Source organism: Amphiura filiformis, chromosome 19 (assembly GCF_039555335.1).
Source record: "Amphiura filiformis chromosome 19, Afil_fr2py, whole genome shotgun sequence".
Lineage (NCBI taxonomy): Eukaryota > Metazoa > Echinodermata > Ophiuroidea > Amphilepidida > Amphiuridae > Amphiura > Amphiura filiformis.
This window is the reverse complement of record NC_092646.1, coordinates 12,144,991-12,385,209: the sequence shown is the minus strand read 5'-3', so window position 1 is coordinate 12,385,209 and position 240,219 is coordinate 12,144,991. Positions and strand designations below refer to the sequence as shown.

The following is a 240,219-nucleotide window of genomic DNA, read 5'->3' as shown; positions in this document are numbered from 1 at the left end:
TCTGAGCCAGCATCATTTTACAAAGATCACAAGCAGCTATAGAGTGAGTGTGATACATCTGTTGGCTTACACCTATTTTGGCCTAAAGGTCAATGTCCAAACTGGGGCAAGTTCGCCTAGCAACTAATAGGTTTAAAACACTTGTTTGTTAAGGTTTCACTAGGATCCACAACATGCTCATCTATCAGTGGCACAATTCTTTAACCCCAATCATTTGCACCTTCATTGTATGACCTTTGAAATTTTGAGTAGAAAATCTCATACTTGAGGTCAAATTGTGCACTATGATTGTTTAATTGAGTTTATTGAACTATGCCATTGGGATGAGGCCATTGTAGTCCAGAGTGTTGTAGCATGCCAGTAAGTTACAATTATTTACGCCAGTGCAGCGACCGGTGAGTCTTGCCGTTTAACTGCTCAATTATTATGTTCCTATAGACGAATCCAAGTAGCCAAGTCATGGTCAGGATTTGGTCGGACATCTTTGGGTAGCCGCTAGCACCAACCTGATGTTTTGAGCGTCCAATTGTGCAAATAAAATCCGTCTAACACCTAAAGAAGATGCAAGGACGAGGAGGGTTAATAGAATAATAGCTAATAATATATATAATGGAGATAATTCCGCAGGTAATCCCGTCGCATCTATTCATACATATAGTCCTTTTGTTCGCAAGTACGTCAATGCATATATACCGCGTATAGTTAATCCGATTATTAATATGTCACTTCAACAACGAATAGACCATGCTGTGTGTTTTGTCGAAGGGAACTGTATTGTGTTATTCTTTTGTCTACCTGTGTTTTCGCGAAAGGTGTAAAACGGGTGATGGAATGCAGTTTAAAATTTCCGCCACTGGCCGAATAATTTCACATTTTGAGTGCATTGTAGCCGACGGCTACCCAACTAAAGGCTGCTAGTCAGGTGTAGGAATGCGTGAATTTAGATTCGTCTATACACCCCAAGTAGTTCGATTAATTCAGCTAAATTATATCAATGTTAATCATTTCAAACAAGCACAAATTATTCATTGCGTGCTTATTTAGTGTTTTTCAATACATTTATACATTTTTTTTCAAAAACATTACAAAGAAACCAGCAAATTTTAAACTAATTAGAAAACTGAGCCAATCACTGGCTCCAACAGTTTCATTTCTTGGATACACAATCAGCAACTCTTCACAGCTAACGTTGCACACACACCATGCACACAGCACACATTCTTTTAAAGAGCTAACATATACATTTCTGTGTAAGCAACGGTGTCATATTTCAATCAGTCTCTTCACTGAACTAGAGTGTCTCGCTTCCTAACTTTTCAAATGCTAGCCATATTTTAAGGTACTGTTCTGTAGGGTCTGGTCTAATCCAGGCAATACTCACTCTGTGAGAAAAAACGTTTGTTCAAAATTTCTCAATAAACTTAGAAATTTTAAAAGTAATAATCCGAAAGAGTTTTGGTCCCTTAAAGCAAGTCCAAACAAAAAATGCCCAGTTGAAATCAACAAGCTGTTTTCTCATTTTAATAATAAAGTTGGTTCTCATGTCAACCCTTGTGACCAGGCGGTGATGGAAGCGATATCGCCAATTTTGAGGTCGCCATTGGATTAACACATAATCATGAAGTCTTCACAAACAATTCTAAATTTGTTATGTGGTGTCAAAGCAAAATTATCTTACTCTAAAACCGTCGGGGTTCTACAAAGTACCCCACTGCAAGTATGTTAATTTTCCATTTGTAAACCGTGTATTTTGAATGGGGCTGTCAGCCCTGTATCTTCGCCAGCCTCGTACGTCACGAGTTGCGCTTCCTACGCCGCCTGCTTGTGACCACAAAACTGAAAATAATGCCACAATTGACCCTAGAAAGATTTTAATCTTTCTAGGGTCAAATGAGAAAACAACTTGTTGATTTCAACTGGGCATTTTTTGTTTGGACTTGCTTTAAGGGCTGGGGTATGAACGTTTGGACAGTATTTATTTTGGGACATTAGAGCACATCAGACATATCGAATTGCATTCTGAATACGAAGAATGTCATTCTGATATCAATATTCTGATATCATATTTATATATACTCTTTTATTGAACGATTAAAATCGTTCAATAAAAGAGTATATAAATATGGACATGATGAAGAAGTTAGGGAACAAACTAAGAAACAATAAATCAAGTGGTCCTGATTCTGTAATTTATTAAATATTGCCCAGGCTCTGTTCTTTCTATTCTCACTTTACTTAACCAGTGTGCTTATGTTTTATTTCATCATTCCAATGTTTTAATTGGTATGTTTACTTCTTCATTGTACAGGGCTATATCATATTCATGTGTTTTTGAAAACTCTTTTATGTACAGTACCATCTTATCTTATTTTGTTATTCTATTATGTTATTACTTTTGCCATCTTTTATTATTCATGTAATCTTGTTTGATCTCTCATACCCGGAAGGGTCGATAGAGAAATAAAAGTCCATCATTGGATGGACGCCTAACCTAACCAACAATGACTAAGCTTTTTTTTAAATTAAAATATTGTTCTATATAGATTCTGGCATTATCCAAAATCCTGGTGTGTATTATACCAATTTTTCAAAAAAAATAAGGGATCCAAAGATTACCCATTAATATTAATTAGGGACCGATCGTTATTTACAACAGGGGGGAATGGGCGTTTGGAAAAATAACGGCAAAAACAATCGCGTTCCCCCCTCGCGTCCGCTCAAAATTTTCGGAATCCCCGAATTTCTCCATTTAAAACTTAACAATCCCCCCTCCTAGTTCAACAAAAAAATTCGCGTTCCCCCCTCAAGATCTAAAAAATTCAGGTTCCCCCTCAAAATGCCCCCCCCCCTTGTCGCAAATAATGATCGGTCCCTTACCGGGGCATTATTGCTGAGCTGTATTGGTAAAATGTTCACTTCTCAATGTGTTCTAACTGTATTGATGGTAGGCCTATTGGTTAGGCCCGTAGCCAGGATTTTACGGGGAGGGGAGCTGATTTTGAAAAGACTTTTTTCCGGGGGCAATTTTGTGAAAAGTGGACTTTCTTCCCCAAATTTGGACCTTTTTTGACCCAAAAAGCTTTAAAAATCCGATTTATTGGGACTTTATGTATATTTTTGCAAATTTAAGATACCTTTCTTAGTAAAAACAAGAATTTACAGTATTTTATACCATAAGAAAAATCGCAAGACATGCCATAATTGCTTGATTTTGGTACCCGATGTCTATTATTTAAGCTGCTGCATAGCCTGCATTGGACTATTCCAGAAAATAGATGCACACCCCCTATAGAGGAGTTCGGATATCCGGACTTTTAAAGTGTCCAAAGGTAACGAAATCCGGCAGAAAAATAGTTCAAAATCAGAAATCCTCAATTTCAGAGCTCATTTTGGATATTTCCGTGATTTTTCCTTCATTTAATTGGATTTCCAAGCTTTTTCAAGTGACATTGGCAACTGGAATTCCAGTCGTTTTCAGAAAGCAGACTTGGAAATCCGGACATTTCTTTGATTGAAAATTTACTCCTCTATAGGGGGTGTGCACTTATTTTCTGGAATAGCCCAATTTGATTTACATGGTCAAGCAGGTTTTCGTGGCTATTCTATACATGCCCGATTTACATGGTGAATATTAAAATAAATAATGTTAAACGGAATATATGACGCTGAAACAAACTTTGAAATGTAATGAAGCCAATGCATTTCCTTATATATCTGTTCTAATTTAGGCCTATTTGGTGTATTCTTGTGTTTTTGCTATATCAACTGCAGAAATGCGTGTTGGTTGGCCGGGTTGGTTGTCGTTTTTGTCTGCTGAACGAGATGAATCCAATGGATGAATCGATGTTTTATATAGTGCTATCTTCTGAAGATCACCCGTGTTGCGACATTTTGTCTTAGTTAAATTTTAAATTGATGTGGTTTTGTTTTCTTGTTTTCTATCTACTGAAGATAGCTTCAATAAAATGTTTGTTGTCATATTTGTCTCTGGGCGAGATATAGCTTGATATTTTAGAACCCCAGTAGGCCTATTGGTGCTATATCGACTGGAGATCAAAGTCAAGTAGTGAAGACTTGCTTCAAACATGTTTATTTACTGCTTGCTTTAAAAAATCTTTATTTTTGACCTCCATGTTGCGCCAACTATAGCACAACTAACACAAGTATAATTAAGCAAAAATATTAGAGGAGAAAAAAATAACATGATTAACATGCATTTATTATCTTCAGTAGATATATAAAAAAACCCACATGAATTCAACATAAGTATAGGCCTATCACAAGAAAATTTCGTTCAAGAGGTAAAAATAACAAAATTCATTAAACTTGAGCTATCTTCGGTAGATAGCAAATAGGCACGAAATCAATACAATATGAAAAGAAAAACTCGCTGCAAACTCGTTTCAAAATTGGAACACCAATGTTCTTGCTTGCTAGTGACTCTTGAAACACCCTCTTGAACAACATACCCAAAAGGACAAAAAAAAAAAAAAAAGGACAGGGGGAAAAAGGTTAATTTGCATATATTCAAAATGGCCGCTAATTCAAGGCTCAAATTTAAAAATTGGGCGAATTTGGATCAAAACCATGCATCCAAATCTATACCTCTCATTATTATAGGATTCAGAAAAAGTATAAAAAAATGACCTATGCCTATCTCCGATGTAAACTGTCCAGTTCTAGATTTATATGCATAAAAGTCAAATGTCAAATGTTGGTGTCCACCATTGTCCACTGGGGTAAAAATATAAATTGCTTTAAAAAAGTTGCCATTTATATTATACGAAGGCTCAGCATCGGGGCCTATAATTCATATCCACAACGAGGAAGTTCTAATATTATTTAAAAGCTTAAAAACTGGCTTCAAAACCAGACGCGTGAACATGGTGAAACGGGTGAAAAAACTCAAAACATAATTGATTGGGAACTGTTTCACTAGTATGAGCGCGTCACCCACAAGTACTTGGCCAGATCTGGTGAAATAATAACTGGGCCAGTAAAAGTCGGCTAGCACTTGGCACTGATCCGGCACAATTGCGAGCCATATACGTAGCGCGCTAGTAGTTGGCCAGTACTAGCCGACTTTGTCTAGCCCAGTGCTAGCGCTGACTTTTTCTAGCCCAGTACTGGTGCTAGTACTGGGCGAGTGATAAAGCGGATTATTACTGGCCCAGTACTGGTAGAAGTTAGCTGTGTACCCTCAAAAATACTCCGATTTTGTTCAAAGTAGTCTCAAATTCTTCCAATTAAATTCCAATTAAAATCTGTCACAGCTTTGCTGGGTGCAGTATTGGGCTAATTTGAATGTATTTGAAATTTACACTACCCCTGTGGAAGATTTTGAAAATATCTTCCATTAGGGAAGTCCAGAGTTCAAATTGAATGAACACATAAGTAGCTGCATTTGAAACTCGTCCTCCCTCAGTGGAAGTTTCATGTTGAATCTTTCTCAGAGGGTGTATGAAATTCAAATGACGCTGCCTAATGTATTCATTCCATTTGAAATTCATACTCCCCCTATGGAAGGTATTTTCAAAATCTTCCACAGGGGTAGTGTGGATTTTAAATGGAATAGCCCAACAGCCAGGTGGACTTAGGCAGGTGTTCTGCATGCTACTATAGGACTAGACGCCATTGGGTGTCAGGAAACAACAAAAGACAGAATTTGCACCGGAATCGGTCGCTTTCCGTTGTTTTATTTTTAACGCATTGATTAATAGTGATTCATCTATCATATGCTGATATCAATTAAGCTTATCAATCTTGTTTTTTTGTAACAACAACATTTGCAAGGAATTTTTTTCTAATCTACCCCAATATCCAATAGTATGCATGATAATACAATAAAACAAGTAATATAATTTTGTCCCATCAAACACAAAACGTTTTTAAAAATTAACGTTTTTAACAGGTTATATTTTGGATGTTTTTTTTTGGACATTTTTAAATGTCGGGTTATATAAAGATAATAAAAACGTTTTAAAACGCTTCGTTTGAAAACACGATTTCAAAATAATTTCAAAATGTTATTGTAAAATATTTTTTTTTAACATTTTTTACCAAGTATTTTGTCAACCCTTAAATAACATGATGTTAGAATATTTGGAGTAAGTTATCAGAAACGTTTTTGAATGTTATGAAAACGTTTTATACCCTTTATATACCATTTGTATAAACCGAAATTTAACGTTTTCTGGCAAATTTTTGTAACCTTTTGTGAATGATGTCGAAAATGGTTTGTGTTTGTTGAGGTATGAATAGTTGTGGAAATGAACTAAAGACCTGTCCCTTTGTCACTTAGAACTTACATACATGTCTGCATGTCATTTCAATTGTTTCAACATGGTACCCCTGGACAAGATCTTCGAAAAAAAACAACTTGTTGGCGCATGGGATGCAGGGAACACTCATATATTTCTATAGAAAGATTTGAAAACAAGTTTCCCCCGACCTCTAAATTTTTTCTGGAGCTTGAAAAATTTGGCAAAAAAATATGATGATTTTTTGCAAACATATGTTTGATGTTTTTAAACATTCAGTCAAAAAAAAAAATCGCCAAAAACGACTGATTTTTATTTTACATGATTTCAACAACAAAATTTTTACTCCCAAAACGCACTGTGGTCGATCGCGTCCGTAAAACAGTTTTTTTTTTCATTCATGGAGTTTTTTCTAAAATTTTATTTGAACCATTATCAATATACATATAGCTCAGATAATGAATATTAATGACCAAACCCTTGCCACATAATAGTCGCCATGAACACGAAACAGAATTTCACCTGTCCTCCCAAACAACTCTTGTATCCGATGACTAGTTACCAAGGATGATTTCCTCCTCGTTGGTCTGATGACTCGTTACCAACCAAAATTTCCTCCGCATTATCAACCTGATAGTCGTACAAGCAAAAGCTTCATTTTTGGGTTCTTCTCTTGGAATAGAATAAATATTTCAAAATGCGTGAAATAGTGCATATCCAAGCTGGACAGTGCGGGAATCAGATTGGTGCCAAAGTAAGTATCAATGGATTTTTGTTTTAAATTTAATTCATTTTTGTTTAATTTTCGGCAAAATGAGGGTATAAGTAGTCAGTTAGAATAAAATTTTGTGGTAATTTTGTGTTTTGTAGTAGTGAATTTAGACTGTGAATTTTATCCCGGCGTTTTCTTTATCTTCAGTTCGGTTCGAAGGGTCAGTAATACAAAGACGTAACTCCATTGTTTTACGAAAATGAGATTTTGATATCAAAATTTTCAGAAACATAAGCACTTTCCAATAAACACATATAACTACATTTAGCACCTATTGAAATCAATGGTCAGCGAAACATAGATTTAAACTATCTAAGTCAATGTGGTCCATTATCTTTAAACTCATGTTTCTAAGAATGGCTAAAATGGAGTTACGTCTTTGTGTCAATGACCCTCGAGTTCAGTTCTGGTTGTTACTTTTTATCAAATTAATATATCGCCCTTTTACATATCTTAGCTGGAAATTTTGTCTTGCTTAAGCATTCATTTATTTGAGCCTGACCAAAACTCTTTCCAGCTAATGAGCTAAAGACTACGAAGACGAAACATGCATGTGAGACAACAACAAAAAACACTTTCTTATTATAATAGGCCTATACTTTTATTATTATTTTTTTAGATATAATTTTCATATAAACTTTAATAAAACGATATAACCACTTTCGATCTCCTGGTCACTGCATGAGTCTGAAACTAGTCTCAGACTTGAGTACAGTCAATTTGTTATTATTATAAATGATGGTAGGCCTATTTATATCTTTGTCTTTATCTTCTTTTCATGATAGTTTTGGGAAGTCATCTCTGATGAACACGGCATCGACCCAACTGGCACCTACCACGGGGATTCGGACCTGCAACTTGAGCGAATCAACGTCTACTACAATGAAGCTACCGGTGGCAAGTACGTCCCTCGGGCTGTTCTCTTGGATCTCGAACCAGGCACCATGGACTCTGTCCGGTCCGGTCCATTTGGTCAGATTTTTCGGCCGGATAACTTCGTCTTTGGACAAAGCGGGGCTGGAAATAACTGGGCGAAAGGACATTACACAGAAGGTGCTGAGTTGATCGATTCGGTGCTGGACGTTGTGAGGAAAGAAGCTGAGAGCTGTGATTGTTTACAGGTAGGCGATCGGGGATGGACAAATTCAAATTTGCCTTATATACAATATAAATTCAGATTATGGGACCAGGCTTAAACAAAATGATCAAGTCAGGTTAAAAGCCTACATAAATGATATACTGGCATATAATTAAAGAGAACAAGGTTTGAAGATAAAGATTAAGGGCAGTCAACTCATCTTTAAGTTCAAGATAGAATTTCATGCAAAGGTGGAACCTCTTAAATAGTAATAGTGTTATCATGGTTATCGCTGTTTAGCTATCATAGAGATTGCTAGTACTATAAAGTCATGCCAATATAGCTCAGTTGGAGACCGTTAGACTGAAGATCTAAAGGTCCCTGGTTCAAATCAAAAACTGTCAGGAACGGTTTCTGTCCATTTTAAACCGAAATAACGAGATTAAGTTAAAGTTCTACGAGCATGATGAGGGACTTCTAATATCGTAATCAACTTTACATGACGAAATGTACAAACTCAACGAATTTGGCTGATTGCATTTACGTGTAAGTTGGAACATCTGTAAACAACAAAAATCAGGTTTGAAAAAAACATAACCAATTTTATATTATAAGATCGCACATTATGGCTTTAACATGGTTAACAAAGAAGGTATTCTAAAACTTCTGTTACAAAGGTGTTGAAATTTTACAAGTTAATAAACTCTCTTCTCCATGTTCCTTTACAGGGATTCCAATTGACGCATTCTCTAGGCGGTGGCACTGGGTCTGGAATGGGTACCCTTCTCATCAGTAAGATCCGCGAGGAGTACCCAGACCGCATCATGAACACCTTCAGCGTCGTCCCATCACCCAAAGTCTCCGACACGGTGGTAGAACCATACAACGCTACTTTGTCTGTCCATCAGTTAGTGGAGAACACGGATGAGACGTTCTGCATTGATAACGAAGCTCTCTATGACATCTGCTTCCGTACGCTGAAGCTGACGACACCAACCTATGGTGATCTGAACCATCTGGTATCAGCGTGTATCAGCGGGGTGACCACCTGCTTGAGGTTTCCGGGTCAACTGAACGCCGATTTGAGGAAGCTTGCAGTCAATATGGTGCCATTTCCGAGGCTTCATTTCTTCATGCCTGGATTTGCGCCTCTGACGAGCCGTGGTAGCCAGCAATATCGCGCTCTCACTGTACCAGAGTTGACCCAGCAGATGTTTGATGCGAAGAACATGATGGCTGCGTGTGATCCACGTCATGGACGCTACCTGACAGTAGCAGCGATCTTCCGTGGAAGAATGTCCATGAAAGAAGTCGATGAGCAGATGTTGAATGTCCAGAATAAGAACAGCAGCTACTTTGTGGAATGGATCCCCAACAATGTGAAGACCGCTGTTTGCGACATTCCACCGCGGGGGCTTAAGATGTCTTCGACCTTCATCGGTAACAGCACTGCTATCCAAGAGCTGTTTAAACGCATCTCAGAGCAGTTTACCGCTATGTTCCGTCGTAAGGCTTTCTTGCATTGGTACACTGGTGAAGGTATGGATGAGATGGAGTTCACCGAGGCTGAGAGTAACATGAATGACTTGGTATCTGAGTACCAGCAGTATCAGGATGCTACAGCAGAAGAGGAGGGTGAATTTGACGAGGAAGAGGGTGAAGATGGTGACCAGCAATACCATGATGATTAATTGGACTGTTCCAGTTGAAATCCATACACCCCTATGGAAGACATGATTTTAATCTCCCACACAGGGGGTGTAGATTTCAAATGTCATCCATTCAGGTAACCCCACTTGAAGATCACACTCCCAGTGTGCAAGCTAAGGTCCTAAGGTCATGTCTTCCATAGGGGGTTTATAGATTTCAACTAGTTGATTCATACTTTGTAAAGAGGCAAAAATGCTGTCATAAAAAGGTCCTATTCGTCGGACTCAGCACCGATGATCCTGAACTTTTATTTGATTCTGAATATCTTTTCACTCAGATGATGACGTCATATTGAGGTCACGTGGAAATGTGGTGATTTATGCATCACCGTGTATATAGTTCAAAGTTGGCGCCAATTAACATGATTAAAGATTGTTTAAAATGATTTGAAAGATTTAGTATAGGCCTACTGACCGCTCCCGAAAATTCGTATCGCCATAGTGTAGGTAGGTTTTAGAGAGCGCTTTGCTCACGTATATATCGTGCGTTTCTTTCGTGATGTGGTATTTTTCTACAAACTCAAGACAATTTTGGTAATGGTGATAAATATAGGCGCTACATTGTTAGGAATTTTCCAAATACTGCATCTAAATTTTAATCGAATTTTTGGTCAATATGTAAATAATACACTTTCGTATGAAGCACAAAATATTTGAAATCCCAAGAAGGTTCCTACATCCTTTTTACAGAGAATTGCTTTACAATGAATTGCTGAGATTCATTCAGCCACGGAAGGACGCACGATATGGGCAAATGATACGTGTAGAACTCAGTCCTCAATGATAGTCAGTCACTTATCTTTTGGTCGTTATATGTAGGCTATTCTATGCTCTCACCAGTTTGAACAGTTTCTGAAAAACTACTTATAGGCCTATTTGGTATCAAGAATTGGTAGATAGAATTAAATGTACATGTATAATATATTTTTGTCAAAAAGCTCGAAAATCAACATTTCTTTAACATTAGCGGTTGTTGAGTTGTGGTCGTAAGTGTAAGTTATTCAATAATAAATTCAAGAATCAATAAAAAAGACCCCATATCGTTGAAATATAAATTTAAACATTTTCGAAGGATTTCCCATAATAAATGTGTACAACTTTTTAGCAAAATGTTGCAATTTGAAAACTCACCCGCTGACCTATTTTAATGATAAGAATTTTTAAACGAAGTCTTTGAGTCAAGTAATTTAAAATTGCACTACCCTTTATAGGTCTTTTGGTTCATGTGTTCAGGTCTAACAGTGGCCTAGCTAGTAGGGGCCGGTGTGCCCCCCATCATAAACGTCGCGGTTCCTCTAAGGTCGTCGGTACACGAAGGGTGTTGTGAAAAAAAATTGGTGTCAACAGTAGACAATTTTGTGTGCATTGCTTAGGCAGGCAGGGTGAAGTACTAGTACATGTATAATAAGAGTAGGTCTATAATGTGGCTCAAATACTTCAAATCTTGGATCTTCTCTTTTTTCTGTAGACGTCACATGAATAGTACTGATATAAACGTTAACATGGTTAAAGCGTGTTCAAAAGGTTTTGGAAAACATTTCAAATAAGATCAAAGAAATAAATTATTCTTTAAGCAAATAAGGTTACTTAACATGTAAAATAAAAAATTACGTTTAAGATTTGAAAAAAAAATGACAATCTCAAACATGTTGCAATAAATGTTAGCTATTCGAGTCTCGATTTGGCCATTTTGTATTGCCTTTAATTTTTGCAACTTTTGCAAAATGTTTTTATATCAGACTTAGGCCAAATAAAAAAATAAACATGTTTCACTTCCCCTCCCGCTTCCTTTTTTGAGGTTTCTGCAATTATATTTTTATTTTTTGAAATTAAAGCCATATTATAACATTTCTTTAAAAATAGATTAGTATTTATTTTCCATAAAATGGTAGCTTTTACTGTCAGATATGTTCCTTTTAATTTTGAGCCGAACAAGTGAGGTAAAGCAAAGAAAATTGGAATTTACTACTAGCGCCAATGCATGTTACTCCGGCAGTTGTAATATGGTACGATCCTCTGGCATGTGTGTGTGTGTCACGCACGCCGTGTGTACGTAGGGGGGTGTTGACATCGAATACGCGTTCGACTAATATTTCCAACGTAATAATAAAACGCTGATTCAGGCGGTTTATTCAAAATCTCGGATTTTGACAAAACTATAGCACCTGAAGTCTTGATTTTTGCAGAGAATCTTTGTTTACTAAAGTACATTATAATCGTGCAAAAACCTGAATTTAAATTTTTTTTGAGGGCGTTCTCCTCCGCAAATGTTATAATATGGCTTTAAGTCATAACTTTTCTATAAATATGTCTAGGACGTAGAGATGCTTTCTATAGCCTTGCTGATAATCAAGAAACACTTTTGGAAGGTTTTGTGATAATTAGAGGGGCCTATCTCTCAGAACAACAAATAAAAAGAGGCCTCCTCCTTTTTCCAGGCATACAGGCTGAGTCAAAAGAAGTAAACTCATGTTTGAGGGGCTGTAACTCGAGATCTGCAAAGAATCTGCTAAAAATAAAAATACCACTGAAAAGAGCAAATTCTACATGTCTAAATAAAAGAAAGAATTGTTGCAATTGCTCACAGTAAACTAAAGTTATACTCATTTGAATACAACCACCCATTTTTGTAGCTGCACACGGCTGATTGATTTTCATCCATTTAAATTTCGACGAATCAGCAAAGTGCTAACAGGATTTATTGTTGACAACTTTTGCTTTTAAGTAATATTCAACAAAGTCCATGACGGTACAATAGTTTGTAGGGATACCAATTCATGTCTTTACGAACGATCCGGCAGAAGCTTGATTGGGGAATGTTGGGTAAAGGATTGAGCTGATCTTCTTGCTGTAACGCATGTCTAACTCTAGCAATGTTCACTTGTGATCTAGCAGTTCGTGGTCTGCCTGAAGCTTCCGGCTGTCTGTTCATTATCGTCCCATGCACATTGAGCTTGTTCACATTCTTATATACTGCTCCGATACATGAAACCCGGTTAGCTATAGGAAATTGGAGACGAAGAAGACGCTGAGCTTCAGTGGGACTCTTAGTTTAATGATACTTCGTCGACAGAAACGTGCGCTCCCGTGCGGTAAATTGTGGTGCCATGTTGTCATTTGGTCCGTTTCATTAGAATGTAGTGCACTGAGGTAAAATTCATATTGAAAAGAGCCCTCTTAACATGTAGAAATTATTGATGTAAATCACACCTGCCACAGACATTTTTTTTTTGCATTTGAATATCGCGCCTTACCAATCAATATGATAGGTAGGCCCCTACCTGGGAAGTGAAACCGTGTGCAGCTACAAAAATGGGTGGTTGTATTCAAATGAATATAACTTGAGTTTGCTGTGAGCAATTGCAACAATTCCTGTTTTTATGTAGACGTGCAGAATTTGCTCTTTCCAGTGGTATTTTCCTCTTTAGCAGATTCCTTATAGATCTCGAGTTACAGCTCCTCAAACATGAGTTTACTTCTTTTTGACTCAGCCTGTAGTTGTGTGCGCTAGAGGCGCTAAAACAGCTCTAATTTTGGGTATTTACACCGATTTTGCGATAAAAAAATTAATAAAAAGCCCCCCTCTTCCTCCTTTTTTTCAAAAACCCGGACGTGAAACATGTTTTTTATTTTACTTGGCCTTATAGAACAGCTGCTAAGCTCCCAAACAGGGTGCATTTTTTAGCAGAAGCACAAGAATTTCCAAACATAAATTACAAAGTCCAATTTTGATTTTAAAGGTCTCATATGGAGGGTTTTTTCAGCGACGGAAAATGCAAGAATTTGCTTCAGAAATTAATAATGAACCGACTGGAGTATGTTTATAATCATTTTTAATGTGATCAAACCATCAGTTTGCGCAGTCTGATGAAGACCCGGTGAACGGGTCGCAACGTTACTAGAAAATTTGTTGGTGAGTCCAGTATTTGATTCATATTTTTGTCTGATCATTTTAATGTTTAAAATATTATTTTTTAGCAATAAAACACTTGCCCATCTGAGCCTGACTTTTGAAATGGTAGAGTCTGCTGGCACAAAGCCAACATGACCTGTGACGTCATCATGTTGAGACTCTCAGATCAACAAGACATGGAGCCATTTTGGATATAACCCCTGGTGGACCTTGCACTTCCATGTGTGGACATTCTCATGCTCCTGCTAAAAAGTGCACAATGTTTTAGCTTAGCAGCTGTACTATCCCCTCACAAAAGCACCCCAAACTCCAGTGATATAGGCTATATAGTACAGAATTCACTTTTATTTCCATTAGGCCATAAATAACACAGCCCATACTCATTACCCCCTCACAGAAGCACCCCCAAACTCCAGGGATATATGCTATATAGTACAAAATGTGGTTGCTGGGTATGGACTCTTATTTATGGCCCAACGAAAATAAAAAGTGAATTCTGTACCATACCTGGACCCCGAAATGAACCAATTTGAAATAATATAGGGTGCTTGAACATTTTGGGGGTCATGGACCCCAGCGCTAAACTTGTCAAACTCATAAAAGAAACAACCATAATAGAAACATAACTGAAATTCAATCATATTTTAATTTCAAGCATTCTGAATGGATAACACACATCAGTCAATTTTAACATGAGGCTAGTGGCAAACTTGGGAGTGCAGGTCAATAAACTTTTTACAACACATCTGAATTGCTTCAACACCATTGTAAGTCCAAACCCGTCAAAACTCTATATAAACAGAGTTGTCAATATATATCAGCCCGAATAGTGGGTCAGATAATGACAAAAGTCACCCAATTTTTCTCTTAATCATTGGTTTCTATTGGACAGTAAACTACTGCAAGTTGCAGCGCCAATGTTGAAAAGTCATCCAATTTTTTTCTTTACAATTGGTTTTTATGGGACAAGAAATTGCCGCAGGGAGAACCTTCAAAAGTCGCCCAATGGGGCCACCAATTGGGCCACTAAATCGAGAGTTTGGCAACCTTGTTTATAAATCTTATGGAAGAGTTGCGATGCGTATAGGACTTCTAATGGGCTGAGGATGAGTCGAAAAATATTTATAGTGAATTACACCCCAAATTTATCAACAAATCATTATGCAAAGAGGATTACCATCATTATTCACTACAAGATTTGGGTGCAATAACATAGCAGTCTTTCAGAGGCTAATATCAGGCAAGTATACATTTTTATACCCAAAGTATTAAAATGTCACTCGCATGAACAATCATTGCAAGTTTAAGATTGGCCAGTGACTGGACTAAACCAGAGTGTTAGTCTAACAAGGGGTACTTTTATCACCTCCTGATTACTGCATTGCACACAAACATGCAAGAGGTGAAAATAAATGGCCATACCTCATTAGACTAACACTGATTTGAATTTGATCCTCTTCTGTCTGCCCAATTAAAAAACAAGTATCAGTTAATTATGTGCAATTACACTAGCTTCCAGAGAAGGATGCCACTGTGGTGAGCGTACACAGTGCAAACACAGAAATCAACTGCTCAGTGCCAGAAGTGGGTAAGTGCAATAGCTGCCCTGTGAACATTTGGCAATTTACACACAGTAGATTGTACTCAGCTACACATGGCAGCTATTGTACTTACCCACTTGTGGCACTTAGCAGTTGAAGTGTAGTTCTGATAACAGACTGGTAATCCGATTAGCTGATTACACGTCACAGCTTCGTTTGGCGCTCATGAAAGGAACAAAATTAACAAACAATGCGCATGCATGGAGCAGTGAAAAAGAGCGCTCATTAACAGTCTGTGTGCATCGATCAGAGCAAGAGAGTGGCGTTCTACTCTTGAAGCTAGTGTAAAACTGCATTTTATTTTGACTGTTTCTCCCAAATAATACTAAGTGATTTGCATACAACATTCTAACTTGGGAAGACGTTATTAGAATGCATCACAAGCCCTTATGAACTTGAACAAATATTTAATTTAAATGGTCCAATCATACACATCAATGTGGGGGTTTGGAGAGGCCAAATGAAACCAAGACCAAACTGTTTATTTATGGTCAACAACATTACACTAATCTGATAAAGCACATAGGTATCACATGTATATCACATTAAATATGAGAAATTGTCAAGCTCATTGCAGTATCAGGGAGCATTATTATATGAAAAGAGATAAATAGCACAGTAATTTTGGATTAAAAAATGATTGCCTTATGCCTACACACAAAATAGCAGCAATTTGATAGCACTTACAAATGATAGGGATGGCTTTGAAACCATGGGCTATTCCCATTGAAATCCTACACCCCCTATGGAAGACATGACATTAATCTCCCAGATGGGGAGTGTAGATTTCAAATGGAATAACCCATTCAGGTAACCCTGTTTGAAATTCACACTCCCTGTGTGGAAGTTTACGACCATGTCCTCCACAGTGGGTGTATGGAAATTAGCTGGAATAGCCGGTCCCAGACATGTATGTTATAATCATGTGAGAAGTATTCAGTGATCATGTGATGTACATGTGATACCCATGTGATATAGCTATATATGGTTTGATACACATCATATACATGTAGTTATACAGCCTCCGAGATCAATTGTGTCATCTTCTTCACCTTGGTTGCCACTGACATGTCGATATATTTGTCACCAATTTCACCTACCATGCCTCCTAAAATTGTAGGATCAATCTGAAAAAAAAAAATTAAAAAAACATTGGTATAAATTTGTTAGCCAAGACTATCAAAATAAATATGAATAGAGCACAACGATTTACCCAGAATGCATTTAACTCAAAAAGTAAAACATACGTTGTTTTACCTGTTTTTACCATATAAAGAGCTTGTTTCCAAACCATGTTAAGTCCACAACGACATGTTTCTTATTTACTTGTGTAATACAATCACAATTACTTTGACAAGTTTGACATTAGTAACAATGAGTTGTACCATCAACAAGCCATTATTTACTACAACAATGCTGCTTAACAATATGCAGACTATTGTTCTCATTTGGGAACCAAAGACCTCACACAGTATTGTTACTGTGCATCCATGCACTGCTTGATTTGTAATGGACATCCAACTGAAATTACTATACCTATAGCATCACAACCCATTGCAATATCGCAGGGGTAAATCAGAAACATGTGTTTGTTGACTTAACATGGTTTGGCACCAAGCTCTTCATATCAGGGCCATCCAGGAGCTGGAACATCATTTTGCCTTTGGAATAAAGAATTAAAGAATATCCCAAGGCATAGCAAAATTTTCAGATTTTTCACAATGCCCATCAACCATCATAAACCCGATGCAAAGTTGTGAACTTAATTCATAACCGTCGCTTTTCAACTCATCACTTTACAAAACAGCAAGATCTTATTCTCTAAAATTAGCCAAGAAGAATTTTTAACCACAACTTGCATTTTGCCCTTCAAAAAAAATCGATCAGGCTTACCGCTAACGTTAAAATTAAAAACAGGGAAAATATGACACAACATCCAATGGGGGAGTAACACAAAATATATAAACAGAGTTAAAAAACCTGACGTTTGGTCTCCACTATATTGAGAGCAGGTCTCATTTTTACTCCTTGAAAAAGAAAAGTTTTGTCTTTTGAAGCGTCAGGTTTTTAACTCTGTTTATATATTTTGTGTTACTCCCCCATTGGATGTTGTGTCATATTTTCCCCGTTTTTAATTTTATCCATTGCTAGTGTGACACTGTTGTATCCTTTTGGATCCATCCTTTGGTTCCCTGCTGGTCAGTTGGAACAGATTTTCCCTGTTTTTATATCTTACCGCTAACGACCAATTACAGCATCCTTAACTCACGCAATGTGTAAATGTGTTAGTTGCGCGCTTGTGAATGGTTCTGTCGCATAGGTTGCGTACACACGAAAGTCATTGTACCGCTAATCTCTTGCTAAATCACATGCGGAGGAATGCATGCACAATTGCACATGCATATTATCATCTAACAAGCACTTAGATTGGAACGCACATATAGTGTGATACACCAAGGTTATTAATTTGATCGTATGAGATAATTGGACAAAACTTTACTAACATGATTGACCAGCGGCCTTACAAACTGAATAAAATTTATGATCAACTTAAATGGTAACCAACCAATACCACAGTTTTCAGTGAAGTTTCCTATAAACTACAGAAAGGAGAGCGAATTTTGGGCGAGTTGAAAAAGGTGAGTTACCAAATACCAACTGCAATGAAGCATGTTACTTACTCCCTACAGACAAGGTAGTTAGTCACTTGGGCAAGTTACCGATAAGGTACTTAGACACTGTGGTGAGTTATGGATCAGCTTTTTAAACTTGATGGTAAATGGTAAAATGGCAGCTGACTTTGAATTATTTCCCAAATTGTTTACCATCATTGGGTTCTTCGTTTTGATATTTACAAAACTTGTGTGGAAGACATGTCCTTAGTATCTCACAGAAAGGGAGTAGATTTAAAATTAAGTCACCCATTCAAGTAACCCCATTTGAAATTTGCCTTGAAAAAACTGCAGACTTGTCATGTGGGAACTAACCACAGCTTCCATAACTCACCAATGGGTCTTACCTGTAACTCCCCCATTTTTAACTCACTCTTTAATCATTCCTTATACAAAGAGAACCTACCTCTGTGTTAATTTTAAGAGAATCGCCTTTCTTGACGAATGCTGCAAGAGCCTCTCGTAGCTGCTTTTCTTGACTGCTATCAAGAGCCTGTATGACAAATCAAATAAACATTGCATTAGCATAGTATCAATCTACAATTCCCCGCACAGGCAGGTATGTCTGTAGTTTTTCTCTACCCATGCATGTTATGTTTCCATTGCAATTCCATGTTTAATTGTGGTAGTATGCAATGTGTAATTCTTTGTTCCCCCCTACAAGATGGTATTCATTAGCAGTGGCAAGGGGGTGGAAGTGGACCCTGACCCCACCCCGGTGGGTGCTGGTCACCTTGATATTTAGGATTAATATGCATTTTTTGTACTTTATAGCCTATTTTGACCATATTCATCAAATTACCACCCCCTGCAAGTTGCCCCCCAAAAAAAAAGTCTTAGCTACACCACTGTTCATTATATGAGACGGAAAGTAATTTTAACCTGTTAACTAAAGGTTGCACAATTAAGTTGCCAATTGCTGTAGTGACACCTATTACAGTTTCTGTCAGAAAAGAACTGCAGTTGTTTACATTTGAGAGCGTGCACACTGTGCACAGCGTAAACACCGAAGTGAGGTTCTGCTTGGCCAATTACGCATCAAAACGTTGGTTGGCGCAAACAAAGATACGCGTATGTCGCTCATTAACAGGGCACTCGCATCAATCTGAGCAAGGGACTACCGTTCTTCTCTGAAACCAAGTGTAGGCCACGACTGGAAGTTTTATAATTGCATCCATACATTTTTCAAATGGCATGAAACCTTTTCATCCTCCATTATTTGAAAATGGCACGCTGTCTTGAGGCAGCGGTTAAAACAACAGGACCAATCATATCAAGGGACAGAAACGGCACTATGTATTTTCTGGAATTGGGAGTAAATAGGCCTACTCACCTTTGCTGTTTTAATATTACACACTACTTCTCCTTTATGAGCACTCATAATCTGGCTCCATGCGCTGAGGACATCCTTGAGTTTATTCAACCTGTTGTTCTCAGTGAGGAGGGCTACAAAGTTGCTGGACAGGTCACTCATCTTCTGCTCCTTTGCGAAATCCTGCAACACACCTGAAATAACGTAAGAGATTAGACCCAATGAGAACAGACTCCACTATGTTTGTGAGTCGCTAGAGGTCAAAATAGTGTATTCCGGATTATTTCGCCATGCGCCCAGTAAACTTTGATTTAAAATGCATGCCTATTTGCATTAAATGTGCTGTGCTGATAATGGACACCAAAACCATTGTACTGCTCTCAAGCTTAAACACACACCTTATTGTTCAATTTTGGGGCTTGCTGATAAATCCCGGAAATTGGGCCCATGCGTAACAACCAGACCTGCCAACCTTTGAGATCGCAAAACTGTATTCTGAAACCCCAAAAGTCGTATTTTTCATTCCAAAAAATGTATTTTCCAAAAATATCAAGTGTTGACAAAGTTACTTACAATGTTATACGATCCACTGGTCTGTAAGTGTGAGCGATGCTGAAAATCCACAGTACCACATTGCACTCGTGCATGATTTTCTCCTTTCCAAGATTACGTACGGGAAAAACGTACTAGTTGGCAGGTCTGGGCAATCCAATATAGTAAATTTACCTAAGTGTTATACACAGGGGCAATTCTGAGTCCGCTCTCTTTGGAAATAACACAAAATCAAATAGGTAAGACACCCGCGGTGTAACCCTAACGGTAAATCTGCCATTTTGAATTGTCACACATGGGAATCAATTTGACCTCATGGTTTCAAGCTGGAGGATGAGGCTTTGGATCACAAGTGCCCCTTTAAGCGGTCAAGTTTTAAAGGTGAAATGCGTTTTTGTAGAACTCATACCTACCTAGTTTATTCTGTTTGTTGACAGATGGATTAGATACAAATGCAGCCAGCTTCTCATTTTGATTCAGTGTGTTCTGAAATTGATCAGAAACAAAATCAATGTGGTTAGTTAAGCAGCAATATATTGTGCTCTTTTTAAGATAGGGTTATTCCAGTTGAAATCCATATATCCCTGATGGAAGATATGACTTTAATCTTCCACACAGGGAGATTAAGGTCGTGTCTTCCATGGATTTCAACTGGACTAGTTCAATGAAGGTACAGTTTTAGGAAATAATTCATGTACCTTTCAACCATTTACCATCTACATGTAGATAAAGAGTTAACAAGCTCATCCATAACTCACCATCTATCTTATCTGTACCTGAGTGGGTTTATATTATAAGTTCTTTACCTGCAATGTAGTAAACTTTATCCACTACAACCAGCTATCGGATGCTGACTGAGTACAGAGCATGTTGGTGTGCATGTTTGAAGGCCCATGTTGGGGATGTGTAAACAAATTCTTTAAGGGGGTACTACACCCCTGTGGTAAATTTTTGACTATTTTTACATTTTTCTCAAAAAATAATAACACAGTGGTAACAAAAGTTATGTATAATATTGGGGCAAGTAAATCCAATTACTACACTGTAATTTCAGTGACTCAAGACAAGCAGTTCAGTATATATGATAGGAAATGAGGTACATCCTAGCGGTACCTTATTTCTTATCATAAATAACGAACTGCTTGTCATGGGTCACTGAAATTCCAGTGTAGTAATTGGATTCCTTGCCCCTATAATATACTTAAATTTTGTTACCACTGTGTTATTAGTTTTTGAGAAAAATGCAAAAATAGACACAAATTTATCGAGGGGTGTAGTACCCCCTTAACAGCAACTTAGTAAGTTCTTTGTCCACTACATCCAGCTTATTCCGTTTACTGGCTGCCAAGTAGGCATAATGGTAAAATGGGGAATTTGGGAACCTCCCAGGAAATTTGTCATTTGAAGGGAAATCTTGCTTCACAGAATAAAGAAATATATGTTAGAAATTGTGGGAAATAGGCCATTCTTGTGAGAAATTTGGGCCATATTCGTGGGAAAATATAAATTTATTCCAGGCCTGCGAGTAGGATGCACAATGCAACTATGTTGGTGTGAATATTTGAAGGCCTGTGCGTTGGTTTTTGCCTTCAATCGGGGACATATTCAAATTTTTTAACCTGTAATTGGGGATACACCGCCAACCGGGGATATCCCTGATTTTTCAAAGGACTCTATACAGGGTAACAGGGGCTATAGAGCATGTTGAGACACTCTACAGGGTAATAGGGGGTGATATCGCCATTTGCCCAGTAGAAAGTCAGGAATGTATGACAATTTCCTAATCAACTGGGGAAGATCGGGCTCTATTATGTGCCAACTGGGTATCATCATTTTCATGGTTACGCACCGTGTAAAATGTGTGTATCCCCGATTGAAGGGAAAAACCGGTGGGGGTATGTGTATGGGTGTGTACCTTACCTGCAATGTAGTAAGTTCTGTGTCCACTACATCCAACTTATTCTGTTTATTGGCTGCTGCGTAGAGTGCATGTGCATAGCGACCACCTAACCCATACACCTTGATGGGGGCCTGAATATGTCAAGAGAAAAAAATTAGTTAGAATGTATAAAATGCTCAGTAAGAATGTAACTCCATCACATAGATTTTACCAAAATATAATTAAAAAAAACTCTAACACTATCTTTACCACCAAGTCTCAATGTAAACATGTGAATGACCTTCCCAGAGATCATGGCGAGGGTTATGTTTTTTGGGTTTTTTTTTCAATTTTGTTTTAAATCAACCAGGATGATTCCAGCCTTCAGGTTCAGGTCCAAATTAAATATTTTTAAAAACACCTGAACAAAGTTACATTTGTTGAAGATTAAGGCATTGGAACCAGATTTGTTTGATCGCCCATCAATATTTCCAAAGGCAATACTTAAAAGGGCATTTCGTGATCCACAGCTTCATCCCCCCACTTTTTTCAAAAAAAGTTGAGATTTTTATACCACTGGAAGCCTCTGCAGGCATAATGTTTAAGTACCAAAAATTTCTAATTTGTTTAGCAAAAATATCATCAAATTTGAATTTCGTTCTGGTATACCAGAACGAAATTACAATCCCCTATGGAGCAGTGTAATACACAAAATCATGCATTACTTGCAAACGCAAAATCGGAATCAACTGAAATTTTGAAAATAAGCTTTTTTCGTGAATACCTACTGGAAAATGTCATAAAAAGTAGATGCTAGGATCACGAAATCCCCCTTTAATTATTATGAAATGTCAATTACGGTATTAAATTTACTAATATATTGTTAATTGTGATCAATTTCACCTTATATTTTTTGACCAATACAAATTTAACATTTATTCTGCTACGTATATCCTTGGTTTCTCTACCGGAGTCAGTTTAACCAAAATTCCTTCCCACAATACAATAAGCGTATTGCATTTAGAGATATGGATTAACATCAGCGGTACGCCTAGTGGGAATTTTGCTCAAACTGACTTCCAGCAGAGAAACCAAGAATCCATGTATTGATTTGTTGATAAAAAAAATGTGGCTGTTGTGCCTCAAAGAAGATATCTTACAGTTCCCACAATGCATTTCTTCATTTCAATTTTCTGCACAGATTTGCTATCTAGCGCAACATGGGTCGATAGTGACTAAAAAAGTAAGGTACCTCAATGAACAGAGCACATCCAAATCTTGCAAAATACATTTTACTTGCGCTTAATACTTCTTGACTATCGACCCATGCCAGTCTATTCTCAACATGAAAACAAAGGGAACCTGTACAAAGTAACAGGGGTGTCATTTGATGTAGTGAGGTGATGCATCATGTTGCAAAGGATTCTGGGAAGGGTAAGATATCTTCTCTGTCTGGTAGTGCCACAGAATTAAAGACAGAGAATCCGGACTCGACCACCATCTTGATACAGGCATGGAGCAAAAATTGGGGGTAATCGGTTTCCCTCGAGGCATTCGTTATCATGCAAGCGCGACATGGATGATGGGCGCATTTGAGAGATGCACTTGATGCGACCTGCATGAGAGTACAAAGACGCTTCAGATGAGATGCAGAATTGTTTTTGTTCGTCTCCGCACACCGTCGGCAAGGACCCGAATACCCCCAATTTTCTCCCCATAGCTGACAGTGCGATTGTATGTGACAGTATAGGCAGTCCTGGTTCTCCTTCTTGAATTCTGTGGGTTGTGCCCATTAGGTTTATACTCACCTTGGCCGATTGACGCAGAGCACTTGATGTGCTCATGCCCGTGCCTGCAAAAAGAACATTGAAATATAGAGGCGTTATTTCTTTAAAAGTTAAAGTGCTGGTCTGATCAGTATTTAATATCTAATAGATTTTTCCAATGCTCAAGCAATAAAATATCCGCATCAATTTGAAGTTATTGATAAAATTTCCTTAAAAAAGGGAATTGTCTGTAACTTTGATCTTGCATCTTGGATCCTTGTTTCTTAAAGTGCCACGACAGAGGAGGCTTAAAGGCATTCCTACAATGCACTATGATTGGGAAATTTGATCAATATAACCTAAGTCCCCATTGCCACACACACAAAATGTTAATTTTAAAACTGCAGCCAACGAGCTAATAGTTGAGACTTAGGACTGATATTTGATTTTCTTACACGAAACATTCATATTGTCCCACTGCATTAATTTTATTCCTAAGTCTCAATGTTATGAATGTTAAATAATAGGATGAAAACACCAGATATTTGCACACAATTCCAATGCAAGGCATGATCAACTGTACCACATGTGTACAAAAGCCAGACATACAAGGTCAGAAACCCCATTGGGTTGTGGGAATGTCTTTAAACATCCTCTGGTGCCACGATAAGGGGTTCAGGAGGGTCAATGGGTGTCTTGGTGGGTCAAGGAATGACAACTGAGTGTCATGGTGGGGCAAGTCTTAGGCAGGATTAGAATGTTTGGGTGTGTAAATTCAAAAATTGGGTGTGTAAATTAAAGATTTGTGTACAAAGTATTGGCCATGTGGGCAAAAAAATATTTGTGTGTAAAACACTCCCTACACGTCGGCTGGCTGCCTAAGCCCCGTGGTGGCGTATCATGTGGGTATCCATGGGGTATCACATGTCATGGTAGGTGAATGGGTGTCACAGTGTCATGGGTCAAGGTGTCTGGTTTGTGTGTGGGTCAAGGTGTCTGGGTATTTCAATGGGTGTCATACACACTCATGGTAGGTCAGATGTATCATGGAGAGAAAGTGTGTGTCATGGTAATGGCAAACGTTTGAGGACTTGCAGGAAGTGCGGTACAGTGTCTCCAGCGTTAACTTTTTCGCTAGTTCGCATCTAGGGAAATGTTGTGAGGTGTAATATGTATAATGAGTGTAAACTGTAAAGGCTCCTTCAGTTTGAATCCAAATGTCGCCAAATTCATACGGGAGATCTATCTTAATCTAGGAATATACGGGAAATGCAATGTATTTAATATGGTTGAAAATGGTCAAGAATTGGTCTCAAAATCTGTAATTCATCACTAAAGCTTCAATGGGAAAATGCATGGCATTTGGAGAGGACATCATTTTGTTTTTCAAACAAAATAACATTGACCACTTCAGTGCTATGTAATTCAAATAATGTATGGATCACAATTATTTGCATTTGTTTACATTGTTCATCAGATGATAATACACATTTTTTAATCATTCTACATGACATTTTTTGTTAAAAAACTAAAGTGCAGGCTTCTGTAAATCCAGAAGCAAGTTAAACGATTGTTGAAAAAAAACATGAAACTCTTACCGTACTTTATTATAATCTCTAGTGTATCATTTTTCTTATCACAAATATTAATTCAGATATGTTTTAATTAAATATTGGCTACAAGTTTGTGATTTAAAAATGTCTTGTCTTGTTAATGTTAGAGGGCAGGAGAAGGTTAATTTTGTAAAAAGAAAGTCAAACATTTTTAACGCAAAATCAAGACACCAAAACTGGTGGCAGGCAGGGCATAATTTAGTTTCAGAATTTTGCAAAGTTTCATTTGTATAGCAATAATTATGTATATGGTCATGCGCCCTGAATTGGGGTATAGGAAAAGGTGGCGGTGTTACATTTTTTTATTTTTTCCCAAACATTTTGTCACTGATCTCAAGAATGGATAGGTGTACTGAACTGGTTTTGGTCTTATTTTCTTGCTAATTTATCTGGCTAAAATTGTGGAAGGTAAAACTTTCATACTATTTGTACTTTGTGAGATATTGCCAATCAAAGGATGTTAAGTCAGGGGTGGCGGAGCCTACGGATGAGGAGCCTACGGATGAAGAGCCTACGGATGAGGCATGTGTTAAAGTATAGGGAATATTGTTTTTTGGTGACTCTCAAATATATTTTTTACTGTAACTTCATAACTCAGCAAGGTATTGAGATGGATTATGTCATTGTTTTGGTATTTATGTCTAGTAGGTAATGTGACCAATTTTACTTTAAACAAGTTTAATTTGTTGTAAATGTGCTGCATTCTGTGTCATGGGTTCTAGGCTTTTCCTATCGTTACTGTACTAAGCATGCATTTATGCTCGAAATGTTCTGAATGTCATATTTCTTGAATAAGTTACCCTACTTCTGTAAAAGTTATCATTTCTTAGAAGGAAATTTGATGAGGAATTCAAATATGCCATTGGTTTTTGTGTAGGGCATAAAGGAAAAAAGTTTCGATTGAAAATATAATAAAAATCATAAAAATTTTGTACGACTTTTGAACACCCTGTATCTCAGTTAGGCAACATAATTCATCATTACAAGTTTGCTTGTTTTGAAAGTCTACAATGTTATTAGCACATCTAAAAAGGTTTTAACAGACCAGGTGTTTATGTTAGTAAATAAGAGAGGAACAAAATTGTATACTTTTTTAACCAAAATTGAACTTTTCCACCCTATATGACATTTGTGGCACCCTGTATATTGACCAAATGTTTGTACATGTGTGTATTCCTAGTGCTCTAAGCTTTACAGTGATATATAATTTTATAGGGTTTTGATGAACAGAATATGAATTAGACCAGTACCAAAACATGTAAATTGTTGAATTTTGTAATATGTAATGCATTTGGCCCCCAATTCATAGCGCACGACCATATGATATAGCAATGACATGTTTGTGTGATTGCATAGCAATTTGGCTAGATTGTGTAGCAAAATGCGATGCAATACCGGTTATATTATGCCCTGGTGGCAGGTTGTGATATCCTCAGAACTAGTTGTCATGTTTTATGATTGCGGAACACCCTAAAGGATGCAAGTTTTGGCAGGAACTACCAATTTAGTTTCAATTTTTATAGTACCGGTACTTGTTTTGTTTAACACGGAATCTACATTTAAAATGGTCATAATTTTCACAAGTACTGGACCAATTTGTGCCAAATAACTTGCATTGTATTGTGTATGCAGAGTCAGACTGCCAATACTAGCTTGTATCACGTTTCAGCGAAAGAACGTCTGTAGTACATACCTGTTTTTAACGACGTTGCAACAATGCTTCTATTGTCAGCAATAACACCTTGCATTCATACTTTTGAGTTTGTATGGAGCACGTTCGTACACATTATAAATAAGTGAAATCAGAATATCCTGAAAGGAATTCAGGTAACGAATTGAACGACACTGACCTCGCAGCAGCTAATGTTTTCATGTAAACATGGCGAATGAATGCCGTCAGTGTGACATCCTCACCGGCGCCGCGACATGAGTTCAGGGTGCCCGTTTCTATGTACGTACGTACGGCATTCATGGTCCTATGGTGAGGAAGGAACACTAGGGCCATGATGTTTCGGGCTTATAATATTCAATCAGCCTTTCTTCTGTACTGCACGGGCCGCTGTTTCTAGGTATGCTAGGTGAATTCAAATTTGCCATCAAACTGCATCATTTTACATATCAAATTAAAGCCCTTGAGTAAAGAAAGCCAAAACTGAAAACATTTTTGTCATAGCACTTTCCGTAACAAAGTTACATCTTGTCAAAGATTGACTTTCATCAAAAAGATTCTGCTACTAGTGCTAGCAAAATTCCCCAAAACGGCATTTAGGTGTGTTTCTAGATCTTAGTCTCATGGCGATAGCGGCTTTTTTTAATGGGACTGCTATCAAAATCCCTCTAAAATTCCATGTGCGACTTGATTTATCACCATAAAAAATCATATATTTGGGTCAAGTGAATTGAAGTATAGAAAACATATTTATGTAGGTTTCCTTCACCGACCTATTCTTGAAAAAAATTCAAATTTCTATGTAAATAATAATATGCATTGTGTTTGGGCCCCGGTTTCGGCGAATTTCGCTGACTAGCAAATGTGTTAACTAAGGTTTGCCTGGGATACCTACTGTTTCTGCGTGTGTTCATCATGTTTATTGACATGATTGAGGAGCCACTATACTAGCGCTCATGATAGTAGTATCCGAGTTTGGCCAAAAATTACTCAATTTACCTGTAGTCATACACTGTATTGTATAATCATGATATAAAATAATCCATAAATTCATGCAAATTGCAATGGCAAAATGCATGGATGAATTCATGGACATGATTTTCTGAACTGTCTCTCACACATTAGTGTGGCCTTGTTCTTTATTTTCCTAACATTTCATGCCAATTACAGAGCTCAAAAACAATGAAGAGCAAATTATGGACTCTTATTATGACTAGAGTGCATACATTTGAAACATCGGCATGTTTCTTCATAGTTTTTTTCGTACAATTCAATTCACTTACCGCAATTATGAACCTACTGCAGGTAGCCATTTTGGAGTGGTAACCGGATTTAATTTTTATTAGTTTTATTTAATAGAATTAAAAATATATTGAGATTATTTTGTGTCATCAAATATATATATTTAACATTTAAAAAAATTATGATATTGTTTTTGATGTTCCAAATAATGACAAATCTACACAAACTTACTAAGAATATTTTTATTTTTCTGAAAGAGGTAAGAGAGAAAGGTCAAGGGTCAAAATGGTCTGCTCCCTGCCTGTCGAATTCGGCACCTTTGCCATGTGTACGATGTTTTGAGCAGATATCAGATATGCAGCTGCAGTGAGTGACAGGAAATGTTACAAATCCTGAAAGATAAATACTTTTGTTAGGCATAGTTTTTTTTTTCAAAACGGTTATCTAAATCAAGATGCCTGGCTATGAAATGTCACTCATTTTGAGAGCGATGGAAAAGGTAAGGCTCCGTAAGCTTACTGAAAAGTAAATAAAAAATAAAAATAAGCTTTAAAGTTTAATAGTAATACACAAAGTTTATGAGGGTGGTGCAATAATTATGTGTACCCCCGGGAAGGTGAATTATAGGGGGGGCAAAGATTTTTGGCAGGCTAAAAGGGGGGGGGGGGCAAGCATTTTTTGGCAGGTCGATATTTTGGGCACCATTTGATATGCGGCCCTAAAAAGGTGTAGGAAAACGTTAGGAACACGTTCAAATCATGCAACATTTCCTGCTCGCTGCACTCGCATTAAATAGGTAGATATGCCAGGCAAACCTAATGCTAGGTATGTTCATAAAATTTTGAAGTTCAATATTTTTAGCTGAAAGTTCTTTCATTTGAAAGAGAATCAAATTACCTAAACAATAAGGGGTCAATCATGTTTCTAGTGCATATACTTTTGAAGTTACAGACAAAAATAGTGTCACCAAATTGTCCAAAATTTTGTGTGTGAAATTGTGACAGCAGGCACATGTACAATGTACACTACTGTATGTGACCCCAGATGACCTCCTATTCTTTACTGTAAGAAAGCTGTTTTGGATGGTCTTGATTTATACACAAATTGCTTTTGCGCTTTAACGAGCGTCCACTTGGTGGAACATAGATTGCACTATGTGATAGCTTATGAATCCATTATTTATTATGCCAGTACCAACATAAGTCAACATCACTTAGGTTTTGGTTGTCAAAATTAATTTTTAGTAATTTTTTCCATTGAGCCCCACAGTAAAGCCATTTTTTGACTGTACAGGCACATTCCACTTCCCTATGGACGAATAGCGCCACCTATAGTGTGTGATGTGAGCCTGACTACTAATGCTGGTTTCATACTACCCCCTGCCGCTGAGCGGCGTGGCGCACGCGCATTGCAGACAAATGGACACAATAAAGGCTTGTCATTGGTTGAAATGCCCTGCCGCAGCAGCAAGCGGCAGGAAAGTATGCTGGAGGCTTTAGTTAACACAGTTCATTGCTAGACATGTCCACATTGCTTATTATAGAGAGCGACATTCAATCCAAAAAGTTGCGACCAAAGTAGCTCACAGTCAATGGCTTAAAGTCAGATGTATACTCCACTTCGCGAGAAGCTGTGATGAAAAAATTAATTTGCAGCTTCGTGCGAAGGCATTCATGTATACTTCATCAAAGTATCGCGAAGAATTGTTGCCCGCTCTGTGCTTTCATATAGAAACTTCACTGGCCTACCCCCCAAAAGTTGAACCAAATCCAACTCTCCGCGAAGCGAAGAAACCTGCTCCGTCAAGGAAATTCCTTTGCGGAAGTCGTAAAATTTCAGCTCAAATTACTTCGCGGCCTGCGAAATTGCGGTCGCGAAGTGGAGTATACATCGGACTTAACATGTGTAATCCCTATCTCTAGGGAAATACAAAAATTTGAAATTTGGACACCAGAAACTTGGAGACGTGTAGTCTAAAAAGTGCTGGTACTTTATCCTTGATACAGAAGTCAGCATGCAGTGAAAGTTAGATTTCATAAAATAAAATCACCTTTGTGTAAAATGGATCATCAATTCATCATGGTAAAAAATGATGCATTACATGCTTTTTTTGTACAGTAAGTCATTGTAAGGTAGGCCCCCTATTGTCAATGATGGCGCAGAAAAGTGCAGTTTTTTAAAACAGACATTTGCCCATAACCTTCGCTAAGACATGGTTGACCCCTCATTTTTTAGGCCGTATAAAATTAATGTTTTGGTTCTCGTCCAGAGGATTTTCATGAATTGATGAGGGAGGGAGGTGTTTTTTTTTGTTTTTGTTTTTCAATGTAAAATTAGCATTGTCAGTAGTTTTCGGTCTTCTCCAACAGTGCTCGAGGAAGCGATGAGGCCCTTTTTTTTTTTTTCAAATGTGAGATTCTGAGGATAAACCCCTAGAGTACCACAAAAAGACTTGGAAGTGATGCTTGTTCTCTAATAAACTTATTTGTATGAAGATTTCATAAATCATTCCAAAGTCTAAACAAATTGAAAAATCTAAAAAAAAAAAAAAATCTGACAAATCCCAGAAATTGAGGAGGGAGGGACGAGAACCAAAATATTAATTTTACACGGCCTTAAGTTTAGATAATCACCTTTTTAAGGTGGTACTACACCCCTTCATAAATTTGTGACTATTTTTCCCAGGGGGGCCACTCATATAAAAAGTTGTAAGCATGCGTGTGAACAAAAACGCGGAATATGGGTGGTTTTTTCTACTGCAACACGGGCCCGCTCTTTTAGGGATGGCAGCCTGTCCATTGGCGATCTTATGCATCATGGTTATACCTTCCTCCTCTGTTCGAGAGAGTCCCAACCCAATGTTGAGATCATGCTACTTGGACTACAATGCCCTATGCGTGTATGGGTCATGTAACATCAAAGTAATAGTTCCTGCCATCTGTGCTACTGTCAATGCGAAAAATCGTTTAAAAAAACCAGTTAATTGCACAGAGTGTACTTGAACACAATGCGTACTACAAGCACATGTACAAGGGCGGTTTGGTGCATTCCTGGACCTAGCTAGAGCTAAATGCTACAATCATTCATGGTGACTTAAAAAACAACATTTGAGTCCATTGATATCAAAATTTAGTTGTTTTTTTTTCTTCTTTATTTAGCCTCAACTTGTAGGGGCAGTGAAGAGGGCTTTAACATTTGTAATTGAGAATGGTGGAATTGTGAGAAAACTAGAGAGCATGGGTGAGAAGAATCTACCATATCGAATGCGAGCACATCAAGAAAACTTCACAAAAGGACAGTAAGTACATGTACTCGGGACCGTTGATGCCACTCAATGAGTCAATAAATTTTTGTAATCTGAAAATTCAAAGTCAATAAAAGGTTGAACAATGGAAATGGAATACCGTATAAACTTTTAACTGACAGTAAAGTATTAGTTTTAGTGCCAGAAATGGAGGAAAAATGTTTTGATTGATAATGTCATAAAAATTCTAAAATTATTTTACAATTTTGACCACCCTTTATGTTTAATGCAATACCAAACTCTTTCTTCTAAATTTGTTTGAAGGGCCCATGCAATGTCTAATCCATATTTATTTCGAGCTACGTAGCTTTCAGAAAAGGAAAATATGAGGTTCACCATGACAAGAAAGATGCTAATTTTGTTGATGGTCCAGTTCCACCCTGTATATTTCTTACCCACCCTGTATTATGATGTTATACTTTGTTGATTTGGCATTCTTGTAACTCAACTTGTGACATACCCTGTTGTATGCAGGCTGCAGTAATTTTCATAGGCTTTTAAACTGCACAATGTACAAATGCACAAATTTGCACAATGTACAAATGCACAAATTTGCACAATGTAGACTACTGCAAGAGTTCATTACCTTTGATTTTTCTTTTTTCAGTTACTTTGTGGTGGATTTTGAAGCGGCTCCGTCATTACTTGGCTTGCTAGGAAACTTCCAACACAGGGATATTGATGTCATTAAACAAGGAGTGAAGCGGCGAGAGGATCCGCCAGCTCCACCCTGTCCAGGACCGTACTCTGATTTATATACAGGTGCATCTAAAGTTAACAAGACGATGTTAAGGCCAAAGAAGAAGAAAGGAGCTGTGAAATGGCCAAATGTGGATAAAATGGACTGACTATGGAGAGTATTGTAGGGGGGGCTGTACCACCAGGGGTATAGCCAGGATCCAAACTGCCTGTCCACAAACTCTATGGCAGTTCCAACTTGGGATTTTAGCTGCCAGTGTGTGTGCACTACCACAATTACAACTAACAACTTCAAAATATATATTAAATTCATAATGACATCATGTGACTGCTTGATTAAAGTTTAAAACTTTTGATCCAAACACAAGAGAGTTATACCTACCTCTTGGGATTATCAGATGGTTACTCCGATTCTCCATCTTTCATCCGCAAGACCGAGACTGTGATGTTTATCATCAGGTCGTGACCTTTTTGACCTTAGACCTGATCATACATGTAGACTCCTGGAAGTTTGAACCTGCCCCCATCTTTGTTGAGAGATGGCTGATTGACTTTTGTGACCTGCTACCACAAAATGAGGGTCAAGTCACAAGTTTAGTAGTTTTGAGATGACCTGGCTGCTGCATTAGTCTTGCCCCCAGCCCTTTTTTGTACTTTTTAGCCCATTTTCACCAAAGTTTGCCTCCTTAAAAGTTGTCTTGGGCCAAAAGAAAATACTACTTGCTTGTACAGATGTGTGGAAAAACAAAGAACATCAACTCAGCAGATGTCTCAAAACTACCAACTTGTGACTTTATGCTCATTTCGTGGTAGCAGGTTACATTTAGAGGTGTTCAACTAGTTCTTGATTTACAAAAATGTGTACTTTTCGATGCATGTTACTATTATCTCATCTGGGATTTTCCAGGCCACCAAAGTTAGCTATCGCTCATACAAAATATGGGTGAATAGTCACTGGCCAAGCCCTTGAGTATCACTGTGAGGGCGATTTGTTGAGATGCTGTTACTTGGAGGGGAAAAGTTAACTCATTTATAGCCACTTTTCATCCAGACAGTTAAAATATATACCTACAAAATATTTATGTTAGGCCACCTGAATTAAATCCTGAGTTTCAAAGCTTGTGAGAAATTAAAAACCTACTGCGGAATGTGTTTTTTTTATTGATTTTTATCTTTAATATTACTATGTGTCCGTACAAGCTTTGGGACAAGGTCGCATGTCATAAGTTGGGTACAATTTCCATTACATGGTCAAAAATGACAAAAAATGAATTTTTTGATATGTTGTATATATTGACAACCTCTAACAATTAACACCACTTTTAACCTTAGCACATGCTTAATTTTTGAGATAATGCTTAATTATTAATTAATTAATACACAGGCGTCTATGTAAATCTCAATTTTCAAATGCATTTTTCTCAAATCGGACCTCAATTACAAAAATGACTGTAAAATTTTTATTTTATGCAAGAATGTCATCAGATTTGGAGGATATGTTCTCAATACATTAATGCTTGAAATGAACTATTTAAAATAATTGTATGTATGTTAATTACATTGTGGAGGTCAATGACCTTTTTACGAGTAATTAGCGAGATGGTTATTCTATTGTTGAGGAAATGAATATCAAGAAGAGAAATGTACATTAGCATATTGCTAAAAATACTGAAATTCAACTAGGGTTTCATTAAAAATGAAAAAAAAAGGAACATATCCCTTTAAGGTGGTACTACACCCCTTGATAAATTTGTGAATATTTTTGCATTTTTCTCAAAAAATAATATCACACTGGTAACAAAAGTTTATGTATATTATAGCCTTTATAGGGGTAAGGAATCCAGTTACTACACTGGAATGTCAGTGACTCAAGACAAGCGGTACGTTATTTATGATAAGAAAAGAGGTACCGCTAGAATGTACCTCATTTCTTAACATAATAATGAACCCCTTGTCTTGAATCACTGAAATTTCAGTGAAGTAATTGGATTCCGTGCCCCTATAATATACATATAACTTTTATTACCAGTGTGTAGTTACTTATTTGAGAAAAATGCAAAATTAGTCACAAAATTTATCACAGGGTGTAGTACCACCTTAAATAGTTAGTAATTGTTTTAGGTGTACAAATTCAACATTCAAAGCTTTCAGTACATCATACCCTCACTAGATTTGAAAAAGTAACCAGTAGTTTTGACATGCTGACATGTGAATTTTCACATAGGCCCTATTGCACACTCCCGCATCCGCCTGCTCCACATCCGCCTGCTCCTCCACCCCTGGCATTTTTCATTTCAACTGATGTGATTTTTTTACTGAATAATATATAATTATATGCTTCAGTAGACTGAAAGAGTATAAAATTAGGCTTAAAATGAGGTATCAACCACTGCTGTAGGATATGGGGTTACGGAAAGCCAATCAAATTTGTATCGCAATTTTCAGAAAAGAGTAATCCCTCCACCCTTTTTGCATACCCAACTTATGACATGCGACCACAAGCATTTTGTGCAGAAAGTATCCAAAATAATTCAATGTCTGTTAAAGTCACTGCTACAAAATCTCTATATTGAAAACTTCAAAACTTGTTGAAAACTTTAATTGAAATTGGAATTTTGACTTTTATTTTCGCCTTTTGTTTTAAAAAAGAGACATAAAAAGGAATTTCTTGGTTTTCAAAGAGGACTACGCGCACAATTTTACTAACACGCGCAGCAGCTTTGAGACTCAAGAATTAATTAAGATGGCCTAAACTTAAAACTACTTGTCAAGATATTGTTTGTTCTTTTTAAAATTATAGTTTGTTATCCCAGGAATTGAACTCTGGCCTCTTGGAATTGGATTTTGTTGCTAGGGACAACTTCATTGCTAGCATTGAAATTTGAACTTACAGAACTAGGGCAAGGCTTGTAAACATTTTACAGTGGCACCTTATTAACACAAATTGTCAGGGCCTTGGATTTTAGTTTGTGTTAACAGGATTCTGTGTTATCAGGTCATAATATACAGGGTATAGGCTTGGGACTCAAAACATTTTGTGCTATCAGAAATTTTGTGTTAACAAGTTCCCATTGTACTCTGGTAGCCTGTTAAGTGAAATCAGACCCATTCAACGGGTCGCACCCGGGTTTTGGTCACTGTTGTTAAGGGAAGGGGTATGAACGTGTGGACAGTATTTATTTTGGGACATTAGAGCACATCAGACATATCGAATTGCATTCTGAATACGAAGAATGTCCTGATATCAAATAATTTTAATTTTTTGAAATTCACAATTTAATACACATTTTATGGCAAATCATTAAAAATTGATATTTTTGATATTTAACAGTACTCGAAGTAAACTTTATAAATCTGATGATTTATAGTGTATGTAGGTGGGATGAAAAGCCGACGATTAATTGAAAATTTTGACCTTTCGTATTGAATATATGGATTTTTTCCCCAAAAACACCAAAAAAAAATCCATATCTTCAATATGAAAGGTCAAAATTTTCAATTGATCGTCGGCTTTTCCTCCCAGCTACATACACTTTAAGAATATATCATTAGATTTATATAATTTACTTGAGGACTGTTATATATCAAAATTTGAAAAATATCAAATTTTATAATTTGTCATAAAATTTGTGTTATATTGTGATTTTCAAAAAATAAAATTATTTGATATCAGAAAGACATGCTTCGTATTCAGAATGCAATTCGATAGGTCTGAGGTGCTCTCATGTCCCACAAAAAATCCTGTCGAAACGCAATAAACGCTCATTCTAGATCCCTTAAGTAGTGAAATGTGCACTAAAGAGTTTTGGGGGTCAGAACCTTGGTATGCATAAACTTTTAAAAGAGTGGTACATGTAGGTCAATAACAACCTCATCCTCCAACAAAAAAGGGTATTTTTGTATCATTGGAAATCCCATATTGTTTTATTGACCCTGTGAAATATTAGGGTTGAAAAAAATATTGTATTTGAAATTTTGTATGACATTATGTCAATGATGCATATAATGCGGCCCACACATGATCAATTTGATTGATCAATATTGGGGACTCAGAGTAGTGATTTTATTGTCCAACCATAAATGATGTCAAACTAGATTAGATCTCTTCAATAATATGAAGAGAAAATTACTATGTATCCAATCCTGCATCTAGAGATGCAGGATTGGATACATAGTAATTTTCTCTTCAATATTATTGAAGAGATCTAATCTAGTTTGACTTCATTTATGGTTGGACAACAAAATCACTATTGATGTCCGTGTGTACAGTGCACAATGGTAGATTTTGTATCCACTCTTGTATCTTTGATGTTGATAAATAAATCACAAGGTTTTGAACTGGTCAGAGTGTCACATGACCAGCCCAGCGGGTCAGTTGCCTGATGAAGTCTGATGGTTTCAGATGCAGCGTAGCAAGTTGCAAAAAATGCAAGTTCCAGTATTTGATTTAATTCAAAACCTTGTGATTTTAACGACTGGATGACTGAGAATATTAACTAAATTGATACATAAACTTGATCCTGTATAGGCCACATAAGTTGGCATTGGCATGAGAAATTGCAACCCCAATTTCATAACCACTGGAATGAGTGATTTCATTTGTCTATTTATTAAATGTACATACTCAAATAAAGAAGCAACAGCAAATATTTTTCATTTTGTCAGTCTACTGTTTATTTACATAATTCTTTGTGTGATGTGGGCTAGCAAAACCAGATCGATCAAATCCCAGGGGATTCTCTTGTACAAGTTTTGGCTTACAAAGCAAGTTCTGGGGGTTCATAGCGTGTAGCGTGACCTCATACTAGACCAGAAACAAGTAAATAGATACACGGTCATACACCCCCTCTTGCGAGACCTTGCAGTAATGCATGAGTACAATATTAAAATTTAATGTACCTTATGTGAGACTATAGGGTCCACAACTTCCTCCCCCCTAATACTTTTTTAGTTTCAAATGAGTCCAAAAATATGTTATGAAATGTAAAAATGTTAAACAGTGTACATGTATGTATAGCCCTATTTGTTTTACACATGTGGACCAATTTAATAGCATCGCACGTCATTGCATTCAGTCACAATGGTTAATTGTGTACGAAAAGAGCCTCGCCTTTTAAAAGTTTTTTTTAATCTTTCGACAGGCCTTTTAAAAGTTGCACCCGTGTCATAGCAGTTGGGGTTTTCTTTAACACATGAATAGACCTGGTCTCCTGTATTGTTTAAAGAGCATGGACTCGGATACAATTTTTAACATGTACTGTTTAAAAGGACTCTTTTTGTGGCGCCCTCTACGGAGGGGCCACATATAGGCATGTACTTTGTGAAAAGCTTCTAATTTCACTCTTGCTAGATTTACTCCTTAATTGTTTTGCTAAAATTATGCCCAGCTCAGAAATAAAACCACAATATGCTAGGATTTTATTTTATTATTGTTTTCTGATATGCACGGGATAAAATGATGTGTGTATATTCTTTGTTTAAAATACAAAATTAATGGACTTATAAAAACACCAAATAACCCGTGACCTTTGTATGGTTTAAACCAGTTTACCGCCTCTTAGAACCCGATAGACGGTGACATTTGACCATTCTAATTATGTATGTTTTGAACATGTTTGCACATGAACTAGTTGTTTACAGTGTGAAGAATCTACAACATGCTCATCTATCAGGGCACAGTTCTTTAACCCCAATACATTTGTGCATTCATTGAATGACCTTTGAAAATGTGAGTACAAAAACTCATACTTTGCAACTTAAGGTCAAATTTTGCACTATGATTGTTTAATTGAGGTTATTGATAATATGCCACTGGAATGAGACCATTGTGGTCCATAGTGATTGCACGCGGTGCACCTAATCCTTAAACCAACACCAATTAATTATAGTTGACCAACACAACCACTGACCAATCATGAAATCACTAATTGGTTTATGACTTTATGTGCTTGAATCGACTGCTAACTGATTGTGACCAAAGATATTAGAAGCTCAGTATCTTTGTGGTGACTATCTCTGATAAAAAACATTAATTAACGAAAATCAGTTCTGGTCAGCAGAGAAAGGAATAAATTCGGAAGACATGACTGTGTTGAAGGTCAGAAGTGTATTTGCAAAAATAATATTCATTGTAATGCCTAACTGCTGGGAAGGGTTCCTAGCAAGGTTAAGTGAAAGAAACCCCACTGGCTATTTTGTCTGTTTAAAATAGAGTTCTATGACGTAATTTTGTTATTTATTAATTAATTTTTAGCAGAATTAATAACATAAAAATGGGCTGTGCCCGTTTCATGAAGAATAACGATCGATCTTGCCCTTGATTTAACAGGCCTGTCAATTTCTTGGTATTGTTTGATATGAAAGGAGGGTATGATTGTTTTGTATTAGTTTAAGTATTTCCTAGCCTCTCTTAGCCACATGGTTGGCTACAAAAGACACAGAGTATACCTTAGGATAAACTGGCATGAGTCGCCGACCCCAAGTTTTCAACATTTCAGGATTGTTTCTGGACGGAGGTCGGGTGAAAAACGAAATTACGTTTACATGACTTTGTCGAAATTCGTCGTGTGACAAGAATGAGTATATAGATGACTAGGGGGAAGCTTACTTATTTGTGTCTTCTAGTTATCCATCATATACCCTAGGCCCTGCATAACGAAATTCAACAATATTCAATATCCAAAGCAATATCCTCACTACAATAGGCTCCCAAAACAGAACTCCGACCCCACATAACCGCAGAATTGACACGAAAGCTTCATTCCATGAAGCATTTCTCTCGTATTTGATCATCTTCTACTCTTCCCTAGAAAAATCATTATAATACCAAATCTAATCACCATGGAATTCACCATATCCCGTCCAGCTCACATTGGGCGCCACATTCCTTTTTTAAAGGAATTTTTATTTACATAATGAACCACTGCACATTGTGACTGAACACAATGACGTGCGACACTGTAATTTGGTCCATATGTGTAAAACAAACAAGGCTGCCCATACCTTTTTACACGTTTGCAATTTGTCAATTAGTTTTCCCCTCACCCTCAGTGGCGGCACCAGAAAATTTTTTGAGGGGCCAAAATGAATTTCAGGGGGTGCTGTAAAAAGTGGAAATTTGTGTGATTTGGGGTTTTTTTGCCTCAAAAGTGGAGGGACTAGAAAAATATGGGGGGGGGGGGAATGCCCACTGCTCACCCCTTGAGCTACCAGTGAATTTTTGCAGTGGACAGTGCAGTGGCATGTCCAGGGGATTTGGGTCTGACCCAGCACTTTGTTAAAAATCATGTTAAGTCAGCCGTTTTGGGCAATTTTAGCCATTAAGCCCCCCCCCCCCCCCCAACTCTGAAAGCCCCTCTAAACCCCCTGCAGGAACAGATCCTGGACATGCCGGTGGTGCATATTATGTGACATATACATTTGCAGGAAATAACCATATAATTACCATATAATTATAACAGCAAAGATTTTGTAGATTTATCCTGGAGATATTATGTTTTGAAGTACAGAGTGGGTGTCATATTAAAATCTATACCCAACTTCACAAAAATCTAAAAAAATACCATCAGTCAAATCATTAAATATTGCAGGAAATGACCATACTAATGTGTTGTCCATTATTGTATGAAAGCAGGTGGGGGGAATGCCACCCAGTAAAAAACAAATATGAAAATTTCCATTGTGCACAATTTGTTGATTTCGCCTCGCCCCGAAAAAAATTCCTGGCACCAGCACTGAATGTACCTCTTTCAGTTTACAAAACAAGATCAGTTGAAAAATACATCCAAAAACAAACTTGCACACTGAAATTCATGGGAATCGCACTCATGAAACTTATAAAAGGTGTCGTCAGAAATTTTGCCCATGTAGTTACAATCAGCCTACACCTCGGGATCAGTAGTTTTCAATGCTTCCCCTCAAAACACACTGTCGGCTTGTACAGGTCTACTTAAGACATAGTCTACTGTAGTAGACCAGTTTAATTTATCATTACCTAAATTATGCTCTGACCTGACCATGGAAAACTCATCATTCCTGTTCTGATTCAACAGCTCAGATATCCACGAAAAAACTGGTCTACTGTATTTCGAATATAAAATGAACTATGCACTCTATAGTGGGTATGATGTTACCTCATTAAAAATGCAGTCTTGGCTGTTTATGCACATGTCCTGTGGTTTTTACAAATTAAGCCGTTTGAATAGCCGTCCGGCGCGTATTATTTGCACAAGTTCCTATGTATACGCTTGACGTCGCGCACGTATACGCAATGGTTAAGCTGTCGAAGGAAATCTGAATGACTACCCACGTGGGTTGGGTTCAGTGAACACAGTGGGTTGGGCTAATGCATAAACATGTATGCTTGCCTATCTGTTATTGGTTAAGATTTACCACCCACATTGATTTTTACTTCATTAACATTCATCTCAGATTTGAGATGAAAGAGGTTGAGTCTATGTGTTAAGATATGGTGGGTCACATAGGTCATATCCAACTACCGCAGTCCTTTTTTTCTCTGGGCAGGGCAGTCACTGGAGATGTGATGTGTTTCGTCATAGATTTTAAATGGTTTCATGCATGGAAACGTCTGAATTGTTTATCAAAAAAAAAAAAGGAATGCAGCGCAGTCTACTTAAGACACAAACCAAAAGTTTGATGACGTCTTATAAATGGGAAGTCCTTTCATTTGGGAGGGAAGGTGTCCATTAAAGTCTGATTTCGCATACTATAAAATATTGTTCCATGTTGATCTTTGAGATTGGAATTTTCAATATTTCACACTTACTTTACAGGGCAAGGATCAGCATCCTAAAGCGTTTTGGTTTATAGGAAGTCGTCAAACTTTTGGGTCGTTCCCATACAGGCTACTTTGGGGCTGCGCAATAATTATGAGCCCTGGGGAGGGTAAAATTGGGGTGGGGGGTTGAAAAATTTCTGGCAGGCCGAGAGGGGGGGGGCAACTAACTTTTACCAGGCCGAGCAGAGGCATAGCCATTTTTGGCACATCACTTGGAATTTTTACGCTGGGGGATATTGCACAGCCCTTACCAATGTAATATCCCAAAAGTTTCTTCTGGTGAAAAGTTGAATGTACCGATGCCAGATTGTTGGACCAGGCCGGGGCTTTCGTTAGTTCAATCTGGTAATAAAAATAAAATTCTAATATTTTTGAAAATCAAAGGGAAAATGGCCAAAACATTTGTTTTTTACAATTGTGGTCACAAAAAGACTTGGCACAAGTCTATAAGCATTCAAAATATTGAGTGTATGCTATGAGTTCATAAGCTCATAATTTACTATTTTGTATATTTTATATTACTTTTGATAATTGGTTTTGAAATAGATTTTGTTTTCCAAATATCATGTTTACCTTAAAATTAGTCTTTGTACAAGTCCATGATGGGCATGATTGTCACAGCATATGAGAATCACCCTAAAATATGAAAATCACCCTAAAATATGAAAATCACCCTAAAATTTCCAAAACTTTAATTAACCAAATGTTAAAAGTTTGCCCTTAGAACTAAAGGATTAGGATTTTATTGCTGTATGTTTTATTTGATAAAACAGGATTATTTTTAATCCAAAAAGATTAGTGTTGTATTTTTCTGGAATAGGGAGTAGTCACACTACCATAATGGGACACAATCTGGTCCGTGGAGGCCAAATGCAGCAAATTTGAAATAAAGATTATGAAGGCAAAAAAGAGTAAAAAAACAATAAAATACATAAGAAAATGGACATCACAAAACCTAACTTAAATCTTGTATGCGAGACCTTTTCAGTATGTGATCGCCTATTTGTATACGGTAATAATTGTAGTAACTCAATTTTCAAAAACGCCTCCTTTGCCCTCCATGGACCAGATTGTAATATGTGATGCGATCAAGCAAAATCAGTCAAACTCGGAAATATTGATTTTGAGATATAGCCAAACAAAACAAGTATTTCCTTTTGTTTTGGAAAGTCTTAAATTGCTCATATCTTTGGAACTAGTTGTTCAATTTCAATAGTTTTTTGCAAAATCCAGCTTTGTGAATGCTTTTTACTTCCAGTTTTTACTATCCTATAAGAAACTGAAAATTTCTGAGTTCCAACTGATTTTGCATGATCGCATCACATTATAATACGTTGTATTAGCTTGGTAAATGCTTAAGGAGAGTGTTAGGCCTCGTATCCATAGGTTGTTCCTTGTGGCATGTGCCCTTGTTCGTGTTTACTTTTTCCCATGTGACCTGCCACACAGACAACCTATGGATACGGCCACTAAGCAAAACAAAGGTTCATTGTCTGTGTGGCAGGTCACATGGGAAAAAGTAAACACGGAACAAGGGCACACGCCACAAGGGAACAGCCTATGGATACGAGGCCTTGAGTACTTGCCTGTGGTGCATCAGGTGCTGGGTAACCCCTGTAATGGTTACTTGCTGACATTCTGTGGTGGTACTACACCCATTGCATTTTTTGCATGTTGTGAAGAAATGAGAAAAAAAAAATGGACAAATTAGTATGCAAAATGAAGGGCAAAACTTCTTGTCCTATTGATGGCATCGGTATCAATGTAGCTTACATGCTTTTAAAGCGTTGATATACCACTTTTTGGCTTCTACCTTTAAAAGCATAGCTACATTGATACCAGAAGGCGGATCCAGGAATTTTCAAGAGAGGCGCCGAGCCACCACCGCTTCTGCTTGCTCGGCGCCACACAAAGTCGGGGCCGCTCTACAAAAATACACAGAGTCAGGCGCCGATCTGCAAAAAATAGAGGGGGCGCGCGCCCGGTGCGCCCCCCTCTAAATCCGCCACTGATTGATACTGATGCCATCAATAGAATGAGAATATTTGTCCCTTCATTCTGCTTACCACTTTGTCCAATTTTTTTTTCCTCATTTCGTCACAAAATGCAAAAAACTGCAATAGGTGTAGTACCCCCTTAAGGGAAAAAGTAATGTAGATCAAATTCAGACTGCTGTACTCATCCTTGCTCCATTTAGAATTGGGTAAATATACTCCGTCCTTCAGATTAGGGTGGTTACCCCTTGCTGTTCCCTTTCCGTCTCAGTTTGTTCATGGGAGCCCTTAAAATTAGCATTGCTCTTTGAGTATACCTTTCTGCTTAAGCAGTAAAATCAAAAAAGCCTTAATGTATGATTTCTGTCAAATTTTAATTAACCCCACTAGTTATTTTGGCCATTTAACATGCAGTTCTATGGGAGGACATATTACCATAATTTTTTAAATTATGATAATTATGTCCAACTTTGCTCTGTTGACCAACGAAGACAACATATTTGGCCGATTCCATGACATGTGTAAACATTACAAATATGGAAAAAAATCGGGTTTGAAAAAAATTAACCAATTTCATATTATAAGATCGTATACAAAGGCTTTAAATAAAATACTACCCCCTCCCCCCAAAAACCCTGAACAAATCAAAACATTTGCCTTTTTAATACGGAAAACACCATATTGTGGGCCAAAATTGCAAAATTTTGCGTGTACTGGCGCACAAAAAATAACAAAACACCTCATTTGGGGTTAAAATGGTCTGAAATTAACATTTTTCTCACGCTAAATTTTAATGCTTCCAACACCACTTACGGAGCTGCTCCCTCTTGCTACACCAATGCCTGATGGGCTTACCTGCTACCTTTTTCAGCTTACTCCAGATTAAGTTTTGAGAACCTTTAGGCTTTAGTCCCTTTAACACAAGCCAACACCCCCCCTTCCCTTTTTCCGGCCACTATAGAAATACACTGCACATGTGAGATCAGCAAAACAAGTGAAAAGGGATGGCTGTTTTATGTGACCAAAATATTACTTGTAGTGTGTGCCATGTTGCCATTTAGTGGTTAGAAAACACTTGATTTTCAGAAAAAGTGGCAGGTTTACTGACTTGGGTATTAAAATTAATTTATGGCATTTTTGCAATTATTTTGTAAAAGAACAGTGTTTGATATAAGACTGGCCTTTAGGCCAAAATGTCAAGTCAACATCAATCCATAGCATTAACTGTTCAGGGGCCGATTTAGCGGCTGGCCACTGGTTTTCTCATTCTACCTGGATGGCCCAGTGTGGGCCAGTTGGGATTTTAGCATGATTATGAAGTCTTCCTAAGTGTCACAAAATATGGACCAGTGTAACATTAAAATTTAAAAAATTTAACAATTGAAATTTTGGCTTATTTCAAACATTGCCACAAAGATACTTTTTTGGCCAAGTTCTCTCTAACAAATCTAATGTTCAAAATTATTTCTTTCTTGTAAAAATCAAATTTTTTGTTTTCATCATCCATTTATCATAATTTCTCTTATTGACATCTGAAATTTCTTTCTGAAGCCTCCACAGGATTTGTTTCCTTGCCAAAATTAGATACAAGTATATAGATTTTTAAAAAGCTGGTCACCATATTCTTTCGCTGTTCAACATCGTGATTCCAAAAGTGATGCCAACAAGTCCAATTTGATCTCAAGCGAGTCAAGCCCCATATTTTATCCCTCTTCTTGGGTGCTCTAATGTAGAGAGCCCTAGCTATCCAATGTTCAAAATTCTTCTTTTGAATTCAAAATTGACTTCTCAAATTATGACATCTGAAATGATGACATCCAATTGATTTGTTTTCCTTCCCTTGCTAAACATCTGATTCCAAAATTTGATGCCATCTTAGAGATCCAACACAGCTGTTTGCGTACCAATCTTTTGAACCTCTTTTGTTTCCTTACGAATCTGTGATCAAAACCTTTTCCTTTTTATAATTCTTTGTTTCCAACATCCAAAATGATTTCTCTCTTGACATCCAAAATGATTTATTTTTTTACATCCAAAATGATTTCTTTGTATTCCTTCCACGCTCAACATCTGTTTCCAAAATTGGATGCCGATCAGCTCATCGATCCAACACATATATATCCATTGCGATCTCATGCACCGTATATAATAGTTTTCGATCCATGTTTGATCCTAGCGTGTACGTTCCATGAATGAATCATCTTAAACTTATGTTCATCCCTTTTTTGCATCCAGCGAAGGAACACCTTTAATAAATTTAGCAAAAATAGAAAGTACAAAAGAAATATTAAATGTCAAAATATATGGTTTATGCGAGGAGGAGAGGTGTCAGGAATGATAAGACGATGCCTTTATCAGTAATATCAGTAATATCTACATGTAATTGATTAACTCCAGTTATACAATTCAGCTGGTTGCCATGGGTGCTGCCATTTACACATTTTTATTGTTAGAAGAGCACCAAGAGACAGGTGATGGACATACACATGCAATAGCCCATTTTTTAAGAATGTTCATGAAAGTTAATAAAATTTACCCAAGCTGGTTTGGTATACAATTGGGGGGCACTATTAAAATTCTTACAAAACATTTTCCGATAGAAATAAAAATCTAGATGTAAAGTCTTGTTCTAAACAACTTCAAAAAATATCATATATTTTGGTATCAAAATAGTCATGCATATTGCTATCCCATTTCCAAAATACAGGATGATCACTAATCTACTTTAGTAGACTCTTTTCCTTTATCATCATCACTTTTATCTTGCGTCCCCCTCTGTCCATGGAAAACACTGTCTTTCCTAAATTCTGACCCAACAGCACAGCTATTAATCTTTAACGTTGATGGTTCACTCCGAAAACTGTTCCTTGCCGACCGCCCCCGGTGTGGTTCTCAGGGGAGCAGTTACGGAGTGAGCCATCAACTGGAAGATTTAGCTGTTGGCTCAGAACAGGATAGATGGTTTCCATGGTCAGAGGGGAAGGTCAGATAACAGTGATTATAAATTAAAAGGGTCTACTGCAGTAGACTAGATGATCAGACACAGCATGAAGGTCACCTTTCCAGACTTTGTGTTCACAAGCATTATCAGTAATGGCAGCTTCCAGTGCTGGCATCAATGAATTGTTTAATATGAATTAATAACATTCGATATTACTGTTTGGAACAGACCAAGTGCTAAACATGATGACTACTATCATCTGCAAAAGCTGCCACATTTGTTTGTACAATATAGAATGCAGATATTTTCACATAGAGCAGCTATTGCAGTGAGGGCCTTCATTAACCCCTGTGAACTGTAGGTTCTGAACATGCAGGAATTGGAGGAATAAAATCATTGTGTTTTGACTGTCATACATTTGTGTTTTCTCATACTGGCGATACCATTATTCCAAAATAGAATGCCATCAAAGGCTGCTTTACCTAATAAATAATGGAATTGTGTGTTATGCGAGATGACAGGTCACATTCTCATTCTTAAAAACTTTTGCTAAAAATGTGATTAAAAATATTTGCAATCAAGATTCATCTACCTGGACTTTGGGGGTCTGGACTTGAAATTAATGTTACCTGTCTGGTTGAATGGGCTTTTTCATTTGGAATACACATCCCCTTGGAATACACATCCCCACTTCTATCTCAATTCCCATTGAACTATATGGTTAATCCTGGTGGATTGTTTTTGATTTATGGTACATCCATGATTAAAACAATGGAAATCTTATACAATTTGCCCCCTATTTGGGAACTTTTTTAAGAATCTTCAATACCTTGCCCCCTGTGTTTTGGGTGTAAATGGTTGGACCTTGAATGGATAAAAAATGGGAATTTGGATGGAATTCCATACTCTTTCTCAAGGGGTGTGGTTTTCAAATGGAGTAACCCCATGTATCCGATTGGTTTTTGAGTAGCGGGCCGAGAAGCAGGCTGCCTTTGTAAATGCTGCAGCTTTTTCATATTGACTCACATAATACGGCTGGGAATCAATGAAATTTCAAGTAATTGCAAGTGTTTAAGAATGGGCTATTCCATTTGAAATCATATGCCCCCTGTGGAAGACATGACCATAATATCCCACACAAGGGGTATTGATTTCAAATGGAATCACCCATATATGTAGTGTATGAACGGTGTCTCGTGGTTCGGAAAGTCACGTAAAGCTGGTGGTCCCGTGTACAGGAAGAGTCAAATCCTGTGCACGTTAAGTGTCAGAAATATAAAAAAAAGAGAAGGGGGACCATCCCCGGTTCTGATATCTGTATTCACCTCCTCTAAGTTCCAGAGGACTTCCAGTATAGCTCAAATGAGCTGCAATAGGAAGTACTAGAAAGGAAAGGAAAGGAAAGGTAACCCCACTTGAAATTCACACTCCCTGCTGTGTGGAAGGTTAACGTCATGTCTACCATAGGGGGTGTATGGATTTCAACTGGAATAGCCCAATTGAATACAGAATAAAGGACACTAGTATTTATAGGTTAGGATTAGGATTAATATTATGGATTAAGGTTATACTGGTTTCAAGATTAAGATATTTTGATTTTGAGAATAGTGTTACGGTTAACATTTTAACCGTAACACTATTCTCAAAATCAATATATCTTGTTCAGTCAATTGAACTTTTGACTCATGTTTAGCACTTTGGTACAAATTTAGACATTCTTGGTGCAATGAGAGGAGATATATAGATGTGCGATAATATTATTCGGGTTGAAACTTTTTAAAAATAAATGGGTTTAGGAGCATGCATACAATCAACTGTCCTTGAACTTTAATAACCAAAAGTTTTAATGACAAAGAGAAATTGTCACATCGGCTGGTATTTTGTTATTTGTATACAAAACATGCAACTGAATTTGTAGCTATTTTTTCCAACCACACACACACACACATACTTAACACAGAACTCGTTATCATACCATATAAATTCCATCATCTGATTCGTGAAAATATCCTCATACGATCTGGTCACATGATCAGGTCACATGATTCACCTCCTTATTTTGTTTTGCTACCAAAATTTCCCTGTTTTCCTTCCTCCTTTTTCTTTCCTTCTATATTTTAAAACTGTATTCCTTCCTTAATCCGGAAGTTCCCTTGTTCCTCTATCCCTGGACCTTTGCCTATCCTAAATGATCCAAGGGATATTGCTCCTAATATGCATCCTCCCTCTGATCCAAGGGATATTGCTCTTATTACGCTTCCTCCCTCTGATTCCATCCTCGGAATCCCTTTTACGAGTCCTTACGTACATACTGCTCTATTTGTTAACCTTTTTTTGTCCTTGAATCTAGAAGAAACACATTGAAACTTGCAATTAATATCAAGAAAATGATTTATTATAACAGTAGAATGCATAAAATGTACCAAAAGAAATCAAGAATAATTACTATAAAATCTACAGAAGAGTTTTGGTGCAATGAAAGATTTATACCCATTCAATTTTTTTTTAAGAGTGTACCGGTATGTAGGTAAGAATTTAGCCATCCACATCTGCTCTCCTATGAAAAACATAGTGTCCAGAAAACTCTATTGTGCTCTTTGCAAAGTAGAGATATTGGGCTATTACAGTTGAAATCCACACCCCTATGGAAGACATGACCTTAGTTTCCCACACAAGGGGTGTAGATTTCAAATGGAGTCACCCATTCAGGTTACCCCATTTGAAATACACACTCCATGTGGAAGATTAAGGTTATTAATTATTTTAAACTGTTGTGATTTGGTAGTTCACAGCATCTTACGAATGGTAGTGAGCTTTGGCAAAAACTGCATTGCTCAATTCATAGCGAGCGTGTAGAAGAATTAAAATATCACAGATACACTTTTATAGGTGCTGCGGTTCTTAAGTTACGTTGTAAAGAGGGCTGAAACAACAACACTTTTGTAAAACGTACATAACTCATTAACAACAATAAATTAAGCAAGTTTGCAAAGTATATGATTTGTAGAATGAACTTTTGCAAAACATCAAGGCGTTAATTTTCAATAATATATTGATATAGATAATGAAAATCGATTTTTTAGGTTGCTTCGACCAACAATACCTCGTCTACCCTTAAGGTCATGTCTTCCATACGGCGTACATGTGGATTTCAACAACTGGAATAGTCCAATCACATGTGGTATTGATAAACAGTGAACTCATTTTACAATATCAAATTTAATGAAGGTATCTTGACAATGTCTCTTACAAAGTTGAAATAATTACAGCAATTGTTCTGCAGATAAAATATTTCAGAGCACCTTACATTTTTTACAACTATCTGCTTTTACACAAAGTATGAAATCTAGAATACACAGGTATACCATCCAGAGCAGGGGTTCTCAACTTTATTTGACGTCCGAGGGCCAAACAATTTTCACATGCAAATTAAAATTTAGTCTTTCACCAAAAACAAAACGTTTGAGGACTATTCGCCGGCAAAGTGACGTAATAAATCGGATTAACTACAATAGCAATAGGTGAAAACAATTTTGAATATATATATCGCGCTGCACTACAAGTAGGTTGCACTCATCACCTGTGTATGTTTGCAATCATAGTATTGAATACAATATTGCATTTGGAATCATAGTATTGAATACAATATCACTCTTTTCAAAGATACTAATCTTACAGGTGCAAGTGATCAGCAATTCAGCATGATATGGTTCAATGCAGAGGTATACTGCATGAATGAAATAGTGCAGTGTGGTATAATCAAAAATTATTTTCACCTATTGCTATGGTAGTTAATCCGATTATTACGTCACTTCGCTGGCGAATACACCCAAGGTTTCTTATGTTTTCCTTCACATTTAGAGTTAGACAAGGGCTATATACATCAGTCAGTGGTTGGTGAGTCACATGGCCCAGGGCCACCTCCACCTCTTCAGAACCCCTGATCTAGAAACACAGCCTAGATACTATATGGATAAAACTCAAACACTAGTGTACTGCACAGTAGCAATTTCTGTATTTTGTACATTTTGTTCATGAATAAGGGATTCAATTCCTGTCAAGATTCTTACATTTTTTAGAATCAATTTGATTCCCCCTAAACCATTAAGTTTCTACACCCTATATACACAAGGATCTCTGGCATTCTCCGCTTACCCATCTGTAACAGCACAATTATACATGTAGAACATCAAAGATGTACCCGAGTCTTTAACTTAGGAACAAAAAAAATTGCTTTTTACGAGATCATGAAGATGATTACACTTAAACAACTGGTTTCCAACCTGTTTATTTTGGTACTTTGGCACTCAAAAAGCATTGAAAAAGCTTCTTATTAATTTTTATAATACCTGTGGCTTATTTTTGTGTGCCACAAGAATATACCGCATTGGTCATGAAAATACCAAACTCGCCTTCAGCTCAGCCTGTATTTTTCACGACTGACTCATCATGGGGTAAATTCTAGTATCACTCAAAGCCATCCAATATTATAATATTACACATAACAGATTAAAAACGGTATTATCTTTTGACATCATCAAATAAATACAAAGTGTCTGTCAACTGGAAAGTGGGCTTATAACTGGGCCATTCTGGTTAACATCCCTTACACCTAAGATTTGACCTTAATCTCCCACACAGGGGTGTAGATTTCAAATTGGGTCACCCATTCAGGTAACATAATTTCAAATTTACACTCTGTGTGGAAGATTAAGGTCATGTCTTCCAAAGGGGTGTATGGATTTCAACTGGAATAGCCTTTTGTTATGAGTGTCACCATTGGGCTAAACCAAACTTTCTACATGCTAGATGTACCTACTAAAATATGCATAAAAATGACCCACTAATGTTACAGGTCTTATACAAACATAACTGCAGTTCATTTCTTCATGACATTTATAATTTATTATTTTCTTTTTTACTACAGTTTTTGGATTTTCTGCATTAATCTTGTGTTGTTGAGCATCATGTTACATAAATTTTGAATTTCTTTTCATAAAATGTCAGGATTTTGAAAAAAAAAAAAATTGATGGTGTTCTTCAGTAAATCTTGCAATACATGTCTTTATTGCTTACATAAATTCTGAGTATAAAGAAAGCCTTTCATGCCAGTTATATATTTACAAATTAATGCAGCAATATTGATGAAGAATCAATCAAAAATGGCAATATGGTAAAAAGGAAGCCATGTTTACTACATTTTATGGGAGGGTTTATTATAATGTACATATTACAACACACACAGCCCAAGATTTGGGGAAGCGAGCCATGCACCCTGGTGCAAAAAAAACCCCAGAATATTGGGCTATACCAGTTGATACCCATACAAGCCCTATCCCTATGGATGATATGATAATCTCTTACACATGGGGTGTAGATTTCAAATGGAGTCATCCATTCAGGTAATCCCATTTGAAATTCACACTCCTTGTGTGTAAGATTAAGGTCAACTGAAATAACACAATATAAATTTGTCCGATCAACCGAGTCTATTATTTGAATCTTCCGTATCTACTCAATCCTTCTCAAAACAAATCTTTACAACGTATTTGCTTTTGCTCAAGAGTACACTGCTACCAAAACCATGTGTGTGTATCTATCAAGATGGCACTGTGCCAAATATGAAACAATCTGATCCAATCAGGTCAAAGTCAGTAATGATGAGATAGAGATATTTGTACATCCATATCAAAAGGACGAATTTGTCGACTGCTACACATGTCTCTTATTACATAATTAGCTAGGACAAATACCAGACTCATCTCAAGTGGAGGTCACTCCAAATCAACCAAGTCACATGGTTCAGGAATGTTTTAGCTGTATTCCTAAAACATGTGATTTGGTGGTGATATGAAGTGGCCTCCACTTGAGATGAGTCTGGTATTTGTTCCTAGCTAATTATGTATAAGAGACACATGTAGCAGCTGACAAGTGCATCCTTTTGATATAATATGGATGTACACATATACAGGCAAAAATAAGGAGCAAATAACAAAAAAACCATTAGAAAATGGACATGTAAAAGGTATTCTAGGTATTTCAAAATCAGTAAGCTAAGGTACTGGTAGGTGCAAGTTAGTGATGGTAATAACTCAATTTTCAACCTTTCCGCCTTCAGTCTGAATGGATCAGATCATGCTCACCAAACCTAATGTGCACTCTTATCGGAGACATGGCATATCAGGCAAAACTGATGCCATCGTGGTTACTAAACCAAAAACACATAGAAAATCATCAAAACCTCGTACTTCCTTCTAAACTATTTACAAAATCATTTTACATTACTACATCTGAAAGAACTTCCAATTATTCACTAACAACAACTATTTGCCATGACAGTAAAATACTCATAATCCCCCTTCAGCCCTGAGTCATCTTATCATGTCTCTTCAATTGGCTTAATACATGATATAGACCTCTTTGTAGCCAATCAAAGTAGTTCTTAGATGCTTGCCAGATGCCGGTGGTTCCCATAGGGTTAATGTATGTTATAGCCCACCTCTCCACTATGTCTTACATATCATTAACAGTTACGGTATAGAAAATATGTACGAAAAAAATGCATGTACAAATGTTTTGTTGCAAAGACGCACTAAAGGTGCTGTATACACTAAAATAACAGAAAGGTATGAAATTTAAATAAAACAATTGCCAGGGCTGGAAAAAATTTTCATTTCTTGCGGAGGTAAGCCATATTTCACTCCAATGATAGCAAAATTTCTCATTTCTTTATTTGTGTATTTTCTTACATGGGGTGAAGCAAATTCCCCCTCCCCGATCCCAAAGAATGGGGTTACCTAAATGGGTGATTCAATTTGAAATCTACACCCCCATATTTCCAGGCCTGACCAATGCTACAAGGTTTGTCTGCAGATTTGAAATTGGAAAACACCATAAGACTTAAAAACAATTTTGTAGCCAAAATAAATCCAACCAATACATTGTTTTCATTTAGGAGTCAAAAACTACCTTCCAAGGAAAAAGGTGGCAGTATCTGTCACCATTTCCTTGTATTTTCCATCATTGGGCCATTCCAATTAACACCCAAACACCCCTATAGAAGACACAACCTTAATAACAGGGATTTCAAATTGGGCCACCCATTCAGATAATTCAATTTCGAATTCACACTCCCTGTGTGGAAGATTGAGTAAGGTCATGTCTTCCATATAGTGGTGTATGGATTTTAACCGAAAAAGCCCATTGCACAAGTCGTACAAAAACGGTTTACATTTTACAACTGGCAAGTAGTTAGTGAATACAACCGTTACCAGTCACTGTGCCTCTGCTTATCCCAATGAAATAGAACCAAAGAGTACCGACTCCACCATGCTTGCACGTCGCTCATGGAGGGCAAATAGTATACCTACAAGATTATTTCGGCATGCTCGCGGTAAACTTGACTGGTTTTATGTTCTGCGCCTAATGCCACTTTGTGCTGTGCCAATAATGCGCACTTAGTGCTACAGGCGCAGACCACTGTTAATGCTCAAGCTTAAGATTCAAATTATTGTTAGATTTCGGGTTCTTGTTGATAAATTCCAGAGGTACACTAATTATTGCCCTCCATGTGTGACAATCCAGTGGAGTCGGTGCTCTTTTGGTATAATCTCATTGTCGTATCCACTCTAAAATCTGTAGACATAATGAATCTGTCATGTGAGTGCAAGAAATTGAAATGGGCTATTCCGATTGAAATCCACACTACCCCTGTGGGAGATTTTGCAAATTTCTTCACACAAAGGGAGTATGTTATTCAAATGTAACTGGTCACAGGTAATCATTTTGAACCCATACTCCCCATGTATTATGGCTTTACCTATACCTTCCACAACTGGGGTGAGTATTTAAATGGAAGTTACCCAATTGCCCGGCCAAATTGTCTACTCTATTCAAAACTTTTACTCCCACTGTGGAAGACATGCGCTAAATCTTCCACAGGGTAGTGTGGATTTTAAATGGAATAGCCCAATAGCTGCCTTTTGTCATTTAGAATTAAAAGTGCTGTCAAAAAGTCTAGTCTGAGGGTAGTGAGACTTGATAATGCTTCTAGGAGCAATCCCAAAACCTGGTGCCCCATAAGACAAGCTTTTGACAAGTGTTTGGATTCCTAGCTGCAAATGCAACTGGCTATTCCATTTGAAAAACATAGGCCCTATGGAAGACATGGCCTTAATCTTCCACACAGGTAGTGTGAATTTCAAACAGGATTAGCCTAATGGGTGCTTTACATTTAAAATCTACACCCCCTGTGTGAGAGAAGATTATGGTCATGTCTTGTGGGTTTCGACTGGAATAGCCCAAGCTGTAAATGCAACTGGCTATTCCATTTGAAATACATACACCATAGCATAGGCCCCTATTGAAGATATGACCTTAATCTCCCACACAGGGAGTGTGAATTTCAAATGGGATTAGCTGAATGGGTGCTTCCATTTGAAATCTACATCCCCTGTGTGGGAAATTAAGGGCACACCATAGGCCCATATGGAAGAAATGACCTTAATCTTCCACACAGGTAGTATGAATTTCAAATGGGATTGACTGAATGAGTGCTTCCATTTGAAATCTACAACCCCCGTGTGGGAGATTAAGGTCATATCTTAGGGGTGTATGGGTTTCAACTAGAATAGCCCAATTTTAATATCAAATATAGGCAGCCATATACAGGGATGCAAGCTGACCTGAAGGAAAAAGCCTGAAAAGTGTGTGATTCTGGGCCAAAACAGGCTGAAAATAAAGAAAAGTGCGGGAATTTGGACTTCATGAAAGCAGGAATTCCAGCAAAAGCAGGAAAACTTGCATCCTGCATATATAACTTTCTTGCACAAACAACAAATTATAATTTACCAGGTTTACAAATTATCTTCTACTCACCAAATCAAAAATGTCCTGTGCATGAGTGCACTTTCATTAAAGGTGAGAAACCAGTGTGTGAAGGAGATAAAACTCTCCATTGTCATGTGATTACAAGTGTTGTGCAAATGTGAGGCGCTAGGCTCTAATCCCTGGAAGGGAACGTGAACGGGTGTAAGATCGCTCACGTCTGGCAGGAGAGCTGCTACGAGATCTTGATCTGCTCGGTGTGTTGCGGTCTGCGGTGACTCGGATGTATGCTGATTCTCCCTGGCGAGTGGTAGATATAGGAAAATGTACAAATACAAAACATTAATAAAATATTTCAGTATGAGGCCAAACAAAATAACAGTTTTGTCTCATGTCCCATGGGAGTTTGAAATCTAATGCGGTATGCGGTTTTATTTTATTTTTTATAAATTAAACAATGCCAATTTTGGGTATTTTATAATATCAAAATATAGGTAAATACAATTCTGTAAGCGTTACAATTTCGGAGTTGTGGTGCAGAAACAAAATTGAATATTGATTTCACAGCTAAATTTCGTTAAAATGTAAAAATAAAAAATACAAAATAAAATTCAACTTCTGCAATTTTGCTAGAGCAAACGCGCAGCATAAATCAAATGCGCGCGGGGAACATGAAACAACACTTTTTTTTGGCCTGATTAATGAATTTTTCATTTGATTGAACAATGACAGTTATAGCTGGGCACTACTGGCCAAATCATCTGCCTCTAAGAACTATGTTGATTGGTTAACAACAGGGCTATATCATGTATTAGGCCAATCAGAGATATGGTATGAATAGTCAGTGAGGCTGACGAGGATGCAGCTCAACATTATGAAAATGCTCTATTGATTGGTTACTCAGATGATTATATCTTGTAATTAACCAATCAGAGACACTGTCAGAAAGGCAGCACAGGGTTCAGAACTTGGCACAATTTGCGTCTGAACTCTATTACCCACCTCATGTGATTTGAACTTTGTATCGTTTAGATTCTTGACGGCGTATTTCATGTCATCTCTATGTAGGAATTCCACCACGCCGGTCCCTTCTCCGTTCTTGTCGACGTCTGCGTAACACACCTCGCCCGCTTCCCTCATGTGATCCTTCAAGTCCTGCCAACTACCTGTGGGCGGTAAACCTACATAAACAAAACATGGGATTATCAGTTTTGGGTCAAAACTACTTCTCTCACATGCTCTTCAAATCGCTGAGATCAAGTGCAGCACAGTGGTTATGAGCTCCGATTCTGGTGCAAGTAGTCCCGGGTTTGATACCCCAACAGTGGAGGGAAAATCATTGACAATCATCTGCATTTCAATTTTGGGGTAGATGAAGTAGACTCACAAACATTTCACAGCCAGTTCCGATGATGCTCAGGACTGGATACATATGAAAAGCCGACGATGCCAAGGAACAGGTGTATGAACTGGCAAAGTAGGGCATACAAGCCATCAATGTGATAAGAGCTCTATTAAAATGTAAACTGCAAATAATACAAAATAGAGTGTTAGCTAGAGAAAGAGGCAACTTCTTGTGTTAGAAAAAGAATTTTGCATCTTCCCTTTGATTAAATCTGCTGTATCATGTCAAGCCAACTGAGTGACAATTCAATTAAGATGTGAGACACAAGCCTCTTTATTAAATGAAAAGAAAGAGTACACTGCATTTTTTTCAGAATATACACAAATTTGAGGTCAGACAACTCTTTGTGGATTCCTGGTAAATGGAAAATGAAGATTCAACTTAGCATCACTGAGTACAAGTTCCTTTTTTTTTCATGTTTCACATTTTTAATCCAAAAAAAAAATGACATGTAAGAAATAAGAAATGTACTGACACTCAGACATGTCTCCAAAGTTCTATTGTTCACTTAAAAACAGCCCATATATAGCAAATGAGTACAGAGCTTTGGTTTACTACGGTGTAACCATTGGATAGGGGTTTAAGACAATTCTTTAAATAAAATGTTTGGGCGGAATTTTGTTTTTTTAACTGTGTACAAATTAAGGGCAGTGACAGATTTGTCCACACCCAAATTTGAGATTTCTTTATAACTTCTATGTTTCTTTCACTAGAAACTAATAGAATGATGTGTGTTCCTTCTTCACTATACAAACCATCTGGTGACAAACTGGTCATTGATTAGTCAATTTTAGCATCCTGTTTTATCTCCATGAGAACTACCTGCCTATTGGTCAAAAAGAAGTTTTCATTATCAATTGGGCCAATCAGCAACATTGTTACAAAAATAATTTCACCACGCAAAAAAATTGGGATGAATTGTAAAACTCCATTCTGATTGGTGATTAAAATGAAGATATTGTGTAATTGACCAATCAGAGGCAATGTTAGATCGGTAGGTAGTGTTCAGGGGATTAAGATGGTGGATTTTTTTGATTGGTCGAATTGCAATAACCATGATAACGGAAGTAAAATTTTCACTCACAAAACAACCCAGTAGTATTCAAAGCTCCATATTCAAACAGAAAAACTTACACCATGTAAAATACTGTATGTCTTCGAAGCCTTCAATTAAAAGGAAAATAAATCATGGTTGCAACACCAAAAAATTGACCAATCAGAGACGTCTATTCCAAAACCTATCGTCAGGCGGATTGTTTAGTGACTAAGGATGTGGCACAAGCCATCTGGTAACAGGTAACTTACCTGACACAAATATTTTGTAGTTTGATCGTGTTGGTGGGCCGCGCCCTCTACCACGCCCATATCCACCACCTCTATCGTAGCCTCTGTCGTACCCGCCGCCGCCGCCGCCACCACCTCGTCTGCCGCCCCCTCGAGGGAATTCCACTCGCAACTTACATCCGTCAAAGCTGTAACCATCTCTCTTGTACACTGCATCTTCTGCATCGCTATAATAATAAAAATGGGAGTCATCATATTGGCGTCAATGAGTTATTCTATTTCATCTCTGGCATACCACTTTGGAAGATTTAAGAAAAGTTTTCCACAGAGGGGGTGTGTTTTTCAAATGGAATTGAATTGTGTGGGTTAATTATTTTGAAACTAATACTACCCCTGTACATGGCTTTGCTTATCTTCCACAGTATTTCAAATGGTAAGTTACCAAATTGTCTATCCTATTTTAAATCCACACTCCCTCCGTGGAAGACTATAGCTAAATCTACCACAGTGGGAGTATGGATTTTAAATAGGGGTTGTTTTACAATAAGGGTACACAGATTGTCTCACTGGGGATGAAAAATGAAGTGTCTAGTTTTTCCTCAATTTATTTGTTTTTGTGTTATAGATGGGTCAAATAGGAAATCTGTAAAATTTTTAGGCGTCAAGTGTTCAGAGTTTCAAGTTATGCCAGAACATGTTTTTGATGTACACGTTTTTGTATATGTACAATTTTTCGGAGAGGACACATTTTGACGGAAACCTGACTTGCAACTTTCAAACATGTGATACGGTACATGGAAACTAAGTGCAAGGGGACTAAGTGTTATGAGTTTGTAGGATATATATTAGTGTTTTTCAAGAAAATATAATTTTAGTCTTGGGTCAATTTTAACTATGGATTACGAGCTTGTATTTGGAGAGGACATTTTTTTGACGGAATTTTCAACATGAATTTGAAGAAATGGTACAATCAATGAAACAGTCACAATCTTACATGGTTCTCAATTTTGAACAATCATGTTTCAAACATTACTTCTGAACAGTCAAAATATGTTTTTATGTTATTGCTAGCAGTGATATAAAGGTCAAATGAGACAGCTATTTTGTCCCAAAATCATACAGAAATGTGTATTTTCATCATTTGCTAAGCATTTCAACCAGTTTCTTTGTGGCTGCAAGTGGAACTAATAGGGGCCAATAATTAGGCATGGCAACTTTTAATCATAAGTTAATCTAATATTCGAAACAGGGCACAATATGGTGCTCAGCCCAAATGTAGCCTGATCGTAAAACAACCCATAGAATAGCCTATTTTTCATACAAATACCACTACTTACAGTCTGTCTTTAAACTCAATAAACGCAAATGGTGATCCATACGTCCGGTTTGCTTTCAAGTCAACGTCTAAAATGTCGCCGTATTTGTAGAAGAGATCCTTCACATCCCGTTCCCTCACGTCATCCGGTAGATTACCAACATAGATGCGACGGTCATTGTTTCCTGCCGGTCCACGTAACACTTCCCCTCTATCTCTCTCTCGATATGACATTTTGTTACAGTGTTTTTACCTCGATGTATTATACCTAATACAAATACAAACATGTTTTGTTAATTTTGTGTCATAACATTAAACATTACATTTACATGCGAAGAAAAATTAAAAACCTGTTCAGGCCTTTCCAAGTAATGATGTCACTAAATTACATGCATTTGTTTAATTGAGGTGCAATATATAGAAAATGGCAGCACAAGGTGCAAACAGAATCATTGAAGGTAGGGCTTAACCAAAATTACTTTTATCCACCTGATCCGATATAATACTGATTTTCTAATGTCGGCCATTATCCAATTCAATACGTTTTACACTCGTACTTACTTGGTCATATAATGAAAGTCACAAAAATAATGAATAATGAAAAAGGTTTTTTTTTTTTTTTTTTATTCCTGTGCTTGGAACTGGTGGAGGGAGAAAAACATACACAATGAACCACCAGTTCCCAACGATCATGAACAATTACATTTATATAAATTTACTATCACATTAATTTTTATACTTTTAATATTAGGCTATAATCCATACTTATAAAAGCAACAGGTACAGAGAGAGACAAAAGAGACAAAGACCGAGGACAAAGACAACATGCATGATGGTATTCATGATTACTTGTATTACATGTACTACTAGCTGTATAAATGGGCAAAAATGGGCACATAAACATGGAACATGGTGAATAATACAGTCAACATTATGCAGGCTGGCTGATTACATGAATATGTGTAGCATGAAAAATAAATGGGAGTAGTAAAATCAGGAAAAAAAAAAGTAAAAAAGCAAAATGAATAATACTAAATTGATATTCACTCTCCTGAGATGTCAAATAAAAAATTTTTAAAGTGTTTTCCCAATTTACCCTTTTTTTCTGCAATTTTATATTCAGTTTTAAACTTAGTTTTGACCAAATTTAAAAAGGCTTGAAAATTTGGAATAATTTGTTGAAACTTACACCTGTAAACATAAAACTTGAGACAGAGAATACAAAAGTTCAAGCATGTGTAATGCTTTGTACTAGTGGTATCGGTCCCAAACATTTTTTCAAAATTAGAAAAAATAAAATTTTCACCAGTTTTATTATAAAATAGAGTTGTAAGTTTGTTCCACAAAGGAGACACACAATCGCACTCACAGAATATGTGAGCTAAAGATTCATTTGATTTCTTACAAAAGAAACACAAAGGCTTAATCTGTTCTACCAATTTTATAAAGGAAATTATTTGTGCAGATAGTTCTATGAAAAACTTTAAAGTAAAATGCCCTGAGGTGTGTTTCGATGGTACATTTAAAATTATTTTCATGAATGGATGTCCAGTCAATTTCCTCTTCAACTCCCAAAGTGTCAATCCAATAAACCTCTGTATTTTCTGGTCTATCCTGAGTCTTTAAAATGTTGTATGCAAATTTTGTCACTATATTTGTTTCAAACAAAGTTTCCACAATTTTATCAAAAATGTTCACATCAACATTCATGGGATTTTCAAACCATTCAATCAGAGTTCCATTCATGAGGGAATTGTATTTCCGTCTATCTCTAATTGGAATTTCATACTCAATGACAAGATCCTCAAAAGTCTTAACTAAATTGTAACCTCTATTAAGATCAGAAAGAGTAGAAATACCAAGATTACTCCACTCGGGATAAAAGAAAAACTGTTTTGTTTTCAGCGGACATTTTTGTTCCACCAGATTGGATCCTGCAAGTGGTAATTTCCATAACCCATATTTTCCTTTACTTTGTCTCTATACAGATACCAATTCTTTATGGTTTCCGCAAGCTGTGAATTTTTCAAGGAATTCAAAACACAGTTAGGGGCATTAGTTTTGAACAAAATTGAAGTGTCATGGTTGAAATGAGAAAGAACATTAACCTCCAAAAATTTCCAAGTGCTAACAAAATTAGGGTCTAATAAATGTTTTATCCAAACAATTTTCTGTGCTTGGGAAAAGGCAACAATGTCAGTCATACGAAGACCGGCATCGGAATAATCATTACAGAAAAACTTCCGCTTCACACGGTCATTACCCCATTCCAAATAAACTTGAAAAAAAATAGTGTTTAATTTTTTTAAAAAGATTTTGGGGATTGAAATACAAAGCACTGAAAATAAATACAGAAGTTGGGGTAACAAAAGGCTTTTAATTACAGTTATCTTTCCAATCAAAGACAAATTTCTAGAACGCCAACAATTACGTATTTGCTGAATCTGAATCAATTTTGGGACAAAATTGAGTTCATAGAGAGACTTAGTGTTCAATGAAAATTGAACACCGAGAGTTTTAAAAGTATTTTCTTGCCACACCAGCCCGTCATCCTGAAAGGGTTTGAAAGGGTTTCCTTTTAGATTACCAATATGAATAGCCTCGGACTTACTCATGTTTAGCTTACAACCAGATAACCTAGCAAATTTATTTAATAGATTAAAAAGGTTCTGAAAAGATTCCAAATCACCATGTAAAAAACAGGTAGTATCGTCAGCTAAAAGACTGACTTTTTTCTCAATGTTGCCAATCTTAATACCTTTAATTTGCTCATTATTTCTTATTGAAACTGCCAAGACCTCAATCGCGCGAAGAAATAAAAGTGGTGAAATAGGGCAACCCTGAAAATACCACGTTCCATAGTGATTAATTCAGATAGAAAACCATTGTTAATAACATAACTCTTCCTATCACTATAAAAGGTTTTCATCCAGCGAATAAAATTTTCACCAAAGTTGAAGGACTCCAGGACCCGAAATAAATAGTTATGTTCCACACTATCGAACGCTTTTTTTCCATATCAAGTAAAATAATGGAGCCTGAAATATCATTAGAATCACAATATTCAATAAGATCAATAATTGTACGGATATTGTTGCCAATATTTCTCCCTTTCATGAAGCCGAATGGTCTTCATGAATTATATCCTGCAAAAATAATTTAAGACGATTGGCCATAACTTTAGCAATAATTTTGTAATCTGTGGTGAGAAGAGAAATCGGCCGGTGATTTTTAACAAAAAGGGGGTCTTTATCTTTTTTAGGAAGCAGAGTAACTACACCATTTCTTTGAGAAACAGACAAAGAACCATTTTCAAAAGAATAAAGGTATGAATTCATAAGCATATCTGAGATATCATTGAAAAAAACAATATAGAATTCAACTGGCAAGCCATCCAGACCAGGAGACTTATTCTGATTCATAGCTTTCAAGGTCGATAAAATCTCAGATTTGGTGATTGGTTTATTAAGGGTGGTTTTACTGTTTTCAGATAAATTTGGAAGATTGATTTCATTCAAAAAAGTAGCAATGTCCTTTTCAATGTCGGGAGTCATCTGGGATGAGTATAAGGATTCATAAAAAGAATGAAGTTCTTTGAGAATATCTTTATGGTCTGAGATAATAGAGCCATTATCTTTTTTAAGAAGGTGAATGTTTTTCTTTTCATATGAACGCTTCTCCAGGTTGCAAAAATATTTGGAACTTTTCTCGCCAAATTCTGCCCACTTGATGCGAGACCTGACTATCAAACCAGCAGTTTCTTGATCCAAAATTGAATTAAATTTTTCCTCCAAAGAGCTCAATGTTGTAAGTAAATCTGAGAGTGGGTTCTCGACATCACCACTGCAGTGATTTGATATTTTCAGTTTGGTTTCATCAATTTCAATTTGAAGATATTTTTAATCTTATCTTTCTCCTTCTTTTTTCTACTACAGTACTGGATACAATGACCTGTTATAGTGCATTTAAAGGCATCCCACATAACATGGGGATTACAAGATGCATTACTATGAATATTCTTATAATCAGTAATTTTATCCTTAATAAAGGAAACAAAGTCTGCATCATGTCTTAAATAATGGCAATTTAACTTCCAGTAACCTCTGCCTCGAGGAGGCTCATTAGTAGAAATTTTACATTTTACAATAGAGTGATCAGATTTAACACCACTAATGATACCAGAATCGGAAATATTATCAGCTAAATCAGTGGAAACAAATATATAATCTAATCTTGAAAGAGCAGGAGGGTTTTCTGATGTCTAGTAAAAACCCGTAAATCAGGGTGTTCATTTCTCCACACATCCAAAAGATTAAATTCTTCAATGAGTGAAATCACAGCGTTACGAGAATTGATATTGGAATGGGAAGGGCGTGAGCCTTGATAGTCCAAAGAGCTTAAGGCAATATTCAAGTCACCAGCAATTAATAAATGAGAAGAATTAATATTGTCAAGTCTGGCGAACACAAAAAAAAAAGAAGTCGGGATCATCTTTGTTTGGAGCATAGATATTGAGCAAGATTAAATGAAAATCGTCAATAATAACATCCAAAATCAAAAATCTCCCTCCTGGGTCAGAAAAGACAGAATTAACAGTGATTTTATGATTTGATTTGATTTGATCAGAATACCAACCCCTCTACTATTGGAGGCAAAACTAGAGAACCAACAGTGACCACCCCATTGAGATGCCCAAAATTTTTCATCAGCTACAGCGGAGTGAGTTTCCTGTAAAAATATTATATCGTCTTTCTTTTTGTGAAAAAGGAAAAAAAAATTGATTTGCGCTTAAAGTTATCTTGGAGCCCTCTACAGTTAAACGAGGAGAAATTAAGAACCATATTTTAAAGCGAAAAAAAAGTCACTCTCCTGAAAATCTGTAAGAAAATTACTTGTAAATTGGAAGCACAATTTAGCGTGCCTGATCATGAAAAAGGTTATAAAAATCATTGTTGGGATTAGGACAATCCATGCTGAACACTAAAAAAACCTGCAAGGAAATATACATGTACATGTTATGTGCATCATTATTGAAACAGAATATCATACATTTACATTTATCATCATGGTGTGCCCAACACTCACAAACAAACACAGATGGAACGACCAAGACAAAAAAACACAGACAAAACAAAAACAACAGTAAACATGAAAAACTTCATCAGTGAAAACCAGCAAAAGGTCAGAACCTCAGAGATTGGGAAACAGTTCTGACTGTCAGGCAAACGCACATAAGCCGGCTGCCAATTTATGGGCGCCCCACAAACAAAAACATTCATTTAAAAGAGCTGGATATCTGATATCCAGCATTACTACATGAATAATGATAACACATGTACCGTACACACCTGTACTGTACAAAGTTCTTGATAACGGTCTGGAATAATACCAATGAATGATGACATAAAAATTACAATGCAATATGAAAGTTCAAGAAAGCCTAAACAATGCAAACTGGAATTACAATGTAGGCCATTGTACATGTAAACAAACAAGAATCTGAAAGTAGCCCAGAGACTTTTTTCTGGGTTCATTGTGAGTGGTCACCATTCAAGCATCCTTATAAAATTATAGAGTCAAATGTTGCAAAACACAGCATTCAATTTACTGGGGAAAAATGTGAACTCATTTCGTGAGTGAAAAACAACAACATTTTTCAAATGGCCACATTTCAAACAACATTATCAAAAACAGTTTTTGTTGTTGTCAAAGCTATGATAATTTTTCCCCACAGAAATATTTCAGTCCACTTCAACAATGGGAAAAATATATGAAAACAGTTGAGTTGACCACACAAAAAGGTGGCGTACAGTTTTTTTTTTCATTTCCAAAGTACGGAACCTCATTTCCAAAGTGAAATGAAAAAACCTCAATTATTTAAAAATAATTACGTCTTTTCCCAAAATGCGAAAATACTAGTTCAGGTGACATAAAATAATCAAAATTTTAATGAGTCTAAAAAATGATAAACAGTGCAGTGAAAGCTTAAAGTCCAGCAAAAGAATTCAGTCTGACTGTCCACCTGTATCTGGCCTCTTGTAGTCCTTGACCACTCCATTGTCCACAAACTTGAGAATTGCTGGGAACTTGAAGAAGGGTCGTTTTCCATCTTCACGTAACTTCTTCAATGCTGGCAAAAGATCCTTACGTTGGCTCTGTACCGCCTGCTCAGATCCTCGGAGACAAAGATTTTGCTGTTCTGAAACTTCTTATTTTTGAAGACAGCAATGGCAGCTTTTACTTAATCTGATCTTTGGTTTTCCAGTTTGAGAAACAGGCATGAATTGGACGGGCTTTTGATTTGGGGGCATACTGGCCCTGAATGTATTGGAGTACGATGGGCTCTTTGAATACCAAGATCAATATCCTTAACACCAACGAACTCACCAATGAATCTTGCAAGAAAGTTAGTACAGTCAGACGGATCTGGTTCTGCCCCCTCAGGGACGTTGAAGAATACAAGATTATTTCGACGGGATCGGTTCTCCAAATCGTCGATTTTGTCAAGAATGTTGTTCAGTTTTTTTTCCATGTCCTTTATCTTTAGGTCACATTCTTCTTTCACATCTCTAATTTCGGCCCTAGTAGTAGCGATAAAGTCATCAAACCTCTTCTCAAAACACTGAAACCCCACTGGTGCGATGTTATCATTGTCATGATTGTTATCATCGCCGCTGCCATCTTTGACCGTCACTGAACCGCCGGAAGCACCATTGTCACCTGGGATATCCATGTCTTCATTTGTAAGCTTATCAACATCATTGAAGTAGCTCAAAGTTTTCTTATGTTTATTCTGTCTGGAATCTTTCGTAGGTGTATTGGCCTTCCCTGTTTTGGAAGGAACACTCATGTTGAAGAAGAACTAGAACAAACCCCTCCAAACGGCAAAAAAAGTAATTTGTTTGCGGAGCGCCCAACGAAACGTGGCCGCTATTCAATGCTCATCACGTGACCCGAATAATGAAAAAGTTACCGTACTTCACTTGTTTTCAGAAATGTGACAGGAAATTCTAGATCAATTGTTCTAGGCAACTATACAAAAAAGTTCTCTAGTTGACCTCAAATGAACTTTGACCTCAGTATATGACCTTGAACACAACACCACCATTACAATGTACCGTATTCATTCCAATAAGCGCCCAGGGCGCTTAACAAAGTCATTTTGGGTGGGCTCTTATTTTTTACCTGCTTTACCTAATTTTTCGTAAGGGGTGTACGTGTTGATTAGAGACAAATTTATGTATGTTATAAAAGGGTCCTGAGACGTTCTAGTAGCTTTTCTGATGTAGAAAATGTATTGCAAGTTTACACAGGACTTGTAGTCCTCCAGCTATTTCACCATATCGACGTCTATCTGTCACTTCAACATTGATGGTACCCTTTAGCAAATTGGAAATTTCCTGGGTGGGTGCTTATTGGGGCACGGGCGCTTATTGGAACGAATACGGTACATGTATGGACGGTCCTATAATGCAGCTTTGCTTGCAATTGGGTGAACTTTTCATGTGAGACCAGATTTTGTATTTTCAGCCTATTTACAAGTTGACCTCAAATGACCTTTGACCTTTATTATATGACCTTGAACACCACAATTACATAAATGCTCCCATAATGCAAATTTGGTTTGATATAAAATTGGATCGATTGAGTCCAAATTTATTGGTCGAGCTATGAGTTTTAATTTAAAATATGTGTTGGATCCAATATTTTCACACACTTGGATTCATCAAAACATAATAATGGTTGTAATAAGGACTAACAGTTCATGTGAGACCAGATTGTGTATTTTCAGCCTATTTACAAGTTGACCTCAAATGACCTTTGACCTCAGTATATGACCTTGAACACCACCAATGGATCATGAGTGTTCCCATAGTGCAGTTACGACTCAAGTTTGGTTGCAATAGCATTTGAACTGTTCATGTGAGACCAACATTTATGGAATCGATTCAATCGATGCATACCAAAATAGTTGAGCTTGTATTACCGTGATTTCGTCAAATAGTCGCCCCCTCAAATAAACGCCCCACCACTTTTTTTCAACCAAGATGTTAAAAAAATTCTGATATTTCCATGCTATCTTGTGTAGTAAGCTTACCAAGTTGCTCACATGGTTGATAATAGCAGCAATAAATGGCGAAAATCTGCATCGGCAACCCGGCAGTGAACCAAAAGTCAGTGTCAAAAGTTCATAGTTCGTCATTTTAGCGTGACTTTTAAGCTTACCTAATGATTTTAACGGGAATTGTCGTGCTAAAAATGATCTCTAATAAACGCCCCCCCCTTGGGAAAATGTAACGCTCCCGGGGGCGTTTATTTGACAAAATACGGTATTCAACTTTCTTCTTGCGCTGTCTTTTATTTTTTTGCCGACCAAAAAGTTTATCGGCATTCGGCAGCCAAGAAGAATAATATGATGAACAAGAACCCTATTTTTCCATTTCCCATGCATCACTTAGCCTTTGTAGCTTTTTGAGCAAATTACAAGCTTAGCTAGACTTACTGAGAAACAGGAACTGCCTCTAGGGTACAACTAGCCTAGCAGTAGTACAACAAATCATACCCAGAATATTTTCTCAATTTGAATTTTATCCTTTCTAGGTATGACTGATTTTACTGTAAAATTTGCGATATTTTATTAAGCTTATATGAAAAATAAAATCACATTGCTTTCCAGTTCCGTCAAGTCTTCGTACTCCTCAAAGCTTTCAAGTTTCAAACTACCGCATCCCCACATACTTATTTAGGGATCGAGTGTGCCCTGTGTGGCCTTCTTTCAGTCCAAACTAGTATTGTACTTTGTAGCTTCATTAAATGTGTTATTATCATGTTGACCTTTGGCCTGTGAGAACGGGCCTTCCCCTCAAGTTGAAATATCCATATCCACGGAACATTGCCTTCATACATGATACACTTGTTTTGAACGACGCCCTGAACCGTGACAGATTGGTACAGTAACAAAAATGTTGTCACAACGTTGTTGCTGGGTAGCGGGCTTGGACATGTGCATGAGCTGCTCAGCTCAGTGGAAAATCAAAATGTCGAGGCAACTGTCCATTAGCACGTTTTTTGGTGGGTGCAATAGCGACGCCGGTGATGATGATCATGTGATGATCATATGTGTTTTTTCTTTTGTTTTGAGTAGTAGTAATGATACTTTATTAAATCTCGATTTTGGCAGATATATATACAGATTACCAAAAACTCGGATGACCAGATTTCATAACCTAAACCTGGCGATCCCGACTTGGACCAGTCGCTATATAGGTAAGCCCCGCAAAAAATGCAATCTCGGTTTTCTCAAGAAGTCTCGCTATTGAGTAATTATCTTGCTTTTACAAGCAATAAAACAAGGTGTTTAATGCCATAAAAACTTCCGAAAATCATTGAGTTCCATGCCGTGTTGCCAATCAGGGCTTACACTTAACTTTTTTAACAACTGGTCAAGATGCACCCACCCACCAAGTTTGAGGAACGTGCAACCCCTAAAGCAAGATTTCACCCCCCCAAAAAAGGAAAGAAAATATAGCTCGGGCAGTATTTTATGTTATTTTTTCAGACACTGTTTTTTATGGATTCACTCGACCGGACTGCCCGCCGGACTGTCACTAAAATACACAAATATTTTCTCATAAATCAGCTTTAAGGTCCACAGTGAATGGTTTGAGTAGTAAATATAGAATATTACATGTGTTGTTACTTGGATATGCCAGAAAATGGACCGTTTTTGTAAACTCGGGCTGGAAAATCAGGTCAAACTCAGTTGGACATAATGGTTGTCGAATTCTGCTACCATGCGGTACAGAAATAGATTTTCGTGGTAGATATGAATCAGGGTTGCAGCTACGCCCAGCACCAAAAAAAAAAAAAAAAAAAAAAAAATTAAAAATATTTTTTTGTTGTTTTTTTTTTAAATTTTTTTAAGAAATGATTTTTTTCATCATAAGAGGAGCAAAAAAATTTTTTAGGGGTGATACCCTTAAGCGGGCCCCTGGACCCCCGGCCGTAAGCGTGTGAGCTCCACGCACTACGCGCGCTCGGCTTCGCAATAATTTGCCACCTGGCATAGAAATTGGCCTAGCTACAACCCTGATATGAATATTTTAAAAGCGAGAAAAGCACTAGTATAAAGACCCTTTATAAATCATGTTCAACTGAAAACCTGTCACACAGGCCAGTTCAGGACATCGTAAAGACAGGTCCGCCATGTAGACACTGACAACAGGCCACACGGGCCAGCCAGATCACCGTACAACAGACCGTCGTGATTCTAGCTGGCAATGGCCCCGGACCGCCAGCGCCAAATTCAAGCCCTGTTGACAATTCATGTCATCAAGTAAGCTTAAAATGCATTCACCAGTGTGTAGTTTTAGTGCTTAATTGATCTCTAAAATGTCATGTCAAGGTAATTGAATACTCAAATGAATACTAAATTGTAGTAGTTTATTGTTGCATTTATTGAACTGAGAAAGGATTTATGCAAACAACATATATTGAGGTGGAAATATTATTTGAACTTCTGTTTACGTTTTTCGTCCTTCGATCGTAGGTCGGGCGCAATGTTTACATAAATTGGACTGCTTGACTCCAGAGGGCAGTATTTATTTTAATTTTTAATATTCAGGGATTTTTTTTAATCTCGGTTTTTAAAGCAAATTTGGGGTAAATCTCACTTTTTATTTTTTCATATCTTGTTTTTTGCCTTTAACAAAAACGCAGTAAAACAATGTCAAACACGCTTGAAAATGCATGATACGCTAGCATAAATTACCACCAAAACGAGCGTACATCAAACACTTGTGCTACGCGAAAACTTTGGAGCTGGCATCACCGGTTTTGTTACCAGCTATACGTCAAAAATTGCTATAAAAACGTGAATTTTGGAACAAAATAAAGCTTGTTGGATAAAAGGTATGTTTGTACAGTTGAAAACATGTTTAACCTTGTTGCGAAAGTTTAATGTCATAGGCCTACTGTATTCTCTTAGTCTTGGTCGGGCTGACGTCAGCCTTGTTGTAAAACTAGTGTGCGCATGTTCAGTTCCCCTTTCTCGAGCTGGTTGCTATGCGAGCGCTTGTGCAAAGGGGACGAAGGGGACAATGTTCCCGGATGTCCGACCGAGTGAATAGCTCTGTTGGTCTAAAAGTCAGGATGGCCCTAAACCTGACTGGTGGTCAATCATTCATGCTGGTCATTCGCCGGATAACCTCATTTTTTTTCTTACTTGTATATTATACACACTGCTGTAGTGTAGGTCGATGAATCACCCAAAAAATAAAAATGATAAAAATCTGTACTACAAATGGCCTACAAATATAAAGTACAACTGCACTGTATGAGTATGACTCATGGCCATGGATTAATTCGTAGGTCATGCAATCATGAATGACAATTAATAACAGTGCATGTACTACTAGTACTAGTTTTTTGTAGGTAAGCCATGTAAGCTTAGTAAGTAAGAATAAGATAACACACCATGACACATATTTACAAAGGCAACAAAAACAGTATAATTCACCTCAATTAACTCCGAAAATAACAAGCATTAATTCTGACTTAGAAAATACCAACTACCTACAAGGAAAGTCATGTAAAAGTTGTGTGAATACTGACCTCAATTTCTGACCTTCCTCAACTCAGAGTCTCAGCTCTGCAATGGCGTCGATAGCGCTAGTATAGGTCACATGACCACTATCAATTAGCTAGACGCGTTAGCAAGCTGTGACATGTATAGACAAAAATACACGGGAGTGTGTGTGACTGTGTATACGTCTAAAATGTACACAAGCTATGAAGTTCAATGAAAAATTCCATTAAAAGGAAATGGGTTGCTCCTGTAGTACTTTATAGGGACACTTGTAAGTTGGGGGCGGGCCGGGCTTAGGGACCGTTCGCAAACACTTGTTGGGGGAGGGGGGGCTGATGCAAAAAGGTGGCCGGCCAGACCTTAAATGTTTTGACCCTCCTGGAGGGGGGGGCTGAAAAAATGACAACAAATTTTCTTGGGGGAAACTTGAGTTATAGGCCTAGGCCTATATGCTTTTCTATGACTATGTGGTTGACCCATAATTGTCATGTCAAAAAGGGGGGCCCTGAATATTTTAGATATGAAAAGGGGGGCCCAATTTTTTTTGCATCAGACCCCCCATAACCCAACAAGTTGTGAATGGTCCCTTAGGGAGTGTTCAGAAATACTTTGGTGGGGGCTGGGTATAGAGAGGGGTGTCAACAAGTTTTAGGTCTCCTAAAAGGGGGTGTCAAAAAAGTTTTTAACAACAAAATACCAAAAGAACAAGAACATAAACATTTTGCACACTCACATTGAGCTACATTGTATTGTAGTTGTACCAACCAAGCCTACCCACTGATCATGGGCAAAAAAGTTCGTGCGAAGTTACGGGGTTACGGGAGTTTTCCTACACCTTTTAGGGCGTAATATAGAAACGATGCCCAAAATATCTGTGCCAAAAATCACTTGCCCCCCCCTTTCGACCTGCCAAAATTGCTTGACCCCCCTTTGACTTGCCAAAAAATGCTTGCCCCCCCCCCCTTTTGGCCTGCCAAAAATCTTTGCCCCCCCCTATAATTCACCACCCCGGGGTACGCATAATTATTGCACCACCCCTACACCTTTGTTCCATAACCATTAATATAGAGGACATTTTTTGTTTTGCTATAGCCCCGAATGAAATGTATTTAATTATGTTTGTACTCATTCTGATAGCATTGTGTGTGAATTTATTTCACATCCGAACTAGAGGCTATTCTTTTTTTATGGGCATTTTAGTGTCTAAAATGGCCCAAAATGAGAGTGATTACAAAGATCATACTTTTCATTCGGGGGCTATGTGGAATTTTTTTTTATGTATTCCTTGTACAGTGACATTTCACAATAAAATGTCCATTGTAAACAAAGGTGCCTATAAAAGGGGACTATGTGGTTGACCCATAATTGAGTTATATGCCTATATGCTTTTCTATGACTATGTGGTTGACCCATAATTTTCATGTCAAAAAGGGGGGGGGGGGCCTGAATATTTTAGATATGAAAAGGGGGCCCAATTTTTTTTTGCATCAGACCCCCCATAACCCAACAAGTGTTTGTGAATGGTCCCTTAGGGAGTGTTCAGAAATACTTTGGTGGGGGCTGGGTAAGAGAGGGGTGTCAAAAAGTTTTAGGTCTCCTAAAAGGGGGTCAAAAATTGCTCCTTATAGAGGGGGTGTCAAAAAAGTTTTTAACAACAAAATACCAAAAGAACAAGAACATAAACATTTTGCACGCTCACATTGAGCTACATTGTATTGTAGTTGTACCAACCAAGCCTACCCGCTGATCATGGGCAAAAATAGTACGTAAAATGCGTACGGGCCTGACTCTACCCCTTCACCCTTGTTGTCCCTTTAATAGACTTCCGTAGTCCACTTGCCTATTTTGCATACTCTGGCTATTATAAGTTAAGCCTTTTTAGAGCGTTTTATCTAAAAGGCGCCCAAGAATGTGTGCCAAAAATCGCTTGCCCAAAAAGGCTCTCGGCTTGCCAAAATTGCTTGCCCCCCTTTCACCTCGCCAAAATGTCTTTCCCTGCCCCCCAATTTTACCTCCCCAGGGCTCATAATTATTGCACAGCCCCTAAGGGCTGTGCAATAATTATGTGTACCCCCAGGGTGGTGAATTCTCAGTGGTCTGCCAAAATCGCTTGCCCCCCCCCTTTCAACGTGCCAAAAATGTTTGCCCCCCTTTCGACGCGTGCCTAAAAATCTTTGCTCCCCCCCTTTACACACTAAGATTTTGGGGAACCCTAATTTATCATCTTAAATTGTCTTATCATATAAAAATAATATTTATTTCAATTGCCATAAATTACAAACATGAAAAAACATTAAAAGCAATTTAAATGACAATCCAGGAAAGGAGAAGTAGACTAAACAGTCCAAGCACAAATTGTATGTGTTCTTCTTTCCTGATTATATTAAAGTACATAAAATAACAATAATAATATAAATACAAGATACACATTAATTAAAGCAAAAACATTTGAATGAAAAAAAAATATATATATATATATATGAGTGACTCACTCTATTACATAACTTTTGCACACAGGATGCGTCACAGTGCACAAGATAGGCAGGCAGCAACAAAATTTAAAATACATGTGAACAAAGTTATTGCCTTAGAGTGGGCCTATGAATATGAAAAACATAATTTACATCATAAAATGTTCTTTACACCTGGCCTTAAACAAGGTAAGGGAGGGCGCAGAGCGGACATCATTGGGAAGTTCATTCCACAAACGTGGAAAGGAAACAAAAACAGAGTTGAAAAAGGCATTGGTATGAGAACTACAGTGGAGATACCTAAACTCCTTAACCTTAGAAGGTTTAAAAAATAATGCGAGCGTAGCGAGCAGGAAATTTTGCATATTCAAACGTGTTCCTAATGTTTTCCTACACCTTTTTAGGGCGTAATATAGAAACGATGCCCAAAATATCTGTGCCAAAAATCACTTGCCCCCCCTTTCGACCTGCCAAAAATTGCTTGACCCCCCTAAAAAAAAAAAAAAAATGCTTGCCCCCTTTTTTGGCCTGCCAAAAATCTTGCCCCCCTATAATTCACCACCCCGGGGGTACACATAATTATTGCACCACCGTAGGGGTCCTACCCCTATAAAGATCGGGGGATTACTAGTAACTCCCGGTAACCCCGGTAACTCACACGAACTTTACTCTGCGAATGCAGTGATGGTGGTGCTCCTATGTAAAAGGAGGAATTGTTAGAAGAAAATGGCAGCTTACATGGCGAGAGTGTGGCGGACTGGAGCTTCGACTTTGGTCCGTAAAAATTGTCGTAAGTTTCCCAAGTTTAGCCCTTTGGCTTTAATTTCTTGTATCTTGACAATTAAATCAGTTAAAGATATTAAAATTAAATACCTTTTTGGGGCCATGACCCCATGTCCCATGAACATAATGTATCATTAATTATACACATGTACAGTAGGTAGCACCGCTGTTCGTCGTGGGCACTTAGTTTTAACTCCTAGTCTAAATGCGCGTCGCTTAGGCAGTTTTCCCGCGAAATTTGAAATTCAACTTGCGCTAATTTCGCCTGCGCGTAAATACAGTCGCATTGTATTTCGCACTATACCGGCCTTTTAGTTCCCATTGTAGGCATAAATATTGATGTACTTTTATAAATAAAATGTTCTCTTTCATATAATATTGCTCATTTTTTCACAAGTCAAAACAATGTCTTCAAAACATTGTTTTTATTCAGATGTCCCAAAAATACAGATTTGAACTATTTTTTCAGAAATTGCCAAATATATAAATTAAAAGCCAGTTCCAAATATTTTTCAGCGGAAATCCAGATATACCACATAGTTTTTATTAATAACTATCAATGTCGATATTCACTCATGCTTTCAAATTTAACGTATCAATTCTATTTTTTGAAATATATGTCTTCTAATTTTGGACTATTTTTTATTCCTTTTTTGCGTTGAAAATTTAAATATACCTTCCAGAAGATGTCCCTGTATTTTGCATATATATCATGATATATTACGATTTTTTAATTAAATCAATTGATAACCCCCCTATTCTTTTGTTTACTATGTATCCGTCTATTTTGTTTACAAACATTGAACATGTTGAACAGCTGATCCCACAAATCAGCTGATCTTGCTATACATATCGCATTCGACATAACGCATGAAGGCCTAGCGCGTACCGGTATTAATCCATGCATACATGGTCATGTGCATGATATAAAATCAACATCTCTGATGAATTGAAGGACATCGATTCTACAAAGCACGATACCAGCAGGAAGTCACAAAATGAAAAAAAAATAGATCAAGAGGAAGTGTAGTTGTATACGATGAAACAAGCTACAGCATTTAGCAGCACAAATGAAATGGGCCAAAATGTAAATGACTGCAGGCCTGCACGGTTTACATTATTTCATAGCTTTTCCACACCCAGCGGACATGCAAATGCCGTCGTATTATAAAATAACAAATATAATTATGACTTATATATTAGTTCATGGATATACTATATCATCAGTCTTTGTCCATGGTTATCATGCACGTGACCGAAGGTGGTTTTATGCAGGATTTATCTTATCAACTTGATGCGCTGCATGCAGCATTATACTTGTGAAGGAATCACCGTATCGTAGCCGTTCTTGCCGTAGTCAGCTGTAGGCCTAGCTTACAGTATTTTTGTCCAATGATCAACACGATCAAGTTTTAAGCATACCAGGTATATATGTTGATTATATTTATATAATAAGCATTAACTATTATCTGGAATCTTGTATACACTTACAATATATTGCTTTAGTTGAGACAAGCAAAACACGCCTAGGCCTCTACACATTAGGCAACAGGCCCATAACCTTAGCCTAGCCCTAATAGGCCTACATTAATTCACTACCATGTAAAGCCATATCTATGTGTAAGTTTAATATGACTAAGCAAGACTGTGATAATCCCAATGATGAAACAAAGAGTTCCATGGTAGATTTACAAATTACTGGTAAATATAGGCCTATAGGCTTCTGTCTATACAAGTTGATAAGCATTATACACAATGTACGCCGCTTGCGCGATTTCTAATAGAGACACAAGTGATAAAATTGAAAAACAATTTGGGATCCTGGTAGAAAGCCAGTGTTTTCAATGGTTAAGAAAAGATGATGATAATCATCATCTTCATCATGATGCTGATAATGATGATGTTGTAAATGATGATGTATGATGATGTTGTAGGTGATGATTATGATTTTGTAATGATGATGATGATGATGATGATGATGATGATGATGATGATGATGATGATGATAATGATGACCATGATGGTAACTCTCATCATGATCATGATGACCATCATGTCATGTCATGCATGATCATGATTACGAAGATCATGATGAACTTGGTCATGAACGATGATAGTGATCATGATGATCATAATTAGGCCTATAATGGTAATGTAATCGGTTATCATGTAATTGGTTAAGCGTAGGCCTAGCAATTATAACCCCTGGGGATAAAATTTCCATCACCCACCCCTCTTTTACGTTGACCATCCATCAATATCTGAAAAGTTGCTGATGCATCGGAGTTTAGTAAGACTCGTACATTTTTTAATGACCTTTGTTGGCCATTCCTGTAATTTCCTGAGATATTTTTTTAATCATTAATATTATCTAAATACAACTTTAAGTCTGAAATCACACATATTTATTTTCACATAATTTGTAGAGTATAGGCCTAGGTGAGAGAGGAAATTTTAAGATTGCTTTTTATATGATTTACCAATTTCATTATTAGGTCCTATAGGCATTTTGTGCACAAAACTTCTCAAATTTAGAACTCGGCTCAATTATCCACAAAACGCCGCGTCGGAAATCTGTACAAAATTGTGTGCATGGGCTATAATTATAAACATAGACTATTTCGAATGAGGACAGGTCATCTTTTTAAAAAAAAGAAAAGAAAATTTCATGCATTAATTGTAAAACAATTCATAGGCCTAGGCCTATTCATTTGTATTGAAAATCATGAACTTAAACAAAAACATACACGACACATGCATGCCCAGCAAACACAAAACGTTTTCGACAAGTCACAAAAGGTTAGCAAAGGTTGCTAAAAAACTAAAGCCATGATTTCTCCGTGATACGGTCACGGAATTCGGGGTTGCTCACGGAAATTTGCAATGCAACAAAGAAGTGAAAAACTGTGCAAAATGTCTACCCATACCCTTTTGTGTTGATTTGCAAAATAGAACAAAGAAAAGTGATTATTTAGCAGTAATCAACCATTAAACAATCCATTCTAGCTTTAATTCTATAGGCCTTCGATGCCAAATGCACTTTTAAAACATGTTTGTTTTAACTCTTCAGTTCTTTATTGTGGAAAACGGAAATCACGGAAATCGTTCAGTTTGACAACACGGATTTTAAAGTTTGTAACACAGACTGAGAATTCATGGCTTTAGCCTACAGAAAACAGGTATGAAGGTTATACTGAGGGTATAATACGTTTTATAACATTAACAAATATTTTTGATAACTACAAATATTTTTACATAATGTTATTTAAAAGTGTTGACAAAATATTTGGCAAATTTTATATGTTTGTAAAAATATTTTGTAAACACATTTTGACAACATTTTAAAAATGTTATTTTTGTGTGTTTTCATTTAACCTTTCCCGACATTACAACGTTTTTACTCAAACCAAAACCCAAAGCTGTTTTTAAAACGTTTTGTGTTTGCTGGTGGTCAGAGGAGACGAGAGAAGCCTGCTCTGTGGGTGCCACAATTAACCTCCTTTTGGCCAATTTTATTACTGAAATTTTTGCGGCAGTTGACATAAGAGTAGCGAGTCAGCCAGCGGATCAGCAGGACCATCGCACCCGTACCGGCACTCCCCTGCCGTTGGCTTCAGTGGCGGCGCTACTGGGGGAGGTGGGGGCCCAAATATTTTTCTTGCCCCCCCCACTTCCTCTCCCCGCACTTTTGAGGGAAAAAACCTAAAATTACGTAAATTTTCACTTTTTGCGGCAATTTTTGCGCAAAATTTGTCGATTTTGCCTGAATTCACTTTGCCCCCCCCCCTCATGCCCCCATGAAAAAATTCCTGGTACCGCCATTGGTCGGCTCAGTGGCCTAGACGCGATCATTTAAAAAAATAATGATTGATAGTAATAAAATAAAATTGTTAATAGTGATGTGACAATAAACCATTATACACTCATCATTTAAAAAAAAAGCCGGGAAAAAAAGAAAATTTATATTATTTAGGCCTAGCTAGGCTAGGCCGATGTTGGTATATATTATGCAGAAACATAAAGCTGTTCCTATTTTTACATTTCTATTTTTTTATGAACATTATTTTGTTAAGCATGAATTTTGATAGGCATGTATACAATCGCGCAATCCCCGGCCCCGCCGAGTGCCTTTCAACAATCACCACGCTAGACGCTCTTTTGCATGTTGAATTTGTGTCCATTTTTGGACCACATTGAGGATGGCTTTACTCGGGTCATGGAATTGATATGTAAAATTTTTCTTCGGAATAAATTAAATTTGACCCTATATATTAATTGTATATTGACGAAATTTCTGAAATTCCGCTATTTTTTTTAAAAACCTGTTATTTTAGTTACTAATTTGGCAAGAGTTTAATTTTTTACTCAGAAAGTCATGCAGAAATACTGCGAAGTTCGCTGGTGTTTTTTAAGAAAAATATTACGGCTTCAATAAATCCAGATATATTGTATGGTGCATTTATTACCCTATTTTTGATTTCTTGATGAATTATGTATGTATTCGTTCAAATAGAGCCGTTATACTCATGTTTCCGTGCTTGTTTACTTCACGAAATTGCGCTGTGCACGCCGCCATTTCTATAAACAACCGCGCGCACGCGTAAACGACGTGCAATTGAAACTAAGCGAACTGAACTAAGTGCCCACTTTAACGTACGCACGAACAGCGGTGGTAGGTATGTGAGCATTCCTTACCTGAGCATGCGCAATATTCAGCCTCTCTCAGCTAGACTAAATCCTCCAGTCTCGAATATACGCACGGCCGTTGCACTGTGCTGTATACGAGGACTGAACACCAAACGTGTTCTGAGCGTGGAGGACTTTTGAGCTCATTAATAAAGCGTAGTGCGCCTTCTCGCTTGGCGCTTAGTCGCACGGCGTACATTGCCATTTAAGGAAATTTCCCGGGTAAATTATCTTCCGACTCGCCCGTGAATAAAACAACCGCTTTTAAAGGAATTTTAATGAATTTTAAACTTGCTCTTTTTGTATGATATTATTGCTTTCTTTCCTGCGATTTATATTCCCTAGGCCTATCAGTATTATATAATAGTATAACTACCGTTTGGTTTTAAATAGACCTATTGTTAGTATTGCTTTATTGTTATATTTTCCTTTCACCATTCTGATTCTGTTTAATACTCTCTGACTTCTTCAAGTTTCACTCGGCCGTCATGTCGGTCCGGTTTTAATTGGGCATATTTTTGCTTTGCCTTTGTTTTCTTTAAACTTAGGCCTACGTTCAATTTTCATCATCATATTTAATTATTTCGCAAGACGCCTACTTTTATTTGTGGTTCATCATCGTGTGTAACAAATTTCATGTTAAACAGCCCAAACTAACCTGGCCGAAGCCACCGAACATGAAAACAAAAAAGTGCTTGTGTGTCGCCCGAAGGCTCCATTGTTTTTGTGTTTTTGTTGTTGTTGTTTTTTAATTACTTCAAAATGGATGGTATATTTCTAATATATTTGCAGTTACAGTGAACAATATTTATAACACAGTCCACGCTTATATATGCCGCGCCGTAGAGAATCACAGCCGAGTTTTACGGTGCACCCACAGTAAAATAGAAAGTCAAATGAAATGTTTTAAATTCCGGTCGCATAATTTTTGTTGCGTGATGAATGATGCGACTTGATCTAATATTTTATTGTATTTCATTCATGTATACATTTAATACCGGTACCTGTCAAAACCATGTAAAAACCAGAAAAATGCTTAGTCTTCTTTAACAGTAGATTTTAGAAAAAAAAAAAAAAATCATTTGAGTTTGTTTTTATTAAAATGAAAAGAAAATTAGAAATATTTGTATTTCCAGGTACATGTACATCATTTGTACATGGTCGTTATTTATCGGGTTATTTAGGGGGCTGTCATTTTCTTTGGAAGGTGGTGGGTCATGAATATACTGGGAGGGGGGTGTCATAGCATTTTTGACTAAAAATAGGGGGGTTATAATTTTTTTAACACACAAAAGGGGGGTTATAGAATTATTAAGGGCTGGTGACCCAAAATTTTCCCGCTCCACACACTTTTTTCGTATTTAAGTTTTTGCGCGCTTCGTGCCTTAGGGGGATGTCATTTTATTCGGGAGGAGGGGGTCATGAATATGTCGGTGACCGAAGTCAATTTTTTTACGACCCCCTATCGCGAGCTAAATTTTTAACGACCCCCGATCGCGGGTCAAAACTTTTATGACCTCCTTCCGCCTATACAGACTGAAGACAAATTATTCATGCCCGAAGTAAGGCGCGGAGCGTGCCCAAATTTTAGAGCGGAGTGCGCGAAACACGTTAAAAATTTTGATCGTAAGTGTAAAGAAGGACGCGGAGCGCGCAAAAATCTTGTATTGTATAACAAAAGATTGCGCACACATTCTGGTTTTGAAGCTAAAGAATGCGTGCGAAGCGCGCACAAATTTTGAGTCACCAGCCCTTAATAATTCTATATTAACCCCCCTATTTTGGTTGTTAAAACCTTTTTGGTCTCAAAATTCTATGACCCCCCAGTATATTCATGACCCCCTTTTGAAGAAAATGACAGCCCCCTTTAGTTCCAGTGATGAATAATTTGTAGTCAGTCTGTGTAGGCGGAAGGGGGGGGGGGGGCATAAAAATTTGTGAACTGAGATAGGGGGTCATGAAAAAATTTACTCCGGTCACCGACATAATTCTGATTAATTCATGACCCACCCCCTTCCGTAGAAAATGACAGCCCCCTAAGGGGGGCCATGAATATACAGGGGGGGGGGTCATACAATTTTAGACCAAATATAGGGGGTTATAATTTATGTTCACCCAAAATAGGGGGGTTATAGAATTATTGAAGGTTGGTGACTAAAAATGTTCGCGCACTCCGCATGCATTCTTTTATGGGGGGTCATAAAAAATTTTGCCCGCAATAGGGGGATCATAAAAAATTTACATCATGACCCCCCCCCCCTGTTGAAGAAAATGACATCCCCCTTATTACGTTTAGCTATCACTGCTATTAATAGTACCGTATTAAGACAAACCATAGACCATGTTTTAAATGGTCTATGGACAAACAGCAGGGCGTGTCTGGTAAATTTTGAGAGGTTAAATTTAAATGTTGATAATTTCCATAAATAGTTGACTTTCTTTCCATGAAAATAATGGAAAAAATGTCATGGATGCAGCTCATGCTACTAGCATACTAACGCTGGGGGGGGGGGAGTGGATATGCTAGGACTTTTAGTATACTACAGTCATGACTTGCTTGCTAGTATATTTTAGGCCAACAGGGGCTAACGTAGGGCATGGCCTAATTATATTCCAGACCTCAGGAGAGGACATCATTGATCATGTTCAACTAGGCCACAACTGTTGTCATGTTTTTGCTTACCGTTTTTCTTTTGTAGGCCTGCAGCTTCTGACAGGATGACACATTGTATACTCATGCGGTATGCCATTGGTGCTTGTTCAGTCAGATCTCGGCATATAGGCCTAGTACTCATGTCCATGTCACAGTCAGAATACACAGTCAATAATAATGATGACATGGCCATGACGGTAACACTGTCAACATCAGCGTAAAACTCTCCAGTCAGTGCCAGTAGGCTACCATGAGTACACCTCATGACTTTGGACATGTTGGAAGTTGGAACTAGCATGTAACAATCGAGCAATCCCCGGCAAAAATCGTGACATCAGGCACAGTCTAACAGATAAATTATAAAAGCAAATCAACTGATTTCTCCAGGTTAGCCTCGGGCCTAGGCCTCGCTGTGCTACGGCTATCCGCTAAATGTTTTGTTGGTACAACATTCTGCATTCATGACATTAAATTGATTAAAGACATGACATGAATGATGGAGAGTCTTGCATGGAAGTCGCAGAGTTTTGATCATTAAATGATTGCAGTGACACAATATTTTCAAGTAGCAGTATTCTATTCTCTTACCAAGTCAGATGCTAGGCCTGTCTACAAGTACAATCAATCATTCAATGTGATGCCATGTATTCCACCCGTAACACGGTTTGCATGCATGCACACGGACTCACGGTCATGGTGCATTGAATTGTCCATTTTTGCACGGCAACTTGAGATGCAGACAGAAAGACACACTGCCGCAAGAATGAACTTGTTTTATACTAGAATAGAGTTGATTAAATTTGTCGTCACTCAGGCTCAGACAGTACGTAAAAAACAACATCATCACCATGACATGTAATAAAAGTATAGCATAATAAGTCGCGCATAGTGTACACACATGCACATTAGTGTTGCACACACATGCATATGACACAGCAGCACTACCGGCAATACTATCCACACAGATTCTTCCAAATCAGATTATGTACAACTCTTTCTTCGCTTCCAGTTTGGTCCAAGCGATGTTGAACACTTGCCGTTCATTATACCTTGTTTATTAATTATTCCACAAATTGGTATATCCTGTCCAAAAATGTGTCTTCCACACGGCGCCGTGGTTGAATTTCGGCATCGGTGTTTAAAATTCCGACGAAATGGCGCTGATTTGTTTGATCTCTGGCTATATTTTATATATGGACTGTATAATTCCATATATGGATAATAGGCGCGCTGAGATTTCAACGTACCAATTAGAGTTGCGTTTTGCGCGACCCTGTATATACAGGGTCGCGCATGAAAAAGTCCTCCATAAAAAATGCACGGATCGTTCTCAGGCCTCGAACGAGCCGTCGCCATGTTTGTCCGCCATTTTGCGAGTGAGAGGCCAGGGACTCAGCCTACTCTCTCAGCATAGGGAAATCGCGCACCCGGCGCCATTTTGGAAATTCATTACCGGTAGTAAATTTTACGGCGATGTTTTTGAAAAAAAATTTTGGGGGAATTAGATCGAGTTAAAAACAGTTCCAAAGCTTACAAGGTCAAGTCAAAAGGTTGAACTTGATCATAACCCGGAAGAGGTCAGATGATTCGCGCGTGGTCGCGGCAAATTTTGGCGACTTTCTAGTGGGTTTGAAAGTGACGATTTCGATCTATTTTTTTTCGGAAATTACTCTCCAAATATCTAAATAACGGAGTTGAGCGGTAAGGTAAATGGAGCACGCGGTGAATAAAGATAGTTTTTTGTACATAAAAATGTTTGGTTTGATGAGATTGGATGGATGCCTTGCAAAAAGTGAGTGAACTGGGGACTTTGTGTAGTACTGAATTCGCTACTTTTGCCAGTGAGTGAACATGTTTAACCCGGCATGGTTTGCGTATCATACTAATTGAATGGGCTCATGCTGTGGATGCTGGGATAGATTCTCACTCTGTGCCGACTATGAGTCGGGGGAAGAAGCAAATTTGGACCTTTTCTATTCCTATCCCATCATGCATAGCGCTATCAGATTTTTGCTATGATAGACTGTGCCGTGGGCACATCGGGTATGATGGCGGGGGGATACAGGCCGTTTTTTGGCCATTTTCCTATTTGATTTTCTAAATGTTCAAATTGATTGGGGGGCGTAGTCCTATGGCCGCCACGTCATGGGGGGTGGGTAACTTGAGCAGGAGTGACCCCATTCTAATGATCAAGTGAACTGGCCTCGAGTTTCCGCAATGATCTTTGGAATAGGGAGCATGCGCCAGCCAGTGCTCCAAAGGGTGCCTGCTCAAAGACAAAACTTAAGCTGGGGGATGGGGGGGGGGGTCATACTTGAGCAGGAGTGACCCCATTCTGATGATCAAGTGAACTGGCCCTCGAGTTTCCGCAATGATCTTCGGAATAGGGAGCATGCGCTAGCCAGTGCTCCAAAGGGTGCCTGCTCAAACACAAAACTTAAGCTGGGGGAAGGGGTGGGGAGGGGGGTTCATACTTGAGCAGGAGTGACCCCATTCTGATGATCAAGTGAACTGGCCCTCGAGGTTCCGCAATGCTCTTCGGAAGAGGGAGCATGCGCCAGCCAGTGCTCCAAAGGGTGCCTGCTCAAAGACAAAACTTAAGCTGGGGGAAGGGGGGGGGGGTTCATACTTGAGCAGGGGTGACCCCATTCTGATGATCAAGTGAACTGGCCCTCGAGTTTCCGCAATGATCTTCGGAATAGGGAGCCTGCGCCAGCCAGTGCTCCAAAGGGTGCCTGCTCAAAAACATTTTCCTGGGGGGGGGGGTGAATGCATCAGCTAGTGCTTATAATAATTAAACATTTTAAAGGGTGCCCCCTCAAACAAATTACCCCCCCCCCCTTGTATCAGTGAAAAGGTGTACTCAGGTGGGTAGTATCAAAACCGTGAGTTTTTCAATGACAAAAAAATAATAAGACACTTCAACACAAATTTCATTTTTTTTTTTCTTTATTTTTGCATATGCTGTTGGCCCTCACTGTGGTTTCCCAGGGACTGCCTTTTGAGGAGAGCGAGAGCAATCGCTCTCTTCTGCTCTCCTTAAATCGGAGAGTGATTTTTAGCTTTCCTTAGTTGACCATTCTCTCACTACATTTTATTGTTAATGTTCTAAACAGCTCTTGAAGGCTCTAGAAGAGCTATGTAATGCTCTCCTGCAAATTCCAAAAGACAGTCCCTGGTTTCCATCCTCTGTCAAAGCTGGAATCTGCATCAGAAAACAGAAATAAAACAAAATGTTACTCATACATGTTCATTTGTATATTAGGGGCTATCATTTTCATGGGCTCCCAAATTTCCAAAAAGTCAGCATCAATAAAATTGCGACCCCCTATTTCGCAACAAACTTTTATGACCCCCTCCCCATCACCCACTGATACACCTTACAAGTCATGTACCCCCTGAAGAGGCTAAAATTGTATTCAGTCTTTTTGAATAAGATAAACACACTATCTGTGGTCATCTTGCGACTCCCTACATTTTGGTCATCAAAAATTTTATGACCCCCCTATTTTTCTTTCCAAAAAATTATGACACCCCCCTGTATATTTGGGACCCCCCCCTTCCAAAGAAAATGATAGGCCCTTATGTTCACATCAATTCAAATTCAATCAATCTAGGATTACATTTACAGTTCAGTACCGGTAAATAGCAAGTGCTTGTTTCATTGTGTACTCACAATGCACAGTATAGGCCTATAACTTAAGAATTTTAATATGTGCATGCACAAAAAGTTTGTACAGGAAATTGGCTGAAAAATTGAGACATTCAAATTAGCATATCTCCGCAACAAAATGTCGTATGACATTCATTTATGCCTCATCAGTTTTCTTTCATTTACCTCTTTAATATGAGATTACTTTGATGAGAATCAAAAAAAGGTCAATTTTTTTTGTATTATACCTACAGTAGGTAGGTACAATGTATGCCAGGCAAACACATAATTTGCTAGTCAGCCAAATTCGCCGAAAATGTCAATGCATTTTTACATAGAAATTTAAAACAACTGGCCGAAGAAGGAAACCTACATAAATATATTTTCTATACTTCACTTGACCCAAATATATGATTTTTTATGGTTATAAGACACTCGCTCATAGAATTTTAGAGGATTTTGATAGCAGTTCCATTAAAAAAGCTGCTATCATAATGAGACAAAAGATCTAGAAACACCCCGAAATGCCGTTTTGGGGAATTTTGCTAGTTGAATCTTTTTTGACATTGTTTGATGAAAATCGATCTTTGACAAGATGTAACTTTGCTACGGAAAAAGCTATGAAAAAAGGGTTTTCAGTTTGGGCTTTGTTTACTCAAGTTTAATTTGATATATAAAATGATGCAGTTTGATGGCAAATTCGAATTCACCTAGCATACCTACAGTAGGCGAGGTATCCCGGGGGCACTTCCATTATGTAGGGATGCTAGGTGAATTCAAATTTGCCATCAAACTGCATCATTTTATATATCAAATTAAAGCCCTTGAGTAAACAAAGCCAAAACTGAAAACCTTTTTTCATAGCACTTTCCGTAGCAAAGTTACATCTTGTCAAAGATTGACTTTCATCAAACAATGTCAAAAAGATTCCCAAGGTGGCCAAGTTTCTTTTTCGCAGTTTTGGGTAACTTTTGGCACTGATTTCTGTGTACTCAATGACACCTTTTTGGCAATCTTGTACCCAATGACCCAATTTTACAGTTTGTTACCCCAATGGCCCCCTTTATTTAAAGTTTCATACCGAATGACCCCATTTTTATTCAGGTTGTGTACTGAATGACCCCATATTTTTGTAATTGTACATTTGGCCTGAAAGCCCCCTACTTTAAACATGGTCGAGGCACATCCCTGCCATTTTGGATAGGGAGTGCCTCCCCCGGGGTAGGTAAGCCCTTTCGCAATTTCGGAAAATTGCAGCTGCGCATGCTCAGAGTCAGACATCGTCACACAGTTCTTCAACGAGAGATAAACACGAGGAGGCTGCAGTGCATTTCCAATGCGGTGAACTGTGCCGTTTGCATAAAAACATCTTGTACTGGAATTATGCCGATTATTTTGTCTTTATTTCTTCATGATACATTGTATTTGATTAAATATATTGATATCATGAAGAAATAAAGACAAAATAATTGGCAAAATCCCAGTACAAGATGTTTTTATGCAAACGGCACAGTTCACCGCATTGGAAATGTACAGTAGCCTCATCGTGTTTATCTCCAATTTTATCGGCAAATATTACCCATGATGCACCATGATCTGAAATTGCGAAAGGGCTTATTACGTGATAGCTGAGACGAATATTCGTCTCAGCGTGATAGCTAGACCCTCCCTTGGGTCCATGGAGAATGACTGGTAATGTAGATTACATAGCATTAAAAATCAACCCAATACATGGACCCTCCCAGTCTGTAAGCAATTTGCCTTCCAGTTCCCAGCATTTTGCGGGAGTTCACTTTTACAGATTTCTATATACCGGTACCACGTCCATGTTTTCACTACATTAACGTTTGTGTTTACAAGCGACTAAAACAACGATATTGTATCCGACCAATCAACGCAGCTTGGCAGCGCGGGATATTTGAAGAGTCTTCCCCAGCTAAATAATGTGCAAACATTTGCAAACCGCACGCGATAATATACATAATATGGACAATAGGCCTAAGTCCGAGTCGAGTGGTTGCCTTTTATTATTGCGCTGCGTACCATGGGTCTATCAGACGCGTGCCAGTTGAGCTCAATACCTCTCAGTTGTTGACAAGTGTCCCATCCGATCTTACGTCGCATCCCGCGGCATAGCTTTGTGCTACCATATTTGAATTGAAACTGGGGCGGGCTTTCAGAATTGACATCGGAATCACCGTGCTTTGTTGAACGATTATTTGGAAGGGAGATCTGTAACAGATTGGACCAGTCGAGGAATCAGCGCTCAATGGACTTTCGCGTTCAATTATAATACGAGTATATTTCTATATTGCTGCATGGTTCACTGTGTGTGTAATCAGTGGCGTCGATTTGTGGATGAAGAGGAATTGGTTTTTGGCATTGAAGAAAATAAGGGGGGTTACAGGACTTTGGCATTTTTTTTCATAGGGCATTATGTAATTGTTTATTGTTACCTTATCCAGAGATGAAACTGAACCGAGACTGGGGGCCAGTCTACGTGATAGGTTGTCAAAAATTGTTGACGAGAATGTTCCATCTAAACTGACAAAAGGTAAACACAATCTGCCTTGGATAACTGTGTCTACTTCAGAGTTTGGCAAGTACAGATATCCCATCCGACTTATCCCAGGATCTGCTGACTTGGGTTTGAACCTGACACCACACACACTCATATTTTTGTTTTCTTTGAATCTACCCATATCTAGTCACATCATGTCTACTTCAGAGGTTGGCAAGTACAAATATTCCATCAGATCAATCCCAACATGGTCAAAAATGTAAAGATTTTCATAAAATGCTGTTGCCAGAATCCATGTGAATTCTTGCAAGGAGAAGCAAAATTCTACCCCTGCCCAAGATGTGGTAGGGTTTGAACTTTTCATCACAGAACCACTCTCATCAGAAAAGTGTTAGTTTGAATCTATTAATTTCTAGTCACACCATGACTACAGTTAATTGGCAAGTACAGATACCACTTTTCCTGCAGGGGGCTTTCAGATTTATGCGGGGGGCTTAATGGCTAAAATCACCAAAAAATGGCTGATTTTACATGTTTTTAACAAAGTGCGGGGGCTTCAGCACCCAAAGCCCCCCCCCCCGACATGCCACTGGATACCCCATCAGATTATCCCAAGATCTGCTGACTTGGGTTTGAACCTGACACCATACTAATCACACTCATATTTTTGTTTTCTTTGAATCTACCCATATCTAGTCACACTGTGTCTACTTCAGAGGTTGGCAATTACAGATATCCCATCACGACTTATCCCGAGATCTGCAGACTTCGGTTTGAACCATAGAGCTGTATATATAACCAAACCTGACACCACACACACAAACCACACTCATATTTTTGTTTTCTTTGAATCTACCCATATCTAGTCACACCATGTCTACTTCAGAGGTTGGCAAGTACAGATATCCCATCAGACTTATCCCAGGATCTGCTGACTTGGGTTTGAACCTGACACCACACACACTCATATTTTTGTTTTCTTTGAATCTACCCATATCTAGTCACATCATGTCTACTTCAGAGGTTGGCAAGTACAGATATCCCATCAGACTTATCCCAGGATCTGCTGACTTGGGTTTGAACCTGACACCACACACACTCATATTTTTGTTTTCTTTGAATCTACCCATATCTAGTCACACCATGTCTACTTCAGAGGTTGGCAAGTACAGATATCCCATCAGACCAGTCCCAAGATGCAGCAGACACCACAGAACCACACTCATCTCAACCCAAGAGGAGGATGAGGAAGATGAGACTCTCCTCCAAGGATGGATCAGAGGTTTCCCAAGACCTATTCATTAGTCCTGAGCTAATGCCGCCTATGGGGAGACGATATAGGCTCCTTGATTATATGTCCAGGTTAGATTGCTACAGAAGGAGAATGGTTGTCAATATACCAGAATTTTATGTTGGTAAGTGTCCCTTGGGGTTGGTGTCTATGATTCTTGACAGCTTTGGTGAAGCAGGTGCATCTGGGCGTAGAATGCCTGATGTCACGTTGGCTCCAATTGCTGAACATGCTGTGCAGGATAAACTTACTGCCAGCATGATCTTTTGCTACATGTTTTGTGACTTTGGGGAGTTGAATTCCGTATAAAAAGTGTCCATATGATAACGATCAATGTCTGTATGTGCTGACAATTGGATGACTGGATGTGAACAACTAGCAGATTTCAGAGAATATAGCTAGAGATATTTTTAGCCTCAATTGTGTTCCTGTCATTTTTGATTATATATAAAACAAGAAAAAGAAACCATTTTAAGTATGATACTTGGCAGTGGGGTTTGACCCCCACCCTTTTTATTTTACCCCCACCCTTTTTATTGAGGCACCCTTTATATTGAAAATTCCTGACCCCCACACTTTATACTGAGGCACCCTTTACACTGAAAATTCCTGACCCCCCACCACTTTTTGCTTTTTCCCCTATTTGTATACATTGATGAAGTCACAGGCAATTTGGTTCAAAGTAAATCAAGTACGCCAAATTCTGCACCTATCATCACACGACAGCCAAGTGGATGTAAAGATGCATCAAATGGAATTTTATCTTGCGATATGGTTTGCTGGCAGTGGTTTGGCCCTTTTTGTGGTTTGGCACTTATTCTTGGAAACTAGGATGATTTTATCATTCAATGAAAATATATTGTAAGCTGACACTCCCACCCTTTTTATTTTACTCCCACCCTTTATATCAATCCACCCTTTTTACCAACAAAGTTTAAACCCCCACCCTTTTAAGGATTTTCCAAATTTCCAAGTGGCACCCTTTAAAAAGGGTGCCCTGCCAACAGTGGTATCTGGTCAAACAGATTAAACCCAAAGAGGACAGACTTGCAGATGTTTGAGTGTCACTCATGGAGGGTGCAAATATGGTGTACCTTCTGAGTATTTTTCCATGTCCCTGACAAACTTTGATTCAAAATGTGGGTGCCTGTTTGCATTCTGCATGTATTGCATAGTCCCAATAGCACTTACATGCGCATAAGCACTACATTGTACATGCTCAAATCTCGGCAACACTTATAAGATGCAAATTATCGTCTGTTTCAGGCTTTTGCCAATAAATGCCAGAGGTACATTATTTTAATCTCCAGATGTAACAATTAACAAACCAATATGGCAGATTTACAGTTTGATCGGCTCGTAATCGGCGGGATTAGGCTTTTAACCACTATGGTGAAAAGTAGACCCACTTTATACGCTGGCGAAGTTACGTAATAATCGGATTAACTACCATAGCAATAGGTACAAACAATTTTTGATTATGTCGCGCTGCACTACTACGTTCATGTGGTACCTCTGCATTGAACCATAGATGTCAAAGAAATGCTAATCACTTGCACCTGTAAGATTAGTCTCTTTGAAAAGAGCGGTATTGTATTCAATCTATTATATGATTGACGACAGGTGACGAGTAGACTGCTGCCCTCAGTCGTCAACCGTCTGGATTGACGACTGAGAAAACTACGTGGAAAAAAAGTGACGGATTTTGCAACAGGATTCCTGTGGCATAGAGCATGCGCAGTTGTGTCCAAATTGACCTTTTGACCGAGTTTGTTGTTTTAGAAGTTCAGAGCGCGATCTTGTCACAGCGGGCGCTGGTACAGCGACGCTGGCGCCGCTTAGTCAGTCGCGCTTACGGCGCACAACTGAAGTCGCATTGAATAGTTTTCAGAAGTCTGTCATGATATTGGCTGTAAGATAATCAGTCGTCACTACGAAGCATACACAGTACATGCGAAGTGTAGACGGCTGATTGGAATTAGTCTAGGTGACGAGTGAAACCTGCTTGTAGTGCAGCGCGGTATATTCAAAATTGTTTGTACCTATTGCTATGGTAGTTAATCCGATTAATTACGTAACTTCGCCAGCGTATAGTTGACCTGTCCGGTCTATATTGTGCGTGTTAAATAAAGTATATAGATAAAGTATAGGACTTGAATTAATAATTTGTGATAATTCTGGCAAGATGTCACAAGACAATTCTCGTAATTCGTGATATTAATCCGCAATGTTATAAGGCCTGCCGGTTACGAGCTGATCAACCTATACCATAGCATTATGCATTTTAAGCATTCTGAGTCTCTTCTCTTTGGGTGTAATCTCGTTGATTTTACGAGCGTTCTACAAACTTATTCCTCCAATAATGTGGTATTGTAAATCTCTTTTCAGGATCAATAATAGCTGTCACAGTATCTGACCCCTATTCAAAAGGCAAAACAAGTCGATTTGTTGGTATTTGCATCAAGCGACAAGGCTATGGCATAGGGGCAAGTATCAGGTTAAGAAACCATGTCAACGGTGAAGGTGAGTTCAAAAAAAGTTGAATAATATAGGAATGTTTGAATTTATTTATAGGGAAACAAAAGTTTTAACATTGATAGTAAACAAGTGGAGTTCTTTTGTACAAGTTTTATCTTTCCTGGTAGATGTCGACAAATTTAAAAACCATGTGCTTTTTCTGGATTTCTGGATGAATACAGTTCAATACCCCTGTTGGGGAAAGACGAATCAGAATTTCTGTGTTACGTATGCGGCCCATACACGATCAATTGATTGATCAATATCAAAGACCCTAGATACAAGAGTGGGATACAAGAGTGGATACAAAATCTACCATTTTGCAGTACACAAACATAATATAATAGCGATTTTATTGTCCAACCGTCAATAAAATCAAACTAGATTAGATCTCTTCAATAATATTGAAATGTTATATTGTATCCAGTCCTGCATCTAGGGTCTCCAATATTGATCGTGTATGGGTCGCATTATAGAGCGATTTCCCAAAAGGTCATTATTTCAAATCTGCCTCCATAAGACATGATGCATGGAACAAGTACAAAGCAAATGAGTCAATCAATTTCACTTCAACTGGGGATTTCTTATGTACTTTATGCACGCATCATGTCTTCTGGAAGCAGATTTGTACTAATGACCTTTTGTGAAATTGCCCTATATAATGCTAGATGAAATGCTGTTTCAACTGGCTTTTGAAAGTTTTTGGATCTTCAGTAGATATTTGTTCTTTTGGCAGTAGAGTCAACTGTATGGTAGTTCTTGGTATAAAAGCATACTTGGATGTGTCTGTGATTGTTACTGGCTTTCATCTGGAATGGCGAGGTGACCCTGGTAGACTTTCTGGAACACAGATAATCTGGTGGTCTTTTTTTCTCCTAGGGGTAAATAAGGGTTTGTCCCAGTAAAGTCATCTTGGATAGCAGGCCACTAAGGCAATCTTGTCAATTTTACCCGAGTACACCATTGAGTATAATGTCACCACTGTACTCAGTGGTTTGGGAGAATGGGTTGGTGTAGCCGTCGATGCACTCGCCCCTCAGTTGCCATACTAACAGACTTGTAGTCGAGTCACTGAAAGTCGAGTCCGAGTCGAGTCGAGTCATCGAGGTCTCGAGTCGAGTCGAGTCATGAAGGCTCCCGAGTCGAGTCGAGTCATTTGAAGTTTTCAGTCGAGTCGAGTCGAGTCGAGTCAGGCCATTCTGTCGAGTCGAGTCGAGTCGGATATATTTTGTCGAGTCATTTCGAGTCACTTCACGCTTTATATGCTCATGATACCAGCTGTCAACTTGATAGCCCAATTTGCATGAATTTGTACTTTTTGAAATTAAAATCCCAGTGAGAGTACATAATATTAATTTATGAATCCAGTGCATTGTGGAAATCAGTAATCAGTCATACTTGTAATATTGCCATTAGGACCCGCCATGAGTATGGGTACGGGTGCGTGTCCCGGACCACGAGTACTTACGGGTACGGGTCCCAGGCCATGGGTACGGATATCAGGTCATGGGTAAGGATACGGGCACGGATCCCTAGCCATGAGTATTCAGTACGGGTCCATTCCAAAATAGGGTGCGATGCGGGTAACGGAGCCATGGGTACGGGTACGCAGTATAGGTAACGGAAATTGGGACTCGAGTGCACGGGTACTGGTCCAGTAGTGGTATGGAAATTGGGACTTCAAGTACTTGTAAGGGTCCTATTATGGGTATAAACAAATTAATTAATCAAGTACAAAAGAGATCAAATATTGGTGGTCATAGTGAATCTAGCCTAAAGGTGGCATATTTTGGGATGCAAGTGAAAAAACTATGTCTATGTACAGTATGGACAGCCAGACTGTGCAATACTAATTTCAACATATATTTAGCAATGATTTAGCTTTCGAGTCTTATTATGCACATCTGGATAATTATATCCATGTTTTATTAATATTTCAAAATTCATATACATCCCAAATTTCTGTATATGGTAAGAACCTCTCTATTCATTTGACTCAGATGCACAAGCCCAAGCCTGGGCACAAGAAGTACATGTGGCTGGTGGAAATGCTCACACCAGTCAGTCACATATTGCAATGTAGTTCTTCATGTGTGCAGCATGTAGAGGAGTGTATTTGGATGGGGAATAAAGTGATCAGTCATTGTGTGAATGAGACATGTAGCATACATGTAGGGGTGTGTGCACAGGCTGTTACAGTGACATGTGTGTAGCATTCATGTACATTTTTAACACACAAATAAATTAGAAGTACCGGTATTTGCAAAACATTACACTGTAGTGCCAGGATAGTGAGGATATACACTCAAATAACACACTGCACACAACTGTTACCATGGTTACAACAGACTTGAGAAAAAAGCTAAGATTTTCTGTGGGACTCATCAGACCCCAGCATAGACCATAATGTCATAGGGCCTACTTTCAAACCATGAACTAAAAGGATTTATTTTCGCAAGGATTTTAATTTCGCGAGTGGGCTAAATTCACAAGAGACTGCATAGGCCTAACAAAAAATGAGCACAGGTGAAATTAAAAAGGTAATTGTATTATGAAAGTCAGATTGAAATTAAAGTAAGCTTACTTATTAAAATCATTAAATCAATATCAAAATTTAGCACAATGGTGATTTGTGAAATTAAGTCTCCAAGAAAATGGTGGATTTTGACAATTTGCAAATGAAAAAAAGTCCTCACAAAATTAATTGTTATATATTAACAGGCATGAGAATGGGCAAAAATAGCTCAAAACAGCCTGAAAATTAACAAATTTGAGCACAAAATTTGAATTCAGAAAAAATCCTGCAAATTCTCACGCCTGTGTTAAATTGTTTACAGGTTACGAATAAATACCACCATGTAAAATCAATTACTTACAATATTGTGTAAAACAACAAGAACTGAAGTATGTGTACTACTACAATTGACCTACATGTACTTATGAGTGATGACCACTTTTGACAATCAACTCAAAACACTTCTGACAATGATCAATAATAATCTTTGATCAATTTTTTTAACATTGATGTGTTTTAAGATGATGTACAAATGTATAACAATGTTGATTGATTGAATCTCAGACCATTCATGTTACCATGTAAATTGTTTGTTGTTTGATGTAATAATGTTTGTAATATAGCTACATAAAAGGCAAACATGTAGGCATTGACATGTACTTTTAAGTGTAGGTAATCCAAAATGAAATAATTATATATTAATTATTAACCAGTTACATCAAAAGGTACACAGTAATCAAAGAAAGAATTAACTTACAAAGTTGGATGTTTGGTTCTGTAGTGTGAGTGTCTATTAAAGTTGGATGTCACACCAATTGGGTTTGAGGCACTACTGTTGCACACTTTGCAGATTGCTTCATGTTTGTTTGGCCCTTTCTTATAACTTTTGTAGCCAAATTCCACAATCCCAGGTTCATCTTTCATCATCTTGCTTTCTGATTCTGATGTGCACAAACAGTTACACTGCACTGCACAGCAATGATGTGTGATGATTGACTGATGACACTTTATTGATTGAACACCACTTGAAAGTTGACCTATTCACTTGTGTGTTTTATGAATGGGGAAGTTCAGTTGCTCATTTGCATAACAGTAACAGACACAATTAATGGGTACAGTTTTGATCAAGTCCTGAAATTATGCTCAACTTGGTAGTTCTATAATTAATGTTGTATAGGTGGAAGGGTTTGGAGCTAGACTACTTTTCAATATACCTCCATGCACCAAGTACATGTATGTAGGGATGTGAGAGAGGCTCCCAGCTGGTATAGTAAGAGCCCACTTTGTAAAATATAAGAATCATTCACACACTGAGATATGTGGAAGAATACATGCAGATATTATTAGAAATATTAAGGTATAATTTATATTTTCGAGTCATTTTTAAAAAGTCGATTCAGCCATACTGACTCGAGTCACAAGCCTCGAGTCATCGAGTCGAGTCATCAAATTTCGAGTCGAGTCGAGTCATCGAGTCATCAACCCTCGAGTCGAGTCGAGTCGTCGAGTCGCCTTGCCTCGAGTCGAGTCATCGAGTCACCAAAACTCGAGTCATTTCGAGTCGAGTCACTACAAGTCTGCATACTAAGTGATCATGGTTGCCGATTCATGACCGTCCTGGCAGGTCATTTCCCCGGTTTTCCTGCTGCATTCTAAAAATCTGACGTCTTCCCATTTTCCTGTCCCATTTTGTCATTGTGTCATAGCTGTATTAATCCCATGAGAACTACCTGCCAATTGGACAAAATGAATGTTGTGTCCAATTTTGAACCAATCAAGGAGGGTATTAATAAGATCATCTGCAAATGCAAGTTTTACCATAAATAGTTTAAAGCCTAGTCATAATTGGCTATTGAAATGAGCATTTCAAGATCTCAACCAATCAGAAATGCTGTTAGATGTCTAGTAGTGTCCAGGGGGTTAAGAATGTGCTAACAATTCACAAGAGTGCCTGGAGATCCACTTGGTCGCTTGTTATAAATCTCTGTATATATTTTAATTTCTTTTTTATTTACTGTTTCTTTCAGGTGTAGAAATCTGTTACATGATGTACAATCCTCTTATCACAAAAATAGAATGTTTGAAGCTTGAAAAACGACCAGATGATCACCTGCTGTATTTGAGAGATGCGTTACCAGAGTATTCAACAATAGATTTCAATATGAATGCTATTAAACACCCACCTGGTAAAGCAGTGCCAGTAAATGATATCAAGGTATGTGTGCTGTGTCACGTCATCCAAGCCTCAAAATAAGCAGATCTGGACCAGGAGCCACACATTTGGAAAAAGCAGCTCCTTCCTGGTCCTGAGATTATCTAGTGAACCAGGAGCCATTTTTAAAGAGCTAAGAGTCATTTAAATTTAAATTGTACACATTAAATACAGAACCTGCTTTTACTACCAGGCTCTATTTAAAAAAAATGTAGAGCCTGGTTCTTATGATTTTGGTGTGGACCAGGAGCCAAAATGTTATAACCATTGTGTAAATGGCTCCTGGGTGCCTGGTTATTTTGAAGCGTGACGTCATCCCACTTCATGTAATGTCATGTCATGTTATGTGACTTAATGATCACTTGAGTATTCAAGCAGTTTATATCAATCGTGAACTGCATTTGAAAAAACCTAAGGCTTGCACTTGAATTTGTGTGTGTTGAAAGATTATCGAAAGCTTCTGTTGAGTCATTGAAGCTGCCACTCAACACGCGATATTCAAAATTCTTGGGCTCCGACTGTCTAGCGCAATGATGTCAAGGTTACTTGTGCTCAATTGTCATCAGCGGTCATTGCACGAGACAGTTTCAGAGCCCGGGAATTCTGAAAGACGTGTATTGAGAGACGGCTATTTTATTCGTTTTTATGGTCAATATGAATTTGTTTTAAATAAAACCATGTGATTCGTGCCTGATAATTATTTTTCTAATATGCCAGGCATAATGTGATTGCCATAGACTAATAACAGTCAGAATTTAAGTCAGAATGGTTAAATATCCAATGTCACAGGTCAATAGGCTCCATTCAACAATAATAGCTCAAACTCTGACCTCAAATTTATTTATTTATTTATTTCATTCTTATTTAACCTTTCAATGCACTGGCATTGTTCACAAGGTGACCAGGTGGCACAAGGCCAACATTAAAATACACAAGATACTACATAAAAAAATACAGAAGGAACAATAATATGCATAGTAAAAAAAACAACTAGCACACAGATTTAAAAAGGTAATCAGCAAAAAGAGTGGATCAGGGTCAGGCGGAGTAGACTCCCAGCCACATGCAGGCCACAGGACCCCAACCCCGACCAAGGCACTGGTAGGGCCCAGGCTGATCAGGGACCAGGGAGACAACAACAGTAGTTGATCCTCTCCCAGCCCCTAACCAGTTACAGTCCCCAACAGCAAGGGGAAAGGTCCAGTGATCCACATGCGCCCAGGACGCCACCCAGTCCGTCCATACCAGAACACCCCCAGACAAACAAGTACCTAGACCAATGACTTTGGTTCGCGTAGTGAAGCCGACACTGCTTAGCAACGACTTTGACAAAGACGCATACCCGGACACAAGCAAGCAGATTTGTTCAAGCGTCTATGGAACATGTTGCATTTGACGCGAGCGATAATGGCGCAACAATCACGCAAACGAGCGCGTCTTTCTCTCCAGACATGAACGCTTATTTCTCCGCGTCCGACCACCCGACCAAAATCACCTTGGATACGTGGCTTCACCTAATGCCACGGTCAGGGATGGGCAGTCATAGGTCTAGGTGGTATGTCTATGAAAACACCCATATATTGCCCTAAGAAAGACACTATAAAAATACATGTTAAAATACACTATAAAGACAATATTAATTGCACAAGTGCCAAACTATGGGCAATTCCATTCGCATTAGCAGAAGGTCCATACTTCCACCCAACAAAAGAAGAAGAAAGCAAAAGAAGCCCCAATTTGGTTCCCCATTTCCCATTTCCCGGTATCTTGTAAAGTAGACTGTATGGTGATGGGCCATGGTTCAGGACAAAAAGTGTAGCTACAGTAGGCAAGTAACAGGCCTGAAACAAGACCATAGCCTGTTTATTTTCACCCTTGGGAAGAAATCTAGTATCTTACAAATTTAAATCTTTTGAATTATTTGTATTCTCACTTTTACAGGTTAAGATGAAGCCCAAACCATGGTACATGAAATGGGAAAGGAAGGAGTTGCAAGGCATCGATTTCTCCATCTTACCGGAGGAAAAACTTGAGCATGCCAAGAAATGGTGGAAACCTGAACACACCAAAATGGACATCTTACAACGATGGGAATTACCCGATGATTACACACGACAGATTGAATGGGAGGTCACTCAGCACGAAAGGGAGAAAAGAAGAGCTGCCGACCAGGGCAGATAGTCAAGGGTTTTGATGATCATCATGAACAATTTGTTTTTTACTCCCCATTTTGTTACGAAAAAGGTGACAAAACAAAGCCACTAATTGCACAATTACTGATATAATTACCCTCTTATGGCTAGTTTTACTCCCAGCGCAACATGGGCACACCACAATGAATGATACATCGACTGACATTATAGTCAAATTTCATAACATTTTGGATCACTGTATAGAATGGCATACATGCAGTTGGGCGTGTTAAGTGTGACTTTGTATGTGCAACAGGTGTGCACTCTTGTGAAAGATGTAGAAGTTGGGACTTTATTGATGCATGCAGTAACAAAAAACAAAACAAATAATTTCCATCTATTACAAAGCATTGTAAAGTATTATACATTATGTAATATTTATACCCCCTGAGGTACACTGCCGCACAGAGCTCTACTTCATTGGTCTCAAGTAGAGTACATATAAAGAGCTTTGAGGCAAAACGCCTTACATCCACTTGAGAAATTTTGAGAACACATCAAAAATCACTGATATAAGGGGTTTAAACAAATGCAGTTTTGGCAGGATGCTCACCCAAGCATCCCGCCAAAAACTGCTTTTGTTGCAAACTCCCATACATTTTGATGATTTTTTGATGTTTTCTCAAAATTGCTCAAGTGGATGCAAGGGGTTTTGCAACAAAGCTCTTCACAAAGTAATCACATGTACAGTACAGTACACGCACTGTTATACTGGATTGGTACTGCACTGGTACTCACTATAGTCACAAAGTAGCTGGGCAGCAGTGTACCTCCGGGATTGACAGCAATAGGAATCTGGTTGTGTTGGCATTGGTTATCAGTGCAGGGACATGCAGTAAGGGGAATATTTACCACTTTTTTGTAGGAATCCTCAGCTACATGAGCATGTTTACATTGGACATGTATTGGACAAGGAATATTAGAGGATGTTGTCAGATGCGGAGATAAACTTCATTGTGTGAGTGTACGAAAGTCACACGTTCAATATCTGCATTTTGTCAGTAAATTTGTAGCACTGCAAAAGTGTCAAGTGTGAGGTTAGTGGGACTTGAAATGCTTCCTTCCAGGAGCAACTTTAATCAGAACAGACTTGGAGGGAAATTATATATTGGTGCCCCCTCCCCTTATGTCCCACACAGGCCCGGAGACAAATTATTTGTTGTTGGAGCGTGCAAAAAATCAGCATTAGGGCTGAGACGATTATTATCGTCTCAGATTAGGGTGATTGCGTAATCGCATCACGTGTGATTCATGCATGCCGGGTGGTTATCATCATGGTGTTTTGTGATATTTATAATGGGTGTTGGGGTTAACTAGTCACTCTATGCTGGTGAAATGCACTTTGGACATGATATAACATGGACCGGAGAAGATGTCTTACACTTCCCACAATGCATTTCTTCCAATTCAATTTTCTGTGTAGATTTACTGTCTAATGCAACATGGGTTGATAGTGACAAAAAGTACCTCAATGAGCAGAGTACATCTAAATCTTGCAAATTTCTAGACTATCAACTCATGTTTAACCAGTCTATTTCTCAACATGTAAACAAAGCAAACCTGTCCAAAAGTAATGTGTCATGTTGCAAAGGATTCTGGGATGGGTAAGATATCTTCTCCGAACAGACCATACCAGAGGATGATTTAAGGTGGCTGTGTACTCTCAGACATGCATGTAGTAAAAGTGCAATAACTTTGTAATTATTCAAGCATAAAACATATAAAAGTATACATTTTTATGAAGGCAAGACATCAATAAATCTTAATATAAATACAGATTTGGGGTAAAAACAACAATTTTGAAGAAAATCACAAAAAAGTGAGTTTTTGGCCATATTTGTTAGGTACATCATAACAAAAAACACTCTTTCCAAAATATTTTATTTTGTTTTTAGCTCAATCTTGAGGCTCCATTCCAAAACGGTTTTTTATTTTGTTGATATTGGCCTTATTTTTTGAGATATTGACCATATAAGGCATCAAAATGAACTTTTAAAATTCAAAACGCCTATTTGCACAAAATGATGCCCAAAATCGGAAATAGACCAAAATATTAAAAAATGAGAAAACCGTTTCTTGAGTCGATCATGCTTTTTACGATGATCATATTTGCTGACCTATAGATGCTGTATTTATTGAGTTATCGTGTACCTAAATCGTCATTTTACCGAGAAAATGAACATTGAAATAATGGCCGTTGAAGTTTAAAGTGGTCACATTTTGCATTTTCATCGAATCTCACAGGAGAATGCGACAGTTTTCGCTTTTTGTAACTTATATTACGTGAACATCGGGTAAATCCACAGCCCCTTGAGAAGTTTGAGCGAAATCCATTCATAACTTGATATTTAAATCGGGGAAAGAACTTGAAAAACCCACATTTTATCAGCTAAAATGGAGCCATTTGACCACTAGGTTTTGTGAAATCAGTGCTTCCGTGGTGTTTCCATAAGATGCGCCACGCGATGCAGATAAGCGTCGCAGTAGCGTCGCGTATTTGTAAGTTAACCAATTGCGCTGGTACGCAACGCGATGAGTTGTTGCTTGCCGCGTGTACCTTGCTGGTACAACAAAGATTTTCTTTCCTTTTCAATTTCAAACACGAGTGGAATAGTGAAATAAAATCCTTAAAATATTGCAGTTGGAGTTTACAAATCTGGATGTTCATTCCTTGTATTTATAAAAAACATAACAAGGTACAAACATATCATAAAAACTCAATTTTGAGAAAGAAACAATGGCTAGAGTACACAGCCGCGTTAAGGAAGCCCCATCATGCACTGCAAACGTGTTATCACCAGAGTTTCAACTGCCACTTGACTTTTCAAATCCCATTGAATTCTGTGCAAAAGATGTTGTTTAAGAATTGTGCGTGTGTCATTATTATTTGGTCGATTTCAGATCTAAAGTGATGTATGCATGAAGGATAATTCACACCTTCTCTAGGTAACATAAATGTGAAATCGACCAGCATTGTGAATGCGTTTTTATTGTAAATATATCAGTCCAAATTCAAATTTAACCATGCCCGTCAATGTAACGTGCGAGCAGTAGTGTCATGTTCACTCACACAGCTGTGCTAACCGCAAGTCAACACAGTGGCGTGGTGGGAAGTGCTTAAATCATCCTCTGAGACCATACCACCAGTTTGAATTTGCCAAAAGATTTCCAAGAAATCAGTCTAAACATAAATAGTGCTACATGTAGTGTGAAAAGCGATTCCATTTTGAAATTCCAACACCATTATGGAAGACATGACCTAAATCTCCCACACAGGGAGTGTAGATTTCAAATGGACATCGCCCATTCAGATAACCCATTTGAAATTCACACTCCCTGTGTGGAAGGTCATGTCCTTGCATAGGGGGTGTATGAATTTCAACTGGAATAGTCCATTTTGAGTGACAACTTGACATCAAAATGCAATGAACATGTCAAGAATTCTGTTCAAAGCGGCCAGTTTTTAACTAATTGTATGAACATTTGCTCACATATATGTATGTTATCAACCATATGGATGGAGTTCAATGTCATCAAAATAAATTATGAAGCATAGCCAAAACAGGCTACTTTTGTTTGTTATTATTGTTTAAGTGTCACATCTTGGGGGGTCAGCAGAGACAAATGTGCCCAAATTACCGGAATTAGGCACATAAACACAACCGATAAACTTCTAACTTGATATGGTGAAAGTATATGTTGGCCTGATGTGCTGTATGGCTGTGTGTCATGTTATTTGCATATTTATGATCCTGTGTCATATACTGGGGTACCCAAAAAGGTGGTTTTGTTACATTTTGATGTGCAGCTTGGATTTCAAAACACTGCCTCTTGAGTATTCCGTCACTTAGAGAAGATTCAATTAGGTCTTTAAAAATTGAGGCTAATTTATTCTATATTACTCGACATGTTTTTATCCTGTTTTAAAATAGTTTTGAATTATTTTCTTATGACGTTTAGCATGAAATGTGCCAAGGGAGGTTGAGGATTAGGGGGAGGGATTCATACTGTAAATTTGATCTAAAACCCCCATTAAAAATTTGAATCTAGTAAAAAAATGTCTAAATGAACTCCCAGACATCTAAACCAAGTAAATAAATACAGAAGGTCATTTCAAAGACTAATACTTGCTCAGAATGATTGTAAATGTGGAAAAATGAGGTGGGGTTGAATCTCCCCTACTTTGTGATTGTTTTTGCCTGCATTCTCTCATTTTTTAACCGATTTCCATAAAAAAGATGTCAAAATGCTCAGGATGAACCACTTCAAATGATACGTGTAGGTAAAATGTTTGAAACATTTCATTTTTTTACTATGTACCCCAGTTTGTGACACAGGACCTTATGCATATTAATGAGCGTATTTGCATATTTTGCCGACATTTTCATTAATCCACTCTGCAGCTTGAAGTTGAACACAATAACCAGTCAACTTCAAACTTGGTATGGTGATAGTATATGGTGGCCTGCTGTGCTGTATAGTTTTGTGTCGTGTTATTTGCATATAATCAGTGTGAGTTAGACTCTAGCCTCAAATGAGAAGCTATCATTGACCAAATTCGAGGCTAGACTTCTTGAGTGTCCATTCATGCATTGTCCCTGTTTGTTTAAGCCCCTAATATTCATTTCCAATGGAAATCACAACCATCAAGAACATTTATGAGACCACAAAATTTAACATGAAAATTTTTTAATACTTTATTATAGCTTTATATTATGACGTATTAAATAAAAATCTTTCATAAACATTGTAATAGCCAAATGACACGACTGAATTCTATATTCTAAATACATTATACTGAAACACAAACTCGTTAATAATTACCTATTATTTTAATCCTCTTACCAATACATTTTTATATACAGGTTATTACAATAATTTTCCCAAAAAGCACACAATAATAATTAATTTATGTGATGAACTATCATGCTACAAAAATATGACAAAATAAATGTCCAGTAAATTAATGTACACATTGGAATAGAGTTCTTGTCAATATATATTATTTTTATCTAATATAACGACTACTCCTGTTTAAAACAAAAACAAAATCTGTTTTACCAGATGAAACAGCTCAATTCTAATCTTATAATTTGACTTACAGCCTTAAGGAATCCAATAGCAACGTTTAATGTTTGCACAGTATTTTTTTTGGGAGGTGGGAGTGGGGAGACCTCAGAGCACATAAGACACATGAATTGCATTCTGAATATGAGGAATGTCCTTCTGATATCAAAGAATTTTGATTTTTGGACATTCACTATATAATACAAATTTTTTCAAAATGTAATTCGATATGTCTGATGTGCTCTTAAGGCCCACAAAAAGTATGTGAAAACGTCGCTATCCGAGCCCTTAATGCATGATATTGGTCAAATTTTAATTTGGTTATTCACAGTCATTTATAAAATATTATAATTATTAACAACTCAGGAGAGTTTTCTGGTCATTTTAGCCAAATTAATACGGTAAAATGAAAGAAAACTCACTATCTTAACCACTTAACTGTGGTGTTCTATGGGATATTTAAAGTCATACCTTAATTCAAACTTGCTCTATTGTCCTAAAAACACAATGAATTTGGCTGAATCCAGTTAGTGAAGTTGGGACATGTGTAAACGTAATATGCTAAAAAATCAAACTCATTTTTGAAAGATTGTACATTATGGTTTTAACTTGGAATAAAAATTCCATTCCATTCCATGAATAAATACATGAGGAGTACTCACAACTTAACATTGTATGACATAGTTGAATACAAACCTTATGAAAATGAACCAATGTCAAAATAAAAGATCATTTGGACCCAATAGTTCTTCTTGGTCAAAAATCAAACTTATTTTTATACAACAACTATAAAATTATATTGTACAATTCTTATTTCGATAATTGAGACCTGTCACCAACTCGCTGACTTTCATCAGCCACAATGCCTAAACTGTACAAAATTACTCTTATAAGCAAGTCTAATTATGGACAAAAACTGGGTTAACCCAACACTAATTGAAGCATACTTCACTTTGCATGCATCCATCTCCCAAAAGCTCATACAAAAATATCAAATGTCCTGGAAAATCCAAGTAGTGGAACACTGCCTAATAAGGCCTAAAAAATTGTTTGATTGGCGTAACCCGACCGACCCTAAAAATAGGCCCGACCCTAGACTTTTTTTTTTTTTTTTTTTTACAAAAAATATAAAAAATTTAAAAAAAAAATTAAAAAAAAAAAAAAAAAAAAAAAAGTTCCAAAGCCTTCATCATACATGATTTACCGCTTAAAATGTGTATAAAAAAAAAAAAAAAAAGTGCCGACCGACCTACCCTAATTTTTTTTATGTTACGCCATTCAAACAATTTTTTAGGCCTAAGCATAAATCCAAAATGGCCACAGGGTTGAAATTTTTAAGTTGGTTATATCTGGTTAAAAACTACACCAATATATTCCTCTCATTATAAGGAGTCAGAAGAAGTACAAGTTGGACTTGTGACCAGCGGTTGCGCCATGACTTTTTTCCTGGGGCATTGGGATCAGAATCAAACACATTTCAAAACCCCAATTAATATATGTACACCTCAGTTTTGAGGTTTACCAACACATTCCAGGTCAAGTATTTCTACAGTAATTCAATTTTGGTGATAATCAGCTCATTTACATCACAAATGTGACACTCGAGCATGAAAACTGGTCATGGGAAAACACACACAGAAAACCATGTTTTTTACCATTTTCTGTGAATATGATTCAGATATAGGCTAAAACACACTGAAAACAGTGACAACAAAATGCTGAAATCAGCTAAAACACTGAAAATTTTCATACCTGGACACTCCACCACAAATGGCTCGGCTGTATTTTGGCAGTATTTTCACTTTTTGAGATCATTGGACAGGCAAATTTGCCTCAAAATGTCTCTATTAGCCTTGCAATTTTCGAGATATGGCGGACACAATAGGATAGCGCTGCACGAAGTGGGTAAAGGCTTTTGAATTTGCCGGGTTTTACCCAGTTTGAATACTGCCCTCCGATTGTGTGCGCCATACTTCGAAAAGGCTAATTGCTTGTTTGCAAGGTAGTAAAATATAAATCAATGGGTTGGGAAATCCTTTGTTTTTCTATTGTGTTCTTTTTTTTGACAGGTTCAATGGAGCATATCTCAAATTATATACTTCATTAATATATTCTTGTTCATTGATTGGTTAAAAGTGGATCACATGACCAAAAATAGTTCTACCATCAGTACTCCTATCCGTAAATAGTACCTCTAAGCCGTAAATAGTATTTTCAATGTCCCGGATGAGCCGTAAATAGTACATCCAAGCCGTAAAATAGTACTTTTCACCATGCCTTCCGCGTGCGCGCATTCGATGCGACGGAACAGTTCACGCACGCGAAACTGCCATAGCGTGATTTCTCGCTGCTGTAATTGGTTAGCCCGATTTTAGCCTATTCGATTTTTTGAAGGGCAAATAATTATAGGTTGTGCTTAAATTGGTCGTGCTGTTCACTCAGGATAGAAACTGGAGAGTCAAAACGTCAAATAATTTTCTTTTAACCAATCAATGAACAAAGAACATTAATGAAGTATATAAAACAAATATATACTGCCTTTATTCGAAGTTCTGGTTAAAACTATGGTCCCTCATTGAGATAAATTAATACTATTTTCCTTCGGGGCTGCGCCCCTTAGGAAAATAGTACTATTGATCTCATATCGGGCCCCTAGTTTTAACCAGAACCTCTCATGGCAGTATATATTTGTATACTAACTCTGCCGACATTACAGCCCATTTTAGATGGATGTCACAAATCATCACCTTAACCCCCTGAACACTACCTGCCGATCTAACATTGCCTCTGATTGGTCAATTACATGATATCGTCGTTTTAATCACCAATCAGAATGGAGCTTTGCAAATAATTCACCCCAATTTTTTTGTGTGGTGAAATTATTCTAACAATGTTGCTGATTGGTCCAATTGATAATGAAAACTTCTTTTTGTAAATTAAGTTTGGTAGTTTTTAAATCTGTAAAGCGCATTGAGGAATCTGAGATTCACAATGCGCTATATAAATGCTGTTTTATTATTATTATTATTATTATTTGGCCAATCGGCAGGTAGTTCTCATGGGGTTAATGCACCATATCTCAAACTAGCTCTGCCGACATTAGCCCATTTTTGATGGATGTCACAATAATCACCTTAATTTATTTATTTACTGTTTGTGTCAGGAATACATCCCTGTTACATTTCTTTCTTTTTAAACATTTGTTCAGCACATTTTGCCTAATTACAAATTAAGAATTTCACTAGCTAGGTACCATTATAAGTATAGCTTCAAAGCATAACAAAGAAATGTGAACAATATCAAACAAAGTACAGGCTGCCAAAATGGTAAGTTTTCTGTGATTCTGGACAAGACTGGTACACCCAAATGCAACATAAGATGCACCTATAATTTGTAGATTAATGTTATGAAAGGTCATAAAACAATAAATTCTTATCATTTGGAGAACTGTGATAAAACATGCATTCAATTAAACATAAAAAATTGAGGGGTAACACTCCAGCCTGAAGAAGAATTTGATAGTTTTTGGATTAAGGTCTTACCTAGGATTTGACAAGTGCCTATTATTTTCATCAAAACTTTCTGTCCAAAATTTAACACAGAAAACATGAACCAGACCTGTCCCTTCTGGGGATTCAGGCAATTCAAATAGCTGTTACGATAGCCTTGATTTATTAGTCTGGGCTTGTTTTGAGTTCACAGAACTTCTTCAAGCATTATTTTCTATACTTTAGCGTAAGTCACAGGCATTAATTTTGCCTTTCCCAGGAGTAAACTGCCTGTCCAAAATGACAGGTGGACAGGTGGCTAGCTAAAATCCTGTTGTGGATGCAACGTAGCATAGTGAGATGCAATTTTGTTACCAGTTTTTTGGATTTAATTACAAATTTTATATTTGAACTACTGGATGTATATAATCTACACCAAGTTACTACTTTTAACCTATTTCATAAAGTTTTGACATTTTGTCCATGTAATATATTTGTCAAGTAGATAATACAAAAAGTGTATTTTGCACTTTTCAATAAATGCTCTAATGTTCTATATATTTCAGCCCACAATATTTATAAAAGCACATAAAACAAATATTGATTGTTACCTTCAAATTCCCATTTGACACACTTAATGTAAGGCACTAAAAATACATGAACATTGACCTCAGCAGACATTCTTATGTTAACAGTGACCTCAGTGCAGCAGACATTGTTTATATTGACATTGACCTCAGCAGACATTCTTTATGTTAATATTGACCTCAGCGGACATAGTTTATATTAACATTGACCTCAGCGGACATTATTTATATCAGCATTGACCTCAGCGGACATTATATCAATATTGACCTCAGCGGACATTATTTATATGAACATTGACCTCAGCAGACATTATTTATATTAACATTGACCTCGGCGGTCATTATTTATATTAACTTTGACCTCAGTGGACAATATTTATATAATAATAATAACACTGACCTCAGCGGACATTTATATCAACATTACCTCAGCAGATATTCTTTATGTTAAAGGAGGATTTCGTGATCCTAGCATCCTCTTTTTATGACATTTTTCAGTAGATATCCACGAAAAAAGCTTATTTCCAAAATTTCAGTTGATTCCGATTTTGCGTTTGCGAGTTATGCATGATTATGTGTATTACACTGCTCCATAGACAATGTGTTGTAATTTCGTTCTGGTGCAGAACGAAATTCAAATTTGGCGATATTTTTGCTAAACGAATTAATCTGCAAGAAATATTTGGTACATAAACATTATGTAGCCAGAGGTATCCAGTGGTGTAAAAATCTCCAACTTTTTTTGGGAAAAGTGGGGGGATGAGGCTGTGGATCACGAAATGCCCCTTTAACATTGATCTCGGTTTAGTAAATTGCCATTGTTTATATTACCATTGCCCTCAGCAGATACTCTTTATATTAACATCAACCTCAGTGGACATTTATAAAGGCCGCTACAGACTTTTTAGTAGATGCAACATGTCTTCATTATTTAATCTATTCCGACTCTGTTTCCAGTAATGTCCTAACAAATGTTTGATGACATAAAATTGATAATATTATCCACCAGACATTCAACATGAAATATTATTGATTTTCCATCCACAAACATTTGTTAGAAGATACAAATGAATTGAAATAAATTGAATAACAAAATCCTTGTTTTACATGGAATAGTCTGAGTCTGTATGGCCCTTAACATGACCTCAGCAGACATTTTTATATTAATATTCTATTATTAACATTGAGACTAAATAGAAGACATTGATGACAATCTGATAACAACATTACACACTGACAAATGGATAATGTATTGTAAAAAAGATTTCTTTGAACAAAACCAAATTTTTTACTCACTATTGACTGTTTCGCCTATCATGGTCGATACGTATCATCAGAATTACCAGTGGCGGCAGCAGGAATTTTTTTTGGGGGGGGCATTAGAGGGGCAAAGTGAATTTCAGTGGAAAAGTGGAAATTTTGTAATTTTGGATTTTTATTGGGAAACAGGGGGAGTGGGCAAATATATTGTTACTGGGAGGTTCTGACTGCATCCCCCCCACCGGCACCACCACTGAGAATGACGATCCTTATTTTATTTTATTTATTAGCCAGGAGAGGACCATGCACGACTTCCGTCTCTGTTCATGACTTAAGTACCTTACCTTCTGATCCAAATGGATTATTTAATTATTCTTGTATTTGCATGGGACTATTTACAAGGATTTTGGCATTGTCCCAGTTGATGACACTCTGATCATGTCTGGTGAAACAGGCAATAGTGAGTAAAAGTTTTGAATCTGTTATGTTTACCAACAAACCTGATAAATCTATTTAGATAATGTATTATTTGCAAGACTACTTATTATGGTGTTATACACCTTCATTCTAAGCTGTACATACTACAAAATATTGAAAAATTTAATACAAAGTCTTATTTTCATCAACTTAATTGCCATATGTGATGCGATCAAGCAAAATGAGTCGGATGTCGGGAATATTGATTTTGAGATATAGCCAACAATAGTATTCAACTTCCTTTGTATTTTATTGTTCTGAGCAACACTAGAATAGCCATACCTTTGGAACCATAAATCTAACTATGATGGGGATTTCAGCAAAATAAAGCTCTGAAAATGGCTCATATAATGAGATTGAAAACTGAATTTTGATTTTTGTTCGACATCCGACTCATTTTGCTTGATCGCACCACATATGTAACAAAAGTTGGGAACTCAGTAAAATACAAGGAGAAAATTGGTTCAGTTTTAGCAAGCATCTTTTCGCCATCATACGCATTACACAACTAGTGTAATTGCTGCGTCCAACTACATGCACGCCATTCTATATCAATACACAATGTTATAGAGTCTCATTTTTTTCCATTGTATTTTTGCTGCTTGCTTTCACCTACATGTCAATTTCTAGTTGCCAACTTTGGTCCGCTTGGATCAGATATCACATTGGGCAATATGTAATTGTAGTAACCAGGCCCATACGCAGGGGTGTGTGTTGCACCCCAATTTGGAAAAGTATACAAAAGGTCTCAAAATTTTAGAATTTGCGAGCGTAGCGTGCAAAAAAATCAGTTTTTTTACGCTTTTTTAGACAAAAAAGGTCCACATTTTGTCCACTTTTCACAAAATCGCCCCGGAAAGAAGTCCACTTTTTCAAAATCAGCACCCCCCGAAATGAAATCCTGCATACGGGCCTGGTAGTAACTACAAATTTCAAACCTTTGAGGACTTGTTCTCAAGTTGTAGATACTCCCATAGGGTGCCTCCAGGATTTTATTTTGGCAAGTTTGCATTAGTATATCTAGTAAAGTACTCACTTTAGAAACCTGTGTCACTGATGTATGTCATCTGTGATTGCTCAACTTATTCTACGCAAAGAAATATTTTGTCCAAAGAAATATTTAAATTGATGATTTTTATGAGCAGTGAAAAGTCCACTCAACGACTATGTGCATGTGAATATGGTGATGAATGCACGCTAAATCGCAGCGACACATACATGTAGCTCCTTGGAACTCACGGTCAGAGCCGCGAGTTCCAATTATTGGAACTAGGCAATATGTGGATATTCCATTTGAATCTATACATCTCTTCCGGAAGACATGATCTTCATCTTTCACACAGGGAGTATGTCCTGTTATTCAAATAGAGTTACCTGAATGGTGACTACACCCCATGTGTGAAAGATTCAGGTCATGTCTTCCATAGGGGGGGGGGGTGTATGGATTTCAACTCATAGCCCAATACAAAGAGATGGTTCATAATAATCTTAAGATTTATGGGTAAACACCAACAAATGTGACCACATCTGGTCCAATCAGCTAAAGTCAGCAATAATGAAAATGAGATAAGCAAAAAGTGAGGAGAAAAAAACCAATAAAAAACATAAGAAAATTGACATATAAAAGGTTCTTAACTTTGCAACCAAGTATTCAAGAGACCTGGGGATTTAGCATCAGTAATTGTAGGTACTGAGCAAGTCAGTAATAGTAGTAACTCAATTTTCAAAATTTCTGACTTTAGCCTGAGTGGATCAGATTGGGTCACAAATAATAATACTGATATTCATTTCTGTATTTTGCATTCAAGTATAAAGTTTAGCCTTAATTCACCTATTGCATAGTTCCGCCATGTGCGAGGAGAGCCTCAATCTGGCAGCATGCATGAATGGGAATTGAACCAGTCATATAGCATTGCGTATTAAGTTATGTAATTCTTCCTTTCATGTCATGCCAGTTGGAGGCTCTCCTTGCATCATGGTGGAACCCTGCAATAGGCAAATTGTATCAGTTATATTGTGGAATAATAGGGGCAGCACAATAAATAAGGTAGCAGTTCATGATTCAAGACCTTTAAAGCTAAGCGGAGGGCCATTTTGAAAATTAAGTTGACCATAATGACTGCAGGGGTGTGATGTCAAATGATACAGAAATAACCAAGTTATGCTATAAGCTATGGAGGGAAAATTTGGGATATTTGGGTCCTTGCTGATCATGGAAAAAAAAAAGCATCTTATCTGGAGCATTTAGGTATCACGTGCAGGTCGCATTAAGTGTATCTAGTATGGGATGTCGCCCTCACATGACATTGATTACCTTGAGCGCATTCCGAGACAAACTGAATACCCTTCAGTTTTTGCTTCATGCTTGTATCAAGATGGCGGTTGAGTTTGGCTTTTAATTATGTTGTACAAACCAATAGGGTTGCAATTTTTGAATCTATCCTTCAATCGGTTTTAGTTTCAAAACTTGGTTACTTATTTCTGTACCTTTTACCATGATCACTGTTATCTCACAATTCAAGAAAACACCCTTGCGGTGTGGTTACCTTGATTTTCGAAATCAAAAACCCTCACTTGGCTAAAAGCTCATGATTCATGCCATGAACTGCTACCTTAATTATCTATTGTGCTGACTATATATCAAGTCCCTTTGTTATAATATAATTATAATACACCAGGAGCAATATAGCCTCCACAACCACTTTTGACAAAATATGCAAATGCACTTATTAAAATACACAGTTATGCAGATCTAGAAAAGTTAACATCAAACTATATTACAGCACCATGTTATTTATCTATCATTTTAAGTCGACTGTGGCTTTTATAGCTTGTTAGGGACCGATTGTTATTTACAGCAGGGGGGGAATGGGAGTTTTGGAAAAAATATTGACACAAAAATTCACGTTCCCCCCTCGCGTCCACTCAAAATTTTCAGATTCCCCCCTTGTTTTCCCGAATTTCTCCATTTAAAATTTAACATTGCCCATTCCCCCCACCTGTCGTAAATAATGATCGCTCCCTTAGGGCTGAATTTTAATTGGTTTCTGCATGCTGTTTACCATGCGGTAGACGGCAGTAACCTAATTGAAATCAGCCAAATTTCTTGTGTTTGTAGGACAACAGAGCAGTTTTGAATTAATGTCTTAATAAGATATTCAATCCCTTTATACAGCTCCACAGCTAATTGGCCAAGATAGTGAGTTTTCTTTCATTTTCTCACATTATTTTGGCTTAAAATGACCATAAAACCTTTCTAACGGTTCTTACTAATATTATTTTGACAAAGAATAACACAATTAATCAAATTAATTAAATTAATTTGATCAAAATCAAATATTACGACTTTAAAGAGGCGTGGTCCAATCTTTTCATGGTCTGTTTTCTATCATACATTGAGGCCTACCATTAAAACAATGTTTTCAAATTTTGAGTTGTATTGCTCCAGTGGTTTTGATATGAGAAACCAAAATATGTATAACAATGCCCCATAGGATAGTACATACAATTTCGGTGTGATTACCACATTTTTTGTTCACACTATCTAAACAAATCATATCTTGGGTATTAAAATTTATTGAGGTAATGAGAAAAATATTAGCTTACTTCTGATACCAAAATCTCAGTTTTGATGGAGAAAAATGGCTGTCATAGCAGTAAATCACCAACCCTGCCGACCCTACATAACATAAATCATTTTATATACATCCCAAACATCATATTTATTTAGACCAAACATTCCCATTGGGCTATTCCAGTTTAAATCCACCTACCTACCCCTGTGGAAGATTTTGGAAATATCTTCCACAGTTTTTCAAATGTAATTGGTCAGGTTAATCATTTTGAAACCCATACTCCCCCTGTATTATGGCTTTACTTATATCTTCCACAACTGGTGTGAGTATTTCAAATAAAAGTTACCCAACTGTCTGTTCTATTCAAAACTTATACTCCCCCTGTGGAAGACTTTAGCTAAATCTTCCACAGGGGTAGTGTGGATTTCAACTGGAATAGCCCATTTAGCACCTCCTGTAAACTTTTGTGTAAAATAATTTGAAACAGGTTACAACAACAACATAGGATTAGGAACTTAAGTGCCCTGGGGGGGGGGTACTCAAGTTTGGTTGGGTAGGGCTGCGCTGCTGAGAATCCGGGCTGAGAATTTGAAAGTGTACCCATCAATATACCAATTTTTCAAGAAATTTTGACCCATCGGTATATAAGTCAAATTTTTTGGCCAAATTTAACACAAATTGTCTTAACTTTTACAACTTTTGGCTACACTGAGGCAAAATTGGGCTATTATTTTTTTTTAAAAGAAAATATTTTGAAAAGGACCGATCCATATACCAAAATTGGTGTTGAAAAAGGGGTTATTTAAAGCCAAAAATGCTACCCCTGTTTGCAGCATTTTTACTATGCAAGAATATAATTGACTTTAGTTCTTTAAATGAACATTCTACTATAATCTGCTAATGAATTTGAAGGTAGAGTTTTGTCCATGCAATTTTGCGATACCAGACATAAATCAAATGCCAGTTTTAAGCTTACCCACATAATGAATATTATGGGGGCATTTATAGAGCATGGGCATTTATTTCGAACATTATATATATATAATTTGGTCAAGTCACAATACGATGCACCTCCAGCGGTTGCTGGGGAATAATACTTATAAGCATCCGCGTGAAAGACAACACAGATTTAGGGTGGTTTTGAAAAGCAAAACGAGGCGCACAGATTTGCGATTAGGGTCTCAAAACACTCATTGACTATAGAAGAAGGGGTGTTTTTTTTAAAGGACGATCCTCACTATTCTGGACAAAAGAGTGGTTTCCAAGGGTGTGGCCTGGTGTACATGTGTACAGTCATTTTAATTTTAAGCTTGCCAATTAATGACACTCATACCGGCACACAATAATTCCTTGTTTAGGGGGAAATTTCAAACCAATTCCTTGCTTAGGGTGTTTTTTATAATGTCTATCCTTGTTTGCCATGCTAATATTAAGAGTGTTTTTATTTGAGTAAAATCCTCATTTAAGGTTAGTTTGACACATTTTCCACATCCTAGCTTAGGGTCACTTTTGAAAGCCAATTCACACGGATGCTTACAACTTTTATACACGAGTGGCACCCGGGAGCAACCGCTGGAGGCGCATTATATTGTGAATCGCAAGAATTGTTGATCGTTGGTGGAGCAGTTAGATTTAGCATTTTGTACAGAAAATCTCAGAATCCTTTTCAAGACTAGGTTCTCTGATAATGGGCTATTCCATTTAAAATCCATACAACCCCTGTGGAAGATATTTGAATGGAATTAACATATTAGCAGCTCCATTTGAAACTCACTCTCAGGTTGAATCTCAGAGGGTGTATGATATTCAAATGGAGCTGCCTAATGTGCTCATTCCATTTGAAAATCATACTGAACCTGTGGCAGATATTTCCAAAATCTTCCACAAGGGTAGTGTGGATTTTAAATGGAATAGTCCAATCGCTTAAAGATTAGACTAGAATCATCCGGTCGTCTACACTGCGCATGTATTTATGTTATGCTTGTAGTGACGACTGAAAAACTTACAGTTCGTATCGTGTCGTACTCATGAAAATATTCTCGCGCAACTTCGTACCGCGCTGTTGTGACAAGTTCGTGCTCTGACATTCTAAAAAAGCTTGTACAATAACAAACATGGTCAAAAGGTCAATTTGGACACAACTGCACAGTCTCAATGCAACAAGAATCTTGTTGCAAAGTCCGACACTATTTTAACACATAAGTTTCTAAGTCGTCAATCCATTTGATGAATGAGGGCAGCAGTCTACTTAAAGATTAGCTGATCAATCTCCACTTTGACTTGAAAACAGTGGTTGATTCTCAGCCTCCATCTGGCTCCTATTTGTCTCTTGTATCGCATCAGTTTTTACTGTGCCTACATTCATCAGACCATCTGTAGCAGCGGGAGATGACGTCACCGACCCCGACTTCTGCTTTACGCCCGATGCCTTATCAACTTGACTCGTTTCACCATTCGCCTGTGAGGACTTCTCCGTGGATTGACTTGAACTTGACAAACTACTGGTGGCGCTTTTTTCCGACAATGGTGTATTGTTGCTTTGCTGCGATGATGGAATTGTTGGTAGTTTTCTGCCTGTGGGACTCTTTGCATTGTTTACTGCTGGTGATGACGAACTATTGGCTGGTATACGGCTACTTTTTGGAGATTGCTCCGTTTCATTGTCGCCATCGTCATTAGGATGATGATGATGGTGGTGGTGGTCATGATGCAAGTGATTTTCGGCCCCCGAATGACTGCCTACGTAGGCCAACTCCTCCTCCTCGTAGGGTGGGTACCTGTGTGCAATTCAAAATTCAAATTAATTGTATATTTACAAAAATATATTAGTATTTATGAAAATTTGCTCATTAATTATGCAAATATGTAAATTAGAGGGTGGCTAGATGATATAATATAAAGAATACATTAGAAAAACTTTCGTCAAATTTTTCAAGGCATAATGCTGTAAAATTAAAGTACCATGAACATTTATGTATTGATTTTTAGCTAAATGTCAGCAAAAATTACATATTAATATGCTTTTTTAGTAATTTTAAAAAACAAGAAATTTAAATGTAAACAATCTCTGTGTGCCTATTTAGACTAGTACATAATACAAAATAAATCCTAATTGTCATATTTGTTATCTTCTTTAACCCCCTGGACACTACTGATCATCTACATGTAACAGCATTTCTGATTGGTTGATAACTTGAAATGCTCATTTCAATTGCCAATTATGACTAGGCTTTAATCTATTTATGGTCATTTAAACTTCCATTTGCAGATGGATCTTATTAATGCCCTACTTGATTGGTTCAAAATTGTACAAAATATTCATTTTGGCCAATCAGCAGGTAGTTCTCATGGGGTTAAAACAAAAGTGTAACTTTCCAATAGTTTACTTTGACCGAGATGAAGTAAGTTTACTTCCGCTAGTGATACATTTGAAGCCCCAGAAGACCATATTGCTTCCAAACTAAATAAAATTGAGACACGATCTAGCTCAATTTTCGAAAAAATAATGAAAATGAACACCGGCCTATCCATCAGTGACAGGTTTATCTTCCACTGTGTGATGAGTTAAGTTTCAAAATCTAATCTGATGTCATAACAGTCAGTGTTGTTGACAATAACAGTGAGTGTTGTTGCGAATAACAGTAGTGTTGTTGCGAATAACACTGAGTGTTGATGTGATAACAAACAAAGTGTTGATAACACAGAGTGCTGTTATGATAACATATCAAGTGTTGTTATGATAACACCAACAAACAAGGCGGTCCTCGAACCACAAGTCTCGCCTGCGTTCGCGACCGCCTGCTTTCGCAATTACTTTTGGTAATAGAAGTAAAACAATAGGGATGGCGGTCCCAAATAGGCCGTCCAAAGACATGGGAAGTGAACACCACGCATAGTAAGTATTTATTTCATTTTCTGCCTATTTTTCAAGTTGACCTCAAATGATCTTTGACATTCACCATGAACACCCCCATTCAGGGTCTTAGCTAGAAATTGAGGGTTGCCTGTCATTTGAATAAAATTGCCTGTCCTAATTTTACCTTTAAAACATTTACCAGCCATATAATAGCCCATTGGGGGTTCAAAGAGTTCAAATATGTGCTGATATGGCCTTATTCTACAAATTGGGTCTACTAAAAAGGTCAATTAGCTTTTCAAAACATACAATTTATAATATAGCACCTGTCAAAGGCATTAATTTTGCCCGTCCCAGGAGCAAACTCCCCGTCTAAAATGACGGCCAGACGGGTGGCTAGCTAAGACCCTGCCCCCATTGCCATACAGTAGAGAGGTGACTGTATTTGCCGGAACGGGTTAGGGTAAGGGCTTCTGGCAAATACGGTCATCGTCTCTCTCCATAGACTAATACAGACTATTTTCCACTAGTCTGTCCCCGTGCATTGTATGCTGTGACTTCTCGCATAGATGGCGATTGTTTGATTGTGCCATGTCTAAGAATCACGCCAGCATTGCGTGCTGATTTGTGTGTCTTCGCATTTTGTTTGTGGTATGTGCATAACAGTTTTGCCTGTCACATTTCATGGAACAATCACCCTCAAAAAGGTGATTTTAGAGGTGCAAATGATTTTTTTAAGATGAAATGTGACTTATTCTAAAAATGGGACTTATTCAAAAAATGCGAAATGTGATTTTTAGTCATAAATGTGATTTTTGGTCAAAATGTGATTTTTTTTGGTTGAAATGTGATTTTTGTTTTAAAAATGTGATTTTTGGTGTCAAAAAAGTGGTCAAAATGGTCATTTACATCCCCTCAAACTAATGTACACCCATACAAACTATAGCTTACCACCCTCCACAACACACTAAATATATCCCCTCAAACTAATGTACACCCTTACAAACTATGGCTTACCACTCTCCACAACACACTAAATATATCCCCTCCAGCTAATGTACAACCATACAAACTATGGCTTACCACCCTCCACAACACACTAAATACATCCCCTCCAGCTAATGTACACCCATACAAACTATGGCTTACCACCCTCCACAACACACAAAATATATCCCCTCAAACTAATGTACACCCATACAAACTATGGCTTACCACCCTCCACAACACACAAAATATATCCCCTCAAACTAATGTACACCCATACAAACTATGGCTTACCACCCTCCACAACACACTAAATACATCACCTCAAACTAATGCACACCCATACAAACTATGGCTTACCACCCTCCACAACACACTAAATATATCACCTCAAACTATACTGCACACCACACAAGGGGTGTAGATTTCAAATGGAGTCATCACCCATTCAGGTAACCCCATTTGAAATTCACACCACTGTGTGGAAGACTAAGATCATGTCTTCCATAACGGAAGGATGGATTTCAACTGGAATATCCCAATACTAGCAGATCTAGCCTACATAATTTTATATTTTTATACCCAGTAACCTAATTCTACCTCCCCGGTTCTATCCTATTTGAACTAACGTGAATCCAGCATGTTTTCTGCGTTCCTGTGGGCCGCATTTATTGCATTTAGACAAAAATTCAAAATACATGTATGTCCTGACAACACCCCTTGTTGAGCTTGTAAACAAAAAGACAAACATTGAAAAGAAAAGACAAACAAAATCAACTTAATGAGTCATAGAAGGTGAAGTGTATGGTAGAAATTTAAGTAAGGCTATTTGATTGTCACAAAATTATTTTTGGGAATTATAAACTGACCAGGTAATTAAAGAAAGGATCAAAGAAAATGTGGGTGTAATTAAAGTAGGTTTTGTTTAACACATTTCGTGTGTATATGTGATGCAATCAAGCAAAATCAGTCGGAACTCGGAAATATTAAATTTTGATTTTCTGATATGATAGTAAAAACATTTACAAAGCTGCATTGTTCAGAAAACCCCATTTAAATTGAGCAACCAGTTCCAAAGATATGCGCAATTAAAGAGTTTCCAAAACAACAGGAAACAAAAGCAAATATTACCTTTGTCTGGCTATATCTCAAAATCAATATTTCCAAGTTCCGACTGATTTTGCTTGATCACATCACATATATGCACTCACACACTTTGCATACCCTTTTAAATTCAAAGTCCAAAGCAACATGTACAAAGTCTTGAAAACATACACATTCAAATATTCCATGTTTTTTTTTTGTTACTGCCAGTTTGGCGAAGTACAAACATGGGGTTTTTACTATGTGAATGAGTCATATTTTGTGCAGGCTATTATATGAATGGGTCATTTTCTTAAAGGCTATTTTATCAATGGGTAGTATATTTGTGACCCATTACGTGCCTATATAAGTAATTTAACCTTTAAAGTATAAAATGTGGAAATATAAAAAAAAACTACAAAAACGATGGCCAACCTTTCGTTGTATTTTGCTTTAACAGTACATCATTAGCAGACAGAGAGGATATCTTTCACTTCCCACAATGCATTTCCCCCATTTCAATTTTCTGTACTGATTTGCTATCTAGTGCAACATGGGTCGATAGACTCGATAGTGGTGAAATGTTCCTCAATGAACAGAGCACATTGAAAAAATGTTTTATTTCTTGACTATCGACCTATGTTTAGCCAGTTTATTCTCAAAATGAAACAAAGGGAACCTGTACAAAGTAACGGGAAAGTCATTTGATGAGATGAGGTGATGTGTCATGTTGCAAAGGATTCTGGGAAGAGTAACATATCTTCTCTGATTAGCAGGTATAGTTTACAGCTGAGTTGAAAAATATATGATGTTATAAGCTAGCAGAGCTTGACTTTGCCTGATTAAAGTGCAGAATTACACAGCTCAAATTTTCAATAATTTATCCCATTTAACCGGGTAAACCATCATGGAGCTCAAACAAGACTGGTACACAGAATTTGTATAGGTGGATGGGGCGATACATGGTGTATTCTACTACACAAAATCAACAAAGCATTCTTATTCCAAGTCAAATTACTCCAGCAGTTGGGATTAAAGAAAGGAAAGGAAAGGAAAGGAAAGGAAAGGAAAGAGGAAAAGGAAAAGGAAAAGGAAAAGGAAAGGAAAGGAAAGGAAAGGAAAGGAAAGGAAAGGAAAGGAAAGGAAAGAAAGAAAAGAAAAGAAAAGAAAGAAAAGAAAAGAAAAGAAAAGAAAAGAAAAGAAAAGAAAAGAAAAGAAAAGAAAAGAAAAGAAAAGAAAAGGAAAGGAAAGGAAAGGAAAGGAAAGGAAAGGAAAGGAAAGGAAAGGAAAGGAAAGGAAAGAAAAGAAAGAAAAGAAAGAAAAGAAAAGAAAAGAAAAAAGAAAGAAAGAAAGAAAAGAAAGAAAGAAAGAAAAGAAAGAAAAGAAAAGAAAAGAAAAGAAAAGAAAGAAAAGAAAAGAAAGAAAGAAAGAAAGAAAAGAAAAGAAAGAAAAGAAAGAAAAGAAAAGAAAAGAAAAGAAAAGAAAAGAAAGAAAAGAAAAGAAAAGAAAAGAAAAGAAAGAAAAGAAAAGAAAAGAAAAGAAAAGAAAAGAAAAGAAAAGAAAAGAAAAGAAAAGAAAAGAAAAGAAATGAAATGAAATGAAATGAAATGAAATGAAATGAAATGAAAAGAAAAGAAAAGAAAAGAAAAGAAAAGAAATGAAATGAAATGAAATGAAATGAAATGAAATGAAATGAAATGAAATGAAATGAAATGAAATTTTGGAGAGACCGATAATCTAGGCCAGAATCAAACTTGATAAGGGGGCTGGCATTTTCTTCGGAAGGGTGGTCCCAAATTTACAGAAAGTCACAGTCAATAAAATTGCAACCCCCCCTTTTTCGGCAACAAAAATTTTATGACCCCCACCACCGATACACCTCACCCCTTAAACAGATTAAAATTGTATTGAAATCAGTCTTTTGGAATAAAATAAACACACTATCTGTGGTAATTTTGTGACTCCCTACATTTTGGTCATCAAAAATTTTATGAGACCCATATTTTTCTTTCCAAAAATTTATGACCCACCACAGTATATTTGGGACACCCCCCCCCCACCCCTTCCGAACAAAATACCAATCCCCTACAGTTTGTCCACTCTGAAGTACAAAGTGACAACTCGCGGGTACACAGCGCATAAACAGTGCGCAATGATGCGTCCCTGCTGCATATATGCATGCCTTCAAAGTCGGCACAATGTGTGCGTCCGCGTCAGTACTTTGTACTTCGGAGTAGGCTGACTGTAAGGATGTCAATCTGGTTACACACCTTTAAAGTTGCCATGGTAACTTTTCACCTATCTTGAAACTCATAAATTAAAACGTATACTGCAGGATTTTACATGGCGTGACTTGAAATTATAATGATTAAGCTGAGCTGCGACAAACTGTATCACATATTAAATCAAGTTACCATTTTCCAAAATGTAATTTAACTCAGAAGCAGTAATACTGGTTATTGATAGTCCAAAGGGGCATTAGTCCAAAAAGGTATAAACCCTAATCCTTACCCTAACCCATAACATCACCTTAACCTTAACCTATACCTAAGCCCTAATCCTAACCCTAAACATACCCCTGAATCTAATCGAACTCTATCCTTAGCTTAACCCTATCCCTAACCCCTATCCATAACACTAACACATATCCCTAACACTAACCCTAACCTTATCCACAACCTAAAATGCTCTAAACCCTACCTTTTAACCCTTTTTGGACTAATGACCCTTTGGCCTATAATGGGCTGTCCCGTAATACCTGACACCTGAAGTTTTACATGTATGTCAGGCTTGCTAAAGAGATGTGATTTGAAGTCAAAAAACACACTTGATTTTTTTTAAAATGCAAAGTTACAATTTTGCCATTTTTGATCAAATTGTTATTTTTGTGCTGTTTTTTAAATCAACCACAAAATGCCAACTTGTCTCTAAATGTAGGTCCAGGGATACTAGACACCCCCTAATATATATTTAAAAAATGCATTTTGACCCAAAAAACTCAATTTGTGCCGCAAATAACGAAATTGCAAGTTTGTAGCAGGCCTAATATATGTATACTTTAGGGTATCATTTTACATGGTGTGACTTGGCAATTACTGATTAAACTGAGCTGCATTGAAAGCTATTGAATTATCACATCAATCATCTTTTCCAAAATTGAATTTCATATCAGAGGCAGTCATGCTAAGATTTATATTCATGGGATGTGAGATTTCACAATATGGACCATTTTCATAAAAAGCAAATTGCCTTTTGTATTAATAAAGTATCAATAAAAAACAACATAAGTCAGCGATGGTCTACATGTATTGTTTTGTACATATCGTTATGAACACGGCAGAGTGCGAATACATAAAATTGCTGTTCTGAGTAAGCGGCGTTTGAAAATATTGGTACCATTCCATTGGTCCTCCTCAAAATTTAAAACATTCATGAGCACTCATTTGAAATGTATATTATAGAAGTGAATGTACACGAATTATTGGCAATACTTGCGTGTTCTGAAATGATCGATATATCCCTCAAAACGCATTTTAACAGCTATTCGGCTTTATGCTGAATCCAAAATGTCTCTACCACTGCACACAGAGAGGTCGAATACGCATTCAACTACGTGTAAACCATAGCACACATTCTTGATTTGGGGCTTTTGTGTAGAAATTACTGGTTGTCCTAAGGCTATGTAGACTTAACTTGCTATATAAGTTATAAATAGTCATCCCTGTAATATTTAGCAAAAACTCAAGGATTTTAAAGCAAAAATAACAATATTGGCCTATATTTTGCATATGAATTTCCGGGATTTTCCAATTTCACGGGCGCGCACTCACATGATTAAGCCACAGCAATATCATGTGGGGTATGTTTGTACTTATTTTGGTATCACTGGATAGAAGATACCTACAGCTATACGTTGGTATCAAATATATTAGTATAGGACATGTAATATAGAAAATCGGGGTTTCCCGCTATACAATACTATAGATCAACATGATTTGTACAGCTAAGTATACGATTCGTCTCTCTGCCGAATTCATTTTTCGCACTTAGGCGCGATTTGTCCAAATCAAAATTTCAATAACTACGTCGGTGAGTAAGATCTGCCTTTAATATTTGGTGGAAATAAAAGATAACCTGAAACATAATCATAAGCATGTAAAAACTCAATTTGCTCAAAATTCACGATTCGTCACTCTGCCGAATTCATAACGATATGAACTCCTCACAGTGGCGTAGCGAGAGTGTATTGGGGGTAGTGCTGTTGTTGACATTGTTGACAAAGCAATTGATTTGACTTTCGACAAGCATGGAACAATTGTTAACAAAAAAAATAGTCACTGAAAATATTAGAGATACGCTTAAGATAATATGCTTAACATCGCCTGTTACCATAAAATAACTGCATCAGTCTTCTATTTCATTTGTATGTGGTGCAGATTATATTTCCATTACAATCCCAACCATTACAATCCCAATATTATGATGATGCCTAGGTAATATTTTAGTGTAAATAAAACAACACAGTATATGGTCTCTGAACTTAATATTTTATTGATGTATTACTTTGTTGACAACTTGACGACGTCGGATCTTGCAATTTGACGATTGTCGACAATGTAAATTGTACTCGACAACAGCCCAAAGTCTAAATTTTCAAATCAATGGGGGTGGGGTGCATACCCATCATGTCACTATGATGTTACACCACTGACTTCTCAATTGCATAGGCATGCATTATGATAGGACAGTGTGAAATAAACGAGTCACAAAAAAGGGCCATTCCAATTGAAATCTACACCCCTTATGGAATACATGACCTTTATCTTCCACATAGCAGGGAAGCACATAGGGAGCGTGAATTTTAAATGGGATTACCCAAATGGGTGACTCTACTTGAAACCTACATCCCCTGTGTAGGAGATTAAGGTAATTAATGTTTTCCACAGTGGGTGTATGTATTTCAACTGGAATATCCCTATGTCCCCCACTTGTTTCAGTGGTGATCATTTTGTAGCACAATTAATCAAAAGCAAGTAAAACTGATAATCTCTTTCAATTGTAACTTTACAAATTGCACCCAATTTCAATCAATCATTTATATCTCAATCACTAATGCAGCTAAGTCAGCTTAGTCAGCTAATGCAGCTACTTCACATGGCTTGTACATGTATATCTTATATCTTTTTTATATACATATTGTGCTCAAAATTATGATCGCTCAATGAAGTGCAGACTTTCTTTTTGTGATGTGCAAATTAAGGAGGCATATCAACGAAATCCCAAAGGGCAGGACCTTTGACCTTTTTGACCCCATGTCAGTCTGGGCATGCACACTTTGAATTTGCATAGCTAATGAGTTTTACTACAGCACCCTCAAAGTCAGTTTGCTTATGATTTCTTGTGATGATTGAAATTTTAGAGTGCAGTGAAAAACAGTGCCAATTGTTTGGTTTTACACCTTCAAAGATTCAAACCATCTTAAAAGTTAGGTTTTAGTAATAGGAAACCTTCTTTGCTGAATGTCCTATGTTAACAATGCCTAGAAAAGTTACTTTTTGCCTTGTAAAAGTACCGACATTGTCCGCCATGTTTTGTAATTCCTTTTCTCAGAGGAAGGCACTAAATAGATCATCCTCTCTTGGGCCATGTAACCAGAAGTAGGTCAAAGGTCCTCTCAGTTTAGCGATTGATCATCAATACAGAATGAAATAATGTGCTACCGTGACAACACCAATAAAGTGCCAATTTAACCCCCACCCCACCCGCCCTGAACCCCAACATGCATTCCATTTCTAATACCTATATCATTATGAAGCTGCAACAAGTAACCTATAAATTAACACCCCAGTCATCATACATATGACATCATACCCATCTTGTTTACTGCCTTTATACCCCTCTTAAGACCCCACCCATCTGATACATATGGCATCATACTCATCATGTTTACCACCACCCTTTTGATCCATACGACATCATATCCCTCTAATTTGACACCCCTCTGATCCATGACATCATACCCATCTTGCTTATCACCCACCCCTATGATCCATATGACATCATATTCATCTACAGTCAGCACAATAAATAAGGTATAAAACATGATCTTATGGCAAAAGTGAAGTTTGATTTCTATCACAATCATGATTATAATAATGACTGTTAGGATCAGAGTCTTAGCTAGAAATTGTGGGTTGCCCGTCATTTGAATAAAATTGCCTGTCCTAATTTGACCTTTAAAACATTTACCAGACATCTACATGTATAGCCCATTGGAGGTTCAAAGAGTTCAAATATGTGCTGATATATGGCCTTGTTCTACAAATTGTGTCTACTAAAAAGGTCAATTAGCTTCTCAAAACATACAATTTATGATATAGCATCTGTCAAAGGCATTAATTTTGCCCGTCCCAGGAGCAAACTGGCCGTCTAAAATGACGGACAGACAGGTGCTTAGCTAAGACCCTGGTTAGGATGTTTTCTTTAATTTTGCGATGAGTGATGGCAAATGATGCAGAAATAACCAAGTTATGAAACTTAAACCAACGGAAGGTACAAATTCAGAAGTTGCAACCCCAAGGGTTGGTACAAATGCATGTCAAGAGTTTTCACTTTCTATCAGTAAGCCCATTGTTGACGGTACGCACCATGATTTAACATCTTGAAAATAGTTATTGTCATGTGCACAAACCAACTTTGGCTGTCACTAATTAGTGATGGTAAATAATGCCGAAATCACAAATTAAAGAAAACATCCTTGCAGTTATTATGGTCACCATGATTTTCAAAATCAACCCCCAATGTGGCAATATTTCATGATTTATGAACCTGCTACCTTATTGTACTGAGTGTAGTTGATCAGTCCTACTTCTTTATGTTAAACTGTAACCAATAGTAGGGACTGCCTTTTTGAGGAGAGCAGTAGAGAGCGACCACTCTCTACTGCTCTCCTTAAATCTGATATAGGAGTATGATTTTTAGCTCTCCTTAGTTGACCATTCTCTCCTTACATTATATTATAAATGCTCTAAACAGCTCTCCTTGAAGGCTCCAGAAGAGCAATTTATTGCTCTCCTCCAAATTCCAAAAGACATTCCCTGGATAGAAAAAATTATGAGTAACATGCACTGATAGAAGGTGCATGTATGATTAAGTGTAAACAAGCATATTGTCAGTATTGATTAGCTATCGATTAAGAAATTGATCAATCAACAAATTAACTCAAAAAGGCTATAAAATTCACTTACAAAATCTATTAACATTTTCCCGGACTAAACCAACAATTAAACAACATCAAACAATCAATTAATTTGTCAATCAGTCATTCGCAAACAGACCAATGAAAATAAATATGAATACCAGATCCTACCCCATCAAACAACATAAATAAAATGCAATCAATTGATCAATCAATTAATCAAACAATTACATAATCAATTTATCAATCAATTAATTAATCAAGCAACCAATCAAGTAACCAATTTCATCCTAATCAACCACCTGTGAATCATTCACCGCAAGCAGACCAAATGAAATCATTCCAACACTGAATCACAAAATTCTTTATTAGGCTAAAAATATATAAACTTGTTTCCTGTAGGCTGCGCACATTTCATTTTTTAAGAAAGTGATGTTACTTTAAGGGGTGGGGTATGAACCTTTGGATAGTATTTATTGTGGGACATAAGAGCACATCAGACACATCGAATTGCATTCTGAATACGAAGAATGTCCTTCTGATATCAAATAATTTTGATTTTTTGAAATTCGCAATGTACACATTTTATGGCAAATGGTTAAAAATTGATATTTAACAGTACTTTTAAAGTAAACTTTATAAATCTGATAATATGTACTTAAAGCGTATGTAGGTGGGATGAAAAGCCGATGATCAATTTAAAATTTTGACCTTTAGTATTGAAGATATGGATTTTTTTCCCAAAACACCAAAAAAAATGAAAGGTCAAAATTTTCAATTGCTCAAATGATATTTTCAAGCAAAAAATTATAAAAAATTTCAAACAAAACTTTTCTTCTACATTTTCATTTTATAAGTGATAACAAAATTAATAAATCTTATTTTATGAAAATTCATATAATTTTCATACAACTTCTAATTTTCACTCAGCACTGATTTGACATTAAATATGGCATATATTACAATAAACCCCAACTCTAAAATTAAAAAAGAAAAAGCAAAAGAAAAAAAAAAAAACCAGCATTTTGCATCTCAGACCGCCTACAGGAAACAAACTTTTTTATTTAGCCTAAAGTATATTCAGATACCATGATGATCTCATAGAGTGCCGATAACGTTTGCTGTCTCCTCATTTTGGCCCTCAGTTTTCTTTCACGAATACGCCTATCGTGTCAAATAAAATGAACCAAGCAAAGCGTTAAAAAGGGAGAGTGGTTATAATACTCCTCTCAGACACGTGAAGTTCAATACCCGGCGTTGGCAACTTGTTTTAATAGTCAGCAAGATGTGCAGGTCAAATTCAGACTTCTGCTTTTCCAACAGTGAATTACATTGTGTAATTGGATAAATGAACAATAATGTTAAGGTGGTATTGGAGGCATTTTCTGGAAACTAGAAAATGATCTGAGCATGTTTTAAACAGGTTAATAGAGTAGGGCGAAGTACACTGACCAATATGCCTTTTGTTTGAAACAAATCGGACATACGGTTTTCATAATATTTCAATTGATATTTTCTTTGTATCTTATTGTTTTTATCAATAATCAATGTAGTTAATGAGCTAAAATGACTGTAAAGGCTCATTAATATGTAATTTGCGCCAATATTTTGCTAAAAATCAATGCATAAATGTTCAGGGTACTTTTATTTTGCATACTTTTGCCTTGAAACTTGGTCAAAGTGTTTCTAATATGTTCTAATGTATTATATAGTGAAGCCGCCCTCTAATTTGCATATTTGCATAATTAAATAGCTAATTTGCATAAATGCTAATTAATTATGCAAATTAGGCGGCTTGCTCATTAATTATGCATAAATTATCTGGAAGTCATTAGGAACACTTTGACCAAGTTTGAAACCAATATTCTATTAAATAAAAATGTTACGAACATTTATGCATTGAATTTTAGCAAAATATTGGCAAAAATGATATGTTAATGAGCTTCTCCAGTCATTTTAGCTCATTAACTTGATTGATTATTGATAAAAACAATAAGATACAAAGAAAATATAAATTGATATATTTTGAAAACCGTATGTCCGATTTGCTTCAAACAAAAGGCATATTGATAAGTGTGCTTTGCTCTACTCAATTAATCTGTTTAAAACATGCTTAGAGCACTTCCATAATGCCTCCAATACCACCTTAAGGGTGGTCTTAACCCTGGAATTATGGAAATTTTTGGGCTTCATAACTGCAAAATTGTTGGTCTAAAGTACCTGGTATATATATATTTAAAATTGGCAAACACTTGATAAATTCTTCTGTGAGGTCAAATTTGGGCCAAAATACCCAAAATCACCCAAAAAGTTGTTTTTTTTGGCCCAAATTTTTTCGTTTAACATAACAAAAAAATTCTTGGGCCAAAAATTGGTAACCATTTATTTTGCTATGAACAATTATGTAGGAAAATATCTATGGCTGTATATAGACAAATCCAACAAGCCAAGTGATGGTCATAATTCATTCAGCCATTATCGGTAGTTTACCATGGTATTCTGTGGTGAAACTTGAATTTCTTGGTATTCGTATGTGGCAAAAAAAAAAGAGAAAAAGAAATAGACAGACACACCGACCCTGACTTAAGGGCAATATATTTTTCTTAAAGACATCTACTGCGTTGTAAACTTTCATCATTCTTTTGTGTACATGTAGCAATATTTCAGATGTGATGGACCCCGTCAATGTCGTGTAGGAATGTGTGAAATTGGATTAGTTTATAGTCAGGCATTACCTGCTTGAGAGTGTTATGCTGGGTTACTAGGGTATGAGTAACATGTTTTGCTTTTATATTGACATCCGAGGTCTCAAATTTTTTGTTTTGTTATAATAATTCAGGAAAGAAATACTTTGCACTACCTATGATGTTTCGTTACCATGGTAAAGCAAAAGGATTTACTGCCCGTTTCCGGGGCCCTTTACCAATTGATGTGGACATAAATGGACCCCTGTCCACAAATACCTCCTTTTCACATACCACATCACAAATATTTTCACAGTCCAAAAAGATTTATCTGCATTATAATTTAATCGGTGATACTGTATTTTTACTTGGGAGGAATAAATGTGACGCGATCAAGCAAAATCAGTCAGAAGTCAGAAATATCAATTTTGAGATATAGCCAAACATAGGAAGCATTTCCTTTTGTTTCCTATTGTTTTAGAAACTCTTTAACTGATCATATCTTTTGAAATGTTTGACAAAATTCAATGGGATTTTCTGCAAAATGTAGCTTTGTAAATGCTGTTTACAATCCTATTAGAAACTGAAAATTGAATATGTCTGACTTCAGACTGATCTTGCTTGATCACACCACAAATATGCTTAGGCTAAATAAGAAAAACAAGTTTGTTTCCTTTAGGCTGCACACACTTTGTTTTTGGTAGCAATTTTACCGCATTTTCAAAACTTTTTTTTGACTTACCTGTAGCCATTCTCATCGTAATACTCTTCATTTTCGTCTTCACTGTCCGAGTCAGGCGCTACAAATTGTACTTCTAAATTTATTTCACCTGCCTGTAAGGCAAAAAAAATTCAACAACAGACAAGCTTAAGCTGATTTCTACTATAGTCCTGTATGGTGAAATATATTTGATTAATCATGCACTTTTGATGAAAGCATGAAATACGGCAAAGTTGAAGAGTTTGAAAGTCTAAATAATTCTGTGCATGGGGCCAAATAATTTATTTCAAGATGGCCGACGTTTTCAAGATGGCCACCAATAAATACTCTTCACCTTGGTCTTTACTGTCCGAGTCAGGCACTACAAATTAAAGACAACCTTAAACTGACGCAACCCGTCTGTAGGAACAAATACGAAATACAAGTTTAACTTGATGATGACTACATATTTTACCAACTTGAGAAAACAAACAAGTTAAATATGTTGACTATTATTGTATCACTGTGATTTACGCACGCTGATATATATCGGATTACAAACCCCGTATAGACCCCTAAAACCCAATACAGACCCCTACGTCTCCCTACAATACACCTGAAACCCAATACCCCTAAAACCCAATACAGACCCCTACGTCTCCCTACAATACACCTACCTGTTGTGATAATATATCAACAGCCTCTGCATGCTTAGATTCTCTAAGATCAACCTCATAGTATAGTGTCTCCAACACATAGACCATCACATCTATCTCCCCCATATAGATCCCAATACCCCATATAGACCCCTATACCCCATATAGACCCCTATACCCAATACAGACCCCTACTAACTACCTACAATACACCTACCTGTTGTGATAATATATCAACAGCCTCTGCATGTTTAGATTCTCTAAGATCAACCCCATTCACAGATAGTATAGCATCTCCTACATATAGACCACCGCATCTATCTGCAGGTTGACCATCATGGATTTCTGATATTAGGATTGGTACGCCATGTTCCTTACCTCCCTGCAACCAAAGAGAGTAAATTATTTATATTATAATATTAACCATGGAAATACTGACTGAGCTAAATTATAAACACTACAAGATTCTTATTGTGACTGCCTGCACAGGTACATCGTCGTCAAGGTACCTGACTGGTGCACACAAAGTACTTACCTAGTACTGCACTGGTACTACACTGGTATTCCCCAGGTACTGCACAGTTCATATTCATATATATTCATATATTCATATTCATTCATATTCATTTATTTCCATAAAAAACTGACATTCACAAAAACAATCAAATTAAAAATTTACAGATAACAACACATTATGGAGGAAGAGGCTAGAAGGCCAATAAGGCCAGATATATCGCCTCCCCTAGAAATTATAAAGTTACAAATAACATTTATACAAAAAAATCAATCAAACATCACATAAAAAAGGAATCACTAACCAAAAGACAAGACAAGGGACGGTGCTCAAAGATAATATATTAAGTATATTTTGAGATTAACATTTCTTTTAATTGATAACGGAAATGTTTAATAGATCTGGGAGAGATACCAGCCAAGTACTTTGGCGATGGTGTACCTGTGCAGGTGGCCCCAATAGGAATCTTGTAGTGTACTTATATTTGCTATGTAAATACCAATCCTCTTTTTATTTTTGATTGGCTTGGTGGGTATTTGAAATAAATGGGCTACTCCATTTAAAATCCACACTATCCCTGTGGAAGATTTTGGAAATATTTTCCACAGGGGAGTATGAATTTCAAATGGAATTAACACATTGGGCAGCACCATTTGAATTTCATACACCCTCTGAGAAAGATTCAACCTGAGTCTTTCACAGAGGAAGGATGAGTGTCAAATAGAGTTGGTTAAAGTGCTTGTTCCATTTGAAATTCACTCTCCCCCTCTGGAAGATATTTCCAGAATCTTCCACAGGGGAGTGTGGACTTTAAGGGCAGTGTAATGGGAGAGAACATGGACTTTTTCGAACATCATTATTTCTTAATTATATGTCAAAAGTATATAGAACTATACATTTTTGGAAAGGAAATGAGTCAAGGAATCCCATGGTGATGTCAGATTTGTTCAAAAATCTCGAGTTTTTGAAAAAATCACAAAAAATCACTTTTTTACCCCAATTTTTTTGTGACAACTTAGAAAAAAATCCGTTCGGAGTAAAAAAAATTCAGTTAGCTTTTCATAAAGAAGAGACATGAACTTAGGGAAGGTTTTTATTTTTTTGTATTTCTTCTCTTTTTTTTGAAATATTGAAAAAAACATGTAAAAAAAGCAATTTTGTCACTCTATTAAGCTAAAAATGGCACATAATAGTGTATATTTTTGTTTAAAACAAATATTTTGAAAAAATGAAAACCTTCCCTAGGCTTTGATGTACACTAAAGCGATAGTGCAAAAGTTTACCTTTTGCTTGCATATTTTTCAAGTTATCTTGTCACAAAAATCGTGCAATATTGTCAAAAGTGAACTCTGAGAAATCGACGTTTTAGTAAAAAAATGTCAAAATTATGCACAAAACGTCCTTATATTTTAAAACGGTAAGACTTTCCACTTGTAAAAGCTGTATCTGGTGCATGGTCTAAATATGCATCTATTTGCACCAATAAATCTATAATGTCTGCTTTCAGTGCGCCAAAATTCAAAATAATTAAAAAATCTAAGTGGCATTTTGACTTCAAATTTTTGTTTTGTTTACACCACATTTGCTGGCATGAACAACAAACCGAATGCGCCTATACTGCGTTGGATATACAGCAGCAGAGTTGCGCCAGCGTCATGCTAATTAATCGAATAAGCAGTAATCACAATATTTCGCATTAGCGCATTTCTGACTCATTATTTCCGCCAATTTACTAAGCTGTCTTGAGCCATGTGACTTTTAGAGTTGAAAAGAGTGAAACAAATCAAGCAAAAAATACGAGTAAATAATTAGCAAGTTGTATTTTATCAGTTTCAAGTGAAAGAATACATCTTAGTGTTGATAAATATCAATAAATCTCAAATTCGGGCGTGAACGAATGTGTCTTCCATTACTCTGGCCTTAAATGGATTATCCCAATGTAGGCATTATGATGCCACCAGGATGCTTCAAACAATAATGGCGTCAGTATGACTACCTCCCAACAGCTCCCCATTTTACACCTGGGTGGAGCGGGACAAGCAACATACATGTCTTGCCCAAGGCTACAAACAAAAGATATTGGCTGTGACGGATTCAAACCCACAACCTTAATTATTGTCTTGTATTTTATACAAGTAATTGAAAGTACTTCAAATAATTACTATTATATCATACTAATAAACCCATGGCCTTTCTCATGGGTGTGATATAGGCCTAGAGTGTGTCAATCTGAACCTGTAGGGACTTCTGCACACCTTGAATATTTAGTATTAATAGGCTTAAATAAAAAACAAGGACCGTTGGTAACCGTAGCGGTCCCTGCGGGACAAGGAATTCAATTTTGCAGTGTTGGTGTCTTTGAAGCAGGTTTAAGTTTGACCCCTATTTTGACCTGTAACCCCTCTGTGAGCTTAACCGTAAAATAATGCCAGAAAGGGTATTTCCATCCACACCAAAAAAAAAAAATCAAAATTTGAAAAATTGTGTTGGAAACCGATTTGGACACTTTTGATGTCAAACAATTTTCGGGAAAAAGCGTCTTGACATCGAAAGTGTTCGGAAACCGATTTTGGACACTTTTGATGTCCAAACGATTTTCGGGGAAAAAGTATCTTGACATCAAAAGTGTTCGGAAACCGATTTTGGACACTTTTGATGTCCAAACGATTTTCGGAAAAAGCGTCTTGACATCAAAAGTGTTCGAAACCGATTTCGGACACTTTTGATGTCCAAACGATTTTCGGGAAAAAGCGTCTTGACATCAAAAGTGTTCGAAACCGATTCGGACACTTTTGATGTCCAAAGCGATTTTCAGAAAAAAGCGTCTTATCATCAAAAGTGTTCGAAACCGATTTCGGACACTTTTGATGTCCAAACGATTTTCGGGAAAAAGCGTCTTGACATCAAAAGTGTTCAGAAACCGATTCGGACACTTTTGATGTCAAACGATTTTCGGGAAAAAGCGTCTTGACATCAAAAGTGTTCGAAACAGATGTCGGACACTTTTGATGTACAAACGATTTGCGGAAAAAAAGCGTCTTGACATCAAAAGTGTTCGGAACCGATTTCGGACACTTTTGATGTCCACACGATTTTCGGGAAAAAAGTGCCTTGACATCAAGTGTTAAATTCCCTAATTTCCTTAATTCTTGTCAATTTCCTTAATTCACCAGAATTTCCTTAATTCTCTTCAATTTCCTTAACTTCCCTCAATGTTCCCAATTTCCCTCATTTTCCCAAATTTCCCTTAACTGCCCTCTATTTTCCCAAATTTCCCTTAATTCTTGTCAATTTCCCTTAATTCACCTGAATTTCCCTTAATTCTCTTCAATTTCCCTTAACTTCCCTCAATGTTCCCAATTCTCCCTCAATTTCCCCTCATTTTCCCAAATTTCCCTTAAATTCCCTCTATTTTCCCAAATTTCCCTTAATTCACCTGAATTTCCCTTAATTCTCCTCAATTTTCCCAAATTTCCTTTAATTCCTGTCAATTTGCCCACAAAATTAATTAATTCACGTCAATTTCCCTTAATTCACCAGAATTTCCCTTAATTCTCTTCAATTTCCCTTATCTTCCCTCAATGTTCCCAATTTCCCCTCATTTTCCCAAATTTCCCTTAACTGCCCTCTATTTTCCCAAATTTCCTTAATTCTTGTCAATTTCCTTAATTCACCTGAATTTCCCTCAATTTCCATTAATTCTCTTCAATTTCCTTAACTTCCTCAATGTTCCCAATTCTCCTCAATTTCCCCTCATTTTCCCAAATTTCCTTTAATTCCTCTATTTTCCCAAATTTCCCTTAATTCACCTGAATTTCCCTCAATTTCCCTTAATTCTCCTCAATTTTCCCAAATTTCCCTTAATTCCCCTCAATTTTCCCCAATTCCCCAATTGCCCACAAAATCAATTAATTCACCTGAATTTCCCTAATTTCCCCACAATTGCCCATTCTCCCTCAATTTCCCTCATTTTCCCAAATTTCCCTATAGGCCCTCTCCCTCACCAAGTAGTACCATAGCCATGCGACAAACGATGTTGACGTAACAGCATTTTTTAGAAATTGTTGAAAATCGTGTAATGCCCCTTTAATGACCTAATTAGCATATTTGGGATGAAACTCTTTTCCAGTATGGGGCGGTACCTGCCTTCCCCCCTCACCAAGTACCATAGCCATGCGACAAACGACGTTGACGTAACAGCATTTTTTAGCGTTTGTTACTAACGGACAGACGGACGGACGGACTAACGGAGAGACATGGTGACTTATAGAGCTGCTACCCGCAGCTAACTACCCGCAGCTAAAAACAAATTTGTTTCCTGTAGGTGGCTTAATGATCTAAATGCAAAATAAAGTGTTCATTAAATTATTTTCCAGGATGTAGGTATCATTATGCTTCAAATCAGTTATTTATGTAAAATCAGTGCAGAGTAGGTTCGATTATGATCTAATGTTAGATATGAAGATTGAAAGTAAGAACAAATTACTATACATCCATGAACTGTATCTTTTTTAAAGACTCTTCTTCTTTAAGATGGTACAGACAAGGACAGACTCACCGTAATTGACATCCCCAGGCCTTCATCTGGTTCTTTTACTAATAAGACGCTCCGTACATCTCCAACACCTCTGTTGTTTAATGCTGCTTCATGCTGAATAAGAAATAATAAGATACATATAAATGATAATGACAAAATTTACACTTGGTGTTTTATACAGAGGTCAAAGGGCATTCGCTATTTTAATCAAATTTCAAGAAAACTGGGCATGGTATATATCGGAAACTATATATTCAGAAAACTTGCATCTCCAGGAAGAATTTGACATGTATTTTAATCAGATCGGTGAATGTTGAAAAATTTGACCCCATGCGTAAAGGTCATTGGCCTTGATTTGTTTCTAACATATCTCATCTCCCAAATAAACATCTTAGATTAATGAAATGATTGACTTTTTGTTACTTTTATCAGGTGGAATATGTTGAGGTACTTTTGCATATTTTGATCATTTTCAAATTCTTATACCATTATCCCCCTGGGAGGACCCCTTTGGGCACATTTATATTTTAATTGGCATTTACTAACATATTCATCAGAGTCAGACCCATACAAGCTAAAATCAATATCAAATATAAAGTGAGCTCCATTTCCCACTCGGAACCCCTCCTTCCATGACAAGCTCTATCTATTCTAGAACTTCTATCTCTATGTATACTTTGATCAGCTCTTAATAGGTGGGAATTATTCGGTTTTTGTTACTGCACGCGCAAATTCACAAAAACACACGTCATTCACGCAAAACGCACGGTTCTTGTAGGTGCTGCGCCTAGCTATGTGTACGCGATTCTGTATCAATCCACGATGTTATGAGTCCTGCCTATTACGAGCTGATGAGAGTACAGATGATTATCAACCCTGTGATCCCTCCCCTGAACAAAGACTAATAACACTCACATGACCCGGTGGTAAATGTGGATATTGTCTCTTGGAACCTCTCCGTCCACGGCAAGCTCTTATAACAGTTTTATGTCTATGTAGATGAATCTCAGCTTCAAGTTGGTTCCACAGTTTGTCGTGTTCTGGTCCCCGTAAATCTCTCCCTAGCAACTGGATCTGTTGTATTCTGTATGGCAAAGAAAACAAAAATATTATAAAGAGTAAGCTTACAAAGAGCTATAAGCTATTTTATAGTGAGCACGGTAGCCGAGTGGAATGGGTTCCGACTCATATACTCGGAAGGTTGCAGGTTCGAGCCCTGGCGATGCCATCATGTTGTGCCCTTGAGTAAGGCACTTCATTTCGATTACTCCTCTCCACCCAATTGTGTAAATGGGTATCAGCCTTCTTAAATGCTGGGCAGGTAACAGACTGGCTGGTTCAAAGGTAGAGTTCAAGGCTGGCCTAATCGCTAACAAAAGTGAGATGGGCACTCTGTCCTGTAAAAAATGCATCCTGCAAAATATTCGCCTCCTTTACCTTAAGTTTACACAACAATTGTGCAATTATTTTTGTAGATATTATGTCATAAATCCAATACACATACTTATTTTATTCCCTTTACTTTGAGTATGAGTGGCAGTGACGTAGTGAGGGGGTTAGGGGCACATGCCCACTTATCATCGGTTCTGCGCCCCAACAAGTGATGAAAGTCAAACTTTTTGCACGCTTCGCACGCATTTCAGCACAAGATCATTTGAAAGATCATTATTTAAAACCGATATTCAACTTCATTAAAACCAAAATTAATTAGTGGTGGTTCTATTTGCGCAAATTTTTTCAATTGTTTAAAGAATGGAGGCGTCATTATGTAACCTACTAAAATTGGTGGTCCCTAATGCCCCACTTTACCCTACTCATTATACAACCAAAGATGCTAAAAATAAATTAGGATATTTGGATAAACTACTAAGATGGAGTTATATTGGGTAATTTATACAAGCCAGGCAAGGGATATAATGCGGCAGATTTGGCATGCATTTTGGTTTAACTTTTAGGTAGTATTTTCCAGAAAACTGATTTAGAGATGGGGCAGGTTTTTGTGTATAATTATTTTGGGAGTATGTTTTCGAAAACCCAGCCTCAGATTCATTTTATTTCAATCATAAAAACACACACACAAAACAACAGAAAACAGATGGGGTGGGGTGGGGTAGGAAGGTGAATATGAATGAATCAATGATAACACTTCTCCCCTTCAATATGCCAGAAGACCCTTCCCTTATCCAATAAAAAACAAACAAATAAACAATATACCCCTACCCCTGTGGCATGCTGGCTGATTTGGTAATTTTGAATTTTAGCCTTTTTGACCATTTGCATTAAATACCCCTGTAAGTCACCTTCCCCTCTTGCTTATTGCTCCCTTTGGACAAGTCCTGACTACACCAATATGTCTCCCCTCAATATACCAAAAGACCCATCCTTTAGCTAATATACCAATAGTCTGTGCTTTAATCATGATAATGGCAGGAATAAACCAGGTTATACATTTTGTACACCATGTGTATCCTTCAATATAGAAATAGCCCATAATAACCTGGTATAAGTTGCCCCACCCAGTGTTCTGCCAGCGATCAACTATACATAGGTGATACAGAGTAATAAACTAAATAAACTAATGTGTATCCAATGAAATCAGGCAATACTGGTAGCTTGTCCCCCCCCCCCCTGCTAGTGGTTAACCATACATGTAGGTGATATACACCAATGTATAGCCAATCAAATCAAATAATATTGGTAGGTTGCCCCACCCCCAGTGTTCTGCCAGTGATCAACTATATGCACAGGTACAGGTGACTATACACCCATGTGTATCCAATCAAATCAGGTAATACTGGTAGGTTGCCCGCCCCCAGTGTTCTGCCAGTGATCACCTATACATTTTGTGATAAACATTAATGTGTATACAATGCAATCAAGAAACCTGAGCAACAGGTATTGTATCATTGGTCAATCAAGTAATCAATTAGTAAAGTGAAATATTAAACCTCTACTTTCATAACACATCAAGTAATCAGGATGATGACCATTTTGTGGTTTGAAACGGAGCTGACAACACCACCATGGCTAGACTGGCTTATTGCAGGATTCCTGGTATATCCCTATGCTATATAGGAATAGCATTGGTGTTATACTTGATTTTGTTTTCATGTAGTACACAGATGACTGTAAATGGACAGGACAATAATGGGACAATCAAGTGTGTCAATGAGGAACATAAGCTGTATGGAAATGAATCTTGGTACTATAGAAATGTAACAACATGTCACATGGAATGCCCATCTAATTGCACCTGTACCTTGGATGATGTCAACACCATAATCAGTAACTGCACAGATGGACATGTGTCTGAGACGCAAGTTTTGTATCCACCAGGTAATGTGAATCGGCTCTACTGGGATAATAGTACTTTGCATAGTATTAAACCAATGGCATTCGCAAGGTTTGGTAGCAGGTTACAAAATTTGGATCTGAGTCATAATGCATTATGTGAGATACAGCCTGGTGTGTTTGCAGAACTGACCAGTCTGAGGTGGTTATACCTGGATAACAATGCATTACATGAGATACAGCCTGGTGTGTTTGCAGGACTGACAAGTCTGGAGAGGTTATACCTGTCTAACAATGCATTACATGAGATACAGCCTGGTGTGTTTGCAGAACTGACAAGTCTGGAGGTGTTATGGCTGGATAACAATGCATTACGTGAGATGCAGTCTGGTGTGTTTGAAGGACTGACACGTCTGGATAGGTTATACCTGTTTAACAATGCATTACATGAGATACAGCCTGGTGTGTTTGCAGGTCTGACAAGTCTGGAGGGGTTATACCTGTCTAACAATGCATTACATGAGTTACAGCCTGGTGTGTTTGCAGGACTGACAAGTCTTGAGGTGTTATACCTGGATAACAATGCATTACGTGAGATGCAGCCTGGTGTGTTTGCAGGACTGACAAGTCTTGAGGTGTTATCCCTGTCTAACAATGCATTACATGAGATACAGCCTGGTGTGTTTGCAGGTCTGACAAGTCTGGAGGGGTTATACCTGTCTAACAATGCATTACATGAGATACAGCCTGGTGTGTTTGCAGGACTGACAAGTCTTGAGGTGTTATACCTGGATAACAATGCATTACATGAGATACAGCCTGGTGTGTTTGCAGGACTGACAAGTCTTGAGGTGTTATCCCTGTCTAACAATGCATTACATGAGATAGCACCCAATGCATTTGGATCATCGAGGAACCTAGACATACTGTGGATATCTTATAATAAGCTATCCAGTCTCCACCCTGACACATTCCAAAACCAAACTAGGCTAACAGAACTGAATCTTAATCATAACCAACTCCATATTCTTCCAGAAAACATTTTTCTCAGCTTGACTCAAGTAAGGTATTTAAACCTTTCTGAAAATAAATTGAATCAAATTCCAATGCTATCAAACTGCACCTCTTTAGTAACAGTAAACTTGAAAGAAAATCCACTGCTGTGGATACACAGTAAAGTATTTCTTGGGTTAAATGAAAGTGTTAACTTGTTTGCCACCAGCCCTGGAACATGTTGTTATGCATCACTTATTCAGTGTAGCAGTGACGTCCCACCTTCTCCATTTCTAACGTGTGCGCGCATGTTGACCTTTGACATTCTCCGCATTATTATGTGGATAATGAGTGTCTTTGGCATTCTTGGAAATATATCAGCTCTTTTTACCAGATTCAAGCATAGGCTGCAAAGTAATAAAGTCCAGTTTCTTCTCATCACAAACCTGTCAATATCTGACCTCATAATGTGCATATACTTGATTATTTTGCTTTCAGTAGATGCATATTATGAAGATTTTTTCCCATCAAGCTCTGAAACCTGGAGAAAAGGTGCATTGTGTAGGTTTGCAGGAGCCTTATCTGTGTTATCCAGTGAGGCTTCAGCTTTCTTCATAACACTGGTAAGCATAGATCGTTTTCTAGGAATAAAATACCCATTTGGAAGTCGACGCTTGGGCACTAAAATATCCCGTTTAATAGTGACTATGCTCTGGTTGGTGGCATTAAGTTTTAGTGTAACCAGCTATGTATTGTCAGGACTAAATTCTAGAATTTATTCAGTGTCGGAGGTCTGTGTTGGACTTCCTATTTCACAATTAAAGTTTTATAATGAAAGTGATGTCATCATCAATATTGAACGTCCAGCTCTTTCTATCCCCATTCCAGAGAAAGTATCACAGAATACATATGAAAATAGTGAAGTGTCCATGTACCTGTCCATTGCCATGTTTACAGGTCTCAACCTTGCTTGTTTCCTGATTGTGGGTTTCTGTTACACAGCCATTTTTATCACTGCTAGAAAAACAAGCAGAGCCTCTGGACGCTCTGAAACAGTGAAGGAAGAAATGCGCATGGCTAGGAAAATGTCTCTTCTTGTCCTCACAGACTTCTTTTGTTGGGTACCAATTGGGATAGTATCAATTCTTGTCCAGGCAGGTGCGATTGAAGTAAGCCCTACGGCTTATGCCTGGATAGCAACAATTGTGCTGCCAATCAATTCTACCCTCAATCCATTTCTGTATACCTTGTCTGGGTATCTATTTGACAAAGAAAAGTGTCCATGTTGTAAACGTGGAGGAGAGGAAGAAACTATCCCCATGAAGGAAATTGCACAACAAAGAAATTAAAGAACAAAAAAAGTCAGACAGGCTTGAGATCAATAATGAATGGCAAAGAAATGTGATTTGAAGTTGAGTACATCATGATGTCAAAAAGCTGCATTTAACTTTATATAGGGCTAAAAAAAGGTTTGTCTCTCAAACCTGCACACATAAGTACATGGAAGCCATCCTATTGCAAATCCCTACATGTATGCACTGGGCCTTTTTTACAGCATTTTCTTCCTTCCTTCCTTCCTTCTTTTTTTTTGTTTTTGTTATTAAAACCAACAAAACATGAAAAATCAGGCTAAGATATCTTCTTTCATAGCATTTAGCTTGTTTTTCTGGCAACTTTTCAAAATGTTTGAAAGAAACCTTTTGGTTTGCTTTTTTGTTGCCTTGGCTATAGACCAGCGTTCGAAATTTTGGTTGTCCGGTTGCCTGGGACAACTAAAAAAGTCGCCGGACAACCAAAAATACTGATTCGGTTGTCCGCCGGACAACCATAAATCTAGCCAAAAGTCACATTTGTAGGCCTACGGACAACCAGAAACTTAGACGGACAACCAGAAATTGTAATCTGGTTGTCCGTGGGACAACTATTTATTTTTCCTAAATTCGAACACTGCTATAGACTATTTTTAACTTACAAATATCATTCTGTGATCACAAATGATATTGTCATGTTAGCTCAAGAAAGTCGTATTTTCAATAATCAGATATAGCAACTAAAATGATGATAAAAGGAGATAAATGTTTCATTTTAATTTGCAAAAAGTATGTAAATATTTTATCAAGTATGACATTTCCAACCACCTTTGTATATTAATTGTATCATCTGGCAAAAAGAATAAAGACCGGGTTTACTTTGCTCACTGATATAAACTGTAAATAGTTAGCAATTATGATGCTCTTTATTTCATGATATTTTCAAAGTTATTGTTAATTGTATCTCTGGCACAAGCAAAACTGTAAATAGCACAACTATTAAACTACTAGTATAATACATGTACATCCACCTATATTACAATGTTTTTGAGCAGTTTCAAAAATCAATTAAACTGAGTCTAAAAAATTATGTGTTTTTATGGAGTTTACTTTTTTGTGTTTGGCTATATTACACAGTATCATGTACTCGGGTTGTTTCAAAACAGCATGTCAGTAGTAAGAACCGGCTGTAGAAAGTTATGAACATTCATGGGCTCATGAATAATTAATGATATGGGTGTGGCTAATTAACATATTTATCATGAATATTAATAAGGTAGATGTGGCTAATTAGCATATTCACACACTCATAGCATTATGACATCTGACCTTTAACCACTTCAAATTGACATCTGACCACTTCCTTCGGTTTAACATCTCAACTCTGACAACTTCCAGATTTATCATATTAATCGATTAGTGATTGATCTATCGATTATTGATTCAAAGGTTCACCAGAAGCATTGCCATTTTTAGCCAGAAATGACATCATGTCCACAGAGGGTGCTATATTTAATACCAGTTCTGGTTGACCTAACCGAACTTGTGACAGCTGACCACTTCCAATTGACATCTGACCTCTGACCACTTCCACTTGATATCTGACCTCTGACAATTCCAATTGAAATTTGACCTTGTGACCCATTGTGATGAATTTTATTATGCAATTGATGCATTTCAAGAAGCAATCAGTGTGAATCGGTCAGATGTGGTGTAGTGGCGGTGTAGGGGTAGCCTGAATCCTTCTGGCCTCTAATGGCGTTCGAGGACTGGAGGATCGAGTCTAGTATAGGGGTGTGTAGGGTGAGAGGATGGAAAGTGGAATATAATTAAGTGGAGAAACTAAATAAAATTGCCTGCTTTGATTCGTCAATAAATTTTAAGCCTCTAAAACCCCTAAGCCTCTACATCTACCCTTAAAAAGAGGATGCTAAAATCACAAAATATTCCTTTAATATGAATAATAAAACTTGATTTTCTGATAAATTGAGGTATTTGTTGCCCAAGTCATATCCCAATATTAGCATTAGTAGATCATTAAATTTAGCAGGGCATACAATATGTGGTGTGATCAAGCAAAATCAGTCTGAAGCTGGTCATATTCAATGTTCAGCTTCAGTTTATTATTGGATTGTAACAAGCAGGGTTGTAGCTACGCTGGGCGGTGGCGGGCGGCCGTACCCGGCACTCTTAATTTCCACCCGCCACTCAAGTTAATTTTGAGCCCAAATACCCGGCACTCCGGTCTCAAATGTTTCAAAATCAATGAACAATCAGTATAAAAATGAGCAATTCTTATCAAAATTTCAATGTTCTTACCATTTCATATACATTTTACCCGGCACTAAAATTTGCCTAGCTATAACCCTGGTAACAAGCATTTGCAGAAAACCCAATTGCAATTTAAGAGTTTCCAAATAAGAGGAATATATTGACCTTAGGTGACAAAAAAACTCAAATAGCACCCCTTATTACCTAGCTGGGGGGTTTACACCCCCCAGCTAGGTCTTTCTTTCTTCTGTCAACAAATTTCAAAATGCTTCTCCTCCTACATGTTACACCCTACAATTACGTAACTTGCACATGTACCAGCTATATCCAGTGGCAGTGCCCATAGGGTGCAAACAGAATTGGGGTCAAAAGTCATTAAGGGGGCATTTCCGGTATTTAACCAAATACTTCCAAAATGCTTCTTCTGCCACATATTACATAGCACAATGACGTCACTTACACATGTGCATCGGCTTTACCCAGTGCCCATACCTTGCACACAGAATTGGGGTCAAAGGTCATTAAGGGGTAAAATCTTACAATTGCATTATCTGGACATCTGTAAGGAGTATGGGGCTCAAACTCGATACAATAAATCTCATGACCAGGGGAACATTTTATGGGGTCAGGTCAAAGGTCATGCAGAGGTCAAATTTTAGAAACGCATTTCCTGGACATCTGTAAGGGGTACGGGCTCAAACTTGGTGACAACAAACTTAATGATCAGGAGAACATGTTGGAACACTTTGCAGGGGTCAGGTCAAAGGTTATCTGGGGTCAAATCTTTATAACTTCATTTTCTGGATATCGGCAAGGGGTATGGGGCTCAAACTCAGTGACACCAAATCTCATGACTAGGGAACATTTTGCAGGGGTCAGGTCAAAGGTCATGTAGAGGTCAAATTTTCTAAATGCATTTTCTGGACATCTGTTAGGGGTGCATGGGCTCAAACTCCACAACAACAAACTTACTGACCTGGGGAACATTTTGGAACACTGTGCAAGGGTCATGTCAAAGGTCATCTGGGGTCAAATCGTAGAATTTCATTTTCTGGATATCTGTAAGAGGTACGGGGCTCAAACATGGTGACAACAAACCTCAAGACCAGGGAAACATTATGGAACATCATGCATAGGTCAGGTCAAAGGTCATCTGGGGTCAAATCTTAGAATTGAATTTTTTGGACCTCCACAACACCAACATGCCCCAGCTAGGTTTGTGGTCTATGACCACCATTTGCCACTAGTTCTCCTTGAATTTTTATCGTACATTTTATACAGCATCATGTGTTGATTGACACATGTCTTTATTTGTGGCTCACAAACTACTTTGATTGCACTATATGGATCCATATATATCTATAGTGCTGAATGATGAATTCTGTACAATTGCCTGGGTAGTATAGACCAGATGTATGTACAGTAGTGTGCATCACAAATCAGAATTTTGTTGTTCTTTGCTTGCGCAGTTCTCTACACAAAGTGCAGTGGGTTGCTGTAAAAAAAATTTGTGATTTGTTTTTACATTTGAAAGCAAATGTGAAACAAAATATATTTGAAATTTTTGGTTTAAAATTTTTTTTTTAAATAAAATTAGCTCATTATCATAATGAATGTGTAAATTAGACCCAAAAAAAGTTTGAGAGAAATAAAAAATACAAAACATTTCATATTTCATTGAATAAATTTCACCAAATAAATTTTATTGCTTAACCCTAACAGTACCAGGTACTACAAAATACTAATTGATATGCACTGTGCATGCATGCATCCCAGGTGATGTGATGACATAATCACCCTAAAGTGATATATGCAGGCTTTCGCTGGCCAGGCAAGCAGAAGACGTGCGGCTAAGTGTTGCCGGCCTAGTGCTTGGCATGCGAGGGGTCTCAGGTTCGAATCCCACCCAGAGCAAACAACTTCTTTCTTTCTTTTCTCTCTTTATTCCTTCCTTCTTTCCCTTCCAGTCGCCAAAAAGCCCTTAGAACATTAGGGTTAAGTTTCATCGAATAAATTCCATGGGATAAATTTCACCGAATAAATGTCATTGAATAAATGTTTTTGTAGAAATTTTATCACAGACATTTTATCGAATAAATATTACCACATAAATTTCATTGGATAAATTTGATTGCTGCACTATCCCAGCTCTACACTATGATTCGTCTCAAGTGAACATTAATGCCTCTCAGTGGCGTAGCGACAGGGGGCATAGGGGCACATGCCCTGGACGCCACCCTTAGGGGGTCTCGAGACTTTTCCATTTTCTGAGTGTCCACAATGTTCGAGTTCTTAAAGGAACACTCCAGCAATCACAACATTATGCCTTATATGTTTAGAAAAACAGTTATCAAGCATGAAACACATGTTTTTATTCAAAACAGTGGCTAACCCTCCACAAGCCCTCAGATGTTTCGTTGGAAAGATCTCTCGATGTAAGGTCATTACTAATTTCTTTGAGTGAATCTCTATTAGCCTTGCCATAAAAGGAGAACTTTGTCTGGGGTCTAGGGTAGTGAAAATTTTGGGCAGGGCTCAAGATACTAGGGTAATTGGCCCCTGAATTTCACAAAATAGCCCCTGTAGCAAATTGTACAAGAAATGGGAACTGTGCTTCATGGCTTTGGTAGATTCCGTTAAAAATACACCCTCGTAATCCAAAAGTTATTTTGAGCCCTGGCTTATGGGTGACGTTCTGATTGGCTATTTCAACTAAATCACAGGATCTCATTGGCTATTTGAATCTGATCATTGAATCTAATTGGCTTAATCGTGCCCAAACAAATACGAGGCAGTTTGCTTCAAACTTTATTGTTCTTATCCTGGGGTTGTTATACAAAAGAATACTGATAATTATGACCTTTTTTACAATGTAGGCCAAAGAAACATAATCAATCGTATCATGTTTAAGCTTTTACACAAGAAAACATAAGCAATCGTATCACGTTTATAAGCTTTTACGACAAGAAAACAATAATATTATGTTTCAAAGGAACAAAAACAGGGGGAGTAGATAGATGTGACAAGTACCACCACAGGAAATCGTACCGCCATGATACTATTTCACTGTGCCAGTGAGTTGAGCATTATAATCAAGATTTATTATAAACAATTAGCAAGTTGCTTTCAATGGAGTGGAGTGCGATATGATACAATGTTTAAACTTTTTCGACAAAGAACGTAAGCAATAATATTATGTTTCATAGGAACAATAAACCGACTGAGTAGATTTATGTGACAAGCAGCACCCTGAGAAATCACGCCACAGTATTATTTCACTGTTCCATTAAGGGGCTGGGCAATAATTATGAACCGGGGGTGGGGGGAATTGCCAAAAATTGATTGACTCCCCCTCTTGGGCCCATCAAAATTTGCTTGCCAACCCCCCCCCTCTCAGCCTGCCAAAAATCTTTGTCCCTCCCCTTTGCACATGCCAAATTTTTTGGATTTCAATTTGCAAACCTTAAATAGTCTGCATAAGCATGTTGTAAGCGTAGTGAGCAGGAAAATTTGCATATTTTAAGCATTTCCGTTTAATTCCGTACTGTTTTCCTAAAACCTTTTTAACATGTTTTATTCAAAAAGCGCCCCATGAATGTGTGCCAAAAATTGCTTCCCCCCTCTCGGCTTGCCAAAAATTGCTTGCGCCCACCTTTCGGCTTGCCATTGTATTTTACAACTTGACCTTTGACCTCAGTATATGACCTTCAACACTACCAATAGATGAGGGTACGCATAGTTCAGCTATAACCCAAGTTTGATATAAAATTGGATAGATCACCCATATTTATTGGTCGAGCTACATCTTGTCCAATATTTTAAAATATTAGCGAGACCAATAAATATTGGGCGTCAAGCATCCAATTTTATCATTATGTTTTGGATCCAATATTTTCACACATTTGGATTCATCAACACATAACAATGGTTGCAATAGGATTTGAACTGTTCATATGAGACCAAATTTACAAGTTGACCTTAAATGACTTTTGACCTTAGGATATAACCTAAACCTTGAACCCCACCCAAAAAAAATGTAGCCAGAGTTTCTGACCATGGCCTACCTCTCCTGAAAATCTGAAGTCAATCCACCTATCCATGCCCAAGATAGCATCCGGAGGGATGGACAGAAGTATGCGCTCGGTACTCGCTTCGCTTGCAATTCGAGAGGCGTCACAGTTCGTAGAACGGGGCTAGTTCAAGTTTAGACTGATGTAATGGCCCTTTGGACTAATAAGTTATGAGCATTTTCTGAACCCCATAAATCCCACAACCACCCTCCCCAGGCTAAAGAGAATTTTGTCATACTTGAATTACATGGGCTAATCTGATGTTAATATGTATGTGGTGAACGTTTCTATAACAGCATTAATTTACAGCAAATTAACAGCTCTCACAGTATAGCGCCACTGATTTACTTCTCCTACTTAAATTACATGGGCTAATCGACTGTAAATTATGAGATGAACGTTTTTATAAGAGGCAATAATTCACAGCAAATTAACGGCTCTCACCTATAGCGCCACTTCTTTACTTCTACTTCAATACATGGGCTAATCAACTGAAGTAAATTTATAAGAGGCATTAATTTACAGCATATTAACGGATCTCACAGTATAGCGCCACTGATTTACTTCTACTTGAATTACATGGGCTGATCAAGCCATGTAAATTGTGATTGAAATTAACGGTTTGTACAGAATAGCGCCACTTCTTTTAAAGGGAACTTGCTTCATGGGTTAATAGAAATTAACAGCTTTCACAGTATAGCGCCACTTCTTTAAAGAGAACTTGCTTCTCATACTTGTACTTGAATTACATGGGTTAATAGATATTAGCAGCTTTTAGAGTATAGCGCCACTTCTTTAAAAAGAGAACTTGCTTCTCATACTGGAATTACATACATGTAGGTTAGATATATATGCTTACATAGCCTGCTAGCTGGTTAACCCAAAAGCTGTGTATTTTAAGACAAATAAGATATTTTAAATGAATTTGAAATTTCTATACTTACATGTAAGTAGAGAAATTAGCTTCATGTATTTCAGTGGGACTTCAACTTTGTCAATAATGTTGTTTCCATACCGTGGAAACATGGCATGTTGCCTCAGGGGGTCGACGCTAAGTCAGGTACCGTGTGAGCAAACTCAAAAATAGCGCATAAATAAGCGAGCGTACACTAAAAGAAACTTGGCGTAAGATAAGCGATGTCGCCAGGTCTGTACGCTGTACCGGCGTCAGCTGAATTCGAGTACGCTTAGAGGGCACAGGCATGGAAAATTCCAATCTGTGTATTAATAATCTAAGGTTGTTTCCTTGGGTTTTTTTATTTTCAGCTGCTTAAGGGGTCATTTTTTAGATCTTGTACAACCCCTGGTTGGGGAATATTTTGACTGTATCAAGAGAACTGATGAAACACATGTTTTGATAAAAGCGTTTTGTATTTCCATTTGGTTGTACACCAAAGAACCATCATGGTAAAATAAGTTGTCCGACGCTAGTTGGATGCTAGGATTACCAATAAGCCAAACGCTGCTACTATCTCCTTACCTTTGTTTTTTTTATGTCAAGCATATCTAGGCATTAACAGCTGAAATCTAGGAGATAACGCTGACAAAACTTCGGCCAGGCACAAGTGACCTGGTGAACGAAGAGGGTCGCTATAGATAGCTGGTCGGGGAATTTTTGCAGGACAGTCAAGTGTAGCCAACAATCGGGCTTATTACCCTGATCAGAACCGACTGTAACAAGGTCTTTCTGTCATGGGTCACCTGCCCCACCATTACCAGATGAGTCACGGGGAGAGCAGAATTAATGTTTTTTTTTCCTTCCCATGACTTCTCTATCCCATGACTTCTCTATTGATGGTCTCTCGCAAAATTACCCTAGCAGAAATTCTATACAGCAAGATGTGTATCAAAAGTGTATCAAAGTGTATTAAAACTGTATCAAACAGCAATTTAATACAGTTTTGATATACAAAGGGTGTATTGAAAATGTATCAACTGAAAATATAAGGTATCAAAACTGTATCAAATTGAACTTAGTTAATTTTTGAACTTAGTTAATTTTGGCCATGCTTGTGGTGTATCAAAAGTGTATCAAATTGGACTTTGCAGTTTTTCAGTGTATGTAAAGTGTATCAAAGTGAACTTTTTGGTGCTAGATGTATATCAAAAGTGTATCAAATTGGACTTTGCCTGTTTTTTAGTGTATGTAAAGTGTATCAAATTGAACTTAGTTAATTTTTGGTGGCTAGAGGTATATCAAAAGTGTATCAAATTGGACTTGGTCAAATTCTGGCTGCCTATAGTGTATCAAAAGCGTATTAAATTGGACTTAGTTTATTTTGGGTGGCTAGAGGTATATCAAAAGTGTATCAAATTGGGCTTTCATAAACTGACCTTTTGTAGTGTATCAAAACTGTATCAATAACTGATCACATGTCTAGATAATGACTCATCATTTTCAAATTTGCCCATGTGGCATGTATGCAGTTAACACCAGGATTTGCATTTGGAAATGTACTGTATGTTAGAGTAAATTATGGTGTTTTATTTATCATGATGAAGATACAAACATGCTTGTAGACTGCACATTTGGTTACAATGTAGTTGTAATCAGGGACTGTGATTAAAGAGGAAATATCTTACTTTGTTCTGATAAGGTAAGCTTACTATATATTATATATAGGGCCTCAATGTATATGTATTAAGCATGAATATAGCACATGCCTGTATAGTAGATTGGTAGCCTTTTTGTCTCTTTATTGAGGGTAACAACTTCAGTGACAAGCACTGCTTTCCAAGCAGGCCCTCTGATGTATGTATGTTCCATTTTGGTTGGGTTTTGCTTCTTTTTGCAAGACTTTCTCACACATTTATCCTATTTGCGTTGTAATTTTGAACGTTGATAGGGAAAGTGCATTGAGCTGCTCCGTGATGGGGAAAGTGCTAGAGGTCAGCATTAGCAGTAGAGGGCAGTGTTGAATTTGAGCTTGATTAGACTAATTTCAAAATTTGACCTTTGACCCCTTCACTTTGGGGTCATTAATGTTTGCAAATATGTTTAGATCATGTAAGGATAATTCTTGTTGAATTTGAGCTTGATTGGACCAATTTTGAAATTTGAAAAACTGTATCAAAAGTGTATAAAAACTGTATCAAAAGTGTATAAAAACTGTATCAAAAGTGTATAAAAACTGTATCAAAAGTGTATCCAAAAACTATCAAAAGTGTATCAAAAAACTATCAAAAGTGTATAAAAACTGTATCAAAAGTGTAAAAAACTATATCAAAAGTGTATCAAATGGCATGTATCTAAAATAGGGCGGTCCCACTGGCCAGCATTAGAATTGGAACACTGATTTGATACAGTGACATATTTGATACACTTTTGATTATAATTATGTATGAAATGTGTATGAAATGAAAGGATCAAAATTTCAACGCTAATTTGATACAGTTTAAATTGGAACGCTGATTTGATACAGTAACATATTCGATACACTTTTGATATAAATTATGTATGAAATGTGTATGAAATGAAAGGATAAAAATGTCAACGCTAATTTGATACAGTTTAAATTGGAACCCTGATTTGATACAGTTACATATTTCATACACTTTTGATATAATTATGTATGAAATGTGTATGAAATGAAAGGATAAAAATTTCAACGCTAATTTGATACAGTTTAAATTGGAACCCTCATTTGATACAGTAACATATTCAATACACTTTTGATATAATTATGTATGAAATATGTATGAAATCATAGACTCTGAGTCTATGATGAAATGAAAGGATAAAAATTTGAATGCAAATTTGATACAGTTTAAATTGGAACCCTCATTTGATACAGTAACATATTCGATACACTTTTGATATAAATGATGTATGAAATGTGTATGAAATGAAAGGATAAAAACTTGAATGTTAATTTGATACAGTTTAAATTGGAACCCTGATTTGATACAGTAACATATTCGATACACTTTTGATATAAATGATGTATGAAATGTGTATGAAATGAAAGGATAAAAATTTGAACGCTAATTTGATACAGTTTAAATTGGAACGCTGATTTGATACAGTAACATATTCGATACACTTTTGATATAAATTATGTATGAAATGTGTATGAAATGAAAGGATAAAAATTTCAATGATAATTTGATACAGTTTAAATTGGAACCCTCATTTGATACAGTAACATATTCGATACACTTTTGATATAAATGATGTATGAAATGTGTATGAAATGAAAGGATAAAAATTTGAATGTTAATTTGATACAGTTTAAATTGGAACCCTGATTTGATACAGTAACATATTCAATACACTTTTGATATAAATTATGTATGAAATGTGTATGAAATGAAAGGATAAAATTTCAACGAAAATTTGATACAGTTTAAATTGGAACCCTGATTTGATACAGTAACATATTCGATACACTTTTGATATAAATTATGTATGAAATGTGTATGAAATGAAAGGATCAAAATTTCAACGAAAATTTGATACAGTTTAAATTGGAACCCTGATTTGATACAGTAACATATTCGATACACTTTTGATATAAATTATGTATGAAATGTGTATGAAATGAAAGGATAAAAATGTGAACGCTAATTTGATACAGTTTAAATTGGAACCCTCATTTGATACAGTAACATATTCGATACACTTTTGATATAAATTATGTATGAAATATGTATGAAATGAAAGGATAAAAATTTGAACGCTAATTTGATACAGTTTAAATTGGAACCCTGATTTGATACAGTTACTTATTTGATACACTTTTGATATAATTATGTATCAAATATGTATGAAATGAAAGGATACATTTCATTTGATACTTTTTTGTTATATTATCTTGGCATTTGATACACTTTTGATATGTATAAAATGTGTATGCAATGTTAATTTGATACAGTTTTGATACCTAAAAGTGTATGAAATGAGGGTTCCAATTCAAAGCCTTTTATTTCATACATTTTTCATACGTATCAAAAGTGGTGTATCAAAAGTGTATCAAATTTCAGCCAGGGTAATATGTCATCATATGACACAAAATGGTCTTACCTCTCTGCAAGTTCTATAAATCTGCTTTACCATAATGGAGTTCTCCTTGCAATGCCAAGATTGTGCTCACCTCTAATGGCCTCTATTCAGTAGGGGTGTGAATTTTGTGCCTTGGTACCAGCGCATTTTTCAGGCGGGTAACTGGTACCGAAATTGCAAAAAAAAAATATAAAAATTTTTTTTTTTTTTTTTAAAGTTATTTTTTCCCGGTTTTGTAGTGTCCCCGGACCTAGACCTAAATGCTAGGATCATTCATAAAAAAAACAAAAAAATTTTGAATGATGTTTTGTGTTTTTAATAAGAAAATTGATATTTTGTATTCATGTCATACTCTATTAATGATATCAAAATGCATTGAATTTGAAAGCATTTTGATATCATTAATAGAGTATGACATGATTTTTTTTTTTTTTAGGTCAACCATGAATAATCCTAGCGTCTAGGACCAGGGACACTACAAAACCGAAAAAATAAATAACTTAAAATTTTTTTTAATTTAATAGGATTCTCGGGCGGGACTCGAATTCCCGGGACTCACTCACACCCTTACTATTCAGTGTTCTCTTTTTGAACTCCTTGACCAAGCCTTCTATTCTCTACCATACTGCTTTTTCTGCAGTGCAGTCATGCACTCAATGACATTGCACATTGAGATAGCTTTTTTGTGAGCCCACCTAATCGGTACATGTCTTAAAGTGTCCATATTTGCGCTTTGAGCACACTCTTGCCTTTTGAAGTTGCACCCAGTGAAATGCACACTCATGTCACTGACTGCACTGGAGAAAAGCAGTATAAATGTTGATCAATTACTCTCACCAATATCAAGTCGCTATAGTGTGTCTTATCTCAAGTTGAGAGTAACAGCATGTTGAATTTTGGAATGGCAGATTTGAATCAATGTGTTTACGTTTGCGTCGATAACATGCGGCCAAATCACGCTTCATGTGTATGCCCCCGGCATTACGTTAGCTTCTTTAAAAAGCCATGATAATTGTTGATGAAACAGAAACAAATTCACTGTTACCGTACTGACGCGAGTATAGTCCCACCTTCGAGTAAAGTCCCACCCCCAAATTTTCGAAAAATTTCAGAAATTAAAAAAATTTTTTTTTTTTTTTTTTTAAGTTATTTATTTTTTCGCTTTGAGTGTCCCAGGACCTAGACCTAAATGCTAGGATCATTCATGGTTGACCTAAAAAAAAAAAAAAAAAAAACACTTCAAGATGTTTTGTATTTTTAATATGAAAATTGATAATTTGTATTCATGTCATACTCTATTAATGATTTCAAAATGCATTCAAATTCAATCTTGATTTTTTTTGATTTTTTAGGTCAACCATGAATGATCCTAGCATTTAGATCTAGGTCCAAAATTAAATACATGTACCTGATTCAAATTGGGCCATTCCAGTTCAAATCCATTCACCCCATATGAAAGACATGGTCTTAATCTCAGGGAGTGTAGATTTCAAATAGAGTCACCCATTCAGGTAACCCCATTTGAAATTCACACTCCCTGTGTGGGAGACTAAAGTCATGTTTTCCATAGGGGGTATGTGCGGTTTTTAATAGCTTGTCTATTCAAAAGCGTTTTTGTCTCCATGGGGTCTCCCTGTTTGGTTTTGTTTTGGCTGGGTTGTTTCTCGCTGTTCGGGGGGGAGTAAGGCAGTTTGTATTAATTGCCCCAGCTCAAGCCATATCAGTAATGTCACCCTTGTGAGGTAGTAACTGCGGCGGGGCTAACTGTTCCCCTTCTTGATTGGCTGCCTTACGACCTTGCCAGGCTCGGACCAATCAGATCTCTTGTTAGCGAGTGTCTGGTACTTCGCGGTTTTTTCCCTTTCCTCCTCATTCACTTTTTCGGCTGAAGCGGTCAGGTTCGTTTGAAAATCCCGCCCAACCCGCCCAGTTTTGTAGCTGGGGAGGGTTCGGTGGGTCGTTCCCAGACCAGTGGTGTCTGGGGGCAGCTGGCCAGGTTTATGCGCAGTCCCCGTTCCGGATGTGGGGGTGGGCTGGCAAGATATCTTGCAGCCGTGTGCTCAGCCAGGTATGGCATGTTTTTCAGGGGGATCAGGGTCTGGACCGTTTCTTTTTTGGTAGTTTCAATGGTTGTGTCCGGCAAATATTTGGAGGTGTGTTGCCCCAAGTGGGATCCACCATCCAAATCATCAAACAATATGTCCAGAATCCGTTCCCACCAGTGTCCGATTTACACATTTTTTCCTACCTGCACTGGTGCATGCAGCCCAAAATTTCTACATGCACAGCAAAAAGTGTGCATGCACCAAAATTAAAGCAAACATAAAATCACATTGAATCATGATCATTGTCAGTTAAGCTTGTAATAATATTCCCGGTTCCACTGTCAGTGTCATTTTTATGCCGATCACTCGCCGATTTCTTAGCCAAAACACTGGATGCTGTGGCTTCATCTGTTCTAGAACTAGTCGCCGACGAGGTGCACGATTTCCAGAATGATGCAAGTGTTTTTTGAGCTATTTCCTTTTTTGCTGGACATTAATTTATGATTATTTTCCGTGACGTAAACAAATATTTCCCACGGTTTAAATTCGGTTCTTTTTTTTTAATGAAATGAAAATGACAGCTTCTACATGTGCGAGGGTATCGGGAATTGGTGGATGACGCCACATTACGCTAGCCCCTCTAAGGGAAGTCATAGTCTCGGACCAGACTGTATGTGGCTATCGCGAATGTTCGTTAGGATCAACGAGTATCAGACCGACGCAAACTGGATGTGTAGAAGACTAGGGAAGTCAATGAAAAAAAGTGACAGTTCTCACGTGATAGGGGTATCGGGAATTGTCAATTGCGCCAGCCCTTCTAATGAAGTCAGGATGTTGCGCTAAAAATAGATTGGGTTTTTCCAAATTTGTATATTGGCCTTGTCATATCGCTAGCGCTAAAATTGTACATGCACGCGTGCAGGCAGGTAGTGAAAAGCTGCATGCACAGAGGAAATGTTACATGCACTGGTGCAGGTATGCAGGCGGTAAATCGAACACTGGTTCCCACCATTTTGTTCCCCATCAATGGGAAATCTCTGTAGATAGTCCTACAAAATGTACTTGTTCGTGCATCAGTGTGGTGCTCTGACCGTTTCAGCTATTTCCGCAAAAAAATAAAAGTTAATTGGGTGGTATCAAAAATTGGCTGTGTGATGAGTTTTTTCTCTCTGTGCATGTACTAGCCTAAGACCCTCTGAGGACAAATGTGACCCGCTCTGACAAAACCAGGAACAAGTTGCATTTTGTGTTTGTTAAAGAAAGAGGACAACATATTGGGCTTGCATTAATAATTTGTGATGTTCTGGGGAGATGTCACAAGACAATTCTCAAAATAAAATATATTGATATTACCGTAACCACTCGGGTATAAGCCCACCCTCCTAGATGGGCAATTTCACTTCAAAAATGGGGGTGGGCTTATAACCGGGGAGGGGCTAGTAGTTTAATTTAGAAATAAGAACAATCTGCCCCATTTGAATATGCCCACAGTACCAGCAATTTCTATCATCTATATCATTTTTTTTAAATATAAGTATGGAATGTTAATTTTTAACTGATAATATATTTTTTATATTTGTTCTAGAATGCGAAAGAAAAGCATTGACATGATTTAAGAACTAAGCCAAAATCACCACTGGGCTTATACCCGAGTGCACCCTTGTTCTCAGAATGGTTTGAAAAATAGGGGGTGGGCTTATAGCCGAAGGTGGGCTTATACTCGAGTGGTTACGGTAATCCATGATGTTATAAGGCCTGCCGATTACGAGCTGATCAAAGTATAAATTCATTTACAGGATGTCATCAATCTTTTGGTTTGTTCCCTAACATGGTCTTACCTTCCAGCCAGTTCTTTATCTAGATATTTAGCTGCTAGCCTAGCACCATAGACTTCCCCTTGTAACGCCAAGATGTGTTGTTTTAATTCAGCATTCTCCTTTTTGAATTCCTTCACCTCCGCTTCTAATCGTGCTTCTTTGATTGCGTCCGTCTTGTGAGTTTCCATCTCTTCCTCCTAAAGAGAACAATAATAATTAATATGTGTACATCCATATCAAAAGGATGCACTTGTAGGCTGCTACATGTCTCTTTTTACATAATACCTAGGAATAAATATCAGACTCTTCTCAAGTGGAGGTCACTTCAAATCATCTCCAAGTCACATGGCTTAGGAATGTTCTCTGTATTCCTAAATCATGTGACGTGAGGATGATTTGAAGTGACCTGTAGAAGAGTCTGTTATTATTTTTAGCCAATGTGTAAAAAGAGACACATGCACTGGAAGCAGCCCACAAATGCATCCTTTTGATATGGATGTACACATATGTAACCACCCATTTTGTTAAAAAAAAAAAAAAACACACCCTTCACTCGATGTGAAATAAGCAGACTTTATACTTTTAAAACACATTATCGAAAGTCTGCTCATTTTACATTGATTTATATCAGATTCAACACATCGTGGGATGTTTTTCCAACAAATCCAGGCTGCTGGTCAATCATCTGTACCTGTCTTTTGTGTGATATGCATGATCGCCCGGTAGCCTGAATTTGTTTGAAAAAACATTCCACGATGGGTTGAATCTGCTATAATGGTGCATTTGGAAGATGCATGCATTACACCACAAGGGATGGAGAGTAGTAATTTTGATACAGCCTGTGCCCTGCCCAACTAGGGGTTGGAGTTAGGATTGGGAGTAATGGTTTATTTGCTTCCGATATATCAACTAAGACTTTAAAAAACTGTATCGATAACATAATAATGTGTAAAGTTGAAGACAAGAATTTAAACAGTGCCTGTACAACATCATGCATCATGGGCTGTGGTTCAGTGTTTGCGTCACCAGTTGCGTCTTCCATCTGCGCCTGTCGTGTGTTAAACCATGCACGGCTTGAGCGCAGTACCCTTATCACTTGGAATGCCTCTACGATTTGGCAGCTCTGCAGTAAACAACATAATCAACCGCAGAAGTGGCTCCAGCCCTCGAATTAACCCACGGCACCGACGGCATATTGCCGTGGGTGCCCACCCCATTGCCGCAATGCCCTCAAAATATGTCCTTTACCGACGGCAGTCACTTGTCGTGCCCCTAAATGAAGTTGCCGTGGGTGCCCTAGCCGCCAGGCCTGCCCCTTCATTATAAAATCATTAACAAGTACTGGTTAAATCGCCGCAAAATTGTGGAAAATTAAATCGAAAATCTTGAACACGATCGCTATTTTGAGCATCGTTAACCCAGCTATCAATCACAGTATACACAATAGTTTGTTGTGAATTAATATTCATTACCCCTACGTAAGCTTACATATTCAGCCAATCACATCAGCTTTTATGGTTGCTAGAAATCTGACTTCATTTTCTCGATTGGTCAGAGAAATACCTTCTGCGTACTATCGACCAATCAGAAACGCTGTTAGTAACTAAACAGCTAAGCTTCCTCGACCTCGTGTCATGAACAAAATCTGAGCGCTGGGCAAATCAATTGATCTCTCGATTAGCAAACATTGACTTCCCATTGCAAACCGATGGCGATACCCTTCCGGTATCGTCTTATCTTGTACATGTAAGCCCATCTCTAGATATTTTTTGCACGAAATAGTTTTTTAAATCCCGGCGAATTTGATCAATATTATTACCAAAGTTACAGCTGTTTCATTGCTGTTTCGAGTCAGTTTTGCAGCTCAGAACTAGGGATCGCAAAATTTAAGTAAATTAAACTGTTGATTTTTGATTGCTTTGTATTATTTTTAAAGCAGGTTTTTTAAGCAATCAGGTTAGTTTTAGTGTAAAGTTGAGAGTCGAATTTTACTTTGGTGTCGAATTCAGCTGACGGCAATGTATCTATTCGCTTTTGAAAAATTGCCTTGGTGCCCTTCTCAAATTTTCAACAGTTGCCTTGATGCCCTTTTGAAATATTACAAATTGCCGTGCTGCCTTGCCTTTTCAGTGAAAATCCACGGCAATTATCAACTTGCCCTAAAAAAGTTGCCGTGCCCCTTCAGATCCTTAATTCGAGGGCTGAGTGGCTCGTCTGCTCGGGTTAGAAAAACATGTTTGTGCTAATTTTTTCTAATCAGAAACGAGTCTCCAAGTATTTCTATTTTATACTTACTGGGGCCCGAGCACTGGATTTCTATGTTTTTGCTGACTTGGAACTTTTGCCATTTTTAAAGACTTTTGTCTGACACTGCATTTATTTTATAGGCCTATAATGGTCTAACGGCACGCATCCAACACTTTACTTGGAAAACCACTTTTATCACCTAAAAATGTGTGTAACTTACCAATTTTTTCTTGATGGCATCAGAATCCACCTTTTGACCAGACTGTGCATGGAGTTGTAACTGGACTGCATGGAGCTGCAACAGTTGATTGTGTAATTCTTTTTCTAGAATAGATTTTGTTGCTCTAACTTCACATAAATCGGCTCTCAGATTGGTGACATGTGCCTGAAATTAAAACATGCAAATTACAAAATAGGTTATAATGCAATTTTATATTTTGACAAGACGGTCACCTGTATTTGGCGGTTCTCGGCTGTCGTGATTACCTGACTGCTTCAATTAACAAACTGGGCAAGATGCTATATAACCCATGGGAAAACCATGGGAAAATCCTGGTAACGTATATCATAAAAACACATCAGATCACATAATCAGCAGATATTGCAAGCATAGAAACTGCATAACGAGTGAGATGCGGACCACGCAGAAAACAGCTGGTTAATACTAATTTGACCTCAGATGACCCTGAGATGACCTTCCAAAAATGTGGCTCTAAATGGTGACTGTACCCACCCAGTTTCATGCTCATTCTCCGATCGCACGATCGTCTCAAAATGAGGTTCTTCCAACAAAATGTGTGCTGTGTGTTTGTACGCCTGTCAAACAAATGCTTCAGTTTCCGCGTATGCATTGCAAAAGCCTTCTGGCACATTCCTAGGAAAGTGCGAAAAACAATATTAAATGCACATTTTGCGCATGCATTTGCAGGGAGAACCTCATTTTAGTAGCAAGATGGCAAATCTGTGCAATGGGCGAATATGACAGTTTATCTAATTTGACCTCAGATGCCCCCTGGTGACCCCAAAATGACCTTCCCAAAAATTGGCTCTAAATGTTGACTGTACCCACCAAGTTTCATGTATCATCCGACAGTTTCTACTAATTTGATTCTGCAACTTTGAGTTTCTTCAAAATGTACCTGTAGCAGATATCAATATGCATGAGCAGGACTATGGACACCAAGATTTAAACATCGTATGTAAAGGTGATAGACCCATGTAAATGTGATAGGTACGATTAGCAGTCCTGACTACTACTAGTGTGAACCCATACGCACATTCTTTTATATACGGACATCGCCATCAGTCGGACATGGAGAACTGGTATGGGGTAATACAAACAATCATGCATAACTCGCAATATACAAAATCAGAATCAGCTGAAACTTTGGGAATAAAAAGCTTTTTTCATGGATACCGTATTGTTTGTAATAAACGCCCCGGGGGCGTTGCATTTTTCCAAAAGGGGGGCGTTTATTGGAAGTGAATTGTCAGTGAAAAAAGCTTAAAAATCGTGTTCAATTTCCCGATGGTGCTCCTATTAAAAGGTGGGATTTACACTATACATGATGGCGGCGCCCACGGAAAATGATATTTTTGTGGGGAATACAACAAAATTACACCTGTAAGTGCATGGAATTAGTGAAATTCTACCATAATTAGGCAATGAAATGGATGGGAGTTAAGTCATAATAGGTTTTGTCCATTCAATTTAGCGATCGTGACTGACATGACTGATGCAAGTTTTAAGCTTACCTACAAGATATATGTCATGGAAATGTTCGCATTTTTGTCAAATTTTCACAGAAAAATTGGAGGGGGCGTTTATTAGAGGGGGAGCGTTTATTACAAACAATACGGTATCTATTGAAAAATGTCATAAAAAGAGGATGCTAGGATCCAAAATACTCCTTTAAGTTGGAAGAAGGGGTTATCATGCACCATCAGAAATTAACATAATTGACCTTTGCAGAGCAGAAAAAATGTGTAGAAAATGATACATAATTATGATATTACATATCGTCACTTATATTTGGCCCTTGAACATGGATAAAGCCTTGTAGGTGTAGACTTTATATTGAAGAGGTTGCTTCATCCATGTTCATCCACTGGGCGGGAAAAACCTTATATTTAGCCCTTGAACATGGATAAAGCCTTGTAGGTGTAGACTTTATATTTCAAGAAGAGGTTGCTTCATCCATGTTCAAGGGCCAAAAGTACATGCAGGAAACACATCATATTTACTTGTGGCCCTTGAACATGGATTAAAGGCTTGTTGGTGTAGATTTTATATTGAATGGTTTGCTTCATCCATGTTCAAGGGCAAAAAGTAAACGAGGTTTTTCCCGCCCAGTGACGATATGAATGTTAAAAATTCAAATCATGCCCATAAAGGTCAACAGGGTCAAATTCCATAAAACAGCGTTCAAATTTCACAAATGATCAGATTTTGTCAAAACCATGCCAAAGTATTCCTCTCATCATATCGATTCAGAAAAAGTATAGTTTGACCTTTCTGCTACATTCCATTCTTATAACCAAAAAAGTCAAAATAGGAATGTCATCATTTTTTTGGCCACACAGGGGTCAGTGAAACAGGGACAGAATTTTGGTGCGAATCTGTGAATTGATTCGCATAAAAGATTCTCGCAAAAATGCAAACTTTACGAGAATCAACCTTGATTCTCGCAGCAAACATGGCAAAGGGCCATTGCCATTTGTAATCCATGATGATGATGATGTTTTATTTGAGACCAATAACAAGAAAATTAACTTACCAAAGTAGGCCTACCTCTACATGTACGTGATTTTTATCATTGTTTTACATAACATCTTTCATTTTGGGGGCTTATTTATTTTGCACTGTTTTGCATCAAAAAGTGTTGTATACTAAAATGCAGTAAACCTTTAACGAACGCGTATTGTAAGGATACATCGCGTATTTACTGCGTTGCACGCACTTGTCTCTGATTGGCTGCTAAGGCGATGAATGTTGTTGCTGAGTGGAAATTTATGAATGAACTGTGCGCCGTACACGTTGTTAGCGCCGAATTTGCAACATCACAGTAGTCGCGCTCGTCAAAGGTTTGCTGCATTTGACTACTATAATACACCATACTCTTGCATGATTGTAGAATAGTAAGTCATTGTAACCATCCTGGCATGTTTATGTTTTGCGTGTGCCAAAAATCCAACAAACATCTATCCGAGCTACTGATTGGTCAAACGCGCGAGCGACGACCGTGAATAAAATTGAGCCAATCAATATCGCCATTTATAATCACTTGACCTGCAGAGGTCATTTAGCAAACAATCGCACACGCTTACCTCAGTCCTACATGTAGGTGGTTGCATTTTGTTTACGCAATTTACAGTTTCTGGTGAATTTTGTTTAATCTACTATCATGTGTACACGGGAGTATATAGAATGAAAGGGCTATTTATTAGAGATAAAAAAACATATTGGCCTTTTTTAAAAATTGTAATGTTTTCGCGAATAATCAGACCAAAATTGGGAGAAAAACATATTACGGAATTTAGAGCGAACAACATATTTTATATATCGCAGAACAAGGTAAATTTTCATCAAGTGATTTTGACAGGCTGACAGTGACAGCGGTCATGCGGTGCGGGTGTCAAGGTCTGCACGAGTGAATATGTATTTAAATTATTTTCTACTTCAAGTTCTATTTTTGATAATCATGATGAGTTCCGATTTCCAAGCAAGCTGTGTTAAAATGATAACCTGAGTTACGTAGTCGTAAACAATATAAATTTTATTATTGTGACCTCAATTTTTAGTCAAATGGTTTTACTTCAGGTGCGTTATTTATGATAACAGAAACCTTGTTTTACATAATACTTGCTCGAGAACTCTAGCTTCAAATTTGCACACGATAGTTACGCATTCGATGCTAGAGTACTTTACTATGGTTTTTTGGTCGGACAGCGGTGCAATGTTTAACACCGGAGGTTATTTATTCTGTGAATGTTGAAATTTGAATGAAAGTTATTTCGATGAGTCAACTGTATCTTTTGAGCAAGATTTGCGTATTTTGGACCGTCTAAAATTTTGCTGAAGTGTAATTTTAGCAACATTTTTGATGCAATCGCCTGTTGTGATCGGCTGTGTTTACTTCTGACCTTCCATTGCTTTACACGGTGTCATGCTTCAGCGGATCCGACTAGATTTTGAATGCAAAGGTCTCTAGCCTAGAATGTGAAGCTATCGGTGAGCAAATTCTTGGCTAGAGTTCTCGAGCAACATAATACATGTGAACTCATCAATATACAGCTACTGTAGAACTGTGAAACACTTGATTCTCGCAAAAATTTTCCTGTGGGAATCGGCGCGGCTTGATTCTCGCAAAATTTTCTGCGGGAATCAGAGACAGAGTCGCCGATTATTTGCGGGAATCATTGATCATGTTGATTCGCGCAAAATTATGCTGCGAGAATCAAGCTTGATTCTCGCGCACTGTGGCGAAATTCTGACCCTGGTGAAACGAAATTCTGACCCTGCATAAAAAATAAATGTATAAATTTATTTTGTAAACACATCCACCAACCTCTAACTTGACGTTGTTCTGAAAAATGGTCTGAGATTTATGGCAAAGTTGAGCAAAAGCTGAGCTCAAAGCAGTCATTTTACGCCTTCCTTCATATGTTAGCTCGCACTGATCAGGATCGATTTCACCTAGCAAGATATCAAGGTCTACAAAAGCTTTGTCGAACTCTTTTTCAAGAAGTTCCAGCCAGTGTAGTGCTGCCATATTCGCCATGTTGTCTATGTGGAGAATGCAAAACAGTCAGCCACACAGCAAATTAATTCACTTCCGGGTTGTGTATTCTATGGGCCACGGGCTGCGTTACACATGCGCATTACAAAATTCTAATTATCAATCAATTTTCCCGCGTATTTTGAAACTTTTTTAAGGGGCTGTGCATATTAAGCATGTTAAGGGAGTGTTCATAAATACTTTGGTGAGGGGTTTGGAAACATTTGTCAAAAGGTGCTGGATTCACTAGACTTCAAGAAATTTTCTCCAACCCCATCCCCCCCCAATGTCAAAAAGAAATCTACACCATAATAATGAGGGGGCAAGCAAATTTTGGCACACATGGGGCGCCTTTTAAATAAAACACTCTAAAAAGGCTAAGGGGAACACTATAGTACAAAAACGCTTTGCAAATTTTCCTGCTTGTCACTGTGCTCGCAGTAGGCCTATAGGCCTATAGGCCTATATTTAAACGATTTTCAAATTGAGATCGCAAAAATTGGCATGTGCACTTGAAGAGGGGGGGGGCAAAGATTTTTTGGGGCAGGCCGAGAGGGGGGTTAAGCGATTTTTGACAATTTTACCCCACCCCTCATATTAATTATTGCACAGGCCCTAACACTCACAAAATCACAAAAGAAACAATTACAAGCAGGGCTAGCCTTACTATTAAAAATAATTATTTAAAGAAAACCGTAGCTTTTTAAAAGACCTTGCAATTTATCATCTAGGCCTATGATTGATTCATTTTGAGGTATGGTCTGAGTTAAACGCTGTTCGGGGCTAGCAGATCCAGGCCCTAAATTTAGCCAACGCCCCACCCCCCCCGGTCTAGGGGCACAGCTCCCCACAGTGCAAAACATGCTTGCCCCCGTGCACTTATAATGACTAGTAGGCCTAGACTAGCAGACTATTTTGCCTGACGTACTTCACTGACGGCCCTCATTATCGTGATCCTGAGACTTTATGTTTGGAGTTTGCATGTAGGCCTATCTCTTCAGTCCAACCCTCCCTTCGGCATGCAAGACTTGTCGCCCGGGCCCTCTCTCTTGTCACCCGTGACCCATCCCTTCACCTCAGTTCGACAATCCTCGCCCTGCAAAAACCTGATTGTGACATATAGTTAAGATCCCAGGGGGCACTAGCTCACGTCACTCCGCATTTAAAAAAAGTCATGTTCTCACCCATTGCCCCCCTCCCCCATCAAACGGTCTGTCTCTCACCTAATGACCCCACAACAACGATCCCATACTTTTTACATTTTGCTACGCCATTACTGCCCCTTACTCTGATATTGTCAGCCGTACACCTATATTGAAGTGCCCCCCCCATGAAAAAGTTTGGCTGCAAAACGATTCTCTTATAAATGCATCCACGCACGTCAGTTTCCACCTCGATACACCCGGGCACACAGATATTTCCAAGCACACTACGAGTCTAGCCTCTACGCAGTCTGCATCATAAGAGCTGTGTGAGATCTAGGCCTAGTAGAAAATAGGCATCTATGATTTGTGAAGTTTTAAGTACAATCATGGCCAGAACTTGGAATATATTTTTAAACATGATCAATCTTCTCCTGATGATATAACACAAATGCAATATAAAAGTATAGCAGGCTGTGCTTTTTTATTCTAGCATGCAGGCCACATGAATAATTATTGTGCATTTCTGGGAACTAAACATGCAAATCCAAGCAAAATACCGTATGGTGCAATTTAAAACTTGTATTTAATAGCTACTTCATCAATTCCAATGAGCATTTTTATACCTGCATCTATCACATCTATCTACAATATTACTTATTTTAATAAGTAATATTGTAGATAGATGTGATAGATACATGTTAGAAGTTGCAATGAAGGCAATACCTGAAGCTACCTGACTAAAGACACGGCTCAGAAAAGACAATAAAAAAGATAGTAACTTCATTAATCTAGCATTAGATTTTGGAAATCCAGTTTTGCACAACTTTGCTTGTGGAGCTCTCTACGAGTGTACAACTTCCCTATACTAAAAATACCATGCATGAGTGGTCTATTATAAAGTTGACTGCGTATATGGAGTTTGTCCTCTGATAGTTTTAATGGACACCCGGTGTGGGTGGGGGGGTGTGTGTGTGTGGGGGGGGGTGCACTCCAATTAGGTGACTCGTTTTTCAGCATTGTTATTGCTGTCAACTCATATTTTGAACACATGCTCTGTCACCCATAGACGCCTTATTTTTTTAGTTCCATATGTCCGAAGATGCTTATTTTTCAATTAGAACATATTAGAACCGAGCAACTTTCACTTATCACCGATTTAATTATTTTGAAATAACAAAGCCATCTGGCCCGGGGGGGGGGGGGGGCACTCCGACACAAATGGTCTGTACGCATGCGTGACCATAAAAACAAGTAAAAGGGGGTATTTTTTGGGCTCGTTTTGACGCATTTAGGGTCTAAAAACACTGATTTTCAAGATAGTTTTCTGAATCTGAACAACTTGTTTAGGGTAGTCTACCTTTTCAAATTTTTGGTAAATTACGAGACAAAAAAGGGTACATTTGTTGTATTTTTTACTAGCCAAAAACTCATTAGGGGGTAAATTCTATATTAAATTATCTTATTAAGGGAAAGGGGCTAAATTTGCTGGAAGATACAGACCAAGGCTGGTCTGGAATGGGTCTGCATAAACCGCACGGGGTAAATATTAATTTGAGTGTATCGGGAGATGGTGTAAAGTAATTGTTTGACAGAATATGGGCTTTCCATTAGTTTACATTATGGCGTTCATAATGTAGTGAATTAGCCTAAAATGGCGGATTTAAGGAGACTGAATTTGATTTTTGTGGCCAATTTCTGAATTTGAGCAACAATATTCTGATGTTATCAAATTTATTGAAGTTTGAGGTGATTTTGCTGAACCTAAATACCAATAAGTGTTCGTCAGAACTGAAATGCACTTGCAATCTACCAGTTTTGAAAGTGGGAGGAGCTTTACAAATTATGGCTCTGAAAAGTGGAACACACTCAGAAAGTTTGAATGGCCCACTAGGGCCAAATGTTATAAACTTACTGTACACAAATCAGCATGAGTTCATTGGACAACCAATCCGCGCAGTTGCTTTGTACCGTAAGTTTGTAACATTTGACCTCAGGGGACCATTCAAACTTTTTGAGTACGTAAAAGCCATATATTAAGCTCCTCCCATGTTCAAAATATTGACACGTTGCAAGTGTATTTCAGATGTGATGAATGCCAATTGCTGACGATGTTTAGCAAATATCACCTCAAACCCGCCCCTATAAATTTGATAATATAAACAGAACAATCATTGCATACAGTCAGAAATTGTGTCCCACATAAAGCTCAAATTCAGCCTCCCTTAATCCGTGAGCACCATAATGTATGTAGGCCTAAAACTCGTTTAGGGGGTGTTTCAGTGAAAAAAATTTGGTCACGCATGCGTAGGCCTACACTGTCACATGTAGGCCTAGGCCTAGCATCTTTTTATGACATCAGTAGATATCCACGAAAAAAGCTTATTCCCAAAATTTCAGTTGATTCCGATTTTGGGGTTGCGAGTTATATGCATGCTTATGTGTAGGCCTATTTAATATTACAATGCTCCATAGGCCAGAACGAAATGCTAAACGAATTAATCTGCAAGAAATTTTTGGTACATAAACATTAGGCTATAGCCAGAAGTTTCCAGTGGTAGGCCTAAGTAAAAATCTCAACTTTTTTTTTAGAAAAGTGGGGGATGGGGCTGTGGATCACGAAATGCCCTCAGTGCGGTCCATTCCTCACCCAATGACCCCAATTTTGTACATTTTGTTCTCACCGAATGCCAAAAATCATGCTCATAACCCTTACTAGCTCTTACTGTGAAAGTAGGCCTACTAGGCCTACCCGCCCTTTGATTGAAGTGAGCCGCGGGGAAAGCCTTTCATGAATTTGCAGACAATAAATTTTCATGTGCCGTCATCCCTTTAAAAAAAGTTGTCCTGACCTTTTCCTCGACATTTATTATGTTATTAAAGGTTTTGACCAACAAACAAACGTTTGGTGTAAATTGTGTTAGGCCTAGGCCTGTAGTGCTGAGCCTGAGCCTCATGGTTTTAAACTCTATTTCGAACTCCAAACTCCAATTTTCATACTCTCAAAGAACTTTCCGGAAATCACAGTAATTAGGTGGTTCCCTACAACTTTTCACAACTAAATGCTTTTTCACATTGATAAATGAGCTCTTTCAGCCTGGGATCGGTTCCAAACATGGCAAACGTGAATGATTTTCTGTGCTACAATAAGGGATGTGGAAAGCGATTTTTACAGGAAGAAAACGGACCTGGTAAGTTTAAACTAATAGTTTGAATAATGTAATAGGTGAGTATTTGATGCGCTGAAATTGGAAGTTGTTAGATACATGTGACAATCTCCGATAAATTTAAGCTTACTGGGATGTTGCCAGACTGTGGAATTCTGCATACCGTATGATCATTAAAATGGGTTCATGCAGCTAAATCCGCATGTGGAGCGGTTTCCGGCAAAAGTTTATCACGCCTATAGTCCCAACTTTGCATATATATTGTGCAAAATCGGTACAATATAACAAATTCAGGGCTTATTAAGCAGGGACGGGTCAGGGTTGGAATAAAAATTGGCAAACTTTTGTTTGCTCAGCCTCAGGCTCCGACTCCGAGTCCGAGTCTGAAATTGAATATCAGAGATTACACCCATCGAATGTGTGTCATCAGCCCTCAGATCGGCCCTCTGTGACTGTAGGAACCCATGGATTCGATCCATGTAATCAGAGATTTGGTAACAAGTCATTTTTTGCAAGTCAAGTCCAAGTCACAAATTTCCTTTTGTCCAAGTCAGACACAAGTACGGTAAGCCAAGTCATTTAGAAAAAGTTGCAAGTCAAGTCATCAAATGTCAAGTCACCAGGCTCCACACTGAGCAAGGCCCAATACTTGTGCTCAGAGTCTTAGGCAGAAATCAGAAACCACCCGTCCAAGCAGACACCAAAATTTGACCCTCAAATATAAAACAACTTGTCTATACCCATGCCATGGAAGGGTCACTAGGGTCAAATATGTCCTGATTTGGCCTTTACATGTCACTCTGAATTAGTCTCAAGTTCATATAACCTTAAAATCATCTGTTTTAGAGCTATCACATGTGTAAAATCCATTAAATTCACCCGTCTAAAATTAGATTAGGGGTCTTAAAGACAGGTGGACGCATGGCTAGCTAAGACCTTGCTTGTGCTGAAAGCCAAGTTGGTCACTTATGATATCGCTCACTGTCAGACTGTTCAAAATGTGACATCTACACCAATTACAGTCCCTGATGAAATGGTCTACATGTACTTTTTAGTTGACCTCAATTCCGAAACATTTAGTGATAGTTAAAAATGCGATCCCCAACCCTTTGGTTACCTTTGGACGAATTTGTAGAAGTCTCCATGTCAGAAATTCCCTGGTACATACATCGAAAACGTCGCATTTCTCAGTCCCGGTGATCAGTGATGAATACTATATCCGCATTGCTGTTTAGCCAGCAGCCATTCATACATATGAATATTCATATCTCTGACCCCTGTAAGGTCAAGCACATCGCGTTAATTCCAACCACCCCGATCCACCGATTGTGATCACATGGTCGGTTTCATGAATATTTAATGAGCAGCTTGATACTGACGTCATTACGCCAATACGCCATGCATGATATGAATCTGAGGTGACCAGGAGCTACCAATTTGGTCAACTGAACTAGACTCCTGCGTTCTTTTGGGGGTCATTATTTCTCAATTCACCCAATGGGAAACACCTCACCCCCTTCAAATTTGTTCAAAATTGGTATACAGGGTGATTTTGGCTGGCAAAGCTCAAATTTCAAATTTTAGCTTAATCGGACATACGGTTTTCGCACTATGCTCCGCCCATTTTTTGCGATTTTGGCGAAAAATGGCGCGCCCATCAATATTGTCGCGACCATATCCCCGTAACTGTAGGTCCTACTGACCTGAAATTGGTGTCATTATTTAGCTAATCTCTCAAAGAATCCAAATCTGCTATCATTCAGTATTCATTCTGTACTTTGACGTTGAATTTGACCTTGTTGCCCACGTGACCGCGAAGCGAATTTACGTTGGAATTATACCCCCATATGTTGTCTACAAAATATCAAAAATTGGAGGGTAATATTTTTGTTTTTTTTGCTAGACTTTCACAAAGCAAGTATGCAGGTGAAAACATATGTATTTAATGCATGTACATATAGGCCTATATACAATTGGCCTATATTATCATGTGTACAATACACTGAGCCTACATACAAAATTACAGTTTTTCAACCACATGCTTGCTTTATGAAAGCCTAGCAAGAAAACAAAAAATATTACCCCTCCAATTTTTTGATATTATGTAGACAACATATGGAGGTGTAATTCCAACGCAAATTGCGCCATGGTCACGTAAGCAACAAGGTCAAATTCAAGGTCAAAGTACAAAAAAAAAGGTCATATCTGTTTCTCTTCCTCCTACACACTAAATGATAGTAGATTTGGATTCTTTGAGAGATTAGCTAAAAAATGACACCAATTTCAGCTCAGTAGGACCTACGGTTATGGGAGATATGGTCGCGATAATATTGATATGCGCCATTTTTCGCTTAAATCACTAAAAATGGGCGGGCATAGCGTGAAAACCGTGACGTCCGATTAAGCTAAAATTTGAAATTTGAGCTTTGCCAGCCAAAATCACCCTGTATACCAATTTTGAACAAATTTGAAGGGGGTGAGGTGTAAAATCATATTTTTTTTGGGTGATTTGAGAAATAATGACCCCTGGTTGACATAAAATCGAACAACATTTTCAATAACGGGTACTAGGGTGATTCACAAAAATGAAATTGGTATTTTTCAAGCGGACACCCCTCATTTTGTTCATTTTGGTAATAAAATTATACCTGCAAAATATGAAAAAATTCAAAAAAGTTTAGGGGTGCTACCGGTCAATGAACTTTTGTACACAAAGTCAATGGGATTTTTGTCAAAAATTTCAAACGCTTATTTCAGGGCCTAAAAAGTCTACCAGGCTTGCAAAACTGAAGTAAATGTTCAATGATATACCGGTACCTAACTTTGTGAAAACATGGGTTTTTACCAAATTAAAGTTCATAGTTGACTGTAATAATAAAAAAATTTTCAAAAGTGACAGAGGGAGTGTAGCTCAAGAAAAGAATACCCTGGGATATCCCCTGGAATCCCACCAGGCACCCCAAATTTATACCTTATTGGACTGAACTGTTGATAAAAAAAAAGATTAAAATTCTTCACATATTAGTTTACCCCAATGGTGATACCAGCTTTTGAAATCTTATGTAATAGTAACTATCAAAATCCATACATCTGTATCAGGGGTGGTCATTATGGCCATACCTGATGAAGATTTGTATTGTTTGAATTGAATGACCACAGGAAGGATTAGATTCACCATGGTTGAAAAGAAATGTATAAATTGGGGTCACAACATTGGATAGTGGCCAGTTCAAAACTACACCTTGTGCAAGGTACTTGTGACAAGAGCTAGAGTGGCTAAGACACATTTACTACTGGATTACACATTAAAAACATTACACTACACTTACATAAAATTACAAACCTACACACATTCAACACTTGAATAACATAATTTACAGTTACAAACCTACATACATTTAAAAAAAAAAAGAAAGAACTAGAGCCCCATAAACACAACTTTATATTAGCCAAGTACCATAATATTTTGGCTGTTCCAGCAACTGCCTTGCCCCAAATGTAACAGTTTTCACAAAATGCAATTTTCTGGAAAGCGGGTTAACATTTTTACAATTTTCTTTAGCATTTATTTTAAGGACATTACTCACACTATGATCAAATATTTTTGGCACAATCAGGGAAAATTAACATGGCTTTTTTGTGTTGTAAAGAAAATGGCTCATAAATCCCATTGACTTTGTGTACAAAAGTTCATTGACCGGTAGCACCCCCTAAACTTTTTTGAATTTTTTTCATATTTTGCAGGTATGATTTTATTACCAAAATGAACAAAATGAGGGGGTGTCCCGTTGAAAAATACCAATTTCATTTTTTGTGAATCGCCCTAACGGGTACGGTAATAGTAGGATTTCAATTTTTTATTAATTAAGTTACATGTAGTTTTGAGGAATGACAAAGTTGTTTTTGGAAACTTAGATGTTTGTTTCAACTGATGATGTAAGATCTCAAGGCAATTGAGGTGTGTGAAATTGTGAAGAGATTTCCTTGTTTGAGTGATAGTACATGTAGGATACAGGACGTCTGAATTACACGGGTTGTTTTGTATCTGCTTACCAGACAGCAATACTGCGTATTGCTGTATGCAGTATTGCTGTATGGAACCAGACATAACCAGGCTCCAGGGGTCGATTTAAAAAATAAATGTTACATGCACCACTGCATTCTCCTTGAATATGGGCTGAATATCACAACATTTTGCATGCACAGGCAAAATGTTACATGCACAGAACCAATGTTAGTATTATGTTTCATGCATCTGTGAATGGAAAACCCCTCTAAATCGAACCCTGCAAGTCACAAGTCAAGTCACAAGTCACTTGTCTATGCAGCAGTTGGTCATGGTGTGAATTGTTGATGAGTACAGTATTCAAGATGGCGGAAATCAATTAAGTTTTGGACTTGAGTGTACAATGTATACCTAATGAAGTCCGATACACTATAAATTATAAGGGTGTAAGTAACTTACTTACAACAATTACCGTAACTAGAGACAGAAATGTAGACTTTTCAACTTTCCAATATAAAAGTGATATAATAAAAACAGTGAAAATCTGTTCCAACTGACTAGCGGGGAACCAAAGGATGGATCCAAAAGGATACAACAGTGTCAGACTAGCAATGGATAAAATTAAAAACAGGGAAAATATGACACAACATCTAATGGGGGTGTAAGTGTAACGCAAAACATAAATAAAGTTAAAAACCCAATGTTTCGAAACTATAAGTAGACAAAAGACTTTTCTTTTTCAAGGGATAAAATAAGAGACCTGCTCTCAATATAGAGAGCAGAAATTTATAATACATTGTACATGCTACATGAAGAGGTAAATTGGTTAATGGTTTACATATTTACATAAACTGTAATTTCATAATTTTTTCCCATTTTTTTTTTTTCAAATTAACTGAATGATTCTAGCACACAAGTTTCAGAATAGGTCCAGTGGTGCTTCAAAGTCGCTGAAAACTTTGAAATTAAAAAAAAAAAATCCAATACCAATATCATTGATATCGGGCCGATACGATATCCGATCTGATAAACGGTTAACTGTAAATTGTTGCTTCTCTCCAACATTGATTGAGGGGAATGGGGAGGAACTGGAAAGGGAAGGTACCGGTACTTCTCATTAAACATAGCTAATACTAATTTCACTGAACTCTCAGAACAACAATGAAGAGTTCCTACATTGTCAAAGTGTGCCAACTATATTTTTTGTAGCTCAATTTTCACAAGAATGGAATAGACACTGCAGGGGCTAGAACTTGTACTATCTAGCACTCGCACACCAGTCGAGCACCTTACCAATTGAGCTAAAACCCTTGACTTTTTTTCCATTTCAGAGACATGCATTCATCACCCTGGCGGTCCCATCTTCCATGATGCTTACAAAGGCTGGTCATGCTGCAAGAAGAGGACAACAGACTTCACAGAATTCTTGAACATTCCGGTTAGTGTAATAGGCATTCTGCCTCATGTAGCTCTCTGAGAGTCTCTCAAAAACATGCTATATCAGCAGGGTTTTGTTTGTCTGGTCAATCTGGCAAAATGTTGGTTTGTACCCCCCCCCCCCCTACCAGAAGACCCCTGCCTATGTGTCGGTGCCAGGAATTTTTGATGGGGGGAGGAAGGTGAAACATGGGAGGACCTGGGGAGGCTAGTAAAATCAGAACATTATGGTCTAAAATGGGCGATTATGACCGACGATGGGTGATTTTAGGGGATTTTTTGTTCTAACGGGGGAGGGTAAATAATGACCCCCCCCTGGTGCTGCCACTACCCCACCCCAATTTTAAAAGCTTTCAAATTGCCATGTCTAGATATGAATACCATTTTGTCAACTAATGAGAAGCTAAATTGTTTGTTTGTATTTCCTTTTAGGGATGTTCTAAGGGTTTACATAATCCAGAGAAGCCTCAAGATAATGCTAAACAAGATATTGTGAAGTCTTCAGAATCCAGCACAGCTGATGTAAGTCAATGGTACACATTTATTTGGGATTGTCCCTCTGCTCCAGGCCTGAAAATATATGTTTTAATTTGGGGGCTACTTTTATAGAAAAAAATACCATCCCTGTTACAATTTAATTTTCGGGGCTACTTTCAGGATTTCTGGGGCTAAATCCCCATAATCCCCCAACATCAAAACCATCCACCAAAACAACTTGAATAATGCAAAATAGAGGCAATGGCCCATCTAAATATGTATACTTTGATACGGTTGTCCCTAGTTGATATACTGTTATGATACATGGAATGACATTATTACAAAATTTTCAGTCAGAATGAGTAGACAGGAATACTGCATGTACTGCTTAAGACTTGCCACCACTGGAATATAGACTGTTTTTGGAAAGAATAGACTTTTTCCTTCAACAAAATGTATATTATTTTACTGTGATAGGGTCTATACTATAGTTTGTAAATTTATATGAGTGTTTCAAAGTAAAATGGTGCATGTTCCGTGTCCCAAGAGCTTAACACTGTTGGTCTATAGGTGACCCCGGCCATCCGGGTACTTATTTTACATGACGCTACAGTGCCTACACTTGCGCTTTTCAACCCACAATAGACCGTGGAGCAGTGCGACTAGTTGAAGACTTGTAACAGAGGCTGTTTCAGTTTGTTGACATTTTGTTTTGACCTCGAATCAAGCATATTTCGGGCCGATTTCGGTAAAATAAGGGTTAAATACTTGGCGAAATTGCATTTTATGTGAAGCTGAACACATGAACATGTAGAGGAGAGTCTTTATTTTTGTTGTTATTGGAGGCCCCATGTCGTAGAAGTTATAGAAATGGTAGTATTTTGGCCGATTTGAAAAGGACAAACCACAGAAAACTACAAATTTGACTTCTGAATCGGATTTGTTGTCAACGGAGGTCAACGGCTTGTGACGTCACTCCGGGGTCACCTATAGGGTAATTTATTGATTAATTACAGTACTTTGTTAACAAAAACACAAAACAATTGTATTTGCTATAAAAGTAGAGTACAACTGATTAACTTTACAACAGTATCTTATTTAAAGGTTTTATTCATTGTTCTAATATAGATAAGCCTTGATGAACTTGGTGCACATGTTCTATCATTGACTTTACATGGGAACCGTATCCCAATTACACCACCCTGCATCTTTGTATACAAATGTACCTACCGTATTGTTTGTAATAAACGCTCCCCCTCTAATAAACGCCCCCCTCCAATTTTTCTGTGATAAATTGACAAAAATGCAAACATTTCCATGCCATATCGTGTAGGTAAGCTTAAAACTTGCATCAGTCATATCAGTCACGATCGCTAAATTGAATGGACAAAACCTATCATGACTCAACTCCCATCCATTTCATTGCCTAATTATGCTAGAATTTCACTAATTCAATGCACTTACAGGTGTAATTTTGTTGTATTTCCCACGAAAATATCATTTTCCGTGGGCGCCGCCATCATGAATAGTCGCAAATCCCTCCTTTTAATAGGAGCACCATCGGGAAATTGAACCCGATTTTTAAGCTTTTTTCACTGACAATTCACTTCCAATAAACGCCCCCCTTTTGGAAAAATGCAACGCCCCCGGGGCGTTTATTACAAACAATACGGTAATTACTCGCAACTTTTTTATTTAAAATCTCAGAACATTAATTTTGGTGTCTAATGAAGGAGAACTTTCTAGGTTTTAAAATGAATTCAAATCTGATAGAATATTTGAAACAGACTGAAGTTGTTTATAGTCTATTTCTACCTCCAGTCACCGGCACTAGCTTTAAGTTCAGCGTGTTCTGCGTTAGCTTAGTGTTACTTGGTGCGTGTACATATTTTACGCGCGCAAACAATGTGCCGCATATGTACACACAAGATACCACGCCAAGCCAACGCAACACACGCTGAACTTCAAAGCTAGTGCCGGTAGTTCTTACAAATAAGTCATTTTTGGTCCCCACATCTTGTTTTTCACTTTTATTTTTAATACAGAAGGATGCAATTGTCGTGGAGGCTCCAAAAGAACGTAAACCTATAGAACCGGTTCAAAGACCAAGGTATGTGTGGGGTACATTGTGGGCAGGGGTAGCGTTAACCCCCGATCGGGGGTGCATGACCCCCTAAATTAAAAAAATATTAATTTTTCACCCTCCATATATTAGGAATGTGCAAGCTCGGAGGTGAACTCTGACACTCTACTTTTGGACCTTACTCCTACCCCTGACTACACTGCAAAATATTTTTCACCCCCCGAGATTTAATTTTCACGCCATGTATTTGGATTTTCTACAAGCTCGGGAGTGAAAAACACGGGAAAACACCCCCCGATTTTCGGGCCTTAATGCTACCCCTGATTGTGGGTAAAAAATAAAGGAAGAATTCGCTAATCACAGTGGTCCAAGACACACCATATAAACCGTTTAGCAACAATCAGGGCCTTGCAGCTCAGAAGCGCACACCCTATACACACCACAATAAACCATCACAGCCAGGATCAGCTCCAGAATTCTTTTACAAGTAACCGATAAGCAGTTAGTTCCTTGCCCAGGGGAATTTCAAAGTAGCTCAATTATTCAGGAGAACATACAGAGACTATGCTGGGGCTCAAACTGGCATCGCGAAACACCAATGTACATTGGTCTAAGCCCGTACCAATTGACCTTACTTAACTATTACGTTGACCTATAGATGTGTTGACTTCTGGCGTCAATGCCTGGCAGTATGCGCACCAATCATCAAAATTTCTTAGGACTTAGGACCTTGGACTGATTGCAAAATTGTTTTTTCCCTGGCAGTATGCTCGCACATCAAATTTTGTTCAGGGCTTGTGTTTTTAAAACTCCCGCCACATCACAATAAGGCTATAAGATTCATGAAAAGCGCTCAATACTGGATCTTTGACCAGTTTTACCTGAATTTGGAACATAAAGCATCCAATTGGGTGGAAAAGCACTTAACTTCATAGCTTCCAATACCTAATGGGAAGTTGCGGACCGATCAGTAAATGGTCACAAAACCCATTGTTATTTCACTTAAACTTCAGAGACTCACAACTTTACAATTTGCCTAAATTGAAAGGAAAATACATCAAATTACCGCTGCGGCCTGACAGTCACAAAAGTATCCCAATTTTAAGCAAGCAGCGGCATGGGTACTTGAGTAGTGGTAAGCGATCGCCCAGTAGCCCAGTTGTGCACCTGTCTCAAAAACCAAACACTCATTAGAGAAAAGATAAAAATTATATGAAGTTTTTATTCAGGTATTCAATTTACAATTTAGAAAAATTACAGCATTAATTATAAATTGATCTTACAATTTTTTCTTTGCAGTGACGATGAGCCTATGAACAGACTACAAGTAACAGTAGGAGCATCCCTGAAATCTGCCTTAGCAAAATTAAGTCTTAATAAATCAGAAGACGCTGATGGTAAGACCATTGCAACCATGAAAGTTCTTTGTCTTTTGTAGGGGACTTTAAGGGGGTACTGCACCCCTGCCCAATTTTGTGCCTAATTTTGCATTTTTCTCAAAAATTATAGCGCATTGGTGACAAGTAAGATATGTATATTATAGGGGCAAGGACTACAACTACTGCACTGGAAATTTAGTTTCAGCACAGACAACACTAGCGGAGTTACAGTCAAAAATGAGGGAAAACCAATATTTGATCAATAAATCAATAACTACTTGCCTTGAGTTGCTGAATTTTCAGTGCAGTAGTTGTAGTTCTTGCCCCTATAATATACATATCTTGCTTGTCACCAATGCGTTATAATTTTTGAGAAAAATGCAAAAATAGGCACAAAATTGGCCAGGGGTGTAGTACCCCTTTAAGCCTCTCAGTCAGTAGACAACAGATAATTGTAGGGCCTCCCTCAACTCTGCAGTGGGAAAATTAAATCTTAATAAGTCAACAGAAGCCATTATTGAATTTGTAATCATGAAAGTTCTCTGTACTTTGGAGGAGACTTTATACCTTTCTGTAGACAATAGCAGGAGCCTCTTTCAAATCTGGCTTAATAAACCAGCAAAGGCTCATCATAGCTGATACTAGTAATGAGATGATTTGTTGTTAAATTTTCATTTTGTTATTCTTTGCCAAAAAGTACGAAATAATATCAGTAAGGCGACAAAAAAAACCACCTTGTTTCTTTTTTTTTTTTGCAAAATGACCCCCCAAAATAAACAAAATCTGCAATATTTTGCAATTTGGGGAAATACCAAAAAAATTAAGTTCCTGATATTTCCGAAATTTGAGTCGGCATTCATTTGTACAGGAAATTTGTTTCCCAAAATTTGGAAAATCTGGGTCAGTCTGGCCCGTAGAACAGGGTTTTCTTTTTTCATCGCCCAACAACTGTTGATAAGGTTTCTCATTATTTTAAGCCGCAATAGGCCTTTTTAAACTGAGTCATTCCGATAAAACCCCAAGCATGAAATAATTTCCTCTATCGCGCGCGCATAAAATTACCTCTTCAGCATCATGTACAGTGCGAAGTTCCAATGTGTAACAGGCATCATAACTATGATGAACTTTCGACGTTCAATTTAGGGACAAGAGAGGTACTTTTGCCAAGGATACTCAACATGCAATCAAGCGTGTGGTGGTAGTATTTTGTAAGAGACTGACCGTGGAAGAGGTGATGCACATAAACAAACCGATCTGTAAAAAAAATTTAACTGACAAAAAATTTTGATTTTTGATGTAGTGCTTATAAATGTGCAATATGTATTTTATATGTTTTTTTGGCAAATAAAATGAAATGAAATATTTCTTGCGATGACCCCTTGTACACATTGGCTTAATGAGCTGTATTTTCTCGCAAAAGGGTGTCGTAATTCATGACATTTCTTGTCCGCCAGTTTGGGTACAATTTGACCCCCTAGCATACTGAATAAATAGCGCGGCTTTCCGAACTTTGCCGATTTTGATATGAAACATTTGGTCTATGGGTTATTCCAGTTGTAATCCATACACACCTTATGGAAGACATCTTCCACACAGGGAGTGTAATTTCAAATGAGGTTACCTGAACGGGTGATTCCATTTTAAATCTATGCCCCCTGTGTTGGAGATTAATAAGGTCTTGTCTTCCGTAGGGGTGTATATATTTTAACTGGAATAGCCCAATAATGACATAAAAAGAAAACTCTTACTATATTGGCCAATTACTATGGCGTTCTATGGGGGATTTGGCAAATCTCTAGCTATCCCCAGGGTTTATTAAAAACTCTTTGATTATACTAAAATCCCATACTTTCAATAGTGAAAATGTCAGCGCGTTGAAGTTTATGGTTATGCTGTCAAGTACGTAGGGTCCAACATGTTGTTGGTGAAAACATGTAGGTGGGGGTGTATATGGGAGGGTGCGATATTCACACATCTGATTCCATACTATCTAACTGGCGATACACACACATGATATTTTCCAGCAAAGTGGGGATTTATCCACACATGCATAGCAATATAGCATCTTGATCCACACCTCTTTACAAGTAGGTGGGATTTGTGTATGATTGTATGACAGTATTTCTGATTTGTGTGTTTGTTTCCCCTGCAGGTGATCACACGGATAGCAACAAGGTCAAAATTGGCACTACATGTAAAAATAAAGGCTGCCAAAAGGTAGGCTGACTGCTTTTCTTACAGAGCCTATGATTGGTTAATTTTGTGATATAATCATCTGAGTAACCAATCAAAATAAGAGTTTTTAGATCTCTTAGCAATTTTAAGCTTAAACAATGTGTGATTTGCATACAGAATAGTTTCCTATTTAAGTGTTAGTTTTCACTGATTACCTTGTCCCCTTTTAATTTCAAGCCAAGCAAATGATGTAAAACAAAGAAAATTACCATTTTCATTCCAGCGCAATAATCTTGTAATCTATGTTTTCTTGTGATTTTCTTGCAGGAATATCAGGGTGAAGAAACCAACCAAGAAACATGTACATATCATTCAGGTGTAGCTATTTTTCATGAAGGGTAAGTTGCTGATGCATTTTATTTCTATTTTATAGCCCCAAAGTAGTATTGCCCTTTATTTCTATTCTTTTTTCTTCAAATAGTGTAAGAAAGTTAAGTTGGTTACATTTAGGTAGATAAGTAATTGTGTTTATCAGAGAAAAGTTGAATGTTTGACTCTGCGTATAAACCCTCAAATTGCAGTATCTTGATTATTGAGTATTATTGCGCGTGCAGATATAGGTATTGCATGGGCTTAACATGCACAGTTTACACACATAGAACCTAGGACTGATTGCATATATCATAACCTGGGATGGTTCCCTTTCTCTTTTCGAATAGCTCTGACACTTACCGTGCATAAGGATGCATCTTCCTGCAGACGGAACTAACAGCTTTATGTGACTTCGAACCACAAGACGTTGCACACACACTACCTATATCTGCACGCGCTAAGCAGTGCATAAGAAATTCTACAATTATATTCTGCGAAGTAACTAAACATAATTGCAGGATTCCTGGCCTTACCGGAACATATTGGGAGAGGAAGAGAATTCTCACCCAAGGCAAGCCCAAGACTTGAACTCTCACATATCTTATTCTCCAGGCCGACAGCACAACATCTTAACCGTTAGGCCACCTAACCCTCCATTTTTATGTCGGAGGTCAGTTCTGTGCAATCCTTACAAATCCATTTCAATCTTTTAATTTGTGTGTGTGTGTGTTTTATCTTACTAGGATGAAATTCTGGTCATGCTGCGAAAGGAAAACGTCCGACTTCAACAACTTCTTAAACCAGGAAGGTTGCACAAAGGGTGACCACATATGGATTCTCTCAGAAGAGGAGGCAAAGAAAATTGTAGCATGCAGGTAGGGCAAATGAAAAACAATCAAACAAACAAATAAATAAATTAACAATTAAATAAAACAACACAAAATTGTGGTGCAGACAGGCTACTAAAAGACTAGACAAAATTTCAATAATTAAGGTTTCGTAAGGCATTTGTTAGTAAAAGTTGATAACCTAGGTATCTTTACTAATTTGGACCTGCTGAATCCAAAAAAGGTGGTGAGGAAGTGTTATTTTGAGTCTGTGACCCTCAAAATGACCCCAGAAATTACCCCATAGGGTTATACAGGGGTCAAAAATTTAACATTCTCCAATTTCAATTATTAGCATATCAAATTATTCTTCTGGTTGTTAGGATCACAAAAATATACATTTTGTGCATGTACGACCTATGGTTGCTGAGTTATGTGCCAAAAAGGGTCAAAGGTAAATTTTGAAGTTGTACAGGGGTCAAAAATTAAAATTGCTCAGATTTCTATGAAATTTGTACCAAACTGTTTGTCTAGCTTCATGCTGTGAGAAACAGATAGGTTTTTACTAATCACATCACAGGAAATAAGTCCCCTCTCAACATTTTTGTCATAACATCGTAAGGTTACACTTTGTACCAATAAAACTAACATAGAACTAATTATATGACTGTTTGCTAAGTGTTGTGTGAAATTGAAAGATGTCCATTCTGCCAATGAGCTTGATGTAAATAAAAAAAAATATCCACTATGCAGCTCTACATGATAAGACTTCAGGAATGTCCCCCTCTGTCATTGTTTTTGACATGTTTACTCTGAATTTATTTGTTGCAGACATGATTGGCACCAGACAGGTACTCATGCGGTGTTATCGGTTTATTGCAAGAATAGTGATCCAGAAAAAACCACCGTAGAAGCCAACCAAGTGTGTCTTAATATTACCATTACATTTGATGCCGGCAAAAGTCAGTTTATAAAGAAGATTATACTTGAAGGGGTAAGTTGATGGGCTGACAAATATGGTCCTGTATTGGACAAACTAAAGATAAATCGGTTTCCACGCATTCCTACACCTCAATGGCAGCCATTGAAATGGGCCATCCCACCTGAAATGGTGTAGGCTTTGCGGGAATTTTAAACTGTGTTCCATCAGCCGTGTGACAAAAGGATGCTGAAAGTTTACAATGCAGTACAATATAAGATTGATTTTGAAGCAACGCTTTTCCACCCAATTGGGCAGTTACAACACCAGTTTGGTGGGGATGGCCCCTCATACCTCTTTCATACCTCCCCTCATATCACATATCGCCTCCTTTGGCTTATGTAAACATTGCAAATGCAGTGGAACCTTGTTAACACAAATTGTCAGTGCCTTGTATTTTAGTTTTTGTTAACAGGATTTTTGCGTTATCAGGTCATGATTAACAAAAAATTAACAAAATCATATATTTTAAAAAGATCATATATTATGGCTGTAACTAAATGCAACTTTTCTAGATAAACAAAATTAATATTGTCTCTTCTCTCCTTTTTCTTTTCATAGCCGATAGACCCCAAAGCCAGTAAGGTTAACATGCTTGGTACAAAAGTCGAAATCAAACTGAAGAAAAGTGAGCCTTTTTCATGGAAACGCTATGAATTGCCGGAAGATGTTCGACCGGATGACACAGGGGATGAAACGCCAGACACAGATGATGATTGATGCTGACTTAGAAACAAATTAGGCACATTTTTATAATATAATGCGAAAGATATTTTCAAACTACTCAAAGTATATGTTGACTCTAAAGAGTGTGTGAAAAGTGAAGATTAACAATTTGGAGGTTAACAGCCTTTAAAGAACTATTATGATTGGTGAAAAGAGGGCTATTTCATGGATTGAGCCAATCGGAGACATGGTAAGAATAGCCAGTAGAAACTGATTGGGATTAAGCTTCAAATTGCTAGGAGCTCTGAAAGCTCTAATTGGATTGGTTATTCAGATGATTATATCATGTGATTAGCCAATCGGGGGCTTTGTAAGAAAGACAGTAGTGCCCAAGGGGTTAGGCTAGGTGATTTCAACACTTACCATGTTTTGCAAGTTGAGGGCAAAATAGTCTTTCTCTCAAGAGTGCACTCTGTACTTGATAGTCAGGCATGGATATAGAATAAGGCCAAAAAAAAAAAAGATAGTTTGCTTGTCCTCCACAACTTTTTCAGAATTGGGTTGGTCTGTCAGGATTTTTTTTTTTAAATATTTTTTTAAAGGTCATAGCCAAAACATGACTGTATGCCTTTAATTAGCTCTAATAAATAGCCCAAATAGTTGTGAATTGGGATATTTCTCTACTGTATACCACTGCATTCATGTTTTTAAAACAGTTTAGAAGTGTGTAGAAACTCTAAAAATAACTTTTCAAGATGTCAAAAATATTAAAAGAATTTGGAATTTCCAAAATTGGGGTCGGTGTTCATTTGTACAGTAAAAAAACAAAACTTTTTTTCCAGATTAGGGCTAGTCGGTGGAGGACAAGCAAACAATCTTTTTTTTTTGGCCTAAAGAGGGTGTATGGATTTCAAATGAAATAGCCAAATAAATACACAGTATCTGCTATGTTGCCTAATTGTAGATACAGCATTTTCACTTCAGGCAGCAGACTGAATAAAAAACACCTGCCTCCCATGGAAAAAAAACCAGTATAAGGAAAAAAAAACCAGAAAGACACATTTGGTAAAAAAAGCTAAGTGCTATGCTTTTTTTTTTTAGAAAATGAACTATGCGATATATATTGTTTTTTTACAGTCAAGGCACACTGTTTATGTACTTTGTTGTATTCAAAAACAGAAATATAGTTACCCCTCCTGACACTTACCCAGCCCTTTTTTAGAAATTTAACTCTTACAATCATGGTGAAATGTGTACAAAAACAACAACCAAACTGCAAAAAAAGAGAGAATTTCTTTGGGTTGCGACAAAACACTGAAATATTTATAAAAAAAAAAAGAATAAATAAATAATTATGGCCAACGCGTAGCTCTATGCGCTGAATTGAAATTCACATAGCAACACGTGCAGACTCTTCTTTTTTTTTTGCCTAATGAGTATATAGTTGTTATTTATTTACATACACTGCAATCAGGAAGGTATAGATTGTGATGAACTAAGATTTAAAATACTGTAAAACAAGTACGATTGTAAAGATTATCTTTCATCCAGGTGATCAAATTAATGATGAATTTTGAGATTACAAGCTGATAATGATATACTGAACTTACTTTTATTAAAAGGGCATTTCGTGATCCACAACATCATTCCTGCACTTTTCTTTAAAAAAATTCAGATTTTTATATCACTAGAAACCTGTGGCTACATATGTTTATTTCCAAAACTTTCTTGCATATTAATTCGTTTCGTAAAAATATTATGGAATTTGAATTATGTTCTGGTACGCCAGTATGAAATTACAACACATTGTCTGTGGAGCAGTGTAATACACGTAAGCATTCATAACTTGCAAACGCAAAATCGGAATCAACTGAAATTTTGGGAATAAGTTTTTGTGGATATCTTCTGAAAAATGTCATAAAAAGAGGATGGTAGGATCACGAAATACTGCTTTAAATAGCAATATTCACATACCCTGTCTGTATCATCAGGACTACTGATCTTCTGGTGGCAAAAGTTTGTTGACCTGTGAAGCAGATGTTATGTCACAGGTCAACGAACTTTTGCCACCAGCAGATCAGTCAGCCTGATGATACATCCAGGAAATATTGCCACTCCTAAAAGTGAGTCCAGTAAATCAGGTTGTTATCTCAAAATTTATGTTGCAAACAACTCAATTTTTGTAAGCATTCTCTTGAAGCGAATTTTGGTACTAATTATCGAAATAAAATTGCCGCAAATATAAGGGCCTGATTTCTGCCTGAAATAGGATCAATAAACTTAATGAACATTAATTGCAGCTGAAACTTGAATTTTGTGCCAATTCATGGTAATTGAGTATTTTGCAGTGATATTACATTATTCATATTGTTAAAGCCATTATATACGATTTTGGTTAATGCCATTAGAATACCATGTCTCCTGTGATTGACATGTGTGTACGCTCTTCACGATCAACTTGCGCAATTTGACAACTGCGACCAGTAATGCACCTATGTCACTACAGAAAGGTGAACCAAATGTATGAATGGGATGTAGCTACAATCTCAGAATTTTTTTTTTGAACAGGGCCTATAATCGGAAATTGTCCCCCTTCTACCAATGTTGTAATATACAGTGTGCTCATGGATAGGTGGGGTAAGGAGGAGGCGGGGGGGAAGATACTGTTAACTAAAAACACACATTTTACGAAGTAAATTGATATCATCAGAAGATGGTAATAAACTAGCAAAAACATGAGTGTAATATTATCAGCCTCTTGATGTGTAGTCAACTTGCAATTGATATCAAGTTTTCAGTACTTCAGAACAAAAAGTAGTAAATTAATCATTTTTCATTTTAATTTAAGACGCCACCAGAGTATATCCCAAAATACGAGATATGTATTTGTTATATACGCTGTTGTTTGGCCCATGGGCTCTCACAGCTGAAATCCATACACCCCCTGTGGAGATATGATCTCGCACAGGGAGTGCCAGTTTCAAATGGGGTTACCTGAATAAGTGACTTCATTTGAAAACTACACCATGTCCTCCATACGGGGTGTATGGATTTTAACCCTATGGGCAGATATCTTAACAAGAGCAGTTATTGCACCGTTAACTGGTGGACCGAGCTAAGTGCACACTTCACTTTTGGAGTACTAGACTATGTTTTAACAATATCCGTCCGTCCGTCTGGATGCTGTATCTCGGGCATGAAACCGGGACGTTTCTAGTTATTTTTGACTTTTATTATAGATAGGGGTGTAGGTTAGAGTCCGAAGTTTACCGTTTTCTAAAATCCATTTTGCGTGCTTTAATCCGTGTTGTAAAATTTGTAAATGCATGTTTTATGAATAAAGCTTAAAATGTATAAACAATGATTATGAATGATATTGATGTCACAATAAAGTGTTCAATATCGCGATCAATATAATATGCTCTGATTGGAATATTCTTACGATAATAGGCAGACAGTTACGATGTTTGGCTGGATAGGGGTTCATGTCTTGGTAATATATCTTTATTTCAGTATTATTAAAAAGTATTTTTTATCATAAAAATTGATACACACAACTCAAGATTGTTTTTAACATTTATTTCTCTTATCGTTTAATAATTTTTGTCACGTCATACAAAAATGTCATTTTCTGTGTGTCATTTTCATAAAACAGAAAACTTCGGACTCGAGTGTAGGTTTTAAATAGAAGAACCACAGGACCTACTAAAGTATATGTGATATTTGAATTCTTTCTTAAAGCCATATTATAACATTTTCAAACAAAATAGATTAGCATTTCTTTGCCATAAAATAATAACTTTTACTGTCAGATATATCCCCTTTTATTTTTGAGCCGAACAACTACAGCAAAGCAAAGAAAATTGGAAATTACTACCAGCGCACATGTCGCCAATACGTATACCACTCCGGCGGTCATGTTGTGGTGCGACCCTTTGTTGTGTATATCATTGTCCCGCACGCCGTGTACATACTGTGTGTTATGAACATCGTGTATGCGTTCGACTAATAATTCCATTGTAATAATAAAGCGCCGGTTCCAGCGTTTTATTCAAAATCTCAGATTTTGACAAAACTACAGCACCTAGAGTCTTGATTTTTGCAGGGTATATTGGTTTAATAAAGTACAATTTAATCGTGTAAAATTTTTTTTAAAATTCAGTGAGGGCGTCTTCCTCAGCAAATGTTATAGTATGGCTTTAATCTACACACTCGCTATGAAAAGATCAATGCAATTTTTGCCCAAGCTCGCTACCATTCGCAAAGATGATGTGAACTACCAAATCGCAAGTTTAAAATAGTTGCTGACCTTAAGGGCCTCATCCCCAGACTTATCCCATCAAAATGCAGACTTAGGTAAGGCTAAAAAAAATAATGTTATGTCTCAAAGCCCATGGCAGTTTCAAAAAGGAATGCGAATGAGGTGTTTTTAAGATTTTTTTAAAAGATTTTTTTAAACAAAATTCTGAACTAAGATGTCATTTTCAAGTGTTCAAAAGTACACAGTATGAAATTGTGGTTGATTTACACAATTGAAGTACAAACATCAATTGTTTTATACCTAAACAAACTAAATTAAATCAAGCAATCAAATTTGTCTCAGAATTTTATGACTTTACGGCAAAAAACTATAAAAAACCCTTTTTTGATAAAATAAAAAATGAATTTGCCATTCGCGTGTGTGGGCTTTGAGACATAACAATATGAAGTGCAAGCTCACATTTGACATGATAACTCCAGTGAAAAGTTAGGCCTCACCCAGGGCATGAAAACCATGCAGACAGTAACAATAATATATACACAATTTAAACACAATGAATTGTTAATATGATTCTCTATTTATTTCAACTTAATAAATGAATACAACAAAAGAATTTCTCCTCATTTACCTATAATATTTTGTATTATACAACAACTCCAGTATTGGGTTATTCCGGTTGAAATCCTTCATGGAACACACAGCTATAGGGAGTGTGAATTTCAAATGGGGCTACCTGAATGGGTGGTTCCATTTGAAATCTGCACCCCCTGTGTGGGACACTAAGATCACATCTTCCATAAGGGGTGTGGTTTTCAACCAGAATAGCCAATTACAACAACTGGGCAACCACAAAAGAGCTACAAAAAATATTCGAAACCAAATCGAATCCTGCGATTAGTCGTATACCAAATAGTATGGATGATAAAACATAATTTAATATTATTATTATTATTTAGGTAACAAAACATGGTTCTACAACTATAATACTATAGTGAATGATAAAATATAAACTTAAGGTTTGAATGTTCAGTGCACAGTACTTTCTGAGTACTGTTCTACATAACCATGGTAACAATGGAAATACTGTACTACTCTAAAAATAAAAACAAAATCACCTCATTCCAAAATCTATTTACGTAGATCCACTTTCATTGTTAATACATAGCAAGAATCCAGTCAAGCATTGACCTTATATAGATCCATACTTTGAAGCTATTTTACCCTCAATAAAGATACATAATTCATTCCTTCATTCAAGCATTTAGGACACATGTCACATACAACACTCAAATACCATCTTTAAATGTAATAACCCCAAATTAAGTAATCATTGAATGATGTCCCAAATTTAACAGTCTTTAGACTTGTCAAATTACATAATTAAGATATTTGGATTGTTCCCTAATCCGGCCAATTTACTTGGTCAAATGATGGCCGGATAAAATTAGGTTACATTGTACAGGGGCGTGTGTCTCCACATGTAAAAATAAAACAGCTTGTAAAAAGCTGACCTTTGGAAAGCTCCTATCCTTTTACACAGAGCAAGTGTACAAAAAAGTCAAAAAATGTGATGAAATTGGCTTATTAAACTGAACTCTCTGGGTACAAAAACTCGTACTCTTCAATTTGAGGTCAAATTTTGCACTATGATTGTTTAATTGAGTTATTGGACTATGCCATAGGGATGAGGTCATAGTGGTCCATAGTGTCAGATGTAAACTGTTTTGTTTATCTCTTAATTTTATTACAAACATGGTTTTGTTTCAATTGTGCCATAAAAGTGACACCTGATTTTTAAATTAATATATGTTTACAACCTAATCTACATTTCACTACAATTTCAGAACTAAAAAAATCATAAAAAGTATTGTACTACCTAAAACGTACTGCTCTATTGAATCAAGAAAAATGTGCACAATTATGTGTTGAACATGAGACAAGTATCAACACTTACAGAAAGTAACCTCCATAGAGATAATTACACAAAATTAAATAATTAATAGTGCTGAACATAACTAATTGCGTTATTCCAGTTGAAATCCATATACCCCCTATGGAAGACATGACCTTAATCTCCCACACAGGGGTTGAAGATTTCAAATGGAGTCACCCATTCAGGAAACCCAATTTGAAATTCACACTCCCTGTGTAGAATATTAAGGTCATGTCTTCCATAGGGGGGGTATGGATTTCAACTTGAATACCCCAATTGAAATCCTAAGTAAGGACAGCAACACATTTTGCTATCATGACTTTTCACTACAATATTTTTCTTGATTTTTCATATTATTCTTTTGGACAAAAATTGTTCCCAAATATTAAACTGTGCTTCTTAGCACAACTAGAGGTACTAAAATCACAAAAAGACCCTCCAACTGTGATAACGCATGACAATGTTTTAGGGGATAAATTGCTTTGAACAATACAAGAAGCAAGCCAGAAACTTTACATAAACAGGAATACGATACGACATTGAGGGTATTAAACAAACGCCTACAAATCATCAATACACTGAGTATATAACAAGTTTCACCTACAACTATGATTGACAAGGTAACTTGGGTTAACTATGATTAGCATATAACTGGGGTTAACTATGATTAGCAGAAAAAGTTAAATATGATTAGTAATATTACAACTTGGGTTAACTATGATTAACAAAAATAACTGGAGTTAACTAGGATAAGCAAACAAATAACTGGAGTTAACAAGAATTAGCAGAAAAATAACTTGGGTTTGATACTAAGTAGAGAAATAACTAGGATTAATTCTAAATTACTCAGAATGGGACTATAGTTTACACTAGCATTGTTCTAAAACATGAATACATTTACCTGTGATCTATTGACTCGTTAGATTTGTAATATAGTACATTTATATTTGAATCATATACAACTTTTAATATATAATATATCTGCAAGATATTACGAGAATTACTAATTCTCTTGCATAGACCTGCTTTAAGGCTATTCCATTTTAGATCTACACTCCCCCCCCCCCCTGTGGAAGATTTAGCTAAAGTCTTCCACAGAACTTGGATTATTTGTTTCAAATAGAAGACAAATGGGTAACTTCCATTTGAAATACTTACTCCAGTTGTGGAAGATATGCAAGCCCTATACAGGAGTATCAGTTTCAAAATAATTAACCCTAGCCAATTCCATTTATACAACGTACTCCCTCTGTGGAAGACTTGTTTAAATCTTACACACAGGTATGGTAGATTTCAAATGGAATAGCCCATTGATGACAAAGCAGAAACCCTACATACTGCTGAATCCTTGATAACTATAAACCGTTCATTCTGTATCATACTGACTATAGAAGGCAACGTTATCAATTTTTTGTGTGTTGCAAAGCCAGTTTGCCATTATTGCTGCCTGCACAAGCGAATCGTTAAGGGCACTTCGCTGGTTCTATAGGAACGGTTTGTATTATCTTGTTATTCATCAGTATGCACAAAACACAATAACATGTGATCAGTTCCCACATAACCAGTACAATATTGAGGGCTCAGTGCAAAACTGCCTCATCTACCTTTTATGGTGGAAATTAAGTTTTGGCACACCAATATTTTCAAAAAATTTGCACTGTGCCCTCGATATTGGCCCAATTCAATTGATGGTGTGAAAAAAAAACCTAAATTTTAAACTTTGATTTGTTACCAATCTCAGAAAAGTTTAAAAAAATTTAATTTTATGATTCACAGACTTTTCCCCTTGGTTATCTATTTAACCTAATCAATATTTGAATCACCAAAATTTCACTCACTACACCAGGAATTTGTTTTAAAACTATTTCATATTAATGACAATATAAAAGATTTCATTCCGAATCTTATTATGTACAAATATACCAAATATTGGTAACTACGACTATGAAATAAAGGAAAACCAAAAACAGAAATGTCTAACTTTTAAAATGGTTTACTTACAAAGCGTGTAAGCTTCTTCTAGCTATAGGCTTTGCTTTGGCAAAACTATATTAATCCTACTGCTCATGTTACATGGGGATTAGGCTCTTCCAGTTTATTTCTTTTTGCTCTTTTTATGCTGAAATATCATAATCCAATTCAGGAAATATAAAAAAATACAAAGTATTTTTATATGGTCCCAAATCAGAATTTCCAGCAAAATCCGGAAAAGTCACATCTGATTCAAAGGTCATTGAATTGTCATGACTCTACATGTACTTACAAGTCTTCTTTGATTCATTTTTAACATAATGCCACTATAACCTTAACAGTACATAAAATGTACCTATGGACAAACTTAATCGGAAGTGTTTCTATATTATTTTCATTGTATACTTCTCATCTTCTATAAACTTTTCTTACCAAAACCATTTAATCTGCATTATAATTTCATAAAAAAAGTGTTACTTTTCAAACACTACCCTTTCTTCAAAATAATAACAACAAAACAATTTTTCTCCAATTTAAACTTTACTTAAAAAGGAATAGCTACAATTCATTGTTTTACAGAACCAACTTCTGATTAAGATTTGTCCTGTCATTTATATTTGTTAAATAATTTTCTTTCTCATATACATATCCCATAGTAGACAAAATATAGACTCTTTCTAGCTATATAACAATATGATTTAATACATGGCAGTGTTAAAACAAGATAGATATAGGTAGCGTATATATAATAATCTAGTCTCGATTACAATGTAACAGAAATGCATCATGGGATAGCTATAATGCCAACAAGCTACTGTGCCTTGAAATATGAAGTAGGTCCATATCTACTCTACCAAGCCAAAATGCAGTATCCGATTCATTATTGTCAAGCAAATATTATGATTTTTTTTTAATCTTTGAGAGCAGATTATTCAAAAACATGACACAATACTGCCTCCAAAATTAGAGCACCATATATCTGCTATGTTATTTACCTGTGGATGTTTCCATTTTACTCATTCAAAACAAAACACAAAACAAAAAAAAAGCGCAGTGATTTATAGTGCCCTACGCACAGGCACAACGCCTAGATGTTGATCCACAAGCCTCAGCACACTTTACACTTTAGACATTCAAAACACCTGTCTCCAAGTGAAAAAGCGGACTCCCAACTTAAAGTCCCAAGGCAGCATTTGCTTCGCTATTCACATTAACAGAAGCTATATTTTTATTCGGGTAACCAGGGGTCCATTTCACTAAACTTTTAACCCTTCGTAACTCAAGTAAACATTCGTAAAGTTACAAATACCCAATACTAGACATAACTTCACGAAGGGTACCTGTAGTAAATCCCTATTACTTACAAAGGGTACCATTTGTAAGTTTAGTAAAACGGAACTTATGACTTGTAAGTTACAAACGATTTCAAGACTTACAAAGCTTTGTAAAGTTTAGTGAAATGGACTCCCGATAGTCATCCTTCCATGTCTATCTTGCCAAACACTTTTCACAATAGTACAGAATTTCTCTTTCTATAAAACTATCACTTCGCTTATTTATATAATGCTTTGTTTAGCCCTGATATGCTTTTTACACATGACTTTGGATTTGGTGGGAATAATACCACTATTTGATACAACATCTCATTTTCTCATAATGTGGAAATGTGATTTTTCAAGAGAATTATTCTGTGACTGCATAAGAATCACAAAATATAACTCAATGGGCTATTTGATTAAAAATCCACACCCCCTGTGGAAGATTTTCTACACTATCTTAATTCCAGTTGCATCTTACTTTCAAGCCAGCTGGAAAGTTTTGATAGTTCTGTGTTTAATTCCAGTTTCGAATTGTTGAAATTTATCAAACCTGGTCGAATTTTGCATAATTTGGATGAAATTTTTTTTGTATGGAATTCCGAAATCTTACACCTCCCATGTGGGAGAATTAAGGTCATGGCTTCCATAGGGGGTGTGTATTTCAACTAGAATATTCCAACTTACTGCATCGTAATTTGCTGCAAACTTTGGTTAGAAGAATCAGGTATTGCCCTTACAATTCATCTTAATCTCATCTCATTGAATATTTTAACCCTATGAGAACTGCCTGCCGATTGGCCAAACTGAATATTATGTCCAATTTTGAACCAATCAAGGAGGGTATTAATAAGATCATCTGCAAATGCAAGTCTGACCATAAATAGTTTAAAGCCTAGTCATAATTGGCAATTGAAATGAGCATTTCAAGTTATCAACCAATCAGAAATGCTGTTAGATGACCAGTAGTGTCTAGGGGGTTAATGAGGCAAAAAAAGTTTCCAGATTCTCAAATACCCTACTTCATTGTCTCCATCAATGAATCTACACGTTATGAAAAAGCATAGCGCAATTTATGATTTAGCAGTCTATATTTAGTCATAAAACATCCAATTAGTCAACACCCATATCCAAACTATCTATACGACAACCCTGAGAACACCACACCATAAATTATCACTTTATAAATTCACATCCCTACTTATCAACATCGGTTTCTTTACATTCAATGTAAATCTACATAATATTTCTAGTAATAATAATATTAATATAATTTGTTAATATTTTTTTTTACATTTTCGTACTATTTCAATATTTCTGACCAGCAATTGGTGGTATATCTATATACAAAACCTTCATACTCTGTATGCTTAGATAGCAGACGACATTTGTGCACACACATAATACATTTATTATCTATTTTTAAACATGTAAGAAATTTCATACAATTTCATTGGTTTCTAGCCACCAACACCATGCTCATTAATATGCTTCTTTGACCAATTACATTCGCACAGCAAACAACAAAACTGGTCAATTCAAATTTCAGGTAAAACCATGCACATAACTCCAGAGTTTACTTTATTATGCAAACATTATTACCTTGCAAACTTTGGGTCATTTTTCCTAACAATTTTACAAATTGATTGTTCAGTGCCAGAAGTGGGTAAATGCAATAGCTGCCCTGTGAACATTTGGCAATTTACACAGTATATTGTACTCTACACATGACAGCTATTGCCCCTACCCACTTCTGGCACTGAGCAATCGATTTTGTAAACCAAGGCTTGGTTTTGAGACTGGAGGGAGCCAAAACAATTTTTTACCAGCTATTTAATCACTATATACATGTTTATAACAAGTGAATGCATCTTCCCTAAACGTCAGATAAGCAAATCATTTCCAATTTCCTTTTCTTCCGATTTAAACCAAGACTATTTTTGGCCCTTGTAGGTCTAAATTATGGCAGTGTTTTGCTTAATCTGCTACGACTAATACTTTCCTATAAACCAACACAGTGGTTACAACACCACTTCATAAACAAGTCATGATAATTACTTCGTAATATTACCCAACTCAGTACTTAACCAGTGGCGGTGCTACGGGGGTGGGGACGGAGGGGCAAATTCCCCACCTCTAAGTCGGAACTCTTGCCCCTCCAGTTGCCGTCCTGAGTAAAAACCTAAAATTCCCACCTTTCGCAGCGATTTGCACAAAATTGGTTGATTTTGTCCCCCCTGAAATTCAATCCCTCCCCCCAGCCTCCAGAAAAAAATTCCTGGCGCGGCCACTGTACTTGTTAACCCTCGTATTGCCTTTACAAGTCAAGTGCAGTATCTACAAGTAAATAGCATAGCAGACAGGCTCATGGGGCTATTCCGGTTGAAATCCATACACCCCCTATGGAATTCATGATCTTAATCTTCCACAAAGGGAGTGTGACTTTCAAATGGGGTTACCTGAATGCAGAGGCTGAAAAAATGTTTTTTTCCCTGCAAGCAATCCAGAATTTCCCTCCAGTTTTACCAAATTTCCCTCCAGCATGACATATTTCCCTTATGTATTTCTTTATTTTTTTGGTCAAAAACCTAAAATTTCCCTGCAATGAGATTCCCGTATTGCCCACTTTTTCCTGCCATGCCTGAATGGGTGACTCCATTTCAAATCTACACCCCCCGTGTGAGAGATTGAGGTAATGTCTTCCACAGGGGTGTATGGATTTCAACTGGAATAGCCCGATGCTCCAAGTGGGCAACAATAGGTACATTTCCCCAGTATCAATTGTTTTCATCTTCTGCTTCTTTTTGCCTCATCTTCTCCGTTATCTCTTTTTCTTCCTCTTTGAATCTTTTCCTCTTCTCCTCTATTTCCTCACCTCTTCTATTTCTTCATCTATTTCCCTTCCCCTGTTCCTCATTTTGTTCCACCAGGTGGGCTAGTAACGCTTGTTTACCCACCTAGGAAAGCCTCGGCTAGACCACTGATACCAGATACTGCATTTTCACTTTATATCGGGCAGATTATTCAAGGTGTGTATACAAATTACAATTAATTAATCTATCTAATTAACATATCTTAATTATAGTTAAAATCACTTAAATTAACCCAATTTTGATCCGCAGGGTTAGCTAGCTCGGCAACAGGTGCCGATGTACTAAAATTTCCGCTGACGTTAACAGCCGAGCGTCCTGGCTTATTCTACGTATCGGTGGGGGTCCCAGTCGTCTATGCGGGATGGCTAATCGTCGGTTAAGCTTACCAGCGGTGGCGCTGGTATCTTGGTGCAGCTTGAGATCCCAGTCTGGTGGTATTAAGGGGTTGGAATCCTTGGAGGTTGGTTTCAGCTTGAGGGCATCATCACCTTCGTCGTCGATGTCTGGTACCACTTGAAGCTGCTCCCCTTGCAGTGCCATGGTTTTCCTACGACAAGGAGAAAATGAATGAAATGTCAACAATTTATTGTTGTGAAATATTAGCAACCAGGATATATCAAGCCTGTCCCAATACACAACGCTCTAGCTACTCCAGGGTTGTAGCTACAGTGGGCGGTGGTGGGCAGCAGAGCCCACCACTCAGTTTCAGAGCCCACCACTCCGCTGCAATTTTAGCATTGGAGCCCACCACTCAGCATCCAAAATTGCACAATTATGTTAAATTAGTCATGAATTGCCAAATATGCAAGATTTTCATCAAATGCCAAGCAGCACTAAAAATATCCTAGCTACAACCCTGCTCTACTCATATTCACAATGTTAAGGGTTGAGGCCAACATCTTGTGTCCTTAAATAAGACACTTCATCTCGCTTGTCCACTCCAACCAGGTGAAAAATGGGGAGCTGTGAGGGGTAGTCAAACGTGACAGCAATCTGATAAAGACAAAATCTGACATCAAAATGACTGTAAGATAAAAGTATACGTCCATACTTTAATTATCATGTTAATTAAGCTGTTGAATTTAGAAATCGGGTTTAACCAGCAGTCTAAAGTTAGCACTTTATACTTAAGCCTCAAACAAGAAGATTTGTATCGCCTTTTCCGACCGGCCCTAAGATCTCAAAAAATAGGGTTGCGTTTTTTGTTTCTTTTTATTTTAATTTTCACATATTTGTGCTGCAACTCTGCTACTGACCTTTTCTGTAAATCCCATAAGACTTTGCGAGTACAACTGAGATGTCGTCATTTGATGTCACGCCAACTTGCAATGCGCAGTAACAATGTTCGCTAAACGATGTGCACATCGGCGCAGATCGGCGTGACGTCAAATGACGACATCTCAGTTGTACTCGCAAAGGCTTATGGGATTTACCGAAAAGGTCAATTGAAAAACAAGCCTGACAAACTTTTTAAATCATTGTTTACCATGGCATTTTGTGTTGAACTTGCATTTTGTTAATATTATATGTGGCAAAATATATATATTTAAAAAAGTAAATTGACCGATATTGCTTTACGGGTGATGCAAACTTTTTTATAGAACGAGTTGTTTGCAAAGTTTATGAATTAGAAATTACGCACAAATATTATTATCAAATTGGCCAATATACATATACCTTGATCATTTGGAAGCAAAGTTTATAAACAAAATATTTAGCACACAAATCTGATAATCTCCTTAAATGAACCTAATTCAGATGATTAGACATGAATTGTCACGAGCCCGATGTGTTATTATTCAATTATTCAATTACAGAGTCTTGTTACATTATACAGGAAGCTAGTCTCCTTCTACATATCACATACTTAGTAATCAGATCCTAGATAAATTAACCATATAGTAATATCGTCGTTGGGCAGGAAAAATGTATGTGTGTCATTGGCCCTTGAACATGTTTAAAGCAAAACCTCATATATGTAACGTTGGCAGTTTTGTTTTAAACATGTTCGGGGGCCACAAGCACATCTAGGAGTTTTTTCCTGTCCAATGACGATATGCAGTGTCACTATAAACCAAAATACCCTCACTTCCAATGGCATAGTTCAACGACCCACAATTAACATTAATAACAATCCTAGCTCCAAATTTGACCTTAAGTTGCAGAGTATGAGTTTTTGTACCCAAAGTATCAAAGGTCATTATATGACTATACAGGCATATTGGGATTGTGGAACCGTGTCCTGACAGATGAGAATACTTGATATCCTAATGTGTATGTCAGAGTTTTTGATTTAGCACTATGCTGTCAAAAGTGGACATTTTTGCGGAACATAAATTTTTGCGGCACACTGATTTTTGCGGCACATTAATTTTAGTACTTTTTGCATTCAATACAGCTCAGCGAAATTAAACACACTGACAGTTCTCAACTGGTAGGTTCTATAATTGCAAGTATGTTACAGGGCATGTTGGCGCAACGGTCTCTGCCTTGTAATCGTGGTAGATTGCGAGTTAGAGCCCTGGCGGTGCCATGGTGTTTGTGCTCTTGGGCTTTACCTAACTTGCATCTCTCTACCCAGAGGTGAATTAGGGAGCTGTTATGAAAATTATCCATTGAGCACTGCCCAAAGGTATGAGCATGTATTGGGCATTGTATGGCAGAGCTCTGACATATTCTAACGACAGCGGAATATATGTAAAGCGATTTGGTACACTACAAGATTCCTATTGTGGCCGCCTCATAGGTACACCTTCGCCAAGGTACCTGTGCTGCTACTGCACAGGAACCACCAGCAGTACTGCACTGGTACTACACTGGTACTAACCTGGTACTGCACAGTACCAGCCAAGTACCTTGGCAATGGTGCACCTGTGTAGGCGGCTGCAATAGGAATCTGGTAGTGTACAGAAAGATAATTTATTATTTACAATTATTCTACGATACATCTATTTGATTTGGGATTGTATAGCAGTCTTATTATTCAATACAGTAGTATTGATTTCTATCACCATGGTTATCAAATATCAAAATCCCATTTCTGACAACATATCACTGGTTAGTGTAGAGGGATAAATGTTTCATAACCCAAGGGTCACAGGTTCAACTCCTTCCTCTAGTTAATTCTGAATTCAAAATGTTACTTTATTTCAATAATTATAAACAGGGGAAAATTATATCATCAACTTCTTTGATTATTTAGCCTATTTCGCGTTCACTTTTAGTTACTCTTTTGAGGATGTTCTTTTTAAAAACAACCCCTTCTCTGGAACATACCGGCGGACAGATACAAGTACATGGGAGAATCTAAAACAGTATATACAAATTTGACAATATTTTTGCTAAGCCAATGAATCTGCAAGAAAGTTTTTGCGCATACACACCCCGACACATTATGTAATAACCAGATGTTTCCGGTGGTATAAAAATGTCAACTTTTTTGACAAAATTGGGTGATAAGGCTATAATATATAATGAAATGCCCTTCTAAGAAAATTCTAATTTTATCCTACCTATGTAACCAACCAAACAAACAAACAAACAAATAAATGCTCAATCCTTGATTTTCAAGTAAAAGTAAATAATTTGAACTATATATAGGCCTAACTAAAAGGAAAACTATAAAATGGCAGCAGACTTCCAAGGTCATCAATGATGACCAATAGGACACACACTTGTTTGCTACTGTAAAACAAAACAAATTTCACGACCATAAAATTTTCGCAAATTTCAAGAGTGGCAGTAAATCTTGAAAATTTCACTCTCAAATATTTCATCTTCCAATACGCCATTAATTAATGCAATGTGTAATATTCACACAATTTCTATCCTGCTAAAGCAAGGATTTTTTCCAAATCGTGAAAATTCCATGCCACAAAAATATTGCCATTTACAGTATGTCTTCCTGCCATGGCAACCAAACAATCTCTGCTACAACACACCAAATCAGACTCCAAATTAACACTTGTTTGATACCACAACTGACAAGTATTGATTGAGTCAGCGACAGGTTATGCTTCTGTTTCCTGAATGTGCAATGAATGTGAGCAGCAAAAATAACTTGCACTTGGATTTCATCCAAATTTAAAGAAAAAATTTCACTCGTTATCTTTTTTCTGCTGAACTTTTACAGAGTTCTATGTATAAGATGGGTGTGAATCTTTAACATTTTTCGTTTGTCACTCACAACACAAAGTGGCGTAGAGTGATTTTTCGAAAGTGTGGGATAAGGTGGATTTGGATATATATACCGGTATATACTACCTTTTGTTAAATTTTTAGGTCCTGCTCAGAGATGGACTACTTGAGTGAAAAACTAAGCATTTCTGGTCTGTGCGTCCCATACTCTAAACATGGAATCTTGCTGTTAACCGAAGCAAAACAGAAGTTGTAAAATTTTCTCATGGGAAAATCAGAAGAAAACCACTATTCCACTATGGTAATGAGAACCTAATTGTGTGTGATGATTAGAATTATCTCAGGGTAGTTTTTAATTGTAATGGAAGTGAAAAAAAAGCCAAAAATCTAACCAATACAGTAGTCACAATCTGATGAAAAAAGGCCAAAAAATCTAACAAATTCAGTAGTCACAATCTGACGTGTTGATGAAATGTAAAAAAAAACATGTCTTTTTGTTGAGAGAACTGTTTAAAAAATTCATTTTGATGAATTCAATACTACCAATGGGATAGCTCATAGAAAAGTTGAACTCTCAAAATAGGAAGTTGAATTGAATGTCATCATGAAAAGGACATACAGACAGATACCCCATGTGCAGACACATTGACAGACAAGGCAGAGAGACAGACAGACAGACAGACAGACAGACAAATCACCCAAGCTGACAACTGATCACAGCTGTTTATTCACATCATGAAGCAAGCACCATGGCATAGCTGGTGTTGATTTTCCTACAGGATATGAGTGAATTCAATAACACCAATGGGATCTTATATACTCTCAGAATAGGGAGTTGAATTCAATGCCACTAATCACAAAAAGGAAATCATCAAAACTTTACAGCATATGCTACGATCAGCACAAAATAGAATGCAAGTCAATTCACAATGCTCCTATATTTTGTCTAGAGGATAATTATGATCCTTTAGCTATTTAAGTACTGCCAGGGACTGTAAGAAACTAACAAATATTTGGGCTGCCAACGAGAATTTACAGCCTATGCTACGTTCAGCACATAATAGAATGGAAGGCAATTCCTATCTATGATAATAATAATCCTTCAGCTATTTAAGTACAGTGCCAGGGACTGTAAGAAGGTAAAAAATATTTGGGCTGCCAACGAGATATTGAGGCAGCCAAACTACAATTTTGTGTTCAAATTGATCGGATGTCATAAAGAAATAGAAAATACAAGATATAAATCTTTTTTTTTTTTACTACATGCATCTACTCTTGTGTCACAGCAGATATGCAGGTCCAACATTTTAAGTAGAGGATGCCAGCACAGTAGCAAATGCATACCACAATAGGCGTTTCATATTTTGAGTTATAACCCGGCGTAAACTTACACAACATTGCATGATAAACATTACATAATATTTTCCCTACTCCTACCCCGTGTATACATCTAGCCTACTCCTAGCACTACGCCGACCAGTCCCACCAAGCATTCCTTCTGGTCAGCGTAAACAATTGGCTACTACTTCTGGTGTTTTTGTGACTTTTTCAACCATGCGAAATGTAATTTCTTAGTTTCTACAAAAAAGGTCAAAACTTACACTAGGTGTCAGGCCTAGCAGCGTTCATATTGCAACATACGCCTGGCAGAGATTACACCTAGCTCACTACTCCTGACTTTTGTAAATTGTCGGACGTACACCTGACACAGTGGCGTAGCGTGGGTCATCACACTGGGGGGCACCACCCATGATTGGGGGGCACGGGTCTGATTGGGGGACACAAGCCATTTTTTGGCAATTTTCCTATGGGATTTTTTAAATTTTGAGATCGATGGGGGGGGGGGACGTGCCCCTATGACGCTACGCCACTAACCTGACAGGACCGTATGCTGATCATTGTCCACACTGTCACTACTCCTGGCAGCGCCTACCGCTACTCCTAGCAACTTGCGCCTACCAAGTTCCGCTGGGCGTATGTTCGACAATGTGAACACAGCTAACAAGCCTTCACAACCTGGATAACCTTCCCCACAGCCTTGATGATCTTCACAAGTTAAGTGCTTTCATCAACATTGAATTTTTTTTTTTGGGGGGGGGGGGGGTGACCATTTAAAAAGTGCTATCATCAACATTGAATTGGGGAAGAAGGTTTTACATTTAGCATGCCAGAGTGTGTCAAAATCATTTTCCTTGATTGTAGCTTGGTCTATATATCAACTTGTTTGGGTTAATATTTCATTGCAAATATAATACAGAGGCTATTACGTCACTTGATCACGACAAGATAATCTACCATGCTATTGGCTGACCCTTATATTGTTGTCATGGCAACATAACCAATCAGGAAGATGTATGAGTAAGGTTTTGATAACATCGGCCAGTGGCACTGTCAAGTGATGTCCCATAAATCAGTAATAAGCCTCAATACTAAAATAAGCATGCATGGTCATGTTTGGTCAATTTCAATAACTGTATGTCTGCTGCCAAGAATTTATATGTGACATGATAAGACTCACGATCAAGGGAAATTTTGATTTTAACATAGAGTTTCAATGGTGTATTCTATTTCAAATTTACACACACTTCCTGTGACTGGTTTTGATAAAGTCTTCCGCAGAGGGAGTATGGGTTTCAAATATAATAGACAATGGGATAATTTCCACTGGAAATACTCCTATTGTTTTCAATCCAGGATATTATTTCTATTTTTTTGAAGTAGAACTACAACATTGTTTTGAATGGAAAATATCCAGTTTTAAAATTTGACACAATCTGGTCCATGGGGGCCAAAGACGGCAAATCGACTGCTCAGTGCCAGTAGTGGGTAAATGCCATACCTGCCCTGTGAACATTTGGCAATTGGTATATTGTACTCATTTACACATTGCAGCTTTTGCACTTTAATACCCACTTCTGGCACTGAACAGTCAAAATTTGAAATTGAGATAAAGGCAACCAATAAAACACATAAGAAAATACACATAGAGCCAAATATGCTAGACATTTGTGGTGTTTTCAGTATACGATAGCATAATGTTTGTATTTTAATAATTACAGTAGCTCAATTTTCAAAACTTGCCTCACTTTGACCACTAAAGAGCAGATCAAGTAGGGTAATTATTGAGTGTCCCCCTTAGGTGACTACTTAGGCACCTGAGTGTTATAGTACATGTTCACCTCTTCCTAATACAAGTGAATGCTTACCACATAGACAATGTATGAGAGAGTGATTCCAATACTTGTGTGGCTGTCATCCTTTGTGCAGGATCCAGTACAAGAAGGTTGCGAATGAGACTAATTGTATTCTCAGATACTCGCCCGTCACTGCAAAAATACAAAGAGACAACAAGTTAATAATTAGTACAATACATTTTTCTGTTATATTCCACAAGGAGCACATTTGGGAAATTCCGAACCCAACACTGCCCCCCCCCCCCCACATTCACACACACAAATCTTGGGAATGGGCCTAATTGAATATCTATTCTGTGAAGAGCACATCAGTAAACAGACAGTATTCAGTAAATAGGAAACACGCTGCAGGTCATCACCTTTGTGCTACCCGCTTTCCTTTCGGAAATTATGCACCCCTACACAAATCTTGGGAATGGGCTTAATTGAATATCTATCCTGAGAATTCATAGAGCAGTAAACAGTATTCAGTAAATAGGAAACATGCTGCAGGTCCGCACCTTTGTGCTACCTGATTTCCTTCTCAACTTATTCCGGTGATGAATGACATTATCCTCGCATAACATCCTGATGGATGGTGAGAAGCCAACTAAAATGATTGTACAATATGCTACCAGTTCAGAAGCCAGTATCAATCATATAAATATTATTGGTTGTTTGCTATTCGATATTTTCACCATTGAAAAAGAAACACAGATCAACCATTTGATAAATGCATCCGTCAGTCGCAACACATAGTGGCGTAGAGTGATTTTTCCAAATTTTACGTTTCACATACATGTAGTGGCGTAAAGGTTACTTTAGAGCTAGCTATATCCTATATATAATAATTTATTCCTTTTCAACTATTAAAGATACAGTTTATTAGTTTGAACCTTAAACTTTAATTTCAAAAGGAATCGGGCCACTGAGAGATAACAGTGAAGAAGTATAGACTCTGTTCTAAGTACTGAAACATATCTTGACAAAATGGGTTACTCCTTCATGTAATTATACACGAAATTAGGGTTAGGGTTAGTTTAGGGTTAGGATTAGGGTTAGGATTAGGGTTAGGATCAGTGTTCGAAATAAGCACTTATCCTCTTGTCCTCTTGTCCAAAAATCACTGGGGACAACCATATTGAGATTCTCTGTTGTTATCAGCAATAAAACTACAGAATAAAACAGCAATATGTTTAGCCGCTACCTCCATAATACCGAATTCAACATGTGATGTAAGCCTGTATACGCACACTGTGTCCCAGGTATGACGAATTATACATACTCATGTGTAACAAACCAATTGTGAAGCATAGCAATGACCTATAATCAACAGTTACAATGAACTAAAAGTTCTGACTCCTGATCTCACATCACTATATCACCTCAGTATACATGTATGAACATTGAACAATTTTGCTAAATCTAATGTTCCTGAATAATCCAGTTATTGGCTCTGATAAAATTCAAAAACATTTCCGTTTTAAGAAAACAAAAAATGCACATATGGCCTTCCTGGCACTTTTTTTTCACTCACCGCTGTATTTAAACAATAATGATGCACTTCATGCACGCAATATTATACAGATTTCTTAAGAAATTAAGAATGTTTAATATTAGTTTTTCACAAAACATTACTTTCACTTAATATGTGCCATTTTTAATTTTGAGCTGAACAAATGAGGTTATCGCCATGGCGGTGTCCATATCATGAATTCCTGTATCTGCTGTATCAGTGAATTTAATTGGCTGAATTTTGTCACAAATACACCACCTGTGGCTTTGTTTTTTGCAGGGTAATTTAGATTATTTAAAGTATTACAATATTGTGTAAAAAAAAATCAAATTTTGAAAAAGATTGAGGGTGTCCTCCTTGGCAAATCTGATAAATATTGCTACAAAGTGTGGAATTCAGGGATGCAAGTAAGAAAAATTACGGAAAATTGGGGAAAAGCGTGTAAATTCGTGCTAAAAAGCCCCAAAATGGGCTGAAAATAAAAGGATTTTATTATCTTGAAACAATCAGACAACACATCAAGTAAAAGTTTTAGCATAGCAAGAAATACAAAACTTCTGTCAACTCTCCAAGAGAACCATGATTTAAACAAAACCTGATGACTTCCTGTATGCATTCTAAAGGCACAATTTAAATAAATTGTCAACTAAAAAGTGAATTCTAAACCATTTTTGTGGCATTTATTTGACACCATCCAGACAGCTGTTGTCCAGGAAACAGCCCAGCTTTCTTGAGGTTTTACTCAGGATTCTGCTGTATCATGATATAGGAACATATCTCCTAAGGTAAAATCAGGGGCTGACAGTGAAACGCGGATTAGCCAAATTTGCACGCTACGGGATGCTGTACAGAAGTTACCGCGAATTACAAAATTTGACACACGTATGGGGGCCTCCATGGGGTGCTAACAGCGGCAAGTAAGCTTTACATGGTCCACCCAGGATAGGTAATTGATGAAAATTACATCGCAAACCCGGAAGTGAACCGGAAAGTCACCCGAAGTCATTGATCTTAAGTTCAAACCGGTAATTAATTTTAAGTTAACCTATAATATGGTACCTAAACCTGAAAGTAGCGCACACCTACTCGTGTCCACCGCCAAACGAGGACACCTAACTTTTCACTGTACAACCAAGGACATAAATACATTTGAATTTTTGCATTCTAAGTGTGGACTTTTGTGTGAAAACCTGACAATTAATCGACTAACCGAGGACTTTGACATATTACCGGCAATGGGGGACCTATCCCCCCTATGCAATTGTGAGCTGCAAGCGTTTAAAAACGAGGACGTCTTCGTTTTTGTGTGTCTCTGTAGTTTATAAGTGAAATGTCAAGTGGGTGTCCTCGTTCGTTGGTGAAAACGCACGCATCTGCACAATGTTTTAATGTGTTTTCTATATCTCTAAGACCTACTGATTCAGAATCTGGCAGGTGCCATCCTGGAACCCTTGAGCATTTTGAAATGCAAGCTTTTTTTTTCTCACTTTTCCTTGTTAAAAAATAGCTTGTAAAAAAGAACCTGCGCATATGACTATGTGAAAGATGGTTTTCACATATATGCACACAGGTTTGAGAGACAAACCTTCATTTTCCTTTGCCTTAGTCGTACAGGTACTCTACTGGCTGGATGACTATACCTTTTCATGCACTCATAAGGGAGGGCATGTGTAGGGGAGTAAATTAATAACCTGTCATTAACCAGCAATGCAGGAAATCTAGTCAATTAGGGAGCTGTGTAACATGTTATTGTCAACCAGCAACCTTTATCATATAGCCAACAGACATGCAATGTCACAAGAAATGCGTTACAGTGATTGTGTGGTCAATTTGACTGGCAACTCCCTGTTCACACCAATGGCTAACTAAATCTTGATAGATTTCACTTGAAACCATACCACCCAGAGAAGCAAGTAGCTCCTCTGAACAAAATCTGAATGTTATACAGGTCTTAGGTCCTCACCCAGTTCAGGGGGTAGGATCTTGTCAAAGCTCAAAGGTCAGAAATCCACACCCTTTTGGGGTTTTAAACCACATTTTTCGACTACTACTGTGTATTTTGGGGCTTTAAATCAGTTTTGGTCAAAAATGGAAAAGAAAAAGAAGAGATTTACCAAAAAACAACAACAACAACAAAACATTTTAGGCCTGATATATGTTCCATCTAGATGGTGTGAACACAACTTGGTAAAAGGTGGTGTAATACGACGCAATGACCATACTGTAACTTTAGCAATTTAACACATATCATATTCTCAGAATCTTCCTTCCTATATAGCCTACAGATTTAAAGAGTCCAATATAATCAGTACTTAAGAATCAACACTTGGACTGTGTTGCATAGGCTCAGATTAAAGAACTGTTTGAGGTACCAGTGAGGCTTGAAGAAGAGAATCCCCCTTCCTATAAATACCCAAACTTTTCCTTTCAAAAATCTATTTACATGACATTTTAATTTTTGCACTTTTCACAATCAATTTCAGCAGCGTGAATTTAAAGCCTGCAAATGTTTTATTTTTACCCGCACGCTTTAACATACATTTACAAAGAAGTTGTTTGAAACCAGGGACTAAAAATACACTGCAAGCTGTTCAGCACACAGTCAAATTACAAACAAATTAATACCGCCAAAATATCACTCGACATAGTACGTCAATAGCATCAACTCAATGCTAGCTAGAAAAGAGACTTCCTCTCAAAAGTCGGGCTTCATCGACAAATAAGCTATTCCAATTGAAGTCCATACACCCCCTATGGAAGATATGACCTGAATCTTCCACACAAGGGTGTAGATTTCAAATGGAGTCACCCATTTCGGTAACCACACTTGAAATTCATACTCCCTCCCTGTGTGGGAGATTCAGGTTATGTCTTCCAGAGGGTGTATGGATTTCAACTAGAATAGCCCAAATAGGTCAGCCTGATAGAACCCAGCTAAAAAGCAACGGAAAGAGGAAGCTGCGGTTGACCTTTTGTATCCATATTAAAACTATAATGCATGTTTAATAATGTTTGTTCCTGACATGAGTGACCTTGGTCAAGTTCAAAACTGGTTTTGTCTTTTCTATGATTATTTCCCCGAAGTTCAATCATTATGTTGAAGATAATCAAAAATAATTCACCTTGTACACTTTTGAAAATTCATATTATTATAGTCATTGATCTGATCTCAAAACTCAATCCTGTTTTTATAGATGATAATATGTAAAGCGTGTAATATAAATATTTTGCCTCATCATTCCAAACTTCTTTGTTGCAATTGCAACCATTTTATCACGCTCGCTGTGTTTACACTGACTATGACCAAGTCCAGAAGTGGATTTGTTTTCAATGTACTGGGACATTTTCCCTTTAATCACTATGTTGATGACGATGAGTTCAGATTTGCTTTATTTTGTTTTGATAATACAATTGAGTTTAATCGCATGCTTAGTTTGAAATTAAATCCCTTTAACTTTGAAGATATGTTTGAACATCACCCAATGAATCTATTAATTTGAATGAGCACACAAACCCTCTCAATAATTGTTCTTATTTATTTGACAATGATATTACTTGCTCAGGTGATAACGATTTTTCAATTTTGCATCTAAATTCACGTAGTCTCAACAAAAATTTTGATAACATTCATAGCTTTATTTCTGGTCTAAGTCACACTTTCACAATTATTTCCATTTCAGAAAGCGTGGTTAAATGATGATAGTTTTAATATGATTGATATTGAAAATTATGTTCTCAAGTTAATGCACCCGACAAGGTAGAAGAAGTGGTGGTTCTGCTATTTATATTCATAACTCAGTTGTTTACCGTGAAAGGGAAGATCTTAAATTAATTGTTGAATCATCTGATGACATCGACCACTCTGAGTCTGTATTTATTGAAATTTTGAATTCTGTTAACAAAAATATAATTGTGGGTAATATCTATCGTGCACATCGTACTAATGTAAATATGTTCCTTACTGACTTGGAAAATTGTGTTGCTAAAATGTCTGGTGAAAATAAGCAGTGTTATATTTCTGGCGATTTTAATTTTGATCTATTGCAGTATACTAACAATAACACAATTAATGATTTTCTCAATATTTTTACAATAATAATATTCACCCACTGATTGACATTCCTACAAGAATAACACCCACTACCGCTTCTTTACTTGACAATATTTTTACAAACGTTCTCACACACCAAATAAAATCTGGTATTTTCAAGTTAGAGGTTTAACTGATCATTACCCTATTTTTCAAATTACCAAATCTATTCCTCTTACACACCCACACCACCACCAGCATACAACATATCGATTAATTAATCAAAATAGAATCCGAAATTTTCAGAATCATTTAAATCTGGTTGATTGGAATTTTGTTGAAAATATAGGTTCTTGTGAGCATGCCTATGTGGCTTTTCTTAATAAATTTTCTGATGTGTATAACATTTATTTTCCCTTGAAATCGTCTCGCTCTAGTAGTTCCAGTAGTCGTCGAACTCCCCGCAAACCGTGGATTACAACAGCTGTCCTTAACTCTATTGTTCGGAAGGAAAAACTCTACAGAAAGTATGTCGGTCATCCAACAGAGTCTAACAAAATGAATTATCATGTTTATCGCAATCGACTAACTTCTATCATTAGGTCTTCCAAAAAAGACTACTATGCTGAGAAACTAGAGAATTGTAAAAATAACTCAAAGCGAACATGGAATATTTTAAATTCTATTCTCGGTCGCCAACATAGGTCTGATCTTCCAACTATGTTTAACATCAATAACGTTTCAACTTCGGATTCTCAGCATATTGCAGATCATTTCAATTCATATTTTGTTAATATTGGGTCTAAATTAGCTGGCAAAATTCAACAACCAAATACTGATTTTCGTGAATTTTTAATTAATGCTCATTCTCCTGTTAACTCACTCTTTCTTTCACCCACCAACTTCAAGAAGTAGTCAATCTCTGTATGGCACTGAAGCCTGGCGCAAGCAGTGGTCATGATGAAATCAAACCGAGGTTATTAAAGCAGTCAGCACCTCAATCGCAACCCCACTTGTCCATATTTTTAATTTATCCCTGTCTTCTGGTTTTGTTCCCCACCAACTCAAGATCGCTAAAGTTGTTCCCATTTTTAAAGATGGTGATCGCCACGATTCTTCCAATTATAGACCAATTTCAGTTCTTCCTGCTTTTTCAAAAATTCTTGAGCGTCTGGTCCACAAGAGGTTGTACAATTTTATTTCCCGATTTAATCTACTCCATAACTCACAATTTGGTTTTCGTTCTAACCGTTCCACATCTATGGCCATCATGGAAGTCTACAATAAAATTGTTAACGATCTCGATAACAAAAATCACGCCCTTGGTATCTTCATGGACCTCTCGAAGGCATTCGACACGGTTAACCATGATATTCTGTTCTCGAAACTCGCTCACTACGGTATTCGTGGGAATGCCTTCGATTGGTTCAGGAGTTACCTTACTGATAGATCCCAGTTCGTTAACTTTAATCATCGTAACTCAATTCATTTGAATACAAGTTGTGGAGTTCCACAGGGCTCGATCTTAGGACCCTTATTATTCATTCTATATATAAATGACATTGTGTTTTCAAGTAAATTTTTCTCATTTGTCATTTATGCTGATGACACTAATTTATTGGCTTCACATAAAAATCTCCATCACCTTATACATTCAGCTAATATTGAACTTGCAAAAATTTCCACATGGCTTAAAGTAAACAAACTTTCCCTTAATATTAAAAAGACCACATATATGTTATTTAAAAATAAACACAACACACGTATTATAGTGGGCCTGTTTCAAAATGGGTCACCAACTTGCTCAATTTTGAAACTTTCTTCTAAATGAAGTTACAGCACATTTTATGTAAGATTCATATCTATCCTTTCATAAAATAATCTTTTTCTTGTGAAAACTACTAGATTTCTTAATTATTTTGATGTTTTTTCACAGGTATACAAAAACGCAAGCATGTCGGACGGAATTTTTTAAAACAAATAACAGGGGCTCCTTGAGCACTTATAATTCAGTTGTTTTATTTCTTTGTACTTACACAATAAATATACACCTTACTAAGTTGATAAATATAAAAATTAAAACCATCTGTCATCAACTTTAGATTTCTTGCAATTTTAAAATGTACACACTAAATTTTCCGTCCGACATGCATGAATTTTCCAAGAAGTTTTTCCTGTAAAAAACTACTCAAAATTTTATTTATCTATTCCTGTGAAGTATCCATGAATTTAATGTAGAAAATGAATCAATAGTTGTTTTAATCAATTACCTTTAAAAAAATGGACAAATAAAGGGCTACATTTTTTTCCGTCCGACATGAAAACCAGCATGTCGGACGGAATTGTTCTAAGGGCACATTTTTCATTGCCCCCATGCAGGATAATGGCATATTTCCCACTTAAACATGACCAGTTTCATCACATGTACTTTCCTGCAGTCTGATTGGACAAAAGTAGGATGTTCTGTACAATGTACACGATATGCAAATTAGCCTAGGATAATTATCTGTCATTTGTGCAGAACAAGGTGTACATGTAGCAGTTTTTCTGGCTTCTGCTTATACATGTCTGCGTACACATGTGTACCTACATAAGCTCCTATTTTAATTCCAATTACTGACTTTTTAACATTATTTTGTGTAATTGAAAATAGACCAGTCTGCAATTTTAAATCCCAACACCTTTCATGTTAACTAAACTAAAGGCCCTGATGTAGGGCCTCAAGTACAATGTACATTGAAATTTGTTAATTAGCGCTTCAAATGCATGTGTACACACCCACTACACTGTACAGTGTACACACTGAAGAAACTTAAAATTGACATTTTGCATGTCAGTTTATAAATGTAAATGGTGAAGAAATAAATGCCATTTATATAGGCTATTACTCATAGCCAAAATAGGCACTCTGTATGGTACTGAGACTCGGGTGTTATGGTCTCAGGTATGGCATGTTTTTGTTTGTTTTACATAGTTTTTGCTAAAATCTACATCGATCAGAAGCTCATTTTGCCTGATACTGGTCTATTTACAATTTACACAAAATAATGTAAAAGAAGCCAGAAAGACTGTGCTCATCCCACAGTGCCCTGTGCAAAGCATGTATTTGCAGTCTGCACATGTGCTACACCTTGTTCTGCACAGATTAGGCTAATGAAAGTTGATTCTTAGTTTCCCGTCACCCTCCGCATCACCTTTTCAATTTGACCAAAACTTTAATTATTTTTTAAAAAGTCAATTATCTGAAAATTGATATGACAATAATCAAAATTGAAACTCTCAAAATGTCTGACATGTTGTAGGGGTAGAGGATGTACAGTAAATAATGGAATTTAAGGATTACCTCGTCATGTTTCAAGTGACTACAAAAATTGCAAATTTCTTAACACTTAAAAAAACCAAATTCAAATTTTTTTAATCTGTTGCAAAATGTCTGTAATGATGATCTAATACCTGTTTTGAGATGGTCTTTCATCAACAATACATGTATTATGGTAATAGCCATATAAGCAAAAGTTTTGACAATAATGAAATTTTCCAAAATAATGAATAATAAAATCATGACCTCATATTTCATTGAGAAAATGTGTTTAGAAACTAATCATTTCACTTCATTAGCCTTATCCTATGCTAATTTGCATATCGTGTACAGAACATCCTACTTTTGTTCAATCAGACTGCAGGAAAGTACATGTACATGTGATGAAACTGGTCATTTTTAAGTGGGAAATATGCCATTATCCTGCATGGGGGCAATGCAAAATGTGCCCTTGTAAACTATTGCATCCGACATTCTGGTTTTCATGTAGCCCTTAATTTGTTTATTTTTTTAAAGGTAGGCCTAATTGACTAAAACAACTATTGATTCATTTTCTACATTAAATTCATGGATACTTCACAGGAATAAATAAATAAAATTTTGAGTAGTTTTTTACAGGAAACACAAACTTAGAAAAGAAAATTCATGCATGTCGGACGGAAAATTCAGTGTTTGCATTTTTACAATTGCACGAAATCTAAAGTTGATGACATATGGTTTTAATTGTTATATTGATTTTAACTAAGTAAGGTGTGTATTTATTGTGTAAGCACAAAGAAATAAAACAATACTGAATTGTAAGTGCTCAAGGAGCCCTTGTTAATTGTTTTCAAAAATTCCGTCCGACATGCTTGCGTTTTTGTATACCTGTGAAAAAACATCAAAATAGTTAAGAAATCTTGTAGTTTTCATAAGAAAAAGTTTATTTTATGAAAGAATAGATATGAATCTTACATAAAATGTAGGCCTATTGTAACTTCATTTCTAAGAAGTAAGTTTCAAAATTAAGCAAGTTGGGGACCAATTTCCAATTGATTATCATGTCGGACGGAATCCAGCATGTCGGATGGAATTGGTCAATTTTTCCATTATTACGTCTTTAATAAATAGATGTCAATACTTTTAAAGTATACACAGCATTAGTACATGACCTTATCTTTATAATGCAGGTAAAAAATATTAAATTTTGAGAAGTTGCCAAAAAAGTCAACATTTCATTCCGTCCGACATGATGCATTCCGTCCGACATGGCCCATTTTTGAGACGTTGCCGTTTCCACGACAATGATTGTTGAATAAAGATTGTATGAGAAATTTAATTTATGAATGTTCCTTTGACTATTTGGCAGTGACTTTATAAGATATTGTTGTAACTTTCGATAGAATATCAATTTGAATGTCAAAAGCCTGGGAACCCCATTTCTATCGATTCCGTCCGACATGGTCACTTTTTCCCGTCCTACACGAAGCCATCAAAGATTTTTCAGACAATACTGCCATAGCATGATAGCTATGTACCATATCCATACCCCTGTAAAAAAAAAACAGTCCAGTACTTTTGGAACAAAAATGACAGCCATATTTGCTATCAAATTCCGTCCGACATGATTACGACAATTTTGAAACAGGCCCATGTATCCTGACACTATTTCAATCAATATTGAAAACAAATCTATCTCAAGGGTCTCTCACACAAAATTTCTCGGGATAATTCTTGATGATTCTCTAACATGGCATCAACATAACACTTATATTACAAATATTGTTTGAAATATTCAGGTATTCTTTATCGTCTTAAACACATACTTTCTGGCTCAACATTATTTTCTCTTTATTCTAGTTTGGTTTTACCACATATTCAATATTGTAATATTATTTGGGCCGACAAGAATAATTGCAATTTACAATCTATTCATCTCAAACAAAAGAAAATTGTCCGTTTATGCACCAACTCACATTACCTTGCACACACACAACCTTTGTTTAAGAGATTAAATACACTTACAGTTTATGATATTCACAAACATCAAATTTCCCTCTTTATGTATAAGTTCAAAAGTAGTTTACTCCCAAATATTTTCACTGATTATTTTAAGAAGAGTAATACCTTCCATTCTTATGGAACCAGGTCAGCTGAATTGTATAGACCTCGCAACTTCAGAACAGATCTTGCAAATAACACAATTAAAAGACAGGGCCCATTAAGTTGGAATGTTATTGATCTCAATATTCGTAACTGTAACACCATTAAATGTTTTAGTAACCTGTATAAAGATTATCTTGTATCCCAATATGAGTTGTAATTAGATTGCTCGGGGTTTTATTTATTTATAGATCATGTTGATTTCCAATTAATGATTCTCGTGACTTTGAGTCTCGTAACTATCTTTTTATTATCTTGATTATATCGTATTGCCAACACATTTGTCTGTCTCACCTGTGCTGTCCTGTCTCGCTTTGCACATTGTAGTTATGTCGCTTCATAATGTCTCTCGTCTTTGCACGTAGTATTTAAGTATTAGTAGTTCTCTTATAAATTTCTTTCAGGGTGGCCAAACTTATGCGAGCCTTGTGCTCTTTTTGGTCATCCCTCCATTGTAATACCGTTTGTATTGAAATATGATTCAATTGGTAAATAAAACTGAAACTGAAACTGAAACTATATATATTCACATATGGGGAATCCCTAGTTATATTGAAACAACGTTCAGGAAGGTATTCTCCCTAAATGCATGAAAGTTTCATCAAAGAAGACTTACAAATATTATAATTTATATCAGGGCTACTTTGGATTGCAAGCTGTTTGCATATGCAACTACAAATTATTGTATCTTAGCTGTTGAAAATTGATGAAACTGTTAAGTTCTTCTGATCATGCTTAATTACAAAATTGTTGCAAATTGATACAAAAAGGGTTCAATTTTTCCTGGGATGAAATTTGGTGTACAAATTTTTCCTGGTGAAAAATTGGGTGAAACTTTATTTTACATTGTGTTGCATGTTGTGATTACCAGGGATTGAGTTTTAAGGCGCGAGTACGATCGCACGCCATCACACACCTTAAATTGCCTGTCCGAGTGCGATTTATAGCACAAATTAATTCCTAAACTTCTTACAGAGTGCAATCAGCCCGCCTTGACATTTCCAGAAGTGTGATTTGTACAACGCCTGTTATTTTCAAAATTCAACCCCTGGATAACCTAACCAAAAATGACCACAATTAAAAGTATCCCCCAGTGATGTACCGTGGACGCTTCCCCCTGGGGGGCTGGAGTAAAGGTGAATTTTGCTGCCCCTTCATCAACAGTCAGAAAAGGTTGACCCATTTTTTTCCAATGGTTTGAAAAGTGAAAAGCAAAAAGAAAAAGAAAAAAGAAAAAGGTTTATCTAGGCGCTAGCCACATAAAAAGCACAAAATTTTGATGTCATATAGTGTCTTTTTTTCAAAATTTCAGGCATTATTCAAAAAATTTTCTTTTCGTTTCCCAAGCCCCCCAATAAAATGTGCATGCCCCCTCAACACTGTAAATAACATTTTATAACTCAAATGTACTTTGCCGTATAGAAAAATGTGCAATAAATGTTGGACAATTCGCTGTATTTTGTCAGACTAATTTAGTTATAGTACCACAGAAACTAACAAAGGAAACCCCCTATCTAACCTATTAGCAGGTCGCAATCAACATTGACAATTCACAGATTACCGACTGTTACACCTGTTTTTCATAAACCAAAGCTTAACCTTAAATCTCTTGGTTAGCCACAAGGTGCATGCATGTATGTTGCTTACGTAGTTAAGATAGTTCTAGATCGACGAGGTGCTAGACTGAGGTAGGCGAGGGTACGAGTTTGGTGTTGGTCTATACAGCTAGAACTATGGTAAACTCCCAAAAAGTTAACCCCATGAGAACTACCTGTTGATTGGCCAAAAAGAAGTTTTCATTATCAATTGGACCAATCAGCAACATTGTTAGAATAATTTCATCATGCAACAAAATTGGGGTCAATTATTTGCAAAACTCCATTCTGATTGGTGAAATGAAGATATCATGTAATTGACCAATCAGAGGCAATGTTTTGATCCGCCCTCACAATTTTTACATCGCGATAGCAGATTGGGCCAGTTCTACAGTTTGAGTCCTGACAGTGTCGTTAATTTGCTGAAGAAAAATTGATATATATATACCTTGATAATCTTCCAGGGTTACCATTTTACCCAGCATTTCACAAATATTTCCCTAACAAATGTGCGTTACTTCATGAGCCTGTATATGTTATGGCCATAGTGTTTCTCCATCAAGCGTTTCCAAACCCGCCATTTAGTATGGCAACTTTTGAAGATTTTCCCTGCAACTTCAGTCGATTTCGTGTCCCATAGAAACCAATGATTAAGAAAAAGATCGGGTGAATTCTCAACAATGATCTTTGCGCATGTTGCATAGAAACCAATTGCGCAGCTTTTGAATGATTTGACCTGCGATTCAGCTGAATATTGTTAGCAACCCTGTTTCCACCCTCCCACGCATTTCCATACCTCAGCAGACGACATGAAACACTAAATTGCCTAAAAATTTTTTCAACAACTATCTTATCTTAATCCAACTGCCTGGCCCACAATTCTCTTCTGTTTTTGTGTGGTAGCTATGGGAACACCTCCCTTTTATCTGCACAATATTAGCGGTGTAGTTCAGTAATGATCAAGAGATAAACTGTGTTTTAGAGAGCTGCCTACAACTCAAAACAGATGATTTCATTTTGTTAAAAGCCATGAGTACAGTTGCCTTTCTTACAGGTCCCCAATTGCCTCTTAGGCAACGGAAAAAAAAAACCTTGTTCCATGGGTGGACACACCTTTCAAGTAGGGTAGGTCGGTCAGGCCTTTTTTTCCCTTTCAAAATGACCCCAAAAATCACCAAAATCTGTAATATTTGTTTCCCAAATTTCAGAAAAATCAGGGTCGGTCGGGCCTGTTGAACAGGGTTTTCTTTTTTCGTTGCCTAAATGATTTTTTTGGTCAAAAGAAACGAAAGGCAGACACCCTCCACAAATCATGGAGTTTGAGCAACTATATACTGATACAGGTGGCTGTGCAAACATGCACATCTATTGTCATGTTTTTGTGGAGGGTTAAGTAAAAACACTCGTAAAGAGGCATAAGTGATGCGATCAAGCAAAATCAGTCGGAACTCGGAAATATTAAATTTTCAGTTTCTTATAGGATAGTAAAAGCATTTACATCTAGCTACATGTTGCAGAAAACCCCGTTGAAATTGAACAACCAGTTCCATAGAATTAAAGAGCTTCCAAAACAAAATGAAACAAAAGGAAATATCTCCTTTATTTGGCTTTATCTCAAAATCAGTTCTGACTGATTTTGCTTGATCGCATCACAGATGTTTGTAGACGGAATTCTATGATCATGCTTTTAGATCTCATATCAATTAGCATTAGTTACAACATGTGTAGATTACTAATGAGTAATTTCCAAGAAACGATCTACCCAACATTAGTTTAAGCTGTCTGGACTGGACTGGTTACGGAACTCCTCCCAAACAAAGAAACCACAATTATAGTGGTACAATTACCGAATAGGGTGCAACTTGCTAGACTTGAGTCCAGTCCTCGTTTACGGAGTTTAGGGTTAGGGTTTATGGATGGGGTAGGGCAGTCTTGCAAGTAGAGTTGCACCCTATTCGGCAATCGCTCCCAAATTAATACAAATGTTATCTAAATCCTTTTATTATTTATAATACAATTCCTACACAATCTATTGATAGAAGTTAAAGCCCACACAGTCAACTGGGGATACCCCTCCCAAAATACTTAATTGAGAACAGTTATCACAAATACAAATTCTGTCTATAAATCCTATTTGTTAAAATCAATTTCAAAGAAAAAGACCCACAGGGTACTGTATCCACTGAAATTTTCGCAAGCTCCTTATTTTCACACTTTAGCTGCCACAACATCACGCTGTGTGTTTAGTGGCATCATCTTTGTTATATTTTATGTCATGTTTGTCACTATTTTGTATGATTGTATCATTATATATATATTTTTTGTAATATGTTTGAAATTGAATGAAATAAAACTGAACTGAACTATTCATATTGAATCAGCCTGCTACCAAAATAAATACAATAGGCCTTAAAGCTAGTAAGTATCATAACAGATACTGCAAATTCCTCTCCCTAGTTCACTTGATTGCAAATTACCAACTCAAAATGTCACCATACATAACGCTATGGCAAATCTGCCATCTTGGATTGTCGCTCACAGAAGCTACTTTTTAAATGTACTTCCTCCACTTGTCGGCAAGAGCCTAAAATCAAACAATAATCTGCGTCTTTAAGCGTTTCAAAGATTTGTGCTTGCAGTGCTTAGCACACATTTTGGCACAATATGTTACAAATAGAACTTAAACAACCACTCAAAGTTTGAATCAAAGTTTGCCGGCATAGAGCAACATAATCTGGAGGCTCTTTAAGCTACTCTTGCTTGACTGTCATACCAGCAGTGTTTACTTAGAGGCTGTATGTCACCATTTTGTCCCAGTGAAAATAAAATTTAGCACACAGAATTGCTGAGCCTAAGTTTGACCATTTTGTGAAAAACATTTTCCAAAGAGAGTAAATCACTGCCTACCAGTGACCTTTTGGTGCTTTTCAAGAAGTTAGATGTGTGCTCTTTTACCTGTATTAGGTTGTGATAGGAATCAGTATGGCCTTTAGCCAATATGCCTGTAATGGCCTACTCCAGTACTACATACAACAGAGGGTCTATGGATTTCAACTGGAATAGCCTAATAATGCAGGTAGCAAAATGTTGCACTTCTTGTTGGCGCTCTACATCTTCTGGAAATTACCCCCAGGCTAGGACACGGTTGTGTTAAAATTTGGTCGTAATAAGTCATGCGTGAAAGTATTTTTGGTATAAAAGCAATCAATCAAATCTTTATGTCGTTCAAAAATTGTACACATAACCCAACTGATAACCCACCGTCTGAACATGCCTTAGGTAAGATTATGATAGATCCCTTATCTGAGCCAAGATTGGAGCAGTACATGTCTGTAGCAGTCACCAAGGATCTGTGCCTAAGGGTATACATGTCATGCCACATGCATCTTGTAAAACTGGCAACAAAATTACAAGCTTGTTGTGCATAACCATGCCCATGCAGTTTGTGTAGAAGAATACATCTTGTCTTGTGTGACTATTAAAAACATTGTATTACTTTTTGGGGCCAAACTGAGGTTTTTATAAATTATGGCAAAATGATCCAACATAATTGCAAAACTGCTTGTAACAGTCCTAATATTGTTTACAATTACCTGATACAAGTTATTTAAAGTCAAATTTTCTTTGGCCGCCCATCGGTCCAAAGTTTATATCTTTGTGTAGATTATTTAAATCAAGTAGTTCAAAACATTATTTTGTAATCTAATACTGGAACTAATTGTATGTTAAATCCAAAACAATGGGACTTCATCAGGTACCTGCTTGATGGTGGTGTGAATCCATATTGGAGAGAGTGGAGGAGTCCTCCATTAACAAGAAAGGGAGACACTGCTTCTAATAGTCGTATGCATGGGAACCGGCATTACAAGAACTTCCCCTCCTTCTGACGTCACATCATCATCAATCAATTGTGGATATAACTTTGTAACAGGCACAGTACCTTAATTGACCGACACATAAAATACCACTTCCTCCGATACTGTGTGACATTTACATGGAAGATCTTGAACAGAGAGCTATTGAGACAGCGCCCCACCCTCCTCTGTGGTGGTTTCGCTATGTAGATGACACCCATTGTAAACTTAAGAAGTGTCACTCTCAAGAATTCACTGACCATCTCAATTCGCTGGATAAGGACATTCAATTTACCACTGAAGGAGAAGAGAATAACTCGCTTGCCTTTCTAGATACGCTCACCGTTATTCAACCAGACAGATCCACCAAAGTAACCATCTATCGCAAGAGTACACACACGGATCAATATCTGAACTTACGCCTCGAATCACCCCATTGATCACAAACTTGGAGTCATCCGAACTTTGTACCATAGGGCTGATACTGTAGTCACTAACCATCAGGATCACGAGGACGAGAAATCTCATGTCAACAATGCTCTAGCGAAATGTGGATATCCCAAATGGGCACTGGATAAAGCGAATCAACCAAAATCTCACAAAGCGTGTGGCGTGGGCGATAAACGCCCTAATAAAGGCCACATAGTGCTACCCTACATCAAAGGCACCTCTGAAGCTATTAGAAGGACATTTAGCAATTACGGTGTCAGCGTGTTCTTCAAACCAACTCGCACACTAAGACAAATCCTAGTGTCACCAAAGGACAAGACAGAAAAGAAAGACATTACAGGTCCGGTATATTACATCCCATGCCAGGGCAAAACTGTAACCGGACAGTGCAAAGAATCTTATATTGGTGAAACTGAACGCTCCTTAAAAACACGGTTTCAGGAACATAGGAGGCCCAGCAGTACAGCATCAGAGGTCTCAAACCACATCCATATCGAGTCTCCTGGACATTTTGTGGACTTGGATAAAGTTCACATACTCGATAGGGACAGCAGGTGGTTCCAACGTGGAGTCATCAAAGCCAACCAACCATCTCTCAACAAAGACGGGGCGGTTCAAACTCTCAGGAGTCTCACGAGTCTGTTATCAGGTCAAAGGTCAAAAAGATCACGACCTGATACAGTCACTCACTCGCTGATGAAAGATGGAGTACCATCTGAAAATTCCGAGGTAGGAATTAATTCCTTGTGTTTGGATCAAAAGTTTAAATCAAAATCACATAAAATACCTGTCACAACCAGTATCACCAGTACTGGTTGTGATCACCACATCCCCTACACCATTGTACACAACCACCAAGTCAGGCACCTTATGCTGAATTTACACTCGATGAGTTAGCAATTGCAATGCATTGCTTTTAGGGGCTATCAATTTCTTCAAAAGGGTGGGTCACAAATATATGGCGGGGTCCATAAATTTTTGGGAAGAAAAAAAAGAGGGTCATAAAATTTTTTGGTGAACAAAATGTTGGGAGTCACAAGATGATCTTGGAAAGTGTTTATTTTATTCAAAAAGACTGATTTCAATACAATTTTAGCCTGTTTATGGGGTAAGGTGTATCAGTGTTGGGGGGTCATAAAATTTTTATTGCTGAAATAGAGGGGATCGCAATTCTATTGACGCCAACTTTTTGTAAATTTGGGACCCCCCTTCCGAAGAAAATGATAGCCCCCTTAATAAGTGATGGGTAATCGCTTGTGACAAGCAATGCATCACTCGATGCTTTTGCCTTAATACTAATCAATGGTTATCGATTGATTGGTTTGACACTTAGAAAAATAAATATAGAGCATGCATCAGAACAAAAACAATCAAGTATAAATTCAGCTTTACTGATTGTCCCACTTGGTTGCCAACATGCAAACTATAATTTGACACTTACTTTGGTATAGAGAATTCAGCTGCTTTGATTTTTCTGAATAATTCTTGAGGTACGGAGTCGTAAAATGGAAATTGCCCGTAGAGCATGGTGAAAAGTACTACACCTAATGCCCACATATCGCTGGGTTTGCCTTGGTATGGTTTACCTGTATGTAAAGATAACAAAAGCTTGGTTAACCCCATGAGAACTACCTGCCGATTGGCTAAAAAGAAGTTTTCATTATCAATTGGACCAATCAGCAACAGTGTTAGAATAATTTCACAACACAAAAAAATTGGGGTAAATTATTTGCAAAGCTCCATTCTGATTGGTGATTTAAGTGAAGATATCATGTAATTGACCAATCAGTGACAATGTTAGATCGGCAAGTAGTGCTCAGGGGGTTAAAGAAAATATACGGCTTACAACAACTATCTGCTTAGAAAGTAGAGATACAGCTCGAGGGCATTTTCTGGTTACGACCAGTGACAACAGAAGCATTTCAAATATAGAGGGGGACGAGCATGTTGTTCCTGTATTACTGGGACATTTGCAAATTTTCAATTTCAGACTACTTCAGCCTAAGATAATTTAATGAAGTTAATTTTACCCTTTTTTGGCTCAAAACACTCCTAAAAAGGAAGATGCCAAGAGCAATTATGGTTTTCTTTTTTTCTTCTATTAAGATTTTTAGGAGGACGGAAAATTTTTAGGAAAGGCTTGTTAGGGGAAACATGATCTAGGTCTATAACTCTATATGTTTGTCAACACAGACACAAATTAAAAGCCATAATGTACGATTTCCGTCAAATTTCAATTTTGTTAATTTTTTACCCAAAATGCTGAAATAATATTAGTAATAACTGCCAGGAATGGTTTCTGTCCATTTTAAGCTGAAATAAAGAGGTTAAGTGAAAGAAACCCCACTGGCTATTTTTGGTCATTAACATAGAGTTCTATGGTGGACTAATTGCTCTGTTGACCTACAAACATGTAGGACATGTGAAGACATTATATGCCAAAAAATTATGTTTAAAAAAAATTCATAATAAAATCGTATATTATGGGTTGTTAACAAAACCACACTGACCTTTAGTCCCGCTAGCTCCCAGTACATCAGGGCTAATGTATGCCGGGCTGCCTCTTTGGTCCTTTAAGAGATCTTGATCGCTAACTAGATGCTTGCCGAGACAGAAATTGGTGATAGTCACTCGTCTTGTACGTTTGTTGAGAATCATATTTCCAAGCTTCAAATCCCGATGCACAATATTTTTCTGTACACAAATAGGAAGAAAAAATGTACGGGAATATTATGACAACTATAAATTCTTGAGGCATTGTTTCTCTTTAATTGTTTCCTGTTTCCTATTTGTTATTGTTTCTTAACCCTATAAACGATACTGAAGAGTTTTTAACTTCAGCGTTGAAAAAAAAAGCTAAAATGAAAGAAGACAAAACTACAGGTGAAATTAATAAAGGCATGCTTGCGTATATTTTATGTCTACCAATACATGGATGTCAAGTTCACATTAACTGCTGTATTTAAACATGTAGCGTGAATTAGTACTGCTGTAATTGGTCGTTAGCGGTAAGTCCGTTTTAAACAGGGCAATTATTTGAAAGGAAAAATGAAAGTTGTCATTAAAATTGTTTATTCCTACCAATTTTAGGGACAAACCAAAAGATCGATGACGTCCTATAAGCGTAACTAGTTTCGTTTCTCGCCGACCCTCCTCCCTGCCAGAAGCGTAATAATGAAATGTTGAAAATTTTGACATAATAATAATAATGACACATTCTTCAGACCGATGTTTTTGTACAAACGTAATAGTTGTATTTTTACCCCCTCCCCCCTAAACGAAAATAGTTTCGTTTATAGGGACGTCATCGATCTTTTGGTTTGTTCCCTTAGGGAATCAAATCTTGTATTTTGTAATGAGAGGAGTTGAAAGTGGGTGTATCCTTCGTGTAAGAGAATACCAAACAAATCCCAACTCTAATCCTAACCCTAATCCTACCCTAACCCTAACCATAACCCTAACTCTAATCCTATTAGTATTTTGTGCTCTCTTACACTAAGGATAAACCTGAAAGTGACGGTTATGAGTTTTTGGTAAATAACTTTGCATCAGTTATATGTCGGTCATTGTACATTGTACCGTCATCAGGAGAAATTCAGATATGTTGTGAAGGAATTGACCTGAGATGACCTATACTCTGATCAGCTCGTAATAGGCGGGACTCATAACATCGTGGATTGATACAGAATGGCGTACACACAGCTAGGCGCAGCACCTACGCGAACTGCGCTTTGCATGAATGATGCGCGCTTTTGTGAATTTACGCATGCGTAAGTTGGAACTTTATTGACTCGCGCAGTAACAAAAACCAAATAATTCCCGCCTATTAAGAGCTTATCATAGTAATTAGTATAGGTAGAATCACAATTATTTTTGTGTTGAATGACTGCAGGGATCGACTTTTAAGGCGTGCAAGTGTAATCGCACACCTTACATCGCCTGTCTGAGTGTGATTTATAGCACACCTCAATTCCTAAACTTCTTACCGAGTGCAATTTAATAGCACACATGACAGAACACCTTAACATTTCCAGAAGTGCGATTTGTAGCACGCTTGTAATTTTCAAAACTTATCCTTGTGACCGTTTTAACTTATTACCCCTGTTTTTAACTACCAGCATGTATAAACATTCACTTGAAAACAAATAAAAAGAAAAGAAAAAACCCAAGACAGGAATAAATATGTCTATTCCTAAATGTATTAATGTTACAAATTATACTCAGCAAATGCTACAAGGAAAAACATTCAAGATTCCATAGATAGGGGAGACTATATTGCTATAAGGAAGTACTACCTAGATAAACCATGAAAGACTGATACATAATGGAAGGAACAAACAAATAAGCTCAACAACTTCCTGGTGGTTCTGGGAATGGAATAATTGATGCAGAAGCATACATGTATTGTACAAATGACACACATGTCAAACAACGTGTCATAAATTACAAGAAAAAGATACATGTTCAGGTACCAATTTATCACCTACAATGTATTTAAAGGTGGGCGGTCTGATTTTTATATGTTTTTTACCTGTGGGGGGTCACTCAAATGTAAAGGTGCTACACATGCTCATTAATAATTGACTCCATTATGCAGTTCATTGTACAAATGACACACATGTGTCAAACAAAGTGTCACAAATTGCAAAAAAAGATACATGTTGGTGCAAGGTACCAATTTATATCGCCTATTAAAGGTGGGTGGTCTGATTTTTATACTTTTTACATGTGGGGGTCACTCAAATGTAAAATTACCCCCTCCTCCATTTCATTTAGAGGACGTTGCCGATCTTTTGGTTTGTTCTGACAGCAAACCTAGTGAAAAACTTCAAGAACTGTGTTTGTTAAAATGTTATGTTGCATTGGTAAAAACTGCTGAAATACTACCACATTTCTATGCCCATGAAAAAATGAAGGAAAACAGCAAAGAAGTCTGCAAAGTGTACATGTAAAAAAGAATACACACAATTTATTTGTTACATAAATTACAAATGACAACTGCAGTGGGTTTATCGCCCACAACTTTATCGCATGGTAGCCTGCATTCACAATTAACAGGCTTACATGTACATTCACAATTCCCAGGAACAGGGTGGAATGCACTCAATGCAGTGGACATATTATACACCTACATGTAGGCCTAACTATGTGTAAACAAATACCTCATACACATATCTATGGATTCAAGTTCTACTGTGGAAGCAACATAAGCCACAATAGGAAGCTATTCCTTCAACATGAGCCTATCTCAGGGGCACTGTAAAGTACATTTATTTTCACGGAACATAATTTTTGCAAGTTGAAAAAAAACAACAATTTTTATGGCGTGCCATTTTCGCAAAATACATTTCTTGTACGATATAGAAAAAAGATATCTTTGTGAGCATGAAAATCTTGTAAATCCATATCCAAATTTGTGAAAATTTAATGCTTTAATTCAACCTAAAAAGCCCAAATTTTAGATATTTTCTCAAAATATCAAGAGCTACCTTAACAACCACTGACCCAATACCAGGCTTGTTTGTATTCATTCTAATGCATTTTTCATGCTGATTCCAAATATGGTCATGAAAATTTACAATTCTGAAATTTTTGCATTAAAAAAAAATTAGACTGGTCGGCTGTCAGCCGTGTGGGGAGAGTTAAATACAGTATCTCTGATGTAATTGATATGAGCAAAATACCCACTTGATTTCCTGTTATTCAATGCCTGAATACGAGATAAAATCAAAAGAAATTGAAGCTTGTGCATGACATTTGGGGGAATCTATTTTAGCTCTTGAACCACATTATTGTGGCTTTTATAGGGATACAATTTTTGCCAGTCTTGAAAGCATCATTTCACCTCAATGCTAACTTAACATTGGATAGTTGTTTTATTTGAATTTATGATGTTATTGCTAGCTACTAATTAGTTTAAATTCAGTACTTTTCCCACCACCATGTTTGGAAAGAATGTGGAATCCTTCACTTTGAAGCAAATTTGGCAAATTCGGAAGGAAATTATTGAATCCCCAAATAAAGAAATTGTTCTTAACCCTGGTTAAGACACAATGTACATACATACCCGGGATACATACTCATTATGGACATACATACACACCCTGGCCCATCAGCAGGGGGCAGAGTGTGCACAGGCCTCAACCACCCCCTAACAAAATCCATAAAGGTCCACTTTGTTTTTAAAAAATGTTCAAAAGTGGGAGAAAACTTGACAAAATGTTCACAGAAAAAAAAACACCAAAATTTCCAGGAAAATGTTCTCTGATGACAATTTTTTGTAGGACTACAATGTACGACCTTTCCAGGAGTTTCTGTACCTAGCGCATTCAAAGGTCATTCTTATTCATGTACAAACATATCAGGGTCAAAGGAACTGTGCCTTCACAGATGAGCATGTTTTAGATGAGCATGCAGATATGGTTATGAGGCAAAGAAGATATCTCTTAACACTTCCCATAATGCATTTCTCCCGTTCCAATTTTTGTACTGATTTGCTATCTAGTGATAGGGTTGATAGTGACGAAAAGCTCCTTAATGAACAGTGTGCACATCTAGATCTTGCAAAATATGTTATTTCTTCACTATCGACAAATGTTTAGCCAGTTTATTCGCAACACGGAAACAAAGGGAACCTGTACAAAGTAATACATGTAGGAGTGTCATTTGATGTAGTGAGGTGATGCATGCATCATGTTGCAAAGGATTCTGGGAAGGGTTCATATATCTTCTCTGGGGTGTTGGCCCTACAAGGAAATTCAATTCATAACAAGAATCAACTGCTGACACTATCTGGACAGTTGCTAAATCAGACCACACTAGAATTTATCACAATTCAGATTTTAGCATGTGCTATTTAGATCAACTGCTGGTGCAATTGACATGTACATGTATGGTACATGAATGCAATCTTGCATTTCAAAAAGTACCCTGAAAGACGTCAATTTTTTTGTATGCAAATGAAAATCAGCTGGTTTTGGCCAAAAGTGGATGGAGTTTGATGGAAACTGTTGTATCAGTATTGGCAAAAGGTAAATTTATTTTGACTGAACAAAATGCATGCAAAAGGAGAGAAAAACTGCAAAAAAATATTTTTGTATATTTTGTTAGCTCCATATAGAACCATGAAATAAAAGAAACTGTTCAAAACAGGCAAAGTCTGAAAAAATTAATCGTACAAAACAGTCCACTTTTTACAGTATTATGTACATGCAAGTTTCCAGGAAGTAAAATGGGAAATGAAATTGATGAAACACACTGGAAATGTCTCATTCTCCCTGCCATAGTTCAAGAACCTTCATAGCTTAACAGTTCACCTGAACTTTTGGAGTATGAGTTTTTGTACCTAACACATTCCAAGGTCATTGTATGTGGGTACAATCATATTAGGGTCAAGGAACTGTGCCCTTTGAGATTAGCATGTTTTAAGTCATGGTGAAACATGCAGACCTGTGGAGTGTGTGGGCACAGTGTTCAGTGTATAATGTATCTGTCTACTGGTCCAGAAAAGGTCACAGAAGCAAGAAATACACATTCCTGGGAACTTATTATGGACAATTCCAAGCAAAACAGGACACGGAACATAGATTTTAAATTTTTGTCTGAAAAGTACATGCAAACTGAGCATGAAGATAAAATATAATCTCTTTTTCCCAGAAATGTAATAAATTATAGTTTTAGTAAACTTAAAATACTATTTACATAGTAAAAGTGACATTCAAACTGGAACTACATGTCTTAAAAATGTTGAAAGGCTTTCAATTTTGATTTTGCATTATTCGTTACACATCAGTGACTTTTACCAAAGGATTTTGAGAATCACAAAATTTTGGTCATAAATACACACGATTATACAGGCATGTGAAATGTCTGTGTTTCCGCAGACTTCTGCAGGTATTTGGGGGCATTTTCCTTATCTTTAAATTCCCTGTCTGTCCATTCATGTCTGGTTGACGGACCGGACAAGGGGTGCCAGGGCCGTTCCTAGGGATTATGCCGCCCTAGGCAAAGCCTCTCCCTGCCGCCCCACCAAAGCATACCAAAAAAAGTGTTAAGGGGGTTACCCCCCTTGAAAACTCATCAGTTTTGATCTATTTGTATTTTTTTCTCCCATTTTTTCTTTATATCCGCCCTCATTTTTTCTTCCCTTTTCTTTCTCCATTCCTTTTTTCACCTTTTTTTTTTTTTGCGCCCTCTCGTTTGCCGCCCTAGGCGACCACCTTACCTGGCCTAATGGTCGGAACGGCCCTGAGGGGTGCTCCCCAGCACTTTTTTTTTCTGTAGACTGAAAGTCTGCACAACCAAATGATATTACCACTATAATTAACTTCCAAAAGTGCTTTTTTCCCACACCAAACAATAGGGAGCTTTGATCAAGTTTATATAATTACCAATGCTTATGTTGTTACACAGCATTGATACTCACACTGATGGACAAATAGCGATCACTAGCCTAGTATTGACACTCACACTGCAATGGACAAATAGTGATCACCAGCCAAGGCTAGTGAATTTCCGTACTTTTGTCTGAGTCCACTCACATGCCTGAATACACCATAAAAACCCTTCCTTGTTTTTTGATAAAAAAAAAGTTAAATAAAAATGATGCTCAAAATCAAAGGAAACAAAAACTATTTTTCAAGCAAACAACGTGTCAACAAAAACAGTTACTAACCTTATGGAGATTCTCCACCACCCGGACAACATCCGTGAAAATCACCACAGCTTCTTTCTCGCTCAATTTCTTCTCCCGGATAACGTAATGTTGGAGATTGATCATATCCGACGTCTTGCTGCTGAAGGCGTGAGACACGGTACAGTCTAAGACAAGACAAAGGCGTTTCTTATAGCGTCCTGTAGGAGCTACAGCCTTACGACTCTGGCCAGCTTTGCTGTGATGGGAATGGTCTGATTTCATCTCAACGGCACGGTCCTGTTATAGAAGACGTTCAGAGAGTTTTTTTTTAAATTGCAAACATTTGTTTTAAGGTGACACTGCATAATTATAAACACCTAAAAAGTTAAATTTTAGGAAATTCATTCCAGAATAGTACAGAATAGTGTTTTCAGTTTTAAAAAATGTCAGTTATTATATGTCAGTTTAGTATAACACACACCGCTGATAATATGGCCGGTATTGCATCACATTTTACAATACAAATTGCCCATTTTGCTTCAAATTTCTTACAGTGTAAGCAAGTTTGCATTCACATAATTTGTTATTGACAAATTGATATTTACATCAATCTTTAAAATCTCATTCAGGACAACGAAAGTAATTAGTCAAATAATTGCATCAAAATGCGATGCAATACCGGCCATCACATAGTTCTGTACGGTTTTTTTTCTTCACATCCTGGACGTAAGAATTTTTCTGTGGATGCATAATTTTATACATAACATTTGCTATGCACTGTGCATCCGTTTGGATGCACAGTGCTCAAAGTTTAATAGGACCCCTGCTTGTGATATTTCCAAATGTATGCAAAAATTAATATGGAGAGCTTGTCACCCATCAAATCATATTTTCTGTGGTTTACTTACCTGAAATAATCCATGGTGATGTACTACCCCTGGTTGGTCATGTAATAGTGATAATAATGAGTACTCCGTGTGTAGCAGCATTTTGCCTTGCCTTTCATCTTGGCTCTCCTTTCCTCGTTCTGATAAAGTCAGGATCTAAAATGGGCAAAAGTTGTACAATATATTAATTTATCAATATATTTTGAGATTCAAAGTAGAGTTTAGGCTAGCATAGCAGTACAGACTCCGATTTGGGATCACAAGGATTCGTATCCCTGTGCCCTTGTTGTGCCAACAAGACGCCTTTGTAAGCACGAGTATAATTAACACACTATATCAGAATTAACGGTGACCTGCTGAGTCCAGGGGTCCAAATTGGCAAATAAAGGGGTCCAGGCATGGGGGTACTACACCCCTGGCCAATTTTGTGCCTATTTTTGCATTTTCTCAAAAATTATAGTGCATTGGTGACAAGTAAGGTATATTAGGGGCAAGGACTACAACTGCTGCACTGAAAATTCAGCAACTCAAGGCAAGTAGTTATTGATTTATTGAAAAATATTGGGTTTCCCTCATTTTTGACTGTAACTCCATAACTGTTGTCTGTGCTGAAATAAAATTTCCAGTGCAGTAGTTGTAGTCCATGCCCCTATAATATAATACATATCTTTACTTGTCACCAATGCACTATAATTTTTGAGAAAAATAGACACAATAGACACTTAATTCTACACAAACATACTAAATTAAGGGGTCCAAATCACACAGACCTGCCAAATCAAAGAGTCCTGGACTCCAAGACCCCTTAAAACGCTACCCCTGCACTATATTTGATTCAACGACTAGCAAGGTAAAATAATGTAGGTCAATATAATTGGCTATTCCAGTTGAAATCCATACACCCCCTATGGAAGACATGATCTTAATCATCCACACAGGGATGGTGAATTTCAAATTGGGTTACATGAATGGGTGACTCCAGTTGAAATCTACAATCTCCCTGTGTGGAAAATTATGTCTTCTATAGGGGGTGTGTGGATTTCAACTGGAACAGCCCAATAAGACTATTTTGCCTCATCACAGGCTGTATCAAAATGATTGTTGCCTATCTCGGTTTTGGTGAATGCCAGTCGCTTTTTACAATTTAAATTATAATGGAAGAATTAATATTCAGATTGTTTTGCAATCTAGAAATAAACCATGACCCGCACTGTCTGACATATGTATAAAAATAAATGACCGGGTCTGACCCTCTTTTTTAAGCCTTGAAAAGGCTAACAAACCCTTTTTTTGGCTTTATTTACAAGAAACTGTATGGGTAACATTTTTTTGATACAGCCTGTATGTATTTTTATTTATAGATATAAATTGCTACACACCTTGAGACAGAAGAAATTATCTGTACCGTCTTTCCTGGCTAAACATTGCACTATACTTCTAACTGGAGAGGTCCCTAGTGTAGGTCCTAATAAATAAGGCCCAGCTCTCTTTAACGTAGATATCTGAGACCCTAAATCTGGAGGTGAATTTAAACTTGGTGATTGTGATGTCGAGGAAGAGTTTGCTGCTAAAGTTGTATTAATACATAATTGGGTTGGTGCCGAAAGGTGATGGCTCCCTGTCGCAGACGAAGGCGCTGCATCTGAAATTGCAGCAAAAGTCGGTGCCGAGAGCATCGGGTTGGCTTCTTGTAATGATGCATTGATTGGTGCTGGGTGTGCAACAGCTGGGGACTGTAACCTAGTTACTGCCGAGGTGAAGTCTATAATTTGTGGTACTGAAGTTGGGGATAATCCTATGGGAGATTGGGAACCGCTACTGGTACCACCTAAACCATTATCTGTTCCTTGCGGCACTATCCGTAACGGTCCTGAAACTGGAGATCCTGCCGGTGTTGGGATCCGAATCCTACTGGTGTTTAATGGCACAGCTGATATTGTTGATGTATCTTGCGCAGGAACTAATAGAGATTGCGGTATTGTTACTAATGGGGAAACCGGCGGAACATTCGGGAATGTCGGCGACGATACATATGTAGGCGGCGGAGAAGCGTATCCCCGCATGAATACCGCTGGGTCGATTCTAGGGACATGTTGTGATGGGGAGGATAATTCGGAATACCCAGCATCAGATGTATCGGATCCTATAGACAACGATGTTGTAAACGAGGGCGTTCTTTGTCTTGCGACATGTGATGGAAGGGAATCTGTCGCTTGCGATGAAGTCCTCACACGACGTGCCGGGCTTGTGTCTAACGTGAGTTGGGTACTTGCACGCCTCTTCATGATGGTAACGGTTCTGTATCTTTTCTCAAATCTGGCTTGATGAGCTTTACATGGTACTGCTACCCAATCCTTTCACAGCTTCAGTCTTTTATTATCAGAGACTTTTCCAACCTGTAAAAATGAGAAGTTAATTTTTGAAGTTACGGTTTACTATTATTAAAACCTAACATTGCAGACTGTGCATATTACAACCTGTACACCAGGACACAACTATTAAGCAAAGTCTGGCAACATATTTTCATCATTTACCATACATAACAAACATGACTGACCCCTCACTTTAAATGAAAATGTGTCAGCTTTCTATTCCTTACAATTTTGGACAATAAGTTTATGATTATAACTGACCTAAAGGTGAAATCCTAATCCACTCCATGGATCCACCTGTGTGGAAGATTTTAAGGGATCATATCTTGATTATCTTCCACTTCATGAATAAATTAAAGGCAGGCATTTTTGGGTAATTTTGTACACATGTACACAACACATTGTTTGGGCGGGTATGTAGACTGGTTCCCGAAATTGCAAAAAAAGTTATTTATTTTTTTGGTTTGGATGTCTAGAGGTAAATGATCGGATCATGCATGGTTGACCTACAAAAAAAATTTTGTGTTTTTAATATATGCAAAGTGATAATTTGTGTTCAGGTCATACTCTGTTAATGATTTCAAAATTAAATACATTTTGAAAAGAAAAAAATCTGGCTGTATAAAGTTCATGCTGTCAGAATTCAGAACAAGTCAATTTGTATGTTGTAGTTTGAAATATATGTGATATACGATTGCTGTTGGATCAAATACACCTGTTGAAAGCAGTGTTCATTCAATTGAAATTCTTAGTGTAGGCTAGCCCACAATGATTTCATAATATTTTGCAGTAAACCTTTGATGAGCGTGTACTACGGTGTTGGTGCAATGTCATTCATAAATTTCCACCCCCGGTTTCCACTCGGCAACAGCAGATCGCCTCACCAGCCAATCAGAGACAAGGGCATTTCAACGCAGTAAATACGCGAGCTATATTTAAATTACGCTCTCGTCAAAAGTTTCCTGCAAACTATTCTGTTGGTCGGACATCCAGGACGAACCGGCTTGACAATACCACTGGAGTGAAATCACACGCTATCACACTATTGTGCCAGGTTCGACTCTCTGCAAATAAAAATATGCGGTAAGTTGTTTTCATACCAATGCATAAATTGATGTGACATGGCCCCGACCGGCGACCGAGAGAATAGTACGGTATTCTAAATTACAATTACATGAATCAAATCCAGGGCATGGATGGGTCTGGTTCCTAGGCTACACAAGTGACTTACTCGAGAACTCTAGCTAGGCAAGCTTCGAATTTGCACATGATAGTTACGCATTCGATGCTAGAGTACTTTACTAGATGGTTTTCGTTCGGACAGCGGTGTAATTTTTTACACCGGTGGTTATTAAATTTAAATGTTGAAATTTGGATGAAAGTTATTTCGATGAGTCAACTGTATCTTTTGAGCAAGATTTGTGTATTTTGGACAGTCTAAAATTTTGCTGAAGTTTAATTTAGCAACATTTTTGATGCAATCGCCTGTCGTGATCGGCTGTGTTTACTTCTGAACTTGCTTTACACGGTGTCATGCTTCAGCGAATCCGACTAGATTTTGAATGCAACGGTTTCTAGCCTATAATGTGAAGCTATCGCCGTATCAGTGTATACCCTGTGTGGCAAGTCATATTAGGTCGCATGTCACAAATAGGTCACCCAAAAATGGAGGAGCCGTAACATGAAAATGCTTTCTTCCTACTTCAAGTTTAGTTTATTCTAAAAGTATGATACCTATTTTAGAAAGTTTGGTGTCATTTTGTAGATAATTATGTTCTTTGTCAAATGCAAAAAACCCCAAGTCAATTGGACAACTACTTTGAGATTTATACTTCAAAATGTAAGATGTGTCAATGGAGGAGCTGGGGCGGGTGAGCCGGGGCGGGTGAGCCCCATAGGGTTGTACACAAAATTGTGAAAATATGGCAAACTTCAAACCTTTGTATCTTAAAAAGTACAACTAGCATGGACCACAAATTGAACATATATCATCCTGGATTGTAGATCTACCTCATAGTAGATCAACTGTAACAAAAGATGTAACTAATTAATTGCCTAATTAACTGCTAATTAACACAGTTTTCCCTATATATGTTACTGTACAAAGTGTGCACGTAATGCTCCGACATTTCTAAATGGCCTATCTCTTGCTCGATTCACCCTGTTTATTCAAAAGTACACATATTTTTAAGGAAATTTGATGAGGAATTCAATTATGCTATTAGTTTTAGTGCCAGACATAGAGGAAAAAAGTTTTCATTGATAATGTCATACAAATTGTAAAATTATTTTGCAATTTTTGACCACCCTGTATGTTTAACGCACTTGGGATACCAAACTCTTTCTTTCTAATATGTTGGAAGGGCCCATGCAATGTCTTTCTGAATCCATATTTATTTTGAGCTACATAGCTTTCAGAAAAAGAAAATATGGGGTTTACCATGACACAAAAGATGCTAATTTTGTTGATGTTCCACCCTGTACATTTCTTACCCACCCTGTATTATGATATCATACTTTGTTGATTTGGCATCCTTGTAATATAAGCTTTCCAGAAATGTATACTTTTAATGGTCTAAAATGTATTCATTAAAAGTTGTGTTGAAGTGAATCAAAATTGGTGATATTTTTATCATAAAACATTATGTTACACAAAAGATGACCAATTCATGACATGCGACCATTAAAGATATCAAAGATACTTGCGATGACCCAGTTGTAGTAACTACAAATTTCAAACGTTTGAGGACTTGTTCTCAAGTTGTGGAAGGTGCCATAGGGTGGCTGGAGTGTTAATTATTTTCATTATAAATGTCGCAAAATATTAATATTGACAATAATTAATAACCTGTTTCACCTCTCCATATATTTATACATTGCTCACCTGTGTTTTCATATCATATTTTGTGGTGAAAAATGATTACAAATGTGTTATTTGCAATCATTTTTGGAGCAACGATTTCTTCGAACCGACGGCTATGTATGTGAATGCACATTAAACACATACAAACACATACACAGGCTCACAGCACCTGTTGGAACTCCCGGTCGGAGCCGGGAGTTTCGATTATTGGAACTGGCGATGACCAGTTTTTTGCGGACACTTTGATAACAGGTAACTTTTATAGGTCATAGGGTAGACACTATAGTTGGACAATTTGTACAAAATATACACTTTGTTATAGGCCCAAAATGTTTACAAAAATATATTGGTCCATACGTTGTGCTTGTATTCAGTTGTTCGACGTATATACTAAAATGCAGAAAACCTTTGACGAGCGCGACTACCGTGATGTTGCAAATTCGGCGCTAACAACGCGTATGCGGCGCACAGTTCATTCATAAATTTCCACTCGGCAACAACAGATCGCCTCAGCAGCCAATCAGAGACAAGTGCGTGCAACGCAGTAAATTCGCGATGTATCCTTACAATACGCGCTCGTCAAAGGTTTTCTGCATTTTAGTATATTAAATAGTATCAGTGAGCAAATTCTTGAATCTTGGCTAAAGTTCTCAAGCAACAAATGTCAAATGACACATTCGATGGGTGTAGATTTTAATGTAATTGGGATCTGTGCACCTAGAGCTAGTAAGGGGGCTATAATAGCTGCAGCGTAAATCATGTAATGCAATGTTATTCATGCATTGGTGATATGACTGCTGACACTGATCATGCTGATATATGTTCAACCTCAATATTTTTTATGTTGACAACAATAAATAAATTACGTACCGGCAGTGCAGCTTCTTCCACGTCAATTTTCACCCAATTCACTACATGACGCAGTCAGTCTTTCAGACGAGGAGAAAAAACAAACCTTTCTCCTCCGTCGAAACGCATCAATGTTGACGATCTATCTGATTTAGAGTAAAATTGGAGACATTTCTTACTCCTATGCAATCAACATTGCATTCTACATGGCCTCCATGTCATCGCTGTTGCACCATCTGATTAATTGCTACGGTGTTGCCAGATTTTTCGATAATATTATTCGCCCAAAATGAGGGCAGCATTAACATTTTAAAGAAAGAACCAGAAAGAACAGAGAAAGAAACAGGGAAGGAAGGAAGAAAGAAAAGAAAGAAAGAAAGAAAGAAAGAAAGAAAGAAAGAAAGAAAGAAAGAAAGAAAGAAAGAAAGAAAGAAAGAAAGAAAGAAAGAAAGAAAGAAAGAAAGAAAGAAAGAAAGAAAGAAAGAAAGAAAGAAAGAAAGAAAGAAAGAAAGAAAGAAAGAAAGAAAAAAGAAAGAAAGAAAGAAAGAAAGAAAGAAAGAAAGAAAGAAAGAAAGAAAGAAAGAAAGAAAGAAAGAAAGAATTAAAAAAAGAATGAATGAATGAAATAAAGAAAGAAAGAAAGGATGAAATAAATAAATAAATAAATAAATAAATAAATAAATAAATAAAGAAAGAAAGAAAGAAAGAAAGAAAGAAAGAAAGAAAGAAAGAAAGAAAGAAAGAAATAAATAAATAAATAAATAAATAAAGAAAGAAAGAAAGAAAGAAAGAAAGAAAGAAAGAATTTAAAAAAAGAAATGAAAGAAAGAAAGAAAGAAAGAAAGAAAGAAAGAAAGAAAGAAAGAAAGAAAGAAAGAAAGAAAGAAAGAAAGAAAGAAAGAAAGAAAGAAAGAAAGAAAGAAAGAAAGAAAGAAAGAAAGAAAGAAAGAAAGAAAGAAAGAAAGAACGAACGAACATTAGTATAATTTTGAGTTCATCATTAATAAGATATTTTTATTTATCAAAAATCGACTATGGCATAGTCTATTGTTGATGCTCATTCAGATCAGATATATGTTTTAAACAGTCCAAAGATGTGACTATGTTGAAGACCTATTGATTCCAAATGATAATGGATTTGTGTATATTCAGGTCAACTTGCACTTTGCTTTTAGTGTTGTAATTTTGTTTTCGTGCTAGACATAAACTGGCTGCGCATCGAAAATGTGTACAATCTATGCAAAATTTTTACGCACTCCACGCCTTATGATAAAAATTTTAATGCGCTCCGCACACTTTCTTTTTTTGGCGCATTCAGCGCCTTAGTTCCGCAATGAATAATTTGTCTTGAGTCTGTATAGGTGGAAGGGAGGGGGGGGGGGGGGTCTTAAAAAAATTGCCCACGATAGGGAGGGGTCATAAAAAATTGACTCCGGTCACTGATATTTGGGACCCCTCCCTCCAAAGAAAATTGCCACTGAGCCCCCTAACAGAACGCTGGTTCAAGTTCCATTAAAGCTGTGGATACTTTTTTTTTTTCATATTGGGCAGATTGCACTCCGATTGCTTTCAGGGTGAACGGTCACTGGGTTTAGCAGTTCTCATGATTTTGCATGGTGTCTTGGAGATATTAAAGTTTGTTAAAAAGGGGGCCCTGTGGTACTCAAATATCAAAAAACCCAGTCTGACATGGCACCCGCAATTCCGCCCAACTTGCAATTGGGCGTGAAAAACCACTGATGAGTCAGTCACTATGCGTTTTTACGCACGTTAAGCATTTCGGTATGCGGATGAGGACCAGTCGATTATTTTAGTAGGGAATTTGTTTTATGGTAACAAATTAAGTTTGATAATATTACAACAAAATGCTCAAATTAATTCAAATAATTGACAATTTGAAATACATACTTTATATAAAAACAAGACTGTTACGGGTGTAATGCTACTACATCGCAAAATAGTCGTAAAGAAAGAGCCATTATTTTTCACGATGGACTGAAGTCACCCCTACAAAATTGATTAAATGTTTGTCCTGGGATGACCTCATCTTTTGTGTGTTATGATTTCTTACCTGGACAGCTGGGCTGGGTTACCTACGAATACGCGAAGGCTCCAGAAATTATATTTTACCAGAGAAGACGAGAACTTCTAAAATCTTGATTGTAGGCCTAATTATTTTCAGTTTTCGTTCTTTTTCATTTTATTTAGCCTTTTCCAAATGATATGCGATGCAAAAATGTCCCGGAGTATGTGGAAATGTTTGGATTGGGGTTTTTTTAGCCTATAAAAAATCTCTATTTTTTTGGGGGGGGGGTCAGTTAAAACTTGAAACATATCAATTTGTATTAAAGCGCGCTTTTTTAAAAGTCATATAGTTCATTGAATTTACAACCGTATGACAAAACAGGCGAAAATAGTAACTTTTTGCACAAGATTTGCAATTTAAAGAGAATTCACCATTGCTCATTCTAGTGACTCTATAGTAGGCCTATATGGACAAGTAAAAACAATATTGCTGTAGGAAAATATGACCATTTTAAAAGAAACATTTTGACCGACCAAAGTTACCCTGTTGACCGAAGTTACCCCATTTTACGGTACCTGATATCATCAGTACCGTAAAATGGGGTAACTTTGGGCACTTTTCAGAGTTTTTAAACCACTGCTTCCAAACAAAACCAATAATATTTCTAATTTTATCTTTTTTATGACATTAGGGTTCCCGTCTACACCTTGAAGTTGAAAAAGATTTTTAAATAATTTTGTAAGGGTGCCCTAGGGGTTAAAAATAGCCTGACCAAAGTTACCCCGCATTTGGGGTAACTTTGGTCAGTGTATTACATTCCATGAAGAAAAAAAATTCAAAAAAATTGATCTTCGCTGTATTTGGGCAAGTTGTTTTTTGTTACATTTGACCCCTTGTAAAATTTATCAAACACACATTCTTGCTCACAAATATCGAGTTTTATTTTTCTGAAAAAAATGTTTAAAAAATGCTAATTTTTGGTCAAAAATCATGATTTTTTCGTAAATTTCGAGGAAATTGGACATAAGCGACTATTATTTCTTCCAAATATATTTCTTAACAAATTGACACCAAATATGACTAAAAGCAATATTGCTGTACGAAAATATGACCATTTAAAAAAATATATTTGACCGACCAAAGTTACCCCGCTGACCGAAGTTACCCCATTTTACGGTAGATGAGAGACGGATAAACTACCTGATATCAGTAGTAGTAGATGGGAGACTGATAAACTACCTGATATCATCAGTAGATGATAGACTGATAAACTACCTGATATCATCAGTAGATGGGAGACTGATAAACTACCTGATATCATCAGTAGATGGGAGACTGATAAACTACCTGATATCAGTAGTAGATGAGAGACTGATAAACTACCTGATATCATCAGTAGACGAGAGACTGATAAACTACCTAATATCAGCAGTAGATGGGAGACTGATAAACTACCTGATATCATTAGTAGATGAGAGACTGATAAACTACCTGATATCAGTAGTAGATGGGAGACTGATAAACTATAGGCCTACCTGATATCATCAGTAAATGAGAGACTGATGTACCTGATATCATCAGTAGATGAGAGACTGATAAACTACCTGATATCAGTAATTACTACCGGTACATGCAGTAGTTATGTTTACCCCGGGTGGTGAATTGTGGGGAGGGGGGGGGCAAAGATTTTTTTGGCAGGCCAAATGGGGGTGGGGGTTGGGGTGGGGGCATGAATTTTGGCAGGTCGAAAGGGGTGGGGCAAGCGCCCGGCAAGCGATTTTTGGCACAGATAATTATACTGTCTGATATCATCAGTAGGGGAAGGTGGGGCATAACGGACCCCCGGGGCAAAACGGAACCACCTGGAAAAATAGGCCTTGGCAATACTGCCGTCTATGCAAATTATATTGAGGAACACAAGTATGGCTACGAGGATTTACAACAAAAATTTTATCTGAAACAATCCACTGACATTCGAGCAAGATCGAGTCAAAAAATTACTACCCGTCTGGTGTAAGATATGTAGATGTTTAATGCGCTGAAATTTTACTTCATTAAAATCGGATTCCCAAATAATTGTGTATAGGCCTATTGTAAACACGAAGGTACTAGCCATGAGCTGTATTAAGTGCATGGCATATATGCTACGATTAATTATGCATGCAACCAATTTCTAAAAAATCGGGTATGGGGCAAAACGGAACCCTAGGTGCGGGGCATAACGGAACAGGGTTCCGTTTTGCCCCGGGCATTTTGTCCCACAGATGGGTTCCGTTTTGCCCCAATTGGACATAACTTGTCTTCACTCAAGGAAATGTAGGCGTTATCTAGGGGCCTACTCGAACATGGTAAACACTTCGCTGAAACTTACTCCACAGAGATGGTAGGCCTACTGAATATTTCTTTCTAATCAAATATTGGTCATACATATTATAGGCCTACTAGGCCTATAAGAAGTTAACCACTCACTCCACAGAGATGGTAGGCCACCTTAATATTGTAACTGAATATAGGCCTACATAATTATAACTAGGACTAGGGCCTACCGATGGAACAACTAATATTAAGTTTGCACCCAGGGTGCCGTTTTGCCCCATAGGGGGGTTCCGTTTTGCCCCGATAGTGGGGCAAAACGGATTTTTTTTGTTGAAAATATTTCTTCATTTTTACAAAAAATTGTAAGATTCAAGTTATATTGGTTAATGGTATATTAAAGGTACATACAAACTTCAACTGAATATATAATTTTTACAGTCATATTACTTATGGTGACGTCACAGAGCATCCTCAAAGTTAAGTGTTCCGTTATGCCCCACCTTCCCCTATAGAGACTGATAAACTACCAGATATCATCAGCAGATGAGACTGATAAACTACCTGATATTATCAGTAGATGCAAGAGACTGATAAACTACCTGATATCATCAGTAGATGAGAGACTGATAAACTACCTGATATCATCAGTGGGAGACTGATAAACTACCTGATATCATCAGTAGATGGGAGACTGATAAACTACCTGATATCATCAGTAGATGGGAGACTGATAAACTACTTGATATCATCAGTAGATGAGAGACTGATAAACTACCTGATATCATCAGTGGGAGACTGATAAACTACCTGATATCATCAGTAGATGGGAGACTGATAAACTATACCTGATAATATCATCAGTAGATGAGAGACTGATACCTGATATCATCAGTAGATGGGAGACTGATAAACTACCTGATATCATCAGTAGATGAGAGACTGATAAACTATACCTGATAATATCATCAGTAGATGAGAGACTGATACCTGATATCATCAGTAGATGAGAGACTGATAAACTACCTGATAGGCTCATCAGTAGATGAGAGACTGATAAACTATACCTGATAATATCATCAGTAGATGAGAGACTGATACCTGATATCATCAGTAGATGGGAGACTGATAAACTACCTGATATCATCAGTAGATGGGAGACTGATAAACTACCTGATATCATCAGTAGATGGGAGACTGATAAACTATACCTGATACCATCAGTAGATGAGAGACTTATAAACTACCTGATATCATCAGTAGATGAGAGACTTATAAACTACCTGATATCATCAGTAGATGGAGACTGATAAACTACCTGATATCATCAGTAGATGGGAGACTGATAAACTACCTGATATCATCAAGATGAGAGACTGATAAACTACCTGATATCATCAGTAGATGAGAGACTTATAAACTACCTGATATCATCAGTAGATGAGAGACTGATAAACTACCTGATATCATCAGTAGATGGGAGACTGATAAACTACCTGATATCATCAGTAGATGGGAGACTGATAAACTACCTGATATCATCAGTAGATGGGAGACTGATAAACTACCTGATATCATCAGTAGATGGGAGACTGATAAACTACCTGATATCATCAGTAGATGAGAGACTGATAAACTATACCTGATACCATCAGTAGATGAGAGACTTATAAACTACCTGATATCATCAGTAGATGAGAGACTGATAAACTACCTGATATCATCAGTAGATGGGAGACTGATAAACTACCTGATATCATCAGTAGATGGGAGACTGATAAACTACCTGATATCATCAAGATGAGAGACTGATAAACTACCTGATATCATCAGTAGATGAGAGACTGATAAACTACCTGATATCATCAGTAGATGAGAGACTGATAAACTACCTGATATCATCAGTAGATGGGAGACTGATAAACTACCTGATATCATCAGTAGATGAGAGACCGATAAACTATACCTGATATCATCAGTAGATGGGAGACTGATAAACTACCTGATATCATCAGTAGATGATAGACTGATAAACTACCTGATATCATCAGTAGATGGGAGACTGATAAACTACCTGATATCATCAGTAGATGGGAGACTGATAAACTACCTGATATCATCAGTAGATGGGAGACTGATAAACTACCTGATATCATTAGTAGATGAGAGACTGATAAACTACCTAATATCATCAGCAGATGAGAGACCGATAAACTACCTGATATCATCAGTAGATGAGAGACTGATAAACTACCTGATATCATCAGTAGACGAGAGACTGATAAACTACCTGATATCATTAGTAGACGAGAGACTGATAAACTACCTGATATAATCAGTAGATGCAAGAGACTGATAAACTACCTGATATCATCAGTAGATGAGAGACTGATAAACTACCTGATATCATCAGTAGACGAGAGACTGATAAACTATACCTGATAATATCATCAGTAGATGAGAGACTGATACCTGATATCATCAGTAGATGGGAGACTGATAAACTACCTGATATCATCAGTAGATGGGAGACTGATAAACTATACATGATACCATCAGTAGATGAGAGACTGATAAACTATACCTGATAATATCATCAGTAGATGAGAGACTGATACCTGATATCATCAGTAGATGGGAGACTGATAAACTACCTGATATCATCAGTAGATGGGAGACTGATAAACTACCTGATATCATCAGTAGATGAGACACTGATAAACTACTTGATATCATCAGTAGATGAGAGACTGATAAACTACCTGATATCATCAAGATGAGAGACTGATAAACTACCTGATATCATCAGTAGATGAGA

The 240,219-nt window shown here is 37.2% G+C and overlaps 8 protein-coding genes across 10 annotated transcripts; 4 read left to right on the top strand and 4 right to left on the bottom strand.

Moving 5' to 3' along the window:
• The first annotated feature begins 6,699 nt into the window (after positions 1 to 6,699).
• On the top strand, positions 6,700 to 11,559 carry LOC140140931 (tubulin beta-4B chain-like). The gene is made up of 3 exons (XM_072162692.1): positions 6,700 to 7,014; positions 7,818 to 8,153; positions 8,839 to 11,559. Exons 1-3 carry the CDS (start codon positions 6,958 to 6,960, stop codon positions 9,799 to 9,801), a joined length of 1,356 nt encoding a protein of 451 aa, XP_072018793.1. The 5' UTR covers positions 6,700 to 6,957; the 3' UTR covers positions 9,802 to 11,559.
• Positions 11,560 to 14,359: 2,800 nt separating this feature from the next.
• Positions 14,360 to 23,669, bottom strand: LOC140140930 (ATP synthase subunit O, mitochondrial-like). The gene is made up of 6 exons (XM_072162691.1): positions 23,557 to 23,669; positions 21,790 to 21,900; positions 20,283 to 20,355; positions 19,339 to 19,511; positions 18,412 to 18,498; positions 14,360 to 16,460 (listed from the first exon to the last, which is right to left on the bottom strand). Exons 1-6 carry the CDS (start codon positions 23,590 to 23,592, stop codon positions 16,347 to 16,349), a joined length of 594 nt encoding a protein of 197 aa, XP_072018792.1. The 5' UTR covers positions 23,593 to 23,669; the 3' UTR covers positions 14,360 to 16,346.
• Positions 23,670 to 28,325: 4,656 nt separating this feature from the next.
• On the top strand, positions 28,326 to 33,061 carry LOC140140929 (small ribosomal subunit protein bS6m-like). Its single transcript, XM_072162690.1, has 3 exons — positions 28,326 to 28,537; positions 31,197 to 31,336; positions 31,950 to 33,061. The coding sequence occupies exons 1-3, from the start codon at positions 28,493 to 28,495 to the stop codon at positions 32,188 to 32,190; spliced, it is 426 nt and encodes a 141-aa protein (XP_072018791.1). The 5' UTR covers positions 28,326 to 28,492; the 3' UTR covers positions 32,191 to 33,061.
• An 11,822-nt stretch (positions 33,062 to 44,883) lies between these two features.
• On the bottom strand, positions 44,884 to 70,333 carry LOC140140928 (serine/arginine-rich splicing factor 1A-like). 3 transcript variants are annotated; one of them, XR_011857334.1, is made up of 7 exons: positions 70,217 to 70,333; positions 58,626 to 58,871; positions 57,310 to 57,515; positions 55,602 to 55,780; positions 54,651 to 54,899; positions 47,749 to 48,119; positions 44,884 to 45,078 (listed from the first exon to the last, which is right to left on the bottom strand). XR_011857334.1 is itself a non-coding variant. In XM_072162688.1 (5 exons), the coding sequence occupies exons 2-5, from the start codon at positions 58,835 to 58,837 to the stop codon at positions 54,768 to 54,770; spliced, it is 729 nt and encodes a 242-aa protein (XP_072018789.1). In that variant the 5' UTR covers positions 58,838 to 58,871; positions 70,217 to 70,333; the 3' UTR covers positions 49,799 to 54,767. The 3 variants fall into 3 exon arrangements, 2 of the variants coding, with proteins under 2 accessions (XP_072018789.1, XP_072018790.1); XM_072162688.1 differs by lacking the exons at positions 44,884 to 45,078; positions 47,749 to 48,119 and having other exon boundaries at positions 49,799 to 54,899; XM_072162689.1 differs by lacking the exons at positions 44,884 to 45,078; positions 47,749 to 48,119; positions 70,217 to 70,333 and adding an exon at positions 70,122 to 70,142 and having other exon boundaries at positions 49,799 to 54,899.
• Positions 70,334 to 73,382: 3,049 nt separating this feature from the next.
• Positions 73,383 to 98,196, top strand: LOC140140927 (large ribosomal subunit protein bL19m-like). Its single transcript, XM_072162687.1, has 5 exons — positions 73,383 to 73,451; positions 88,093 to 88,371; positions 90,636 to 90,770; positions 95,307 to 95,494; positions 97,433 to 98,196. The coding sequence occupies exons 1-5, from the start codon at positions 73,388 to 73,390 to the stop codon at positions 97,670 to 97,672; spliced, it is 906 nt and encodes a 301-aa protein (XP_072018788.1). The 5' UTR covers positions 73,383 to 73,387; the 3' UTR covers positions 97,673 to 98,196.
• A 15,184-nt stretch (positions 98,197 to 113,380) lies between these two features.
• LOC140140926 (Golgi-associated PDZ and coiled-coil motif-containing protein-like) lies at positions 113,381 to 162,184 on the bottom strand. Its single transcript, XM_072162686.1, has 8 exons — positions 161,967 to 162,184; positions 157,619 to 157,783; positions 155,173 to 155,348; positions 135,268 to 135,436; positions 134,374 to 134,466; positions 129,519 to 129,683; positions 128,688 to 128,779; positions 113,381 to 114,914 (listed from the first exon to the last, which is right to left on the bottom strand). Exons 1-8 carry the CDS (start codon positions 162,177 to 162,179, stop codon positions 114,401 to 114,403), a joined length of 1,587 nt encoding a protein of 528 aa, XP_072018787.1. The 5' UTR covers positions 162,180 to 162,184; the 3' UTR covers positions 113,381 to 114,400.
• Positions 162,185 to 166,372: 4,188 nt separating this feature from the next.
• LOC140140925 (cysteine and histidine-rich domain-containing protein 1-like) lies at positions 166,373 to 183,192 on the top strand. Its single transcript, XM_072162685.1, has 10 exons — positions 166,373 to 166,509; positions 171,823 to 171,929; positions 172,361 to 172,450; positions 174,451 to 174,515; positions 175,788 to 175,885; positions 178,020 to 178,084; positions 178,370 to 178,440; positions 179,158 to 179,289; positions 180,073 to 180,235; positions 180,782 to 183,192. The coding sequence occupies exons 1-10, from the start codon at positions 166,401 to 166,403 to the stop codon at positions 180,938 to 180,940; spliced, it is 1,059 nt and encodes a 352-aa protein (XP_072018786.1). The 5' UTR covers positions 166,373 to 166,400; the 3' UTR covers positions 180,941 to 183,192.
• A 10,100-nt stretch (positions 183,193 to 193,292) lies between these two features.
• LOC140140924 (serine/threonine-protein kinase 40-like) lies at positions 193,293 to 233,310 on the bottom strand. Its single transcript, XM_072162684.1, has 8 exons — positions 233,084 to 233,310; positions 228,358 to 229,374; positions 227,000 to 227,134; positions 226,131 to 226,388; positions 219,967 to 220,150; positions 218,898 to 219,042; positions 200,584 to 200,703; positions 193,293 to 193,787 (listed from the first exon to the last, which is right to left on the bottom strand). Exons 2-8 carry the CDS (start codon positions 229,261 to 229,263, stop codon positions 193,496 to 193,498), a joined length of 2,040 nt encoding a protein of 679 aa, XP_072018785.1. The 5' UTR covers positions 229,264 to 229,374; positions 233,084 to 233,310; the 3' UTR covers positions 193,293 to 193,495.
• Positions 233,311 to 240,219: the final 6,909 nt, after the last annotated feature.

Bases quoted from the DNA above. Each gene is read 5' to 3' on its own strand.
- LOC140140925 (XM_072162685.1), top strand. From the start codon at position 166,401: ATGAGCTCTTTCAGCCTGGGATCGGTTCCAAACATGGCAAACGTGAAT. The intron at 171,930-172,360 runs GTTAGTGTAATA...ATTTCCTTTTAG, and splicing joins CAGAATTCTTGAACATTCCG to GGATGTTCTAAGGGTTTACA. The intron at 178,441-179,157 runs GTAAGTTGCTGA...TTATCTTACTAG, and splicing joins GTAGCTATTTTTCATGAAGG to GATGAAATTCTGGTCATGCT.
- LOC140140924 (XM_072162684.1), bottom strand. From the start codon at position 229,263: ATGAAGAGGCGTGCAAGTACCCAACTCACGTTAGACACAAGCCCGGCA. The intron at 227,135-228,357 runs GTGTGTAGCAAT...TGCCCATTTTAG, and splicing joins ATAATTTCTTCTGTCTCAAG to ATCCTGACTTTATCAGAACG. The intron at 220,151-226,130 runs GTTAGTAACTGT...ATTTGTGTACAG, and splicing joins TGGTGGAGAATCTCCATAAG to AAAAATATTGTGCATCGGGA.
- LOC140140929 (XM_072162690.1), top strand. From the start codon at position 28,493: ATGCCTGGCTATGAAATGTCACTCATTTTGAGAGCGATGGAAAAG. The intron at 28,538-31,196 runs GTAAGGCTCCGT...TTCTTTATTTAG, and splicing joins TTTTGAGAGCGATGGAAAAG to CCTCAACTTGTAGGGGCAGT. The intron at 31,337-31,949 runs GTAAGTACATGT...TTCTTTTTTCAG, and splicing joins GAAAACTTCACAAAAGGACA to TTACTTTGTGGTGGATTTTG.
- LOC140140928 (XM_072162688.1), bottom strand. From the start codon at position 58,837: ATGTCATATCGAGAGAGAGATAGAGGGGAAGTGTTACGTGGACCGGCA. The intron at 57,516-58,625 runs GTAAGTAGTGGT...TTATTATTATAG, and splicing joins ATTGAGTTTAAAGACAGACT to CGATGCAGAAGATGCAGTGT. The intron at 54,900-55,601 runs GTGGGTAATAGA...ACCACTCGCCAG, and splicing joins CAAAGTTCAAATCACATGAG to GGAGAATCAGCATACATCCG.
- LOC140140927 (XM_072162687.1), top strand. From the start codon at position 73,388: ATGGCAGCTTACATGGCGAGAGTGTGGCGGACTGGAGCTTCGACTTTG. The intron at 73,452-88,092 runs GTAAGTTTCCCA...ACCCATATCTAG, and splicing joins TTTGGTCCGTAAAAATTGTC to TCACACCATGTCTACTTCAG. The intron at 90,771-95,306 runs GTGAGTTCAAAA...TGTTTCTTTCAG, and splicing joins AAACCATGTCAACGGTGAAG to GTGTAGAAATCTGTTACATG.
- LOC140140930 (XM_072162691.1), bottom strand. From the start codon at position 23,592: ATGAGCACATCAAGTGCTCTGCGTCAATCGGCCAAG. The intron at 21,901-23,556 runs GTGAGTATAAAC...TGACATATTCAG, and splicing joins CTCTGCGTCAATCGGCCAAG to GCCCCCATCAAGGTGTATGG. The intron at 19,512-20,282 runs GTAGGTATGAGT...ACGTTATTTCAG, and splicing joins CAACAAACAGAATAAACTAG to GTGTGTTGCAGGATTTCGCA.
- LOC140140926 (XM_072162686.1), bottom strand. From the start codon at position 162,179: ATGGCGAATATGGCAGCACTACACTGGCTGGAACTTCTTGAAAAAGAG. The intron at 157,784-161,966 runs GTTGGTGGATGT...TTTTAATTTCAG, and splicing joins AGAACAACGTCAAGTTAGAG to GCACATGTCACCAATCTGAG. The intron at 135,437-155,172 runs GTAAGACCATGT...TTTGCCATACAG, and splicing joins GATAAAGAACTGGCTGGAAG to AATACAACAGATCCAGTTGC.
- LOC140140931 (XM_072162692.1), top strand. From the start codon at position 6,958: ATGCGTGAAATAGTGCATATCCAAGCTGGACAGTGCGGGAATCAGATT. The intron at 7,015-7,817 runs GTAAGTATCAAT...TTTTCATGATAG, and splicing joins GGAATCAGATTGGTGCCAAA to TTTTGGGAAGTCATCTCTGA. The intron at 8,154-8,838 runs GTAGGCGATCGG...GTTCCTTTACAG, and splicing joins AGAGCTGTGATTGTTTACAG to GGATTCCAATTGACGCATTC.